Source organism: Ascaphus truei, chromosome 7, assembly GCF_040206685.1.
Source record: "Ascaphus truei isolate aAscTru1 chromosome 7, aAscTru1.hap1, whole genome shotgun sequence".
Classification (NCBI taxonomy): Eukaryota; Metazoa; Chordata; class Amphibia; order Anura; family Ascaphidae; genus Ascaphus; species Ascaphus truei.
The window spans coordinates 104,586,685-104,875,042 of record NC_134489.1 but is presented as its reverse complement, the minus strand read 5'-3'; positions in this window follow the sequence as shown (position 1 = coordinate 104,875,042).

Here is a 288,358-nt window from a genome sequence, read left to right as displayed (position 1 = left end):
AGAGAGTGCATCAGCATTACCGTGCAGTATGCCTGGCCGATGTTGGACCGTGAAGTTGAAAGGTTGCAACGACAAAAACCAACGGGTAACTCTCGAGTTCTTTTCTTTATTTCTATGCATCCACTGTAGGGGTGCGTGATCTGTAATGAGCGTAAAAGACCTGCCTAACAGGTAATACTTCAATGTGTCTGTTGCCCACTTTACGGCCAAACACTCTTTTTCTACTGTGGCATATCTTTGTTCGCGGGGACACAATTTGCGACTTAAATAGAGGACCGGGTGTTCCTCTTCTCCTACAAACTGGGACAGTACTGCTCCGAGACCTACTTCGGAGTCGTCCGTTTGCAGAAAAAACTCCTTAGTAAAATCCGGGGCTTCCAAGACTAGGTGACTACAGAGCGCTGTACGTAGGTCTAAAAATGCGGTCTCCGCATTACTGTTCCATTTTACAACATCAGGTGCCTTTGCCTTTACTAGATCTGAATGCTGTGCTGCCCGGGTTGCAAAATGGGGTATAAATCACCTGTAGTAACCTACAATGCCTAGAAATGTCCTAACCTGTTTTTTTTTAAGGGGACGGGGCCAACTCTCAATGACTTCAACTTTATTGAGCTGGGGTTTTACTGTCCCCCTTCCCACAACATAGCCAAGATATTTTGCTTCTGCTAGGCCGACTGAACATTTAGCTCGAGTGTGGGTGTAACAATTTATTCATCAACCTTTGGAAGGTTGCAGGCGCCCCATGAAGACCAAAGGGTAAAACAGTATACTGAAAAAGACCATCAGGTGTGGAGAAGGCCGTTTTCTCTTTTGCTGAACTTGTTAAGGGATTTTCCAATAACCCTTTGTAAGATCTAAAGTGGTTAGAAAACGAGCCCTCACCAACCTCTCAATTAACTCGTCTACCCGTGGCATAGGATAGGCATCAAACTTCGAGACTTCATTTACTTTTCTAAAGTCATTACAGAACCGTATTGACCCATCTGGCCTACGTACCAAGACAATAGGGCTGGACCATTGACTATGGGACTCCTCAATTACGCCTAAATCTAGCATCTTCTTTACCTCTGACTGAATAGCCCCTCTTCTGGCTTCTGGGATTCTATAGGGTCTTATCTTAATGGCTACGCATGGCTTGGTGACGATATCATGGGAAATCACCCTAGTTTTCCCTGTACGCTGGAAAATACATCCCTGTTCCTTTTTACCAAGTCCACAGCTTCTCTGTATTGTTCAGGGGTGAGTTCTGCCGATGTTCGAACAAGTGGTTCCTCCCCTTACCCGGATTTATTAGCTACTACCGTCAGACATACCTCTCTATCCTTCCAGGATTTTAATAGATTTATGTGATAGATTTTCTCTACCTTCCTCCGATCTGGCTGTCGAATTTTATAATTCACCGTGCCGACCTGTTCTAGAACCTCATATGGCCCCTGCCAATGTGATAACAGCTTGCTTTCGGCTGTGGGAACAAGCACCATTACTCGGTCCCCTGGTCGGAAGTTGTGAACCGTAGCCTGTCTGTTGTAAAGGTTCTGTTGGGCCCTCTGTGCCTCTTCTAAAAGTTGTCTGACTATGGGGGTAATATGCGCAATACGTTCTTTCAAATCTTCCTCAAATTGGACGACATTTTTCCCTGGAACAGCTTGTTGCTCCCACTCTTCTTTGAGGCTATCCAGAATCCCTCTTGGGCGTCTCCCATACAGGAGTTCAAATGGGGAAAACCCTGTAGAGGCCTGTGGCACCTCTCGGATAGCAAACAAGAGATAAGGCAACAAGGTGTCCCAGTTTTTCCCATCACTAGCAACCACTTTTCTCAACATCATCTTCAGAGTTTTTTTTAAATCGTTCTACCAGTCTGTCCGTTTGAGGATGGTAAACAGAGGTTCTTAGGGACTGTATTTTTAGCTCTACACATAAGTCTCACATAAGCTTAGATGTAAACGGGGTAACCTGATCTGTCAGAATTTCCTTCGGTATCCCGAGTCGGGAGAATACCTGTAACAATTCCTTAGCTATAGCTTTGGAGGAAGTATTACGTAAAGGCAACGCCTCTGGATAGCGAGTGGCATAGTCTAGGATCACTAGGATGTATTGATGACCCTTGGCAGATTTCTCCAAGGGACCCACTATATCCATGGCGATCCTCTAAAATGGGATCTCAATAATAGGCATAGGTATCAATGGGGCCCTCAAACTTGGTCGGGGGCTGTCAACTGATACTCTGGACAAGAGGCACAGAATCTCTTTACTGCATTATATATCCCTGGCCAGTAAAATATTTTTAGGATTCTTTGCTGTGTCTTCTCTACTCCCAGATGACCCCCCAATAAATGAGAGTGTGCTAGCTCCAGGACCTTCCTTACTAATGAACTGGGTACTAGCAATTTTTCTATCTCTTGGCCCTCCTCTTGTCTCACATGGTATAACAAGTCATTTTTAATACAAAAATAGGGATAGGATTCCTTGGTTGTCCCTTCTACCGGGACTCTATTAACTTCTACTGCCTGGCTAAACCCATTTTTCAACTGGGGATCATTAGCCTGCTCCCTACCAAAGTTAGTCAGGGAAAGTTCTAGACTTTCAAAACCTTCCTCATCTGGAGTTTGGCCGGTTACCTCCACGGGCGACTCGGACACCTGAGCATCAACAGGTCCTGTCTCGGACAACTCTTCTCCCTCTGGTCCCTCTCCGTCAGGAGTAGTGGCCAGTGCTAACTGGGGTGGGGGTGTACCTCTTTTTTTTCCTTCCTACGGTCTCGTTTCGACTTAGGAGTTTTAGACACCTCAGAGACTAATTCGGGGTCTGTAAATGGAAAAAGCTCATCTGGAGTAGGATTGTTTAAGGTGAGCTGTCCTCTGATCAGGGTGTCAAATCCCGGGAAATTACAGCCTAACACTAGGGAATGGGGTAACTTTGGTACAATTGCTGCCGTAGTTTGGATGACTTGCCCCTCGATTTTTACTGTTATCAGAGTCATGATGTACGGAAGCGTACACCCATGCACACATAATACCCGCAACTTCTCACCCTAGTGTAACCGGAGAGGCTTAACCAACTTTCCTGATACCAAGCTAATATTACTCCCTGAGTCCACCAAGGCGGAGACTGGTTTACCATTTAAAATCACCGCGATTAGGAAGTTGTGGGTACGTTTTCCCTCGCGGGTCATACCTACCACTCCACAAAATTCAGACTTCACAGAGCCATACGCACACTCCATTGGCTCAGACAACTGTGGACAGTGAGCCTTAATATGTTCCGTCTCCCCACACTCAAAACAAACAATTGGCCCAGTTCGTTTTTGAAACCCTTTCTGAGATTTAGAGTTTCTGTCCCTATCCGGGTTTTCTTCCACCCGCTCAAATCGTGCGAACGGTCATGGGTCCTGGTGCCAGCGCTGGCCTCTACTGTTTGAGTTGGTACGTGGGTTGTGGTTTGTTCGAGTGGTGCGTGACAGTTCACGGGTAGCCAGAAACTGCTCCACTGCGCCTAACATGGCATCACGAGAGGGGATCTCCCTGCCCCACCCACTGTTGAAGGTCCTGGGGTAACGCTCGAATGAAGCGGTACAACACCATCATCTCAAGGATCCATGTCGGGCTATATTCCTCTGGTTTCAGCCACTTGGACGCTAGGTGAATCAAATCCCACTTCTGACACCACGTGTGGCAGGATGGTCGTGGTAAGTAAGGAGACAACACGACTTTTCTGGTGAAATAGTGCTGGTGGATTTATTTGTCCAAAAAAAGGTAACTAAAACAATGGGTACACTGTCCCTTTAAATTGAAACGTAAACAAAAACCCTAACCCCGGTCGGGGCACTGACTAAACAAAAAAGTGCAGGCTAACTACCTGGCTGGCTAGCTAACCTACTCAAGCCCAACAAGGTTCAGCAACAGCAGTTGGCTCCTTACCTGGGAGCTTTATTCTCCCCCCTTGGGACAGGGTCAATCTGAGCAGTTTGTGTCTGTCTGTCAACACTCCTCTGTCTTCTCTCTGCATCTCAGAGAGAGACTGCCGCCCAAGAGGCATTTCCTCTTCCTGTTTTAAAGCAGGTGAACTAGCTTAATTTGAATCACCTGTGGTCTGCTTAACAAGCTGGGTTAACCCCTCGTCTACTGGAAAGCATGCATACTGCCATCTCCTATTAACATACTGAGTCAATGACCATGTCACAGTGTATACATATATCCATAGAGATACAGAGATAATAAAGATATATTCATACACACTTACAGATCTGTTATTGTAACCAAAAATCATATATGATCAAATGCCAACATTAGGAACTATGAAAGAAGATTAAGGTAAGTAATGTGTTACAGAGTTAAGACACCAGAAAACATAACATCAAAATGTATGCTGTTATATGGGTAGTTACTTAAAGTTGTATGTCATTAATATTAGCATGAAATGACCATCTACATTACAAAACAAACCCACAAATATCTCATCTTGAACAAGAGCTAAGTGAATGTCAGCTTCTTTAAACATGGCAATATTCATGTTATTAAATATGCCTTAATTCAGTCAGTGAGCATTTCTAAACATTCATGTGTATGTAGCCAGGTCACCCTTTGCCCCCTGCGACCCCCTCGGGAGCCTCCGTGGGCACAAGCGATGCCGGGTACTGCCGCTGGCCAGCGGCAGACCCGACGGCCATCCCAAGGGTGGGGGCCGTTGCAGGGAGCGGTGCGCTGTCTCCGCGAGCAGGCCGGTTGCCGGGGACGCGATCGGGCCGTTGCTAAGGCCGCGGTCGCGTCTCTAAGGTCCCGGCGGCCGGCGAGGAGAGCGCCGCCATTGCGCTTCAAGTCGCGCATGCGCAGTGATCGTGCGAGGGCAGGAGAGCCCCAGATAGGTCGCGCATGCGCAGATAGGGGTAGGGAGCTAAGGCAGCTCTTAGGAGGTCGCGCGAGAGTAGGGAAGCATAGGGAGAGCTTGAGGCGGCCATTAGGAGTTAGTGTAGGCAGAGGGGAGGAACGCACGCGGTCCCAATGTTATTGTAGGGGCCTCGGGACTACAATTCCCATGAGGCATAGCGAGGCAGGCACCAGGTGCTTGATAGGAGCCAATAGAGATGTAGGACTGCCCTGGAGGAAAAGAGATACATTTCCCGGGCTTTGCATGAGTCACGTCAGTCAGGAAGAAGCAGAGCAAGGAGGCAGACAAGGGAAGGAGGTAGGGTGCAGGAGAGAGGGACTCCCCTGTATTAGGCCAGCACCCCCTTGGTCAGGATAGCTCAGCTCCCCAGTAAGGTGAGTGTTGCCAGGGGCAGCCCTCAGGTTAGGGACCCTGCCACTTATATTAGTGGGAGCTGAGAGAAGGAAGTCTGCAGTTAGAGAGTTGGAGCTAGGGAGCTGTGAGGGAAGAAGGGTGCGGGGAGTGAGAGCAGCTCCTGCACCCCATAGGTACCCACACCCCAGGTAGGCCCCAACCCCCCCGCTAGTGTAGTGGGTTAAGTACTGAGGGAGGCCCAAGATAGGGACGCTGCCCTTAGTGTTGTTAGAGTGCTGTGTTGTCAGGATCACAGCGAGCAGTGCTGTGAGGTCTGATAAGCAGGCACCTTGTTGCGCAGCACGTTGGCTGCAGCCTCCAGTGAGTTACAGCTTGCTGCGGTAGGCGCTGGGACTAGTCAGAGAGTAGTGGGTCTGGAGAAGGGCTATAGCTGTTCTAGTCACCTTGAGGTAGCGCTAGGGGTAGGATGCCTGAAGGGATAGCCTGTTAACGAGGTCAGGAATTCTGGAGAGGATCTGCACTAGGCTAGCCAACAGTAGGTAGACGCCCAAGTACTGCATGGAAGAGTACTCTAGTCCATTCCAGATCACTTACCGAAGGGACTTGGGTAGTTGGGGGAGTGGGACAGGTCATTACCCCTGCAGGCCCTAGGAGTTCCCCAAGCCACTACAGGTTGCTGTACTACAGGGACAGGCCCTAGGTTAGGGTTCCTGTCACGTTAGTACCATTTATATAGATAGGGACACAGCGGTTGCTGCTGTTCCTGTGGAAGCGGTTGGACCCACGTTGGGGTCCACAGAGACGATTCCAGAGTGGGACCGCCCTAGTGGTCCGCACGTGTAAGGAGTTCGGTTGGAGGATCAGACGGACTCATCACACGTCTGACCCTTTGAGAAGTTTGTTGCTGACCCGAGCACCGGAGTGCTCGGCAGGTATTATACCATCACATGTGCACCAACAGGCCTAGAGGTTCTTAGTGACTGCGCAGTCACCAATTGACTATCTCTGTAGGAGTACGGGACATTGGGTGGGGTTCTTGGGACACTGGGTGGGATCACCTAGTGTTTGGGAATCGTCCTGCGAGACGTCACTGTTAGTGTCTCACCGTGAGAGAGACACAGGTTATCATTATTATTCGTTAGTAAAGTCCTTAGTTATATAATCACTGTGTGTGTAGTTTCTTATTGGGTTCCTATGTAGGGTCATTCTACACTTCCCTAGAATCCTACATAGGTGGAGGCGCTGAAAGAAGATTCGTTCCAGAGGATTCACCCCAGGCTCTCATTAGCGGAGGCTCAGACCTCCTGTGAGCCTGCAGGTATACGCACCACACCGGTAACACTACATGTTCTACTCACCCACACTATATATGAGATTGGGTGGGGTGGAATACCCGTTACATTTGGAGGCGCTGCTGAGATACACCTGGGGTGCCCTGTCCATTTTTTCCAAATTGTCCCGTCCCTATTTTTGTCGCTATGTTTGTGAAGTCCGGAGACGAGGTCCTGGCCTGGGCTTTGAGGCAATACCTAGACCCTGGACAGGTAGTGGCGGTAGGAGGCATTCCCGTAACTATACCCAAAATGAAGGTTCGGGAGTATATGTGTAAAATTCCTGAGTGGCCATGGACATGTGTCTTAGATGAGGAGCAAGATCCCACGTCCACATGGAAGACCATTCTTTTTGTAGTAACCCACATTGAGAATATATGCCTGACAAAGGCACCGTCCGCACTGTTCATGCCCGGGGGCCCCTCAGAAGGGTACCCCCTAGTCTACGCAGACCAAGCAGGATGGCGTTTCCCGCCAAATCAGGAGAGCGCACGTGCTGCTGACTGCCAACCTGCACAGCAAGATGTTGCAACAATCTGTCCGGGATTGGCGCGAAAAGCAGAGCCCCTCCCCAGTGATGTGAGTGACTCAGAGCAGAGCCAGAACTACTCACTTGTAGAAAGTGCCCTTCCTACAGATTCCACCAGGGGGAGCAAACACTGTAATCTGCAACCATACGTTGATGCCGTGCTAGACTGTTTGATTTCTGAAGAGGTGTATTCCGATGTTGCGGACCCTGCTGTGGGCCCGTGTGCCCTTCGATGGTCAGTCAGACCTACTGCAGAGGTACCATCGGTCCTAGGCTTGGGACCAGTACCTACAGACAACAAGGGTGAGTCGACTGCCCCAGGGGTGTCGGGGGTGAGCCTCCAGGTGACCGCGGAGCACGATGGCTCCTTAAGTCTGGTCGCCCGGGCGAAGGGCTCCCCTCTGCATCGCGTCCTGGCGGAGGTGTCCTCATTAGAAGATAGCTGTCCAGTGGTGCGAGTGGACCAGTGCCCACTGTCTATCGTGCCAGAAGAAGAGAAACCCATCGCAAGCCAGCCGAGTGGTAAGGAACCCCCTTGCCCCCCCCAGGCTCCGATGGAGGTGGCCGTGAAGAAGGCCAGAGTTGCGGCTTCTGAGCGGAGTGTGAGCCCGTGTGCTCCGACACAAGTGGTCCCAGGACTGGGATCCAACGCTCCCGAAGTTCGAGTCAGTGAGTGGACTGTCCCAGAAGAGTTGGGGACAGGTCCCGATACCACCAAGGTGGGAACTGACAGCGTACCCGAGGACCTGTTGGACACCGTGAATCACCGCAGTGGTAAGGTATCTACCCTTTACCCCCTGCCAGGTGAAACAGAGACTTTGCGAAAAGAGAAGCGGCCCATCCGCCAAGTAGTGGACCGTGGGAAAGGTCTTGGCCGCCTGGCCTGCTGTTTCCAAGGCGTGGATGACCAGGTAAAGACCGGGTTGAAAGACACTGTGCTATTCCTTCCACCAGGGGGAGGAAGTAGTACTGAACCAGTGACTGTCACCCCAGAGTGTGCTCTTCAAGAGAATTTTCTGGGAGAGGCTCACGGACGCAAAAGTGAGGTACCCCCACCTGATCAGTTAGGGGCACCCCACAAATGGTCTCAGCTAGCCTCGGGAATTATGGGGTGTGATGTGACATGTGTTGGTGAGGTTAAAGCCGATCTGTTAAGTGTACGGGGTATGCCATGCCATTTGTCAGTGTGTGAAATTGTGCCCTGTTATGTCGTTCCCCAAGCGAGGGCGTTGGGTGTTTCACCAGGGGGAGAGTATAGCCAGGTCACCCTTTGCCCCCTGCGACCCCCTCGGGAGCCTCCATGGGCACAAGCGATGCCGGGTACTGCCGCTGGCCAGCGGCAGACCCGATGGCCATCCCAAGGGTGGGGGCCGTTGCAGGGAGCGGTGCGCTGTCTCCGCGAGCAGGCCGGTTGCCGGGGACGCGATCGGGCCGTTGCTAAGGCCGCGGTCGCGTCTCTAAGGTCCCGGCGGCCGGCGAGGAGAGCGCCGCCATTGCGCTTCAAGTCGCGCATGCGCAGTGATCGCGCGAGGGCAGGAGAGCCCCAGATAGGTCGCGCATGCGCAGATAGGGGTAGGGAGCTAAGGCAGCTCTTAGGAGGTCGCGCGAGAGTAGGGAAGCATAGGGAGAGCTTGAGGCGGCCATTAGGAGTTAGTGTAGGCAGAGGGGAGGAACGCACGCGGTCCCAATGTTATTGTAGGGGCCTCGGGACTACAATTCCCATGAGGCATAGCGAGGCAGGCACCAGGTGCTTGATAGGAGCCAATAGAGATGTAGGACTGCCCTGGAGGAAAAGAGATACATTTCCCGGGCTTTGCATGAGTCACGTCAGTCAGGAAGAAGCAGAGCAAGGAGGCAGACAAGGGAAGGAGGTAGGGTGCAGGAGAGAGGGACTCCCCTGTATTAGGCCAGCACCCCCTTGGTCAGGATAGCTCAGCTCCCCAGTAAGGTGAGTGTTGCCAGGGGCAGCCCTCAGGTTAGGGACCCTGCCACTTATATTAGTGGGAGCTGAGAGAAGGAAGTCTGCAGTTAGAGAGTTGGAGCTAGGGAGCTGTGAGGGAAGAAGGGTGCGGGGAGTGAGAGCAGCTCCTGCACCCCATAGGTACCCACACCCCAGGTAGGCCCCAACCCCCCCGCTAGTGTAGTGGGTTAAGTACTGAGGGAGGCCCAAGATAGGGACGCTGCCCTTAGTGTTGTTAGAGTGCTGTGTTGTCAGGATCACAGCGAGCAGTGCTGTGAGGTCTGATAAGCAGGCACCTTGTTGCGCAGCACGTTGGCTGCAGCCTCCAGTGAGTTACAGCTTGCTGCGGTAGGCGCTGGGACTAGTCAGAGAGTAGTGGGTCTGGAGAAGGGCTATAGCTGTTCTAGTCACCTTGAGGTAGCGCTAGGGGTAGGATGCCTGAAGGGATAGCCTGTTAACGAGGTCAGGAATTCTGGAGAGGATCTGCACTAGGCTAGCCAACAGTAGGTAGACGCCCAAGTACTGCATGGAAGAGTACTCTAGTCCATTCCAGATCACTTACCGAAGGGACTTGGGTAGTTGGGGGAGTGGGACAGGTCATTACCCCTGCAGGCCCTAGGAGTTCCCCAAGCCACTACAGGTTGCTGTACTACAGGGACAGGCCCTAGGTTAGGGTTCCTGTCACGTTAGTACCATTTATATAGATAGGGACACAGCGGTTGCTGCTGTTCCTGTGGAAGCGGTTGGACCCACGTTGGGGTCCACAGAGACGATTCCAGAGTGGGACCGCCCTAGTGGTCCGCACGTGTAAGGAGTTCGGTTGGAGGATCAGACGGACTCATCACACGTCTGACCCTTTGAGAAGTTTGTTGCTGACCCGAGCACCGGAGTGCTCGGCAGGTATTATACCATCACATGTGCACCAACAGGCCTAGAGGTTCTTAGTGACTGCGCAGTCACCCATTGACTATCTCTGTAGGAGTACGGGACATTGGGTGGGGTTCTTGGGACACTGGGTGGGATCACCTAGTGTTTGGGAATCGTCCTGCGAGACGTCACTGTTAGTGTCTCACCGTGAGAGAGACACAGGTTATCATTATTATTCGTTAGTAAAGTCCTTAGTTATATAATCACTGTGTGTGTAGTTTCTTATTGGGTTCCTATGTAGGGTCATTCTACACTTCCCTAGAATCCTACATAGGTGGAGGCGCTGAAAGAAGATTCGTTCCAGAGGATTCACCCCAGGCTCTCATTAGCGGAGGCTCAGACCTCCTGTGAGCCTGCAGGTATACGCACCACACCGGTAACACTACATGTTCTACTCACCCACACTATATATGAGATTGGGTGGGGTGGAATACCCGTTACATGTACAAGGACATACTTGTATGTTTTCAAGCATCTGTACATGATCATACATACACTATGCATGAAATAGTCTGCAGTAAACACCACCAGGACACCAACACATTTAGTGAATGTGATTATTTATTTTTGTTTATCCTTTTGAGAGCGAGTCACAGGCTTGCTTGTTGGCTGTTGTGTTTGCCTTTTCCCTTTGCCAAGTACTTTGGCCTTAACTGTACGACTTGTACTGGCCTGTGGCAGCTCTGTGGCACTGATTGTGGGCTGTTGCACTTCAGGGGCACTGGCCTGTGGCACTTCAGTGGCACTAAGTGTTGGCTGTTGCACTTCAGTGGCACTGGGTGTGGGCTGTTGCACTTCAGGGGCACTGGGTGTGGGCTGTGGCAGTTGTGAACCAGTTGCTAAACATTGCACGACTAATGGTGGAGCAGTTTCTTGTTTTGGTGTTTTAATCATTTTCCAAAAGCTGGTTAGTAGTAATTGTTGCCCTAACTTTCTTTTTCGTGTCTCATTTGAAGGTGTCCGTTCCTGATTTTGAACAGATGTAAGCGGTTGGATGTTGACAGGGACCTGCACAGAACTTGCATCTACTGTACTGGTATCATCCAGAACTGGGGAATGAAGAACTGATGACTCTGGAGAAAAAGTAGCAGCATGTAAAGATAAATCCTCAGATGGGGTAAAGTGGAATTGTTGTTCTCTTGCAGTAATTCGCAACTGATTTGCTTGGCTTAGATTCACAACTATTGCTTGTAATGTCCTGTTTACATTTTTGATTTCTTTAGGAACTTGGATGATGACTCTTTCAATTTGTGACATTTGTGATATTGACCTTTCCTGCAGTGATATCATCCTTTCAAGCACTGACATCATTTCTGAATGGCGACGATTTTCTTCACCCAAGATTCTTTCTTCAGAAGCTGCAATAGCTGAGTAGGTGTCACAAGCAGAAGGACTTGAATGCTGGGTTAATCCAGGAGTGGGAACATCTTCATGGTCACTTGAGTGAATTTGTCCTTGAGTGGCAACATCTGCTTCTACAAAAAAAGAAAGACATTATGAACGGCCATGGAACTTTCATCTGTTTTTCAATTTAATGATAGTTGTAAAAGTGTAACACATAACATGTTTCCATAATTTTTAATTTGTGTCAAATTAAAAGTTTATGCTTGAAGTAACAATGCTGTTTCAACTCAGTGTGAAAGAAGAATGAATGAAAGGTTGTTGTAACCTCACAACTCCTAGCTGTTAGTTTACAACACACACAATACATATTGTCAGGAAACACTACATCTTCTGTGACAATAACTGATGTGAAGTTAATTACATGTGAAAGGCATTTATTTAGCATGGCAAATTAACATCTAGAAATGTACACATTAGATGTGCTGCACCTCATACACTCATCTTCCATGCTTGATGATGAGCTGGATGAGCCAGGTGATGAGACATGTTCAGTGTCAGGTGACACATGAGCTTCAGGAGCAACTATATAGAAGAATAACATAAGAATTGTATTGACATGTGTACATAATTAACATTAAGTTTGTATAGTGGGAGTATTTATGGCTAAATATAAGCGTCACATAACGAAATGACAATGATATGTTTCTGGCAAGCTGTAAATTATCCATCTTAACATCAATGTACATGTGAACGTAATTGGCACATTTATTGTAAAAACCATACAACATACAATGTTCATGCAGGAATGCGTTGTAAAATAAAGTGTTCTGTTGTACATACACTGCATATGTTGTGTAGTAATCTAACAATAATAATGTACATCACTACCATGACAGCAAAGTTGACTCTGCTTATAATTCAGTACCTAATTGTGGAAATGTGAAGGAATGTTTTTAGTGATCTGTCTGAACATTTAAGAGAAGCAGGTGTAGCACTCAATGTGGCTGACACTCATCAACACATGCAGTGTGTAGCTCACAGATGGTACTGGTGCGATAATGTGGCGTATCTATAAGGTAAAAAGAAGATATGAGTGAACGAATGACTAACGTACGTTTTCATATATAGTGGCCTGGTGGGTGAAAGTCTTCAGAGAATTACCATTTCAAATGAATGTGATGAACTTCTGTTCACCTTGTCAGCTTCTAACAACTGTAGTCCCTCCCCCAAGACGTGACAGCACCTGACCTTTTATTTGTTTCTACCACCTGTAAGCCGTCCCACAAGACTTGACCGTAACATGACCCTGTGATCTGGCTCGGTGCCCAACCCCACCCCCTGTGTTCTCCTCTACGCTGTGATTACATATTAATTGCAGCTGGTTTTACACACCGGTACATGAGCGAAATAAAAATCTGAAGTGAGCTACATATGAACACAATTAAATACCATATGGTACATGTTCCTATTTATGCTCTCAGTATACTACATGAAGCGAAAAAAGAGCTTTAATTAAACATAACGAAATGGGTTTGTGCAAATTATGAATGTTCGCCTCTGAATGCACAATCTTCCATGAAAGACTTGATGAGGCAGTAATGGCCTGTTTATAGGTGTAACATAGATGATCACTAATATATATATATATATATATATATATATATATATATATATATATATATATATATATTTTTTTTTTTATATGTATACATGTATCGACACATACATGAAAAAGTGAATTAGGCATTTGTGTGCACAGACACAGTATAACGAAGTTATACATTACTGTGACAAACAATGAGTGTGGATGTGCTTTGTGGTTATGCATGTTAACCCATTGTTTGTACAAAGATTCACATATACATTCTGCTTTGAACTATAGGGCAAAGATGTTGAATGCTTTGTAAGTTAGAAGGTTGCAGTGTGTGTTATTTGAACGATCATTACACATAATCCATTCATGCAGGTCAAGTTGTGTATGTTTACTCATAATGATGTCATCCACGATAGCTGAGCCAATACATGTTTCCAAACACACACAGAGATATATATCTATATATATAGATATATATATAAAGCAACTGTAAATATTACTGTATGCTCATTTGCATGTCTTAGACACGTCTGCAACCCTGTCTTTCCCCATTATTGCCCAACATACAGCGTTTCCCCTGCAGCAAGGGATTCTGGGAAATGACATGCAAATGAGCACTCAGTGCCACCTTTTGCCACCATATATATTCATTTTTACTTTTTGTAGGACAACTAGAAATAAATATATATAGATAGATAGATATATAGATATAGGGAGAGACAAATATACAGATATACAGGTAAACACCGTTATAGCGCGACACGTTATAACGCGAATCGGTTATAACGCGGTTTTCACGTGGCTCCCGTTTAAAAAAAAAATTAAATTAAAAAAAAAAAAATTACATTTTTTTTGCACACTGCACACACTGCACACACTGCACACACTGCACACACTGCACACACTGCACACACTGCACACACTGCACACACACTCACTGCACACACACTCACTGCACACACACTCACTGCACACACACACACTCACTGCACACACACACTCACTGCACACACACACACACTCACTGCACACACACACACTCACTGCACACACACACTCACTGCACACACACACTTACAGGACACTACATACTCACAGGACACTGCACACACTGACTGCACACAGCACACACTGACTGCACACACACACTGCACACACACTCACTGCACACACACTCACTGCACACACACTCACTGCACACACACTCACTGCACACACACTCACTGCACACACACTCACTGCACACACACTCACTGCACACACTCACAGGACACACTCACAGGACACACTCACAGGACACTACATACTCACAGGACACTACATACTCACAGGACACTGCACACACTGACTGCACACAGCAAACACTGACTGCACACACTCACAGGACACTGCACACACTCACAGGACACTGCACACTGCACACACTCACAGGACACTGCACACTGCACACACTCAAAGGACACTGCACACACTCACAGGACACTGCACACTGCACACACTCACAGGACACTGCACACTGCACACACTCACAGGACACTGCACACTGCACACACTCACAGGACACTGCACACACATTCACAGGACACTGCACACTGCACACACACTCCCAGGACACTGCACAGCACACACACTCACAGGACACTGCACAGCACACACACTCACAGGACACTGCACAGGACACACACTCACAGGACACTGCACAGGGCACACACACACACACACACACACACACACACTCTCTCCCTCTCCCCCCCCCCCCCCACACAGGATAGAATGTCTGTGGTGTAGAGCAGGAGAAGCTATCAGACACACAGACACACAGACACACAGACACACAGACACACAGACACAAAGACACACAGACACACAGACACACAGCTCTCTTCCTAGACAGGGCAGGCTCCCCCGGCATCCCTGAAAAGTTTGCGAGTGAGAGCAGGAGAAGCTGCTGTGCGGGTGATCAGTGGACATGTGAGTAAAATTGCCATGGAGAGGAGGTTGCAGCCCTGAGCCTCGCACTCTCCAAGCACTACCTGCAGCTCTCTGACTGCTGGGGATGGATGGGGGAAGGGAGGAGGAAGGAGGGAGGAGGGAGGAGGGAGGAGGGAGGAGGGAGGAGGGAGGAGGGAGGACAGAGGAGTAGCACAATGCAGCATAGTGTGATGATGCGATCCCAGCTCTCCCCCCTCTGTAGACACGGAACCCCGGGCGCGGCGGCCATTTTTAAATTTGTTTAATTAATTAATTAATTTCATTTAATTAGCGCAACGCCGTTTGTAGCGCTGTCGGATAGGGTGGCCCACGAGGACCGCGCTATAATGCGGTTTACCTGTATATGTAGGTATGCTTATATTGGGAAGAAACTATAAGTTGCAGCGGAAATATAGAAAAGAACTGTAACCTACAACACGCCTAGTACAGTAACATTTGTCACCTGGTGGAAATGGCGCAAAATAAATTCCGATATTTCTGTCCCCGGGCAAACCCTCCACGATGACAGGAAGACATTTTTCCCGCATCTGCTCCTCCAATGGTGTTAAGATTAGAGATTGTGCTGGCGGCCCACCTCCAGTGCCAGAAGCATGCATCCGTTATGCTTGTATTTTTTTCTTTAATTTTGCCCTGATATCATCGAATCTCTTCCGACAATTCGCCCGGTCCCTGACATGATTCCCACACGCAGACACAGCCAAGGTTATTTGATCCTACATTTCTTTTTTTGATGCTGAACATGTCCGCCCTTGAAATACATACAAAATATATGACGTTAATTATTATTATAAAAACAATCAGTTTCCTACACTGCTACCTGTTCCAAGAGATACCAAAAATGCTGGTTTAGGTGTTGTATGTGTACCACATGAGCATTTACGTGTAAACATATAAATGTAAGGAAGCTTGCATGAATATTGTATGAACTTTGCCAACATTTTTACACTGATTGTTATGGTCGTTCTAAAGCATGAAGGAATATGTGTGTAACAATTAAGTTTAATTGATAGATATTATAGAATAATATTTTGATATTAAGACATCTCACATGACCTAGGATAACATGTCTTTGAAGAATCAATGCAAAGATAGACTTACCTAGTAAATGCCCATACAGACAGTCATAGTGCTCCAGAATCCCTGTGACAAGAACTCTGTTTTCCTCTTCATTGAACTGATGATTACGTGGCCGCTCAAGACGTTTCTTCCGAATACGTGCAGGCCCAGAGCTTGGCTGCTGCTGACTGGATTCTCCTTCTTCGAATGGAAGAGACTCCAAAAGCAGGCCACCAGCAACCACCCCACCACCAGACGCACCAGCAGCAGACACCCCACCAGCACCAGCAATAGAGCAACCAGCAGCACTCGCGCTCCCAGCAACACCACTCACGCTGCCTTTAAATGGGCCGCTCAATCAATCAAAAACATGCTTGCTTCAGCAGATTCAGCAAGAAGTTTCATTTGGGAACCTAACACCACCTCGCTATGCACGCCGATACACCTGTGTGTGATCGGCAAATCATCAGCAGAGTGGGAGCAAATGTTTTCGGCTTGATTCAGAAGGGATTCGGCACTTATTGCATACGGAGAGGGAAAATCGGCAGAATCATGCCGATAAGGTACCCTTGGCGATTGCACTGTTTCGGGGCTTACTTCATAGATCCCTATGTTTGGATAAAAAATATTCAGCACTAGAATAGGAAAACAGCAATAAAAGCAAAATGATACAGTTGTAATTACATAATGCGGGTACATTATGAATAATGTGTACATTATCATGTATTTACCAACACCTGCCTGGTGCATATTCCCCCAAATATAGCCCTTTCTTCTTCTAATTGCATTACAAAATACCTGTGCATCATAAAAACTCAGCAGTGTCAAAATCAGTACGAGTTGGCTGATAAAACACTGGAAAAAAATCATTGTCAGATGTGATGTAATTAGAGATACGTGAATAATTCAGGGAGATATGAATGAGGTTAATTGTTAGTTTTAACTATCTTAGGTTGATTAAAAATGTAATTGAGATTCAGCGAAAAATGTTCAATGGAGATGACTTGCAATTTCTTTCAAAGAATTGTGAAAAGTGTTGAAGATAACAAGAAAATCAACAGACACAGTCCCAGTTCCAGGCAAATCCCTATGATGTACAAGCTGTGCCATATTGCTCCCAATCGGAACACATTAGTGACTTGTTTTTACCAATGTATTTATTAATTTGGGAAAATTGTGATACTGTGAGGTGTATACAACAGACGACAGAGAAGCCCAATGCTACATCCAACATGACAGAAATACACAGTAAAATACTTATATATTCTCTTGAAATAGGGTCATTTAGTTTAACCCTTTGGCAAAAGCGTTGTAAGCTTGTGAGCCACGTCAAGGCAGACACCTGTTCGCAAGGCCAAACACTACCAGATAAAATACTAATATACCTCTATTAGTATTAAAATTCTCATTTACCTCTATTAGGAGGGAGAAAGACCACAGTGGGTCTATATCCAGCAGAATGAGGCACTTGCAAACTAGGGAAGTGGGGAGGGGCGGGCTTAAAACCTGGGAAGGAGGAGCCACTAACCTCCACCAGCTGGAACAGCTGAGAATGGGTTAACAAAACACAGAACCCCAGCAAGCTCTTTTTGGGAACCCCTGAGCCCCCACAATATATATATATATATATGTGTCAAAATGGAGTGCTATTGAGCGTGGCATATGTATACAACAGACAACAGAGAAGCCCAATGCTACATCCAACATGACAGAAATACATAGTAAAATACTTATATATTCTCTGGAAATAGGGTCATTTAGTTTAACCCTTTGGCCAAAGCGTTGTAAGCTTGCGAGCCATGTCAAGGCAGACACCTGTTCGCAAGGCCTAATACTACCAGATAAAATACTAATATACCTCTATTAGGATTAAAATTCTCATTTACCTCTATTAGGAGGGAGAAAGACCACAGTGGGTCTATATCCAGCAGAATGAGGCACTTGCAAACTAGGGGAGGGGCGGGCTTAAAACCTGGGAAGGAGGAGCCACTAACCTCCACCAGCTGGAACAGCTGAGAATGGGTTAACAAAACACAAAACCTCAGCAAGCTCTTTTTGGGAACCCCTGAGCCCCCACAAAATATATATATGTATATGTGTCAAAATGGAGTGCTTTTGAGCGTGGCATATGTATACAACAGACGACAGAGAAGCCCAATGCTACATCCAACATGATAGAAATACACAGTAAAATACTTTTGTATTCTCTTCAAAAATACTGTGAGGTGACCCAGGAATAATTTGTACATCAGTGGATGGAGATCAGTTTGGGAATTGTTTAACCCAAATGTGAAAGACAATCTAATGTTTCATAACTTCCTGACACTTGAATATATTTGTAACTCAAAGCGTTACCGCAATTTCATTATTTTGAAGGGTAGTGCTAGAAAACATTTGGCGACTATTACACGGTATAGAACTTTTCCACTGTTGAATGTATTTGTAGCAAAAAAAAAAGGATTAAATGAGTGAATTTAAAGGACTTGCAGCTCAAGTGGATCTACTGAAGCTTTATTTCTATCTCAACCGCATTTCAATCAAAACATGGTTTGTTACAAATATTATTTATCACATTTTTTCACTTTGAGGCTTGTAGGTTGTTTTGTGCTTTTGTGTTTTCTGAAATAAATGTTCTGCTCGCCCCAGCTGTTTGATAAATTGAAATGAGTTTTTAGACGCTATTCTCTGAAACTGGAAACAAGAGTCTATTATAGTGATCTGTTCTGAAAAATAATGCTGAATAAAATACATGACAGGTTTATTCTGTGTAACCCTCCTGTGATCCCAGTCTTATGAAGCTTTGCTAAATCTTAATTCTGGCCAGAGTGACTATATACCCCAAGATTACCATCTCCTCTGGATGGAGAGATTGTTTCAGAGGAAAGGTCATCCAATGGGTTAGACACACATAGCTTATATGCACTCTTACTATCATCAACAAATAGCAATGAATACACTATATAAAAGATGCCATTGTTGCCAAGAAACCATGGACGCTTTGTTTTGGTGTTCCACCGCTGGTCTCCTATAGTGTTGGAGCCTCAGCGTAGTTAGGCAAAGAAGGGTAGGTAACCATATTGGTCCTTTCTTCCATGTAGTAAAATAACAAAGGAGGGAGGGGGAGTAGGTGGTATAATACCTTTTATTGGACCAACAAGCAGTTGATATATTACAAGCTTTCCAACCTCTCAGGGTCCTAACCCAATGAAGAACCAATTGAATTCAAGATTGTCCTTTAAACAAATGCAAAGACATTCTGAGGATGAATAGCTTGTTGGGTTTTTATGAAGACTTTTTTTGTCAACTTGTACATCATTATTAAACATTATTATGACATACTGTATAGTTAGCGATACATGAGTGAGCAGCCAAGAATAAAATACACCAAGCATAAGCACAAGGGTGGAATAACTGTGGTTAGAGTGACCTGTAGCGGTGTCCAAAGGATTATGTTTAAGGGGAAATGAATAATAGCTCAGATGTAAATGGAGAATTGGAACGTTTTGGGTTAAGTGAGAAGAAGACTGTGTGAGAGGGAACACAAGGGGGGGGGGGGAAATGAGATGGGAGGAAGTGAAGCATTTTATCAGGTAGTAATACCCTCCCAGCAACCCTTAAAATAATGGATTAAAGTTTAGGTATGAGGTAGCATGGTAGAAAGAAGTACTGTAAAGCGTTTCTGGAACAGGGAACCTATAGAAAGCATGCTGTTGTCTTTGTATATATGTAATCCTGGATTAATGCCAAAATAAAAAAAATACACAGGGTGTTTGGCAATCATTTTTATTTATTTTTGTCAAAGCTGTGGAATGACCTTGCCAGAGGAATGCACTGGAGATCTGTTCAACAGGTGAGGTTAACCCCCTCTTCCACTTTGAGGATTGATTGGAAGAGGCGCTGTGGCTGCCCATGCCATGTGCACGTAGCAGAGTGTGGTGTGGTCATCTCATGGAGGTAGAGGCAGTGCTAAAACTCAATGGTGAGTGCAGTGCAGTCTCGTGGAATGTTGGTTATAGAATTTGGATTGGCCCACCAAGCTGAAACGGCTGCCGGCTGGTCTACAAGTTCGTCTGGAACTCTACATATACTTGATGATGGTAAGGTCATCTTAATTTATGTATAATATTATGAATAAAATGATGTGGTCATATTTAACCACAGTTGTGTCTTGGCGTTTTGTGTGTAAGAGTGGAACAAGGTGAGGTATGTGGGGTGGTACTTGCACAAGACCAATGGGAAAATTGAGGATTCCATCAATCAAGCTCTTTTGTGTACAATGGTGAAGCACGCGAGCGCAAAAGAAACCTAAGAGAAGAAATGTGTCCTACACATAAAATTCCAGCAAGGACATGTTTTACTGAGAGTAAAGGTTCAACAATGAAACTCTATTTAGCATAGTGTTGCAAATCTGAAAAAAAGTACCATCTTTGCTCAGCATAGTGCTGCAGAGTAAAACCTGTGATCTCAGATATATCTTCCTTGTAAGCTTTCTTAAAAATTCCCCATGAACTACAACATGGAGATTTGATGCACAGCACATATTTCATAATAGATTAAAGTTGCAGGAGACGTTGACTGGTCTTCATGTTTTCTATAGGGTCAGAGTGTAATGCAGCTAGAGCAGCGGTGGGCAACTCCAGTTCTCAAGGGCCACCAACAGGTCAGGTTATAAGGATATTCATGCTTCAGCAAAGGTGGCTCAATCAGTGGCTCATGACACCAATGTGATTTAAACAGGCGCTTTGACACAATGAGTGATGAAGAAATATAAATAATATATATATAATAGTGCATTGAATTGGTGATTAAATTTATTAATATAGAAAAGTGAAATGAATTAAAAAACGACGTCTCAACCTCCAAGGAGAATTGTACACAATCTCCACTAATAGACAGCACTTCCAGGAATTAGGAGGGAGCAAGATCGTCAGGATTCCACCATATATAAAGAGAGAAACAATATAGTGCACTTCTGTATGTAAAAGTGACAATGCAATTCTTCTACCCTCCTTCTCGGCAGTATCAAAGTTGCATCCTAATTGATGTGCCTGTATGTGTTGTAATGAATGTGAGTACAATACTGCTATTGCTTTTATGTTTGATACATTTTAAATTGGTCTGCACTATTGGTTCTCCTTTGTCTTTCTCTGAGACTTACAAGACAAGACTGGGTCCCAGATCTGTTGACAATATCTACATCCACTGCTGTTACCTATCTGCAAGTCTGTAAGTAGGCTCTCTATATGAACCAAGGGGTTCATGCAGTAAGCAGCGAAAAAATGCATTAGCCAGTTTAGCAATTAGCCATGTTTTTGGCGTGTTAAACTGGCTGTATGCTGTAAGGGGCGAATCCCTGGCGAATTAATTAGCCACCACCATTTGATGAAATGGCGTGTAACCAGTGGTGGGACGGCTGCCTGGCGAGAAACTGCCGAGAAGCCGTCCCCTGCCGAGTTGTGTTTGCAGCAGACAGAGATCCGCTGCTCTCTCGGCGCAAACATCAGCACAATAAAAATTCTTTTTAAAACAACTTTTATTCATAGTGTACATGTGCAGGGGGTCTCCGGAGCTGAACCGCATTGGTTTCAGGTCAGGGGACCTCCTGCTTCCCGAGATACAGACCCCTTTATGAGGTGCCGGTATCCCTCTGCATTTCATGGTCCCGATCACGTGACCACGGAATGTAAACAAAGCAGAGGGATACCGGCACCCCATAAAGGGTTCTGTATCTCGGGAAGCAGGGGGTCCCCGGACCTAAAACAAAAGCGCTTCAGCTCCGGAGACCCTCTGCACATCTACAGTATGAGTAAAACACACATATCAATAAAGACTTGTTCCTTACCTTACAGGGTATCTGCTATGGTAGCGAAACAGCATTAATATTTATTTAATAATACTGTACAGTGAGCAGGGGGTCCCTCGAGCTGAACCGCATCACTTTGTGGACCAGGGACCCCCTGTTCCCGAGTTACAGGCCCCGGTATGTGTGATCGGATGGGCAGTGTCGCCGCCATGTTTATAGCGTCCCATACGCTATGTGCCCACAACAAACATGGCGTCCACACTGTAACCGATGCCCCAAACCGGGGCCTGTAACTCGGGAAGCAGGGGGTCTCTGAGCCACAAATAAATGCGGTTCAGCTCAGGGGGGCCCCTGCTCCTGCACAATATTATTAAAACACATTAATGCTGCTTCATTACCATAGCGGATAGCCGCAAAGGCAAGGAAGGGGTTAACGCATAATTGCATGTTTATTGGGGACAAATGCCCCCAATAAACATAGCAGCAATACACAACATACAATACAGTAATGGGCAACATTACTATTATCCACAAATGGATAATAGTGCATGTGTCCATTTAAAATACATACAGAACAATAAATAATAATAATAATAATAAAAAAATAAAGACATTAAATACATATAGCACTCACCCATGTGCGGCTGCCACGATGAAGGCCATCCTCATCTTCATCCTGCCCATGCCCCATCCGCTTCTGCAAAACAGACACAAGAATTAAAACATCCAATGTAATGTCCCCTAACCCCTTAATCACCATAGCGGTTATTAACCGCTACAGTCATTAAGGGGTTAACCCACCATCACCCACATACCCTTCCCCACTAACCCCCCCACCCCTGAGGCCTAACCACCCTCACCCACTACCCACAAGGGAGGCCTACCACATACCCCTGGGGCCAATACCCCCTCCCCCCAACACATACAGTACAATAATGTGCCAAATAACTATTATCCACATAGGGATAATACATTATTTGGCCATTATGAAACACATTAAATACCGTAATAATGTAAAGAAAATTGTACTAACCTCATCAATAAGAAGGCTCCGTCGCCAGCATCATCCTTGGGGTCCGTTGCCAAAATAATAAATAGCCAATACATCTCAATTACATTAACATACCAATGAACCCCTTAATCACCTTTTCGGGCACTAACCTCAAAGGTAATTAAGGGGTGAAGCCATCCTGCAATGGCAACACCACTTATGCATAACATCCTCAATGAATTAAAAAGCAATTTCCTACACAAATCTCATGTAATCATTCAATCTGAAGCCTCAAATGCCACTTAAAACATTGCATTTACAGTGTATACATGTAGCATAACATGTAAACTACATGTACACGCTGCAAATCAATGTTAACAATACAATAATCCAACTAAAATAGCCTGACATCACAAGAAGTATATTATGTAAGCAAATAAAGTCACCATCAATGAATTAATACAAATGAATTACATCCCTAAACAATTAAAATACCATCCATACCAATTATACAATTAACTATAGCTATCGTAACAGAGAACAAGTTCAAAACATACAAAAAAGGACACCAAAAATTACAATACAGGCATACCCCGCATTAACGTACGCAATGGGACCGGAGCATGTATGTAAAGTGAAAATGTACTTAAAGTGAAGCACTACCTTTTTCCCACTTATTGATGCATGTACTGTACTGCAATTGCCATATACGTGCATAACTGATGTAAATAACGCATGTGTAACAGGCTCTATAGTCTCCCCGCTTGTGCACAGCTTCGGTGCAGGTAGGGAGCTAGTATTGATGTTCAGAACGTGCTGACAGGCGCATGCGTGAGCTGGCGTTTGCCTATTGAGCGAAATGTACTTACTCACGAGTGTACTTAAAGTGAGTGTCCTTAAAGCGGGGTATGCCTGTATACTAAAGCAAGCCTCTCCATAACCTACAGTACAGCATAGAAGCCCAAAACTTACATCTCTCTAATAATAAAATACATTTAACACACATCTATGCATAGCAGCATAGCCACAATCATTTACAATACAGTAAATCAAGCTTTAACAACACTATCATTTCTTACCCTGTATGTATATATCTCTCTAGACATACATACATACATACATACATACAGTGGTAAGAAATGATATGCAATAAAAAAAAATAAACACATGAAAAAGCAAAAAAAAACAGTTACATTAAATAAATTTCTTTATTTAACTTACCATTACTTGCCCCCACCGACTCCCATTGATCAGCTTACTCACGAACCAATCCACGAACAGGAACCCATAAAATAAAAAAACATAAAATAATAAACATTAAAATAATAAAACACGACAATCCAGGGGTCTTCTAGTTGTAATCCATCTTCATCTGTATTCTTCTACCTTCTTCCGGGGTCTTCTTGCCGTCTGGTGCCACGCCTGGTCTTCTTTCTTCAGTAGGAGGTCCTTTCTCCTCGGCGTCTGGCTTCAAAATGAGATGACATAGGCTTTTAAAGGCCTATGACGTCATATTTTCGTCATATGGTTCCCACGGCCCTGCTTAGGCCGTGAAAACCATGTGTTTTGGCCGATGTAAAAAAAATGATGATGTCACTTAAAGGCAAAGAAAGCACAGCCTCTGAGCAGCAACTTGCCATCTTTTTCTTACGTGGCTGATCCGCCTGCAAAATGCCATTCTAGAGAGGCGAATAGCTCCGCTTAGCTACTCGCCTCTACTAGAATACAGCGTGGCGGAAAAATTTGGATTTTTAGGCGGAAAGTGCCTTCTCGCCCCGCCACCGGCGGAAAAAAAAACAACCGCCAGCCAAACTGGCGTTTTTTTTTAATCTCGCCACTTTCTCGCCCGTTACTGAATACGGATAGCCTTTTTAGGCGGGAAAGTGGCGAGAGTTGCCTTTCCGCTGCTTACTGCATGAACCCCCAAGACTCTGAAGAATTGCATTGTCACTTTTACATACAGAAGTGCACTATATTGTTTCTCTCTTTATATACAGTATGGTGGAATCCTGACGATCTTGCTCCCTCCTAATTCCTGGAAGTGCTGTCAATCAGTCTTTGACTGAGCCACTGTTTGAGCCACCCTGTGCTGAAGCAGGGACATACTTAAAAACTGACCTGTTGGTGGCCCTTGAGGACTGGAGTTAGCCACTCCTGAGTTACAGTGTCCACTGTGGGATAATTGTTTAAAAGACCAGAGGGCAGTAGGAAATATGTCGTCCTTCAATAAAATGCATCTGGGACATTTTCATAGAGCAACATGTATTTTCTTGGTGCAACAATCATACACTTGAAGCCAAACTCCATTTATGAATGTACCTTACTGTACAAGCATTTCTGGCTGATTATAAATGTCGCAGTTAATGAAAAATACAAAGTTTTCCTTTAAACAAATGCAAAGACATTCTGAGGATGAATAGCATGTTGAGTTTTTATGAAGGCTTTTATTGTAAACTGGTACAATATTAGAAAACATTATTATGACATACTATATAGTTAACGATACAGATTAACTATCACACAATCACAAAGGGCCAACAATGAAACATAAATTGCTTTTTAAAAAGATGCATTTATATTCTCATTTTTTTTATGCTAGTTGCAGTGGGAATTAGAATATTTAGTCCAATGCTTTTAACTATTTATGTTAATTGCAGGCTTTATTGGAGTTCAGTTACTAAATACATGTAAATTTGTGTTAAAGGAAACAGCAATGCTTTGTTGCAAGTTCGGTGTAAAAATTCCAGTGCAGCACTTGTAACCCACCTTGACGGGCTCTTAAGGAGTTTACATCAGATAGACTATTTACATGGCTGTGCTCAGTCTCTCATACCTTTTTATGGTGCTGGATTGGTGCAGGCTGAGTGTAGATATGCCGATGGAATAAGGATGGGCGCCAGGAACCCCAGGGGAAGTGGCCAGACGTCACAAACAAACGCTCGTTAGGCAAGAGTGGAGGAGGTACGCTGACCGTGGGCCAATGTGCTGAGGAGGAGCAGCTGGTTTCCCAACCTCATCCCCTTGCGAGGTGAGGCTACTGGAAGAATACCAACTAAGTGTAATCGTGCTGATCCTAACAATCAGGGCTCACAACTTTATCAACCACGAGGTGAGCTGCGAGGTGAGCCTGGGGGAAGAACCAGCTGTACACATTACCACTGATCTGAGTGGACAAACCTGAGAATCCAACCTCACAGCTGTGACAAACCTCACCACCACTAATCTAATAAGCCTCCAAGGACACGGTACTTGGGAGAGCATATCATTTGTTTATATCATTTGTTTTTATCGTTGTCTAAATAAATGTATGGACGGTGATTCACCAGATCCTGTTCCACTTTTTTAATTCTTCGAACACGTTTTCCCTATTTGGGTTAATAGGTCAAGAAAGTGGAATAGGGGTACCACTTTAATCCATTTCCACATGCTGGTTCGAAGATATAGCAAATGTGAGCCTTGAAGTCATAGATCTTGCAGGGCATACCGTTTATTCCTGACAGTATCACGCTATGTTCTTTCTTCTTTTGTCTTTTTCCACATATTGTATGTGGTGAACCAGCCGGATGAAAATCTAGCTTCAACCATATTGATTAGAATCTCCGCATTCAGACGCATGCCAATCGGTACCACTTTGCGTCAAGGAGAACTCTAACATTTATGTTGCAAACACAGACCTTTATTCACATCAATACCTAGTGGACCAGGGACCCTCCGGTGAGCCAGGACCGTCAATGCTCCAGAGTTTCTACTCTGAGAACTCCCTGCTGAATATGCCCGCTCCTACTCTGGTCAGAGAAAAATCTTTGTTCATTACTATGGGCTCTATGGGCACAATCCTTAACTGAATACAATACAGGTGACAGGACATCCCTACTACACATAACTATGCACTTGAACATTTTTACATAATTTACAGTGTGGCCCCCTCGAACTGTTACTCACAAGGAACCTGATTCTAGAACAGTCTACCTGGATATATATGTATGTATGTATGTATGTATGTATGTATGTATGTATGTATGTATGTATGTATGTATATGTTGTGATGTCACAAACACCAGACCTTAAGTGGGCGTGGCCTAGTTTCTGACAAGTCACTGTGTATCATGTGATGGGATAGAGGTGTTATTCTGTGTGAGCCCACATAGTTAACCCTCTAGACCCCTTAAACCTTATACTACCATGGTAGTCAATACCAAGGGGGCTACACACACACATAAATGGTTGACGGGATAATTTCAGTGCAAGGTACAATATGATTTCACATCATTGACCATCACAGCATGACACGGACACGACCCAGGCCAATGGCTACTATAAACTGATGTATTGTGATATATTTATAACTTGCTGTATTGTGGTATACTATATTGTGATATGCTAAAATACATTTGATTTTATATTGATGACAAAGTGAATTGGCTCATCCCTATTGAAAGGAGCCCACAATGCAGGCTGACTTTCTATACATACTAAACTTTATTTTGCAGGCTTCTTCCTATGTGAAATAATACAAGCACAGCAAGTAGACCTTAAAACACAGAAGCCATGTGTAATGTGCTAGAGTCATCTTATAAGTAAGCAGAAAGAGTGACGTCCAGAATGCAGGCATATGAAATAGGCATCTCGCTGAACGAAATAGAAATGCTGGTGCAGAAAACTGCAAACAGAACAATGAACATCCAGATCATGTAACTCTGGCAATAAGTTAGTGAAAGTAACATTTTCCGTAATTATTTATGAGCCCTATAAAATGATCTATTGTGCATCAATTCACGCTACTATTGTAACCACAAAATTGTGCACAGTTTGTCATAATGCTAACATTTTGCGTTGAGTAAACAAATGTATTGCTTTAATAATATTAATGCAGTAATATAAACACATTAATAGCCTTCTTTTACATACTTTGTAATATCTGATATTATCTATAGCTATTTCAATAAAAAAAACAAGCTTTCATATATTCATTTTTCAATTGAGTCTAAACCTTGCAAGGGAAAGTAACCCCAGTGTACTATCTTCACAAAGTGACTTTTACCAGTAGGGAGATTAAAAAAAAAGAAGCTATAATTTGATGTCATTACAATATGGTCTGCAACATTAGCATTGACACTCCATGTAGAGTGTATAAAGGACAGATGTTAAATGTAAGAAAGCCATTAAGTAGTCTGAATGAACTTAGAATCTGCATTAAATGAAGTGTCTTATAAACCACAGCTGTTGAAAATTGCTTAGAGCTTCCATGGGAGAGTTTAAGCCTCCTCATGGGGACTTTCTTTCAACAGTGTTTGAACTGAATAGATGGTTTCCAACACTCGGGCACAGCTGTCCTTTCCTTGACTATGGCTCATATGGCTGTTTTATTCTTAGACTATTAATTTTTGCATTATTTACTCTTCTTTACAATAACACATTACAATGCAAATGAAGCAGAACGGAATTTTTATTTACTCTAGTGTTTTTTTTTTCTACAGTGTTAGGTGAGAGACCATATCAGATTTACTGTAATTGCAGGATTTTGTGTAATTAGCTGAGGATAAAATTGGACTGAGAAGCCCGAGTAGCTGCCAGACCAACGCCTCAACTACTAATTCACTTCTCCATCCCACATACCACAAATAATAGCTTATAAAGCCATGGAAGCTCAGTGCTTCTTTACCACCATGTCCAGCACAAGCAGTCAGTTTTAAGTAAGTCATTCCTTAATGTCAGAGATATTGATCCCCAGGAAAAGCCAAGAAGTGTTGTCGATATCTTCTGTTCAAAGTGTTAATGTGATGCGCTTTCCTTCCAGATGAACAGGAAAATATACCGAATTTAGCATTAGGCCTTTTATCTAATCTACGTCTTCAAAAATTGTGGCCAGTGGATTTTCTACGTCGATTTTTGAACGTTCAAAGAAAAAGCAACATTAAGCCATTTAACTAAAGCTGCAAATATTATAGTTGACAGAGAGCATTGGGAGTGGAGGACCAGGTAATACGCTGCCGGGTGGCACTGCTTTATTCTCAAACAAACTGCATCGCGATGACACACGGTCTACATTACATGAAGCTGGCACTTCACTGAAACACTAACATTTCCCGTTCTAACCTTGTTTTCCCATTTACAGTATATGTTAAAGGTACTTTGGAGTTTCCTTTGGCCACCAGTGATGTAATTACAGTACATGAGGTGAAAGGGAAACGATGTGAAGATTCTAGGTGCACATTTACTAGGCAACGTTAAGCTATATTACAGCAATTTAACATTCTTTGAGCTTCTGGCAGTACCTTCAATGCCTTGATTAGGACAATTTAAAGATATTGTCTCTGATAATATGTATATTTGCAGGCAATGAGTAGCATGTGATCAATATGCTAAAATTCTATTGATTTTAAATTGGAAACTGAGTGGATACTGAAAGGAGCCCACAATGCAGACTTTACGTATACAGACGCAAGGAAAATGCAAACGGCGCACCGGGGATCAATAATTGAATAAAATGTAATACATTTAATATAAGTAAAGCAAAGGTTCACTGTGTCCAACGTAGGACCTAGATACACAAGTATCAAACAGTAACCCAAAAAATGATACTAAATACTTAATGAAAAAAAACAAGAACATGAAAAACAAAAAAAAAATACATGAGAAAATACAGTACATTAAGGTTACATAAAACATATTAGACTAAAGTGCATTTTAGCAAGAAAATCCACAGAGGGAGATGTGCTGAACAGGAAGTAGGAGTGATCCTGCTTCTGGGCTGTGTAGATGTTGACTCTCTCCGACAGCTGATGTTACGCCAGCCCAAACCGCCTGGTTATGCTGCACCAGCCAATGAGAGCGTGCGTCAGGCATTCTCATGAGTCCTACTGCACCGACACACTTTATTCGAGCAAATACCCAGTATGTACCTGGCAGATACCTGGAATGCGCCGCTCCTCACCTCTGACAAGCCCCGTTGCGTTTGCCTTCCCAGCCTGGGTTCATGCCTGGCTGACGGGCGGCTGATCTGTTAAATGATAATGATTAGGATTTAATAGGCTGCAATGCTTCGCGTGTCTACCAGATGGCATAAATTCATGAATTGTAATGCAGTATATATACATATACTGGGCAGTATTGCAGCCAGCGGGAATAAAATGCTTCAATCCCTGCTTGGAAAATACCTCAATGCACTCGGGCAGAAAACAGTCACAAACCTCAATACACCCGGGTATACCCGAATTCGTGGGACTAGCCGAGCTCGAATAAAGTGTGTCGCCAGTGTATATGCATTTCACAACTGCGTGCTTCGTCAGGGGGCTCATTGCTTATACAGTATGCATACTAAACTTCATTTTGAAGCCTTCTTCCTATATGCAACAATACAAGGACAGCTCGTGGAACTTGGGCCTTTCATAAATAACAAGTGCCGTGTAAGCAGTGTGCAAAAAGGGGCTGAGGATACAGAGGGATGGAGGGACATGCAGTTAGAGAGAGAGAAAAGCAGAGTTGATAACAGAGAGTGGAGTCCAGAAAGCAAGTGTTGGAAATAAGAATCTCACCAAATTAAATTTAAAAAGCAGGTCCAGAAAGCTACAACCAGCATAAGCAACTCCAATAGTATGTAAGTCTGGGGATAATAATGAATTAAAAGTAACATTTGAGAAGGTCTTGTTCCCACAGTCACTAGACTGACAAGACATGTTACAAATGTAACATTAAAGAGCTGCTCCTGTCACTGGTCACAGAAAAACACCTAATACGTCTGTTTTTCAACTCTAAATGCCAGCGTACACTTGATATTGCTGAAAGAAAGTTTGTATTCTGATTGAAACTTCTAATAATACATTTGCCTGATTGATGGAGAGAAAAGAGAGAAACACATTTAGATTTTACATGCGAATCCATCGCAGGCAAACCCAAAGCTCTGCAAACATGGGGCTCGCTACTTAACTTTCTATGCCGAGATTAGAAAGTATAAATTTGAAGAAACTCATACGTTTATTTGCTGTGTCATTTAATTATTATACATGTAGCCCCCTTTCCCCTTGCCTAAGGGAAACCGTGGGCGACCACGTGTGCTGCTAAACCTGTGAGGCTTACAGGAAGCCAAAGCCTCCGCTCCGGTGGAGCCTGGGGTGCTATAGCTCACGGTGTAACATCATGTAACATAATATGAGGCTCCCCTACAGCCTTTTGTACATTCTAATAAATCAGATAGAAGAAGAAAGAAAAGTATTTCTTACCTACACTTAACTTCTTGTGCATACTGTATGTAGCAGGGTCCCGTTACCCTGCCTCTGGGTCGGGGAACCGTCCGATGCTCCGGGGCAGGCTTTGGCCATTTTGAAAGTTTTGTGCATGCGCGAGGCTCGGCGTCTAAATTGTATTGTTCACAAACCATTACTTTTTGGTCAAAGTTTGAATATCTTTGAATAAACAGACGTTTTGAGGAAGAAGTCCTTTGAATAAGTAGACCTTTTAATTTCAGCATACACTACATTAAAATCAATTTTCATAGCTCAATTGGGAGGAAATATTCTAATTATATAACAAAGCAGTGTATAGCACATTACTAAAAAAAAAAAGAAGGTACTCAAAGCCAGGAAAAAGTCTGTTCTTAGAATCCAGAAACTTACATTGTGAATGTTACATTATGTTTAATATTTCAAAAGCAGCATGATAAATTATATTTGATATTCAAGGGTCTACAAAATAGGAGATATTATACTGTATATAAATAATAAAACAGTTTGCTGCTAACGTAGGTTCCTGTGGCAAAGATAAAGATCGCTATCCTATTGTTAACAACATTGCTAAAAAACAAAAATGTTATGCCATGAAGTTTATCTTGAATCCTACTTTTATAGGATTACAGTATATTAAAGATGCCTGGCAGCAGAAAGGGGCAAAACTGTCTGAATCCGTTTTGCGGAATTTCCAGACCTTTCCATTCATAATCCGTTCCGCGGTGTAAAAAACGCTATTGGATACAATCCGCCAGTGGATTTTACCTATCCAATCCGTGGATTCCGCGATCCGCCAGTGGATTTTAGAAATCCAATCTGCGGATTCCGCGATCCACGCACTTGATTCTTAAAATCCACCAGCGGATGGGGGAATCCACAGATTGGATTGTCAGTGATAATACAAAAATCTGAAAAAGACGAATCATCCTTTTTGAGATTGATTCGCGGAAATCCGTGTACCAAAGGAACCGGACAAATCCGACAAAACAATTTGCCTATCTCTACCTGGCAGCATGAAATGTTGGATTAATCAAGAGATCATGTACTGAACTTTCAGTACAGAAAGTTTCTATTTCAAGAGTAGGAAATGTCAATTTAAAACCACTTCAGGCAGCACACACACAAGAGGAAGACCACTAGAGATAAGTGAGAATGTGTATTCTGTGTGAAAGCCATTAACAGCCATTTATGTGTGCACTAAAGTTTTATATAAATACTTTTAGACTATTATAGTTGCAAAGAATCCCGCGTTTCAGTGTGTTAAGGACCTCAATAGCACTTAACAGGATTAATCATGTATGCTTCACAGTCAACAATATGTATAATTTGTGGAAACACGCACTGTTCATTCTTCATGCAATGTGACAAATGCACAAAGCCCCAGTGTCCAGTATTTAATAGCGCCCCCATGTAGTGTATTCAGAACTTTACAAAAGAGACAATACAGTACAGAATATTATAATGCAGTCAGTGCAAACAAAATCAGACAATACAGAAGGAAATCCCTGACCCCAAGAGCTTACAATCTAAGTGGGGGACTTACAGAGAAAGATGGTGAGGGAATAAGTGCAGTAGATCGCAGTGCTTGGCCACAATTGGTCGGGGCTATTCAAATGCTCAATTTAGGAGGTGTATTTTAAGGTTTGACTTAAAGGTGGGGAGAGAAGGCGCTTGGTGTATACTGAGTGTGAGGGACTTCCACAGGTAAGGAGGGCCTGTGAGGGAAAAGGGTTTATGGTGAGAGAGCATTGAAACGGGTGGAAACGAGACAGTTATACTGTAGGTAGAGCACAGGAGATGAGCAGGGCTATAACAAGAGATCAAAGCTGGTATGTAGGGAGGAGCAGTTGAGCAGGGAGCAATAAAGGAAAGGAGAACTTTGTAGGTGATCCAAATGTTTATGGGAACCCAGGAGAGGGATTTACGGAGGAGAAGTGCAGAGTCTGTTTTGGGTAGAAAGTGAAATTATTCTAGCATCAGAATTTTGGATTCATTGCAGGGGAGAAAGTTGTGAGGCTGGGAAGCCTGTTACCTGCATGTTGCAATAATCCAGGCGGGAGAGGGTAAGGGCATGCATTAGAGTTTTAGCAGTAGATTGTCAGAGGAAAGCACAAATATTGGTAATATTACAAAAGAAGAAGCAACAAGTTTTAGCCATGCCATGAATGTGAATGGAGAAGGTAAGGGAGGAGTCAAAGGTCAGTCGTAGGCAACGTACTTTGGTGACAGGATAGATGGATGTACTATTAATGCAATGGAAAAATTATATTTTAGGCCAGATCTAGGGCGGAAATGTGAGGAGCTCAGTTTTAGACATTTTAAGTTTAAGGCAGTGGAGCGCCATCCACGAGGATGTAGCCAGCAGGTGATCCGAGACTTGGGACTTGATTACAGGAGTGAGTGTAGGGTTAGAAAGATATATATCTATGTATCATCTGCATAGAGATGATATCTAGGCTAAGGCCAAATGAGTTGATGAGGTCAACAAGTGATAGTGTGTAGACAGAGAAAAGGAGAGGACCCAGAACAGAGCCCTGAGTTATGCCTACAGAGAGATTAACATATGAAGACATGTTCACAGCAGATACAGAAAATGTGTCATTGTAGAGGTACAGTGTGATGAGATCCAGTACAGAGCTTTGTTGCGGATACCAAGAGAGTTTTGAATATGAAGGAGAAGAGAGTGATCAACAGTATCAAAATTAGCAGAGAAATTGAGCAGGATTAGTGGGGGAAAATGACCTTTGGCATTTTGCTTCATTGAGTGAAGGGTATGAAAGTCAGATTGTAAAGGGTCCTGGAGGGCATGAGAATTAAGAAAGTTGGTCATACTGGAGAACATGAGATGTTCTAGCAATTTGGAGGCAAAGTTTAGGAAGGATAAAATGGCGGTAGTTAGTAAGGCACGTAGGGTCTAGGTTGTTTTTGAGAATAGGTGTGACCACCACATGCTAAAAAGATGAGGTCGAAGTCGCAGAGGACAGGAAAGAATTGAAGATGTGATTTAGAGTGGGGACAAAGACAGGAGAAAGAGGTCTGATAAGACGTGAGGAGGTAAGATCGAGAGGGAATGTGGCAGAGGGAGGAGACCTCTGCTTAGAAACTTCCAACTAGGTAACAGGAGAAAAGAAATCAAGAGAGGAAGAAGAAGGTTAAGGTAGAAGCAGAGAGTAAGGGGAAGGGACATAACGAATAACATTGTGGATAGCATCCACCATGCCTTTAAAGTAGTCGGCAAAGGCTTGCGGAGAAGTGAAGGAAGGGTGGAAAGTGAGACTGAGGGTTCATCAATATGACATTTGAAGTTACTCAGTAAAAGGAAAGGACAGTCATAGGAGAGAAAGGAGGAAAGCCAGGATTCACAGTCAGAGAGACAGGTGGATGTATAGGATGTAGAGGTAGGCGGTCTGTAGATGATGTGTAGAAAGAGAGAGTAGAAAAGCTGAACTGTGTGAGCCTTACAAGAATGAGAATGAAACAGATATAGGCATAGGGCAAAGCTGATATTGGCAGCCAGAGGAGAGAAGGAGACTGACTCTTCCACCTGTACATTGTGGCATAGAGTGTGAGAGAAAGAGAGACCACCATAGGAGACAGCAGCCTTCATAGCAGAGTCATATTGTGAGAGCCAGGTTTCTGTTAGAAGAGCAAAGAGGTGGAGAGTACGAGCAGGAGAGGGCGTGTACAACCAGACATAAGTTGAAACGCGTTGAGTGTGAATACAAATCGGGACACTCTACGCAGTACCCCCTGCCTGATCGAGTAACTCAGCTCCGGTTGAATATCCGGCTGTCCAATCCTGGAAGCGTGGTGTGAGGTGATGCGAGCCTAGCAGAGCTGGGGGAGAAGAGATTGTATCCAGTCTTCAGCTGCCGGCATCAGTTTACAGATCGAAATTCCTGTTTTGATCAGACAAAATGTGAGTGTGTTTTATCTATGATTACTTTTATAAAGCTTTTTGTATCAGTCTGCACTATCTCTGGCCTTTTATATTGCCATATTAAGATCATATCCGGTAAAGTGGGTTACCTGTCTGCTACTTACCTGTGGGGACCTCGTGTCTTAAACAACACAAAGATACCTTTATGTGAATTACGAAAGAGTGACATTTGTAAGTACAAATTTCATTGGAATTGGGAAGAAGGCTGTTTCCTTAAAACATCAGACATATTGCACTATTTCTGGTGTGTTTGTTTTTTCATATATCTGCGCTCCCCCTCTATCTGGACAGCGGTGTACAACCAGAGCCTTGTTAGTAAGAGAGAGGTCCCAGAGGTCCCAGGAGAAGAAGATAGAGAAGGAATATGTATTAAGCTGAGATGGGTGAAACTGTCAAAATCCATTTTGCGGAATTTCCCAAGCTTTCCATTCAAAATCTGTTCTGCGGTTTAAAATCAGTTGACTTATTGTGCCCGTTTCAACCTAGTGGATCAAAAGCCTCCATTGGATACAATCCGCTGGTGGATTTTACCAGTTCAATCAATTGGATTCTTAAAATCCACCTGTGGATTGCGGAATCCACGGATTGGATTGTCAATGACAACAATAAAAACTGGAAAAGGCGAATCGCCCTTTTTAAGATTGATCCGCGGTGTAAAGGAACGGGTCGATCCACCACAGATCCAAACCATCCAAAAACATTTGCCCATCTCTAGTATTAAGTTAGATGGGTTAACACAATGTCCATCACAGCCAAGATTGGAAATTTGGCAGGATCCTTATAAACCATAAACTGGTTGAAGATTTCAGTGGGCATTACTCCCCTCCAACTCACACAAGCGTAACCAGTGTCTCAGTTAGTTGAAGCTATTGGAACAGCTATCCTAAATGTTTAAAGCCCACACGATGGACATCTTTGGGTGATCAGGAACCAGAGGGAATCCCAACTAAGCAATCTTGCTCTAGAACATATACGATATGCCACAAACTGTAAATGAGTGAATACAATTACAGATGTTTCACACGAGCAGCTTACAAAACAAAAGAATTTTGGACTTTTTCAGCTAGCGCAAATTTTGTGATTTTCCAAATATTGGTGCCCAATCAGCACTATCACAGGTTAATTAACAACCCCCTTTGTTTTTTGTTTTTTTTACAGTGCCGTAAAGCATATACAGTATATTGTAATGCCTCCTGTTGCACTTATATATTTCCTAGCAATATGTTAAAAACAGAATGCAAGGGCTAAAGCAAGCAGATTTGAAATAGCTTGATTAACTCTCAGTGCATTTAAAGATTTGAGGGCCTATGCAGAGAGCAGCGCTATTTCGAAATTCGCCATTTTTTGGAGAAAATCGCGCAGAAAGCAGCAGAAAATGGCGAGTTCTGAAAAACGCGCCAATTTTTCTTTTCTAGTTATAAAACTCGCCTCGCGGCTGGTGAGAACCTCAATCTCGCCAGTTTTAAAAATATCCGTATGCAGAGAGGCGCGAACGGCATCTAGCGGCTGTTCGCGCCAATAAAATGGCGCGATTGTCTCAGTTTTAACTCGCCAGAAAAAACTGCCGCTCGCGGCCATTGCAAAGGGAAAAAAAAAGCCGCGAATTTGTTTTAACACATTTCTGAAGCGCGCATCTCGCCAATTTAAACTCGCCACACGCATCCATGTTAAACATAGCAGAATTCGCACTTTTCTGCATATGGAGATTAAAACTCTCCAAAAAAGCTACTTTTTAATAAATTCGCCAATTTTAAAATTCGCTGCTCTCTGCATAGGCCCCATGGGGTTTAAGATCTACTTTTAAAAGTATTATTATTGCACCAGAGTTTGCTCTATTATCCTACCTTAGTTTAGTAAATCTCTTCCAAAGCAGAGGCTCCCATGCACCCAGAGCCGCTTATATGACTGATACAACTATATGACCACGGGAAATATGAAGGCATGAAGGTGGTAATAAAGGAATGTTTTGTAACACCTCTATCCCCGGCCAATAGAAGAAGGGCCGCACAGCACCGTGTGTAGGTGATGCTCAGCGGTTACCTTAAAACTCAGGGTGCTGGAACCTCCTGCAGGACTGGTATGGTGAGCAATAATAGAAAAAGTGAAAAAACTGAGGAATAAACCAAAAAGACTGGTGCTCTTATCAATAGAATGACGTAGTAAATGTATCATACAGCAAATATCCTCTTGATTCCCTCGGTTGTGTCAGCGTGTGAGGGTAAATGTACTAAATAGGCTTATAAATGTCCTTGGTGTTTTTATAATAGACTCATCCAGGGTGGGGGGCTAATAAGCTTATAACAGTCCAAAGTATCCCTGAAAGCGTTGCTGCAGCACGTCCCACAAGAAACTCACGGAGTCTTCAATAGCTTCCCTCACCACACCCTGTGTCCCACACCTTACAATCAGCTGGCCGGTACTCACGATAAGCTGTCCGTATCCGCCTGTTGTTACTGATTAATGACAAAGGACCCCCAAAGAACGCTGATACTGCGTGCTCCAGCCGGTAGATAATGCAGAAAAAACAGTGGAAGTGGAGGTCACTGCTCACCGAACCCTGGAATTAACCAAGCACAGTATAAATAAAAAAAGGTCTCCTTACCAAGGCGAAACGCGTCAGAGTTATTCACATTGTGTATGTCTTTTTTTCACTTGGATGAATAAATAATTTTTTATTTATACTGCGCTTGGTTGATTTCAGGGTTTGGTGAGCAGTGACCGCCACTTCCACTGTTTTTCTGAATAATAGAAGAAGGACTCACGTTACATGCAGACACTTAAGATTCAGGTTTCCTCAACCATGAGTTTTGTAGCTAGAACAGCTCTTTTTCAAGCCTTTCCTCTACTGCTTTAGACAAAGCTGGAACCTTTTCCTGCAATTCCTTAGCAGTTCTCCCAGGTGTCATCAAAGAGCCCCTGCTGTGAAGAACCCACTCCCTATGTGGCAGAATCCCTTTTTAGTGTAGTGTCTCCAGGACCCCTGTACTGGGAGACTTGCCTTAACTTAGAAAACAAGAAAGGTTGCTTACCCCTAGTTACAGAACTATAAACCTATTTACAAGTGACATCCCTTCACCTGGTTCCTCTTGGGATCTGAAGATAAAATCCAGGTCCCAAATATTTATAACCTTTTCCCCACCCCTGTTGCTGGATAGGTGGAAAAAAAAGGTCTTACTTAACAAAGTCATCCCCTAAAGGGTGGACTTTTCCAGTACCTTCTGGAAACAGATAACCTAGCCAATCACCATCATATGTATTTTTATTTATTTATAAAAATGGTTTACCAGGAAGTAATACATTGAGAGTTATCTCTCGTTTTCAAGTATGTCCTGGGCACCGAGTTATAACAATACATGGTTACATTAAAAGAACAGGGTTATACAGTCAATTCATAGACATTTCATGGACAGATAGAGTTCAAAAATTGGGTACAAGGGATAAAGGGCTGTTGAGTTTCAGATTGAAATAGAGAAGCTTCAAATGGCCAAATGGCTCAAACCCTTTAGTTTCGCAAAAGGCTGTCCGCGTTTGGGGCGACGCAGATGTAGACTGATGGGTTTCAGATTGAATGCAGCTGTGAATTTAAAGTCCTTTGTCCTCTTTGTTCATTAACATTCCAGTGGGTGGGGTTGATGTTCCACATAGTGCAAGCAAATATTAACCCTTAGCACGCTGGTCCTGTGCAAAGGGGAGCAGCTCTTGGGGAGCCCCATATCAGGGGTCTGCCTTTGGAGCGATGCAGATGTACATTGTGACATGCAACATGAAATAAGTTACTTCGCATTAGTTATTGGAATTGGTTACTACAATGGCCTGGAAGAGGAAGTAACCCCTTAACTCCCTGTAGGGACCAGAATTTACTAAGAAACATCTAGCATGCCCCAAGAGTGCTACATTAAATGGCTTCCATTTTTAACATAGTGCGTCTAAAGTTTAACCCTGTAGGCATCATACATGTCACACATCCCAAGTTACTAATTATATCCTTGCTTTGTTTCCTCTTTTCTCTGTGCAGTGGAGGAAATACAAAGGACACAGTATAACATTGGAAGTGTAGTGACCTGCTGAAATGATCACCTGACGTGGCTGCAGGTTTAACATGTTTTGGCCAAAGAATTTGACTAAATTACCCATACTTATGAGAAATAAAATCATATAGAAATTAATAAAATAATTTGCCATATTCGATGTTCTTTGGAGATTCTTTGTTACTGTTGTATATTTCAGGTCACTTTTTCAGTAGCACTCCTTTGGCACAATTAAATAAAACAAGATATAATACTGTGGATCTGGGTTTTGAGCTAGCTATGATTGTGTATTTAATTTGGAATGGATATATTTCCTGGGCAGAGTTCCTATATACTGTTCTTCTGAACTACTAAAGCATGCTACAATCCCAACATGGCCTCATGAATTGTATCCATCTCTATTCCATATAACTGCATTAAATTCATCCTTTTCAGAACTATGAATCAGTATCAATAGCATCACAGGGTTCTGTTGAGTTTAAATGTAGGTCTGGAAAGAATAATTATATCATGTTATTAGACACTCAATGTCCTATTAGTGTCTGGCACCAAAGGGAGTTTTATATTCCTATAAAAGTGAAAAACATTTTGCAACAGGAAAGATAAGATCTCTAATCTTACAAAAAAGAACTCTCCTGCTTTTTTCTGCACTTAGGCATTGTTTTATTATCCAGTTACCAACTGGTTTGATTAAAATTATGAAAATGTATCTATCTCCTCATTGCTTTACTTATTTCGTATTGGAGTTCTGTTTACTGATGGTTGACAGAAATCACACGGAACCTATCAAGAGATCAATAAATAAAGTTTCTATTTTAATATAAAAATTTCCATACATATTAAATGTCCCTCGCCTCTTTTCAGCAGCTACTGTAAGTACAGGAGTCATGGTCTGACTTTTTATTACCATATTTAGCAGGCATTTCTGTATGTATATTTATATCCTTCTGTCCTGGCAAAGGGAGATATTGAAACCTTTGCTTTAGCAAGTTTTGTGATGCAGAGACTATAAATTATACCATTTTTTATTGAAGATCAGATGTCAGTAACAGTCTGAATTGGAAATAAAGTTTTAAATAAGGATTTACTTTAGACTGTAGATTCAAACAAATGCTTTTTTATTATTTGTAGTCAAATATATTAAACCATGAGTACAATTCATCAACTTTTTTTTTATCAACCAATGCTACAAATTATGCTATTTCTATATCTGATTCAATGCATCCACTTTACAAATATATATAAATGAATACACTTAAACACATCCACATGTGCTTTGAACTGGCTTTTAGCCATTATCATCTATATATAAGGAAATAAATCAGTATATATGTACAGTATATACAGAAATCAAACGTCCAATATCTCCAACAACAATTAAGAAGTGTTTTTCAATGCTGTATATCACATCTCGCTATTGCATTGGAAACATTCAATACATTCAGTAGTGAAAATCCGACAGAATATATATATATATTTTACCATGGTCATCTTTAAAACTCTAATGGACTTTTATGACATACTGTATATCACTTTGTGAATCAAAGCTCCAAAGGAGCAATTAAAGCACTTTAAAAAATATATAGGGTTGCCCAGGATTAAAACAGGGGGTCTCCGGAGCTGAACCCCATTAATTTCAGCTCTGGCGACTCCCTGCATCTGGAGATTCTTACCTTCGTAGAGGATGCCGGTAGCCGCTCTGGCTGAGATAGCTGGGTTTAATGTTTAAAGCTCCCATGTCATGCGGGCCAATGGGAAGCCAAGCCTGATGATGTCACGGCTTCCTGTTGGCCTGCAGAAGCTTTGAAATGCCTAGATTATGTAAACCTTGCTAGTCAAGTGGAGTGGCTACCGACGCCCCCTATGGGGGTCTGTATCAATGTCACACAAAAAAGCGCTTTGATTGTCGTTTTAATTTGACTTCAGCAGCACCTACATATATGTACATTCCAACACAAAACCGGTGCAAGTTGTATCAATTAATGGCCTTTCTCAACCTTTGTAAATGACTAGTATGATATTGTCCTTTCTGTAATAAGGAAAAGCTAACAAAATGCTGAGAAATCCAACGGAAAATATACTCTGTGTTGTCCATTCTGATGTTACTGAATTATACATGCCAAATAAAATAACAACAGTGGAAAATATTCTTTCACACTGAACAAAGGTCACATTTATTGTAACCCCAACGGAGCTTATAGATTGCTCTGAATGCTGCTGTTTCCACCCAACTATTGAAAATAACAATAAAAGAGACATAAAGGGCAGTTTTAAATCAAAAGAGTGTTTCTTTCTAATCTAGTACAAAAAGGACAAATGGATCGAATGGAGGAGGTTTTTAGCCTTGAAGGCTTTAAGAGTAAAAAAGGTACATAGTTATTGGGGAAAGATAAAGCATTTCTATAGAAGTGCTGCAAGGGAGCTTGGAGCTGTTCTAGATTTCGGTGGAAAGCAGCTGATGGCGATCACACTGGTACTGTAAATGTCTGCAAAGATGTACAAGTTTCAAGTTTATGCAGGAGAGAGTACATAAAATAACTACCTGATATCAAATATTTATGTCATTTTTTTTAAAGGGCCTCAATCATTAGTTTGGGTCAGTTTTTGTGCTTTGCTCTGCCTGACATTTCCAGTACGATCAGTTTGATGACAGAATGTGCAGCTATTTCTGACATGCTCAAAGCAAATAGTTATATTTGGCAGGGCTTTCTTCTTCCTCAAGGATGTGCAACTCTAACATTATTTTTAAAAAAAAATACTCTTCTAACATTACTTTACCCAGACATTACCTTATCTTTATTGCACTTTATATGGGTATCGCTGCAGTCAGACACCAAACAGGTGCTAAGGTTAACAGGTTATTAGCAGCCCGTATACTAGCTTGTCTCCCAGATAGAGACGGGCGAAGCCGCCGAAATCCATGTCCCGGATTTTCTCGCATTTTCCCCCCAAAATCCGTTTCGTGGTGTAAAATCCGCGGACGGATTTCGTCGGTTTTAATTCTGTGCGGATTCAACATAATCCGCCATTGGATACAATCCGTGGGTAAAACAGGGAGATTGACGTTAGAATCTACCAGAATCAGTGGCAGATTTCCAAGTAGGCCTGATAGTCCCAGGCCTAGGGTGACAAAATGTTGGGGCGGCAAGAATGTTCACCCCAAAATACAGATGCCGCACTCTCGGGCCTGTCGGGCCTAATGGGAAGGCATTTGCCTGTGGGGATCGCCTCCGTCTTGCTGCTCTCCTTCTCCTTCCGAATCGCAGAGTTAAATTATGCCACGGACGTCACCAACGTGACATCAGACGGCCTCCTCATTGCCATGGCAACGTGATGTCGCAACATCAAATCACGGCATAACGCTGGGTTGCCATGACAACGAGACGTTTGTGATGTCTGAGGCGTCATTTGATGCTGCAATTCGGAAGGAGAAGGAGGGCGGCAGCAAGGAAGCGGTCCCCACAGTAAAGGGCCTAGGGGCGGTGGATCTTCTAAATCCACCACTGACCTGAACCCAACATTCCAAAACCACACACAACGCCAAATGTCTTACTTTTTTTTAGAACCTAAACCAGAAAACCAGGCCAAGGGCCCACCTCCAGGTGGAGTTAACATTGCGACTTTCTATTGGTGACCACATGGACAGGTTTTTAGTTTGGGGCTGTATTGTTGTTTTTTTCTCTCTCAAAAATAGCACAATAAACGTATAGAATCACAGTTGTGACAGAGAAAAAACTGTTGACTATTCATGAAAGTGTGGTAGATATTACTTCAGTCACCTCTAAGACAAGCACTTTTAATGAATGAAGCTCATTAAGCCCAAATTTGGTTTCTGGTTAATTATAAGAATAGACACACTTTCAGAAAGCTACAGTATCACTGTAATATTCCTTTAGAAAATATTGAGGTTCTTTTTAATGTATACTGAAACCATCGCCCATAGCACCTGGATTGATTATTGACAATTGTGCATGTGAACATCTGTATGAAATGATTAAAACAAAGCAATTTGTAATTCTTACATTGCAGTGTGCCAATTGCTTAATTACAATGTAAAGTTTAATTAAAGTGCCTGTTCTTGCAGGTGTATGGAAGTTATCCCACTCAGTTTTAATGGGACTGCAGGGAACCCCCGCTGTGTTAATCCAATGGGTCATTAGTCTGGCTGCAGAAATCTCACAGAAATGTTGACGGTGAGATAGCCCCAGATTTTCCATGGCAAGTCATCGGATACTGGTGGCTGCATCTATGTAATGAGGAATTTGTTTTAATATTTAACAGAATTAATTATGAAACCCTTCAAAACGGTAATGTGGGAATTATGTTCTTAGAAGACATTATCACTAGAGAGGGGCGAATTCGCCCAAATCCGTTTCCTGGATTCTCGCGGATGTTACCCCCAAAATCCGTGTCACGGTGTAAAATCCGCAAACGGATTTGGACAGTTTCAATCTGAGCGGATGCATCAAAATCCGCCATTGGATACAACCCATTGAAGGATTTGTAGAATCCAATCCGCAGATTCAGCAGAACATTGCGCAAACTCTTAAGAATCCGCCACCGGATCGCTGAATGCGCGGATTGGATTCTGCAAATCTGTCCACGGGCTGCGGAATCCGCGGAGTGAATTGGTAATAATAATGCAAAAATCCACAAACCGCTCACTGCCCTTCTTGAGATTGATCCACTGAAATCCTCAGACCAAAGGAACCGGCCGATCCGCTGCGGATCAAAATTCACCAGATAAAATCGCCCATCTCTAATTATCACTGTCCAACAGCACGAGAGGTTGATTGGCAAGAAGGTACTCAAAACTAGACTGAATATTGCTTTTTTATTTGTACCTACTCATATCTGTATTCAGGACTGCAACTTGTAGCTAATTTGTAGCTCACTCAGACTTTGATAAAGTTTCACTCTTAAGAGTCACATTTTCATATTACTTAGGTCAAGAATCTCCAAGTAACTAAGTAATTCTTCATTATAAAAACTAGCTTTACATACAGTAATAAACATGTTTAGATTGAAATCCTCAAACAATGACTGGACGCTTACATATTTAAGAAAGGCTTGTTCTGCACGTTTGAAATCCAAAATTCTCAGATTCGTCGTTGGTTTTGATGTCCGAGTCGACCCCCTGAATGAAGTTTCGAATCTGAGCAAAATATGAGATGTTACTTCTTTTTCTAAGAAACTGGACAAACGTCTGGGTTCTTGAATGGAAAACTTGCACATTTATGGACAAAAATTACGAAGAAAATTCCCACCTTATTTCTGGACACAAAGTAAGTTATGGTGAGTAAAAAGTGGTTAAAAAAAAATACTACTGCAAGGGTTTTTTTCACATTATAAAGCTAATATAACCAGCCATACTCATGAGACCCAAAAGATCAAAACATCTATCTGTGAGTAGGTTTAATGGCTATGTCCTTCTTTAACCCAGACAGTGCTGAAAAGCTGTGCACGGCAGGCATAAGCTTATAGGGCTCCATTTGATTATTTGCACGTCATTTCCCAGAATCCCTGGTAAGTTGAAGTCTTGCATGATATAATGTATGTATGTATGTATGTATGTCTTTATTTATATAGCGCCATCAATGTACATAGCACTTTATAGCAGTAATACACGACAATCATATAAATAATAAATTATATAAATAACACAAAGGGTAGAAGTGCTTCAGACATAAAAGTAACATTTAGGAAAAGGAGTCCCTGCTCCGAAGAGCTTACTATCTAATTGTATCATGTGTATAGTATTAGCCATGGTGCTACTCATATGCTTCTTTAAGCAAGTGTGTCTTAAGGTGGGTCTTAAAGGTGGATAGAGAGGGTACTAGTCGGGTATTGAGGGGAAGGGCATTCCAGTGGTGTGGGTCAGTCAGTGAGAAAGGTTTAAGGCGGGAGAGGACCTAGATACAATGGGGATAGAGAGAAGGCATCCTTGAGCAGAACGCAAGAGTTGGGTGGTGCATAGCGAGAAATTAGGGCTAATATTTAAGGAGGGGCTGAAGAGTGTAAAGCTTTAAAAGTGAGGAGGAACTTTGAGTGTGAGATGTGGGATTTTATAGGAAGCTAGGAGAGTGATTTCAGCAAGGGAGAGTAGAGAGATTCTGGCAGCAACCTTTAGGATAGATTGCAAGGGAGACAGTGAGAGGCAGAAAGGCCGGACAGCAGGAGGTTACAGTAATCGAGACAGGAGAGAATGAGGGCCTGAGTAAGAGTTTTAGCAGTCGAGCAACAGAGGAAAGGGCGTATCTTGTTAATATTGCGGAGGGAAAAGGGAAAGGTTTAAGATATGAGCAAACGAACCTCCCAATGAAGAGAGAGAATCATCGGGCACTGCTGGGCAAAAATGCAAGGCTGGACTGTGCTGTTGTAGTCAAAATGTATTTATTAAATCATGCACAAAAGGGAGAATAAAAAGGGAACTCTAGAGTTCTACCGGGGGTTCATCCCTTTTTATTCTCCCTTTTGTGCATGATTTAATAAATACATTTTGACTACAACAGCACAGTCTAGCCTTGCATTTTTGCCCAGCAGTGCCCGCTGATTCTCTCTCTTCATTAGGAGGTTCATTTGTGTCACGCTTGTGCTCTCCACAAGTGCAGGGAAAGGGAAGGGACCCAATATCGAGGTGGGGAGGCTGCAGGGGATACAAAGGGAGTGAGTTGCCGCGCAGCTGGGGATCGGCGTACGTAGTCACGTGACCGCGCCGCGCGCAGAATAATGCACGACGCTTCCAGAGGTGCGGTGCCTACGCAGAGACACAAGTGATCCAGCTGCACGCGCGTGCACGCTCTGACAGCAGAGCGGGAGTGCGTGCGTCTCAGGCACCAACGCTTCAGCACAGGAGTCTGGAAACGAAAACCAGGAACATGGAACAGGAACATGGGCATTGAGTCCAGAGCACAAGGTAACATCCACAAGGGAATTGCTTCTTGGAGGACGTCCAGCCTCCTTAAAGGCATAGTGCCAGAAACAGCTAAGTGCAGCGAAACTAAATATAACATAAGGATTCTTAGTCTAATCCATTGGCCAAGGAATTATAAGGCTGCTACCACATTAAGGTGAACCCTACTAAGCAGGTACCTGCACTACCCGACGGTAAACTAACCTCAGTAGTAAATGAGTGACTGTCCCAGTCTTCCGGAATCCAAAGGAGATGAGTAAAGATCCCAAGGAGGTCCAGGCAGGAACAGCATGCAATTGTAGTAGTTGCAGGAACCCAGACAGGTAGCCACTGAGTGCTATTTAAAGGAAGCAGCAGCTGTAAGCAATGAGAAAGTCAAAGAGAGGCTAACTTCCAGTCAGAAGGAGGAGGGCAGGATTTGCCAGGAAGCAAGATGGCGTCGTTTGCTGCAGAATCCTTAAAGACACAGGATCTTGACTCGCAGCTAGAGGGTGGCGATCAGAAGAAAACAGGTAAGGGAGGAACACGCCGCAGGGGGCGTGTTCCTCGCATCGTTACAGTTTGCTGACAACATACAGCTAGGAGCACGCCTACCAGACGGAGCAAGGAGACTCAGTAAGTGAATTTTTCTACTACCCCAGGTGATTTGGCCATCTTTGCGGGACTTTGCAGATGGGGGTCTGGTTTTAGTTATGAGACCTCCACCGGTCATCCCCGTCGCCTTTATGATGTCTCATTGCTAGGCCACTTCCCTCAATAGGGGCTGAACTCGTTACTTTATTAATTCATTGTTCTCGCTCCACAATTCAGCATGTATTGGCAATACTGACATTTGATTTCAATAGGGATTGCACACTCTGCAGCACTCATCAGTTGGGGGGGACCGTTACCCCTATCTATTCTTCCATTTAGATATGTTTGAATGTGAGAGAGGAGTCAAGTGTGACCCCCTAGGCAATGTGCGTGGGCTACTGGGTGAATGACAGTACTTCCAACAGTTATGTGGAAGGAGGTAGTAGGGCCAGTTTGGGAGGAAGCATGAGAGCTCTGTTTTTGCCATGTTAAGTTTAAGTCGGTGGAGGGCCATTCAGGATGATATCGCAGAGAGACAGTCAGAAACTTTGGTCTGTACAGCAGATTAAGGTCAGGGGTTGAAAAGTAAATTTGTGCGTCATCAGAATAGAGGTGATATTTAAACCAAAGAGATGTGATTAGGTCACCTAGAGAACGTGTGTACAGAGAAAAGAGAAGAGGTCTGGAGTACCCCCACAGAGATATCAATAGAGGAGGAGGAGGTGTTAGCAGAAGAGACACTGAAATTAAAATGGGAGAGGTAAGCGGAGATCCAGGATAGAGCTTTATTATGAATACCAAGAGTATGGAGAATGTGAAGGAGAAGAGGGTGGTCCACGGTGTCAAATGCTGCAGAGAGGTCAAGTAATATGAGCAGAATGTAATGACCTCTGTCTTTGGCAGCAGGGAGGTCATTAGTTATTTTAGTGAGGGCTGTTTCAGTGGAGTGAGCAGTGTGGAAGCCAGATTGTAGAGGGTCTAGGAGAGAATAGGTGTTGAGAAAGTGGAGTAAGCGATAGAACACAAGACGTTCAAGGAGTTTAGAGGCAAAAGGCAGGAGGGAGACAGGTCGATAGTTAGAAAGACAGGTAGGGTCAAGCTTGCTGTTTTTGAGTAATGGTATAACTGTTGCATGCTTGAAGGATGAAGGAAAGGTACCAGAGTAGAGGGAGGAGTTAAAAATGTGTGTGAGTGTAGAGATTATAGTAGGAGCAAGAGGTTTTAGGAGATGGGAGGGAATGGGGTCAAGAGGGCAAGTGGTAGAGAGAGAAGAGGAGATCAGCAGTGACACATCCTCCTCTGAGACAGTGGAAAAAGAGTCAAGGAAGGCAGGAGGAGACTTAGGCTGTGCTTATAGTGCCAGTGACGGTGACGCGTCTGATGACGTCACCTGTCGCCATTGCGAAAGTTATATTTTTAGTTTAGGCGACATCGCTGGCTACAAGGCCAGTGACGTCACAAAAGGGGGAGGGCAGAGGCACTGAGAAGCTCCTGATTGTCCGAAAGGGGAGACCATCGCTGAAATAATCAAATATCAATATACTTCAAGATTTTTGGTAGCACTGTTGCTCCATCACTTTGTCGCTGTTGTGTGCATCATAAGCACCGGCAACGGTGACAATGCATTGGTCGTGTCGCGAGCACTATAAGCACAGCCTTAGGAAGTGGTGTAGGATAGGAGGAGGAAACAGAGAGGATATTCTGACGTATGCATTCCACCTTTTCCTTGAAATAGTCAGCAAAGTCCTGATGTTTGATTGAGGAAGAAGAGGCAGCTGAGGGTGGTTTGAGTAGAGAGTCAAAGACAGAGAAGAGTTAGCGTGGGTTAGACGTGTGCGTGTTGATTAGTGAAGAAAAGTAGGTCTGTTTAGCATTAGAGAGGGCAGTGTTTAAACAGGATAGCATACATTTGTAGTGAAGGAAGTCTGCGATAGTGCGAGATTTCCTCCAGAGGCGTTAATAGGAACAAGTGGAGGAATGCAGCATGCATGTGTGGAAATTTAGCCAGGGTCTGGGGTTAGAAGGGCGAGGACACCAGAGAGAAAGTGGGGCATGTAGATCAAGAGAGGAGGATAAGGCAGAGTTATACTTCCTGACCAGGTTGTCAGGGTCTGGAGCAGAGCTGAGAGAGGAGAGGGAGGAGCATGAAGTGGAATCAAAGGCTTGTAGGGTAATAGAGCGCAGGTTTCTGCAGAAACAAGGGGTAGATGGAGAAGGAGAGAAGGGAGAGAGAGAAAATGAGACGAGGTGATGATCAGAGAGAGGAAAAGGGGAAATGGAGAAATCAGAGAGAGAAACATTTTTAGTGAAAACCAGGTTTAGATAGTGGCCATCCTTGTGGGTGCTGGCAGCAGTACACTGTTGAAGGCCAAAAGAAGAAGTTAGAGAGAGAAAGCAGATGCCCAAGGGAGAGTTGGGTCATCAATGTGGCAGTTGAAGTCCCCAAGGAGAATAACAGGGGAGTCTGAGGAGAGAAATCAAGAGAGCCAGGATTCAAAGTGAGAGAGAAAGGCAGAAGGGTGATGAGTAGAGGTAGGTCGGCAATAGATGACATGGAGAGGAGAGAAAAGCTGGACAGTGTGAGCCTCAAAAGAGGGAAAGCAAGACAGGAAGGAATAGTAAGGGTTCGGTAATGGCAGATAGAGGAGAGCAGGAGTCCCACACCTCAACCCCTTCCATCAGGGTGCAGAGTGTGGGAGAAAGAAAGGCCACCATACGAGTTGGCAGCTTCAACAGCAGACTAAGGGGGCTATGCACTAAGCTCAATGGCTTTGCGTTCTGATTTGGCCAAAAAGCAGGTTCGTTAAAAAGTGAAGCCGGGGACGCGATGCACTAAGGCCTTGAGGACATTTTTTAACGTACCTGCTCAAAATAGCTCAAAACAGCCACAGCATACGGTTTGCTTTTTTTCCCCCTGCTAGCGTTCTGAACCTTTTCGTTCGTTAGCTGATAGAAAAAAAAGCCGCATGTAACATTTGCATGGAGATTTGCTATCTCCATGCAAGACTGTTACAGGCGATTGTACACTAAATAAGTCCATTTTAATAATAGTGTACATGAGCAGGGGGTCTCCCGAGCTGAACCGCATTGGTTTCAGGTCCGAGGACCCCCTACTTCAGGAGTTACAGGCCCCGTTATGGGGTGCCGGTATCCCCTGCAGTTTAAAGCTCCCGCGTCACGTGACCGGGTTATTTACATTCTGCCGGGGATACCGGCACCCCATAAAGGGGCCTGTATCTCCTGAAGTAGGGGGTCCTCGGACCTGAAACCAATGCGGTTCAGTTCAGGAGACCCCCTGCACATCTACACTAGTATTAAAACATACATAACAATAAACAATAATTCATTACCGTAGCGGCTATCCACTATGGTAATGAAGCAGCATTAATGTATTTTAAATAATAGTGTGAGGGGGCAGGGGGTCCCCTGAGCTGGACCGCATTGATTTCTGCCTCAGAGATCCCCTGCTTGGGGCATCGGTGCCAGTGCGGACACCATCTTTATAGAGCCCACGTCGCCTCATTTTGAAGCTAGTCGCCGAGGAGGGAACATCTCTTCTCCTAAGAAGAGAAGAAGGGCGTGGCGTAAGAAGACAGAAGAAGCCGGAAGAAGATGGAAGAAGACCCTAGAAGACCCCAAAGAAGAAAGAAGACACAGACGTGGATTTGTTATGGTTTTTTATTTTATGGCTTACCTGTGGATTGGTTCCTGTGCTTCCAGGTCGCTTGGATTTCGGAGAGTGGGCATCTAATGGTGAGTAAACAAAAGAAAAGTTTATTATTTTTACTTTTACAGGTTTTTATGATTTTTCATTCATGTCTTTTATTTTTTCACTCCCATTTAATGAACGTTAATGTATCTATGTATATAATACATTCACGGACACTGAATGGATGTATTGTATGTGAATTTTGTATGGAAATGCATTGTATTTTATGCTGTATTATTGCCCCTGTATGTTACGTTTATCTATCTGTATGGATAGACATACAGGGATAATAATTGATTGTTTGGCTCATGTTTAGGTTTTTTTCATGTATGGATAATGTATTTAGCATCTTTATTTTGTCATTGTTGTAAATAATGTAATTTGTAGGTAGCTAATGGCTTCTTTATGGTAGTAAGATTACAATGATGGTGGTAACTTTAAATTAGAATTGTTTTGGCAATGGTTTGGCTTTAGCAATTGAATAGGGAATTGTATAATTGATTTGTATTGTATTTTAATTGTTTGAGGAAATGGATTAATTGATTGATGCTAATTGTATTGATGTTGGTTAGTTTCTAATTGATTTTTAGGATGGCATTGGTGGTTTGGGGACATTGTTCATGGTGTATTTTATTGTTACATATATTTTGCATAGTGTTATATGATGCACAGATTAATGCACAGATTAATTGCATCATGTACACACTCAATGCAATTGTGTGACATTTCATAGACATTTGTGTAGCTGCAGTTTGTTTTGTTTTATATTTGCAATGGCTGCTGGATTTATTTTAACATGCACTGTGGTGATTTAAAGATAAAAATTCATGTTTTGATTTATGCATGTTTAATGTGTTTAATAATGTGAAAATAATCTATTATCCGTATCTGGATAATAGTTATTTGGCACATTATTGTACTGTAGGTGTTGGGGGGGAGGATGTATGTATAGGTCCGGTTTAATTTTTTTACATTCAGGGTTGGTTCCTTGGTTCTGCGTGAGACCTCTGGAGACCACCTGCGGTCTCCTCGGGTATCTCACGGGTATCAGGCTGATGGTTCCACGGGTGACACCTGCGGGGATGAAGCGGTGGTCCCACATCTGTGGGGGCACCGCGGACCCATAGGATGCGGGGATAAAGCGGTGGTCCCACATTCGTGGGGGCACCGCGGACCCATAGGATGCGGGGATAAAGCGGTGGTCCCACATTCGTGGGGGCACCGCGGACCCGTAGTGAGCACTCATGAGTTCCCCAGACCCCCGTGAGAACCACCCGAGGCCCCGCAGACACCTGTGCGTCTGACCCAGGGCTCCCAGACATCCGCGGGCCTACCGTGGGGACCCAATTTTGGCCCACGGTTAACCCAAGGAGACCACCTGGGGGCCATGGCGTTTGGCGGGACCCACCAACAGGCCTCCAGAACCTGTGTGAAACAAGTTGCTGGTACCCTGTAGGTCTGTCAGGTGACACGCCAGCCCGCCGGGGACTCACGTGGGGCTGGGGTATGAACCCTGTATGTAAAATAATAAATCATGTATTTATGGGGGGGGCACAGGGGGTGGGTAATGTATTTAATAAATAGAATGATGTTTATTGTGGGGCAGTGTATTGTTTTTATTGTGGGTACTGGGGGTGGGGGGAGGGGGTATTGGCCCCAAGGGTATGTGGGTAGGCCTCCCTTGTGGGTAGTGGGTGAGGGTGGTTAGGCCTCACGGGGTGGGGGGTTAGAGTGGGAGGGTATGTAGGCCTCCAGAGTAGTGGGTGAGGGTGGATTAACCGCTTAATGACTGTAGCGGTTTATAACCGCTATGGTGATTAAGGGGTTAGGGGACATTACATTGGCTATTGTAATTGTTGTGCATGTTTTGCAGCACCATAGGGGCATGGGCAGAATGAAGATGAGGATGAAGACAGCCTTCATCGTGGGTGCCTGTAAAAGGTAAGTGTAATATGTTTTGACTGTATTTATTTAATGTTATATGTATTTAAAATGGCCAAATTCATTATTATCCATATTTGGATAATAGTAATTTTGGCCATTACTTTATAGTATGTGTTAGGGGGCTGTATTTAGTTAGAATTGTTGTTTCTTATTTTTGGAGGTGCAACATTGGTACTGCAGGCCCGCAGGTACCCCGGGACTCCCGCGGGGACCCCGGGACGGCCGCGGGGACCCCCAGCCTCCCGTAGAGACCCCCGCTTTGTAAGCCGGGGACACCCGCACGACACCCAGCCTCCGTCGGGACCCCCGCGGGGTCAACCGGGGACACCCGCCGGCCTGCTGTATGGGTTTTGCACATGCAAAAATAAAAAGCAAGAATTTTTTCTAAGTCCAGATTTCTTTGCGTCTACTCTGACCTGACGTGTTCTGATCAACGCAACTTTCGCGTTTGCCAAGGTTGCGTTGCTTAGTGCATCCCGCTTAAGGGCAGAATTTAACGCAAACAGGGCTGCGATCGAGCAAAGTTGGACTTAGAAAAAATCCCTGAAAAATGTAATTTTTAGACCGCAAAGTGCCTGTTTGCGTAGCTTAGTGCATCGGGTTGAGCCAAAAATCACGATCGAAGAGCACTTTGCGGTCTAAAAGTGACTTAACGGAGCTTAGTGCATAGCCCCCTGAGTGAGCCAGGTCTCAGTTATAGCAAATAGGAGAAGAGAGTGAGAGAGAAAGAAGTCATGCACCGAGAGAAACTTGCTAGAGAAGGAGCGAGCATTCCAAAGGGCACAGGAGAAAGGGAGAGAGCAGGGAGAGTGACAGGGGATGGGTATGAGCTTGGAGGGGTTAACACCAGAAGGAGTAGAAGTCACATTTGGCAGGCGTGGACGAGAGCATGTAGAAATAAGGCAGGGACCAAGATTGGGAGAAATATCACCAGAAGCAAGGTGAAGCATGGATAGAAAGAAAATGTGTGAGGATGATTTTTAGGTGTGTATTTTAGTGCAGGGGGTATAGCTGTGTAGTGACAGAGTATGCAGGTAAGAAAGGAGTTCATGTGAACTGAGAAGTGGTGAAGGAAGGAGAGATGGAGATATATGAATAGAGTTAGAGACATAATGAGGCTGGTAGAAAGAAGTGCATAATTTGAAAATAAGTGAGGCCATAGCAAATATAAATAGTAAAGGCGGCATCACAGCAATCGTAAAGTGCTGAGATGTGTAGTCTTGGATAGATAATATCCTCCTTTCCAGCATAGACCAAATTCAGGAATCAGGGCCAGTAGGTGTTGTCCACTCCTTTTGAATTCCCCTTTAAACCTCAGCACTGCATGCTACTTCAAACATGGCTGCAAGACAGCATGGCTGCAGTGCTTTCAGTTATACCACTCTAAAATGTCACCTGACTAAATTAAATTCAGCCCAGTCACCTTAATTAGCACATGTGAGGCACATTAAAACAGATTGTTTCCTAAACAGGGTGTTGTCCTGCCTAAGTGTGAAAGCTGAATTTAATTAAGAGAAACATCATGGGGTGATTGGAGACAGCAGGGGATGGTTTAGAGATAGAATTCGTATATCGTTTTTACCTGAAAAGAGAAGAAAAGATGATAAGAGATAGTGGGAAAAAGTAGGTTTTGTGGACTTGTCTAAGACATGTGAATGTGTTCAAAAGTCGTATTTTTATCTGTTCTGCTTGTTTTAACCTTTTCCCCATCATTTTTAATATATCCAAAACCAATCAAATTCTAACAAAATCAAAACATACATTGTTTTAGAACTAAACACACCAGTGAATGTGTCCACCTTTATTATCTTCATTGCCCCATCATACGGAAGAGCCAGTCTGTCATGTTATATACTGCTAGTAATGGCCAAATCCAAATGGCCAAATCCTATCCCTGCTTCAGCACAGGTGGCATAATCAGTGTCTCAGTCAAAATTACTGAGCTACCTGTGCTGAAGCAGGGATATCCTGAAAACATGACCTGTTGGTGGCCCTTGAGGACTGGAATTGGCCACCCCTGCACTAGTGGATACTTACAACTTGAGTGTACAGGTGTTGCAAGCCTGAATGTCTTCGGTGCCACTGCCATGAGTGGCAGCAGCGCTGAATGCTGTGTGAGGTCCCATGCAGAACACCCATAGGTCCACCGCAGCAGACACTGCCCTCTGCACTGGGGATATTAATTGATACACAGATGTAGCCAGACACACTGTCCATACTGCCAAGGAAAGCCGTGGGAATGCAACCCCTACCCAACCCCCGTCACATCTCCATGGCTTTTATTTTCTCCAGAGCCGCTGCATTTTGGTTTTTTTTGCCGCGGCTCTAGGGACAGGGATTCTTGCTACATATGTACATGATCAAGAACAGATAACAGTTTTGAGATAGATTAGAAACAATGAAGTTATTAAAACTGCATGGACGACTTCATTTTTAAAGTGCTGAGTAATTATATTTCCAGAACGAGTAAGGAAAGAAAGGCCCATAATCTTTATGATTAATGTTGCTAAGATCTACATGGATGCATTCCCCTATTAAAGCCACTAGCTATTTTTCAATGTTTATCTTGTTTTTCATCTTGGAACAAACACCTAAGAATGGAGTGCCCTTAAGTTTAGTAAACATTTAAATAATAAATGTTTTTTATTTACAATCAAGAGACATAAATAAAAATGCTTTGTGAGCGAATAACGTTAGGGAGTAATTAAAAGCCTTTAAAGCCTACAGGATAAATAGCACAACATCTGATTTTAGAATCATTTCCATATCATCCCACCGTGCAGAGATGCTCACGGAGCAATTAAAGGAAAGTATTTGTATGGGAAAAAAGATTATGAAGCGCATTAAAACAATTTGTATTAACTGTGAGGCATTGAGGGCCCCAGTGTATGCAACCTTTATGTCATACCCATCTGATCTAATTTCAAAACATTAATTTAACATGACATGCTTTTTGGGCATGAATCCTACTGGGGCTATTTCCTTAAACTTCTCATTCAGTAAAGTACACACAAATGTTTAAAATAGCAAAAGAATCTGTTCACTGTGCAAGAAGAAGTAGATGTTTGTGAAGTTAGCAAACTCCAGACATTAACGGCTGGTTACTGTAAGGATTCTTTCTGCTCAATCCGTGCCAGGTTTTAACTACGGTTCAGGTTTTCTGTCTCTCCTGCCCTTTCTGCTCTCTGTGGCCATTTTGGGTACTGGCAGTCTGCTTTATAAGGCTGCAGTTCCTGGTGGGAGTCGCAGAGCAAAGTTCTGTTTGCTGCAGCTCCGTTTGATCTTTGCTGTCACACATTACCCTTTCGTCTATTTGGAATCCCTATTGCTGACCCCAGACCGTGACCCCGACCTTGCTGCCTTCCGCCTGCCCTGACTTTTTGCCAGTTGCCTGGACTTTGCACCCCTGCCTGCCAGCTTACTGACTACTGAAGAGAGTACAGGGAAAACGGCGGTGCATCTGCTGCTGCTGCTGAAGATTGGAAACCACAAACTGCAAACCACAAAATATCCTAGGTGCAAAAATTTATTTTAGGGCATAGTAACAGCCAAAAAGAACACTCTGACGCGTTTCCCGTTGTACTATGCCCTAAAATAAATTTTTGCACCTAGGATATTTTGTGGTTTGCAGTTTGTGGTTTCCAATCTTCAGCAGCAGCAGCAGCAGATGCACCACCGTTTTCCCTGTACTCTCTTCAATTGTTCCTTGGTAGGAGCACGGAGGACAGGACCAGGATATCCCCAAGGTCAGCAGTGAGTAATCCATTTACTTCATTTATGTGATCAGTCCTACACACGGTTACCTAGACCACCACATAAGACTTACCTATATGGCTAGTGGCATAATCTATGGGAGTGTGTTAAACATTGGACTATCTGGAATCCTGAGTCTTATGAACTGTCATATGCTATGAAGATGTTTATATTTTTATACCATTAACCCTCCCCTTCCCTTCCATGTTCAGCTTACTGACTACAAATACTCTTAATGTGAGAGTTAGTAGCATAACTAAAAGTGTGTGTGGATACTATGTGGTCCCTATTGGTGTATAGGAATGGAAAAACAAGAAGTATAAGTATGTGTGAGAGACAGCTGTGTGTGCATACATATAGCACAGTATGTACAGACATGGAATATAGCGCTCATGGGAAGAGAGTCCACTTGTTTCAGTAATGACTCATAAAATTTCGATCTCTGTTTAGGCCACTGCTAAGTGTCCCGAACAGTTGCATAAATTTGTATTCATGCAACCGTCTCTCTTTCGGTGTTTTAAGATTACCTTTGAGTATGGCAACCCTCAGATCGTTCATCTTATGGCCAGAGTCAGAGAAATGTTCGCCAACAGGACAGTCTCTTGTTCCGCGTGTGATGCTGATGCACCGCCACATACTTATACTCCTTGTTTTTCCATTCCTATACACCAATAGGGACCAAGTAGTATCCACACACACTTTTAGTTATGCTACTAACTCTCACATTTCCACACTCACCCACACCATTTATATCCACTCCCACTCCACACACACCTTTTGTAAAGCACTGTATATACTGTGGGCTCTCCATTCATTTTTATTCACACTGATACACATACACACACTTTCATCACTTGCTTTCAGGAACCTTTTGACACCTCCAGCCATAAAACACATCCACACCGGGGGAAGGACCAGCACAGATAACATTCCAATAGACACTGTTTATAGTATAGCTTTTGCTTGCTTCATTCATTGTAACATCGCCGCAAGAAGAGATCAGTGTATCTCGAAAGCTCGCACAAATAAAAGCATTTCGTTAGCCACAGAACGGTATCATCTATTTATTTTTTGATTATTGAAGCTCGGCTAACACGGTACTGATACCTCTACATGTATATATATCTAACGGCTGGACCCCCCTTGTCTGACCCACCCAATCTCACATTGGCCCGTGTGGTCTAACCGGTCCCCATTACAAGGTCGTGTGTGGTAGTGCACCTGCAAGTAACAGGACTCCTGAGTCTCCCGCTTGATGGTATTAGGGGATGTCATCAGGACAGGTAGCTGAGGTAGTGGGTGCGAGTCCAACTTACTTCATGTGCAGCGCCTCCACCTCATCAGGATCTATGCTTCCGCAGGGAGATTGTCCTGGTGAGGAACTTCTTCTCGGTGGTGACTGCCACTGCTGAGTAACTTCACACTCACACAGCGGGAATATCTTTGAACACGACATCTTTATTGTAGGTTGGGATGTAGCAGACTGCCCCATGCAGCTGCCGGCTCTAGCCGCACATCTTTCCGTGCTGTCCCTTTGCCAGGTACGCCCTCCCGTATTGAAGTGGGATTCCCTTTCTCCTAGGGAAATCACCACTGCGCCAGGTCCCTGGACACAGCGTGGCTTAGACAGACTTAACTGGTCACTCTGCTACCGCTAGTTACAGCACTAGGGTCACAAAAGTATTCCTCCCACCGCTTCACACAACTGCTGGCTAACACTTGTAACTACTTTTTCCAACAACACTAACTGACAGTGTTGTGCCCTTTATACCTCAGGGGGCAGGCGCATCTCTGATGTCACTATCCAGGGACTCAGAGCATACAGCCACTCCCTTCCTTACACAGGGCACCACACCAGGGTGTGAGGGAAAACCTCCATAACTACTGTTGGCAGGCCTGTACTTACCAGGACTTACTGCCAACAGGGAAGATGTACGCAGTCATTATTATGCATGGCTACATATATATATATATATATATATATATATATATATATATATATATATATATATATATATATATATATAAATAAATATATATATATATAAATAAAAACAAGATACAATCTGCGCAACTCTCAACAAATTGTTAATGCAGTTACAATAAAAACCACACTTAGCCAAATCAGTCAAAAATGAGAGGTATTAACCCTTAAAATCAACTGACCCTACTGATTTCTGCCACTTAGGTCCATGGCTCCACAATTGCCGCCTGGAAATTGTATAGGAAAAAATGACGTAGGCGCAAAAGAGCAGGGAAAGAGAAAAAGAGAGGAACATCATAGGCCAGTATATCTAAGCAATTCAGGTGATTAAATGGTAAGATATGCACTTACACTTAGTATAGCAAATAACAGCCTTTAATCTACTCAGGGATTCAGGAACTTTGCTTCCGAAACTTGTCTGTTTCTGTCTGTGCTCCTTGTTTATATCGAGTCCCAGCAGCAATCGCGGTGTATCTGTTCCACAGACTGTACCTGGCAGATAGATCTTCAAAGTACGGTAGTACAGTAATTGCTTGGGCCTAAAAGAATTGAAAAGAAAACAAGTAAACAAAAATATGCTTTTTGATATGCAAGAAGCTTTCAGAGTAATACAGTAATTTGCAGAAAGAAACCAAAAATACTTACTCTGTTGTGACTGGGGTACTCCGCTTTACCATTTTTGCCTTACCATGGGCATGATAGCTGTCAGTGCTTTGTACTAAATCGAGGCCCGAATGCAGTAACCAGCATTTTATCTGTAAAATTCAGTCTCCTCTCTTGTGCATTCTTCCATCTGCTTCCATTGATCAACTCCGATTCTACGAACGTAGGAACCTGCTTTCTTCTGCTGTGCCAACTACGAGAAAGTGAAAGTCGGAAGCTGTTTTCAAGCCAAAGCCAAAGGTGCCTAGAGAAAAGGCTCCCAAGGCAATGAACCCTGGCCCTTATTATGTGAAGAAGAAAATGGCCAAAAGCAACAAGGATCAAATTGTTTGGACGGGCACCAGAAGTGCCCATGCACCCACCGAAGCCAAATCGGACATCCCAGACTTTTTACTGCCATCGCCAAGTGCCACCAATTCCAAAACATCCGCCAGCTCTGACCCTTTGTCCCCCGATTCTCGTCCAGACACCCCCAGCTCACCTGCTCCTGCACCCAGCAATGCCGATGTTCGTCCTGAAGCCTCCGGCTCACCTCCTCCAGCACTAAGCCATGCAGATGTTCGTCCGGGTGACACCAGCACTCCTTGCACCAGATCCAGCTCAGTCACCTGCACGTTGAATGTTTTCAGTGGTATCGAAATCACTGACAACTCAAGAGAGCAATACAGGGACTGAATGGAGGCCAAGATGGATCGTCTTTTGGAGACCATGGAGAATATAGATAGGTGCATGGGTGTTTGTCTGGATAAGATTGAGAGGAACATCACAGGGCTGAATTCTTTGCATCGAGTCCCTGCCCCTGCAGGAGGGTGGTCTGGAGGCACCTTATTCTCCCATGGAGGAACTGCATACTCCCCTGCCCCCCATGCACCCTCTCAATCCCTGGATTTGACCTTCACGGTGCCAACACCAAGCACACCACAGGACCCCCCATGCACACCCGCTCTGTCTCCAGAATACACGTATACCCTTCTGTTGGAGGAGATGACAACCCCGGTAAGAGCTAGGCCACGACAGGAGGAAAGCATCCTCCCCGACCACCCACTGCCAGAAGTACACCCTCTCCGGCACCCAGGATTGTACATCTCCCAGACATCATGCTGAGAGACCTACCCCAGAGCGTCCGGGAGAAATACAAGATCAAATATGGTGGTCTACCTCAGAAATATTCCCAGTTCATCTTTAAACACTGTGTCACTTTTGAGCTGTACAGCGAGTGGACCCAAAATGTCAATTATGAAGGTAATAAATACAAGAAGGCTCTTCCAGCAAATTTAAGGAGAACAATTATGAAGGCAGTGAAGTGCTCTTTTAAACCTACCAGTCTTCTTCTGAAAACCGTGAGAGACTGCATGAATAGCCTTTTGAGGCATACAAGGGCTCTTCCCTGGAGGTTCATTGACTTGTTTGATGATTACTAGTTATTCATTTATTTCCAAATAAAGATGCGCCGCCAATGTTTTTAATCTTAAAAAAAAAAACAGTTGATTTTTTTTAATTATTTCATTTTTAAATGCTTATTTTCTATTTTGCAGTTTTGGAGCTGGGCAAAGACAACGTACAGGAATCCTCCCCTTCCCCCCTTGGTGCAGGAAACTCTCCAAGAAATCCATGCATGCCATGTCCCTTCCCCCTAAACCCCCCAAAACCTAATGTACTGTAAACCTCTATGCCTATTGTAAAGTGCTGTAGCCCATGCCATGCATGCTTTGTCTCCTCCAACTGCCCCCCCCAGCCCCCCCCGCCCACCTCCCACACACAAGCAGAAAATACAAGGCACTGTAGTCATAATGTACTGTTCCCCATGACAGGCCCTTTCTCCCCAAACACCCCAAAAATCTGGATTGAATAATGTACGGTGCGATTGTAAATATATAATATTGTCTCTTTCTTTACAGACCAAGATGTCCAAAAGCACCATACATTGCGAAGAATAAAAAGACAAGATTGTAAATTTGGAAGAAGAGGCGACATTGTATTTTTGTACTATGCATTTTTCTTTTGCTATCCTGCAATTTTTTTTTTTCATTCATTACATATAATTTTTTGATGTGTACATGTTTTACTGTTTACACACTTACAGTAGTACAGGCATTGTATCCCTATTGGAATGTTTTGGTGGCAGTACAGGAGCTGCAGGTGTTAAAAGTGGGCATATACTGTACAGAACTACACCATACTGTTAATAATGCTGTAAAGGCATTTAAATATATATATATATATATATATATATATATATATATATATATATATATGACATACAGTACAGTACCATATACAGTACATCAATCTTGAAATGAAGTTGCTTTTAGTGCTTAAATAGTACTATATAAAAACAATTTCAAGAAATCTCGAACCAACATGGGGTGTGCAAAGGAATACAACCCGTGAAATGATCAGATAACGCCCGCTGCATCTGTAGGTCCCCAGGTCAGCACAACCCCATAACGAAACAGCATATAGCGCTTACACTGCAGCCAGAGATCCTGGATAATGACATTCAAATGGGCACTTATAGGCATCACCACTATATGCTTCTATGCACTTTAAGCTTATGGCTGCTGTATAATACATCTTACAAAACAAAATCATGCATCCCTTTTCACAGAGCGTTTCCCCCTTTTGGGTCTCATCTGTATAAAGGTGGTTACTGGTGGCCATGCATTGTGAAGCTGGTCGTGGCTGCAAGTGCACTATTACAGTAGTTCTCATTTTCTTGCCATTAACCATAATCCATTCACTGTATGCTGTGTAATAATGGGATAAGGCAGTTTGGGGACCTGCCTAGGAGATGTGAATGTGCTTTTTATCATTGATGTACGGTGGAATGTTTCTCTTCCTTTTTACTCACCATAACGTTTTCTATTTTAAGCCATGGTACACAGCAGTATACAGCCATGGTACACAGCAGTATACAGCCATGGTACACAGCAGTATACAGCCATGGTACACAGCAGTATACAGCCATGGTATGCAGCAGGCTTGACCCAATGGAATGACTCTGAAATGATTTAAGTACACACTTCACCTATCCATTTTCTCTGCTAATATCATTTGTGTCAGTAATGTATCTATGCACAGAGATTGTACTTTGACACAGGGGACAGGTTGAGGAGCCTTTCTTTAGCATATAAATAAGTACTGTGGATCTTTCACATTTTGTACCAACAGTACTTTTATTTGTGTATATTCAAGAAATAATTTTCAAGCTACAAACAGAAAAAACAAGTAGAACTTCTATAAGTAATTTGTAATGGTTCTACTAAACCAACAATTACTAAAGACATTGTTTTTGAATAATTAGATATTGATCAGACTAACAATACACGATAAGAAATAGAAACAAGTAATATAGACATGGGGGGCATGTTAAATGAATGTCATCTCAAGTTCAAAGTATATCATTTATAGATACAAGACATGTGGCTCTGACCAGAAATTACAATATAAAAATCTTGATTTCAGGAAGCAGATAATTTGTGAAAGTCACCAGTACTAGAGAGTTCTATTGTCTGCCAGGCTGAGCCACCATGTGTCTGCTAGGCACATATTTTTCTCTGTGCCGGAGCATGGAGACAGAGGAATTGTGGATGTGGTTTGTGTGTTAATGTGGATTGCACGTGATTCCCTTTACCTTACTGTAGTTTTTGTCTTTTTCATAAGATTTGACACACTTTGGCAATGAAGTAGAACTCTGCTGGTTCTGTGTTAAGTTTGTATGTTTTCGCCATAACTGCAGGTTCCATCCTACGCATACAGAATGAGCTAACATACACAGCCAGTCTATAAGATATCACTGCATATGCTCTGACACTAAAGACATGAACATACACCTTACAACCCTGACTGAATCATTCAGACAGAAGGGATACAAGCCAAAAACTATTGCCACAACAATCAAATCTAAATGTTGTCTTGCGAAAACACCTGCTCCAATACAAAAAGAAAGAAACAACCACACGCATTCCATTAGTGGCCACATACATCCCTGCTGCAGAGGGAATGCGAAAAAATAATCAAAGATCTGAAACCCATGCTGATATAAGATGACACCTTACAAAAACATCTTCCCCAAACCTTCCATCCTTGCATTCCGGCAGCAGCCAAACCTCAGACAGATGTTAGTCAGCAGAAAGCTTCATAACGAACTCAAGGACACGGAGAATAGCTCAAGACCATGCAACACCACACGCTGTAAACTTTGCAAACATATATCCCACATCCAGTCACAAACATAGAACATTCATTGTTAAAGTAACATTCTGTTGCACATCCAGGAAGGTGGTATATATGATTCAATGATGCAAATGTGACCAAGGAAGCTACATTGGTGAAACCAACGAAAAACGAAAAACCACAGCGAATCTACACAGACACACAATAACACACCATGAAGAAGGAAGATACTTTTTACCAGCGGGACACCACTTCTCACTACCAGATCATTTTATAAATGATTTAAAAATCAAACTCGTCAAAGGAATGTTTAAAATAACAGTAGAGATGGGCAAATTGTTTTGGTGAATTTGGATCCGCGGCGGATCTGCCAGTTCCTTTGGTCTGCGGGTTTCAGTGGATCAACCTCAAATAGGGCGATTCACGTTTGGTGGATTTTTTATTATTATTACCAATATATGCCGCGGATTCTGCAACCCGTGGATGGGTTTGTAGAATCCAATCCAAGGATTCAGCCAACAGAATCCACCAACGGATAGCTGAATCCGTGGATTGGATTCTACAAATCCATCCATGGGCTCTATCCAATGACGGTCTTTTTTGAATCCGTGTGGATTAAAAGTGACCAAATCCGTTTGCTGATTTTACACCATGAACTGAATTTTTGGTTGAAAATGCGAGAAAATCCTAGAAACGGATTTTGGTGGATTCATCCATGTCTATTTAAAAGCACTTAAGAAATTATAATCCTCTTTGAAGCTTAAACAAAGAGGACTTAATACTGATATGGGTTTCTTACACACGATCAGGTTTGTTATGTTTCTCCCTGCCTCTCTGTTAATATTACAGTGTATACCATCCCCCCTTGCACCTGCACACCCCCTCACACTGCCGATGGATGGATAGTCATACCGCACATGCTCTCTACATTTCTCACTATCCCTTTCATACATTTATCACCCTGTTTATATATTTTTCCCTCTGCCACTCCTTCTCTACCTCATCTGCCAGATTGTTATCTGGGATTTTAAATCAGTGTTAAACTCATGGCATCTTTTGTAAATTGGTATTGATCGACCAGAGGAAGAAAGTAGAACTCTCGAAAGCTTGTCATAAAATGTCAATTGTTAGTCCAAATAAAAAAGGTATCACCTAATATTGAAGTAATCATTTACTCCGCACTATCGGCTGTTTCTATTTTATTCATATGTTTTCTTTCAAAAAATAACTTATAACTTGACATATTATACCATGAATTCTCACAGACACTTCAATTTCTTGTATACATACTGACCACATACCCTTGACATTAGGAGTCATCTAGAACTCAATACTAATTGCTCAACTTCTTGCACTATCAAGCCTCCGGTGGATTTCATTCAACTGCACCTGAAGTTGTTGGGATTTTGCAATCCGTTTACTCCCAGCAGGAACTGCAGTCTTTCGTTAGACAAATCAGGAATCACATACACTTTCACATAGAAAGATGGACACTACTAGAATCTAACACAAATACTGTGCCAGCTTCAGCTAAGTAATGGATACAATAGATAATACATGTAAAGATTTAGCAAGGGGTCTCTTAAAATAAAGTGGGTCAAAAAGAGTACCTACACTTATATGGGTTGTTCACAGTTAATGGCCCAACTATAGCCAAGGTTACAATAGCCTCCGAATTCAGTACCCTGGAGATGACGGATTTGTGCAAGAATATCTGTTTCTGTTGGATCTTTGAACCTCTCAGCAGTGCAGTAGAATTACATAGATTGAAGGGTTAATTAATGCAGTGTTGGGCCTCCGCCTAAAGCACCAAGAACACTTTTTTTGGGGTGACTGAAAGGCCCCCAAGGAAAATAAATATGAAACTGCATTTAAATGCAATACCACACAGAGATTTGGATATCCGGGACAAGGTAGATGATAATGCAGATAAAAAAGAAACAATCATAAACAATGTAATTTTTCATTTGAGATAAAATTAGTAAGTACCAATTTCACTGTATTTTAATTAGGAATCACAATACCATGCACAGTTACAGTTTAGGGCGTGCTGCAATAACAACAGAAGTTTTCAGGAGGCAGTCGGAATGTTCCTAATTGGCCTAGAAATAATAGGGTATAAAGCAATATAACTCTCAGTGAACCGTAGAAAATGTAACTGCAATGGAAGTACAGTATGTTTCCTACAATACAAACACTTCCCATTTACTGGTATGCTGCAAAACTGCAACCTTTCCCCCCGTGCCACTCACTGCCCGTGCACTAGATACTATTTGTGGAACTTGTACCAGGCTCTCTGTGATCGGCATCAATATCACGGCCGTTTAGCTAAATTAGAGTGCACTTCAATCGTGTCAAGCTCGGGAAGTGCTTTTCTTTTTCAGGAATATTTGCAAGGACATAGCTGAATCCAGCACTTGGTGTTTTTTAACGGCAAAAGTACACTCTGTGTGTTCTTCACTGCAGGGTTCATTCCGTCCTTGTCTGAAGACATTCAGATGTGTGCAGAGGATGATGTTAGAATGAATCTAAACTCACCTGCTACACACAGGTATCGCAAGAACTCACAGCAGTTCTTAGCAGGGGGAAATAGTGATATAATAGAGAATAGAGCTGCATTCTCACGGTGGAGGAGGTGGGTGGTGTCTCCGCAGGTCATTGTCTCTCTGCCATACTCTGGCAAATGATAAATAATCCTGAGCTCCTCCACTGAAACAATCATTAAAAAGAAGTAAATAAGGTGCAGATTAAGATTAACATTTGCGATGATGGTATTATTATTAGTGCTTAGCGTAAAACCAAGACAGCGTCCTCACTTGTGAGAGCTCATTAGCATGTCCCAGACAGGTCTGCAACCCTGTCTTTCCCCATTATCTCTTAACATACAGTGCTTCCACTGCAGCCAGGAATTCTGGGTAATGACATGCAAATAAACTCACATTTGAAAGCACACATAAAATTGAAAGTTCACAAAAAGGTGCACATTTAAAATTAAAAAAAATGGCTACAATAAAATATCCCATATGAGTTAATTATCTTTATTTAGTTTAGCTTAAAACATTAATAGCATGTTTATTAGTGAGGCTCCTTTCCTAAGACTGTAGCAGAAGGTGATTGATCGACTAGTAACCGCTAAATTGTCCTCAGATAGCATTTAATGGGAGTAGAGTTAAGCAAGCAAGGTCTAACACGAGAAAAAAACCATACCAAGTCTGACATAATTAATGTCATAAGAATTGTTAGTGTCTTTTCTCAGTAATTGATATCACATTTTGTTAAAAGCCATCACTTTTGGGCTTTTAACATTTTGTGTTTTTATATAAAAAAATTGACAACTCTCAATAAATGTTGAGAGTTGTCATTTTTATATAAAAACACACACACATATATATATATATATATATATATATATATATATATATATATAATCAAAAAATAATTAGACAATACCGTTCTGTGGCTAACGAAATGCTTTTATTTGTGCGAGCTTTCGAGATACACTGATCTCTTCTTCCGGCGATGTTACAATGAATGAAGCAAGCAAAGGGTATACTTAAAAACAGTGCCTCTTGGAATGTTATCTGTGCTTGTCTCTCCCCCCCCCCCCTTGTGTGGATGTGATTTATGGCTAGAGATGTTAAAAGGTTCCTGAAAGTTAGTAATGTACTGTAAGAGTGTGTGTGTATCTGTGTGAATATAAATGAATGGAGAGCCCACAGTGTATACAGTGCTTTACAAAAGGTGTGTGTGGAGTGGGAGTTAATATAAATGGTGTGGGTAGGTGTGGAAATGTGAGAGATTGTAGCAAAACTAAAGGTGTGTGTAGATACTATGTGGTCCCTATTGGTGTATAGGGATGGAAAAACAGGGAGTATTTGTACAGTATGTGTAAGAGACAGCTGTGTGTGCATACATATAGCACAGTATGTACAGACATGGCCTTTAGCGCTCATGGGAAGAGAGTTCACTTGTGTCAGTAATGAATTTCGATCTCTGTTTAGGCCACCGCTAAGTGTCTCGAACAGTTGCATAAATTTGTATTCATGCAACCGTCTCTCTTTCGGTGTTTTAAGATTACCTTTGAGTATGGCAACCCTCAGATCGTTCATCTTATGGCCAGAGTCAGAGAAATGTTCGCCGACAGGACTGTCTCTTGTTCTGCGTGTGATGCTGTGGCGATGCAGGTTCATTCTCTTGTTTAGCCCCTGCCCCGTCTCACCTATGTAATAGCAGCCCCCTGGGCATTTCATGCACATGATGAGGTACACGACATTGCTGGAGGAACAGGTGAACCTTCCTCTGATTCTGTATTCCCGATTCCTGTGTGGTATTTGTATTGTGTCCGCTGTGTGGAGCATTGCACAGGTTTTGCATCTTGCGTCCTGGCATGGTTTCGTCCCGCTTTCAGTTGTCCTGCTGAATACTTTACTCCTCACCATAATATTCTTGAGATTATGAGGTTGTCTGTATGATAATAAGGGTGCTTCAGGGAAGACCTTTTGCAGTCTTGTATCTTCCTGGAGGATGGGTTGTAGTTCCCTGGCGATCTTGCGTAGGGCTCCTAGGTGTGGGTTATATGTGACCACCAAAGGTACCCTGTCGCTTGTCTCTTTCTGTTTGTATTCAGGAGAATAACTTCTTGGTATTCTGGTGGCTTTGTGAATTTGCTGGTCTACAATCCTGTGGTTATATCCACGGTTTATAAAATCTGATCTCAAGGCTTTAATCCTCTGGTCTTTGTCTGCTGTGTAGGAGCATATCCGGTTGTATCGTATGGCTTGACTGTAGATGGTTGCATTTTTGGGGTGTGTCAGGTGGAAGCCGTTGTCCCTCAAATAGCTGGCTCTGTCTGTAGGTTTGCGGTATACAGAAATCTGTAGTTGGTTGTTCATAATGGTGATGGTGGTGTCTAGGAAATGTACTTCTTCCGGGGAATGGGTGAGTTTGAGGTTGATGGTCTGGTGGAACATATTGAAGTTGTCATAGAACTGTAGGAGATCCTGTTCGCCAGAGGTCCAAATCAGTAGGATGTCATCGATGTAGCGAAGGTATGTAAGTGGTTTCAAGTGACAGGTGGAGAGAAAGTCACTTTTCACTTTTGCGCAGAACAGATTGGCATACTGTGATGCCATCTGAGTACCCATAGCGGTCCCGGTTGTCTGGAGGTATGTGTCATTTCCAAATGTGAAGTAGTTATGGGTCAGAATAAATTCGATGCATTTAGTCACTGTCTCTGTGAGTGGCTCCTGCGGTCCCAGAAAGTATCTGCAGGCTGAAATCCCATCCTCGTGGGGGATGTTTGTATAAAGTGACTCTACATCCATGGTTGCTTTTAGTGTTCCTGTTGGGAGGGGGCCAATGGCATTCAGTTTGTTTAGCAGGTCGGTAGTATCCTGGATTTAGCTGGGTGTGTTCCTGACAAGTGGTTTTAGAATGCCTTCCACCCAGCCAGATATATTCTCAGTAAGTGTGCCAGATCCAGAGATAATAGGGCGCCCAGGGTTACCCTCTTTGTGAATTTTAGGGATGTAGAATGTGCCAGGTTTTGGGTTAGCTGGTATCAGGTCCAGAATTTCTTCTCTTGTGCGGATCGGGAGTGTTTTAATGATCCTGTTGAGTTCTGTCATGTATTTTATAGTTGGATCCTCCTGCAGTTGGGTGTAATACTTTTCTGCAATTTGTGTTTAATTCTAAATCTCTGGAGAGCTGGGATTTAATAAGAGCGGAGCTAGTGAAACTTTTGTGAGAAATGATTCTTTAAACTATGATAGACATGCTACTAGAGTAAATTGATATGTATACTGTAAGTGTGAAATCATGGCATGGCATGTCATGTTAGCTACATTTACACTAGAAGGGTGTTTTAAATCCTCATTGGTGTTGATTTTAGTAATATACCATGTAAGGAGTTAGGGAGGCATTATGCATACACAAGTATTATAATGGCATGTATCATTTTCAAACTTAAAAATATCTGTCTGGTCTGAAGTAGCTTAAAAATATATGGCACGGTTCCCTGACTCTGATATAAGGAATTTGAATAACACATTCAGTTAGACCAGTGACCAGCATCAATTGATAGATGTAAAGTAGCAAGTTTATTGGACTTGTTCCAGTCTTCATTAGCAGCTGGACAAACTCTAAAACTACAGGCTTTTTGATTATCAGTGTCATAAAGCTGTGAAGTGTTAAAATATGTCTTGATGCGTGTGTAAATCTGACAACCAGATATTTCAAAAGGTATAAGGGTCACTAATTGTCAATGTCATGGTGGCATTCTCTGGATGAAGGTGTCACAAGTTAGAGCAGTGTTTTTCAACCAGTCTTCCTAAGAATTTTTGGGTTTCCCCGGGAATCCCTAAATGGTTCCCTGAAATGTTCTGGTCATTAGAAAATTGTATCAAATACAGAAGAATTTACAATGCATCTGATCTCAAAGTTGCTATTACAGATGGTTGGGGGTTCCTCAGAATTTCACTTAGGGTTCCTTAACCAAAAAAAAAGATTGAAACCACAGTAGCGAGCTGCAAGGCATAGTCAAATACTATCTTTGTTAACCATGTTTCCATAACCAGAGATGAGTGTTAACAGGAGTGTAGAACGAGACTGACTCTTGATGCTCAATTCCTGGCAGACACTTGATTCCTTTAGACAAAGCGAGACAGGTTTCACTTCTCATCCATCAAAGATGTAAGCATCGGTAACAAAAAAGAAAATATCAGCATGCTGTAATTAAAGTAGGCTAAAACATGATGATTTCTGAAAACATAAATGGAAACTAAGGCAAAAAGTATTCAATAAACACAATGTAATGTGAAGAATAAAATTATTCTGGGTGATTCAAGGAGAACGTTGTTCAAAGAAGCACTATCATATTGTTTTGTTTAATATTCAGCTAATGCAGGGGTGGTGAAGTCCAGTACTCAAGGGCCACCAAAAGGGCAGGTTTTCAGGATATTGCTGCTTCATCACAGGTGGCACAGTAAAATACTGAGGAAAGGAAGGGAGCAACAGTTCTTGGCCCTCTTGGGTGAGGAAATAAAAATGCATTAATATATCCTCTAACATGAAATAATGTAGAGTACAAATTGCATTAACTTTTGTTTTCAATGGCTTTAATGTTAAATAACTAACCAGCATGAATACGATGTTTTGTGTTAACGGGTCTAATAATGTTCGCTAATAGGTCAGGGCTAAGGCCCTTTATATCCACTGCAGTATGCCAGCGGGTGCAATAATGTCTGCTACATCTGTAGATTTTACTTTCAGATATTTTGCACTGCCATGGGTACAAGATTTGCACCAAGCTATGCCAATGTATTTTTATGTAAATGGAAAGAATAATACATACAGTATGCTCTACCAACACTTGCGTTGGAGTGAGTCTGGTCATATGCCAGCGGTACATTGATAATGTCTGTTTTGGGAGCAGGGACCCCAACACTTTAGATTTATCGAAATTCCTAAAACATATATATATATGTGTGTGTGTGTGTGTGTGTGTGTGTGTGTGTGTGTGTGTGTGTGTGTGTGTGTGTGTGTGTGTGTGTGTGTGTGTGTGTGTGTGTGTGTGTGTGTGTGTGTGTGTGTGTGTGTGTGTGTGTGTGTGTGTGTGTGTGTGTGTGTACAAAAAGAGGGGAAAAAAGCATAACTATCCAATAGTGAACATGACAAATTTATTCAAAATAGACAAATAATGCCCCTAAATTGATAAATAAGGAAACAGATAAAAAGCATATAAACATATACAAATATGTATAGAGCAGCAGTAAAAAAAAACAACAAAAAGATGCCTATCAGTAAGCTGCAATTATATAGGAAATTGTAAATCAATTGCAATGACACAATAGTAGAGGGATATGATATATCATGGGAGAGTGTTCACATATGTGTATCAGTGGTAGTCCAAGATCAAGAATCAAAACGGAGATCGTGAGGTTACATCCAATGCTGTGTGTTTGGGCTAAGGTATGTTCTCACCCACACGTAGATATAGAAAGTAACTACAAAATCCATCAGCTGTGTCCCCTTCTTCCTGGAGATCACAAGTATGCTGATCCGGATAACAGATGGTAACAGTGTGATCACTCCTGCTCAAACGAAATACCTGATGGAAGAGGGTAAGGTGGAGGGAGGGGGGAGGAGGAGCTAACACACATTAGCACACAGCTAATCCTCAGTCCGTCAGTGTGCTACAGCAACGCGAGGATCCCACACTCCCTCTTGAACATACAGCTGTTTACCTTTAACTCCGTTCACACAGCAAGAGGCCACCTCACAGACTATGCTACGCTTGTAAATTACTAAACCACAACACTTAGATTTTTATAGAGGGTTCTCCCTTCCCTCAGTGCTCTTTTGCAAGAAAGTCCTTCATGCAGCTGATAGTTTTAGGATAAAAACATCACCTCTGATGAAGTCAGTACCCCTTCTGATGAAATGCGTAAGGTTAATGCCAATTTTTCGGGGGGGAAAAATTGCGATTTTTGCTCTTATCAGGGCTTACTGAATCGCAGTAGGCTGTTTTGGCGAGAAGCTGGCGATAAGGGGCTTATCGCTGCCTACAACATGAGGCCCTAAGTTGGTTCTATGACAAGGGAACGGTCCTACAATTATATTGCTGCTGAGGCCGAGAAACAAGACACATGAACGAAGCATATGAGTAGCCCCGTGGCTAATACTATACTCCTCATACATAAATCTTGGCCCCTTGCAGACGCACTTACCAAAATGCCCTCCTACTGTCTCTGTACGTTCTTCCTACTTACCAATTATATTGTAAGCTCTTCAGAGCAGGAACTCCTTTTCCTAAATGTTACTTTTATTTCTGAAGCACTTTTCCCCTTGATCTGTTATTTGTCTTATTAGTTATTTATATGATTGTCACGTGTATTAATGCTGTGAGCGCTATGTACATAACGGTGCTATATAAATGAAGACATACAGTACATACATACGACTTATGCTTTAACATTTCTTGTTGTAAAGTTAAACAAAACATACTGTTTCGTAAAAAAGGATTTAAAACTTAAAGATGATAATTAAATTGATTATATCCTTACCTCCATAATAATGTCTATTTCTTTAACCAACTCCCCATTAAAACATAATCATATGCATTGTTTACAACATTCACACGTATAAACCCATAGAGAGTAGCATTCTCTAACTAACCATGAATGTAAATCATTAAAATTGAATGCCAATGCTACCTGCAGTTTAAAAAGCAGAATAAGGGATGGCCATCTAAATATAGTTTATTTTTACATTAGGGAAACAATGGGATATAAAGTAAACAGAGAAATGAATTAACCAATCATGCAACAATTACAACAAAACTTTTAGGGCTGACATGAAAAGTGATTCTGATAGTTTTCTCGTTCTTTTTGGATGTCTAAGTACTATTAGTCCTTTACTTCTACTGAGGGCTTTTGATAAGAATGCTAAAATAAATAACTACATTATGTGGCGGCTTACCTATTTATCAATTTAATGGTTACGTATATGAGGAAGAATTGCTGTCTGCCTTCTAGAGCTGATGAGCCCTTCAATGTGTTATTACCCAGTATAAATGAGAAGTGTAAAATAAGAATGCTCAGTGGAGAAAGTGATTAAACAGCATCAGCACTGAATTTTAATTAGTTATTCAGGAGTAGGTTTATTGTTAAGTGTGCTGACAATATAGAACTATAAAATAATGGTACTTTGAGAGAACTTGGAGGTTTAGCACCTGAAAGTCAGTTATAGGGGCCTATGCACTAAGCGCCGGAAACAAAATCGCCGTGTTGTTTAAAGTGCCATTTTTGACAGCGTTGCTATCACGGTACGTATACAGCCCAGAAAACCTGTGATAGCAACATTTGCTAAACTGTCGAGTAGCCGGCGACGTGATGATTGTCTCTCTGAAAAGGGCTCACCCGGCAATTTCGTTCTGCTGCAGAGAGAGAGAGAGACGCATCTCCCAGCGCAAATCTCGCCAGAGATCAAACATTTTTAATATAAAATGTAATACTACTAGTATATTGTAGCAGTTGGCCTCCAGAGCAGAACCTCATTGATTTGAGGTTCGGGGACCCCTTGCTTTCAGAGATACATGCCCCGTTATGGGGTGCCAGTATCTCCTTTGCATTTTATTCCCGCGGTCGTGTGACGGTGGGAATAAAATGCATAGCAGATACCGGCACCCCATAACTGGCCTGTATCTCGGGAAGCAGGGGGTCCCTGGATCCCAAATCAATGAGGTTCTGCTCCGGCGACCCCCTGCTACAATACACTAGTATTAAAACCCAAATAACAATTTGAACAAATACGTTACCGTAGCGGATATCCGCTACGGTAATGAAGCTGCTTTAATGTCATTTTTTATTAATAGTGTACAGGAGCAGAGGGTCTGCTGAGATGAAATGCTTTGATTTCATCCTCGGGGACTGCCTGCTTCCCGAGTTACAGGCCCTAGTATGGGGTGCCGGTATCTCCTCCAGTAGTTAAATCCCACAGTCATGTGACGCGGAAGATTTAAAAATGGAGGCGATACCGGCACCAGATGCCCCATAGGGGGGCCTGTAACTCGGGAAGCAGGGGTTCCCTGAGGCAGAAAACAAAGCGGCTCAGCTCAGGAGACCCCCTACTCACACACACTATTAATAAAAATGACATAAAAGCAGCTTCATTACCTTAGTGGATAGCCACTAAGGCAATGAAGTGGTTAAGGCACAATAGCAGGTTTATTGAGGGCAGAGGGGGTGAATGAAGCAGGTACTTGGCCCTTCACTAACCCCCTCTGCCCCCAATAAACAATACAATATGTACTAATCACCAATACACAACCCACCCACCCCCTGTGCCCCCACATAAAAACAGCACGACTGTCTGTGGGCCTTCAGGTGGTCCCCGCGGTTGTCTGGGGGCCCTCGGTTGTCCCCGTCGGTGTCTGGGGGCCCTCGGGTGGTCCCTGCAGGTCCCCACTGGACTGCGGTACCAATCCTGTTGCAAAAAAAAAATACAGAATACATTGCAATAAATACAACCCCCCTCCAACACATACATTACAGTAATGAGCAAAATAACTAGATATGATAGACAGATATGGATAATAGCTCATTTGCCCATTTTTAAATAAAATAATAGTGAGCATAAATAAAGTAAATAAACCTTTCTACTTACCCCTGCCATCATGAAGGGCGTTCTCATCAGCATACTGCAGGGCCATGTCCTTCGTTGCCAGAAAGAATACAAGAAAAAAAAAATCTAATGGCCCCTAACTCCTTAATCAACTTAGCGGTTAATAACCGCTATAGTAGTAAACCCTGTGATATAGCCATGTGGTTTGAAGGATGTTACGTACCTCCCTTGGAGATGATGTCATATCTTTAACAAAAAAAAAAATAGGCGGGCACATGATACAGTGTCCAATCAGATTGGAGCTGTATCATCTGACCTGAAAATGTGACATCACAGGCCATATATAAGTCATTGACGTCTCATTTTACCTCAAGAAGCCGACCAGTCAACATCGTGTTGTGGATTTACAATGGGGCTATGGATTGACAGATGAAGATAGAAGATTAAAGAAAAGATAGAAATAATTGCAGAACAAGATAGAAGGTGATAGAAGATAAAAGAAAGAAGAAGTTTGTTACCTGTTCCGGATCTTTAAGGTGGATGGCGTTGGATTGACTTTGATGAGTACGAGAGCTTGCAGAATCGCCGGGATTCAGAGGGTCAACACTTCTAAGGGTAAGAAAAATATTGAATGTATGTAGATGTATTTTTTTCATGTTTTTATATTGCATTTTTTTTATTTTTATGTCTTTCATTGCCCATTGACTGATAATGCATTAATCTGTGCCCGTTTAGGGTACAGATAAATACAGTAAAAGTGAATGCATTTTTGTGGCAAAAGCATTTTTACTATTTATTGTTATTTATTATGTCTGTTTATTATTTGGCTTAAATTGTATGAAATTTGGGTGGCTTGTTTTGATTTCATTTTCCTATTGTTCAGCACTTTTTTTGAATTACTTTTTTTGTTGGCTACTGGTTTTAATTGATATTTTGCCTTGTGGTTTTATTAATTAAATTATTTGTTGGCTAGTGGTTTAAATTAATTCATTGTTTTGTTAGCTAGTGTTTAAAATTAATTAATTGATTTGTTGGCTAGTGCTTTTATTTATTTAATTGTGGTGTTTAGATGCTTGTGTATATGTTTTATTATTGTGTATTTTTGGACCACCAGAGGGCCCCCAGACACCTGCGTGGACCACCCGGGGACCCCTATGGGGCCCCCAGACACCAGCAGGACCACCTGGAGGCCCCCAGACACCTGAGGGGACTACCTGGAAGCCCTCAGACACTCATGGGGACCCCACCAGCCTCTGGTATCAATCCTGTGTATAAAAAATAAAAATGTTTTTATGTGGGGGCACAGGGGGTGGGTGAGTTTTGTATTGGTGGTTAGTACATATTTTAATATTTAATGGGGTCAGAGGGGGTTTGTGAAGGGCCAAGTACCCACTTCACTCTCCCCATCTGCCTCCAATAAAGCTGCTATTGTTCCTTAACCCTTCATTGCCTTAGAGGTTAGCCGCTAAGGTAATGAAGTTGTCGGTAAATGCATATTTATTGCATGCAATTCATGCCGGGGGCCTCCGGTGCTGATATTGATGGGTATCAGCTCCGGAGACTCCCAGCATCAATCCAATGCAGGAAAAATGCATTTTTTTCTAAGTCCCCTCTCGCCGCTTATCGGCAGCTTCTCACCACCTTCCTGACAACTTTTCCTGGCAGGAGGATTTTGGGAGGAAATCTCTATCCTAGAGCCACAATTAGCCTCGATAAGCTAATTGGGGATACTAGAATTGCACGCATTTGAAAACTTGCCGATAAGGGGCTTATGACCGACTTATCGGGGCTTTCTAAATAGCAGTAGGCTTTTTGGGCGAAAAAGCCTCGATAAGTGGCTTATCGGCGCTTAGTGCATAGGGCCCATAGTATATCAGCGACTTAACCTCCACAATACTGAATGGGATTATAGCACATGGGACATTGTGGAGGGGAGAATTTATTATAGACAAATAGGTGTTGCAATCAATCATGTGTTTGTTGGCAAGAATTGGAAAGATTAATTGTAACATACACATGGTTAGTTGGAGTATCAATATAGGTGGTAATAATTTTTTGACCAAAAATACACTTATTATGAATGATTTATACATATTAAAGAAATAATGACAATTCATTGTAAGTTTTATTTTGTGTCAGGATGTTCATTCACATTGTGTTGCTATTCTTTTCATTTGTGGACACAAATGTGATGCAATACTGAGAAAAATTGCTCCAGATCAATCGATATCTATATGAAGCAATAGAATATTTTCTTTGATATATCTGTTACTAGTTTTCCTAACATTATAGCACCAGATTTGTAGGGAAACAATGATACACAACTCAGGGTACTCTATGTGTTTGGTGAGCTTATCAAGAGCTGTGAAGTCAAGCATACATTTGGTACCCTATTATTACATGGCCAACCAGTTATATCAATTATACCTTGTCTTGTATTCTTTATTCACATTCACACTTTTTACAGTAAATGTCAAAATCACCTTATTTCCCCATGTCTGGTGTCCGTTCTTTAATTGAACCAATCTCAGTATGAGAAAAGTCAGAATTGCACACACCGGGTGTTCTCCAGTTTGTTATCAAAATAAGAATCTCTAACTTGCCAGCATTAGTTTCCCCTATAGACTTTACTAGTATCTCCATGTGTTTCCCACATTAAGGAAATGGCAATCAGAAATGTCAGAATCACTACACACTCTATCAGAAGTAACTTTTTCCTGTAGACATGAATGGAATCACCATTAAAAAAGCCATAAATGCCCTCAAACACCAATCAGTCGCTCTCAAATACTCAACTGATTCACTTTCTTAAAATGCAAAACTGCCATTTAAAGCTGCAGTCCAAGCAATATCCTATATGTGTGTTTTTTTAAAATAAATCAGTTCTGTACTACATTATGAAAAATACTTGTAGCATTTTTAAAAAAATTACATTTTTAATTTATTATAACGTAACCAGCATTTTTTGTTTCTATAGCAGCCATTTACAAAGTCACATCCCCTTCCTCTGTTGAAACAGGCTCTGGCACGCCTCTTTTTGAGTCCTGCCCTCTCTCTAGCAGTGCACCAATTGTATCTAGTGACTGCCTGGTCACATGATCTTCCCCCCACAACTTTGCATCTTTGATCCTCTTCTGCTGCACTGACTGTCATTTACTGAACCCCCCCGAGCCGAATCTTCGTCTGATCGATCACAGAAGAACGGATCGATTGGCAACTTAGCTAATTACTTATCATTGTGTGGATAGTATTGATGGCATATTAAAGATGGGGGAAACGGCAGCTTGGACTGCTGCTTTAACACATTAATTTCCCAATCGGGGAAATACGGGGAGTACAGTATCTACAGAACTGGAGAACAGAACGTGCAGTGTATGTACAGTATAAAAACAAACAACCCTATAGTATTTTATTAGAACCTTATTCTTTGATAAATCTGGTACCATTTTTTTTCTCCGATTTGAAAGCTGGGAGACTTGGATATAAAATCTTCCTAGACTTTAATGGGATCCACATGTTAAGTGAGATCAACTCTCTCAGTATTTCCCACAAATGTTAACAAGATCACCTGTTTAACTGATAATCAACATAATCTATCACATCACAGTTAATCCATAGGTGAAAGGGTTAACCATCATTAAAATCACATATTTCATTAGCTAGGCAATCAATAGATTGAGAGCTATGACCTAAAGTATCTAATGTCATCTATCATTTAAAATGCTATATTGTCTAGCTAAAGACACTATGAGGATATGTCTAAATACTGGAGAATGTTTTAATAATTATGTTTAGGATTTCTATAGGACTGACCATGTGTTGACATTCATAATAAACATGTTAGTAGCAATCAGAAAGATTAGAATGACACTCTACACCAGGGTTGGCCAACTCCAGTCTTGTAGGCCCACAAACAGATTAGGTTTTCAGGATATCTATGCTACAGTCAAGGTGGCTCGATCAGTGGCTGATTGAGAAACCTGTGCTGAAGCATGGATATCCTGAAAACCTGATCTGTTGGTGACCCTTGAGAATTGGAGTTGGCCACACCTGCTCTAATACATCAGTGTTAACCATAAACTTTACTGGAATCACATATAAACGTCACCCGCATACACACATTAGTTGTTCCAATAGCCTTCAACTGGATCAACCTTTTAAAGGGGCAGTTCCTCCTAGGACCAAAGTGCACTACACTTCTGTAATGCCAGTGACATGTTTAAGGGCTCTCATCTCATCTGGGTAAATTACACCTTTTTGTTTTGAGTGAAATCTGAGAAATAGAAGTATCTCTTATTTATTTGTTAAAGTGAGACATGGGAGGGGTTTGATTTCTTCTGGCTGCTCCCTTTTGTGTGATGTCACTGTGTGATGTCACTGTGATGTCACTGTGTAATCAGCGTTTGAAATAAAGTGTTTGAATAGCTAGAGTCACGTCTCCCTTTATGGTTCTGTGAAAAGGGCAGGGTGGTACTGTATAAGGAGAACGAAAACACTATAGACAAACACTTCCCCATTTAGAGGCACCTAAGAAATTCAACTGGTGACAATGTGGGATTGCACCTTGAAATGTTGATTTCATCCATTGTGAGTCCAATAAAACTTTGGTTTAGATTTCACCATTCAGTGCTGAACAGGTTAAATGCCTGATTGCTGCATCTGACTGGCAAATGAGCTGGCTGCATTTACCTTTTTCTTTAAATAGTATTTCTATTGAAGAGCTGAGCGTTACAGAAAATAAGACCAATAGAACTGGGGGCTGAGCCAGCATCGTGGCCCTGCCGTCCAGACCCTGTCATGGCGGCACCCACCCGACCTCTTTTGCCCACACCACCCCCTGCCGAAAAACGATCCCTACAGACCGCAGATCGCGGTGAAGTGCCATGCTCGCGCCGCCAGGACTCAAGGCAGGCATGCAGGCGCGTTCAGTTGGGCCTTAGCCATAGGCCAGGTCCCCAGTGGCCGCTAAGGCGTGCACACCCCACACCACAGCACAGCCCTCTATGGGGTGGCCCCAGTGGCTGTGTGTATGTGGGCGCGCAAAGAGTTGTGACGCGTACGCTGGCAGGGAAGATAAGAATTTTGTCTTCCCATGCCGCGATGCAATCACATGTTCGGTGCGTACCAATGGAAGGGCAGATATGCCTCTTCATGGCCGTGCCCCACGTCATGGGCCCTTCCCCTCATCATGGCCCCGTCCCCCATGCTCCCCTAGAGCTCCCCTACAGACCGCCGATGAAGTCCGTGCACGCGCCGCCATGCCGCCAGGCCTGCATTCTGCAGGGAGGACAGGGGCCGTAGTCTTACACACCTTAGTTGGAGCGCTGTAGCTTGTGTTTGCTTTGATTTACATATGTGACAAAGTTTTATTGGCAGAACAAAATGCCACTGACTTTGAGTTTCTGCTAGACAGTTCTTTCTCATTGACATGCATAATAAACATGTAATTCTGGTTTGTTTACAGACTCAACAAAAGGTCTTTTTACTTTGTATGCAATTAGAGTAGCTTTATAAGACACAAATCCAATGCATCAGACATAATTCAAAGGAATGTAATGCTTGCCTGTGTCAATAAGTATCTTAATGCGGTTACATCAACTGCAGTTTGGAGACAGAAATGTGGAAAGATCAGAAAACAAGCAACAAGATATGATCAAAAGAAATCAATTGGCTGCTTTTGAATAAAACATCTACATGTTGTAATAAAACATCTTTTCATGGTCCCTGAAATACTTTGTATGTTGTGTAGAAATGATTCTCTATGTTGCAGCATGGTGGAAGTTTAATGGTGTTGATCCCCACGTCAAACAACATATCAGGAAAACGGACATTAATCCCAGCATTGCTCAGAGACTTGAACATACAGATGTAGCAAAACGTACCTTGCCCAGACCCGCAGCCAAGAAATGAGAAACGCGGCAGCGCCAGAAAGTAACAGTCATTCACAGCCACAGGGGACCATTCTCATTCTATTGAACGCAATTGAAAAGCAAAGGCCTCCCGCTCACCCTGTATTAATAAATGTATATAACGAGTTTTCTAACAAGTGGGTGCAACTGGGGAAAATGAAGAGCAAACAGAAGATCCCAAGAAAGGGATCAAAAAAGCCTAGCGGATGGAACTGCGCTCACTGCTCGTAGTGTAATGGAGCCATATTGGCCAAAAAATACAAATGTTGGTGGCCGCATTTTTGAAACATTTGGTGTTCTGGTGAAGCTGCGACTCTAAGCTTTTTCAGAGACAGTAAGTCATGCTACATTTGTACCTCAGCAGCCAATGTAGCATAGTATGCAGCGACCTTTTGTACCACTATCAATCACATCACAGTTTCTCTTTGATTTGAGCAAAAACAAATATTGGAAAGGGGTCTTAAATAGCATTAAACGTTTGCAAGTTAGTGGCTCGTCCTATAAGCACAGAAGTGGTGACTCTCTCCTGCAGAATTTTCCCATGTAAGTCAGTGGGGAATTTATGCGTGAGTGGCCAGATCGACCGCTTCAATGAATATATAAAAAGCCACTTAGTGCCGAAATGGTTTTCATTCTTTGATTAAAATAAAAAAAAAATCTCTTGCCTTCAGATATAGCAATACTATATTTTCATGCAGTACAACCAATCGTGTAATTACATAACCTGAATGTTAGACAGGCAGGATTATAAGGTATAATGTAATGTGTACTTTACGTTGGTTTGTATGTATTGTATTGTATTGTATGTCTTTATTTATATAGCGCCATTAGTGTACATAGCGCTTCACAGTAGTAATACATGTGGTAATCAAATAAATAACAGATAATATAAATAACAGATCATGGGAATAAGTGCTTTAGACATAAAAGTAACATTTCGGAAGAGGAGTCCCTGCCCCGAGGAGCTTACAGTCTAATTGGTAGGTAGGGAGAACGTACAGAGACAGTAGGAGGGAGTTCTGGTAAGTGCGTCTGCAGGGGGCCAAGCTTTATGTATCCTGTGTTTAGAATATCCACAGTGCTATTCATATGCTTCTAAGCAAGTGTGTCTTAAGGTGAGTCTTAAAGGTGGATAGAGAGGGTGCTAGTCGGGTACTGAGGGGAAGGGCATTCCAGAGGTGTGGGGCAGTCAGTGAAAAAGGTTTAAGGCGGGAGAGGGCTTTAGATACAAAGGGGGTAGAAAGAAGACATCCTTGAGAAGAACGCAAGAGTCTGGATGGTGCATACCGAGAAATTAGGGATGAGATGTAAGGAGGGGCAGAAGAATGTAAAGCTTTAAAAGTGAGGAGAAGAATGGAGTGTGAGATGCGGGATTTGATCGGAAGCCAGGAGAGGGATTTCATGAGGGGAGATGCTGAGACAGATCTAGGAAAGAGTAGAGTGATTCTGGCAGCAGCATTTAGGATAGATTGTAGGGGAGACAGGTGAGAGGCAGGAAGGCCGGACAGCAGGAGGTTACAGTAATCAAGACGGGAGAGAATGAGGGCCTGAGTCAGAGTTTTAGCAGTCGAACAACAGAGGAAAGGGCAAATCTTAGTTATATTGCGGAAGAAAAAGCGACAAGTTTTAGAAATGTTTTGAATGTGAGGGGCGAATGTGAGAGAGTAGTCGAATGTGACCCCTAGGCAGCGTGCTTAGGCTACTGGGTGAATGATTGTAGTTCCAACAGTAATGTGGAAGGAGGTAGTAGGGCCAGGTTTGGGAGGAAGTATGAGGAGCTCTGTTTTAGCCATGTTGAGTTTAAGGCGTCGGAGGGCCATCCAGGATGATATAGCAGAGAGACATTCAGAAACTTTGGTTTGTACAGCAGGTGTAAGGTCAGGTGTTGAAAAGTATATTTGTGTGTCGTCGGCATAGAGGTTATAATTAAACCCAAAAGATGTTATTAGGTCACCTAGAGAGTGTGTGTACAGAGAAAAGAGAAGAGGTCCCAGGACAGAGCCCTGGGGTACCCCCACAGAGAGATCAATAGAGGAGGAGGAGGTGTTAGCAGAAGAGACACTGAAAGTACGATGGGAGAGGTAGGATGAGATCCAGGATAGAGCTTTGTTCCGAATACCTAGAGTATGGAGAATGTGGAGGAGAAGAGGGTGGTCCACGGTGTCAAATGCTGCAGAGAGGTCGAGTAATATGAGCAGAGTGTAATGACCTCTGTCTTTGGCAGCATGGAGGTCATCAGTTATTTTAGTGAGGGCTGTTTCGGTGGAGTGAGCAGTGCGGAAGCCATATTGTAGAGGGTCTAGGAGAGAATAGGTGTTGAGAAAATGGAGCAAGCGAGAGAATACAAGACGTTCAAGTAGTTTAGAGGCAAAAGACAGGAGGGATACAGGTCGATAGTTAGAAAGACAGGTAGGGTCAAGCTTGCTGTTTTTGAGTAATGGTATGACTGTTGCATGTTTGAAGGAGGATGGAAAGGTTCCAGATCAGAGGGAGGAGTTAAAAATGTGTGTAAGCGTAGGGATTATAGTAGGAGCTAGAGGTTTTAGGAGATGGGAGGGAATGGGGTCAAGAGGGCAAGTGGTAGAGGGAGAAGAGGAGATCAACAGCGACACATCCTCCTCTGAGACAGTGGAAAAAGACTCAAGGAAGGCAGGAGGAGAGTTAGGAAGAGGTGTAGGATGGGGGGAAGAAACAGAGGGGATGTTCTGCCGTATGGATTCCACTTTTTCCTTAAAATAGTCAGCAAAGTCCTGAGCGGAGATGGAGGAAGGAGAGGCAGCTGAGGGTGGTTTGAGTAGAGCATCAAAGACAGAGAACAGTCGGCGTGGGTTAGACTTGTGCATGTTGATTAGTGCAGAAAAGTAGGCTTGTTTAGCTTGCGAGAGGGCAGAGTTGAAACAGGATAGCATAAATTTGTAGTGAAGGAAGTCTGCGAGAGTGTGAGACTTCCTGAGGCGTTCAGAGGAACGAGTGGAGGAACGCAGCATGCGCGTGTGGGAATTTAGCCATGGTCTGGGGTTAGAAGGGCGAGGGCGGCAGAGAGAAAGCGGGGCATGTAGATCAAGAGACGAGGACAAGACAGAGTTGTACTTGCTGACCAGGTTGTCAGGGTCTGTAGCAGAGCTGAGAGAGGAGAGGGAGGAGCGTAAAGTGGACTCAAAGTCAGGTAAGTGAATAGAGCGCAGGTTTCTGCAGAACCGGGGTGTAGATGGAGGTGGAGAAGGGGAGAAGCGAGATAAAGAGAATGAGATGAGATGATGGTCAGAGAGAGGAAAAGGGGAAATGGAGAAATCGGAGAGAGAGAAGTTTTTAGTGAAAACAAGGTCTAAGTAGTGGCCATCCTTGTGGGTGCTGGCTGCAGTCCACTGTTGAAGGCCAAAAGAAGAGGTATGAGAAAGAAAGCGGGAAGCCCAAGAGAGAGAGGGGTCATCAATGTGGCAATTGAAGTCCCCAAGGAGAAGAACAGGGGAGTCTGAGGAGAGAAAGAAAGAGAGCCAGGATTCAAAGTGAGAGAGAAAGGCAGAAGGGGGATGAGTAGAGGTAGGTGGGTGATAGATGACCGCCACATGAACAGGGAGAGGAGAGAAGATCTGGACAGTGTGAGCCTCAAAGGAGGGAAAAGCAAGAGAGGGGGGAATAGGAAGGGTTCGGTAATGGCAGACAGAGGAGAGCAGGAGCCCCACGCCTCCACCCCTGCCATCAGGGCGCGGAGTGTGGGAGAAGGAAAGGCCACCATAGGAGAGGGCAGCTTCCAGAGCAGAGTCAGACTGAGTGAGCCAGGTCTCAGTTATAGCAAAGAGAAGCAGGGAGTGAGAGAGAAAGAAGTCATGTACAGAGAGGAACTTGTTAGAAAGAGAGCGTGCGTTCCAAAGGGCACAGGAGAAAGGGAGAGAGGAGGGAGGGTGGCAGGGGATGGTTATGAGGTTGGAGGGGTTGACACCAGAAGGAGTAGAAGTTGCATGTGGGAGGCGAGGACGAGAGCAAGTTGAAATAAGACAGGGACCAGGATTGGGAGAGATATCCCCAGAAGCAAGGAGGAGAAGCATGGATAGAAAGAGGATGTGTGAGGAGGATTTGTAGGGGTGTTTTTTGGTGCAGGGGATATAGCTGTGTGGTGTCAGAGGACGCAGGTAAGAAAGGAGTTCATGTGAACTGAGAAGTGGTGAAGGAAGGAGAGATGGAGATATATGAATAGAGTTTGAGACATACTGAGGCTGTTAAAAAGAAGTGCATCATTTGAGAAGAAGTGAAGTCACAGCAAATATAAATGGTAAAGGCAGCATCACAGCAGTAATGATGCAGTCTGGTATTGATGATATCCTCCTTTCCAGCGTAGTTCAAATGCAGGAATCAGGGCCAGATGGGGTGTCCACTTTTTCCTCACTTCTTTTGAACTTCCTTTTAAACTTCAGTTGTTCAATTGTCATGCCACTTATAATGGGCCACTTGGATATGGGCTGCAAGCAGACTAGCTGTTCTGACTGGGTTTATATAGGCCTAAAAAGTCTCCTGACAATGTTGTTCTGTCTGCTTAATTAGCACATCTGAGGCACATACAAACAAATGGTTTTCTACACAGGGTGTTCCTGTGTTTAATAGATGTTACCGATTTAGGATATTTATACTGGATCCTGAGACTGGATACTACGGCACAGTATGTGAGGAAATGATGTAAGCTGCAGGTCAGCTAGTCAGTGAAATAAAAGATGTTGCTAGCCCTATTAACACCCGACAGCTTACAAGCACCAAAAATGGGCAAAACCAACATTTAAGAAGCCTTTTTTTTAATGTCTGTGTTTTTTACAGTAAAGAGAAATATAGAAGGCATATCAAAATGCTAGCTGCTAATTGAAAGATATTTGATTATCACTATCTTCTTCTCTCACTGACATGAAATAGCTACTTGAAAAAAGAAGTTTGCTAATTATACATTTTAATTTGATTTACAAAGAGGTGTTACATTTTAAATAAATCAGGATTGCATTCACGGGAATTCATTTGCATGTGTGCCCGAGGAGAGAAGATGATCTGAGAATGACAATGTTTTTGAATCAAATGAAATGAGCCATACTAATAGCACATAAATAAAATACTTTCCAAGTATTTCCTGCCATCGATGCTGTCAGTGCCTCCGGCTTCATAGTGACTTAAGGATCCAAAATATCCATGAAGGACCCATTGAGATTATATTAAAAGAAAACTCTGCAAGACTCCTGGCCAGGAAAGGGTAAATATATGCCTGCCAATGCATTCTCCTCAACAATTCCAGAGGGTTCTTCAACAATCTACATGTTAGAGATATTGGGCCATGCTAAGTCTTATGGCCCATTTATATCTGCCTTACGGCTCAGCATCGCTTAGTAAGTCTGGGTTATAATAATGAAAAAAAAAATGTTGCGAAAAATCCAGGATATTGAAGCACAAATAGTAAGATTTTAGGCTAGGTCAAGGGTGGCTAACTCCAGTCCTCAAGGGCCACCAACAGGTCAGGTTTTCAGGATATCCCAGGTTCCATTTAGGGCATACATACTAAACCGGAAAGCACCAAACTTCCCATTCAAGTGAAGGGTCATAATTTGGCTTAGAATGGTAGTGGAAAATGTGTCTCATAATGTTGTTAGTAAGTTAGTGTATTTTTTGTATGTAGTTGTCATGAGATGGCAAGCTATTTATGTTAAACATTTCTGAAAAAAATGTGATATAAAGAGAACTTAAACTACAAAAGAGCGCTCAACCTATTATTATAATGTGATGTTTACAATAATTAATGTAAATCAATTTACAAATGTGAAAAAATGATATACCCAAACTGTGCAAGGATAACCAAAAACATAAAGCCCCACAACCACCAAGATAAGGGAGGGTATGAGGGGAAGAAGGCTGCCTAGGACCAAATATCAAGCCTTTCCATATAGCTATAGACAAATTGATAATACAGAGAACAAAGTCCTTGGCGCACTATCAAGTGCATAAACCTGATATAATGTTCCCAGTTCTATGTTTGAAAGGAACAGTTCGTAGATCTTCACAGGTGATTGTCTTCATTTTCTTATAATGGTAAGTGCATATCTGGAATCAGAGAAGACAAAAAAACCATTGTGCAGTATCCTCTGATAGTGGAGATCTCATCCACACAGCTACTAACTACTTACATCTAAGTGGATAAAGACAGGCCTTGAAAATGTATCTTTAGCTGGAGGTCTGGAACACTCAAAGGGTTGGATTATGGGTCTTCAGGTGTTATACGCCTCTCCACATGGATCAATCGCAGTGCCAGATTACATATAGAATAATAAAAATGCCAATGGTGTAGTGCAGTACAATTTAATAAAACAATAAAAGATCAAAAAAGTCACGAAACGTAATTGCTCACAAATAGAAGTGTTTAATACACACGCAGAGGACCTAAGGGATAAATTTATGGATAGGGAATATAATTTTACTAAGGTGACAAGGGCATTGGAAACAGTGAGAAACATCGAAAGGGATGATTTGATACTGATGGATAAAACTAGAAGTGATAAATCACCTGTAGAAGGTGAATTCATCCCATTTATTACAAAATATAATGCTATGGCTCCGAAAATAACTCAAATAATTAAAAAAACATTGGGGAATTTTACAGGGGGCTGTAGCACTTAGTACAATTTTACCAAAGAGTCCACAAATAGTTTTCAAAAAGGCAAATAACCTTAAAATACAGCTTTCCCCTAGTTGCCCATTAGATGCAGTCAAGAAATCTAATATAACATGGTTAAAGGAACTAAATGGTTTCTTTACATGTGGTAAGTGTATTGATTGCAAATATAGCTCCAGATGTAGAGATTTTAAATCTAACATAACAGGAGCTATATTTCCAATCAAATCTATCATTAATTGCAAGAGTTTGTTTATGGTCTACCTGTCAGAATGCCCCTGTGGGCTACAGTATGTAGGGTGGACAGGTACACCATTAAAACGACGTTTTACAGAACACATTTATAATATTAAAACAGGTCTTGAGACACATAGTGTCTCAAACCACTTCAAAATTAAGCATAACCAAAATCCTGAGGGTCTGGTTTGCAAAGGTATAGATTGCCCCAAACAAAACTGGAGAGGGGGAGATAAAATAAATCTAATATCAAGGCGAGAAAGCTATTGGATCTATACCTTAAAAACTTGACCCCAGGAGGTCTCAATATAGATTTCGACCTGGCATCTCTTTTAAAGGATAGCTAATTGAGTATGCATTTATATAAGTGAGTTCCTAGTCATCTATAACATTCTCCTCTAGAATCCTCTGTTCTTTGGTTTAATCCGCTTGTTATATGGTCTGTACTAATTAGTTCTAGCAGAGTGAAGTTTTGTATAAATCATTATTTAAATGTATTGTTTTTTTATGTCATTTTATGTAATATGTAGAATTATTGCATTGTATATTTTATGCATAACTTGTATCATCTTGCGGTGAGTTGTTGTTATGGTCATGAGTTTGTTCCATGACACCAACCGCTTTAGTCATTTTTAACCCAGCCAGCTGTCCCTTTAAGAATTAATTATCCTATCAGGGCCCTAGGACTGGTCTTCCATATGCTTAAATAGCACATCCAACTACCATAGCTCCATCACCCCTGAGGAAGTGACGTCAGTAGTCACGAAACGCGCGTAGGGTGGAGTTTAGATTGCACACATTGCTGCGTGCATGAACCGGCTGGGGAGGGTGCAGTGGATGGTGACACCATCTGAGGTGGACCTGGCGCTCTGAGTTGCGGCCGCAAGGAAGAGATACACGCGGGATCCAGCCTCCATACACACCACGCAACAGCTCCTCAAGCCTGCGGACGGCACTTGTAATCTGTGTAGTAAGGTCATCTAGCATGTGAGTGCACTGACTGTTTTGATCTTTTATTGTTTTATTAAATTGTACTGCACTACACCATTGGCATTTTTATTATTCTATATGTAATCTGGCACTGCGGTTAATTTGTGTGGAGAGGGCGTATAACACCTGAAGACCCATAATCCAACCCTTTGAGTGTTCCAGACCTCCAGCTAAAGATACATTTTCAAGGCCTGTCTTTATCCACTTAGATGTAAGTAGTTAGTAGCTGTGTGGATGAGATCTCCACTATCAGAGGGTACTGCACAATGGGTTTTTTGTCTTCTCTGATTCCAGATATGCACTTACCATTATAAGAAAATCAAGAGAATCACCTGTGAAGATCTACGAACTGTTCCTTTCAAACATAGAACTGGGAACATTATATCAGGTTTATGCATTTCTGAAAAAATATATAAGCAGATACGGTATCTCCAGTCAGGGGCGTAATCAGAAAATCTGATTGGGAGTGCAGTAGTGGCGTCAATGTAGCGCCCTCACATAGCGATGCGTTGCAATGGCAGTGCGCCATGTGACATCCCGTTGCGGATACAGAAGGGCTGCTCTCTTACAGAGGTCACGCTCTCTCACGGCAATCCGTTTCGTTGCTGTTGGGCAGAGTGCGGGATATGCAAGAATGATAGCAATTCATGGGGGGCAAATGCACCCTTGCACCCCCCCTGGTTGCGCTACTGTCTCCATTTGCATAGAAGAGAGGACGTCATCAATAAAACAATGCAGTTTTTAGGTATCGGCTGATCACTGATTGCACCTGTAATACATTATACAGGCAGCCCTCTGTTATCCAACACAATGTGTTCTTGGAAATAGCATCAGATAGGGAATCATCTAAACCTATTTTGTGCCTATTTGTATGAATTATAGAGTCGGACATGAGCGTCGGATAAGGCGTTTTGGCATCAAAAAACTGCCTATTGGTATGTATTACAAAGAGTCGGAGTAGGCGTTTTGGCGTCGGAAAACTGTCCATTGGTATGTATTATAAAGAGTCGGATAAGGGGATTTGGCGTCGGAAAACTGTCCATTGGTATGTCTTATAAAGAGTCGGATAAGGGGATTTGGCGTCGGAAAACTGTCCATTGGTATGTATTATAAAGAGTCGGATAAGGGGATTTGGCGTCGGAAAACTGTCCATTGGTATGTCTTATAAAGCATTGGATAGGCTGTACATCAGAAAGCGTGGATGCCTGTATATGGCTCTGACATTAAAAAGCATGGTTTTGATTCATAATTAGATTTAAATTGCTCACATTTCTCTATGTCTGTTTGTGCAAAAATGAATGAGAATAGTTAATACTTTTTTTTTAACTAAAAATGTATTTTAAAGACAAGCTTTCAAGCGCAATAGGTCAAGCAGTGCTGGTTTCTCACTTAATATAGCCAAGTACAAAAAAAGAAGAAGCAGAAAGGCTGTGCTGATAATTGAAAGATCAGGAGCATGTGGGAAAAGACAGTGAACTGAAACATGAGAAGCAGAAATGCACAGCGTGTCTTTAACTTGTGTAGCCATGCATGTAAAATGGTCTGCAGTTGTCTCCCCTGATGGCAGTAAACCTGGTAAGTTACAGGGATGCCAGCAGTAATCTTGAAGGTTTGCCCTCACACACTGGTGAGGTGCCCTATGTATGGGTGGGAGTGGCTACATGCTCTGAGTCCACAGTTAGTGACATCAGAGCTGTGACAGCTCCTGAAGTACATAAGGCACAGCACTGCCCAAAAGTTAGGTTGTTGGTTGCTGAGCAGTTGGAGTGCGTTGGGAAGGAAGGATCCACTAGTGCAGTAACTAGTGGTCCATTTCCACATCAGACTTTATAGAGCCACACTGTGTCCAGGGACCTGGCACAGGGGTGATCTCCCTACGGGGAGAGGGGATCCCACTCCATTGGGAGGGCGTACCTGTCAAAGGGACAGCAAAGGAATATGTGCGGCTGAGACAGCTGGCTGTGAGGGGCAGCTTGCCCAGACCACTATAATAAAGATGCCCTTGATCAAAGACATTCCACTGTGTGAGACTGAAGTTACTCTCCAGAGGAAGGCACCACCGAGGAGTTCTTCATCAAGACCATCTCCCTGCGGATGCATAGACCCTGATGAGGTGGAGGCGCTGCACGTGATATAGGTAGGACTCGCACACACTACCTCAGCTGCCTGTCTAGATTGACAATCCCCGAATACCATCATGCGGGAGACTCAGGTGTCCTGTTGCCTACAAGTGCACCACCAGACATGACCATGTAATGGGGGCTGGTTAGACCACACGGGCCAATATGAGATTGGGTGGGTCAGACCAAAGGGAATACCCGTTACACTTGTATTAATTTAGAGCAAAGAAAAAAGGGGTATCACCTACTATCCAAGTATTCTGCCTTTTTACGCAATTGCAGATGAATGAATTCTGCTACTCCAACCTATATTAATGGAGTTTTTTTATTATTATTTCTAGGCTTTGTCTATTACATGTTGTATCTCCTCACTCCCTGCCACACCTCTACCGACAAATTAATTTAAATTATAATTACAAGCTGCTTCCCATGACCTGCAAGTCCATTCTGCCTTCCTAATAACCACCCATGTGACAGAGGGAGATAATTAAAGGTGCATTTGTATGAAGGAGTATGAAGGAGTATGAAGGAGTATGTAGGAGTAGGAGTGGCTGATTGAGTAAATACACTGGGGGGAGGGGGGCTATTTTACTTGCTCCAAAGTGTGACAAACCGCTTCTAAACTAGGGGTGAGGGACAAGAACCAGATAACGAGCTAACAGAAAGATGAGGATGGAGAAATAGCAAGGGGCCATGGCGGTAGAATGGGGGCAAGTGAGGGTTTGGCATGCAGCGAGACACCAATAGTAAATACAGATAATACTAGAAAACGTCTAAAGAATAAACCCAATTGGCGCAGAAAAGAAGGAGCAGATAAAATATAGTATAGGCTGAAAAAAAACTTAAATGCATGTTTGCTAATGCAAGAAGCCTGACAGATAAAATGGGGGAGTGTGAATTAATAGCTGCAAGGGAGCAGTATGATATCATAGGCATTACTGAGACATGGTGGGATGAAACTCAGGAATGGGCAGTTAATTTAGAGGTTTATTCCCTTTTTCGGAAGGATCGAGCAAATAGAAGAGGAGGTTGAGTGTGTTTATATGTTAAACCGGATCTAAAACGTATTATACGGGAAGATATTTATGAAGGGAATTATGAAAATGTAGACTCCTTGTGGATAGAAATTAGCAGTGGAGGTAATAATATAAAGACAATGTTGGTAGGGATATTCTATTCACCACTAAATATCTGTGGGATTGAGGAAGCCAAAATACCTTTGCAAATGGATAAGGCATCAAAACTAGGTCATGTTTATATAATGGGAGATTTTAATGATTCAGACATAGACTTAGGCAATGAGATTATAACAAAAAGAAACAGGCTTTTTGGGGGTGTTTATAGACAATTACATGACCCAAATTACCAGGGTGTGAGGGCAAACCTCCATAATTACTGCTGGCATGCCCATAACTTACCAGGCCTTTCTGTCAGCAGGAGAGATGACTGCAGCCATTTTACAGCATGGCTACATATGTATATGTATATATATGTGTATATGTGTATATATATATGTAAGGGGGTCACTCCCGGTTTCCCTGATGTCCCTTTGGCCCCTGCCTTACCCCTGTGGCAGTGGGGGAAGGGGACGGCGACTTCTCCCGGTGGGCGCCGCCATCTTGGTTGTGACGCGAGGTTCGCGCAATGCGCAGAAGTTGGCAAGGGTAGCGGTGGCCATTACAAGTGTGCAGGAGCTCTGGGAAGTTGCGCAGGTGCAGTTAAGCGTAGCGGCGGCCATTACAGCTTTGCACAAGCGCAGGAGAGATCACGCACGCGGTTCCCATAGGAAAGAGGTCCTAAGTGGACTACATCTCCCAGCAGCCTATGGGGACTGCTCTATGATCCCTGTCACATGCAGTCAGACAGCCACTAAGGCTGACAGATTCTCATGTTGCAAAGAAGATACAATGTTGTGTGCAGACAGGGATTGTTCAGTCAGGCTGAGGACACAGAGGGGGAAAGAAGGGGGGCAGAGAGCTGCGAGCTTCTGCCCTAGGCCAGAAATCCCCAGGCTAGAGTTGAGGCCCTGACTCCCCACTAGTGAGGGTGGGTGTTCCTAGGGACAGGCCCTTAGGTAAGGACCCTGTGCCCCTTCAGCTGTGTGCTAGGCAGGGACCTAGTGACAGATCCTGTGCAGTTCATTAGTGTATGGAGAGAGAGAGACCCTGTGCAGTTCCTAGTGCAGGGACCAGTGATAGTGTTGCTGCATGTTCCTGTAAGCTGTGTTGCTGATACAGAGACTGTCCTTATGGTGGGACGTTCGGTTGGACCCCATCCACGCGGAGGTACAGATCAGCGCTGGACCAAGCGGCGCCGGTAGATCCTTTGCGAAGACACCCAGGTGTAGAGACACCTGGGCAGGTATTTACAACCTTCCACACGTGCACCAACTTTAACTTGCTCCTCACATGTGACAGGCCTGTTCACACACTTGGGTGGGCTTGAACTCTTTGGACACGGGGTTGGGAAGGGGGTGTAAAGGTATAGCCCAGTTAGGGGCTAAGAAGGTTATAGCCCAGTTAGGGGCAAGGTTATAGTTGCCAGCTAGTGGCAGAGGGTGGTACATATATCTTGTTGTGTATTGCTTATGTATGTGTTAAGTTACATTCTGCATATAGTAAAGACCGTTGCTATTTTACATCCAGTGTATGTGTTCATTTGTATGTGTCCTGCGAGGAACAACTCCCGCTCTGCTGGGAGCCATCGCAGATAGAGGCGCTGCACCATATAGTAGTAGTAAGAGTAATTCACCCCAGGTTCCCCGTGGCGGAAGCTCAGCCCTCCTGGTTGCCAAACAGGTACAGCACCACACTGATAAGTAGTCAGATACACCTACCCACCTCAATCTCACTTAGGGTGGGGGTAAGAGGGTTACATATCTATATATATATATATATATATATATATATATACATTTTTATCAAGGTATAAAAGATGAAAGGGCCATTTGTAAACTACAGTGATACAGTTTCCATAGCCAACTCCAATCTGGCTTGCGCCCCAAACACTCTACCGTAACTACCCTGCTAAAAGTTTGCAATGAAATCCAGTGTGGAATGGAACTGGGACAACTCACTGGTGCAATATTCCTAGATTTTGCAAATACTTTTGATATAGTTGATCATGCTATCCAGCTTAACAAACTCCGGAGCTCTGGAATAGGGAAGCATGATTTAATCTGGTTTCATTCCTACCTATCAGGAAGATCCCAACATGTGTCCATCTCAGGCTCTAACTCCAACCCCTTGGATATCACCTGTCGTGTCCCGCAAGGCTCTGTTCTGGGGCCCCTACTCTTCTCAATGTTCATCAATGATCTTCCCACAGCTTGTAAGGGAGCTTCAATACACATGTACTTTATGCAGATGACACAAACTTATATGTACACAGACATAACCTCTACGACCTTGAACACATCATTCAGTCTGACTTTTTGAGACGTAAAAATTGGATTTCCCAAAACAAACTGTTTTTAAACACTGACAAGATTGTAACAATGGTATTTGGGACCAAGGCTAAATTTCTAAAGCTTCCAATGAATGAGCTCCAGATCAGAACCAACGCTAACACCACCCTAACTGCTGTTACTAGTTGGGCAAATACTTGGGCATATGGTTTGACTCCCATTTAACATTCAGGATGCACATTGATACCCTGACATCCAAAACCTATGCCAAACTAGGGGTACTTTACAGGTACAAATCCTCCCTAGGTCTGCTGGTCAGAAGCGTATTGCACAGCAGATGTTAATGCCAATTATCGACAATAGGGACATAGTATATGGCTCAGCACACCAAACCCACCTTAGCAAACTTGATACCCTCTACAATTCAATATGCCGTTTAGTTCTCCAATGCAGCTCCAACAAATATCACTGTGAAATGCTCAAATAACTAGATTGGTCATCAGTTGAGTCTAGGCGCAAAGTTCACCTTTCCTGTCTTGCCTTCAAATACTTTCTGGGCAAGCTACCCAGATACCTGAACAAGCCCCTCACCCCTACCACATGCAGCACTTATCATCTGAGATCTGACTCCAAAAGACTGTTCATATTCCCAAGGTTCAGCAAAGTATCCGGCCGCTCCTCCTCTTACCGTGCACCCCAAAACTGGAACAATGTACCGGAGACTCTCACAGCCACCACCAGTCTAAGTTCTTTCAAAACTAAAGCTGTCTCACATTTTAATCTGGTCTGTTACTGCTACATACACCTATAATATATATTATCTCTCACTGCACATGCAATGTCTGGTATATAATGTATACCAAGTTCACTTATGTATATGTAACCATGTATTATTTGTCATAACTCTGTTCCCAGGACATACTTGAAAACGAGAGATAACTCTCAATGTATTACTTCCTGGTAAAACATTTTATAAATAAATAATCAGTGTAATCACAGATATTAATATAACAACTCACTGTCTTCTTTTCACCCGGACTACCTTGCTCCTTCTGTTCTTTCATTTATTCCCTGTGCTTCAAAATGGTACGAAAAAAGCATTGCAACTAAGGAGGTAACATCGACATAATGAGAATCAACATGCAGCCCCTCGGGAATAATTCCTTGGCTGACAGAGGGAAACAGTCAAAGCTGCATAATTTATCTTAAGCAAATAATATAATGTAATCTATTGCTATATAGTCTTATTATGAAGCGTGCACTTGTGCGTAATGTACATGCTAGTAAAGTTTATTGCTGTGTCTACTGCTCTCTCTCTCTCATACACAAGTTGACTCCTACTGTTTTTGGTAGTCCACCACTTGCTGATTAGATTGTAAAATGAGTCTTTGGGGCAGGGACTCCTTTCTCCTATTAATATCGTTTATTTGTAAAGCCCCAACCTATTCCACAGCACGGTACAATGAGAGAACAGAGAGATGTAAATTAAATAAACAGAATTACATACCACATAAGGATAAACATGCACAAACAGATACAAAAGGTCATGAGGGTTATGGGGCACATGCACTAAGCTCCCTTAAGTCACTTTTAGAGCGCAAAGTGCTCTTAGAACGTGATGTTGCGCTGAACCCGATGCACTAAGCAACGCAAACAGGCACGTTGCACTCTAAAGCTGACTGTTTTCAGGAATTTTTTCTAAGTCCAACTTTGCTCTTTCGTTACCCTTTTTGCGTTAAATTCTGCCCTTAAGCGGGATGCACTAAGCAACGCAACCTTAGCGTACGCGAAAGTTGCGTTGATCAGAACACGTCAGCTTGAGGTAGACGCAAAAAAAGCTGGACTTAGAAAAAATTATTTTAGCATGCGCAAAACCCATACAACAGGCCGGCGGGTGTCCCCGGCTGACCCCGCGGGGTCCCCGAGGGAGCCCGGGGGTCGTGCGAGTGTCCCCGGCTGACCCCACGGGGGTCCAGGGGTGGGGCTCCCTGGCTCACCAAGTGGGGGTACCCGCGGGCGTGCGGGGGTCCCGCGGGAGTCCAGGGGTACCAGCGGGCCTGCGGTACCAATGTTGCGCATCCAAAAATAATAAACAATATTTATAACTAAATACACCTCCCTAACACATACAATACAGTAATGGGCAAAATCACTATTATCCACATATGGATAATAATGCATTTGCCCATTTTAAATACATATAACTTTCAATAAATGCAGTAAAAACATATTACATTTACCTTTTACAGGAACCCACGATGAAGGCCATCTTCATCCTCATCTTCATCCTGCCCATGCCCCCTCCGATGCTGCAAAACATACACAAGAATAAAAACATCAAATGTAATGTCCCCTAACCCCTTATTCACCTTAGTGGTTATTAACCGCTACTGTCATTAATGGGTTAACCCACCCTCACCCACCACTCGGGAGGCCTACATACCCTCCCCCACTAACCCCTCACCCCGTGAGGCCTCACCACCCTCACCCACTACCAAGCCGGGAGGCCTACCCACATACCCTTGGGGCCAATACCCCCTTCCCCCACCCCCAAGACCCACAATAAAAACAATACATTGCCCCACAATAAACATCATTCTATTTATTAAATACATAACCCACCCCCTGTGCCCCCCCTTAAATACATGATTTATTCTTTTACATACAGATTCTTTTACATACAGATAATCACAGATATTAATATAACAACTCACTGTCTTCTTTTCACCCTTTTACATACGTGAGTCCCCGGTGGGCCTGACGGATCACCTCACAGACCTACAGGTTACCAGCATCATATTTCACACAGGGTCTGGAGGCCTGTTGGTGGGTCCCACCAGGCGCCATGGCCCACCAGGTGGTCTCCGCAGGTCACCGTGGGCCACAATGGGGTCCCCACGGAAGGCCCGCGGATGTCTAGTGGGCCCCGGGTCAGACCCACGGTCTGGTACGGTAGCCAATCAGAGCGTGGGAACTCCATCCCAACTCTGATTGGCTCAAGTAGACCATGTGACAGAGACTTTGCTTCAGCCAATCAGAATTGGGATGGAGTTCCCACGCTCTGATTGGCTACTGTACCATGTGTCGCTGGCCATCTTTGTTTTGATGACGTCATCTTAAAGGCAATTCAAACTCAGCCATCCTGATTGGCTGGCGTCATTGCCTTTAAATGACGCCATCATTTTTTTTTTCCCGGCAAAACCACATGTTTTTCACGGCCCAATCAGGACCGTGGGAAACATTTGACCAAAATGTGACATCATAGGCATATAAAAGCCTATGTCACCTCATTTTGAAGCTAGTCGCCGAGGAGGGAACATCTCTCCTCCTAAGAAGAGAAGAAGGGCATGGCGGAAGAAGACGGAAGAAGACGGAAGAAGACCCCAAAGAAGAAAAGAAGACCCCAAGACAGACGGGAAGGATTACAAATAGAAGAAAGAAGACACCGTTATGGATTGTAGGGCTTTTTATTTTATGGTTTACCTGTGGATTGGTTCCAGTGCTTCCGGGTCGCCTGGATTTCGGTGAGTGGCATCTAATGGTAAGTAAACAAAAGAAAAGTTTATTATTTTTACTTTTTACAGGTTTTTTGGATTTTTGATTCATGTCTTTTATTTTTTCAGTCCCATTTAATGCCCATGAATGTATCTATGTACTAAATATGGATATAATACATTCACGGACACTGAATGGGTGTATTCTATGTGATTTTTGTATGTAAATGCATTGTTTTTTATGCTCTATTATTGCCCCAGTATGTTCTGTATATCTATCTATATGGATAGACATACAGGGATATCATTGATTGTTTTGCTAATGTTTATGTTCTTTTCATGTATGGCTAATGTATTTATCGGCTTTATTTAGACATTGGTGTGAATAATGTAATTTGTATTTAGTTTCTGGTTATTTTTAATGGCTTATTTCTTGTAGTTAGATTAGAATGATGGTGGTTACTTTCAATTAGAATTCTTTTGGCAATGGTTTGGCTTTAGGAATTGAATAGGGAATTGTATAATTGATTTGTACTGTATTGTAATTGGTTTAGTAAATTGATTAATTGATTGATGGTAATTGTATTGATGTTGCTTGGTTTCTATTTGATTTTCATGATGGCATTGGTGGTTAGGGGACATTGTGTATTTTATTGTTACATATATTTTGCATAGTGTTGCATGATGCACAGATTAATTGCATCATGTACACACTCCATGCAATTGTGTGACATTTCATATACATTTGTGTAGCTGCTGGTTTGTTGGTTTGTATTAACAATCGATGCTGGATTTATTGTAACATGCAATGTGGTGATTTTAAGATTAAAAATTCATGTTTTGATTTATGCATGTTTTATGTGTTTCAAAATGGGCAAATAATCTATTATCCATATCTGGATAATAGTTATTTTGCACATTATTGTACTGTATGTGTTGGGGGGGAGGTGGATTGATGTATAGAATGTATAGGTCAGGTTTATTTTTTTTACATATAGGATTGGTTTCTTTTGGTTTGCAAGAGACCTCTGGAGACCACCTGAGGTCTCCTCGGGCTTCTCACGGGTAACAGGCTGGCGGGTCCATGGGGGACACCTGCGGGGAAGAACCGGTAACTACACATCTGTGGGGGCACCGCGGACCCGTAGGGACCACCTGTGGGCCCCCAGACCCCTGTGGGAACCACCTGAGGCTCCTCAGACACCTGTGGGTCTGACCCAGGGCCCACCAGACATCCGCGGGCCTACCATGGGGACCCCATTGTGGCCCACGGTGACCCGCGGAGACCACCTGGTGGCCATGGTGCCTGCCTTGACCCACCAACAGGCCTCCAGACCCTGTGTGAAACATGATGCTGGTAACCTGTAGGTCTGTGAGGTGACCCGTCAGGCCCACCGGGGACTCACGTGGGCCTGGGGTATGCACCCTGTATGTAAAAGAATAAATCATGTATTTATGGGGGGGCACAGGGGGTGGGTTATGTATTTAATAAATAGAATGATGTTTATTGTGGGGCTGTGTATTGTTTTTATTGTGGGTACTGGGGGTAGGGGAAGGGGTATTGGCCCCAAGGGTATGTGGGTAGGCCTCCCGGCTGGGTAGTGGTTGAGGGTGGATAGGCCTCACGGGGTGAGGGGTTAGTGGGGGAGGGTATGTAGGCCTCCCAAGTGGTGGGTGAGGGTGGGTTAACCCCTTAATGACTGTAGCAGTTAATAACCGCTATGGTGATTAAGGGGTTAGGGGACATTACATTGGATGTTTTTATTCTTGTGTATGTTTTGCAGCATCGGAGGGACATGGGCAGGATGAAGATGAGGATGAAGACGGCCTTCATCGTGGGTGCCTGTAAAAGGTAAGTGTAATATATTTTTACTGTATTTATTGTAATTTATATGTATTTAAAATGGGCAAATGCATTATTATCCATATGTGGATAATAGTCTTTTTGCCCATTACTGTACTGTATGTGTTAGGGGTGGGGGGGATGTGTGTTGTTTATTGGTGGCAATTGTCCCCAATAAACATGCTATTGTGCCTTAACCCCTTCATTGCCTTAGCGGATAGCTGCTAAGGTAATGAAGCTGCATTAATGTATGTTTATTAATAGTGTGTGGGAGCAGGGGGTCCCCTGAGCTGAACCGCATTGATTTCTGCCTCAGGGACCCCCTGCTTCCCGAGTTACAGGCCCCGGTTTGGGGCATCGGTGCCAGTGTCGTCGCCATCTTTATAGAGCCCACGTCGCGTCTTGGATGCTATAAAGATGGCGGCGACATTGGCACCCGATGCCCATACCGGGGCCTGTAACTCGGGAAGCAAGGGGTCTTTGAGGCAGAAATCAATGCGGTTCAGCTCAGAGGACCCCCTGCTCCCGCACACTATTATTAAAATGTACCTTAATGCAGCTTCATTACCATAGCGGATAGCCGCTACGGTAATGAATTATTGTGTATTGTTATGTGTGTTTTAATACTAGTGTAGATGTGCAGGTGGTCTCCTGAGCTGAACCGCATTGGTTTCATTCTCGATGACCCCCTACTTCAGGAGATACAGGCCCCTTTACGGGGTGCCGGTATCCCTCTGCAGAATTTAAATGTCCCGGTCACGTGACGTGGGAGCTTTAAAGTTCAGGGGATACCGGCACCCCATAATGGGGCCTGTATCTCCTGAAGTAGGGGGTCCTCGGACCTGAAACAAATGCGGTTCAGCTCTGGAGACCCCCTGCTCATGTACACTATTATTAAAATGTATTTATTTAGTGTACGATCGCCTGTAACAGTCTTGTATGGAGATACAGAATCTCCATGCAAATGTTACATGCGGCTTTTTTTTCTATCAGCTAGCGTACGTAGAGGTTAAGAACGCTAGCAGGGGGAAATAAAGCAACCCGTACGCTGTGGATGTTTTGAGCTATTTTGAGCAGGTACGTTAAAAAATGGTCTCAAGGCCTTAGTGCATCGCGTCCCCGGCCTCACTTTTTAACGAACCTGCTTTTTTGGAAAATCAGAACGCAAAGCCATTGAGCTTAGTGCATAGCCCCCTATATGTCTTGATGCCCTTATCCCATCTGTATTTGTATATTCACTGTATTGTAAATAGAGATGTGCAAAGTGTTCACCCAAATTTGGGAACCTTTGACGTATTTTTCTTCCCGAACTGTAAAAAAATTTAACTTCTGCAAAGTTTGCAAGTAGTTTGCCAGGTTCAAATCTCTACAGCCTGAAAAAGGGGTTTGGGAGATAGGGAGAGAGGGAGGGGGAGAGGGAGACAACATCTGGAGATATAACAGTCAGCACACCTGAGATACCTGGGAAGCAATCTAATTTGAATATGCAAATAAATAAATGGAAATATGCAAATATGTTTATTTCCCCGTTGTTATCTCAGGTGTGTTCACAGGAATCTCACTCTTTTAAATATTTCAGGGTAGATTCTTTTCTAAACATCAAATTTTGCATCCACTTGTCAGTTTTGTCTTAATTCTTTTTGGCTAAAATGTTCTAGTTAACTTTCTTGAAAGCTGTAGCAAAATATAGACAAAGCGAATTTGGGTGAGTTTGCACAACTTTATGTTTTTACATATTGTAAAGTACTGCATGCCTGTATAGCACTAAAATAAATGTTTATCATCTTCAGCCATTGTCGATCCCCTGCTGGATGAAGTCTCCCCAATGATCTTCCAAGTACTGCAGTTGCCTCTCTTCTCTGCGTTGCCCTAACACATTTTCTGATTAAATCCTCCCATCTTACTTTTGGTCGCCGTCTTGATCTTTTCCTTTCCTTTGTTCAATTTTTGTTTGCAAAAAAGCATACAGTATAAATGATACTGCAGATATATGGAAAAAGGTTCTGTGGTCAGTGTCACGGGAGACCAGTACTTTTTCACCGAAACCACCGGGATCACTAGCACCAGACAGGACAAAGTTATTGAATAAAATGGGGTTTATTCTGGCACGCAAGCAGACAAACAAAGATGTACAAAACACGATACAATGCCAAATGGGGACCTGGGGAGTCGGCATTAGTCTCGCTAGGTGCAGGGGCCTGCTTCAAGAAGGCTTTTGCTGTCCGCTTCTTGTCCAGGATCTCAGAGGGCTGATCACACAGCAGCCCCTCTGAGATATCTCTCCAGCTGGTCACTGTAAAAGAGCAAACTCCTTTCCAGAGTGTCTCTCAGTCTGTTAGCCTCTCTTGATCTCAGATGCTCTCTCAAGGTAGAACTCCACACTCCTTCCCAGAGTGTCTCTCTGAAGGTAGCTCTCCCTCTCTGAGTGCCAGCTTCACGTAGTGCCAGCTTCAACCAGAACCAGCTGGGACCGGACACAACACCACTTGTATCCTCTCCTCTGCTCCCAGCTCAGGAATTCTGTGAGTACAGAAGGGAAGAAAAGGATTTTTGGAATTTGTCCATGTTTTCATTTTCCATGGTTGACAGAATAATGTAACCCACAGCTTCCTTTCATCCTATTTCATCTTTGTGGACAGACACAAAGGCTGCTAAAAACTCATAATGAATTATAGTTGATGGCTGAAGTCGCCCGAATTCCATCACTTTTTGTTCACATCATCATAAGGATCCTGATTCAATCCATCCCAGATCCATCTTTTTCAATCCTCAGCGCCAGCGAGGTCTGTTTTTTTTTATATCTATGTACTGGACATTCGACACTCAGAAGACTTTTTATGATCACCATAATTGGTGCTAATGACTCTATGATTTTTCACCAGTCACTGTATTGTATTTCACAAACTATGTTTTATTAATAGCTATTAGCGCTTTTGGTACACTAATTATCCATCTGTGTGTCCGTTAGCATTGAAGTTTATAAATATTAAAAAAAACCTTGGAGATGTACGTCGCGCACGTGAATGGAGAGAGGAGAGAGCTTCAGAGAGGAGAGAGTTGCAGATGCTGGGTAAGTACTCATGCAGCAGCCATTTCGCGATCCCTGTTATAACGCAGCCTCATTATGTGGACCCGAGAACCGCGTTAAACGGTGTTCAGCTGTAATTGTGTAGAGCACTACACCACCTTGAACCCTGGTAGTCTGCCCTCTGGGGAAGTGCTTGCTTCCATGGTATCGGACACTTTAATTTCCAACAAGAAGACACACTATAGGTCAGACTTTCCTCAGCAGCCAATAGAAAGCTTTAACATCAGGAATTTACCTGACAGCTTTTAATTGGCTGACACCAATGGCACTAATGTGTCCAATGCAAATAGCTTTGGAACCAGGACTTCATACTGTGGGTTCAAAAAATCACTTGTACGTCTTTGTTCCTATTGAGTAGCATGAATATACAAGTGAAATATCTGACACGTTCTTTGGTTTTACAGCAAGCTGGGAACATGTCTCAGGGAAAAATACCATATCTGCAGCCATTTTTGATATGTCTTTGTTTAAATATGTTTTTTATTGCTATTCCTATTCATAGGGATGAGAATTGGTTTTTTTTTTAGATTAAACATTTTTGCGTAGTAGTGACAGATTGCCATCCCTCACCCGAATAGCTATTCACTGATAGCGGAATAAATAGGTAGTACTTTTGCATAAGGGATGTGGTTAATACTGTTATACTGTGACTTGTTTTGGCTTTATTTTGAATGAAAAATAGGAAATACAGTAAGTTGGTGAGGAGACAGTTAATATAAAAATAAGTGTAGTGGCAGAACATAATAAAGATAGGAATCAATAGGAGAAAAATACATTTAGTATAAAAGGTCATTCAAAGAGGTGTATAGATGTGACAGATTGGAACTACAGAAGATGAAATGAAAGGGAAACATCAAGGTAAATGTCATACAATGGAAAGGCAAAAATCTTGCTTTTATTATACTGCAAGTTTAACCAGCTTTCTGCCTGAGGACCGGCAAAAAAATGGTATATATATATACGTGTATTACACCAAACTGCAGGAGGATCCAACAAAAAAATACATGAGAGAACTCAACAGGAACATTTAAACACCCCCGATCCACACAAGAGTACAAATTCTGGATGTGATGCCAGCTAACCGAAAACCTGGCACATTCTCTACATGCTTCCTAAAATTCACAAAGAGGGTAACCCTGAGTACCCTATTACCTCTGGATCTGGCACACTGACTGAGAATATTTCTGGCTGGGTGGAAGGCATTCTAAACCACTTGTCAGGAACACACCCAGCTATATCCAGGACACCACTGACTTGCTGAACAAACTTAATGCCATTGGTCCCCCCCCCCCCCCCCAACAGGAACACTACTAGCAATCATGGATGTAGGATCACTTTACACAAACATCCCCCACAAAGATGGGATTTCAGCCTGCAGATACTTTCTGTGAGCCACTAACAGAGACAGTGACTAAATGCATTGAATTTATTCTGACTCATAATTACATCACATTTGGAAATGACACATACCTCCAGACAACCGGAACCGCTATGGGCACTTGAATGGTGCCACAGTATGTCAATCTGTTCTGCACAAAACTGGAAAACTGGAAAATTACTTTCTTTCCACCTGTCACTTGAAACCCATTACGTACCTTCGGTAACCGATGACACCCTCCTGATTTGGACCTCTGGTGAACAGGACCTCATACAGTTCCATGAGAACTTAAATTCGTTCCACCCGACCATCAACTTCAAACTCACTCATTCCCCGGACGAAGTATATTTCCTAGACATGCCCTTCAACCAACTACAGACTTCTGTATACCGCAAACATACAGACAGAGCCAGCTATTTGAGGGACAACAGCTTCCACCCCACACACACTAAGCATGCAACCATCTACAGTCAAGCCATAAGATACAACAGGATATGCTCAGACACAGCAGACAGAGGCCAGCAGATTACAGCCTTGAGATCGGATTTGATAAACCATGGATATAACCACAGAATTGTAGACCAGCAAATCCATAAAGCCACCAGAATACAAAGAAGTGATCACCTTGAATACAGACAGAAAGAGGCAAGTGATAGGGTATATTTGGTGGCCACAAATAACCCACACCTAGAAGCCCTACGCAAGATCATCAAGGAACTACAACTCATTCTCTAGGAAGATACAAGACGGCAACAGGTCTTCCCTGAAATGCCCTTATTATAATATAGACAACCTCATAATCTCAAGAAAATGATGGCGAAGAGTAAAGTATTCAACTGTACCAGTGAATGCAGGACAAGACCATGCCAGGACGCAAGATGCAAAACCTGCGCAATGCTCCACACAGCGGCACAATACAAATACCACGCAGGAATCTGGAGTACAAAATAAGAGGAAGGTTCACCTGTTCCTCCAGCAATGTCGTGTACCCCAACATGTGCATGAAATGCCCATGGGGCTGCTACTACATAGGTTTGACGGGACAGGGGCTAAACAAGAGAATTAACCTGAATCGCCACAGCATCACACGCGGAACAAGAGATAGTCCTGTCGGGGAACATTTCTCTGACTCAGGCCATGAAATGAACGTTCTGAAGGTGGCCAAACTCAAAGGTAATCTTAGAACACTGAAAGAGAGACAGTTGCATGAAAACAAATTTATGCAACTGTTTGGGACACTTAGCGGTGTCCTAAACGGAGACCGCAGCTTCATGAGTCATTACCCTGATACAAGTGAACTCTCTTCCCATGAGTGCTAAAGGCCATGTCTATACATAATGCGCTATATGAATGCACACACAATTGTCTCTTACACATACATATGTACAATGTAATTCTATCACTATATACCAATAGGGACCACATAGTATCTACACACAGTAATAGTAATGCAACACCCTCTTACATTTCTACACCTACCCATCCCATTGATATACACTCCACACACACCTTTTGTAAAGCGCTGTATACACTGTGGGCACTTTATACATTTGTATTTACACACACACACACACACACACACACACACACACACACACACACACACACACACACACACACACACACACACACACACACACACACACACACTCTTACATCCCTTACATTCAGGGACCTTAAGTCATAAATCGCATACTGCACAGGGGGAGGGATAGGCTTCTGTCAGATACATTCCAGGATGCACTGTTTTTAAGTAAAAACCTTTCTTGCTTTATCCATTGTAACACCACCGGAAGAAGAGATCAGTGTATCTCTAAAGCTCGCAGAAATAAAAGCATTTTGTTAGCCACAGAACGGTATCGTCTATTCGTTTTTGATTATTAAGCTCGGCTAACACGGTTCAGATACCTCTATATATATATAGATATATATTTATATATATATATGATCCCCTGATGAAATCACCCTGAGTGAAGAAACGCGTAGGGAGGATTTTTTATTGGTATCCAGACCAGTTTTTATTATTACTCGTTCGCTGCCGTTTTGCTGCCTTTTATCATTAAACAATTGTGTCAGGACTTTGGAACTTTGCCGGTACAATAAGATCTCAACAGCGGGGTCGCACATCCGTTGCTCCGCATCCGGTTTACACAGAGGGGGCGATTACACTTCCGGGTTACAGTTCCAACCCCGATACCCACCGGATGACTACGGGAAAGGCCGGAGCTCTATCCTTGAAGGGAGCGGTTTGCCAGTAGAGGTACAGGAACCGGGTACTTTATATAAGTGGACATTATAGGGAAATAACACCTTGCCAGTCTACACCGAACCTCAGGGTTATACCCACCATCCTGGCATTTGATCCCACTTCCGGGTCACGGTTCCAGAGGCTCTCACAGTTCCTGCACCGATAAGGGCTACTGGAGAAGCAGACACTTCACCCAAGAGAGAGCAGTCTACAAACGGAGTTACAGCAGCACGTGGAGGCGAATGAGTATACTCATTACATGCTTTTACCTTTTATTTGTTTGTGAGTGTATTTTTGTTGGACCTAATCGATTGTATTAAAAGTGTTTTTTTTCATATTGCACTAGGATCGGGCGCTTTCTTTTTTTGTTGTTCGCAGATTCCTGGGAGGTCGTTGGTCCTTGTGGAGAGCTGCCAGATCCTATTTTTGAATCCCTTTTTTCATTTTTCATTTTTTATTTTCACTTTTTATTTTTTATTTTAATTTTTAATTTTTATATATTTTTTCTTTCACAGAAATTTGTATTTTATTATATTATTATATCACTTATTTCATGTATTTGTATTAGTGATTTAGGGTTTTAGCTATTTTAGTTTAATTATATACAGGTCCACAATTACACCCATTGATTTTAGTTTAGCATGTATAGAAAATACCAGTAATAATTCAGCTATTTTATTAGAATTTATTTTATGTATAGTCAATCAATTATGCTAATCAATACTGTTTATTAACTACATTTAGATCTTTATTACCTGTTGAGCGCAGTCTTTTTTCTGTCTATATATATATCTATATATATATATAGATATATATATATATATATATTTATGTATATATATTTATATATACTGTATATTCGATTTGCAATAACATGAAAGTACACAAGCACACCATGTTGCACTGTGATTTGAAATGTGTGCACACTTTGCACATGTGGGACCTGAAGCCCTAATGATTAAATGAATTACAATAACAAACCTCCTAATCATGGAAGGTACATCACACACTGCTTTTATTGTTGGCTGGTTCGCGTCTCATACAGAGATTGGCAGAGAGTACCAGCAAGAACAAATTGTGAGTTATCAAAGAGAAGCTATTAAACAAGTTATAGAAAATGAGTGCAATCGTGGCATATTCACGAGTTTAAGCAAAGAAAATGTCTTTTACATTAATGTAGAATTCTGTATTTATCCGCCTCGGAATTATGACAAATGTTATCCATGAACCTAATTGACATTTCCAAAATATGTTTTATGTTTTAATTGACAGCAGTCTGTCCTTTGAAAAGACTTTGAGGGGAAAAAATGATATGTTATGCATGCATGTACAATATTGTTTAAATGATGTGTAGTCTGCTAAACACCAGTGTTAATTGTTATAATGGTAAATATGTTACAATTCATTACTACATTGTTCTGTATACAAACCTCCTAATCATGGAAGGTACATCACACACTGCTTTTATTGTTAGCTGGTTCGGGTCTCATACAGAGATTGGCAGAGAGTACCAGCAAGAACAAATTGGGAGTGATCAAAGAGAAGCTATTAAACAAGTTATAGAAAATGAGTGCAATCGTGGCATATTCACGAGTTTAAGCAAAGAAAATGTCTTTTACATTAATGTAGAATTCTGTATTTATCCGCCTCGGAATTATGACAAATGTTATCCATGAACCTAATTGACATTTCCAAAATATGTTTTATGTTTTAATTGACAGCAGTCTGTCCTTTGAAAAGACTTTGAGGGGAAAAAATGATATGTTATGCATGCATGTACAATATTGTTTAAATGATGTGTAGTCTGCTAAACACCAGTGTTAATTGTTATAATGGTAAATATGTTACAATTCATTACTACATTGTTCTGCACAATGATACACTGTAATTTTATGCACAGTTTAAATTGTGCTATTAAAATGTGTTATCATTAATTGATTAGTGAATGGATTCATGTCCCATTATTGTTGTGCTATACAAATGTTTTCAATTGAAGCAATTATCATGGATATTTTTTCCTTCAGTGCTTCTTCTCAATCAAACAAAGCCTTTCAGACAAGAAACATTTTCAGGCTCGCTCAGCTGGCATTTGAGAAGAATTTCAGAGGCTCGGAGAAACTACATAAGGCTTTGTCCATAGAAACTTCCTCCCACCTAGCGTCGCGCTTGCAAAACAAACTTGTTTGTATTGCGAAGCGCCGCTCTCCCTGTTGCGCATGTGCATGCGCTAGCACGCGCACACTATGCACTACTCCATTGCCGTCCTAGTCTTTGTTTCGGCGCGAGCTACGTAGCCTGCACTATGGACGAAGACTAAGGTTGTCATTACTAGAGATGTGTGACTCCGCCCAAATCTGATTCCCGGATTTTCTCGCATTTCCCCCCCCCCAAAAAAAAATCAGTTTCACAGTGTAAAATCCATAAACGGATTTGGTCGGTTTTAATCCGCGCGGATTCATAAAGAAACCGCCGTTGGATACAATCCGTGGGTGGATTGGTAGAATTCAATCCATGGATTTAGCAACTCATTGGCAGATTCTTAAGAATTCTTTTGAATCCGTGGATTGGGTTCTACAAATCAGTCCGTGGACTGGTAATAATTGGTAATAATCAGTGTTCGACAAACCTATACATTTGCTCGCCCCGGGCGAGTGAATTTAACCCCCGGGTGAGTAAATATTGGCCCAAGCAGCACACGTTTGGTACTAGGTGGCGAGTAGATTTTTTTTTGTGGCGAGTAGATTTTTTGGTGATTTGTCAACCACTGGTAATAATAATAAAAAAATCTGCAAAACGTGACTAGCCCTATTTTGAGATTGATCCGCTGAAATCCGCGGACCAAAGGAACCGGCCGATCCGCTGCGGATCCAAATCCGCCCCAAAACTTCCGCCCGTCTCTATTACAATTGTATCTTTTATCAGAAAAAGTGCGTTTATAGGAAGTGTATACAGTAAATATGTCAATTGCCTATTTGACCCCTTCACTGTCACATGACCTGGCAAAGTCTGTAAAATGTGCAAGGTCCAGTTTCTATAGAAACGAAAAATACCAAATATAGTGTTCTCTCCAAGCTACAGTAAAATGGAAGTGATGTAACTATAATGTGAGATGTAAGAGAGCATGCAGGTGTATTTCCATTACTATTTGTAATATAGTACAATCAATGTTTGTTTTTCAGCTTCCAGACTATAGGATGTTATAGTACTGTCCAATTAATGGAAATGCACATGCGCTGAATATGTGCCTAATGCATGGGTGGGCAACTCCAGTCCTCAAGGGCCACCAACAGGTCAGGTTTTCAGATTATCCCTGCTTCAGCACAGGTGGCTCAATTAGTGGCTTAGGGCTCTATGCAGTAAGCGCCGAAAAAGTGCAATTGCCAAGGGTTGCCGATAGGCCTTATTTTGGCGATTTGCCCTTGCAGTATTCAGTAAGGGCCCGAATCCATGCCGATCCCTGCCGGATCACTGCGAAAGCAAAACTGCCGATGAGCCAGTGCCGAAAAAGCCTGGCTCCCGATAACCTGCCGATAAGCCTTTTCTGCCAATAGGTGTTTGCAGCAGAGAGAGACCATCCGCTCTCTCAGCGCAAACATCGGCCAAATATAAGTATTTATAAACAACTTTTACTCATAGTGTACATGTGCAGGGCCCCCCGGGAGCTGAACCGCATTGGTTTCAGGTCCGGGGATCCCCTGCTTCCCAAGATACATGCCCCTTTATGAGGTGCCGGTATCCCTCTGCATTTAAAGGTCCCGATCACGTGACCGCGGAATGTAAACAAAGCAGAGGGATACCAGCACCCCCTAAAGGGGCCTGTATCTGCGGGAAGCAGGGTGTCCCCAGACCTAAAACCAAAGCGGTTCAGCTCCGGAGACCCTCTGCACATCTACACTATGAGTAAAACACACATATCAATAAACACTCGTTCCTTACCTTTGCGGCTATGTGCTATGGTAACGAAGCAGCATGAATATATTTTTAATAATACTGTACAGCGAGCAGGGGGTACCCTGAGCTGAACCGTGTTGCTTTGTGAACCAGGGACCCCCTGCTTCCCGAGTTACAGACCCCGGTATGTGTCATAGGGTGGCAGTGTCGTCGCAATCTATATAGCACCCCATTCGCGCCGTGTCCGCTATAAATATGGCGGCGACACTGTAACCGATGCCCAAAACTGGGGCCTGTAACTCGGGAAGCATGGGGTCTCTGAGCCACAAATCAATGCGGTTCAGCTCAGGAGCCTCCCTGCTTCCACACAATATTATTAAAATACTTTAATGCGGCTTCATTACCATAGCGGATAGACTCTAAGGCAATGAAGGGGTTAAGGCAGAATAGCATGTTTATTGGGGACATTTGCCCCCAAAAAACATAGCAATAAACAACATACACCCCCTGTGTATTTAAAATACATAAACAACAATAAATACATTAAATACATATAGCACTCACACATTTCCGGCTGCCACGATGAAGGCCATCCTCATCTTCATCACCGTCCATAGCCCCCTCCACTGCTGCAAAACCTAAACAAGAATAACAAAAGCCAATGTAATGTCCCCTAACCCCTAAATCACCATAGCGGTTATTAACCGCTACAGTCATAAAGGGGGTAACCAACCCTCACCCACCACTCGGGAGGCCTACATACCCTCCCCCACTAACACCCCACCCCGTGAGGGCTAACCACACTCACCCACTACCCAGCCGGGAGGCCTACCCACATACCCTTGGGGCCAATACCCCCTTCCCCCATACCCAGTACCCACAATAAAAACAATAAACAGCCACACAATAAGCATCATTCTATTTATTAAATACATTACCCACCCCCTGTGCCCCCCCATAAATACATAATTTATCCTTTTACAAACAGGGTTCATAACACAGCCCCACGCGAGTCTGGCGGGCTGGCGGGGCACCTGACAGACCTACAGGGTACTAGCAGCTCATTTCAAACAGGTTTTGGAGGCCTGTTGGTGGGTCCCGCCAAGCGCCATGGCCCCCAGCTGATCTCCTTGGGTCACCGTGGGCTACAATTGTGTCCCCACGGTAGGCCCGCGGATGTCTCGGAGCCCCGGGTCAGACCCACATGTGTCTGCGGGGCCTCGGGTGGTTCATTCAATACATACACCCCCCCCCAAACACCTACAGTACAATAATGTGCAAAATAACTATTATCCAGATAGAGATAATAGATTATTTGCCCATTATTAAACACATTAACTAGCATATTCAAATAAATAAAGTACTACTGACCTTATCAATAAGAAGCCCCCGTCGCCAGCAACATCCTGGACTTTCGTTGCCCACAAAATACATAGCCAATACAAAGCCAATACATTGCAATTACATTCAGATATCAATTAACCCCTTAAACACCTTTATCGGATAATAACCGCAAAGGTAATTAAGGGGTTAAGCCACACTGGCCCTATATCCACCCTTCACCCATTCATTTGTACAGTGGCTTCATCATGCAACTATATATATATATATATATATACTGCACCGACACACTTTATTCGAGCAAATACCCAGTATGTACCTGGCAGATACCTGGAATGCGCCGCTCCTCACCTCTGACAAGCCCCGTTGCGTTTGCCTTCCCAGCCTGGGTTCATGCCTGGCTGACGGGCGGCTGATCTGTTAAATGATAATGATTAGGATTTAATAGGCTGCAATGCTTCGCGTGTCTACCAGATGGCATAAATTCATGAATTGTAATGCAGTATATATATATATATACTGTGCAGTATTGCAGCCAGTGGGAATAAAATGCTTCAATCCCTGCCTGGAAAATAACCCAATGCACTCGGGCAGAAAACAGTCACAAACCTCAATATACCCGGGTATACCCGAATTCGTGGGACTAGCCGAGCTCGAATAAAGTGTGTCGCCAGTGTATATATACAGATATACTGTGTGTATATATATATATATATATATATATATATATATATATATATATGCAAATATAGCTGTATGCTCATCTGCATGTCTTAGGCAGGTCTGTAACCCCGCCTTTCCCTATTATCACCAGGCATACAGCACTTCCACTGCAGCAAGGGATTCTGGGAAATGACATGCAAATGAGCACACAGTGTCACTTTTTGCCTCAATAACCATTTTTAACATGGTTCCCTATAGGCTTAAGCTTGCTGCATGGTCACAGCTTTGAGCACAGCCAGGGTTAAGGTGCATACCCAGAAAACCACCCACAGACAGCTGTTTCGACCTTGATGGGTCTCAACAGTGTGGGGTTGATTTTACTGGGAATGCAAGAGAGGCTATGGGATAGGCTAAACCATAATTCTGAGTTAAGTTATGGTGAGTAAAAAAAGTGACAAAAACCCTCCAGAGGATAGCAAATATGCAAATATAGCTGTATGCTCATCTGCATGTCTTAGGCAGGTCTGCAACCCCGCCTTTCCCCATTATCACCCAGCATACAGCACTTCCACTGCAGCAAGGGATTCTGGGAAATGACATGCAAATGAGCACACAGTGTCACTTTTTGCCTCAATAACCATTTTTAACATGGTTCCCTATAGGCTTAAGCTTGCTGCATGGTCACAGCTTTGAGCAGAGCCAGGGTTAACACACACATGATGAACCAATATACAAATAAATGTAGAAGGGTTATCAAAAACATGCTGTGCTCCAAATAACACTTCTCCATACAGACACACTACAATAAAATCAATTTCCTTTAATAATCCTATCTGATCTTACAATCAAAATCCAAAATGCCAATCAAAAACCTCAAATGACAATCAAAACATTGCATTTACATTGTATATATGATGCATACAATCTATGCACCATATACATTCTGCAAATGAATGTTAACAATAACATTCAAAACAAAATGCCAATACCTCCAAACAAGTATACTATTTTAACCAATCCAGTAAACATAAATCAATTAGCATTCATTAATGACATCCCTAAACAATTTACATTCCATCCCTAACAATTAAACAATTAACTAATTCAAGCCTTGAACAGAACAATGTATCCTGTGAAAAAATATAATTACCAACAAGAATACAATATAGAAAATCAAGCCTCACCCTGACCTAAAGTACACCATACAATAGCAACAATTACATCTATCTAATTTTAAAATACATTATACACACATTTAAGCATAGCAGCATAGCCAAATTAATTTAAAACACAGCAAAGCAAGCTTTTAAAACAACATCATTTCTTACCTTGTATGTATATATCGATCTAGACTTACATACATGCATACAGTGGCAAGAAATGATATACCAAAAATAAAGAAATACACATGTTAAAAAAGCTTTTAAAAAAATTAACAATTTAAATAAAATACATTTCTTTAGTTCACTTACCATTACTTGACCCACTCACCGACTCCCGTTGAACAGTTTACTCTCGAACCAATCCATGCACAGGACCCCATAAAATAACAAACCATAAAATAATAAACATTAAACTAAAAATCCATAACAGTCCACGGGTCTTCTATTTGTAATCCATCTTCATCTTCATCTGTATTCTTCTTTCTTCTATCTGCGGCTCTCTTCCTGGGTCTTCTTGTCTTCTACGGCCACGTCCTGGCCTTCTTCTTCGGTAGGAGGTCTTTCCTCCTCGGCGTCTTGCTTCAAAATGAGACGACATAGGCTTTTAAAGGCCTATGTCACATTTTCGTCATGGTTCCCACAGCCCTGATTGGGACGTGAAAATCATGTGTTTTGGCCGAGAAAAAAAATAAATGATGACGTCACTTAAAGGCAATGAAAGCACAGCCAATCAGAATGGCTTTGCTTCAATTGCCTTTAAGATGACGTCATTAAAAGAAACATGGCCGTCCTCACATGGTACGGTAGCCAATCCCTGGATAATAGTTATTTTGCACATTATTGTACTGTAGGTGTTGGGGGGGGGGGAGGTGTATGTTTTGAATGTATAGGCCAGGTTTATTTTTTTTATTTTCAGGGTTTGTTCCGTGGTTCTGCGTGAGACCTCTGGAAACCACCTGCGGTCTCCTCGGGTATCTCACGGGTATCAGGCTGGTGGTTCCATGGGTGACACCTGCGGGGATGAAGCGGTGGCCTCACATCTGTGGGGGCACCGCGGACCCGTAGTCTGCGGGGATGAAGCGGTGGTCCCACATCCGTGGGGGCACCGCGGACCCATAGTGAGCACTCGTGAGTTCCCCAGATCCCCGTGGGAACAACCCGAGGCCCCGCAGAAACCTGTGGGTCTGACCCAGGGCTCCCAGACATCCACGGGCCTACCGTGGGGACCCAATTGTGGCCCACGGTTACCCAAGGAGACCACCTGGGGGCATGGCGCTTGGCGGGACCCACCAACAGGCCTCCAGAACCTGTTTGAAATGAGCTGCTGGTACCCTGTAGGTCTGTCAGGTGCCCCGCCAGCACACCGGGGACTCGCGTGGGGCTGTGTTATGAACCCTGTTTGTAAAAGGATAAATCATGTGTTTATGGGGGGGCACAGGGGGTGGGTAATGTATTTAATAAATAGAATGATGCTTATTGTGGGGCTGTGTATTGTTTTTATTGTGGGTACTGGGGGTGGGGGGGGGGGTATTTTCCCCAACGGTATGTGGGTAGGCCTCCCTTGTGGGTAGTGGGTGAGGGTGGTTAGGCCTCACGGGGTGGGGGGTTAGTGTGGGAGGGTATGTAGGCCTCCCGAGTGGTGTGTGTGGGTGGGTTAACCCCTTAATGACTGTAGCGGTTAATAACCGCTATGGTGATTAAAGGATATGGGGACATTACATTGGATGTTTTCATTCTTGTGTCTGTTTTGCTGCAGCGGATGGGGCATGGGCAGGATGAAGAGGAGGATGGCCATCATCGTGGCAGCCGGACATGGGTGAGTACTATATGTATTTAATGTATTGATTGATGTTTATGTATTTAAAATGGGCACATTCACTATTATCCATTAGCCCAGGCTCCAGAGCAGAGACATCAGTCCAGGAGTATCCTGCAACACGATCGGTGGAAGATTGAATGCAGCCAGAAGTACCTACTATTCCAACTGAGGTGAAAGAGAAAGGTTTTACTGGCAGCACATCCCACAGCAGAGCTGATTTACAACGGCAGTATCTGTATGCAGATGGAGGACAGCTGTGATATCTGGTCGTCGGTGTGGTGCATGGGCTTGTCCCATAAATTGCTTGATTTATTTGACAAAGTGTGAGTTGGCAATCGTCTGTTCATGGCAAATTAAAACCCTTTATTATCTGATTTTACACAAGGATCGGGCGCTTTTTCTTTCTTTTTTTTCTCTTAGGTATCGTTGGGAGGTTGGTGAGCCCAAGATTTAAGCTGCCCAGGACTACAATTTCATTTTTTAAGGATTTGTATGGACATTCTATATTCTTATTGTCAACATTGAATAAGAGACTTACACAATTTTATAGTTATATTTTTCTTTTATATTGTTTTTGTTGCCAACCTACATTTTTTATATTTTTTCAATTTTTCAATTTTTTATATATTTTTATTTTTTATTTTTTGTAACTTGCAATTTACTTAGTATCCTGCCACTATATTATATATTGTTAGACATCTGTGCTGGGTACATCGTTCTACAGTGTGGGATTTGTTTTGCAAGGATACAGGTGTGTGCTAATAGGGGCGCTGTTAATTATTTTCTGTTTGTTATATATATATCTATATCTATATATCTATATATATATATATATATACATACATATCTATATACATTTAAATATCTACACACAATATATAGTTAATTATATATACATAAATATATATGTTGATATATGTATATATATATATATATATATATATATATATATATATATATATATGTATATATCAAGAGAGACTAACAGAGAGAGTCAAAGAGAGAGAGAAACAGAGAGAGAAAGAGAGAGAAAGAAAGATAAACAGACAGAGAGAAAAACAGAAAAAGAGGCAAACATACAGATGTGTGTGTATGGTTACATCTAGCTAAGTGTAAGCAGAAATCTGTTCATCATAGCACTGTAGATGATTTCACACACATTGTTATTCTAATTCAAAGAGTCTACTTGTTGTGCACATGTTGATTGCCTAAGCCGAAAGTAAAGTTTTGATTCCTGTAAAAAGAGTATCTTACCCAAAGAATTCCAGCCAATTATTTTAGCAAATTTCTTGTGGGAGAAAACCTAGGCGTATAACGGCTACGTTGTATTATAACCTTGGAAGAAACCGCGAAGACAACATGTAACTATTCACACATTCTGCAGACATCCGTATGCGTTCAACTTCACACAACATACACTTGAAGAGAGAAGAAATGGCAGAAGCTTCCACATTGCACAGCCATCCACGTAAATCATACAAATTTATGATTTATAAAGCCATCGAATCAACGCCAGAGAAAAGTACAAAGGTGGCCAAAATCTATGACTTGATCCAAAAGAAATATCCATACTACCAACAACCTGACTTACTACGAAATTTTAAAACTTCTGTACAATTCACTTTATCCGCAAATGAATGTTTTGAGCGTGTCCATGATCGGCTAGATCAACGATATGAATGCTGACATGTTGCGCCATCATTTAAACTTACCATGGAACATGGAACATATCTTCTGTTAAATAGCATATTTTTGCCTAATACCAGCCGCACTGACTGTCGCGTCTGCTGATCTACCTGCACCCCTCCATTCAGCCAGACCAGATGCAAGATGGACATAACTACTATGATATGTATCCAAACGTATATGGGCAATACCAATGTGGATGGGAAAACAACCAACAACTGTACGTACCTCCGTACATCTTGTTTGAAGAAGCCACTGCAGATCCATATGACGCCCTCATGGAAATGTGTGTGATTCAGGATTCAACGGTTGCCTCAACCTTGGATGATACTGTTGTGCCTTCCTGCAGCGAGCAGTTGCAGCCAAATCAGTTTTGACTTTTACAAGAATGGTAAATACAAATTGCGTTATGCCTTTACTCAAATTATATATGTCTACATTAATAATATACACCATTTGTTAGCCAAATGAGTGGATACAGCTTAACATTGAGACAGGCTTACATGTTGCGTGCACAAAGACATTATTTCCAATAATAATATACTACATGACGAACCATTAGTACACATTGGTGACGAAGTCCTAAATCCTAGATTATTATCGCTTTTAAAGTATCATTTCAACATGTTACACTAACTGTAACACACACACCTCATTGTTTAGCATTCAACATATAAAAACAAAGTGTCGCCCACATATGACTGGCACCGTGGTAATGTCCCAAGGTGTCCTTAAAAAGGTTTACTGATGCAAGCCCCACCCCCAACCGACGTGCACGCGTGAAACCGTATTGGCTGTGCCCGTAGCTTATTGTTACGGTCAGTGCAGTGTGTCATGCACTCGTGTCGGTGGGGTGGTGCGTGCACAGTGCTGGAGGCCAATGTTATATCAGTGGGAGGGGTGTTTGCGTGCCTTTCACGGTGCCTTCATATGACGTCACACGTTTTTTGTCGCTCATTGGCTGATCGTCCATTTTTTCCGTGGGCACACGCCCGTTTACAAACTTTAGATATATACGTGTGTAGAAGTGAATTTGTTTCACTTCCATATCATAACTTACAGCCATGATATGCATACTGCTAGCAGCACCATGGAGGGACATGTATTGAACGCACAGCGTACACAACGTTTTGCGCATGCGCTAAGACTTAGTCCACACATTCGTGACGTGCGCGCGCAACAGAGGTTGTGCGCGCACATTATTATGTATACAGGCACTGGAAAAATCATATCAGTAGTAATGCCAGCAACGCCATTCGAAAAATGACACAGTTCTATATCTGTAGTTTTATCCTTGCAGTTTAAACATATACGTTACTTATGCGTGAATATCCACAATCATATAGATATGTGATAAGCATTGTCATGATGAGATATATATAAATGTGCCATCTTTGAACATAATGTGTTTGCTGTATTTCTGTCACACTTGCCTCTGATCCGCGTGGAGACCGACTCAGGGAAGCACCACGGGGCAGAGTCATGCGCCCACGCACTGCCAGGGCAGTGCAGGCGCAGCGGCGTGATGGCGGAGCTCTGCGAGACGCAGCGCGCACGCGCACGGGTTGCTCGGCAACCAGGAAGCAGGAGAACGTGAGGGAGCTGCTGGAGCCTCCCACAGACGGAGACTTGCTGAATGAAACGCATGACGTCATCACGTCGCGTCGCGCATCGCGCACGCGCGCGGGTTGCTCGGCAACCAGATCTAGCATCAGGAAAGCCTAATTGCAAGCTGTTTTTGATCAGTGTCTCTCTGACACCATTGGTGGACCAGTACACACCCCTGCAAGGTAATTGGACCCTTCCCTCATATATACCTGCTTCTGCCTGTCCTTCATTGCTGAGCATAAACTCCTGTTTATGCATTGTGCTCACCGCTGCTGTTTAGTTTTGTCTTGAACCTGTCTGCCCTGTTTGACCCTGCCTGTTATTGGATTTCTACACTCTCCAGCGCTTTGACCCCGGCTTCGTTACTCGACTACTCTACCTTCTATTACCCAGGACCTTGGCTACGAAACTCTACCTACCCGGACTCTCCAACCCTGGAACACGGCAAGTACCCTGACTACCCTGACCTCTCCAACCCTACGACGCGGTACGACTAGGACTACGCATTCTGGACAGGACTGCGTGGTTGTGGGTCGGTGCCTATACATACCCCACCTCAGCCCCGCGGTCTTCCGTCCTGTTTGTGGTGAGCGCAGCGTGACAATATGCTCAGCCCAACAAACATGGACGCCGCTGAGGTGGCCCGACGCTTAGACACCCATGAGGAATGCTTCCGGCAACTTACCGGCTCATTTACACTAAAGGAACAACTAGTTTCCCAACTTAAACAAAACGTGGATACCCTGACTGAACAAGTTAAACGTTTATCTGTATCTACCAGCAACCCCGTTCCACTCACAGCCACTCCTGCACTTATCACACCTACCTCCGAACCACGACTACCTGCGCCCAACCGTTATGCAGGGGATCCCAGCGGTTGTCGGGGGTTTCTGAACCAGTGTTTCATACAGTTTGAACTAATGCCCTCTCATTTTCCGGTTTCACGTATTAAAGTCGCATACATAATCTCCCTGCTGACGGACGCCGCCCTGGCATGGGCTTCTCCTATCTGGGAGCAACGCCCAGATTTGACCTCTGACCTTACTCTCTTCGTCACCGAATTTAGAAGGGTGTTTGACACTCCAGGACGTAAGGTTACGGCTGCATCTACTCTGCTTAATATTTCTCAGGGAGACCGTACTGTGGCTCGTTATGCCCTGGACTTCCGGACGGTGGCGGCCGAGACCGGCTGGAACGATGTGGCTCTATCTGCAGTCTTCTGGCAGGGCCTGTCAGAACGGTTGATGGATGAATTAGCAGCTCTGGATCGTCCCGCTGGACTTGAGGACCTGATAGACCTGTGCATCTGGATGGACCAGCGCCTCCAAGAAAGAAGGATGGAGAGAAACAAACACTCCCGAGGTATACAATCGTCTTCTCTGTCTACCATAGGGCCTCTACTCTCCACAACTCCTGTCCTAGATGAACCCATGCAGCTGGGAGGGACTAGCCTTTCGCCTATCGAGAGGCAACGAAGAAGACGAGCGGGACTATGCCTCTACTGTGGCAATAACGGCCACCTGGTATTCAACTGTCCACTGAAGCCGGGAAATGCCAAAGCCCAGTGAGTATAAGGAGGATCACGCTGGGTACTGCAACTCTTCCCCCTCCTCAACCCTCTACGAGGTTTTATCTACCTATCTCCATATCCGGTGAGACCTTCACAGTACAGACACAGGCCTTTCTGGATTCGGGGTCAGGAGGAAACTTCGTGGACCAAAGGTTCGCCTTCAAGAATAAAATACCGTTGGTACCCAAAGATCGACCGGTAGGTCTTGAAGCCATTGACGGACGACCATTGCAGCCCGCAATCATTTCCTTACAAACCATACCCCTTAACATCATGACTAGCTACTTTCACTCCGAGACTATAACCTTTGATGTCATTCACACCCCCTCCTCGAACATCATTCTGGGACTTCCGTGGCTCCGGATCCACAATCCTGTCATTGACTGGACAGAGGCCACGCCACTTCGTTGGAGTTCTTTTTGCTTGGAACATTGCATGTCTGCTCCTAAGGCAGTGGCAGGAATGGAGGTCACGGATCCTGACAGGGTACAGCTGCCGGGGATATACGAAGATTTCATCGATGTCTTTGACAAACGTCAAGCAGAGGTACTTCCACCACATCGGACGTACGACTGTCCTATCGATCTTCTACCCGGGGCCATACCTCCCAGAGGAGGGTCATACCCACTATATATTCCTGAGACCCAGGCCATGAGAACATATATTCAGGAGAATCTCCAGAGGGGGTTCATCAAGAAATCGTCATCACCTGCGGGGGCAGGATTTTTTTTCGTCAAGAAAAAGGACGGAACCCTCAGACCCTGCATTGATTACCGGGGTCTCAACAAACTCACCATAAAAAACCGCTACCCCCTCCCGTTGATAGCCGAATTGTTCGACAAACTCCAGGGAGCCAGGATCTTCACCAAACTTGACCTCAGAGGAGCCTATAATCTGGTTAGAATCAGAGAAGGAGACGAATGGAAGACAGCATTCAATACTCGCGACGGGCATTACGAGTACCTGGTCATGCCATTTGGATTGTGTAATGCTCCTGCAGTCTTCCAAGACTTTGTCAACGACATTTTCAGAGACCTTCTGGACCACCATGTTATTGTATACCTGGACGATATATTAATTTTTTCCAGATCCATGCCGGAACATATGATGCATGTCAAACAAGTCCTGCAGCGTTTAAGAGAGAACCATTTGTATGCCAAGCTCGAGAAATGCCATTTCCATCAAACATCCACCTCTTTTCTCGGCTACATCATATCGGATACCGGTCTTGCTATGGATCCTACCAAGGTCAAGGCGGTACTCGAATGGCCCTGTCCCCTCTCCCTCAAGGCCATCCAAAGGTTCCTCGGTTTCGCTAACTACTACCGGAGGTTCATTCAGGGATTCTCATCGGTAGTAGCACCCATCACGGCACTCACACAGAAGGGAGCTGATCCTACAAGGTGGACTGAGAAGGCTCTCCAGGCTTTCGAGAGAATAAAGACGGCATTCACCTCAGCACCCATCTTAACCCATCCAGATCCTTCGTTACCTTTTTTTTTAGAGGTCGACGCCTCCGATGTAGGAGCAGGTGCTATACTTTCACAGAGAAAGAATCATCAAGCTCCACTTCATCCTTGTGCTTATTTTTCAAAGAAGTTTTCCTCCGCCCAAAGGAATTACGATGTAGGTAACCGGGAGCTCCTCGCTATCAAGCTGGCCTTGGAGGAGTGGAGGCACTTACTGGAAGGCACAGAGTCGCCAGTCACGATACTTACGGACCATAAGAATCTTCTGTACATTGAGGGAGCACGGCGACTAGGATCTCGCCAGGCAAGATGGTCCTTATTCTTTACTCGCTTTAACTTCCTCATTTCCTACATTCCTGGTTCAAAAAACATTAAAGCCGATGCCTTGTCACGACAGTTCCTGGTAGAGGATAACAAGGTGGATCAACAGGAGACCATTCTCCCTTCCACTTGTATTCTGGCTGCTAATACTTTTAGTGCCTTAACGGACATTACTAAAGCTCAGAACAACATCCCGGCAGGACTCAACGTTCCGGAGGACCGGTTGTTCACTCCCCATAAATTCCAGAGGAGAGTCATGGAGTGGGGACATTCATCCAAGACTGCAGGCCATCCTGGCACCAAAAGAACTACTGAGTTCATCGAACGCACATTCTGGTGGCCCTACATGCGGAGAGACATACAAGCCTTCGTAGCTACGTGTGCTACTTGTGCTCGAAGCAAGACGCCACACAACAGACCAGCAGGTCTCCTTCAACCACTACCCATCCCAGTACGTCCATGGACACATATATCGATGGACTTCATCGTTGAGTTGCCCAAATCTAGAGGCATGGACACTATACTTGTGGTGGTGGACAGATTTTCCAAACAGGCACACTTCATCCCTATGAAGGGTTTACCCACTGCACCAATGTTATCCGAGGTTTTCATCAGGGAGATTTTCAGGTTACATGGGTCCCCGCAGGTCATAGTGTCCGATAGAGGATCCCAGTTCATCTCCCGGTTCTGGAGGGCGTTTTGTAAAAATCTGGACGTTACCCTACACTTTTCATCAGGATATCACCCCCAGACCAATGGACAGACGGAACGTACCAATCAGTCTCTGGAACAGTTTTTGAGGTGCTTTATCGCTGACACTCAGGACGACTGGGCGGAACTTCTCCCATGGGCAGAATTCTCCCACAATAATCTACAGAACGAATCATCCCAACAGTCACCATTTATGGTTAACTATGGCTTCCATCCGTCGGCACTTCCTTCCCTCATCTCCAAGTCTGGAGTCCCGGCCGCAGAGGACAGGATTCGCCACTTACAAGACCTATGGCAGAAGATCCATCAGAATCTACAGCACGCTGGTATATTACACAAGAGACAAGCGGATCATCACCGAAGAGAGGTCCCAGGGTACTCTGTAGGACAAAGGGTTTGGTTATCTACCAAAAACATTCGGCTAAAGGTAGCTTCACCCAAACTGGCACCACATTTTATCGGTCCTTTCCGCATCACCAAAAGGATCAACCCAGTAGCCTATCGGCTTGAACTGCCAAAAAATATGAGGATTCCTTCTGTATTTCACTCATCCCTTCTCAAACCTTATCATCAAGACTCATCCCCCAAAGGACAATCTAAACCTCCGCAAACCATACTGGTAGAGGGCCAACAAGAATATGAGGTTCAGACCATTCTCAACTCCAGAATATCCAGAGGAGGATTACAATATCTTGTACACTGGAGAGGCTATGGCCCAGAGGAGAGAGAGTGGATTCCTCATCATCAGGTACATGCCAACCGCCTCATCTCTGCCTTCCACCGTAGGCATCCTGAGAAACCATCTCTGGTTCGCCCGGAGGTCTCCCCTCAAGGGGGGGATACTGTCACACTTGCCTCTGATCCGCGCGGAGACCGACTCAGGGAAGCACCACGGGGCAGAGTCATGCGCCCACGCACTGCCAGGGCAGTGCAGGCGCAGCGGCGTGATGGCGGAGCTCTGCGAGACGCAGCGCGCACGCGCACAGGTTGCTCGGCAACCAGGAAGCAGGAGAACGTGAGGGAGCTGCTGGAGCCTCCCACAGGCAGAGACTTGCTGAATGAAACGCATGACGTCATCACGTCGCGTCGCGCATCGCGCACGCGCGCGGGTTGCTCGGCAACCAGATCTAGCATCAGGAAAGCCTAATTGCAAGCTGTTTTTGATCAGTGTCTCTCTGACACCATTGGTGGACCAGTACACACCCCTGCAAGGTAATTGGACCCTTCCCTCATATATACCTGCTTCTGCCTGTCCTTCATTGCTGAGCATAAACTCCTGTTTATGCATTGTGCTCACCGCTGCTGTTTAGTTTTGTCTTGAACCTGTCTGACCTGTTTGACCCTGCCTGTTCTTGGATTTCTACACTCTCCAGCGCTTTGACCCCGGCTTCGTTACTCGACTACTCTACCTTCTATTACCCAGGACCTTGGCTACGAAACTCTACCTACCCGGACTCTCCAACCCTGGAACACGGCAAGTACCCTGACTACCCTGACCTCTCCAACCCTACGACGCAGTACGACTAGGACTACGCATTCCAGACAGGACTGCGTGGTTGTGGGTGGGTGCCTATACATACCCCACCTCAGCCCCGCGGTCTTCCGTCCTGTTTGTGGTGAGCGCAGCGTGACAATTTCACAGATGTCGTGGATGAATACATGGGACCAATGTATGATTTCAGATGAGCCAATCGTTATATTAGATGATTGTGACGACGAGCGAACAACTATTATAATAAATATGTAACAATGCTTTCAATGATTGGTGCTCAGATTAACAATCACTACATAATGTTATCCTATTAAGCAAATATTTACTATGCACTTAATTAACATAATGATGTTGCTAAGCACTGAAGTTAGAACATATTGTTTTTTGGTTCTTTTCTACTAACATTATATGTATTGCCATGTGATATATGCAACCAACATTATCACTCAGCAAACACATTAATCTACTATATATTATAATCACACGTGTGACTTGTCAAAGAATGTAAATGCTACATAACAACTCGTAGACATTGTATCTGAACGTACACAATAACAATAGAGAGGTGATAGACCCTGTTTTGTCATGTGCATTTTATATTTTCACCTAAGTTGTAGTGGTAACCTAACATGCATGAGCTAATGAATGTTAGTTAAAGATCATGAAACCATGAACATTTGTGTGTACATTTTATTCACATGACTAACTATAGTTTAGTGTTATTAGTAAACGTTCAACACATACATAGCTAAGTGAGACCGATGATAAAAGCAACATTATTATGTTTGTTTATATTCTTTCACGTAGAAATACATGCATCACACAAAAACTACAACACACACACACACACACTGTTGCTGAAATGTGTGCGTATGCAAATGTCCACTTCATTTCTGTTCATACAGTGGCGACACACTTTATCCTTAGTAGGCTAGAGCCGCAAGCCAGGAGGTTTCCCGGCTTACTCGTTTTTTTCCCTCGGCGTGCCGCGCGTCATCGATGCGCGGTCACGCTTCATCGGGAGCGTGCGCGCATGGCATGCGTGCCCAGGGCTCCCCAAGGGAGCCCTGGGTTGCTCTAATGTGGGGGATGGCAGTAGGGAGCTCCGGGGGACCCGGTGGACCCAGAGAGGGGAGGGGGCTGCCTCGATCGGAGGACCGATCCTCCGAGGCTCCGTCGCGCGTGCGAGACATCTTGGCGCGCGCCAGGTATCTGTCGCGGCCGAGACCGGGTAAAGGTAAGAATAAACTCGGCCGCGACAGTATGTTGACATTAGTTATAAAGGATCATGATCATTATGAATAACTAACGTGAATGAAATAAAAATTATATTAACAACATTGTCATTGTGTTGAATGAATTAGGAAAAGTTGAAAATCCAAAGAACTATACTTTGGAATGGTGTTAACATATTGACACATGTTACATGTAAGTCAAATCAACACACATCTTTCACTTATACATACACATGTGACAATGTAGTAATCAACATGAAGATGAAGTGATACAACAACTAATCACATACATTGCAATGTTAATGATGTTTAAAACATTGGGGTCTTTTCATACAAACATGCATTGAGTGTTAACATCGCCCATGTGCATCAATGGATGTTCTCCTCCCATAATCAAAGCTGAGCAGGGTTTATCCCCTTCTCGCCCCCCACCCCTATATTCCATGAATGGATGTTGTTACGTTTGCTAAATTACATGTTATGTAATGTCCCTAATGATTTTAAAACACACAGCACAATAACCACCAAGATTAGCTAAACGCACGTACACAATACAGAAACGACATGTTTCAATTGTCACATCTTTTTCATTACGTTCTGTTTATACATCCTGTAACTATACCTGTATTGAGGTATGCACATCTTATGACAGATGTGAATTGAAATACATACCATGAGCAGTCATTGAAGTGATATACCTTGAAAAAGAAAACATGAATGAATATAAATCATTGTCATGACATGTTCATTAAGGTAAGTAACACACAGAATTGACAATTTTGTATGTGATATGAAACAACATCTATAATACGTCAAATATGATCTGAAATACACAATAGTGTACACATCATTGTGACTCACATAAAACGCTGCAAAAGAAAAATTGTATGTAACCATACTGCACTAGCTATTGACTATGGACATAGTAGGTTTATTGTGTATGCATAACCAAAAAGAGCATGTACATAAAATGTAGATTTAGTTCACATTATTTCTTCACGTACACACAACACCTTTTTATGGTAAGAAGTATAATACAACCTGTTGATGAATGACATACCGGTGCCACATGCAATTGTCCACACAGCAGAGAAGAGAAAGGTGTGCGAACCATATTCATCTGTTTCCTAAGTGAATGGTATTTGGACAATTGTATTTATCATAACAAAGAATGAATACATCTATGTAGTACTATGAACATATATGTATTTGCTTACATGAAAAAAATGTGTTTATGGTATTCAGACTTGTCTCAACACCACTGGCTGTTTGGTCAGTGTCAGCTGGTAAATTGACGGGATGCTCCTCCTCCAAACCCTGACGTATGTCTGTTTGTAAATTATTGCGGAGTGCCACATTGTGCAAAATGCAATATGCAATTATAATATCAGACACTTTAGCAGGCTTATATTGAAGTGCGTGAGAGGAAAGAAAGAATCCCTACCTCTCTATTAATACTTAATAAACCCTAGGATGTGGGTGATCTCTATACTAAATAGGTATAGGTACATATATCTGGACCCCTAAAACCAAAGCAATGGAAAGAGGTAAGAGCAGGTGAATGTGCTTAACTGCTGAATGGAGAGGTGAGGCTGAATATAATGGTGGCTGAGTTGAAACAGCCACTACACACCTCACTTAGTATATCAAAGTACACTGTTGTAAGCTCTATTGCGACCAGTCTGTTGTAAGACCAGCCACATTCACTGCTGATATATACTAGATCAACCCTGAAGTCTGAGTGCTCTTGCTGCCCACGGACGCAGTCTACGAAGCACTCAGACAGTGTATGGCCCACACCTCACCGATGAGCCGACGTCACGTGACGTATTGGGTACGTCTGACGCACATTCACCTGCTCTTACCTCTTTCCATTGCTTTGGTTTTAAGGGTCCACATATATGTACCTATACCTATTTAGAATAGAGATCACCCACATCCTAGGGTTTATTAAGTATTAATAGAGAGGTATTTATATATAATTATACCTCCACTAAACACCCTATCACACCTCTCCGTCTTTTAAATATTTTTTGTATGTTTGTTTTATGTATGTGGTTTCTCCAAACAATTTATTTTAATCAGTTATAATAAAGTTAAGTTTTAATTAGGGTGTATTACTTCTAGTGCCACACTAAAGGGATTCTTTCTTTCCTCTCACTCACTGTGCATATATTTCCTGTGAGCACCACCCTCCCAGCAATTGTTTGGATTAAATCCCCTCCCTAGCTTGAGCAGAGTTAAATCTGCAGCTTCCAACTGCGTGCAGATTTCCTTTCTGTATATTGAAGTGCCCCACCAGTTCTATTGAGACACCTAAATCTTGTCTTGTGAAGCCCAAATGTCCTCTCTAAGACGGATCGCGTAGATATATGGGCAACATTGTACCTCTCCTCTGCTTCACATTGAGGGTTTGCCACAGGGGTCAACAGCCACGGCCTAATTCCGTATCCAGAGTCACCTATAATCCATCGTGCACAAATATGAAACAATTTGTGTTAACATTATTACATACAACATTTCCTAGAAAACCAAGAGTTGTTTGTTAGCACATCATAATATGTACTCACCCACTAGCCAACCAGGTCCAAAATTGCCTTCTTCAAAAGCATGGAAGACTGATGAGTTTCTCAGGGTAGAGGAATCATGACTGGAACCAGGGAATTTGGCTACCACATGCATAATCTTCATTGTGGCATCGCATACCACCTGTACATTCAGGGAATGGTAGTGGTTACGTTTGCGGTAAGCATGCTCACTCTGACTAGGCGGGATCAAAGCAACATGGGTGCAATCGATTGCACCCATCACACATGGTATCCCGGCTATGGTAAAAAAGCTATTCCTGACTTCCAGCCACTCTGTGTGCTCTGTAGGAAAATTAATATAATTCCTAGCGCGTCTATTGAGAGCACATAGAAACTGGGTAAAGGCCTGCGAGAATGTAGATTGCGAGACCCCGCCCACTATGCCCACAGTTGTCTGGAATGACGCGGAAGCAAGATAATGTAATGAGAACAGCATTTTAACAAGCCCAGGGACTGCACGACCTCTGGCTATCACAAAATCTAAATCTACCCGTATCTCTTCATAAAGAGCTAAGATTGCTGCTGAACTCAAATGATAGCGATTTACAATCTCCTCCTCACTCATCCCATCTAACAGGGTTCTCTCCCTGTACAAATGAGGACGAGGCACAACTTCTCTCCTCTCTCTTCTCTCATCTCCTTGCCCTCTCCCTGTCCCCCAACTTCTCCCTCTCCTGTCTGGGTGCCTGTCCCTGTCACTGTCCCTGCCACTGCCTCTGTCCCTGTCCCTTCCTTGGCCTGTGACATCCTCTCCATCAGCAAGCCTCTCGTCCAATAGAATCTTACTCCGTCTCATAAACATTCGCATCATTTTCAGGTCTGTAGCTGTGAATGCGAGGTAATTGGCCTCCTTTAAATACCTATGTGATGATGTCAGGTGACTTGCTGAAGTGCAAGGTGTTACATTAACATATCCAAGTAGTTCACTCCCAACTTGTATCCAGTAGCAATTAAAAGTATTATTTATGTGTGTTCACCAGGCAACCATGATATTTGAGAATGATGTAACGTTAAGCTTTGTACAAGCATTTATTGTCAATTATTTCTGGAATGTGTAATGCATGTAACACTTCTGAACGCAACACTCAGTCATCTAATTAGGATACAACCATGACATTGACGTTGAGAAACTACGTTGCAACATGTGTAATTTGGCACGTTATTGTCACCTGTTCACATGAAGTAATTGTAAGTGCTTATGCATAAATTTATGCCATCAGGATAGTTGCGATTGATTCAGTTTGAATCGTGTAAAAATTAGTAACTATTATAGATGTGTGTATAAGTTAGCATGAAGTGATTGTAATGCATCGTGTACAATGTAAACATGCAATGTTATTGATAGTCCAATAGCGGACGTCATGAAAAGAGGGAGGTCACAAAGTACACGTAAACATGAAAAGAAACAGCTACATTAACATTTAATCATGCGTTACACATTACAAGCATTGTATAATGTAAAGCAACATTACTATACGCTGGATCTGTTAGATGTGTGAAATGTGTTACATCATATAATAAATTGAAGCACACTTAAGTAACATGTTTGATATGATGTGACCTGTTCCTTAAAGAGTTGAGTATAGGATTTTCCCTTGACACATCATAACATTAAGACTAATATGACACGCAAATCATGATAACATTGAAAAGTACAATATTATGCAAATGTATGACCTCGACACTGTAATGCAAAGCACATTTTTATTATGAGCAATAGAACGTAAACACTACAATAATGTTATAAGTCCCCGCTCCATTGACTCCATTGATGTAGAGATGAGGTTTTTTTCTAAGTGCCGTCCCTTGCCGATCGTTCTCCCCTCCAACTTGCCAACTTTAGTTGACGGGACCAATTGCCGATGAAATCTCCATTTCTAAGTGCCGATCAGCACCGATAAGCTGATCGGGGCAACTTGAATACAGCCAATTTCTAAAAGTGACAATAAGTGCCGATAAGTGGGTTATCGGCAGCCGCATGCCGATAAATTTTTATTGGCAAGAAAAACTGCCGATTTTGAGCACTTATCGGCGCGTACTGAATCTCAAATCCAATTTTGGCGGGAAAATGCCGATAAAAGCCTTATCGGCGCTTACTGCATGAGGCCCTTAGACTTAGCACTGAAGCAATCAGTGCCTGAAAGGTGCAAGGCTGCTTGACCGCTTAGCCGGCAGACAGATATTTGCAATGTGTCACACACACACACACACACACACACACACACACACACACACACACACACACACACACACACACACACACACACACACACACACACACACACACACACACACACACACACACACACACACACACAGACACACACACACACACACACAGACACACACACACACACAGACACACACACACACACACACACACACACACACACACCCTTCTAACAGCAAATACAACAGTTGCATAAACCTTTTATCCTCTCATATTTTTTGGCTGTCATCCAATAATTCTAAGCATTATCATTGGCAAAAGGACCAATAAAAACATATACACACACCACAACAACAACACATATATATATAACAGTGTCAAAAAAGAAGAGGAAGAAAGCAATACGAGACAGGTTATTACAAATGTACTTCCTGCTGCTTTTTCTACTTTTGTTTTCCCAGTAGAAACACGAAATACCATCCGGCTGTCGGAAGCACAGTGAAGAGACGGGGGGATCTACAGTCAGTATCCTCATTGCATCCAATTCATTGGGAAAGGTGGGTGTTTTCTGTGTCTTCCACAAATTGTCACGTTTTGTGTAGTAATTAAAGCAGCAGTCATTACTCAGCGCCATTTTCTGCACACTATATTGGTATTATTTTTGTTACATGTGATGCTTCGCTCCGGAGGTATAAGTGGTTGGAATAGTAAGTGCGAGGGAGGTTAAAATTAAGTTCTCCCCAGAGCCCAGTGCAGTCTATAGGTTACAATAGCAACCTTGTGTTTTCTTTTTTTGAAGAAGAGCAGGACATGCTCAGGGGGCAAGACACTAATAGGGGAAGGGGTGGCTCAGTGAGCAAGGGTGCTGACTGATAACAACGACACTGAGTTTGAAGCAGGGGAGCTTGCCTCTATTCCCAGTGTCACTTCCTTGTGAACTTGGGCATTGCACCTTATATCCCTGTGTCTGTAACAATCCTATGTGCTGCTTATTGCATTCTCTACTGTAATTAATAAGTGTTTTCTGTCACATTGGGAGAAAAGCGCTATATGAAATAACACTGTTATTATATGAATTAAACTAGGCATACTGTATAGGCTAGCGGGAGATTGCTCATTAAAGATATCATCATTTAATATAACACAGCATTTATCTAAAGTTATATTTTTCCCATTATTTACAGATTTGAATCATTAATGTTAAAATAAATATGCTATTGTGTTTTTTTACTCATCCACCTTAAACCTCCAAATATATTACTGTGATCAGTTCAGTTTGAAAAGTGTGTGAGTAGAGTGCATATTTATAGCATTCTACTGAGTTCATTTATGATACAGTATTTGTTTCAGCAAAACAAAATATAGGAGTAACTGCAGGAAGCTTAAGGTGAGATCACTTGACACATATGATTGCACAAACTTCTTTGTATCAATTCCATTGAATCATTGCCTCTGACAGTAATTCATTCACTGAGTGATGTGTATATTTAATTTATAAAGCTTGCTAAAAATGACTTGTTTCATTTGGATGGCAACATTTTGAAGTTCACTCCTAATCCATGAACACGCTTTTACTGTGTACTTGATTCCTCTTTGGCCTCTAACATACACATACAGTGCTTGATGCGCAGAACAATGGTTGTGGGTTGATCATTCCACTGATATATTTTGCCTTCCATTCTGTCAAAGGTACATTTAGGAAGTTTTAAAAGCTCATTCTACAGTATGCAATTCTAAAAAAAAAATGCCTAATTGTGGATCATTCAGCTGCCAAGGCCAGGATGACAAATCAATGTTTAGTTGGTGCCACATGCATTGAAATTACTCAGCATAAGAATCTCCATTTCCATCCATTGGTGTTGAATTTCATTTGTATGTTATTGCTGCTCAGAATGCAAAGTTGTGCTGTTTAATTTAATAGCAGACAAAATGAGTTTGTGTGCAGGCGGGTTGTACAATTACTTTGTGTTTAAGAGGGCGTTGACTGTAGGAAATGTTATTTGCATGATATAGGGACAGTTACATCTTGCATTAATATGGATTTTAGTATCCATAAATCAAGAAGGAGATACATGTGCATAGACCAATTCTTCATTCATTCATTAATTCATCGATTCAGACGTCACCATCCTACACAATAATGTATAATCTCACTCCTCACGGGATAATAAACTGGCCTGGTCTTCAATATTTCTGTAGTTAGTACTAGAGATGGACGAATCCGCTCAAATTAGTTTCCCGGATTTTTGTTGATGTTACCCCTAAATCTATTTCACAGTGTAAAATCAGCAAACTGGTTTGGGTGGTTTTAATCCGAGTGGATTCATCAAAAACCGCCATTGGAAACAACCCGTGAATGTATAATTCAATCCGCAGATTCAGGAATACATTGTGCAGATTCTTAAAAATCAGCCAACAGATTGCCTAATCCGCGGATTGGGTTCTATAACACCCGTGGGTTCTTTAGCCCGGGCTGCGGAATCCGCGGAGTCGATTGGTAATAATAATAAAAAAATCCGCAAACTTGAATCGTCCTTTTTCAGATTGATCCGCTGAAATCCACGGACCAAAGGAACCGACCGATCCACTGCGAATCCAAATTCGCCAAAAACATCTTTGGTTAATACAGTATATACTTATCCAACTGGCCTAGCCTAAATTATCAGTAAGGCAATTAGTCGAGGTGGGTATTGCCCTGAAAATCTAGCCTGTTGGTAGCCCACGAGGAGTTAACTTGAGTGCTTGTGAAATAAGGGATTATCTGAAGCTGATGTTTTTAGAACTATACACATATATTAGGTACAAACATTATGAACGCTCAAAAACAAACAAAGATGAGGAAGCCGCTTAAAACTTTACAACCTGAAAAATGTGCTATAAATGATTATAAATACGATAAAATAGAGAAATCAATACTATAACTTAATAAATATGTTTCACTAACATTAAATATTCCCTTTACTATCCCTAAAATATGGATGTGCACCTGAAGATTTCAATCGATCCCACTGTCCTTATAAACTCATTAACTGGCCAATCTGCACATCGCAAGATTCAGGGAAACAATGCATAGATTAACATAGGGTAGTAACTATTAGAGACGGGCACATGTTTGGGGTGAATTTGGATCCACGGCTGATCGACCGGTTCCTTTGTTCGAGTGATTTCAGCGGATCAATCTCAAAAAGGGCGATTCGCTTTTGGCAGATTTTTTTATTATTATTACCAATACACTCCGGATTCCGCCTCCAGTGGATGGATTTGTACAATGCTTCCCTCCATGCTCGTGCCCCTCCCCCTCCCTTACCTTGTCTCCGGGGTCAAATGACTCCGCATTGCCAAGACAAGGTAAGTGAAGATGCAGAGGCCTCACGCGATCTCCCGGCATTTCATTTAAATGCCTTGGGGAAAAGCGCGGGGCCTCTGCAAGCTCCGTGCCCCCCCCCCCTGAAAAATCACCCCCCAGTTTGCGCACGCTTCCTCTAGGTTGTATCTATGTTCAGTTAATTGGCTTCTTTCATTCTGCGCTCGTAAGTTTCCTGCAGGGGCTCACTCAGATTATTACAATTTTATTTATGTAAACTAGGTCAATAAAGGGAGGTTATAGATCATTAGCTTTAGACCTGAGCACAGGGCTGGAGGATGATACCTGCTTTAAAACATTTCACAATCCAATGCACACTATTCAATCTCCTAAATCCTGAAGGGACTTCCAGCTCATTTCAAAGTGAATGCATTGCATGGCATTCTAGCAGAAGAGGACTTGATAGGAAAGAGAATCCTGCCATCCTGCCAACCTGCCATCCTGCCACCCTGCCATGGTGTTTGTTGCAAGAATTTATGCTGCATTTAGGTAAAGATCCCTATTTCCTGAGTGACAGCTAAGACTATGCTATTTTGATATCCCTGGGGAAGACCTGTAAGCCAATAGTGGTTGTTTTGTATTGAAAGGGCAAGTCCGCATTGATGAGACCCCTACGCCTTGTTGTTGCGCATGTTTAGTATTTTAGTTTGCTGCTTTGACTCGTGCTGAGTTCAGACCTTGCAATCAAATCTTTTCTCTGAATCCTGCATCCCAAAGAATTCACATTAAAAGGCAACAATAATGAATCAATAATTAATTTGCTGTGTTTATTGTAGTTTTATAATTCCCTGTACTGTATTCTGTTTGTAAAGCGCTGAGAACACTGTCAGTGCTACTGTATATAAATAAAGATATATACTGTATACAGCCATTCTGCTCATTTCCGCTTTCAGAGGCACCTGTAGTTCTTGTTACGCCTCAGATATAGTAGGTGTGCTGGCGTGACGGAGCACATGACGTCGCGCACCTGCAGACTGAGCGTTCCGTGGCTTTTGGGATTTGTACAACGTACGCAACTGGAAGGCGTGGCTGTGACATCATGTGAGTGCTTCGCCCTCATTGGCTGAACCACTCACGTGACCCGACCGTCGTGCAACAAAAGAAAATATTTTTTTGGGGGGGGCTTAAATCGCGGTTGCACAATCACGCTTCTTTGCGTGCTCTATGGTCTGCCTCATAGAGGTGCGGCCTGTTGTTCGCGCCGCAAACGCGGTTGCCCGCAGTATGGTCGTGGCCGTACACTACACGAGAAGCCTCATGCACAGCTCACAGAGTAGCAACACTTTGACCAACACAAGGTTTAAATCCTCAGTCCCGTTCCTCGGACGGAGTGAACGCTTTGAGTTAGTGCAATGCACAGCAGGCCTGCCTTTCTGATAAGGGGACAGATATATGTGATATATGCTTCTATCTAGGAGGTTTGAAAGCCTTGTTTTCTAGCCCTCCAAAGGCCACTTCACAAACACTACTTAATGCACATAAAATACCAAATAAAATGTATGCACAAAGGGCCCATACATCGCAGAACACATTGCTTCCCTCAGCACCTCTCCTTTCACATCTACACTGTGCTGTGCACTGAATATTAATGTACAATAAGCGCATTAGTGTTGTGCAACACAGATATTATAGTCAGGGAATGCTCTTATCTGTGTGATGTACTGTATGAGTTCACTATTTTAGAGTGTATATATATATATATTTGGCAAATAATAGAAAATAATCTCAGTTAATGTCGTCTTGTTATTGAGAGATTTCCATTAAAAACATCCATCACTGAGGCGCATGCGGGAGGACTAGGTGCATGGAAGCCTAGAGTGTGAGCTCCGCACCCCTCGACGACTATTTAAACACTCAAACGCAGTAATTTCAGTTAAATCTACGCGAAACACAGAGATTATACTGTAGCAGGGGAAGCTCTCGCAATGCCAGCCAAACCAAAATCAAGCCGTGCATCCACGGTACTTACCACGTACTTTAATAAACCTGATGCGGCCCGCAAAGATGGAAAGGGCCCCCCGACGCCACCCACAGGCTCAGACTCCGAGGAAGAACAAATGCCGGAGGATTGCACGGCCCCAACAGACACAGAATCAATCACCCGCAGAGTGATGCGAGAATTCTGCAACGAAATGAAGACATATATGCACAATGAACATGCAGGGCTGCGACGCGATATTAACAACATTGGCGCCAGGACAGACGAAATGGAGACAAAATTAGACTCCACAATAAAAGCGGTACGCAGACAAGATAAAACCTCGGCCAATCTCCAAGAACAAATAAACGAGATAGCCAGTAGGCAAGAAGATGCCGAGAACAGAGACCGTCGTAATAATATAAGGATACGAGGTGTCCCTGAGGAGATCGCAGACCACGAGGAGTTTGTCACAAAATGGCTGACCAGCCTCTTCCCAGACAAATCTGAAGCAGAGTTGCATTTGGACAGGTGCAATAGAGCCCTGAGGTCTAAGCCGCAACCTAATGATCCCCCACGAGACATTATCACCCGTCTTCACTATTTCCGAATAAAAGAATCAGTTTGTCAAATTGCCAGAGCAGCAGGCACAGTGGAGTTCGAGGGAATTAAAATGTTAATATTTCAGGATCTGTCCCCCACTACCCTGGCGAAGCGAAGGACCCTCCTGCCTATAACCAGGATGCTGAGAGACAAAGGGGTACGTTATCGTTGGATTTTCCCCTTTGGTCTAATGGTCCTCAGGAATGATGCTGCCGTTACCCTGCGATCGATTGAAGAAAAGGGCCAATTTCTGAAAAAATTGGGCCTACGGGGCGAAAACACTGACCTGGACGGAGCTGCTGCGTCCACGTCCTCCCCCGAGCCGAGCTGGAGCAAAGTGACGACTTCGGCGCGAAAAGCCCAAGAAAAGACACACAATTGATACCAATTAAGGATCAATTAAGGCTTAAAAGGGCAATACCTGTAGACTGTCCGTTTGTTCGCAAAATGGTGGAATAAAGTTGGTCAATTCAAGCTGACACCCAGACGCGGCGGCCATCTTGGTACACCCAGCCGGATTTCCTGATACCAGCGATAAACTACGAGGATTTGCCCCAGGAGACAGGAGAGCAGACGGAAAGCACAAAGAAGTAAAGATACAGCAGCACCCCCTCATCCCCCTCAGCTAACAGCCAAGAACATGTTGGCAGATCAACGGAAACCCGCGCTACAGGCCGAGTCCCAGCAAGACAGCTACCGCGTCATTGAAAGTTGGACATGCAGATAATAAAATATTACAAAGATATTCAGGCCCCCCAACTCAGGACCATAATGTGAATGTAGCTGTTTTGTCGAGATTTCTAATTGGTCAGATTAACAAAAAAAGCAGGGGTTGAGGAAGATACGGGTGTAGGCCCCGCAATCAAATGTACTTTGAGTTATAAGTAATGTGAGAAGACACATAGGGGAAAGAAGGATTATGCCCCAACCTTAATACCACTGTTACTTCTTATTATAAAGCTACGGGGTAATACTAGTAGGTAACAGCCGAACGGGTGCCAGGATACATAGTGCAGCCCGGTAACCTGGATGACCAGAATTGACCAAGACAGTCTACAATAAGGGATATACCTGTTTTAGGAATACATTTTGCCACATATTTAGCATTAGTTAGGTTATGTTAGTAAAGTTAACCATGTTGGTCTTAGAATAGTCTTACCCACCTAGAGAGTTATTAATAATGAGGTTGCTATTTCTCTGTGAATGTTATATGAGTGTTATTTAATGTTTTTAAATTAAGCAAAGTCGAGGGAGGCCGGCTCCTATCCCCGGCCCTCGCTATGTTGCCGAAAGAGATTGTCCTGGATAGAAACAGGACACTCAACAAAGTCCTTTGTGGTGAAAAAGACTGGACCTTTCCAGTTACCATTGCGCCAATTAGAAGAACCTGGGCTGCAAACTTTCACCCAAAGGCAAGAGATCCGACGGGGACTTTGATCCCAAAAGGATCTCCCAAGTTTTTGTATTTTTTGTCTTACCTTGTGTTTTCTTTCCCTACCCCTCCCTATCCCAGCTGGCCATGTGACTCACAATACTACAAAGGAGACCTCAGTCGTCCATCTCCAAATCGGTGGGTCGACGAGAAGGTAATACATAAACACCCACTCCTCACACTCAAGGATATGATTAGGATAGCTTGGACAGAGATATTAGAATGGGCCTGATAATCTTATCACATAATGTAAAGGTACTAAATAGCCCCGGAAAACATCGCATTGCTTTTGCCGACTACCAACGTAAACATGCAGATATCGTACTCCTACAGGAGACTCATTTTAGTTTGACTAGCGCCCCAAAATTCTTAAATAAAAGATTCCACCAATTCTATCTCTCATCATCCACAAAAAAGACAAAGGGCATAGCAATTATGTTCCATAATAAATGTCCATTTAAAGCAGATAAAATAGTCAGGGACACAGAAGGCAGATACATAATCTTAATCGGTTCAATAAATGGACAGATGCTTACGATAGCATCCATATATGCACCGGGAGATACTGAACCTAAATTCTTCACTTTAGTATTCAACAAATTGAGCAAAGTCGCTAAAGGTCCACTGATAATAGCAGGAGACTTTAATACAACCCTCAATCCCAAACTAGACAGATCGGGCTCACAGCTTCTCAACACGCGAACCGCCTCCCGCACACTTCGCTCGGGCCTAAAAGAGAACAGTCTCATAGATATATGGCGGGAACAACATCCCTATGAAAGAGATTATACCTTTTACTCGCACCCTCATTCTTCCTATAGCAGAATCGATTACTTCTTTGTTTCTAGTAGACTGGTCCCGAAGATCTCCCATACTGGGATCCATGATATTTCATGGTCGGATCACGCGCCTATAGAGCTAAGGTGCTCCCAGCTAACCCTAGACAGACCTAGAGCAAATTGGAAACTAAATGAATCCCTAATAAAAAACTCTGAGACAGCCCAAGTAGTAGCCGAGGAAATTGATCAGTTTTTTAGTCTAAACAAGGGTTCTGTTAACTCCAGCCTCTCACTGTGGGAAGCCCATAAGGCAACGCTAAGGGGCGTTTTAATTAGTATCGCCTCAAGACAGAAAAAGGAACGAGAAGCAAAGATCAAGCTCCTACAATCCAAGTTAAAAAACCTTTCGGACTCCCACAAACAGTCTAACGACCCGGGCTTACTCAAACCAATCAAGGATGCCACAATTGAACTTAAATTACTGTTGACCTCCCAGGCTGATATTTCAATGAGTTGGTCAAAGAGGAAATTTTTTGATAAAGCAAACAAGCCAGATACTATGCTCGCAAACAAATTAAGAAATAGACCCCCTAATTATAGCATACAAGCCATCAGAAGATCATCTGGAGTAATTTCCGGTAATCCTTACGTAATTGTCGAGGAGTTTAAGGCATATTACGAGAAATTATATAATGGAGATAAAACTTTACAAAATAAGGCTACGGAGCAAGCACGTGCCTCCTTTCTCACGAGCTCAAATTTACCAAGGTTGACGAGGGAAGAGAGAGAGGGATTGAACTGCGATTTCTCCATGGAGGAACTTACTAGCGTCATAGATAATCTAAAACCCTCAAAGGTCCAGACGGCTTTACAGGCCTTTACTATAAGAAATTTAGCGAATCCTTGGCCCCACACCTGCTTACCATGTTTAACGCGGTGTTAGCAGGAGATCCATTCCCTGAAAACATGCTCCAAGCGTCGATCTCTATAATTCACAAACCTCGCAAAGACCAATTAGATTGTAAAAGTTACAGACCCATCTCGCTTATTAACACAGACATAAAGATCTACGCTAAATTGATTGCCAATAGATTAAGTCAGATCCTACCTAGACTGATACACCCAGATCAAGTCGGTTTTATTAAAGATAGACAAGCGGGAGACAACATCCGACGAATCATTGATCTGCTAGAAATAGCCAATTCACAAAAAGTACAAATTATGGTGTTAAGTCTAGATGCAGAAAAAGCTTTCGATAGGATCGACTGGGCATACCTACGGGCCACACTTGGAGCATTTGGTTTCGAGAATAAATTAATACACGCTATCATGGCGCTATACGCAGGGCCGACAACCAAAGTCATACATCAAGGCTTTCCTTCAGAGATATTTAAGATTAAGAGTGGGACGAGACAGGGATGCCCCCTCTCACCCCTACTCTTTGCCATGTGCATGGAACCGTTAGCAACCAAAGTTAGGGACAATCCTGATATTTCAGGACTCCAAATTGATAACCAATCACATAAAATAGCATTATACGCGGACGACGTCCTGCTGGTTCTGTCGAGGCCACTCACCTCTCTCCCTAACCTCTTTAGCCTTTTAGACCAATTTAATAAAATATCCGGGTTTAAAATAAACCAGACAAAGTCCGAGGCCCTAAATGTAACTATACCAAAAGCAGACGAAAAATTAATCTCCCTAAATTTTAACTTTCGCTGGCAACGCACTGCAATCAAATATCTAGGAGTATTAATCACAGATAACTATAGATCTCTATATAAAGCAAACTACCCTAAACTAATCAAAATATTGAAAGAAGATATAGGGCGCTGGGCGAGATTCAAGTTCTCATGGATAGGCAAAATATTTAGTGTAAAAATGAATCTCCTCCCACGCATCTTATATTTGTTCCAAACCCTCCCGATACCACTGAATTTGAAGGATATTAGCGAGTTATAGGCCTCCATCCTTAACTTCATCTGGGGGGGCAAAAAAGCCCGAGTTAAAAAACAGACCCTACTGAGACAACCATCAGAGGGAGGCCTAGCAGTACCTTGCTTGTTATCATACTATCAAGCGGCCCAATTATGCCAACTCTCCCAATGGCAGACACACCCAGAATTGAAAAGATGGGTTGCATTGGAGAACAAAGCTTGCTCCCCACTGGAGCTAAGCAACTTATTATGGACCCCAAAAATAGCAAGGAAAAATGCTATACACCCACCGCTATCCTCAATGACCAATTCTTTAGCAATCTGGGATGCCACTAAATTCAAATGTGGATTTACAACCAAAAATTCCTTAATGACACCACTATGGGGAAACCCCCATTTTGCTCCAGGGATGCTTAGCTCAAATTTTCAAATTTGGAAACACAATAATATAACAAGATTAAAGGACCTGGAGGACGACAACAAAATTATACCATTTGAACAAATTAAAGAGGATAAAAACATCCCACACTCAGAATTCTATAGATACCTCCAGGTCAGAGCCTTTTACAACAACTCTAAACCACATTCACCGCTAACAAAATTCGAAAAGCTCTGTCTCAAAAAGACAAATACAGAAGGACTTACATCGCAGTTGTACAGAGAAGTAATCGGTTGTAGCATTAAAGTAACACACAAACTAGGATATATGTTACAATGGGAGGCAGACTTAGGTGAGGATATAGATATGGAAGACTGGACCCAAATCGCAACCTCTGCGGCAGAAAGCTCGATCTGCACAACATTAAAGGAGAACGCATATAAAGTCCTTATGAGGTGGTATCTCACCCCGCTTAGATTATCTAAATTTGTAAAGGGAAGCTCCCCATTGTGCCCTAGACAATGTGGAGAACCCGCAGATCTGTTACATATGCTGTGGTCTTGCCCCCGGTTAACCCCGCTGTGGGAAAAGATCAAAGATTGGCGGCAAAGGATATTGGACATAGAAATTCCATTTGACCCCGGACTCTTCCTATTAGGCAGAGCAATTCGGAGTATCACAAAAACAGAACTCAAACTAATAGCTCATTTTGCTACAGCCATGAGATGCGAGATTGCAGCACTATGGAAACAGAATGAAATTCCTATAATCCCCAAGATTCGGAACAGAATATGGTTTGTATGCCAGATGGAAAAATTAACGAGTTTAGTTAATGACACTGGCGAAAATTTCCTAAAAGTCTGGTCTCCTTGGCTGGAACAGACAGACATCCCAGGGGTGAATAGATCCACAATACTGCATTAATAATCAGTAGATGCGTTCTCCTATAATGCGGTTGATAACGAAGGTCCACAGTCTGGAGGGCGACTAGAGTGTTCAGATCAATATACTAGCAGTACACTACTCTCGATCTCCACCAACGCGGAGAGATAAACTCAGGCACCACAGATTTAATAGGAGTTCACGGCCCCCTCTTCCTTCCCCCACCCCTCCCTGTCTTCCCCCTCCCCCCTCCCCATTGTCTTATATTATTTAAAATATATTATGTAATACTTGTCGTATATGTTCATTGTTTATACCACCCTGTTAAACTTCGCTTAACGTTTGCATCCTGCTAAGATGCACATATGTTATTGATATCGCATGACGCAGTAATGTTCATAAGCTGTATCTTGGCTGTACCTTCAAAATAATAAAAATTACAAGTTGAAAAACATCCATCACTACTGAAGCATCGGCCTTCCCAGGTAATACAGATATGCATATATTGGGAAAGGGTGGGATCGGGTTATAATAACATCACCGCCCTTCGAAGAGGGGGATCTTGATTCGAATTCCGGTTTCGGCAGTTTGTGGCAAATCACGTCAATTTCATGTGTCAAAAATGTTAAAATAGATTGTTAGCTCACTGGGGCAGGAATCTGTGCCTGAAAACTTCTATATATTCGGTGCTGCATCATTGTATTAGATATTTCTATTAGGAATGGGCAGGTCCGGAGTCGGGGAATCTGAACACGCCAGATTGGGGTTTGCAAGGGCGCAGCTTTATCCGGACCCTGGCCCAGATCTACGTATCAGAACCTGAACAAACACCCCACCCCTCCCGGCTTGGAAGGGGATCGGTGCGGATCGGGTGAGGGTAAAAGGTAACGCTCCTCTTCAAAAAGGGCTCCAAGATTTTCTCAGTGGTCCCCTACCTTCTGCAGTGCAGCTACAGACTATTACCTGAAAATAAATAGAAATGGGTACATTTGTCGAGGGAAAATTAGTGATGAGCTTTAATTTGTGAATATTCCCTTTGGCAAATATGTGAATATTCTTGAATTCTGACTGCTCACTTTGGCAAATTTGCAAATAGTATCTCATTTTCTAATATTCTCAATGCAAATTTTCACAAATTTTTGCACATGTTAAAGAATGACTCCCCCCCCCCCCGAACCAGTGACATTTTTTTTTCTAACTCAATAAATTTGCTAATATTTTCATTGCAAATTCTAATTTTAGTGAATAAATTGCCCGTCTCTACAGATCAAGACAGCACCTCACACCCAGGAGACCAGCAGGAGGCAGCTGTCTTCCTTCTACCCCCGTGTCACCCCCTCACTCCAACATCTCTTCTCCCCATCCTCCTCTCTCCCACGTCACTTTCCACATCTTCATCCACTCTGTCAACCCCATGTCGTACAACCTTACATATCCCACTCCCCTCTCATAATATATATATATATATATATATATATATATATATATATATATATATATAACAAAACAAAAAAAATGAAGTAGGGCCTCTAATACAGCCTAAACAAAACTGTGATTTAGTTAACCCAACTATGAAAACATCCAGTGGGGTGGCATATATAGGTAAAATATATTAAAACCAGTATTAACCAAGGATGATACGGTTCTATATTTAAATGTATTATATGTAACTGTTAAGTAACAATAACCTAATGCTTTAATAGTTAAAAATAAAAACATATAAACATAGCAAATTTTTTTTATATAAAATGTATATGTATGTAAAAGTGAATGAATTAAAAAACCTAAAAAACCTAAAAACCCTCAGAAAACACAAAGTCCTGTTCCAAAATAAAGCATCCAGATAGAAGGCAGCCCATTTCAAAGGGGTCACTACTCCCTGATGATACCTATGACAAAAGAAAAGAAAAGAAACAGGCGCACACCGAGTGCATTAACGTATAACAAATAGTTTATAGAACAATAAAATCAGACAAATGCCCACTCACAAAGGTACAGGGTTTAAAAGCAGGTATGAGATGTTTTAGAATTGGTTCTAAAAATATTCAGTGTCCTCTCCTGTCTGCTCTCCGCGTGGTCCGAGGGATATCACTTCCGGTTGCTCGGACCACGCGGAGAGCAGACAGGAGAGGACACTGAATATTTTTAGAACCAATTCTAAAACATCAGTGAAAGTTCCCACTATTCATTTCTAAACACCAATCAATGTATCTAGCTACAGTATCTATAGATAAATGTATACACATAATAAATAATGCAGTGTTTGGCTATTTAGAAGCAAACCAGCTTTGTTGATTTACATGATACATAACACTGATATATTTTTAATACTGTTTTCCTCATTTGGCTGAAATGAAAACAACATTAATTTCATATTTAGAACAAATGAAACATCTTATTAATGACAAAAACGTACTCTGTAAAATAATAGCAGCAAAATATTACCTAATAAATTGAACATGCAGCTATTATGTTGTAAAACCATTTTTTAGCACAATTTCTGTAATTAGTTGATGAGGGAGCAGAATATTATATTTTCTTATAGGCGGCAGTAGTAAATTATTGTATTTCTTTCCTTTGAATATTAAAATAAACAAAATAGACCAGATGGTTATTTTTTCAGTTTATTTTTAAGTACAGTAAATAACTTTCCAAGTGATGTTTTGATTACACATTATGGAGTAAGATAAATTCTAGGAACACCAAATTAAACACATTAAAAACAATTAAAGCCAAGTTTACTTGACACATTTCTTATGGCCTGATGTTCATTCTTAAACGATGTAAAAATCCTTTACACTAAATACTGATGAAGTCCCTGTATGGCATACCTGGTCTTTCGAAATACTTTAATTTTCCATTTAATCTTTTATACTACAGTATATTAAATCATAGTTTGGGTGAAATTGAAGATTGTTAAAGTTTAACATTATCCTTTAGAAACCTCCTTCCCTTTACAATAATGAAGCGTTTAGTAAACATAATAAAATTGATAAAATATGGGGAAAAAAGTATTGTAAGCCACTGGATGTTGTATTGCTGCATTCTGGAAGCAACCAGTCCCTGATTAAAACATGGTTCAGAATAAAATATGGCAAATACTGAAAAAATTACGTCATTCCTAAATGTTATTATGACACCTAAATGTTATTATGACAACAATTCTGTGGCATATGGGATCATTGGCTTAATACCGAAGTGGGTCCTAACCCCAGTAGGGATCTATTATCACTGTAGGCTTTTCCTTGGTCTATTATGGTATATGATAGTGGTTTGGTGATAATATTTCTCTTTTCTGTCTGCTGTATAAATCAGTGTATATAGTTACATAGTTACATAGTAGATGAGGTTGAAAAAGACATATGTCCATCAAGTGAAATTTTTGCTAAATTTAGATGACAGATACCTTTCCTATATTTGTTTTAACAGTATTTTGATCCAGAGGAAGGCAAACAAAATACCCCATTGACACATCTTCCAATGCTGTCTCATAAGGGAAAACATAAATCCCTTCCCAACTCCAACAATGGCAATCCGATTTCTCCCTGGATCAACATCCTTCCCATGTTTACTTATTTGGTATTTTCCTATATACCTTTCCTTTCTATAAAGATGTCCAACCTTGTTTTTAAGTTTATTGTACCTGCCATCACTGTCTCCATGGGAAATGAATTCCACATTTTAACTGCCCTCACTGTAAAGAACCCTTTCCTTTGTTACTGGTGAAATCTCCTTTCCTCCAACCTTAAGTATGATGCCGTGTCCTTTGTACTGTCCTTGGAATGAATAGTTCTTATGAAAGCTCCTTGTATTACCCACGTATATATTTGTATATAGTTATCGTGTCCCCTCTTAGATGCCTCTTTTCTAATGTAAACAAATCTAAATTATCTAGTTTCTCCTCATAAATCAGATTATCCATCCCCTTTATTAATGTGGTGGCTTTGGTGCCTCTTCTGTTAATTTATTTTATTTATAAAATGTTTTACCAGGAAGGAATGCATTGAGAGTTACCTATCGTTTTCCTGGGCATAGAGTTATGGTGATAAATAAGACATGGTTACAAATACAGTTAATTAAGTGAACAGGGTTATACATTATATACAAGACATTGCATGCACAGTTAGAGATAATATATATTATAGGCATACACTGGCGACACACTTTATTCGAGCTCGGCTAGTCCCACGAATTCGGGTATACCCGGGTGTATTGAGGTTTGTGACTGTTTTCTGCCCGAGTGCATTGAGGTATTTTCCAGGCAGGGATTGAAGCATTTTATTCCCGCTGGCTGCAATACTGCACAGTATATATATATATACTGCATTACAATTCATGAATTTATGCCATCTGGTAGACACGCGAAGCATTGCAGCCTATTAAATCCTAATCATTATCATTTAACAGATCAGCCGCCCATCAGCCAGGCATGAACCCAGGCTGGGAAGGCAAACGCAACGGGGCTTGTCAGAGGTGAGGAGCGGCGCATTCCAGGTATCTGCCAGGTACATACTGGGTATTTGCTCGAATAAAGTGTGTCGGTGCAGTATGTGTCAACCCAAGTCACTTTATCTCCCTGTGCCTCAGGCACCAAAAACATAGATTGTAAACTCTACAGGGGGACTATGTCTGTAAAATGTCTCTGTAAAGCGCTACGTAAAGCAAGCAGTGCTATACAAGAACAAACAATTATTATTATTATTATTATTATTATAATATCCTGAAAACCTGACCTGTTGGTGGCCCTTGAGAACTGGAGTTGGCCACTCCTGGAATAGATAATCAATGGAAGTAGTGCCAGTGAAAAGTTTAATCCAGGGGTTCCCAGATAAGGATAAAGTTTGTTCGATGGCAAATTATACAAGGTGGAAAGACACCGCTGGAATGATGAAAATCTTGTTTGAGAATCCAATTACCACAGTGATGGTGTTTCTTTTTCATAAGTTTCACCCCTTAGGTTTGATTTCACAGTCTGATTGAGCTATTTCACAGAACCATCTGTGCTGTCGCAGCATGGGACGGTTTATACTGTATTGCCCTTGTTCATTAGTATTTTAGAATGAATTTCCTCGCTTTCAATATAAGCCAGGTCCTGGTGGGTCATTTTCACCAAGCCTTAGTGCCGGAAGACTACAAGCGAGTCCCTAAAAATGGGATGAGGAAGAATGTTTTGACGTCTTTTGGATCATGGATTAGATGCCTGTGCAAGGACTGTGAAAAATGTCAAGTCCATTGCTGAGATGTTTTGTTACAGGTGCATGTTTTAAAGAGTAAGTATTTTCACCTCTCATCCAAATCATTATTTTAAGTCAAAGTTCATTACACACAGAGGTGCTCAATGAGCTCAAAACCTTTAAGCACAATCCATCAGGTAACGACAGAACACAATGCAGCAGAACAGCTCGATATAATGCTAAAGATGCAGTTTTAATACTCGCCCATAAATACTGATGTTTCTGTACAAAGAGGGACCTTCAGTGGAGTGCTGTGTGCAGCATGTACAAGTTACATGTATACTTAGATTGTAAGCTCCCCGGGGCAGAGGTTTCCTTCCCTTTTGTCTGATTTCGTTTGTTGCACTTATTGTATTCTAATTCCCTGTTGTGAGGAATCAGGGATCGCGGCGTCCGCGCCCTGGTTCCTCTGCTCCTATATTCACCCCTGCTGCCGAGGCGCGCGTCCCTCGCCAGCGCCACTCACCTCCGGCGGTTCTGGGGGTTCCCCGTCGTCCTCGTCTCCCAGCAGTACCTCACACGGCCGCCATGTTGCCCGGGCGCGCGCCTGAACAGCGCGCGCCGGGCGAAGTTAATTTATTCACTGCTCTGGCAGTGAAGACCCGCCCCCAACACAGGAATAAGATCTCCTGTCAAGACAAAAGTCCTCACCTGCCTGCCAATCAAGGGAACCTATCCAGGATGGCTCCACGAAGTCCTCCAGGTCTGCCTTCACTTCTGATTGGTCAGCCACACTTTATAATGCCAGTCCTTCCTATCATTCATTGCTCGACATAGTTTTCACTTGGATTACTACTCTGGCGTTTTCTCTCTTATTCTCTCAGGTTACGACTTGGCTTGGCGGACGTCTCTCTCTGGCTCTCGACCCCTGCTTGGACAAACGACCTTCCGGAATTCTCCAATCCCAGACTTTGGCTAATGGCAACGACAACGGCATTTCTACACCGGTACCGGCAAGTATTGCTAGCTAAATAACACCTGGCCTGGCAACGCCAAATCACCACACTCCGGACACGCTCCCTTTGCTGCGGGTGCGTGCTTCTATACGTTCCTCACCTCAGTGAAAGGAACGGGTCTGGTCTGCGGGCAGCACCGGCGTAACATTATGTCGAGCCCACAAGACGCAGACCAGACTGTGGACTCTATGATGACGGCCATGTATCAACAAATACAGGCCTTAACGGATCAAGTGGCTCTCCTCTCCCAACAGGTATCGGACCGCCCTTTACAGGCTCCGCCTGCGGCTGCACCCCCGGCGCAGCCTGACTTATCTTCCACTTCATTTTCAGTTCCGAAGATTCCGGCTCCAAGGCCCTACGCAGGGGATCCACACGCCTGTTGTGGCTTTCTCAACCAGTGCAAGATCCAGTTCGAGATGGCTCCCCAGTTGTATGCTACTGGCCGGAAAAAGGTAGCCTACGTATATAGTCTGCTCACAGGTAATGCACTGGCATGGGCCTCTCCGATCTGGGAACTACGCCCTGATATTACCCGCGATTACGCGGCCTTCAGACGGGACTTTCGACAGGTTTTTGATACCCCCGCACGTCAAGAGACTGCTTCTGATACCCTGCTAGAGCTTACACAGGGACGTCGGCCTGTGGGCCAATACGCCTTGGAATTCAGAACTATAGCAGCTGAGACTCATTGGGGTCAGGAGGCCTTAGTCGCCGTCTTCTGGAAAGGTCTATCGGAGTCTCTGAAGGATGAACTTGCTTCTCACACCAGGCCAGAGTCACTGGAGGATCTCATCTCCCTGGCTACTCGTATGGATCAGCGCCTTCAGGTACGCCGCGCTCAGCGTCAGCTTCCCCGGTCTACGCCTTTCCGTGCTTCCTTTTCCAGGTTCTCTACTAACCAGAGACCCGTCTTCTCCCCGTTACCGGCACTGGAGGCTCCAGAGCCGATGCAACTTGGAGTTCAGCAACCTCGGGCACCGTCACGACAACTTCGCTCTACTGGGGAGTCGTGCCATCATTGCGGAGCTTCTGAGCAGCGCACCCGTAACCATCCACCATATCCGGGAAACGACTAAGCCCAGTGAGTACGAAGGGGCGCTCTCTGGGTACTGACTCTCCTTGTCCCCCTCCCAGAAGGGAACTTCCCAAAAGATTGACTATTCCCGTCTCCCTTTCAGGACCGACTTTCCGCACCTCCACAGCTGCATTTATCGATTCCGGCGCAGGAGGGAACTTCATAGATCAAACCTTTTCTGAACAAAATCAGATTCCGCTTTCCAGGAAGGACTCTCCCGTTGCCTTGGTCGGGATTGATAATTGACCTCTCACCCCGGCTTATATCTCCTTAGAAACCGGACCTATCACCCTTTCTACTCATTCTCACAAAGAGACTCTGGGTTTTGATGTTATTCATGCGCCGGGAACACCTATCACGCTTGGCTTGCCCTGGTTACAGAAGCATAATCCACTCATCGATTGGGTTTCTCCTAACCCTATTAACTGGAGGTCAAGGTCAGAGGAACCTTCTTTCTCTATCAAGCAACCATCCTTTCTATTAGCCAACACATCCAGTTCTCTGAGGGAGTTACCTTCTCCATACGCCGAATTCTTGGACGTTTTCAGCAAGACACAGTCCGAACTTCTACCTCCTCATCGTTCCTACGATTGTCCGATTGATCTGATACCTGGTTATACCTTGCCTAAAGCCAAATCTTATCCTCTCTCGTTGCCCGAGACCGAAGCTATGGACGAATATATTCGTGAGAATCTTAAGCGGGGCTTCATACGTCATTCCAATTCTCCTGCGGGGGCTGGATTCTTCTTTGTCAAAAAGAAAGATGGTACCCTCAGACCATGTATTGATTACCGGAGTCTGAACAATATCACGGTGAAGAATCGTTATCCACTCCCACTCATTTCCGAACTTTTTGATAGACTTCAGGGGGCCAATCTCTTTACTAAACTGGATCTTCGTGGGGCATACAACCTCATCCGCATCCGGGAGGGCGATGAATGGAAGACTGCCTTCAACACCCGTAGCGGACACTACGAATATCTAGTGATGCCCTTCGGGTTATGCAACGCACCGGCAGTTTTTCAGGACTTCATCAATGACATCTTTCGGGACGTTCTTAATCGATTTGTCATTGTATACCTGGATGACATCCTTATTTTTTCTCAAAACCTACAGGATCATATCATCCATACGAAGTTTGTGCTTTCACGCCTCCGAGAGAACCGGTTGTTTGCTAAAATTGAGAAATGCATTTTTCATCAGTCTACCACTTCCTTTCTCGGATACATCATCTCCAACAAAGGCTTGGCCATGGATCCAGAGAAGCTAAAGGCCGTCGTGGATTGGCCACAACCCAATTCCCTCAAATCTATTCAACGGTTTTTAGGTTTTTCTAACTATTACCGGAAGTTTATCCGCAACTTTTCTACCATTGTCGCTCCTATCACGGCACTGACCAAAAAAGGTGCAGACCCTTCATCTTGGTCTCCAGAGGCTGTCACGGCATTCGAGACACTGAAACAAACTTTTGTCTCTGCTCCCATCCTTCGACACCCTAACACGAATTTCCCCTTCACCTTAGAGGTTGACGCTTCGGACTGTGGGGCTGGGGCGGTTCTGTCGCAGAAATTTTCTTCCCAGGATAAACTTCATCCTTGCGGGTTTTTCTCCAAAAACTTCTCCTCTGCAGAGAGAAATTATGACGTGGGCAATAGGGAACTTCTTTCCGTCAAGCTGGCTCTTCAAGAATGGAGACATCTTCTGGAGGGGTCTAAAGAGCCATTCACTATTCTCACGGACCATAAAAACTTATTGTATATTGAGAATGCCCGTTGTTTAGGTCCCTGCCAAGCTCGCTGGTCGCTTTTTTTTTCTAGATTTAATTTTGTGCTCTCATATATTCCTGGCACTAAGAACGTCAAAGCGGATGCTCTCTCCCGGCAATACTCTTCGGAAGAGAGATCAGAAAAAACCACCGAGTCCATCCTTCCTAAACAAAGAAACTTAGCAGCTGTAGCATTCAAGAATCTGGAGAGGATCATCAAATCTCAAGAGAATCTCCCGATCGGTCTGGTTGTTCCTAAAGACTCCTTGTACGTGGAACCCAAATTCATTCCTGAAATACTGGATTGGGGACATGCCGCCCGCTCGGTGGGACATCCTGGATTCAAGAAGACGTTGGACCTCATCCGTCGCACTTTCTGGTGGCCCAATATGGTAAAGACCATTTTTGAATTTACTCGGTCTTGTCCGGTATGTGCACGGAACAAGACTCCTCGTCAGAAACCGCAGGGTCTCCTCTTACCTTTACCTATTCCGGAACGTCCCTGGTCCCACATATCGATGGATTTTATTGTGGAGTTGCCAAAGTCGAATGGCATGAATACCATTCTTGTGGTAGTGGATCGGTTTTCCAAGATGGCACACTTTATTCCTCTCAAAGGTTTACCCTCCTCACCCGCCCTAGCTGATATTTTCTCCAAAGAGATTTTTCGGATCCATGGGATTCCCATATCCATCGTGTCTGATCGGGGTTCACAGTTCGTCTCCAAGTTCTGGAGAAATTTCACCAAGAGACTGGGTATCTCATCTTCCTTCTCTTCTGGTTATCATCCTCAATCTAACGGACAGACCGAGAGAGTTAATCAATCCCTCGAGAAATACTTAAGGTGCTTCGTCTCGAATTCTCAGGATGACTGGGCAGAATTACTTATCTGGGCTGAGTTCGCCTTTAATTCTTCCAGGAATGAGTCTACCCGCGAGACCTCCTTCTTCATCAACTATGGATTCCATCCGGCTCGTCTACCTATTTCTAAAAATTCCTCTGGAATACCAGCCGTAGACGAGCACATTGCCCTCTTACAGGACTCTTGGTTCAGAATCCAATCCGCACTACAAAAAACATCATTGTCTGCCAAGAACCAGGCTGATCGTCACCGTCGACCGGCACCTAATTACAAGATCGGAGACAAGGTTTGGCTATCATCCAAGAACATCCATCTCTAAACTCCTACCATCAAATTGGCTCCTACTGTAGGTTTCTGGGCCCCTTTTCCATCTTGGAGCAGGTAAATCCGGTTTCCTTCCGACTCCAACTTCCTCAAAGCATGAGAATTCCGAATGTATTTCACACCTCGCTTCTCAAACCATTCATCTCCAGTAGCCTCTTTCCGGACCACACTTCTAAACCAGATCCGGTGATGGTACAGGGTAACGAAGAATACGAGATTCAAGCTTTACTGGATTCCCGTCTTTCAAGAGGTAAAGTCCACTTTTTGGTACACTGGAGAGGTTTTGGACCCGAAGAGAGGTCATGGGTTCCCCTGAAAGATATTCATGCTCCAGGACTCCTCAAATGCTTCCGAGAGAAGTTTCCATCAAAACCATGGAAGGATCGTCCTGAGGCCGATCCTGAGGGGGGGGGGGACTGTGAGGAATCAGGGATCGCGGCGTCCGTGCCCTGGTTCCTCTGCTCCTATATTCACCCCTGCTGCCGTGGCGCGCGTCCCTCGCCAGCGCCACTCACCTCCGGCGGTTCTGGGGGTTCCCCGTCGTCCTCGGCATCCCCGTCTCCCAGCAGTACCTCACGCGGCCGCCATGTTGCCCGGGCGCGCCTGAACAGCGCGCGCCGGGCGATGTTAATTTATTGACTGCTCTGGCAGTGAAGACCCGCCCCCAACACAGGAATAAGATCTCCTGTCAAGACAAAAGTCCTCACCTGCCTGCCAATCAAGGGAACCTATCCAGGATGGCTCCACGCAGTCCTCCAGGTCTGCCTTCACTTCTGATTGGTCAGCCACACTTTATAATGCCAGTCCTTCCTATCATTCATTGCTCGACATAGTTTTCACTTGGATTACTACTCTGGAGTTTTCTCTCTTATTCTCTCAGGTTACGACTTGGCTTGGCGGACGTCTCTCTCTGGCTCTCGACCCCTGCTTGGACAAACGACCTTCCGGAATTCTCCAATCCCAGACTTTGGCTAACGGCAACGACAACGGCATTTCTACACCGGTACCGGCAAGTATTGCTAGCTTAATAACACCTGGCCTGGCAACGCCAAATCACCACACTCCGGACACGCTCCCTTTGCTGCGGGTGCGTGCTTCTATACGTTCCTCACCTCAGTGAAAGGAACGGGTCTAGTCTGCGGGCAGCACCGGCGTAACACCTGTATTGTATTGTCTCCTTTGTAAAGTGCGATGTACACTGTGGGTGCTATAAAAGTAAAGATATACATACTGTACATTCATACATTAGATAGGGTGACCAGTCTGTGCCCTGTGCCTTATGCACCAAACACATAGATTGTAAGCTCACCTGGGCAGGGACTATGTCTGAGAAAACAATCCTATGTGTTGGGTACCACACGCTATATGGTAATTGTGACGCGCTTTGAGCCCCAGTGGGCGAAAAGTGCTATATGAAATAAAGTTGTTATTATTAAATGCTAAAGCAAAACATGGGGGTTCTCCAGGCACATCTCATGCATACATATGTTCTAATTAAGGGCTACAGAGTTTATTATGAAAAATGTTATTGTGTCTTTGGAGGGAGTAGAGGGTATGATACCTTTTATTGGACCAACAATAAGTTGATAAGCTTTCCAACCTCTCAGGGTCCTTCATCAGGTTCAGGCGGGCAATATCTATAATAGTATAACAAAGAACATATAATTCTGTGTCCCCATGGACCTGTATGGCTTCTAGGAGTCTCTGCTACAAAGTTCTGTATCATCATTATTTGCCAAACTAAAGAATCCATCACAATGTAATAGCATGTCCTTATAGTGTTAAACTGAGGTATATCATTTGAATGCAAGAGGGCACACAATAGAGATGTCTTGTCTTTGTCCTGGAGTTTCATTAGCAATACATTTTCTTTTTTAATTCAGCAATTCAAGGCTGAGTGCATAAAAAGCAGCGTTTCCAGTACGGTCAGCATCAATGGGCTAATGAATATAATTGAGCATCAACAAATACTGCAGGGTTATTTTTTAAAAAAAAATATGCTAATGTCTGTGCCTATTAATAATGGATAAAGCACACAATAAATGTCTAAAAATGTGTACACTAATTTCATCAGATAATTAATAAAGTAAAAACCCAGTCTCTAAAAGCAAATTAATTTGAAGCATCTTCTTTAAGTGTTTATCCCCCTTAAGCTGTGAGGGGAGAATGTGATGTGTTGGCATCTGAGGGGTTAATAGGATTCTTCCTTTAAAATCCCAGGCAAGCTATCAGTGTTTGAAAAGTCTGCTTCTTCACTGAGAGATTTATTTTCCTGACACTTTTAATCATTCATAGCATACAGTATTAATCTGTGTAACCTAGTTTTAGTTATTCATTAATGTCAAAAGGGTATACTATAGTGTAGGTTACTGTCAAAATGATCTTCAGTGAAATAGTATGTGTGTATGTATATATATATACCCCCACACCCCCACATCGTAAGGGTAAAAAAACAGTGACAAGGAACAGCATGGAGGGGGAAGGGGATGCTGTGGGGGGTTGGGGAAGGGGGGGGGGAATAGTGTGGATAAGAACATTGGCAGAGAGGCAGGCCGTATAATTACAAAAAATTGTGAGAAACCCAATATCCACATTAAGTCTTCTTGTTTTGGTGTCAAAGAGTTTTATCATTCTGAGTTCAAATGTTTTCCGTTTTTGGGTGCGTTTAAACATTTAAATGATGTCCACTGGTGAGCAGTATCTTTCTTCTTTGTGGTGTTGTATAGAGTCTGTGCATATTCATCCTGCCTTGAATGCTGGTTACGCCATTGTAGCATCCTTGGTCACATCTGTTACATTATATCATATATACTACATTCCCAGATGTGCAGAAGTATGATCCTTTAACATTGAGTGGTCCACGCTGTTCCTTGTCACCGTTTTATTACCCTTCCAATGTCTTCTAACATCCCTTTCTCACTGTACCTTATCTAGATCTCTGTTTTTTTCTGCTCTCCTAACCTCAGTTTTAGCCATATATTCTGTTGTTAATCAGCATTGCTGACCTGAGGAAGAGAGGAGAACTCTCGAAAGCTTGTCCTATGACAAATTGTTAGTCCAAATAAAGAAGGTATCACCTAATACTGAAGTACTCATAAATTCTGCACTATATATATAATAGCCTTGTTAGTACAGTTGCGATATTGCAGAATAAATGAGTACTTCAGTATTAGGTGATACCTTTTTTATTTGGACTAACAATTTATATTTATTAGAAGTGAAGAACGTTATGGGGGTCATGTAACATATGGCTGTCAAACTAGGGTAATGGAATAATACAAGATTTACCATACTGACAAAAATAACCCAAAATCATTGCTTTCCGTTGTACATAGAGTTACCCCCAAAAAACATCCAGCTGGTGTCTGTCAGATATACTGCTGCGGCCCCTTTTATCATCCTACTTACTCGTAAAAATGCGGGGATGTTTGCAATTTGTCTCGGGCTTTTCCGCGCGGCGGCCGCATCATCAGACAAGCGCTAATGGCGCTTTACATTGAAAGCGCCCACGGCACCGAAAACGGACGAAAAAAACGCTGCATCTGCCCGCATTTTTAAAAATCCCGCGGTGGTGGCCGCAGGAGGTTAAAGGCGGCCGCCACTGTATATGATGCTGAAATAATACAGTATGCACACTGAATAAGTGAAATAACAGTATACGAATAGATACAATGTGTTAAGGTAGTGTGCATAGACACGCAGAGCACATACACCTCCAGCTCCTATTACCAGTGTTAGTCCAAAAAGTACTGAAAGAAAGTGTGAGAACAATGGTAGTTTGTTATCACTCCACCTGCACACAAACCTCCCTTCCTGAGGATAAGTCAGTTCATACCAGGTCACTTACTAGGGCATCAATCACAACTCCAAAGTAGGTTGCACCGAGTCATAATGCTACTGAGGGGCACCCAGTTAATTACACAACTTCTGACCTTGAACATCTGGTAGCAGATGGATCCTGATTTTCTTATCTCCTTCCAAGGGGAAAGATTGCTTGGGAGTTACCAGACATATATTATTGCAGCCTCAAACTGAAACTGTGCTTTTCAACTTTTTCAGTGTCGAAGGTCTGAGGCGCCAGAATGTTCAGCACCTTATGGCACTTTCTCAAGGCTATGAGGGATAATGGCCACACTCCAATAGGCTAGACATTTATTTCTTCAAATGATCCCTTCCTCTATGCTTCCTTTTGTACATTTTTAATGGTAGCACTAATATATATATATTTATATATATATATATATATATATATATATATACACAGTGTTCGACAAACCCATTAAAATACAGGCCCATGGCGACTGGATTTGACCCCGTGGCGACCTCCTCATGGCCAACACCAAGCAGGGTGGGATTGGGGGTAGGACTAGGTGACTAGGTGGCGAGTAGATTTTTTTGGTTCGGCGAGTAGATTTTTGGGGGATTTGTCAACCACTGGGTGTATATATATATATATATATATATATATATATATATATATATATATATATATATTAGACAATTTGCGTGCCCTGCCACTTTTTCTTCTTCAAGAATTCCAGTAATGGGGCTCAGACTTCGGTTGCACCCAGATATAAATTGCTACTCACCAGTGATGAGAAAGAGGGATTAACTTCTGAAGACTGATAACCTCATGGACAAGGGGTGAGTGACCTGCTGTGATCATTCGTCTTGAAATGATAAGAACTGTCCTGGAGTTTGATATTTGGTGGTTAGAGTGCGATGTGCCCTTCATATTATAGGAGATGGAAGGAGCTACACTACTCTGTCAAATCAAACTGACCGCTCCAATCAGCCCCAAGAAAATTAGCATGTCATTATGGAACCTTTGGAATGGGTAATGATATGAAGTTGAAGAGTTCATAAAGAAAATTGTTGCCGTGAGATACGCTGGAATCCATCCGGCAAAGTCACATTCCCACTTACAAAGTGATTTTTTCCCACTTTGACCACGTTTTTTGCAGCCAGGAAACTTTGATACATAACAGCTTTGGGATAGATGCATCAAAGTAAAAAGAGGGCAAAGAGACACATTGCTCCATTTTCTGCTGGTGTTTACATCAAATAAGAGAGTTTCCTATGTGTGACACAAAATTGTTACCCAGAAATGTTTGCCCCACTTCAGACTTTGCAGATTCTTTTTACACAAATATAATCAAAAAGATCGACTCACAGAGACCCAGAGTTTGATCTCATTAAAATCTGCGCATCATATAAAACTCCCTTACTATTCAAATTGGCACTACCTAAATCACAAGCTGATGCATTTAATTTGAGCAAAGACTTTGATACATTGATGCAGACACATGATGAAAATGCATTCATGTTGCTTCACTTTTGCCTTGACATATCGCCCCCTATATATTCTGGATCCATGCTATTTGGAGTTGGGATCTCACCATTACCTACTGTTATAGAATATTATATGTTAATGTTTTGTACATGTGTAACGGGTGTTCCCTCTGGCCTGACCCACCCAATCTCATATTGGCCCGTGTAGTCTAACCAGTTCCCCCTTACAAGGCGTGTGTGGTGGTGCACCTGCAAGTAACAGGACTCTTGAGTCTCCCGCTTGGTGTTATTAGGGGATGTCATCAGGACAGGTAGCTGAGGTAGTGGGTACGAGTCCAACTTACATCATGTGCAGCGCCTCCACCTCATCAGGATCTGTGCTTCCGCAGGGAGATGGTCCTGGTGAGGAACTCCTTCTTGGTGCCATCCACTGTTGAGTAATCTCACACTCACACAGTGGGGTTCTTTTTCTCAAGGACATCTTTATTGCATACAGGGATGTAGCAGACTGCCCCATGCAACTGCCAGCTCTAGCCGCACATCTCTCCGTGATGTCCCTTTGCCAGGTACGCCCTCCCGTACTGAAGTGGGATTCCCTTTTCTCCTAGGGAGATCACCGCTGTGCCAGGTCCCTGGACACAGTGTGGCGTAGACAAACTTAATCTATCACTCTGCTGCCGCTAGTTACTGCACTAGGGTCACAAAAGTGTTACTTCCTCTCGGTACCTTCGGGTTACTATTTCTTCACCAACAACACACTAACTGTCAGTGTTGTGCCCTTTATACTCCAGGGGGCAGGCGCATCTCTGAGGTCACTACCAGGGACTCAGAGCATACAGCCACTCCCTTCCTTACACAGGGCACCACACAAGGGTGTGAGGGAAAACCTCCATAACTACTGTTGGCAGGCCTGTATTTACCAGGACTTACTGCCAACAGGGAAGATGTATGCAGTCATTATTATGCATGGCTACATACTCCCCCTGGTTAATACCCACCGTCCCGGCTGGGCCTAAATTTGGTGTACCTTGCGCCAGGAAACACTGCAAAAGAACACACAAATAACATAGCAAACATCATTGCATGGACATAATAATGTAAGCCCAGTACACTCACTGACCAGCAGGGAGCGTTAAAGAAAACAACAGACCACTCTATTGGCTACTCAGTAATAATGCCGAGGATCTGGCTTCTTCACCTCTCGCCCCGCGGCATCATGTACAGTCACGCTGTATTCTCTGGGTACTCCTCGCTCATTGCAGTATACTACCTTATGCATATATACACTGCGCCCTATCTTCCAGACCCGCATAAGTTGAGCTACCCTCTGCTCGGCTTGTATCCCCTTAATGGCTCCCCCTTTCTCTATGATATAATATTGAATATCATTTTTGAGCCATCTCTCCCTATTCTCCTCTATCTCTCTCATTAGAGGTTCAGGGACGTAATCAAGGGTAAGGGTAATCAAGCCCATGGGACTTCCTATACTTCGCCGCAATAGCCCGTTCAGCTCGACACGACCTGGTCAAGCCACCTTGCCCAGCCGCTCCGGGCAACACCCATGACAGGGGCTCATACGTTTCTACCGGATCATCCAACCCTGCGGACCCCTTAGGTATAACAAGGCCTGCCTGGATTCGATCCCACCTTACCCTTAGGGCCCTAAGGTATGACTCGTCGTCAAAGTCACCGGCAGCCCACCAGTGATCAACCACCCCCTCCCTCTCTAAAATAAAGCGGGTGCGGTCGAACCATGATACATACCCCTCGTACAATGGGGCCCACCACCTAGTCTCCTTCCGTTCCTCGGAGCTAGGATCTGTACTCTCTTCTATGGACTCCTCATCAGGCCCACCAGAAGACACCCCGGATGTACCCTCAGATCTCTCATTAATTCTTTTATACTGAGAGGTGTTTCGTACTGTGATACTAAGCCCACTAGGACAATCGCTAGATACAGACACTTGCCTAGACATACTCCCTCCTCCCTCCGACCCATCATCCGACGTACCCAAGTCCAGGCTTCCAGTCCAATCACCGGAAGGACCCCGTGACTCCCCAGACAACCCTAAGCTGGAACTGGACCCAAATAAAATAGTGACGGGTACAGGGGCTTTAACTAGGGCCTTGGGGCTAACCTTGGGTGTGGATGGGGTTTGGGGACGGGACCGAACAGTAGGTACTGACAGGGTTTCGACCTGCTCTCCAGCGATACCTGTCTTGACGTCGCCACAAAGTCCATCTTTATGCTCAACAGCGGAGCCTCTGGGGTTGCAGTTCAAACGTCCGTTCCCCCTGGTAGTAGGGGATCGTTTCTCGCTGCTTGACCTCAGAGGCGGCACCATCTCCCACTCGAGGCCTCCCTGGTCCGCCTGCACCACTTCCGCACACGCACGTGCTGCGACGCCATCTTGGGATGGATCCCCAATCGAGATCTCTTCCTCCACCATGACATCCGGCAACGCCCGTCTGCTGCGCGATCCAGTCTGGCTCTGGACTCGCTCCTCCGGCTCTTCCTCCCCTCGGTTCTGCAACAGGCACGGTGTCTTAGCACCTCGCAGGGTCGGGGTTGATCGACCCGCCTCCGATCCACTAGTCACCACGGCAGTGGGACTCCGGCGATCGGGAGGTCGCGGTACGGGAGACTCTCGACTCCGCGTCTCCACACCACGAGGAAGTTCGTCTCTCCATGGCGTACCAATGGTATGACAATCACGCCTGATGACTGTCTTACTCGCCAGCCTTGCACACTCCTCATCCGAGGATTCCAGTTTGCAATTCGGCCGAGGCATCCCGGTAGGAGACCGGCGATGGGCTCCTCGGTGATCACCTCTCCGATGACTGGATTTCTCTATCGGAAGCACTAATGATGGCTCCGACTCTGCGGGACTGGCACTCTTGTTCCAGAGAGCTCCCGGCTGTTCTTCTCTTGGAATCGGGACATTCCCGGCTACTCCCACAGCCTGCACCGGTACGAATGTGGTCATTGGCCACATGTACTGCAGTCCGCAGTGGGGGCATCGGGCCTCGCTGCCCACGGCTCCGCCCGGCAGTCTGCACTGCAGGCAAAGACACGCCACAGTCTCCACACCCTCCACACGGATTATCAGGAAGCCTCCTGGAGCCGAATAAGGGTGAGTGGAAATCACAGGACCTTGGTCCACTTTGTCAGCAGCTTCAGCCATCTTTACCAGCGGAGGCACTCGTCTCAGAGGTCTATACTGATCAATGGCTCTTCGCAACTGAAAGGCATGGGCTGATGTAGCAACCCTTCCTCCCATTTTCTCTGTCGACATCCGGTGTAACCGCAAACCACTCCCCCTGGTTGAAACTAGGGGGACGTCTCGTAGATTTGTAGGCTGACCCAGCACAGGTGCGGAGTGAGTCATAGTCCATGAGGGCGCGGCTCCAGCTTTCGCGCCAAACTCCTCAGCGGGGTGGAGTTTTCTCGTTGGCGCCAATCCTGGCCAACAATTAGCAAACTGCAAAGTTGCAAGACTTTCTGCAGCATGCCCACGCGGCGTCCCGGGGAAGCGGGAACCGCCATTTTGGTAAGCATTGTCCTTTCTTTCATTTAAGGCAGCGTCTGGCTGTTTGTTAATTGGGGTATAACAAAGTCCATTTCGTTCCTCCCATCTAAGCACACTGTCCTGCTCATTATTCTCAGGGGTATCATCCCGAGAACAAAAACACGACAAACACGGCGCAGCCACGGCTTTCACGCCATTCCACAACAAACTCACAAAAGTCTCTTCTGTAGCTTGTTCTTCGTCTGACCGCAATCCTGGACCTTCTGCTCTATGCAGATCCTCCATTCTCGTGGTTCTCTCTCTCCGCCATCCTGGACCTTCTGTTCTGTACAGATCCTCCATTCTGACGGTTCGCTCACCCTGCCATCCTGGACCTTCTGTTCTGTACAGATCCTCCATTCCGACAGGTCTCTCGTGATCGTTGAACACCGATTCTCTGTACGTGGAGCTCCGCTCTGCGGGGCAGCTACCACATCTGTACAATAAACATGCCTTGTGCACCACCTTGTGTACCTAACGTAGATCTGACTCGTGTTTGCACTACCTCAGGCTAGGCTCACTCTTTCTGTGTCTACTGTAACACGTTCCTCCAGTCTGTGCTCCTTGGTAAGTGATCTGGAATGGAGACTAGAATACTCTGGCTCTTCCATGCAGTACTTTGGGCGTCGACCTACTTTTGGCTAGCCTAGTGCGGACCCATCCAGAATTCCTGCTCTCAGTTACCAGTTTACCCCTTTAGGCGTCCCCCGCTAGCGCTACCTCAAGGCGACTAGAACAGCAATAGCCCCCGGCTCCAGACTCACTAACCCCTTACGGATCCCAAGGCGTCTTTGCGGCATGCATCTCCAGCATCTCCCTGACTACCCCTGGCTCCGTCCCACGCAGCACAAAGTGGCAGCAGACACTTCTCTCTTTCCTAATGTGTGCCCAGCAAAAGCCTGTCCTGTTGACAGGTATCTCAGCAGCGCCTCCAATTGTAACGGGTGTTCCCTCTGGCCTGACCCACCCAATCTCATATTGGCCCGTGTAGTCTAACCAGTTCCCCCTTACAAGGCGTGTGTGGTGGTGCACCTGCAAGTAACAGGACTCTTGAGTCTCCCGCTTGGTGTTATTAGGGGATGTCATCAGGACAGGTAGCTGAGGTAGTGGGTACGAGTCCAACTTACATCATGTGCAGCGCCTCCACCTCATCAGGATCTGTGCTTCCGCAGGGAGATGGTCCTGGTGAGGAACTCCTTCTTGGTGCCATCCACTGTTGAGTAATCTCACACTCACACAGTGGGGTTCTTTTTCTCAAGGACATCTTTATTGCATACAGGGATGTAGCAGACTGCCCCATGCAACTGCCAGCTCTAGCCGCACATCTCTCCGTGATGTCCCTTTGCCAGGTACGCCCTCCCGTACTGAAGTGGGATTCCCTTTTCTCCTAGGGAGATCACCGCTGTGCCAGGTCCCTGGACACAGTGTGGCGTAGACAAACTTAATCTATCACTCTGCTGCCGCTAGTTACTGCACTAGGGTCACAAAAGTGTTACTTCCTCTCGGTACCTTCGGGTTACTATTTCTTCACCAACAACACACTAACTGTCAGTGTTGTGCCCTTTATACTCCAGGGGGCAGGCGCATCTCTGAGGTCACTACCAGGGACTCAGAGCATACAGCCACTCCCTTCCTTACACAGGGCACCACACAAGGGTGTGAGGGAAAACCTCCATAACTACTGTTGGCAGGCCTGTATTTACCAGGACTTACTGCCAACAGGGAAGATGTATGCAGTCATTATTATGCATGGCTACACATGAAACTGTTATTGTATTTTTACTGTGTTAACTGCTGTTGACATTTATCTCAGACACTTAGGGGCCTATTCTATATGCCTCGATAAGCCACTTATCGAGGTCTTTTTGTCAAAAATGCCTACTGCTATTCAGTAAGTGTTCATGAATCACCAATTTTTGGAGCTGTCATAAAAAGATCGCCGGGTGAACTGGCAGGTTCTGAAACCCCTGCAATTCTAGTAATCTCGATTAGCTTATCGAGGCTAATTGCTGCTCTAGAATGGCGAGTTTCTCCCAAAATCCTCACGCCGGGAAAAGGTAGTGTGAGGCTGGTGAGAAGCTGCTGAGAGGTGGTGAGACAAGACTTAGAAAAAAAAAAATTTTTCCTGCATCAGATTGATGCAGGGTGTCTCCGGAGCTGATACACAATAATAACAGAGCTGGAGGCCCCTGGCATGAATCAGATGCATGAAAAATTCATTTACAGACAACTTCATTATCTTAGCACAGTGGTTTCCAACCTTTTTTGATTAAGGAACCCCAAGTGAAATTCTGGTGACCCCCAACCATCTGTAATAGCACATCTGTGATAAGATGTATTGTAAATTATTTTGTATTTGATGCAATTTTCAAATGACCAGAAAATTACAGGGAACCCTTTAGGGATGTCCAGGGAACCCTGGTTGAAATACACGGGTAGCGGTGGTGGGTGAAGGTGGTATTTGGCCTTTGGTGGGTGTTTAGGCCTTGCGGGGGGGTTGCGGGTGGAGTTAACCCCTTTATTACCTTAGCGGTTAATAGTGCTAAGGTAATGAAGGGGTTAACCCCTCTCGCTACCCACCCGGTATGCATAAACACCCACCAAGGGCCAAATGCCAACTTAACCCATCCTCGCTACCCACAATAAATATTTTAAAACACAACAACTCTACTACCCACCTGCTCTACCCCCAACAACCCTCTCCCCCCCAAACAGATACAGTAAAGTAATGGGCAAAATTACTATTATCCACATATGGATAATAGTGCATTTGTCCATTATAAAAACAAACATTAGCCAGCCAGCATTAATAAAGTAAATGAAACGTTCAACTTACCCCTGCCATCATAAAGGGTGTCCTCGTCGGCATACTACAGGTCCATGTCCTCCGATGCAAGCAAGAATACAAGAAAAAATACAATCTAATGGCCCCTAACCCCTTAATCACCTTAGCAGTTAATAACCGCTGCAGTAATTAAAGGGTTAACCCCGGTCCCCCGCTACCCACCCGGAAAGCCTAACTATCCACCCGGTACCCATTGATTGGCACAGTGGTATATATACCCATGTAATATGGGCATGATAAGCCACTGTATCACTCAATGGTCACCCTAATTAAAATAATTAAGTCCAAAAATAGACAATAATCAAAGAAATACACAAGAACCTAAACGCCCCAATAATAAAAGAAATTAAAAAGCCTCACCTACACATCAATTACATTAATCTTGATCAATTACATTAATCACTTAAACAGCAAAATAATTCCAATTATGTTATTCAAAAACATAAGAACAAATAAATAAATATCTATCCAACCAATCAATTAAAGAAATAAAACAAGTAGCCAACAAATCAATTAATTAATTTAAACCAGTAGCCAACAAAACAAATATTGAATTTAAAACACTAACCACTCCTAAAATTCAAAACAATTTAATCCAAACAATAAGCAGAAATCGGAAAAATAACAACCAATAGAAAACAATCATTTGCCAAAAAATGCATTGGCTGTCACTGTATTTATCTGTACCCTAAAGGGGCACAGATTAATACATTATCAGTCAATGGGGCAGTCACAAACATAAAAAGAAATAAATACAATGAAGAAACCTGTAAAAATACATTGACATACCTTCAATATTTTACTTACCTTTAGATGTCTTCACCCTCCGACTCCCGGCTTATGTTGAAGCTCTCGGCCCATGACGTCATCAATGGCAATCCATCTCCTTCCACCTTGAAGATCAGGAACAGGTAACAAAAATCTTCTCTCTTTAATCTTCTTTCACCTTCTTCTATCTTCATCTGTCATTATTTTATTATTTTATTCTATTTTCTATCTTCATCTGTCAATCCAAAACCCAATAGTAAATCCATTGGATATTGCACGTAGACTACTTCTGCAAAAAATGATATGTACAGGCCTTATATAGGGCCTGTGACGTCACATTTTAGGGTCAGATGGTACAGCTCCAATCCGATTGGACTCTTTATCATGTGCCCGCTTCTTTTTTTTTTTTTAAGGCTGTGATGTCTTCTCCAAGGGAGGCATGTCACATCCTTAAAACCACATGGCTTTATCACATGGTATTACAGCCAATGGAATCGAAGACAATCCCATTGGTTGCTGTACCATGTGATAGGTCACATTAGTTCAAAAGGATGTGACATCATCCCTTAAAGTGTGGCGGCTCTCTGTGCAGCTCTCTCTGCAGCTGAAAGAAATCGCTGTGAATGCCCTTTTGAGAGAGTAGATTATCACGTTGCTGGCTAATTGCCCGTTTTGGGAATTTTGCTATCACAAGTAATCGAGGTTTTCTGAATACAATGATAGCAATGCTCAAAAAACTGGCTGTGTTAACAGCCCGGCAATTTTTTTTATGAAGGCTTATAGAATAGGCCCCTTAATGTCACAAACTCAGTCATTATCCAACTTCAGTATACATTTACATTTGATTCATCTGATAATGTTTTCTGTTTTCGTACTGTAGTTTCATATCAGGCAAAGAGTTAAGTATGTTTCCAGCATTTAAATTTCAAAGGTTGCATAACTATGTAAGTGTACCTGTTCATGTAGACTTCACAAGATTTCATTTTGATGAGCTCTCTATTTTAAAAACCTCTATATTTTTCCGTATTGATAAAAAATAACTTATGTTTTCACATCAATAAATATGTACCCACAGCATGGTGACAGTTATTTCATTAAATCAATTAAAATACACCAGCTCCTGTTGAGATTTTATAAATTGACTAATGCATTGCTATAGATGTGAAAGCCTGAAGATAATTCAAGGTAATTTATGAATTAACATTTTTAGGATTCATGCTGTGCAGGTATAATATATTACAGTGCAGGCTCAGTAGCCTTCTCAGGATTAATGTAATTTACTGTACAAGGTCCTATTTGGTGCAAGAACAGAAGATACATGAAATATTGCATGTAGGGGCATTGCTTGTGAACGTCAGTGTAATGTTTATAGGAATATAAGATACTCCTGCATGAATGCGTAGTGGGTATGGAAATGAAGTTTGAAGTTTGAAAAAGATTATGGGAGACTGTTAATTAAACTCATAGAAAGAGTGTCGCAATACACAGCAAAAAAAAAATATATATATACAGTATACAGGTATATATATATATATATATATATATATATATATATATATATATATATATATATATATATATATATATATATATATATATACAGGAGCAAAGGGCAGTTGGCACACTGTAAACAGATAATCCACTGATGCTTGTCCCATATATGCACATACACAAATAGATTTTACCAGATGGGGGTCCGGAAAAAAACGAGACAGCACACAGTCAGGGAAATCCAGAAATGTTGAATTCAATAGAAATACATGGCACTGCATCCAACGTTTCGGTCATCAAAGTGTGACCTTCCTCACACATCCACACTGGGGGAAGCACCAGCACAGATAACATTCCAATAGACACTGTTTATAGTATAGCTTTTGCTTGCTTCATTCATTGTAACATCGCCGGAAGAAGAGATCAGTGTATCTCGAAAGCTCGCACAAATAAAAGCATTTCGTTAGCCACAGAACGGTATCATCTATTTATTTTTTTATTATATATATATACATCTCAACCCCGTTATAACGTGATCCGTTACAACGCGAATCCTTTTATAACGCGATGCAAGAGTGGCTCCCAATTTTTGTATTTATGAATACTTTACAACACGATTATTGGTATCTTAAATACTTTATTGTACAATGCATACAATTGTACATTATTTCTAATGCGATCCGCTTATAGCGCAATGTGATTCTTTGGACCCCGAGCATAGCATTATAAGGGGGTTGAGCTGTATATATATAAATATATATACAATATATATATATATATATATACATATATATATATATATATATATATATATATATATATATATACACATATATATATATTATTACTCTGTATGTGTCTTTTCTTGTGCCTGAGCAAAATATATGAAAATGCTTTATCCAGTGTCTAACAGTTGATTAAGGTAATTTAATCAGACTTGACAATGTGTTTTGAAACTAAGAAAAGATAAAAATAAAAAAAAAGAAATCAGTGGTAAACGGCCCACGAGGTGTGTAAGTGCTCAAAGGTTTAACAATGTGTACATAAACAGGAGCTCCAATAAAGTCATATAATAATACTGTAACAAAAAAAGACTGTGTGCACACTAAAAACCCATATTTAGACAACTTAAAGAAATGTGTCAATAAATAGTGCCTAATGCAAGTAGCAGGAAAACCTCATAAGATACAGTATAGTTTTTAATAATAGTTATTAAAATATGTTGTAATATATACTCAAAGACCTACTGTAACTAAAAACAAAATGGAGGAGAGAGAGAAGGGGAGAGAGAAGGAGAGGAAGAGGAGATAAAGAGAAGGACAGGTAAGGAGAGAGAGAAGGAGAGATTAAGAATGAGAGAGAACACGAGAGAGAGAGTGAGAGTGAGAGAGAGAGAGAGAGAGAGAGAGAGAGAGAGAGAGAGAGAGAGAGAGAGAGAGAGAGAGAGAGAGAGAGAAGGAGAGAAAGAGAAGGAGAGAGAAGGAGAGAATGAGAGAGAAGGAGAGGAAGAGGAGATAAAGAGAATGACAGGTAAGGAGAGAGAGAAGGAGAGATTAAGAATGAGAGAGAACACGAGAGAGAGAGAGAGAGAGAGAGAGAGAGAGAGAGAGAGAGAGAGAGAGAGAGAGAGAGAGAGAGAGAGAGAGAGAGAGAAGGAGAGAGAGAAGGAGAGAAAGAGAGAGAGAGAGAGAGAGAGAAGGAGAGAAAGAGAGAGAGAGAGAGAGAAGGAGAGATTGAGAAGGAGAAAGAAGGAGCGAGAGAGAGAGACGAGAGAGAAGGAGAGAGAGGACTACCACCAACTAAATAGCTAATTCTATTTTATCTTGAGCTTGTCTAGATAATTATTAATCTTTATATATCTGAAGCTGATAAAAGGTACTTTAGAAGCCTCTTAATATGCTTCTTTTTTATAAAGAGTACCTCTAGATCTGTCCAGAGACACTGTTTTCCCTCCGCATCTCACCCTCTCTAAGCTCCACCCCTTGTGATGTACGATGTCACGCTAAGCCATGTATCCCAACGCGCGTTTCATTCCCTAACTCAGCTTTCTTCAAGAGACCACGCCTTAAATCCCAACCACACAAGGGAAAGGAGGTGGAAATTAAGGATGGTCAAATTCACAATCCAACCGTCACAAACCTCAAAGCTCTTTCCGATGTTTGAGTCAAACTTTGGAATTCATTTTAAAATCCGAACAAAATTCAAGCCAAAACCCAAGAAAGCTCATCCTCAAATTCTTTCTTCTTTTCTTTCTCCATTATTCAAATAAAAACATGAAAACAAAACAAAATCACAAACGTTGGTGATAAAGTTCAATTTTCATGCTTATTTTGATTTTTTCCCCCATCATTTAAAAAAACAAAACAAAACCCCCCCCCCAATAAATTGAGATCCAGTAAGACCAAAAGCAAATGGAAGTGCCACCACTGTGAAAACACCCCGATATATTAATGCTAGAGAATAGAATGGCAATTTCCTACTAAACATACATTGCATGAAAAATAGAAAACCCTAAGAGGCTTCTTCTATACCAGGAGTGGCCAATCCCAGTCGTCAAAGGCCACCAACAGGTCAGATTTTAAGGATATCCCTGCTTCAGCACAGGTGGCTCAATCGTTGGCCCAGTCTTCGACTGCACCACCCGTGCTGAAGCAGGGATATCCTGAAAACCTGACGTGATGGTGGCCCTTGAGAACTGGAGTTGGCCACCCTTTGATCTATATCAACAATCAAGCCCTTATTGGATGAAAAAGGCCCTTTCGCCCACTTCGGTTGATAGATAAAAAGCCCATAATAAGTGGTTAACCAATAATAGGTGATACATCGCTTTTTATTAATTTCTCCTGAAGATATGTTTTAGGACAACCTTCCAAAGTCAAAATATGAAAGAAACAATTATCACCTACTAATTAATTAATAGGAATTACCATTTTTTTTGTTGCATAATTGCCAGTAGACTAACACTGTACCACAACTAATAGAGCAATATAAGTAGGAAAGAAAGCAGAAGACATTCATTTACTGTCTTTTTTTTTTTTTTCAAAATGATTGGAAAATATATTGTTTAAGATTAGTAAATATCTCGTCGCTAATCGCTTCCATTTTCTGCTTCATTCAGGTATAAGGAAGTTCTATGTTCCTGAAATCACTATCATTGTCCTGTGTTATCACTCTCTTGCTGGGCTGTGATTTTCCTAATTATTTCTGCTTATACACAGTCCTTTTACTTGCTGCAGGAACCTGTTACACCAAAATCTTCCAGAATATTATGATCATGCACCAGACCATTTATATATCCTTGTAAAGAATTCCTATTAGTTTGCAGTGGTGGTGAAATGGTCTTTGAAAGAGAGGAAAGCTACACACACAGTAACATAGGATCCGCTTTAAAGGGAAAAAATAAAGAAATAGATAAACGATTTCACTTGGCCACGTAACTCCAGCTCCTCAACTGAATCTTCCTGGTTGTTTTTAAGGTTAGGCAGAGAATTAGGTTTATTTGCTGGACATTAATCTCACTAAATCACACGAGATTAAGGATTTAAAGTAGATAGTAATCCAATTATATTGCTGGGTAAAAGGCAAACACAATTTTATTGATTTCACAGAGCTTCAATATTTTAATGATACATATTACAATTACTGTAATTGTGCATTGTTATTATTAACACATATTTATAGCACTCTTAGCTGGCTAAGATTTGATGAGCCAGAGATGATGCTTCTATGATAAACATGTATCTGTTTATGTTTAAGATGCAGAAACTATTGTGTTCCGAAGTATGATGTACTGCAGCCTTAAAAAAAAACCCACATACTAGAAATGAAACTAGGCACTTGGAAAATAACGAGAAGGTATGTGTTCTGATATTTTGCACAAACCGTTTACAAAGGAGGCGGGGCATACATTTTCCATATCTACAATGCAGTGCCACATCCTGGTGGAAGAGGCTGAACATAAATAGCAGGACCGGCGAATCAGGCGCAGGATTACTCCTGCAGGCAGGAGAGGAGCAAACCCCAATCAGGTGACTGGAGCTTGACGTGGGTGGAGCCTGCGTCTGATCCTCCCACACAGGCACCAAAAATGTATTGTAACCTCTAGAGGGCAGTGACTCATGCCTGCAAACATTCTATGTGCAGCGCTGTGCACACTGTGCGAGCTGTACAAGAAGAAAAAATAAGTTTTAAGGTTAATCTTAAATTTAATACGCGTCATATTTGTAATCTAAAACAACATGTTTGACACATGTTGAGACTGTTGAGCGCAGGGAGATTTTGCATAAACAGCCTTTTTTTTTTAACATGTCTCTTTATTAAGAGAGCATTTTAGCAGGACAAAAAACAGAGATGCTGATCCACATTCATGCACATGAAGGAGAGCTGAGGCATACTATAGTTTATCACCCATTTGTGGTGCAATTATATTTAGGAGTTAACTCTCATTTTCAAGTATGTCCTGGGCACTACATTACGTTAAGTACTTTAAAATGGCCTATTTATCACATGTTTCCAATGGCAAACATTGAACGTCTGGGACGCATTTAGACAGGACGATAATGTGAAGAACACAGGTAAATAGCAAAAGCAGTGAGGTGATCGTTAGCAGAAGAAAGAGCAACATGGTTCTTCAGTGAACCTTAGGACTATAAGCAGGTCGCTGATGGTGGGTTTTAGGAGATAAATTCTGGGTATAGTGGGTGCTTAGATACCTTTCATAAGATGATTATTCATTTTTTCAAGGAACTATTTGAGATACTGAGACTCTTTAACTGTTGATTAAACTAGTGTTATTGTGATTAGTGCCTAACATAGGCAACAGAAAACTTTATAATGATTGCTACCTTACATCAATGTGCAAGGTATCTCCTATTCTGTTTTCTAATTTTACGAGGGCACACATGTAATCATGTCACATACGTTATTTAGCTAAGTACTCGACACCTGTGTGTTTGACTGCAGCTCAAATAATACAGTAATATTTGCTCTGATCTTCAAAGTAACGTATAAAGTGACATGTATAAATGATATTGGTGTATATTGTATAATATAAGAACTGTCTTTTCACTTACCTGGTTGATCTCTCTCCAGATCATCAGTATTGATAAGGCCTGGAAGTCCCACTACCTGGTTGGTGGATCTGACCTCCATCAGCCGCTGGTCAATAGCTGTGCGGTCAAGGCGAGTAGGTGGTGCCACTGCTGTAATTCTGGTGTGGGTCACACGGAGGTGCTCTGCGGGGATGTACAACAGTGGAGGAAATCACGCTCTATAGAAGGATCCATACACTATAAATCTTGCCACATCCCCTTCTAAAGACTACTTTTACTCTCTGACTCTACTATGTCCTCTAATACACAATGTATTTTCCACTTTCAACTCTCTTCTTTACTCACGCTAACCACATTAAAATACAGTCGATGCTATTCAACATAACATTGCACTTTGTCAAGCCTCATCTAAACGAAACAGCTTCCACTACGCTTCTAATCCCAAAGCAATACTCAGCTGCTACCATCCAGTTACTGAGGACGAAGTCTTGTGTCTTCTCCTCCCCCTCTAAAACCTGCACTCTCGATCCTATTCCCTCCCATCTCTTCCATTCACTCTCCACCGCTATTATTCCTCCAAGACTTTTCCGGCACTGCACCACAACTGTGGAATTCTCTACCACGTACAATGAGACACTCCCCTATCACGTATAATCAGACACTCTCCTACCACCACGTACAAATCAGACACTCCCCTACCACGTTCAATCAGACACTCCCCTACCATGTACAATAGACACTCCCCTACCACGTACAATGAGACACTCCCCTACCACATATAATCAGACACTCCCCTACACCGCATAATCAGACACTCCCCTCCCACCATGTACAATCAGACACTCCCCTACCACGTTCAATCAGACACTCCCCTACCATGTACAATCAGACACTCCCCTACCACGTACAATGAGATACTCCCCTACCACGTATAATCAGATACTCCCCTACAACGCATAAAACGCACTCCCCTCCCACCATGTACAATCAGACACTCCCCTACCACGTTCAATCACACTCCCCTACCATGTACAATCAGACACTCCCCTACCACGTACAATGAGACACTCCCCTACCACGTATAATCAGACACTCCCCTACAACGGATAAAACGCACTTCCCTCCCACCATGTACAATCAGACACTCCCCTACCACGTTCAATCACACTCCCCTACCATGTCAATCAGACACTCCCCTACCACGTACAATGAGACACTGTCCCACCACGTATAATCAGACACTCCCCTAACATGTATAATCACACACTCCCCTCCCACCGTGTACAATCAGACACTCCCCTACCACATTCAATCAGACACTCCCCTACCATGTACAATCAGACACTCCCCTACCACGTACAATGAGACACTGTCCCACCACGTATAACCAGACACTCCCCTAACATGTATAATCACACACTCCCCTCCCACCGTGTACAATCAGACACTCCCCTACCACATTCAATCAGACACTCCCCTACCATGTACAATCAGACACTCCCCTACCACCACGTACAATCAGACACTCCCCTACCACGTACAATGAGACACTCCCCTACCACATACAATCAGACACCCCACGTACAATCAGACACTCCCCTACCACGGATAATCAGACACTCCCCTACCACGTACAATCAGACACTCCCCTACCACAGATACATTTATATTTTTGAAGGGCACCTATCCAAATCTCTTATGACTTATTTATTTTACTCTCGCCCTAAAACTGCATATTCAAAGTTGTGATGTCGATGGCCAAATCCTTGCTAAGAAACCCACACACACTACTCCTTGTGTCTGCACTTTTCTCCTAGTAGATTGTAAGCTCTTTGGGGCTGCGTTTTGAGCTTACAGGGGTTGTGTGTGTCTGCGACTCCTCGTCCCCTGTTTCCAAGCTCGCCCTGTCCACCTTTAAATAGAAAGTCTTAAGATGCAGCTGTGAATGACCTGTCTATTAAGACTTCTTCCTCTATTAAAGAGGTAAAGAGAACATTCACAGAGAGAGTGTTAGGACGTGCAGAAAAGGAAGTGGTCTTCAAGCTTATAATGCTTTGGCCAATGAACAGATAAGTATTTAATGATATGATTTGTCATATTGGATGTAGCATCGGGGATCTCTGTCTTGGGTTTATAAAGCAGTTAAACATTTGAATAAGACAAGCTTTTTCAAGACAAGTAACAGTTAACTTGGGGAGCCCATGTCCTTCTTGGGTGCATTACATGACAACTCCCTCGTGGCTCAATGCTTGGGATCCTCTCCAAACTCCATCAGCAACAACAACGTTCAATATAACAGACCAAACACCATATCTTATTATATGTACATATCTCCACAGATAAAGTTACTTACAACCGAGAAGAATACTGTATTCTATTCTTATAAATGAAAGCATAATGCAGAAAATATAAAAAACGATAAATGTCTGAAAAGTAAAGAAAAGGATCCAGTTTCTGGCTTCGTATAAAAACACTGTACTTTGTTTTCCTAATAATGACTTTGTGTCGTAAAGTACAGTACGTAGATATATGATTTATTATTTTCTTAGGACATGCTGTACACTCAAGTTTTTCTATTTAATACATATATTTCCAACATATCCTTTCATTAATTTCAACTTAAAAAAAAGTAAGATATGCATTTGCTTCAGCATCGCTGTGTACACATTGTAATCTGTAGAGAAAGAAAGTACATAGGTAACCTTGCTAATGTCATTTTAATGAATGGTTATAGCACTATCCTTGCAACATATTGCAATGTAGCAGATAATGTAGTCAGACTGCATGCGCAGCCAACCAAAACTAACTTCTCAATATAAGTTGTGTAACTGCAGACAAAACCACAGCCTCGTATTATTCATTAATATGTGTCTACAGGTCTCATTTTTCATGGTTCTCATCACATTTTGCATTCTAGGATTCAGTTTAGATTTGTTCAAGGCTTAGTTGCCTCCACAATTATTTCCAGCTATATAATGTCCATTGTTCAGTACTGGAGATGTGCAAAACCTATATATTCGAATTTAGATAATTGTGAAAATGAACCAGTCTACTACCAGCAGCTCCTACTCGCACTGGTGATCTGAGTTCTGGTTGCAGCCACTTGTAAGCTAGATGTACCAGGTCATGCATTTGTGTGTGTGGTCTCATTCAAGAGGTGCTCCTAACTGTAAAATCGCTGAGCTCTCACTTCGGAGTTAACACATGCATGGGCCATTAATGTGAAGTACTGCTTTGCCTCTTTTGCCGTCAAGTCATAATACACTTTCTGCTCTTCACCTGCTAAGAATGGAGCTTATTGTTCCTGAGATAAATTCTCCCACTCTGTAGTTAATTCAAATGTCAGCAAAACACTTCCTCCTTCATTCACTGTAACACCTCAGTAGGATGTACGGTCTCTTTAACTGGAGACTGCAACTGCTAAACCCAATTAGTGTCTTAGTTAGTGTATCTGTCATGCCCTCACCCTGTAGTGTTTCCTATGTTGCAGGAAACAGAACATGTTTGTGTTGTTACCACTTACTGTTAATGGTGCTATCCCACCACTGACACCAATTGAACAGGTGTTTAATCAGGCTGAGTTGTAGATGCAGATACTCACGCACAGGCTTAGAATGAGCAGCTCTTCAGAGCAGCCATTATTGCAGCACAAACATATTTGCATAACTCAAGAACTATAAATACAATAACGTGACTGCCTTGCACGTCCCCGCCCACATGCTCTGTCTAGACCTTACTCACTTTAGTAGTTCCAGCCCTCTCTATATCTAATACTTGTGAGAGAAAAGGACCCCAATGGAGAGAACTCCAACAGATGCACAATATACACAGAACAAGAGGGAAGTGTATGTGTTGATTATGTGATATGTACACGATAAAAACCATTTATTGGAGTCATAACTCAATATTAATATAAAGTAGGATGCTAAGTACCCAAATAATTGAGACTCAATAGAGCCAAAAAAGCGCAGCGAAAGTAAAAAAATACCAGGTCTCAAGTGTATACACTGGCGACACACTTTATTTGAGCTCGGCTAGTCCCACGAATTCGGGTATACCCGGGTGTATTGAGGTTTGTGACTGTTTTCTGCCCGAGTATATTGGGTTATTTTCCAGGCAGGGATTGAAGCATTTTATTCCCACTGGCTGCAATACTGCACAGTATATATATATATACTGCATTACAATTCATGAATTTATGCCATCTGGTAGACACGCGAAGCATTGCAGCCTATTAAATCCTAATCATTATCATTTAACAGATCAGCCGCCCGTCAGCCAGGCATGAACCCAGGCTGGGAAGGCAAACGCAACGGGGCTTGTCAGAGGTGAGGAGCGGCGCATTCCAGGTATCTGCCAGGTACATACTGGGTATTTGCTCGAATAAAGTGTGTCGGTGCAGTAGTGTAGGCTACTCCCCTTGATGATATGTGCAGGGTAGAGCCAGATGTAATCAATGTCTCCTGGAAACTGTGTCCATAAGTAATTGGTCACAGGTACAGCCACTTGTGGCTATCAGTTGTCTAGCCCAAAGGTAGTAAGTAGTGAGTGGTATATATATATACCACGTCACCAGGTATATACAGGTAAGTAGAACAGGTGAGTATTTACTGTAGTAAGCTCCCAAGGGACAGGCTATAATTACCAGTCATAAGGTAATCTAGATCAGCAGGTCACTGCTATAATCCCTCGGTGGTGCTAGCAAATCAAGCCACCATAAGAGTGTAAAAAACACTCACACACACTCACTGAATTATACCTTAAGTGAGTGTGTGTGAGTGTTTTTAGACAACTGATAGCCACAAGTGGCTGTACCTGTGACCAATTACTTATGGACACAGTTTCCAGGAGACATTGATTACATCTGGCTCTACCCTGCACATATCATCAAGGGGAGTAGCCTACACTATACACTTGAGACCTGGTATTTTTTACTTTCGCTGCGCTTTTTTGGCTCTATTGAGTCTCAATTATTTGGGTACTTAGCGTCCTACTTTATATTAATATTGAGTTATGACTCCAATAAATGGTTTTTATCGTGTACATATCACATAATCAACACATATACTTCCCTCTTGTTCTGTGTATATTGTGCATCTGTTTGAGTGCTCTCCATTGGGATCCTTTTCTCTCACAAGTATTAGTTCATATTTACCCCAGATAGAAGCACCACAGAACATATTCTTAGCTGTTGCGAGGGTACCCTCTCTCCCCTCCCCCACCCCCAGCCTTTCCCTAGTATTAGCCTCTCTATATCTGGAATGGAGTCCAGAAGAGTTTACACATGCACTGACTCTCCAAGCTTTAGCATTATCAGGTATCAGGAGTATGGAGCCCTCTGAGGTAACACGGAACCCCAAATCCTACAAAAGACTACCATACAGTATGTAAAATGTATATATATATATATATCATCTCCAACAGGTAACCTGTCTGGGTTTGCCTCTCTGTGTGTGTGTCTCTCTCTGCCCACTGCTCTTTCTCTCTCTTTCTTCCCATCTGATCTATATGTCTGTCTCTAATACTTAATAAAGTAATACACTACTATTTTTCAATTGTCTAATCATCTACTAAACCCTGTAGGATAGGAGTTAATCAGTGAAATGATCTCCCTGACACTGACCGTAAGTAAAATAATCCCTTCCTAACGGTTTTACGGAGTTCTAGGTGCTATGGAAGCCATGCTTCTTGGGTTTGCTCATTTGATTGGCATCATTAGTAAAACACTACACATCTGATGATTTTTTAGGCATTATTTGAAGCACTGGAGCACAGTGGAGGCCATTTAGCTAACCACTTGCCTTATTTTTTCTCATTTTGTTCTCAGTCAGCTCAAATAAATAGACGAAATAGCTCAAATTAGAGCAGAGACCCATAAAATCTCTGCATATGGTTGAATACACATCTCATATGTGTGGTGCAGATAACAGTCGTGATTAAGTCTATAGTGCACAAGGGGTCTGCAGCACATTGCTCCCCAGTTGCCTCCATGAGGCGCTACACTGGACAGGCCCATAGAAAAACATGCTCATTTTCTGTATGCCCTTTGGCTATTCTGTTTTGAGTGTTGAACGTCTGAGCTGCAATAGTAAATCCCTACGTTTAAATCCTCACAGAAATGCTGTTATTTCAGAAGGGTAGTAGAGATATGTCTTCATTATCCTATGCTCATAATGTATGCAAATATGGCCAGACTAACTGTTTGCGCTGCCGGGGGAGTCTGGGTGTCTAGGAGTCGGCATACCCCCGACAGCAGGAAATCTCTCATATTTGGAAGAACAGATTTCTCCCCCCCCCCCCCCACACACACACACCTGAAGGCAGCTATGGCTTTTACTGCAGTGTTTTGCTTTTTATGCAGTGGCTCTAGGGACAGTAAGTATGTTCATAGAATTAGGAGCACATAGCCCCATGTTTATTACACGGCGCTCTGCCATAAGACACCTTCAACCGCCTGCACTTAAAGGTGTCTTATGGCGCTAGAAAGTATCTTCTGGCATTGCGCTGCATAGTGGCCTTAAATCACTAAATACATCCTGTTATATCTCCAACATTTCACAGTTTTTCCAAAGTCCTCTTGATAGAAGTTCAATTTTACCATAAAAATATGTCAATAAAGATTATTTCCCAGTATGAGTGGAGAGATGAACATGTTATACTGATGTTGTCTCTCATATTCCTCCTCCAGGTGATCCTGTATGTGTCACACAGAGCCTATTAACTTTCAATGATGGTAGTGAAATTATATTCCCCACTTCATTGTCTGTGTCAAACGTAAGGACATCTTGTAACAGGTTTGATGATGGTTTCTTAAAGATGGAAATGATAGTGACACAAAAATAGAGACGACAAAAATGTAAGAACTCTGCCTCTCTAAGAAATACCACCAGGGTCACAGAAAGAGTGACCCCCCCACCCCCCATTATGCTTCACTGCTCCTGCCCACTAAGCCAGCAAGGACAGAGTTAAAATCATCAGGAAAAGATAGAAAGCTTCAAAGAGTTTAAGATTATCATATCCTCCCCCATGCACCTCTGTGCTTTGGGTATGGTTTACAGTAAGTTCAGTTACTTCACTTTACCCCAGACTCTCTTAGAAATAACACCAGAATCTTATCAAAAGTGTCAGCTGTAGCTGCCACTCGCTGATATTCCTGATGTTATTGTTTCTCTGGCATTGGTCCAGTGAAGAATACCAGAGATATACAGATACAAGCAGACTTATTGTCTCATAGTCGGCCAGGAAACCGCAGATGGCACGAGCCTGACAACTCCCTGCTCGTGGAATCCCCGCGACCAGAATACAGACCAGAGTACTGCACCTTAATACTACAATATTGAGAAGCATATATTGCGTATTACATGGTTGACATCATTTTAACATTAAAAATGGTCCATCAGGTTGCATAGCAAATAGGCTTGATTATAGCTATTGGGTTGTCAGCAGAGACGGACGAATCTGCCCAAGTCCGTTTCCTGGATTTTCGCTGATGTTAACCCCCCAAAATCTGTTTCGCTGTGTAAAATCCGCAAACTGATTTGGGCAGTTTCAATCCACGCGGTTTTAAAAAAAAACACGCCATTGGGTACTACAAATCCGTCCACGGGTTTGCTGAACCCACGGCGTGTATTGGTAATAATAATAAAAATTCAGCAAAATGCGAATCCACCTTTTTTTACATTGATCCACTGAAATCGGCGGACCAAAGGAACCGTTCGATCCGCTGCGGATCCAAATACTTCCAAAAGAAATTCGCCCACTTCCTGTTTTCAGTACAGGGAACAAAAAGAAAATTTGTCAGATTTTATTTTTTGACAAATTATTTTTTACTCCCAATTACCACAATATAAATTATTTCCAGTGTTGAAAGGGTCAGAAAACCAGTTTACATTATCCTTACGCATGCTCGTGTGAAGAACGATCAATAACTTCTATTTACATTGTCTTCTTCTGCTCTTTGTTAATTGCTAGCGTTTCTCATTTGCGGAAAAGCACTTATTTCACGGAGTCTAGTTGTTGCTAGCCAGTTATAAAGTTAAGAGTTTAACGGATAATATTAGACCTCATTATTTTATCATTTTTTTATGATGCCTGTCAACAAGATAGTTTGCCCAATAACACAATATATGGAAATAAGTTTGACCTTCTCACATACTGGTATAGTGTATTCTCTGCCTATGACATAGTGTGGTTGGTTTTATATTCCAGTAGGTTAGGAGTGAGCTGAAACATTTGCAAAACAATAACAACCAAGAAAAATCACCAGATTATGTTCCCTTCCTATGTTGTTTACTCTTTATGTATCTACACAGTATCTGTACCATCTATATGAATTATCATATTTCTCAACATTGAAATTTAATAAGATCACATGTTACATACACGTTCTTCAGAAATTATTGATGAAGCCTTAAAATCAAGGAACTGATTGAATTCTAAAATTGCTTGACCAATACTGTAATTGACAAAACGCATGCACTCATTCATCTCAAATCTTGGTTAGATGCTGTAATTAGTGGCTTGATTGGGTTACATCTCAGTAATATTATGTCTCATCATTGCTTCCTTTCCATATCCTTTTGAATTGAGGATATTGGCTATGTAAGATGAGTTTCTGACACGTTAAGCTTAACTAACCTGGAGTGTGATGACTAGAGATAAGCGAATCCGCCCGAGTCCGTTTCCCGGACCTTCTCGCATTTTTCCTCCAAAATCCGTTTCGCTGTGTAAGATCTGCCAATGAATTTGATCGGTTTTAATCCGCACGGATTCATCAAAGACCACCATTGGGTAAAACCCCTGGACGGATTTGTAGAATCCATTCCATGGATCCAGCGATCCGTTGGCATATTATTAAGAATACGCTGGGTCCGTGGATTGGATTCTACAAATCCATCCACGGGTTGCTGAATCCGCGGAGTGTATTGGCAATAATAATAAAACAATATTCGGCAGAACATAATTCGCCCTTTTTGAGATTGATCCGTTGAAATCTGTGGGCCAAAGGAACCAGCTGATCCGCTGCTGATCAATATTCACCCAAAACATTTCTAGTGTTGACTCCTCTCTTTTTGATTGGCTTTGCTAGTTGTACATCTGCAAGAGTGGGTCTTTAAACAGTGTATCCCGCTCGCTGGGATCAGCTGTTTCTCGGCGCTGGTCTGCTACGTCTGGGTTTGCGTATCCCATATGCTGCAGTCAGACATGCCTCACTCCCTGTTCTTTACGATCTCTAACCCAATGAGCGGCAGCTTCACAGGACAACAAATAATGCTCTATACCACAACGCGTTTCATACACTCACGTGCTTCGACCGCCTGATGATACACTGAATTGCAGACACTTTATATGTAAGTTTATACTTGTGTAACTCATAGACCCCCACCCAATCGCAGATTGGGCCCCCTAAGGTGTTCTGTGGTCTGACTACATGTCTTAGTGTGGTGCATACCTGCTGGCAACAGGAGGGCCTGAGTCTCCTGCGATTACATGGGGAACAACAGGACAGATTTCTGGGGTGCATGCCTTCGTTCTTCTTCAATGGTGCAGCGCCTCCATCTGTAGTAAGCCCCAGGAATACGGGGTGGAATCCCTACCACAGAAAGCCCCTCCCAAGGATGAGAGATTCCAGTCTCACACAATAGATCCTTTTAACAGCAGACTCTTTATTCAGTCTCCAGCATCAGCAGCAGCAGCAGCAGCAGCAGCAGTCAGGTACAATTAATGTACATAGTCCACTAGCTGTTCTCCGTTAGGATGGTCCCTGCCTCCACTCTGGACTCAGGGCCATCCAGGGTGGGGCTAGCTCTTCCCTTACCCCCTAAGCAGGGTGAGAGGTATTTGGTCCACCTCACAATCCCCTATCAGCTCCACTCATCAGGAACCTAACTAACTCACTCTCTACACTACACTGTCCAGGCAGACAGCTCACACACAACTGTCTCAACACACTAAATAGGAAGTGACACTGCTCTTTGTAACTTCCAATAGGCAACGCCCCTGTGCCTCTTGATTGGCGGGTCAAGTGACCTACCTTCACTTACTCAGCACAGTGTCAGAAGTGGGGAAAACCCATGATAACTCCTGACAACCTGCCCTTAGCAGGGATTACACACAGGAGGAGGATAGATATATAGCCCCTAATCTCACCAGGGCTACACTTGCTTTATTTGTACTGCTGAATATACTTGTTCTTCAGCTTTGGTGCACTCTGTGTTTGCCTTTTTCATAGTTGTCCTGTCCACGGAGCTTGTCTTCCATGGATTTTGTGGAAGTGGGGAGAACTTCCACACACAGTAACTGCAAGAGGGTGAAGTTGATCCACACCTGAACATTAAGAAAGCATGAGAGCGGATCAAAACTTTCCTACTTTTGCAAGAAGTCATGTTATATTTTAACCTTAATATCAGAGCTGAATCCCCTTTTAATAATTGGATTGTAAATTATGCATTGGAAAATATCTTTGTGACTTTGAATCCTTTAGAAAAGTTTACGCATTAGTACTTTACTTATATATAGACTTTAAAGCAATTTCCTATAGTTTTATACATTGACCTCTCAACGGTTCTCTAAGTATTTTTAAATGGTAAATCCTCTCTCCGTGGCAGCACTGTTGTTCATAAAACTTCCGCAATGATTGCTAAATTATGCTATAAACATCAATTTCACATAAACTTCAGAAGAATTAAAATCGTTGCTCCCATTGGTAACCTATAGCCCAGGGGGGTTCAACTCCAGTCCTCAAGACCCCCCAACAGGACAGGTTTTCAAGATTCCCTTGCATGAGCACAGGTGGCTGAATCAGTGGCTCGGTCAAAGACTGAGCCACCTGTGCTGAAGCCGGCTCTGCGACTGAGCCACTGATTGAGCCACCTGTGCTGAAGCTAGGAAATTCTTAAAACCTGTCCTGTTGGGGGATCTTGAGGACTGGAGTTGAGCACACCTGCTATACACAATGCATTCACAAGTAATTTCCAGGGATGGAAAGGGGAGAAAAGTTTTAAAAAAACTGTTTCTCTACCATGCTTTTTGACATAGCTTGTTTTCTTTTTCTATATAAGAAGAGATTTTAATTAGTTGATAGATCGTTGTTTTATTGTGTTCTCAGAGTGTTGCCTGAAGGTATTTTAGTATATTGACTTTTCAACATGATCTGGATCTTTCATGCGCCTTTTCAACTGTCCCACTGGTGGAGGATGCATTAGAGATAGGAAATAATGCAATTTCAAATCGGACAATGGAAAATCTAATCATTAAATCATTGTACAGCATCAGAAAATACCCTCTAAATCAGGCTGGTTACAGTCACCCTAAATATTTGCTTGCAATTTCAAACAGCTGAATGTTTCTTCCTGCGATGTCTTCTGACCTTGAAATCATTTGAATTTAATGTATGACGTCTACTGCTGAAGAAAATTCATAAGGTTGACATTCCTTCTGCATTGTCAAGCTGGTTGTAATGGTAGGCATAGGCAGCAATCAAATAATGCAGTAAAGTTAGCGTTGGTAAAATGAATAAGAAAACTGTTTTAACAAGAGATTTATTTTTCAGACATCCATTATATAAGCAGTCTATCTATCTATCTATCTATCTATCATAGATATATATATATATATATATATACTGCTACTGGCCCATTAAAAGTAAGGTGAGACCATACAAAATGCGTAGGTGAATGAGCAGTTTCCCACCAAAGCTAACAAGCCCATTTGTGGAGGAGAAAGGAGGTATACCTCGTGTGGCATCCCCTAGTTGAAACTGGCAGAACGTGTGGCAACCGACAGCTGTGGATGCAGCAACAATAGTGTGGGCGCCCGCAGGCAGGGACCCCTCTAACGAGTCCCCACAGATAAGCTTGAAAGATTTTTCACATTGTGAGATCATTACTTCTATGTGCAATTGATTTTAACCTGTATTAAAGGTACTACATCATAGCACCATCCCTGTGTGCATTTCTTCTCTTCTATAGATTTTTGACTTCAGGCACCTGGAGCCTGGGAAGATCTAATTGAATTAATACCACCAGAATACCTTTAGGAGTACCCAACTAGCCTCCTCTTCAATCTTCTGGTGATCACCTTACACCATTGAAATTGACTTTAAGACTGTTTTAAGCTTCATCCAATTGTTAATGTATCTTTTTCCTATTTTGTATCTAATTTCCATTTAACATGTTCCATCCATACACAACCCTTGCATGCTCAGAACCCAAACCCACCACACCATATAGATTTGTGCGATAAGGGATGCCACTGGGTACTGCATGTGGCCTACTGTATACAACACAAGATAAAAAAGCTCAATTTCTACAGCCAATATGGTAACTTATGTTGTTAAATACTTATCTGTCTTTCTTCTCATAAGTAATGGTTATTTAGTCAAATTCTTTGGTCAAAGTATTTTTAAGCGCATTACACAAACACACAAACACACAAACACATTCACACACACACAAACACACACACACAAACATATATTAGCAACAGGAGATAAGGGCAAGAAAGAGCCAATAGTGTGATTTTATTTGTATATTTTCTTATAAAACGCATCACAGGATAAGTATCATATTCACATGGTATAAAATATAATAAAATGTATTTAAATAATATACTCTGTCTTATCTCACTCATCCGGTGATATTCGTATCCTCTTGTCTAGCTGTTTCCGTAATGCTGGGGGAAGCTCTGGGTGCCGCCGACACTGCTCCCTGTGCTTTGCTCATCCCCACAATGCTTAACGTTCATAGACTACGGAAAGCCAAAGATTTAAAAAATACCACAGTCCTTCAAAAGTTAGCTGTATTCGTCTCGTTGTTCCACCACTTCCTCAGCGGACACATCTAACTATTGTACAGCCTACAGTATGCTTAAATACATCACATAAATACATATTTACCTAATTAATACCAAACAGATGCATGTAGATGGATCCAGCATTACACAATCAACAATTAATACCTTTATTAAATCCTATCACGAAACAAATGCAGCTGAACCCCATTATAACGGGGTGCTTGGGGTCCACATAATGAGACCACATAATAACTGGGATTGTGAGATGGCCACCGGCATCTGCAGCTCTATCCTCTCTCCCTGCTTCATCAGGCTGAGTCCACGTGCGCGGTGCACATCACCAAGGTTTTATCTTTTCTTTTATAACATTCAATACTTTATTGCTAATGGAAACACACACACCTCCCCCCTACTCAAATAATTTTCGCACACCATGCAAGAATCGAACCCATGACCCTTCATACACTAGGAACAATTCTTTACCTGCTACACCATAGGATTCATGTAGCAGGTAAAGAATCGCTCCCAGTGTATGAAGGGTCATGGGTTCGATTGCTGCATGGTGTGCTAAAATTATTAGTGTGGGGGAGGTGTGTGTGTCCAATAGCAATAAAGCATTGAATGTTATAAAAGAAAAAAAGAAAACCTTGGAGATGTGCGCCGCGCACGTGGTCGCAGCCTGATGAAGCAGGGAGAGAGGAGAGAGAGGAGAGAGCTGCAGAGAGGAGAGAGCTGCAGATGGCGGTGGCCATCTTGCAATCCCAGTTATAACACGGTCTCATTATGTAGACCCCAAGCAATGCGTTATGATGTGGTTCAGCTGTATTTGTTTCATGATTAGTAGCCACGCTCACACCGCGTTATAAGCGGATCTGCGTTGTAGCATATCACGCTATAACGGGGTTGAGCTGTAGTAGTATACAATCCAACGATATAAAAAATTCAATTTATATAAAATTACGTATATAAAAACTTGTACATTCATACATTGATCCTCTCGCACTGTGGGACACACTGAGGAATCAACCCCGTTAAAGAGTATAAGTGCTCACACCTCATACCAACCATGCCAAGGAGCAAGGCAGGTTATCCTATTGTTTAAAACACACATTTTTGCCCATAAATAAGTGTCCCAAATATACAAGAAACTAAATACTTGGAAAAAGAAAGAAGGATGCAGTTAGAGAAAACATATATTTACTATGCATAATGCAAGACATATTTATTGGGTTATAGATTGTGATTTTATGTGAGACACCAGGAGGTTTCCAGGTAAAACATAATACATGTGGATGTCATTACATTATGCAAAATTAAAATTAAAAAAATATGTGTGGCAGCTCAGAAGCGCAGGGCACTGCCAATCAGTTTCAGCGATTGCTCCTGTTCAGGGGGGAAATACAGTGTTACAGAAATGGGAGCAGCCCTGATTGATGCATCTGGAGGCAGAGAGTATTTCCACAGAATCGAAAACTATTGGAAGACATTTCAAAAATGAAATATAGCCGGCCTATCCCTTTATATATGTGAGTTTATTCTTGTCATTGGTTTTATAATTATGCTGCAAGCAAATATTAATTCACGCTTTGTCCTAATGATCAATACTTTTAACATCCCTTTAAAACGGCAGCACGTCCACACAATTTATTTCCAAAGCACTTTAAATGTATTTTTGAGCAGAATTTTATTTCTTGACATAACGAACTTGAGTGATCCTTGTTCATGTCAGTCATATCAATCTCTTCTTTGCAGCCCACGGGTGCACTATTCTGAGTTTGCTTCCTATGGCTCTGCTCAGATATCCTTGAATCAAAACTTCTCACATCCTTTTTTTTTTTATGTAAAATTTTTCTTTGGAATGCTATTTCATGCACCGGTAACTTCTCTTATTAACTACCAGGCCTCTTTCTGATCTATTGAACAATTGGGAAATAGTATCTAAATAGTGTGCATATATCTTCTACCAAGGTAATAGCTTCAGCCAGTTTATATCAAGTCCTGCATAGTAATTACTACCAAAGGCATGTGAAAGCCGGCCTAGAAAAATGTTAAAAGATGTCACAGTCAGTCTAATGCTCTCCTGATTTGAGACTCATTTTCATACTGCTAATAAATGTCCAATGAAGTAAATGTAAAATACAAAATAAGCCTGCAGAAGTCTACAATAAATAGCTTGGGATTGTTATTAATGGCAGAGTCTATTCAATGATATTTCAGGCTGCCCAGGAAATACCATGAATAAATATGCTTGTTTTGAAATCACCCCCTGAATACAATTTAGTGCTTGCAAACACATGCTGGTGACTAGATTAGACTCCAGGAAAAAAAAGACGTGAGAGGCCTACAGTAGTCAGATATAGAAGGTAGTTATACCTGGTGCTTGAACTGCCAGGTAATAACACGTGAAAATGTAATCCAAGTGCATATATTTGCCAGCTTTATTCTTTTTTATATCTTGATACAGTAGCTACCGTATCTATTGGTTGATCCATTATTTTTATGCTGCTTGCCCGTGTTTGCAAACTCATCTATCTATGACATTTGTGGTAAAAAAAAATGTTTTGTAAGCTGGTTTTGTTATGTTTGTTTATGAATTCATTTATTTGTTGAAAAAATATTTCCGTTTTCTCTTGGCTGCCCATGTGTCTTTTACAAATCAAGAGGCAATCGGGGGTTAATCTGCTTGTCTACAGGTATGTTCTTCATATAGTGATAGTTATTAATAGTCTGTGCTTCACCTTTTTGCCTTCTCTGTTGGGAGCATACCATGTATTTACCTGAGTATTCACCATGTATTTACCTGAGTATTCACCGTGTATTTACCTGAGTATTCACCGTGTATTTACCTGAGTATTCACCGTGTATTTACCTGAGTATTGACCATGTATTTACCTGAGTATTGACCATGTATTTACCTGAGTATTCACCATGTATTTACCTGGGTATTGACCATGTATTTACCTGAGTATTCACCATGTATTTACCTGAGTATTCACCGTGTATTTACCTGAGTATTCACCATGTATTTACCTGAGTATTCACCATGTATTTACCTGAGTATTCACCATGTATTTACCTGAGTATTCACCATGTACTTACCTATGTATTCACCATGTATTTACCTGAGTATTCACCATGTATTTACCTGAGTATTCACCATGTATTTACCTGAGTATTCACCATGTATTTACCTGAGTATTCACCATGTATTTACCTGAGTATTCACCATGTATTTACCTGAGTATTCACCATGTATTTACCTGAGTATTCACCATGTATTTACCTGAGTATTCACCATGTATTTACCTGAGTATTCACCATGTATTTATCTGAGTATTCACCATGTATTTACCTGAGTATTCACCATATATTTACCTATGTATTCACCATGTATTTACCTGAGTATTCACCATGTATTTACCTGAGTATTCACCTTGTGTATTCAGTGTTTCTACCTCTCATATCCCATTGTGTGCATTGTGATACCAGTTATTAGAGTATCTGAATCTCTAAACACCGGTGAGATCTTGAATGGAGTGTGTCCTTTATTTGTTATCCTAAATGAAGATAATATAATTGATATCCAAATAATTTGCTCAAAATGCAGCCCCACACAATCCGGCCCCTTCACTTGTTGATTTGCCAGCAATTTATTGATGCAAACTTGGTATACGTGACCTCAGAGTCTGCGAGTCACTTCCCCCTCCCAAACCTTTAGCACAACCATGAATGAACACACAGACAACAATCTGGAAATTAAACGGTCAGAGCTTTAGTGGATGCTAACACTGCCAGAATGCTCCCCAACCGATACAGGCTAATGATATTCAAACCATGGACCGCAACCCCAACCAAGGACTTCACAGCCCAAGCTGCTCGGATAAACAACCAGCAAGAATGGGCCACAGGTACCCAAAGCACAATGGGCCCTGCACACTCGCTACTATTTGCCACCATTAGGCATTAGCGTCCCATAGAGCCCGTTCTGGCAATGTTACCCAGCACTTAGCCCCCCAACCAGCCACCACCAAAGGGGCTATTTAACCCCCTTAAAATAGCCCCGGACACCCATACACACCAGGAAGATAACATTAAATAACACTTAGCCAAGATTAGATTAATGCACCTTTTCTGGCTGAAACAAACCCTCGCTAATTGTGTTGCATGACCAAAACTTCCCATGCACAATGTTTTGCCACCACACTTGCAAAATACCAAACCGGGCCTGAATTTGTGCTTAATCTCATTTTATCATCTGGATTAATTCCATTGATTTAACTTGTCATTGCCTACGACCTGAAGGATAAAAATTTGAGGAGCTCGCCTGGGTGAGGACCATTTCTGGCAGCAACTAATCACCCTAAACCCTTCTAACCCCACCAAAAGACTACAGCTTGCTCCCTGCGCAACCCCAAATTCTTCTCAAATTGGTAACATTCTGCCTGCCTCAACGCCCAATGGACATACGAGCCTCTGATAATCCCCACATCAGGTGCGGCAACACCTAAACTAAACCAAGAAGTAACCAAGCAAAATAATTACACTAATGAAGAACAAACATAACTACGGTTAGGGTTTGGCTCCCATCTCCTGATGCGACGAATCACAGTGACACCTACAGTAGATCCAATCGCACCGCTTCCCTAACTCGGAAGGAGTGTTACAGCCTACTAACCCAAACGAGCTAATCACATCTGGACAACACACTTAACAAAAACTTTTAAGGCCTCAACTCTGGCGTGCATCAGCAAGGGTACAGGGAAAGTAAGACTGACCTCAAGGAACTCCCGTAGCTGCCTCACTGAGCAGACTAAGCTGTGAGACAACCAGCCCAACATGATCCATGAACCCCTGCACCGCTGATCGGTCTCTGACCTGTGCACCAATAGGCTGATGCAATCCAAACTCCTAAATACATCCCCCACAGCCAAACCGCCTACCCCCCTTTTATTTGAGCCGCAAAGCCCCAAAACTAAAATATGAAGATCGTGTTAAAAATCCTCACCTTGACTAAGAAGCTGCACCACATAACTCCCGCCAGCTGCCTAAGCTCCCTATGTACCTGGAGCGACTGAAGCACAAACTAAGTCCTTAACTGGACCACCACAAGGTCCTAGCTTCCAAATAACCTAGATCTTTGCAAAAGGATTTCAGAAACCCAACTGACACCTTCACCATAACAAGCTGGCCACCTCATCATATATGTAATGATCCAGCCAAAGGCCCATCTTTTCCCCACTCCCTAGCATAACTGCCTTTTGCAGAAAACCGTTGAAAAAGCTTATCCCCTCCCAGCCGGACTGCGTCACAGCTTTTGGCGGCGGCGTGAGCCCCACCGTATGTTGAGCATTCATGCTGGAATCAGCAATTGCTGATCCTGCACTGGTCCCCATTAAAAGCCCAGCAGTTTCCATTCATGCTTTCAGCCGACAGCCCAGAGTACAACCCACTGCCGGCCACCCCCTGAAAATGGCCCGACGTCTGCAAAGCCATTAACTCTATCCACAAGTCCATACCCTTTGCATTCCAGGATAAATGCTTGTGAAATCCGTGATACAGCCACCACGCCATCTCACTATACTGACTCTGCCCGAGCTCAATCATATAGTGATATTTAAACAGAACTGAACACAGGTGGGGAGATTTTTCACCTATTACGTTTGTAAATAGAGAACACCTGAAGCCAGTTTGAACAAACTCTTCACGATATCGTCTTTTTTGGCCTCGCCTTTTTTCTGGACGGTTATAGCCTGGCAGCAATGACCATATCTCCACATACTCCCCTCCCCAGAGCTTTTCTTTGACCACCGCTAGCAAGTGCAACCCCAACGGGCCAGTTATGCACACATAGACATCCTTGAAGCAAGCATTAGAGACTTTTCCCGCCTCAAATACCCCCAGTGTAGGAGCTGGGGAACAACCATAGCCTCCCCGCATGACAGGCACCGTCCCCGCACCTACTATTGACCCTAGTGGGATAGGAGTGGCTTCTGCCAGTGCATGGGGAGGGGAACATCCATGCTGAGGCCACGCCCAGGTTTGCATAAAACCACCTGTGCTGAAGCTGCCACCAGCCCTTCACCTGGGCAACCTGTAGGACCCCTTGCCTGGTTTCCCATGGTTTACCAGCATGTTCCTTAACAGACAAAACAGAAAAAACAGGGGAGCAAGGGGTTAATAAATTCCAGACACAAAGCTCCCAAATATTCATAGATATTAGTGATAAGCACCCTCCTGATAAGGGATAATAGGGATTGTAATAATATTGATACACTTACACGGCCCTGTGTAAGCGTGGGTACACAATGGTATCTTTGATATATCCTCCAAATTGTCCCAAGGGGAGGGGGAGGGGTAGGGGTGGTTTATGTGAGAATAACAAAATACTTACACGGCCCTGTGTAAGTAATGATGTTGTATAGTGGTCTGTGGGTTTCAGCTTAAACCTTCCAGGATATAGACCAAAATCAAGGCACCAATAAAAGTTCTTTAAATAAAAGCTGCAGTCAGGACTCCCCTCTCAGGTGCTTGGGGTTAGACAGTCCTTCTTATTCTCCCCGATCCAGCAGTTCAGGGGGGTGGGGTGAGTGAGGCACGGTGTCAGTATAGAGTTTAAAACATGACATTTATTAGATTTAAAACAGCCGCACAAATAAACACAGAGATAGCACTCACATAAAATAATCTTTTGGCTCTTCGCCGTATGTCAGTGGAACTCTCCAGCCGCAAAAGCTGCTCGGCCTCCGCGTCCGGAGTGCAGGGAGATGACGCGCCTCTGCTCGGGAGCAAGCTGTGGCTGTCAGAGTATTCACTGGCTACGGAAGCCTCAGCTGGTCAAAAACAAGTACTGTATACAACATCATTACTTACACAGGGCAGTGTAAATATTTTGTTATTCTCACATAAACCACCCCTACCCCTCCCCCTCCCCTTGGGACAATTTGGAGGATATATCCAAGATACCATTGTGTACCCACACTTACACAGGGCCGTGTAAGTGTATCAATATTATTACAATCCCTATTATCCCTTATCAGGAGGGTGCTTATCACTAATATCTACGAATATTTGTGAGCTTTGTGTCTGGAATTTATTAACCCCTTGCTCCCCTGTTTTTTCTGTTTTGTATGTTACCTTGAGGGATTTGGATGATCCCTATACCGGGTTGAAGCAGAGGGGATCGAAGGTTGTCTTTGGTGAATTTGTAGATAACCTTTTGGGATTTATTATTATTTCTTTCTTTTATTATACCTTTATTTCTGTTCCGAGACTTGGGGTAAGCGCTTAGTGTTTTGTTCTTTACTTTATGTTCCTTAACAGGGCTGCTAAGTCCAGTGCCCCCACCGATAGAGGCCCATCAGCCTGGGGCACACCCTGCCCTGGGCGCTATGACCGTTACATCACCCACTGTTGCACAATTAGCAGTACAGCTTAAATCCCCCCACCCCAAGTGCATAGGCCCAGATCCCCTATCCGTCATCCCAAATAGGCAAACCGAGGTCTCACAATCACCAAACTCCCCTTGGGGAAGCACTGGGCTTTAAGGGGTTACTTCTACATTTAATGCTTTGGTCCTAGGACCCAGGGCTCTCTTCTAAGGCTGGGATTATGGTGGCCGCTTGCGAATGAGCGCAAGACCGCACCACCGCGCACACTCCTGCAGCCCAAGCAATCTGTGCACTTGGCTGCAGGAGATTGCAGACGCGATGCGGGTATGGCGGACATGTGACGGACGCGTCACGAAGCTGGTTCGCCCTCATTGGCTGAACCAGCTCACGTGCGCTGACGTCATGCGGCAGGCGCCTGAAAAGACAAGATTTCTTGTCTTTTCGAAAAGCTGCCATGTCAACGCGCCTCTCTGCCTGTAGGCGTGCAGGCACTGTGGCACAAGAGTACCTGACACGTGCACCCAAGTGCGCTCACGTCCTGACGTCGGCACCGTAATCTCAGCCTTACCTGCCGCTGTCCTTGAATCCAGTCCGTTCTGCCCTCTGCTGTGTGCCGATGCCGCAGGCTTTCCTTTGGGGCTTAGCCGTTCCGGGTGGTCTAGCATGCATGCTACACTGGCTCTCCCTGACTCAGCCCATAAGTCCTGCTGAAGGTCTCCGTCGGACCCCCGTATCTGCTTCCCATGCCTCGTTGCTACTTGAAGCCACCACCGCTCCGCCCAGCAGAGACTGCAGTTCCCACTGCAGCAACCCGGCCTCGTCAGACCTGCTCGCCTCCTACTGCGGCTGTCTCATTAGCTGCAGGAACTTCGTGCATGCGGGACGCACCTCCACTCCTCACTCTGCTGTGCTCTGTGAATAACAGCAGTGGAGCACAGAACGTTCCTTTCCACCCCTGTTCACCTACTTAAGGCTCCGGCCCCGCTGCCGCTGAGCTCGCTCATGCTTGAGAGCGGTGACGTCACCAACTCTCCAAGCATGAGCGATCGGCTGTCCTGCAATAATTTTAGAGCAGGAGCGGGGGGCGTGGCTTTTAAGGGAGGGGGCGTGTCATTGGCTGGATCGGGGCTGTGTGTGTGTCTGTGTGTCTGTGTGCCATCACAGTACAGTACTGGGTCTTACAGTTAGTAACTTCAATGTAACTTGTTTTCGATAAATGCCCCCTGCTTCACTCACCCTATAATACGGACTTGGTTCTACCTACAATACCTTAATGACCCCGGGCAGAGTCTTGGCAACAAAAGACTTTGTAACCGGAACATGTGCTACCACCTCTCTCCGCTCCCCCCCCCCCCTTCCACCTCTCTCCGCTCCGCCTCTCCCCCCTTCCACCTCTCTCCACTCAGCCTATACTGCCTCTCTCTTGCCATTGGTCAGAGCAGGGTCATGTGACCCTGCACTCCAAAATCAAATTCAACTGTCTCCCCAAGCACCAAGCTTGCGAGAGCTTACGTGCCCACGCACGAGCGCACGTGAGGGACGTGAGGATTAATATTGCAATAAGTTAACTCTGCAAGCACTCAGCACTAGTGTGGACGCAGCCTAAAAGCCCTATACTTCAGGACCCCATCCCGACTGTGTGACATGCCAACCCCCGGCCCTAAGGCAAACTATTGGAAGAAGGTGAGGGGGTAGGGGGGAATCAAAGGGGGGAACATGTCCCCTACCATCACGTCACCCCCGCTGAGGGTTTCTCTTTTAAATTGCTACAGTATCTCTTCAAAGATACTGTTTTTTTCATGATGTCATGATTAGTAAAGTTTAGCAAGTAGCACATGCTTCGAGTAACGGTTATCAAAATGCAAAGGAACGTAATTCACTTCCTGAAGTCCATACCAATCTATCATTCACCTGAATTTAAATGGATTCATGAATTTTGCCTACCAAATTCCTTTGAAGAAGGAATGTAACTGTTTTCTGGGCTTTCTTAATGTGTATTTTAAATGCATGAAAACATAAAAAGGCAGATTACACTATGAGTGCTTGCATGGGGTTCAGGATCAGAGCCTTACACATGAAAATGTGAGTATGTTTCAGGCAAAGAGGTCACTAAAAGTGTAAAGAGTTTATAACTGCACTATCGCGGTTGATAATCTCTTTGGTTTTAGAGGCACTCATGATACAGTGCTCTTGCAAAGGGTTAACAAAACACTGAAGATCTAATACAGTGTCTATTTCACTATTGTAGGCTAAAGCAGTAAAATTCCGGGCATTACTGAAATCCCTGCTCTCTGATTGGTCAGAATTCCGGCCATTATTCATTCAGTAATGCCCAGCATTTTTGACAACTTGCCAACTCGCATCAAAGCAGAGATGCAGGGGCTCGCGCTGAGAAAAAAACCCGGCAAGCTTAAAACTTAATTGCAACACCTCCGCTCCTCTCCTCACTGAGTACACTGAACACCGCAGCACAAGCAGCCTCTCTCCCTCTCTCACAGCTGCTTGTGATGTCAGAAGCTGCAGTGTCCCAACTGGTAACTTTGTTGCTTGCAACAAAGTAATATTTCTCACCACATCTATTGCCTGTGCTACTGTAAGGTAATTTGTATTTCTTTCTATTTAGTTGTAGTTAATATCACAGTCCCCCCCACATCTCCCGTCCACCCACCTCTCCCCCTCCATTCCCCCCAATTCTCCCCCTCACACTTTTTCTCCCCTCACCTCTCTCTTTTCTCCCCTCACCTCTCCTTCCCTCACCTTTCTCTCCCCCTTCACCTCTCTCTTCCCCCTCACCTCTTTTTCCCCCTCACCTCTCTCTCTCCCCCCTCTCACCTCTCTCTCTCTTACCCCCTCACCTCACTCCCCCTACCTCTTTCTCTCTCCCCTACCTCTCTCCCCTCACCTCCTTCTTCCCCTCCTCACCTCCTTCTTCCTCTCCTCACCTCCCTCTTCCCCCCTCACCTCCCTCTTCCCCCCTCACATCTCTCTCCCCCCCCCCTCACACCTCTCTCTCCCACCCCTCAGCCCTCTCATCTTCTACTTTACTTCTTTTTCCTACACTGGTATATACACTGATAAAAATCAATGACTACAAAAATGTATCTTTTTTATGAAAAATTAAAAATAATATCAATAATCCCCTCAGAACAGGGCATTATTGGCCAGTAATGCCCTGTTCTTCGGGGATTATTACTTAAATAAGGCACACTTCATTCACGATTTTCAAATGTATGAAATCGGACTTGTTTCTATCTTTTCTTGCCCTAGAAACATAGCTATGTTAAAAACATACAATACCACTGACTTTCAATAGTGCATGAAACTAGATAGTCCATACTAGCCTAGTGTTTGTAACGTTTCCCGGATTTTCGCTGATGTTACCCCCAAAATCCGTTTTACAGTGTAACATCCGGTGGGGATTCCGCAAAAACCGCCAGTGGATACAACCCGTGGATGGATTTGTAGAATCCAATCCACGGGTTCAGCAATCTCTTGGCGCATTCTTAAGAATCCGCCAACGGATTGCTGAATCCACAAATTGGATTCTACAAATCCGTCTACGGGTTGTGGAATCTGCAGTCGAGTGTATTGGTAACAATAATAAAAAAATCTGCAAAATGTGAATCGTCCTTTTTGACATTGATCCGCTAAAATCCGCAGAGCGAAGGAACCGTACAAAAAATCACCCATCTCTAGAAGTACACAGAAGAAAAAGAGAAGAAATTAAAGTCAGAAATCTCTGAGAAGGACATTTATGTGTTTGGAGAACGGTCGCCCAAATACAGCACACATGTCAATGTATATTGGCAACTATGGGTCTTTGCATCTCCTGAAAAGGATTGCTTTAAAGAGCCCAGATTGAGGACGTCACCTGTAGGTGGGGTACACTGATGGGTGTACACAGTAGCTCATGCCGGCAGGTCAGTGCCTTTTCTCACTGAGCCGCTCCTTCAGCCCGTAGCTCAGCTTTAATCTCTCTCTATAATTACTGACTAGGGTATAACTCACAATAAGAAGATTTATCTGTAATATAAATGACTTCTCTCTGATCGTTATACATCAGGATACAAAATATATGTTATAGGTGATATGTTCTATCATTATACGAGTACCTATAACAAGTTACTTTATACCTACTGTGACAAAGTACCTTCTTGCTCTGTACCTTTTGTCCAAGGATCAACACTTTCACACAGCCTTCCAGGTAGAGGAGACAGTCTTCTGACATAGAGGTGAAAAGCTTGGCCTGTTTATTTTGCCATACAAATGCTACAGCAGATAACAGGAGTAAATCAAACAAACAAAACAAAAGTATTTTTCTCAGCATAACACAGCTTTTCAGCACACCCTCCTCTTGAGAGTAAAACCGCCCCCTCTTGCTCTGTTTAGAGCAACCTTTTAATAATCTCCCTGCTCAATCAGCTGCTCCAGTCCTGTGAAAGCTGGGAGAGCTAGAAGTCCCGGTCTGGATTCCCCTTGGTAAATCTCCAAACCGTGGAGTGGAGCAGAAACCCTGCACTAATTTAGGGCCATAATAACCTCTTTTCACTACTGTTCCCTCATATCTGTCACACTACTTTATGTCTAATATATAATACCATTTATTTGGAGTTGATATTAATGTAGATATCACTCCTTGATTTAACTACGGTTTATATATTTAGATTGACTTTATATCAGGACGGTAATGGAAGGTGTTCATACATCCTAAACCCCAATACATACTAAAGGGGCATCTATTTTTCACTATTGGTCATTGTACCAGAGGCTGTTAAATATTTACAAATAATAACAATCCTCAATTATTCTAAAATCCTAACACCCACAACAGGTGTTGAAGGATATAGTTCAGTGTTGTTTCACTATGTATATATTTTAATGATTAATTTAATAAAGTTATTTTTAATAATGTCATAATACACCCTCTAAAGGGAGAGAGTGCCCATAACTGGGTTTACTTTTCTGTATACAGTTTATTGTACTTATCTTGACCCAGAGGAGCACCATCCCCTACCTCATGTTAAAGCAGAGCGAGGGTATCCCCCCTTACTTTGTTTGCGTTGTATTCTAAATATTTCTTGTTTTGCAACTGTATTCTAATGTTTGTAAAAATTGTCAAGCGCTGCTACTATCATTCCACAAAAAAATAATAATGCATTTAATGTTAGTTTAAGACATAAAAAAAAGGAAACTAAATGTGGTCCCCCTTTCACCCTTTAAGCTTTCTTGATAAAGTTACTGCATATCCATAAATGTGACTTTTATGTTGTTAACTTTTTGGTGTTTGAAAAGTACAGTACATAATATACTTGAGACTTACAAAAGACTACAATTAATCTATTTATTTGTGCATCTAATTTTTTTTTAAAACAGCTTTTTATATTCATACATTGTAATGAATGTGATTGATTTGTACTTGGCATTGTGTATAAAGCAAAGAAAAGACAATTATTTTCCCCACCGCTTGTGACAAGCAAAGATGTTGTTGATACAAAAGAATGCTGCAGAGATGAAAAGGCAGTATATACAGTAGCTAAGTAAACAAACATCCCACAATGGGATATGTGTCTGCGAGAGAAACATGTTCTAAGTTTTCTAAATAAAGGCACAGGAGCTGAATTACACTGTTCCCCAGTAAAAGAAAATAGATGTACATTGTGAGTGAGAATTTTCTCATGCAGGTTATTATTTTAACATCATTTTAACTTGGGAATCCAGTTATTGAAGTGTCCCAACTGCAAAACCAATGCAAAAAATTGACACCAGATTTATCAAACCCAAATATTCCATTACTTTCAACATAATTTGTTTTCTTTATTAAATCAGGGGCTGTTTCTAAGCTGTTGCTTTTGCTGATGAGAAACTTTGATAAATAGAACCCAACAAGATGAAACTATCCGACCAGTGTCCTGTCTTACTTACACTACTAGACATGAAATTGAATAATGGGTAATCTGGCAAACACAACCTTTAAACATTTGTATTCCATCGATGTGAGAACCAAATTGTCTTTAAGACACATACAGTGCAAAGTTAAGGTTTTAACAGTAGGGAAATGACTTGCGTGCATTGAGGTTGGCCATTAATCATTTGGATTTCACAAGGGATAGGTAACAATTAATAAGAGCTCCCCATCTCCTACTGTAGTTTTTATAAACATATCAAACCCCTTTCTCCTGCTATACTGTACCTTATGTTTCCCCCTTTTGAAATTGTAAGCTTGTTGGAGCAGAAAGTTTTCCGTGCCTACTGTAGCAGCGTAAAGTACAGTGTGTGAAGGAAGTAGTCATGTACCAAAGTCTCTCCCTGTTTACCAGATCCCCCTGTGCATTCATGTACCAATGTCTCTCCCTATTTACCAGATCCCCCTGTGCAGTCATGTACCAATGTATCTCCCTATTTACCAGATCCCCCTGTGCAGTCATGTACCAATGTCTCTCCCTATTTACCAGATCCCCCTGCGCAGTCATGTACCAATGTCTCTCCCTATTTACCAGATCCCCCTGCGCAGTCATGTACCAATGTCTCTCCCTGTTTACCAGATCCCCCTGCGCAGTCATGTACCAATGTCTCTCCTTATTTACCAGATCCCCCTGTGCAGTCATGTACCAATGTCTCTCCCTGTTTACAAGATCCCCCTGCGCAGTCATGTACCAATGTCTCTCCCTATTTACCAGATCCCCCTGTGCAGTCATGTACCAATGTCTCTCCCTATTTACCAGATCACCCTGCGCAGTCATGTACCAATGTCCCTCCCTGTTTACCAGGACCCTATGTCAGAAGGGGGACTGTGCGTTGGTGCAGGCACAACGTAGGAGCTCTTATCTCTGTGAGTGTATCCATAGCAAGCCTGTTCTTCAGAAAGCTTTCGGTACCCTTCTTTGTATTTGGGGATCCCTGCTTTATTTACTCACTGTACCTGTTACCCAATTGGTAGATGGCTCATCCTGAGCTCCGACGAACTGTCTCAGTTCTCTCTCCCTAAAAGAAGGATCTCCCTTGTGTCTTGTTAACTTTCCTTGCCCCTTGCATCACTACTGTGCCTCCGTGCAGGAGGGACTGACTCCCAGTCTCTCCTAGTCCGTCCTGACTTCACTCAGGCTCCACCTCAGACTAACTCTGTACGCTGTTGCCGCCCCTCTTAAAGATTCCTCCTCTCTTAGTCCCTCCTCTCCACAACAGCATTCCTATTGGCTGATTCTCTGTCTAGACCATGTGACTGCATAACGCTAAAGACCCCAACAGTAGGATAAATGAATGAATAACCAGATACTTGTAGGGGGGACCACTAAACATAAACTTGATAGAAGACAGGTACTGGGTTGCAGTCCCGGATGGTAAGCTCACTAATAAGTGACGCTGTAGTTAACAATAACACCAGGAAGATTGAGCATAATAACACCCTATAACATACCAATTGTCTAAAGTCCTGGACAGGAAAACATGTAGCAAGCGATTGACTCACTCTGAGTGCTGCACAGTCCATGTGATCCAAAGGTGAGGGGTCCCCAGGTGTGCTTCCATCCAAGGGGTAGGCTAGTAGTGAAGGAGAAAAACTGGAAGAGCACTACTGTAGGTATCAAAAAAGTAGAAAGGAGGGTGCGTATCCCATAAAAACATTATTTATTGGTCATGGAAAAACAGGGCAATGGAGAGCCCTACCAACGTTTCACGCTTCACAGAGCGCTTTCTCAAGGTATGATTCTCTGTCTATCATGAATCACGTGTCAATGTCACACTGGAGAGGAATCCGCCAGGGGTCAGTGAATTTCATGCAGCACACAGAGGGTTACATTTAAAGCCTATTAAATTGCTGGCATGCATTATTGTCATGCTTTCTTTATTTCTCAACTCCCAGAGGTCCCATGAGAAGCTCTGGCCATAGATAAAGTCTAATAAATCTTCCTACAAAGAGTTAAGTGATTGCTCTGCCTCCATATGTTTTAAAACATTGAAAACAAAATGGGGGAACTTGGAGAACTAATCTTTTTCTCTGAATTACCAAGATCCTTCTGATTCAATATTGCTGCAGGTAATTCAGTCCTATAATAACTATATTCATCATATTGGATGATGTTTCCCTGGGGTTTTTGTTTTCCTTCATATGGATCAAAATACTAGAAGTACAAATATAGGATAAAGTATCTGTCATCTAAATATAGCACAGGTTGAACTTGATGGACATATGTCTTTTTTCAACCTCATCTGCTATGTAACTGTGTAAAACAAATATATATATTCGCCGCGCTTCTCCATGTAAGGAGCATGCAGCTGGCGAAGGGATTGGCCATACACATGTGAAAAACAGACAGTGAATCCCTGTGCTTCTCCCTTTGGGATAGCAATAACTGTGTAACTGTGTAACTACACTATGTAACTATGTAACTACATCATAGAGAGAATATACAAGTTCTAAAATAAATTATAGCATATTTGTATTGTTTGTTAATTTTCTTAGATGCTGCTATAAAATTAGTTTCTTAATTTGACAAATGTATAACACTGGTGATCATGCATGCACATTGTATTAGTCTTAATTTTCTTGTTTCCGTTACTGGCATCTGGTTTATGGAGGAACAGCACTCATTTTATTTTTTAAATTGGTTGACTTTTCCTGACAAATAAAACCCAAATTATAGCAATTACTTTGTATTGTAAGAAAATGAAATGAAATCGAAAATGTTTGAGAAAAACATTATATGGCTATATACAGTAAGAGTCACACTGTTATTGTTCTACTAATGTTTTACAGACAAGCTTTAACTCATGTTCCTGTGTATCAGATGCCAAGAATTAACCCTGAATGTTTTCATTTAAAGTCGAGTGGGTTAGAGAAAGTTAAAGTCAATAAAAAACAAAGATTCTTGATCATTCCAGCTGCTTTAAGACATCAGTCACCCACCATTAAATGTCACATAATGTATATGTCATAAAAAAAGTGTTCAATACAAATCTTCTGAAAAGTGACTATTGCATAAAATTGCCAGTCTTTAAAGGGCTATGTGAGCCAGTGTTATTCTCAGCAGTAGGTGACATTCATGCACATTTAAACAGGGGTGTATGTCTTTTTTTGGCTCTTATATAATTCATAATATTTGCCAAAGTTGCCCACTTCGCAAAAGCTTTGCGATCAGAGGGTCCAAAATTCACAAGCTTCATACATCGCTAATCGTGATTGTTTATGTTTTCATTAGCGAATGAGCTTTTCAGGACCATGGATAGTTCCATTTTAAAATGTATTTGGAGCAGGGGTGTCAAACTCAGGGGGCTATGCACTAAGCTCAATGCTATTGCGTTGTTGCCAGTTACCAGTGTTATTGCTATAATCCGGATGAAAGACAAAAGCATGTCCGTTAAAAAGTGAGTCCGGTGACGTGATTTACTAAGGCCTTGAGCCCTTTTTTTAACGTACGTGCTCAAAATAGCCACAGCGTACGTGTTGCTTTTTTTCCCCCTGCTAGCGTTCTTAACCTTCACGTACGCTAGCTGAAAGAAAAAAAGCCGCTTGTAACATTTGCATGGAGATTCTGTATCTCCATGGAAGGCTATTACAGGCAATCGTACACTAAATAAATACATTTTAATAACAGTGTACATGAGCAGGGGGTCTCCGGAGCTGAACTGCATTGGTTTCAGGTCCGAGGACACCCTACTTCAGGAGTTACAGGCCCCGTTATGGGGTGCCGGTATCCCCTGCACTTTCAAGATCCCGCGTCACGTGACCGGGATATTTACATTCTGCAGGGGATACCGGCACCCCATAACGGGGCCTGTATCTCCTGAAGTAGGGGGTCCTGAGGCTGAAACCAATGCGGTTCAGCTCTGGAGACCCCCTACACATCTACACTACTGTCAAAACACACATAACAATAAACAATAATTCCTTACCATAGCGGCTATCCGCTATAGTAATGAAGCTGCATTCATGTAAATTTTAATAATAGTGTGCGGGAGCAGGGGGTCCCCTTAGCTGAACTGGATTGATTTCTGCCTCAGATATCCCCTCCTTCCCGAGATACAGGCCCTGGTATGGGGCATCGGAGGCCAATGTCGCCGTCATCTTTATAGCGTCCAAGACACGACGTGGACTCTATAAAGATGGCGGCGACACTGGCACCGATGCCCCAAACCGGGGCCTGTAACTCGGGAAGCATGGGGTCCCTGAGGCAGAAATCAATGCGGTTCAGCTCCCGCACACTATTAATAAAAATACATTAATGCAGCTTCATTACCTTAGCAGCTATCCGCTAAGGCAATGAAGGGGTTAAGGCACAATAGCATGTTTATTGGGGACAATTGCCCCCAATAAACATAGCAATATACAACACACATACCTCCCGCCCCCTAACACATACAGTACAGTAATGGGCAAAAAACTATTATCCAGATACAGTATGGATAATAGATTATTTGCCCATTATGAAACACATAAAACATGCATAAATAAAAACATGAATTCTTAGGGCCTCATGCAGTAAGCAGCGAAAAAATGCATTCGCCAGTTTAGCAATTAGCCATGTTTTTGGCGTGTTAAACTGGCTGTATGCTGTAAGGGGCGAATCCCTGGCGAATGAATTAGCCACCACCATTTGATGAAATGGCGTGTAACCGGTGGCGGGACGGCTGCCTGGCAAGAAACTGCCGAGAAGCCGTCCCCGGCGAGTTGTGTTTGCAGCAGAGAGAGATCCGCTGCTCTCTCGGCGCAAACATCAGCACAATAAAAATTATTTTTAAAACAACTTTTATTCATTGTGTACATGTGCAGGGGGTCTCCGGAGCTGAACCGCATTGGTTTCAGGTCGGGGGACCCCCTGCTCCCCGAGATACAGCCCCTTTATGAGGTGCCGGTATCCCTCTGCATTTAAGTCCCGATCACGTGACCGCGGCATGTAAACAAAGCAAAGGGATACCGGCACCCCCTAAAGGGACCTGTATCTCGGGGAGCAGGGGGTCCCCGGACCTAAAACAAAAACGTTTCTGCTCCGGAGACCCTCTGCACATCTACACTATGAATAAAACACACACATCAATAAAGACTTGTTCCTTACCTTACAGGGTATCTGCTACGGTAGCGAAGCAGCATGAATATTTATTTAATAATACTGTACAGTGAGCAGGGGGTCCCCCGAGCTGAACCGCATCACTTTGTGGACCAGGGACCCCCTGCTTCCCGAGTTGCAGGCCCCGGTATGTGTGATCGGATGGCAGTGTCGCCGCCATGTTTATAGCGTCCCATAGGCTACGTGCCCGCAATAAACATGGCGTCGACACTGTAACCGATGCCCCAAACTGGACCCTGTAACTCGGGAAGCAGGGGGTCTCAGAGCCACAAATAAATGCGGTTCAGCTCAAGGGGCCCCCTGCTCCCACACAATATTATTAAAATACATTAATGCTGCTTCATTACCATAGCGGATAGCCGCTAAGGTAATGAAGGGGTTAACGCATAATAGCATGTTTATTGGGGACATATGCCCCCAATAAATATAGCAGCAATACACAACATACAATACATACACAAATGGATAATAGTGCAGTTGTCCATTTAAAATACATACTCAACAATAAAGACATTAAATACATATAGCACTCACCCATGTGCGGCTGCCACGATAAAGGCCATCCTCATCTTCATCCTGCCCATGCCCCATCCGCTTCTGCAAAACAGACACAAGAATTAAAACATCCAATGTAATGTCCCCTAACCCCTTAATCACCATAGCGGTTATTAACCGCTGCAGTCATTAAGGGGTTAAGCCACCATCACCCACATACCCTCCCCCACTAACCCCCCCAACCACCCTCACCCACTACCCACAGGGGAGTCCTACCAAATACCCTTGGGGCCAATACCCCCTCCCCCAGCACATACAGTACAATAATGTGCCAAATACCTATTATCCACATAGGGATAATACATTATTTGGCCATTATTAAACACATTAAATACCGTAATAATGTAAACAAAATTCTACTAACCTCATCAATAAGAAGGCTCCGTCGCCAGCATCATCCTTGGGGTCCGTTGCCAAAATAATAAATAGCCAATACATCTCAATTACAATAAAATACCAAGGAACCCCTTAATCACCTTTTCGGGTACTAACCTCAAAGGTAATTAAGGGGTGAAGCCATCCTGCAATGGCAACACCACGTATGCATAACATCCTCAATGAATTAAAAACCAATTTCCTACACAAATCTCAATTAATCATTCAATGTGAAGCCTCAAATGCCACTTAAAACATTGCTTTTACAGTGTATACATGTAGCATAACATGTAAACTACATGTACACGCTGCAAATCAATGTTAACAATACAGTAATCCAACTCAAATAGGCTGACATCACAAGAAGTATATTATGTCAGCAAATAAAGTCACCATCAATGAATTAACAGACATGAATTACATCCCTAAACAATTAAAATACCATCCATACCAATTACACAATTAACTATAGCTATCGTAACAGAGAACAAGTTCAAAACATACAAAAAAGGACACCAACAATTACAATATACTATAGCAAGCTTCTCCATAACCTACAGTACAGCATAAAGCCCAAAACTTACATTTCTCTAATAATAAAATACATTTAACACACATCTATGCATAGCAGCATAGTCACAATCATTTACAATACAGAAAATAAAGCTTGAACAACACTTTCATTTCTTACCCTGTATGTATATATCTCTCTAGACATACATACATACATACATGCAGTGGCAAGAAATAATATGCATTAAAAAAAATGAATACATGAAAAAGCAAAAAAAAACACAGTTACATTAAATACATTTCTTTATTTAACTTACCATTACTTGCCCCCACCGACTCCCGTTGATCAGCTTACTCACGAACCAATCCACGAACAGGAACCCATAAAATAAAAAAACATAAAATAATAAACATTAAAATAATAAAACACGACAATCCAGGGGTCTTCTAGTTGAAATCCATCTTCATCTGTATTCTTCTAACTTCTTCCGGGGTCTTCTTGCCGTCCGGTGCCACGCCCTGGTCTTCTTTCTTCAGAGGAGGTCCTTCCTCCGTGGCGTCCGGCTTCAAAATGAGATGACATAGGCTTTTAAAGGCCTATGACGTCACATTTTCGTCATATGGTTCCCACGGCCCTGATTGGGCCGTGAAAACCATGTGTTTTGGCCGATGTAAAAAAAAATGATGACGTCACTTAAAGGCAATGACAGCACAGCCAATCAGAATGGATTTGCTGCAATTGCCTTTAAGATGACTTCATGAAAAGACACATGGCCGGACTCACATGGTACGGCAGCCAATCAGAGCGTGGGAAGTCTATCCCTACTCTGATTGGTTCAAGTACCATGTGACAGAGGCTTGGGGGAGAAAGGATGTGACGTCATTGAAAGCCTCAGTCACATGGTACTTGAACCAATCAGAGTAGGGATAGACTTCCCACGCTCTGATTGGCTGCCGTACCATGTGAGTCCGGCCATGTGTCTTTTCATGAAGTCATCTTAAAGGCAATTGCAGCAAAGCCATTCTGATTGGCTGTGCTGTCATTGCCTTTAAGTGACGTCATCATTTTTTTTTACATCGGCCAAAACACATGGTTTTCACGGCCCAATCAGGGCCGTGGGAACCATATGACGAAAATGTGACGTCATAGGCCTTTAAAAGCCTATGTCATCTCATTTTGAAGCCAGACGCCGAGGAGGAAGGACCTTCTCTGAAGAAAGAAGACCAGGGCGTGGCACCGGACGGCAAGAAGACCCCGGAAGAAGGTAGAAGAATACAGATGAAGATGGATTTCAACTAGAAGACCCCTGGATTGTCGTGTTTTATTATTTTAATGTTTATTATTTTATGTTTTTTTATTTTATGGGTTCCTGTTCGTGGATTGGTTCGTGAGTAAGCTGATCAACGGGAGTCGGTGGGGGCAAGTAATGGTAAGTTAAATAAAGAAATGTATTTAATGTAACTGTGTTTTTTTTGCTTTTTCATGTATTCATTTTTTTTTATGCATATTATTTCTTGCCACTGTATGTATGTATGTATGTATGTCTAGAGAGATATATACATACAGGGTAAGAAATGAAAGTGTTGTTCAAGCTTTATTTTCTGTATTGTAAATGATTGTGACTATGCTGCTATGCATAGATGTGTGTTAAATGTATTTTATTATTAGAGAAATGTAAGTTTTGGGCTTTATGCTGTACTGTAGGTTATGGAGAAGCTTGCTATAGTATATTGTAATTGTTGGTGTCCTTTTTTGTATGTTTTGAACTTGTTCTCTGTTACGATAGCTATAGTTAATTGTGTAATTGGTATGGATGGTATTTTAATTGTTTAGGGATGTAATTCATGTCTGTTAATTCATTGATGGTGACTTTATTTGCTGACATAATATACTTCTTGTGATGTCAGCCTATTTGAGTTGGATTACTGTATTGTTAACATTGATTTGCAGCGTGTACATGTAGTTTACATGTTATGCTACATGTATACACTGTAAAAGCAATGTTTTAAGTGGCATTTGAGGCTTCACATTGAATGATTAATTGAGATTTGTGTAGGAAATTGGTTTTTAATTCATTGAGGATGTTATGCATACGTGGTGTTGCCATTGCAGGATGGCTTCACCCCTTAATTACCTTTGAGGTTAGTACCCGAAAAGGTGATTAAGGGGTTCCTTGGTATTTTATTGTAATTGAGATGTATTGGCTATTTATTATTTTGGCAACGGACCCCAAGGATGATGCTGGCGACGGAGCCTTCTTATTGATGAGGTTAGTAGAATTTTGTTTACATTATTACGGTATTTAATGTGTTTAATAATGGCCAAATAATGTATTATCCCTATGTGGATAATAGGTATTTGGCACATTATTGTACTGTATGTGCTGGGGGAGGGGGTATTGGCCCCAAGGGTATTTGGTAGGACTCCCCTGTGGGTAGTGGGTGAGGGTGGTTGGGGGGGTTAGTGGGGGAGGGTATGTGGGTGATGGTGGCTTAACCCCTTAATGACTGCAGCGGTTAAAAACCGCTATGGTGATTAAGGGGTTAGGGGACATTACATTGGATGTTTTAATTCTTGTGTCTGTTTTGCAGAAGCGGATGGGGCATGGGCAGGATGAAGACGAGGATGGCCTTTATCGTGGCAGCCGCACATGGGTGAGTGCTATATGTATTTAATGTCTTTATTGTTGAGTATGTATTTTAAATGGACAACTGCACTATTATCCATTTGTGGATAATAGTCATTGTGCCCATTACTATACTGTATGTTAGGGGGGTATAGGTGTTGTTGGGATCATATATCAATATATATATATATTTATATACAGTGGTTGACAAATCACCAAAAAATCTACTCGCCACACAAAAAAATCTACTCGCCACCTAGTACCAAACGTGTGCTGCTTGGGCCAATATTTACTCGCCCGGGGGTTAAATCCACTCGCCCGGGGTGAGCAAATGTATAGGTTTGTCGAACACTGTTTATATATATATATACACTACCGACACGCTTTATCACTCTGCGGCCAGATCCGCAAGCCGGGAGATTTCCCGGCTTGCTAGTGGCCGCCCCTCGGCATGCCGCGCGTCATAGACGCGCGGTCACGCGTCTTCGGGAACGTGCGCCCCCTGCACGCGCGTCCAGGGGCTCCCCGAGGGAGCCCTGGTGTCCCGCGATCGCGGGACAGCGGCAGGGGGTTCCGGGGAAGCTGGCGGACCCGGCAGCGGTAGGGAGAGCGCCCCGATCGGAGGGCGCTCTTCCGCTGCTTCGGCGCGTGCCCGTCACTCTCGGGCGCGCGCCAGGCTACTGCTGCGGCCAAGAACGGGCAAATGCTCGAATAAACTTGGCCGCAGCAGTATATATATATATTTATTTAGTTAGTGTGGGGCTGGTGTGTGTATTTTTTATTATTGTGGGTAGTGGTGGTGGGTGAAGGGGGTATTAGCCCCAACGGTGTTTGTTTAGGGCTTGCGGGTGGGTAGCGGGAGGCCTTAACCCCTTCATGACCGTAGCGGTTAGCCGCTAGGGTAATGAAGGGGCTTTAAATGCATTTTTCCTGCCTCAGATGCATGACGGGGGGGTCCGGTGCTGATATTAATGGTATCAGCTTCGGAGACCCCCGGCATCAATCCCAGCCAGGAAAAAGGCCTGAATTTTTTCTAAGTGCCGTTCAGCCGCTCATCCGCTGCCTCTGAGCAGCAACTTGCCATCTTTTTCTTGCGTGGCTGATCCGCCAGCGAAACGGTATTCTAGAGAGGCGAATAGCTCCGCTTAGCTACTCGCCTCTACTAGAATACAGGGTGGCTGAAAAAGTTGGATTTTTAGGCGGAAAGTGCCTTCTCGCCCCGCCACCGGCGAGAAAAAAAAAACCGCCAGCAAAACTGGCGGTTTCTTTGAATCTCGCCACTTTCTGGCCCCTATCTGAATACAGATAGGCTTTTTAGGCAGAAAAGTGGCGAGAAGTGCCTTTCCGCCGCTTACTGCATGAACCCCTTAATCTTAAAATCACCACATTGCATGTTACAATAAATCCAGCATCAATTGTAAATATAAACCAACAAACCAGCAGCTACACAAATGTATATGAAATGTCACACAATTGCATTGCGTGTGTACATGATGCAATTAATCTGTGCATCATGTAACACTATGCAAAATATATGTAAAATTAAATACACTATGAACAATGTCCCCTAACCACCAATGCCATCAGGAAAATCAAATAGAAACTAAGCAACATAAATACATTTACCATCAATCTATTAATCAATTTCCTAAACCAATTACAATACAATACAAATCAATTATACAATTCCCTATTCAATTCCTAAAGCCAAACCATTGCCAAAAGAATTCTAATTGAAAGTAACCACCATCATTCCAATCTAACTACCAGAAATAAGCCATTAAAAATAACCTGTAACTGAATACCAATTACATTATTCACACCAATGTATAAATAAAGCTGCTAAATACATTAGACATCCATGAAAAGAACATAAACATTAGCAAAACAATGAATTATTATCCCTGTACAGTATGTCTATCCATCTACTGTAGATAGATATACATAACATACAGGGGCAATAATAGAGCATAAAAAACAATGCATTTACATCCAAAAATCACATAGAATACACCCATTCAGTGTCTGTGAATGTATGTATATCCATAGGGACATAGATACATTCAGGGGCATTAAATGGGAATGAAAAAATAAAAGACATGAATAAAAAATCACAAAAACCTGTAAAAGTAAAAATAATAAACGTTTCTTTTGTTTACTTACCATTAGATGCCCACTCACCGAAATCCAGGAGACCAGGAAGCACTGGAACCAATCCAAAGGTAACCATAAAATAATAAACCCTTACAATACACAACGGTGTCTTCTTTCTTCTATTTGTAATCCTTTACGTCAGTCTTGGTGTCTTCTTTTCTTGTTTGGGGTCTTCTCCGTGTTCTTCCATCTTCTTAAGCCACGCCCTTTTTTCTTCTTAGTAGGGGAGGTGTTCCCTCCTCGGCATCTGGCTTCAAAATGAGACAACATGGGCTTTTATAGGTCACATTTTGGTCAAATGTTTCCCACGGCCCTGATTGGGCCGTGAAAAACATGTGATTTGGGGAAAAAAAATGATGACCTCATTTAAAGGCAATGACGCCAGCCAATCAGAATGGCTGAGCTTCAATTGTCTTTAAGATGACGTCATCAAAACAAAGATGGCCGGGGACACATGGTACGGTAGCCAATCAGAGCGTAGGAACGAAATCCCAACTCTGATTGGCTCAAGTAGACCATGTGACAGAGGCTTTGCTTCAGACAATCAGAGTTGGGATTTCGTCGAAGACGGAGAAGACCCCAAAGAAGAAAAGAAGACACCAAGACTGACGTAAAGGATTACAAAAAGAAGAAAGAAGACACCGTTGTGTATTGTAAGGGTTTATTATTTTATGGTTACCTTTGGATTGGTTGCAGTGCTTCCGGGTAGCCTGGGTTAGTGGGTGAGGGTGGGTTAACCCCTTAATGTCTGTAGCGGTTAATGGCCGCTAAGGTGATTAAGGGGTGATTAAGGGGTTAGGGGCTATTTTTATTCTTGTGTACAGTATGTTTTGCCGAACCGGAGGGACATGGGCAGGATGAAGATGAGGATGAAGACGGCCTTCATCGTGGGGGCCTGGAAAAGGTAAGTATAATATGTATTTACTGTATTTATTGTAATTTATATGTATTTAAAATGGGCAAATGCATTATTATCCATATGTGGATAATAGTAATTTTGCCCATTACTGTATTGTATGTGTTAGGGGGGTGTATTTAGTTATAAATATTGTTTATTATTTTTGGAGGCACAACATTGGTTCCGCAGGCTCGCGGGTACCCTGGGACTCCCGCGGGGACCCCCACTTGGTGAGCCGGGGACCCCCGGACCCTCGCAGGGTCAGCCGGGGACACCCGCGTGACCCCCAGCCTTGCTCGGGGACCCCCGCGGGCTCAGCAGGGGACACCCGCCGGCCTATCGTATGGGTTTTGCGCATGCAAAAATGTAAAGCAAGAAAATTTTCTAAGTCCAGCTTTTTTTGCGGCAACCTTGAGTTGACGTGTTTTCTTTAACGCAACTTTCGTGTACGCTAAGGTTGCATAGCTTAGTGCATCCCGCTTAAGGGCCGAATTTCACACGAACGAACGAGCAAAGTTGGACTTAGAAAAATTTCCAGAAAAAAGTAACTTTTTTGTGCTAGCACTATAGCACCAAGGTAAAGGGCCATAGTGCCCCCACATATATGTATATGGTTACCGGTGCCTGTTATTACGTCCTATTGGTTACTAGGAGGGGCTGTCATGGGGTTTCTTTCTGTGATGGTCAAGTGGACCTCACTAGACTCCTAGCCCTTACCTGACAAATTACCACATCATTCATGGACTTTCTCATGTTATCCAGTATTATTTACATATGTCATGGAGGAATTCTGACCGATTTTGACGCATCACAAACACATTTTTGTTCTATACGCATCTTAGAGTGATTGCTCATTGGACTGTATTCCATTATATTGAGGTATGCACTCTGTATAGGTCATTATATTATTGGTTACTGCAATAGTGGTGGTGCAAGCAATTTTCTTTCCCCCATTCTATGTTTAATAGAAGGGGAGTTACACGAGCTTAATGAATTTTTTCAAAAATTAGTTATATGAATAAATATACAATATCATCTTCAGAAATATATATCAACTTAAAGTTTTCTACATTTTTTTCATTTTTTTCATTTCTTCTGTAACTATGGACATGGAAGAAAGTGAACATGCTGATCCTGAAGATCCCACCAATTACATGTCTGGGTATTTTGATAATACACAAAGGCTTAGAAAGGCTAAAAAGGTTTTTGAGAGCCAAACAATTCTGGATGTTGAGGATATAACAGATCTGGAAGATCACTTCCAGAAACTCAGTAAATTGATGACCAATGATACCAGAATTTGGTGGGACCTTGTCTCATTGGAAAATTATCTGCTTGTTAAGAGGATTCCAAGAGGCTTAAGAGTCAAAAAATCCCCGACATTTGGGTTTGTAAGCCCACAATTTGAAAATGATTGGAAAAGCATTTTAAATGACTGCTCATTCAAATTGATGGAACTAATTGTGAAACTAAAATCCAAAGAAAAATTGGTTCTTGAAAACGAAATAAAGGAATTACAAACTTAACTGACCAAATTCTGTAGAATGGATGGCTTTAAAGAACTAGATAATAATTTGGAAAAAAGTATTAAAGATCTAGAAAAAAATATTATGGATAAAAAACAACAAAAGTTTGAAAGGGACAAGTTAGATTACGTTCGGCATCAAGTGTACTCATGGGAAAGAACAACACCTAACAAACGTTTTAAAGATGCACGTCCCTATCACTCAACACCAGACGGTAAATCCAATCAGTCCAAAAAATCTATTCTTAAGCCAAGAGGTTATTCTAACACTGCATATAGTGGAGACTCAGACACAGCGGACACTGACAATATGGCACACACAGTTTCCTTTGTCACCTCACATGAGGAAGATTATTCCCAATCAGATGTGGATGCCCCTAAAGAACAACGCCCCTTCTGGGAGAGGAAGTATAAAGAAAGAGATCCAGAACAAAGACCCCAACAAGGATATTCCTCTGAGTCCTCAAGACCCTCTGAGATGTCAAAAAACCCAAAAGGACGAGGCGGGGGACAAAAACAACAAAATCTAAAAGGAGCTCCAGCGAAGAGAAAGAAAAACTCTTAAATCAGGACTGTGGTGTGATAAATATCTCCAATGTAGTTCTCTCAGACGACGAACTATCACTACTTAACAAGGGCTTAGGATATGTTCCGGACACTGATTTCAACCTATTCCACACTGTGATAGATTTGAATAAATTTATTAGGAAATGTACCCTTAAAAAATTCTATCATGACAAAAATAATCAGGGTAATGAGAATATTAGTGTAACATCTGATATAGAATGTATTTCTCCCACTGTAAGTAATGATATTAACATCAATTCTTTCAGGGAACAGTGTCTGGTTCAGGACATGGACGAGATTCAGGGATTTCAAGACCCCGAATTTAACCCCGAGAATTTTCTAGGGAGTTACAAAACAGGTTTGAGGAGAAAATCAGTATTTTTTCCCGCATTTATTAAAGGTAAATTTATATCCACATTTGAGTCCCTAGTAGAAAGAGACCTAAGACTTCTACACAAAGGTTTCTCATTCACTACCAAACATAGTGCCAAACAAGGTGATAATTTATCAATAAATGAAAGACAGGCATTAAAGGATTTACAGACCAATAAACAGTTGGTTATTAAAAAAGCCGACAAAGGAGGGGCGGTGGTGGTGCAGCATAGGGATGACTATCTCAGGGAGGCCTTGCGCCAACTTGGAGATCTGACTTCCTATGCTGCACTACCCTCTGATCCCACCCTTAAATTTCAAAGGGATCTCAAAAATCTACTAGACATAGGCTCTATGCTAAAAGTATTAAATGACAATGACATTGATTACCTGTTTAACCCCATGCCCACCACGCCCGTGTTTCACCATCTCCCGAAGATTCATAAGACATTGGTGTCCCCTCCTGGGAGACCAATTGTCTCCAGTATTGATTCTTTGGGAGATGGTGTCTCACGGTACGTGGATTATTTCCTACAGCCCCTTGTTCAACAATTGCCTTCATACATTCGTGACAGCAGTGATTTATTAACCACTCTAGACCAAATTGTATGGAACCATAATATGGTGTGGGTAACGTTAGACGTAACGTCATTGTATACCATCATTTCCCATGAACATGGCTTGACAGCAGCACGTCACTTTCTTAATCTCTCTGATCTAGCACCAGCACAAGTCACTTTCTTGTTAGATGCCATTCACTTTTTGCTCACTCACAATTTTTTTCTTTTTGATGGGGTTCATTATCTCCAGAGACGTGGAACGGCTATGGGCACGAGTTTTGCCCCCTCATACGCCAACCTCTTTATGGGGTGGTGGGAGTCGTTCCACGTCTTTGGAGATAAGAACAAATTTAGGGAGCACATTGTATTTTTTAGACGCTACATAGATGATCTCCTGTTCATTTGGGAAGGAGACATCAACACACTTCGGGAGTTCATTTCTGCACTTAATGATAATGAGTTTAATCTCTCTTTCACTTTTTCTTATCACCATCATCACATTTATTATTTAGATTTATGTTTATATGTTGACACAGCACTGTCTATTCAAACTACATTATACCGTAAGCCAAATTCACGGAACACATTCTTAAGACCAAGTAGTTGTCACCCTCAAGCCACGTTCATGGGAATACCAAAAAGTCAATTCATTAGAACCCGCCGCAATTGTTCAAATGATGAAGAGTTTAAAGTGAAAGCACAAGAATTATATGTTCGTTTTTTACAGAGAGGATATAAAAAAACAGACTTAGACAGACTGCTCGATGGGGTATGGAAGATGGACAGAAATAGTCTACTTAGTCAATCAACAGTGAAAAGATCTAGAATTGATCTCAGTCCATCTTTCATAACACCATTCAGCAAACAAGCTCAATCTATTAAAGCTATTTTTAAAAAACATTGGAGCGTACTGTCGCTTGATCCTGTGCTGAAACCATACGTGTCGCTAGGCCCAAACATCATTTTCAAAAGGGCAAAAACAATAGCCAACACGATATCACCCAGCCTATTCACCACAGCAGACGAGAATAAATCTTCTCTACCTAAAGGAATGTTTACATGTACTAAATGTAAAGCATGTGTTTCCATGTGTCAGAGTAAAACATTTACATCTACAGTTACGAGAATGACATATAATGTCCCAGGTTTCATCAATTGTAATTCCACACACATAGTATATTTACTGAAATGTGGCTGTGGACGTCAATACGTCGGGAGGACCACGAGAAAACTAAAGACCAGAGTCCTAGAACATCTCCGACTAATTAGGAACAAAGATGTGAATCACCCTGTACCAAAACATTTCTCTAATTGTCCTTATGGTAATGCCAATCTATGCACGGTTCAAGGTATTGAACATATTCCTGCTTCCCCTAGAGGAGGAGATAGGGTTAAGATGTTAGACAGACGCGAATCCTATTGGATTTTCACTCTAAGAACCAGGGAACCCCTTGGCATGAACATTGATTGGGATATAAGTCATTTTTTATAATTTAACACATTGCCCTGTTTTGTCTACGTTGAATTGTATAATATTATTAAAACACTATTATTGTCATTTTTTTATATTTACAACTATTAATATGTAATTACACACTCCTATGTGGACAAATAGAGCTTAGTAATATTTTTCATTTTTTTGATATTAATTAGTATTATTCGTTAAATTAATTTAATTATTACATGCTCTCCCAATCCGTGTTCATGCCTTTGTAATTATAATGCAAGCAATTTATTATATCTCATGTTATATGTTATTGATATATGTTATTCATATATGGTATATGATCAAGTATATGAATGGTATTGTATTATCCACACAAGAGATCAGGTTCTATTTCACAACAGTCATCTGTGCAGGGAATATATTATTAACATTATCATTAGTGTTCTATGGATTATATCTCTAGTGGTACACTTTTATTTGATATTTGTTCCCATCAACTGTATCCACTGTACAGACTGACTTCTGATCATATTCACTTCACGAACTATCAAGCATCACTCACTCAAGTATATACCAAAACACGCTATCTATATGGGGCTTTTCTTAGTATTCCTCTATAAATTTACACTTGTTCATATGTGCCCCTTTATGTTTCAAGCTTATACTGGTTATACTTGTGTTGATCCACTGCTAGTATATTATTTCGTATGTGATTTTAATTTGTTTTTATTTAAGTGTTGTTCATGTATTGCTAATAAAGTTTGTTTTAGAAAAAAAGTGAAAAAAAGACAGTCAGAAAAAGTCAAGCATACCACCTGACTGGCCGAGCCAATGGCTGTGCACGCAGCGTCACCGCGACCCGTTGCGACGCGGGACGATGACGTCACACCCGGTAGCGCGAGGCACAGTCCAGGTGAGTATAAATTATGCAGTATTGTGTATGTTTGTCACCTTGATAAAGTGCTTAGTGCACGAAACGCGTAGGTGCGTTAGTGTTGCTCCGTTGTCCCCTTGCTGCACCACCCTGCAATAAAACCTGACCTGTTGTTCAATTGAAAGCTTACCTCATCATTTTTCCGGTTTCACTGGGAGCTGGAAATTGCGGCAGTGCTACACATCTATACCCTTCTTCTCCCTCTCTATGAGGATTAAGAATACCATGGTGCAATATGAAGCAGAAAGTTGTATGACTTTGTAGTACATCTACAGCATCTAAAGTAATGTAAAGCTCTAGTCTACAATGTTGGAGATTGTAGAACTAACCTTCACTAAAGGAAAATTCTGAAACCCATATTGAAGAGAAGGAATATTATTATGAATGTACATAAATGTATATTAATTAGAGATTATGAAAAATCCACCAACGGAATGCGGAATTCATGGATTGGATTGTCAGAGTCCGTGCGGATTGTATCCAATGGTGGTTTTGGATTAATCTACACAGAGTGAAACTGGAACAATACGACAATGGATTTTACACCGCGGAATAGATTTTGAATAGGAAGCTCGGGAATTTCCGCGAAACCGATGTTGACAGTTTTCAAACATTGTCAACATTTCAAACATTGCACTCCTTGGGCAGCAAATACTGCAGGTGCAGTACATGCTCTTAAGGGTGTGATCAATATTCTTAAAGTTCCAGGAATATAGATATTTGGTAATATTGCCACCCTGTGAACATAAAACAACTACAGGAAAGTACAGTATTGTTTTTCTAGTGAAACCCAAGTATTGAAAACTATGAAAAAAGAAAAACCTGGGATTGCATAATTGGAAAAGATGAACTGTAAGTCTCAGGATTTCTGGGTTTACTGGATAAAAATAAAGAATACGTGGATTTTTTTTATGATCTGATTTTAATTACTATACTAACCCCATAGTTGCACATGGATGCCATCACATGGTACATCCACCAATCGGATTGGTTGATGTAGCATTTGTCACTCAAATGTGACATCACAGGCCTTATATTAGTCTGTCACGTCTTATTTCACCCCAAGAAGCCGTCGGATCAACATCTTCTTGAGCTGTTGAAGAAGAAAGAAGGTAGAAAGAGATACCCGGGCGCTACCTCTAAATAGGATAATGGTAGGGAAATAGAAATATGTAATTACAACTTAAAAGTTCATAAGGTTCCCCTCCGCTTCTTGGTCTCTTTCTGTGACTCAAAAACCCCAAAAGGATCTAACCAGGATCCTTGGTAGTGTAGGGATACAGAAGGAAACAATGGGGTAGAACAGGTTTAGGGGTCGATAGGAATAACAAATTAGGTTCAGGTGTATTAGTTTCTGAAACAATAAATTAGCATTTGCATAAGGCCGTGTAAGTGTTTATAGTATTATACACTTTAAACATCCCCACGTCTATTGTTTCAGGGACTAATACACCTGAACCTAATTTGTTATTCCTATCTACCCCTCAACCTGTCCTCCCCCGTTTTTTCCTTCTGGAGAAGAAAGAAGAAAAGGATGAAGAAAAAAAAGGAGAAATAACTACTCACGTGGCCTCCTCTGCAATCAACTGAGGATCATTAACTTCTTTGCATTATGCTGTTGGGGATCATGGACTTCTTCGCATCATGCTGTTGGGGATCATGGACTTTTTCGCATCATGCTGTTGGGGATCATCGACTTCTTCGCATCATGCTGTTGGGGATCATGGACTTCTTCGCATCATGCTGTTGGGGATCATGGACTTCTTCGCATCATGCTGTTGGGGATCATGGACTTCTTCGCATCATGCTGTTGGGGATCATGGACTTCTTCGCATCATGCTGTTGGGGATCATGGACTTCTTCGCATCATGCTGTTGGGGATCATGGACTTCTTCGCATCATGCTGTTGGGGATCATGGACTTCTTCGCATCATGCTGTTGGGGATCATGGACTTCTTCGCATCATGCTGTTGGGGATCATGGACTTCTTCGCATCATGCTGTTGGGGATCATGGACTTCTTCGCATCATGCTGTTGGGGATCATTGTGTTGTGGGGCAAGAGTTGATGCCGCTGTTGGATGAGGAGGATGAATGTTCATCCCGGCAAAGGTAAGAAACACATTAATTTTATTTTATTTAATTGTGTATTTTTTTTTTAGGATGCCCATTGACTGGCACTGTGTTTATCTATGCCCTTCATTACCTTAGTGGTAGTAACCTTCCCGGTAGACCTAACCAAACACCCTGGGTCAACAACCCCCTTCACCCATCCCCTCTAACCCCAACAAAATAAGTAATATGGTTTAACCCCTTCATTACATTAGCGGCTAGCCGGTAAGCTAATTAAGCTGATTTTATTTTAATAACACAGTATTGTAGCAGGGGGTTCCCGGAGCTGAACTACATAACATTTTAGCCTCGGGGACCCCCTGCTTCCCAAGTTACAGGCCCCGGTATGGGGTGCCGATATCTGTCTGCATTGTTTAAATCTCCAGTGTCATGTGACCAGGACATTTAAACTTTGCTGAGATATATCGGCAGCCCATACCAGGGTGCAATTGATGCAGTTCCTCTCCGGAGACCCCTTGCTTCACTACTGTGTTATTAATATAACTTAAAACCAGTGCAACTGCCTGTAAGAGCTGTGCCAGGAGATGCAGCTCTCTCTGTGCAGGGAGATCGCCTGTAAGAGCTGTGCCAGGAGATGCAGCTCTCTCTGTGCAGGGAGATCGCCTGTAAGAGCTGTGCTGGGAGATGCAGCTCTCTCTGTGCAGGGAGATTGCCTGTAAGAGCTATGCAGGGAGATGCAGCTCTCTCTGTGCAGGGAGATCGCCTGTTAGAGCTGTGCAGGGAGATGCAGCTCTCTCTGTGCAGGGAGATCGCCTGTAAGAGCTGTGCAGGGAGATGCAGCTCTCTCTGTGCAGTTCTTACAGGCCGCAGCCCGCAGATCACAGGAAGGGCAGAACTTAGAATAGACAGAGATAAGGACACTGCTATCCTACAGGGTTAAGGTGCATACCCAGAAAACCACCCACAGACACACTGATGAGACCCATCAAGGTCGAAACAGCTGTCTGTGGGTGGTTTTCTGGGTATGCACCTTAACCCTGGCTGTGCTCAAAGCTGTGACCATGCAGCAAGCTTAAACCTATAGGGAACCATGTTAAAAATGGTTATTGAGGCAAAAAGTGACACTGTGTGCTCATTTGCATGTCATTTCCCAGAATCCCTTGCTGCAGTGGAAGTGCTGTATGCTGGGTGATGATGGGGAAAGGTGGGGTTGCAGACCTGCCTAAGACATGCAGATGAGCATACAGTTATATTTGCATATATATATATATATATATATATATATATATATATATATATATATATATATATATATATATATACATACACACACACACACACACACACACACACACACACACACACACACACACACACACACACACACACACACACGTGTGTGTGTGTGTGTGTGTGTGTGTGTGTGTGTGTGTGTGTGTGTGTGTGTGTGTGTGTGTGTGTGTGTGTGTGTGTGTATATATATATGTGTGTGTATATATAAGTGTGTATAGATAGATGGATGTAGAGGTATCTGTACTGTGTTAGCTTAATAATCAAAAACAAATAGTCAATACCGTTATGTGGCTAACGAAATGTTTATATTTGTGCGAGCTTTCGAGATACACTGATCTCTTCTTCCGGCGATGTTACAATTGATTAAGCCAAAAAATGTTTTTAGAAACAAGGCAATTGGAATATTATCTGTGGGTGAAGCCTGCACCTCCCCCTGTGCAGTATGCGATTTATGATGTTAAATGGTCCCTGAATGCTTGTGATAGAAGGGAATGCATGTATGTATGCGTGTATACGTGCGTGTATGCGTGTGTATGTGGGTGTGTATATGAACACTCCCCCTCCACACTTCCCATCCACACACAGCTTTAGTAAAGCCCTGTATTCCCTGCGGGTGCTTTATTAATTAAGATTTACACACGTACGCACATACACACACATACACATACATACACACATACGCTCATACACACGCTCATACACACGCTCAAACACATGCACATACACACGCATACGCACACATACACACATACATACACACATACATACACACATACGCTCATACACACGCTCAAACACACGCACATATACACGCATACACACATGCATTCCCTTACATCACAAGCATTCAGGGAACAATTAACACCTTAAGTCATAAATTGCATACTGCACAGGGGGGAGGTGCAGACTTCGCCCACAGATACATTCCAATTGTCTTGCTTCTAAGAAAGTTTTTTGGCTTAATCAGTTGTAAGACCGCCCGAAGAAGAGATCAGTGTATCTCGAAAGCTCTCACAAATAAAAGCATTTCGTTAGCCACAGAATGGTATTGACCATTTGTTTTTTATTTTATACATATACGCAAATCTTTGCCAGAGTGACGTGGATGCAAGCAATAATTAACTGACTTGCCAGCACGGAAAATAATCCACCCAATTACTTGTAAGAAAACTTTCCCACGCACTGACAAGTTAACACCAGGGTGCTCATTTTCCATAGAATTCATTGTACTCTCTTTTCAGTTAATATGTAGGAGAATGCAAGAAAATAATAATGATAAAAACCAAGACTGTGCTGAACATTTCAAGGTAGATTTCATTTGACATAAATAACTGGTGTTTTCAAAGAGTACAGTAGCAGTTGTGTGCTCGAGTTCCTAATTATGTCAAATCTGCATTGTAATTGAAGCCATTTTGCTTCTTAAACAGAACAGAGGAAAAAAATGAAGTGAGTAAAGTTGAAAAAGGTAGAAGTATGGATTCCAGTATTCCTCAAGGCAGTAGGGCTGTACTTTGCACTACCCTATCTTCAGGTATCATGTGCATGAGACACATTTATAGTGTAAAAGAGAAAGGTAATATTAACATTACATCAATGACAGATTTACACCCATATTATGTCTCGTACCATTGGGGCATGAAGTTCTTATGAATGAATGAACCCATTCACATGCATTGAAAGGCAACATAACATACAATGTTGCAATCTGCTTTTGTTTGAAATGTTCTGTACAGTATTGAATTGTATGTAGTCTATTTTACCACTAGAAACTGGTTGGCCAGCCAACCAGCCAATCAGTGGACAGCACATTTATTAGTTTCACCCAATAAGAAAATACTAACGGTATAAACTAAAGCATAACAGGAACCAGGTTATAGTGTATTGTAAAACAAAATAAAGTGCACCAAATCAGGGAGGTGGAGGTAAAAGAATCAATGGTGGGGGTCACCGAGCAGAGCACCCTGCCTGATGCCCACCTGGAGACAAAATGGAAGACCGTCTCAGTGGACTTCGAGTGGATGTTTTCTGCCTGCATACGGGAGCGTACCACCCCCCAAAGCAAGTGATTACTGAATACTATTTATTCTACATATGAAATATATTTTTGATATAATATATATCCACTATTGTACAGACATACCCCGCTTTAAGTACACTCACTTTAAGTACACTCGCGAGTAAGTACATATCGCCCAATAGGCAAACGGCAGCTCACGCATGCGCCTGTCATCACGTCCTGAACAGCAATACCGGCTCCCTACCTGTACCGAAGCTGTGCGCAAGCGGGGAGACTATAGAGCCTGTTACAAATGCGTTATTTACATCAGTTATGCACGTATATAACGATTGCAGTACAGTACATGCATCAATAAGTGGGAAAAGGGAGTGCTTCACTTTAAGTACATTTTCGCTTTACATACATGCTCCGGTCCCATTGAGTACGTTAATGCGGGGTATGCCTGTACTCAGTAAAAATACTGCATATAGTGGTTACTCTATCCATCTCATCCACCATTAACTATCCAGTACCCACTCTTCTCGTTCTCCCATTAATATTACTCCATAGGTTAGATTGCATGTTATTCCGGGGCTCTATAAACACTCTGTCTATAAGGTGTTTACCTTGCTGTACACATGTTATTCTTTTTATGTATATATTCAACAGCCATCTACTGTACACCTTCATCCTCTCTAGTTCCCCATTATCAAATTGGTGGCTCTCAAATAGATTTAACCTGGCCCTGATGTCTCCGGGGGAGACACATACCATAAGGAGGGAGAAACTGGTCCTCTGTGTGTCCTGTTATCCTTTGGACATGTGACCACCCAGGTCTAAATCATGAGGATATCTGTAATATGTGAGGCAATGGACAGCAACTGAACAACTTCAATATTGTTCCGAGTTCAGTGGGGAGAGAAACATTAACAGAGGAAGACATTTTATTTTCATTCCAGCAAAAAGATCATGTCAATGGAAGAGAAAAAAAGTTATGGATACAGATTTTAGATACACATTTAAATGTAGCTAATATAATGCAATAAGTAGAAATAAATGTGCTAATTTAAGAAGAAAACTCCAATAAAAAGTAATTTGATTTTCCTATTGAACACAAATCTGAATTAATAAGCAATTGTTATTCATAGCCCTATTATATTAATTAAAATGAGACTTTGGTTGCAATGTTAATATTTTGTAATAAAATCTTAAAGTAAAGGAGATGCATTATCTGTTTCCCTTAATCCACTTAGCAGGATGCACTTTGGGAAATTAATTACAAACACAAATAATGTGTGTAATGTAGGGCAGAAACAGCTGTAGACATCAGAAGCTGTATACAGTATTGATTACCAATATTTTCTTCCTCTGGCTTTCTTGATAAATATAATCTAACGTGTGCATAGTATATGCTAGACCCAATCATTCTGATAATGGACAACAAGAGACTTCAGATCAATATTGTTAGGGGATGAGGTTCTTGAAGCCAGACCAGCATCCACTGGAAATAAAGCTGGCATCTTAGGAGTCAAAACAATGACATGGAAAAGTACCTCAATTAGAACCTTTTGTGGTTTTCTTCTTTGTTTTTCTTTGAGGGCAACTGCCATACCGACATAAATTATATTTATTTTTTACTTCATATGAACAGAAATGTTCTACAATGGTCTTAATCATCTTAAAAGAAACAAACTATATTGTATCTGCAACAAAAATAAGTAATGTTGATTATAAACGGATCCGAACCGTTTAATAAGAAACTAGGATGTCTCATTTGCATTACTCCGGATTAAGACACAAAAGTTGTCAAATGTATCAAATCTAAAAATATAAATATGTGGTACAGATGCCAGTGGATAAAATATTCAATGTTTGGCAAACTAGCCTCCGTAACACAGTCTGCTTCATAGTGAGCTATTCCAAGAATGCCAGAAGGACAAGCAGAATGGAAAAGTAAAATCAAATTGTCACATTGTCACCTTGACGCTCAGTATATAAATGTGGCAGGCGTTATTACACACGCTGAGAGAAGTAGCAGGCATTATTACACACGCTGAGAGATGTAGCAGGCGTTATTACACATGCTGAGAGATGTAACAGGCTTTATGACATGCTAAGAGATATAACAGGCGTTATTACACACGATGAGAGATGTAGCAGGCATTATTACACACGTTGAGAGATGTAGCAGGTGTTATGACACGCTGAGACATGTAGCAGGCATTATTGCACACGCTGAAAGATGTAGCAGGCGTTAATGCACACGCTGAGAGATGTAGCAGGCGTTATGACACGCTGAGAGATGTAGCAGGCGTTATTGCACATGCTAAGCGATGTAGCAGGCGTTATTGCACAAGCTGAGAGATTTAGCAGGCATTATTGCACAAGCTGAGAGATTTAGCAGGCGTTATTGCACATGCAGAGAGATGTAGCAGGCGTTATTGCACATGCTGAGAGATGTAGCAAGCGTTATTGCACACGCTGAGAGATGTAGCAGGCGTTATTGCTCACACCAACCAATACAGTACTGTGATACCCCCACTCCTTTTTCACGCGACTAATTCATTATCAATGGTGTTTGCTTATGCTGACGTGTTGCATGTCCCAATACAGTGCGCTTGCGGGAGTAATAACGGCTGCTTCATCTGTAGCACATGCAGCTACACATCAAAAATAACAAGAACCTATTTTACTGTACGTAAGATGCTAAAGGCAGCCAATGTGATTGTGCAAAAGTACAGTACAATGTATCACCTAAGAGTCTCTAGTGATATACTGAATATAGTACCGGGAATTTTCATGTTGCACAGCTAAAGTAAGAGGATTATAATTTGTGAACGCAAACAATAATGACCTGTTTGTCTTCTTTACCTATTAGGTAAGTAAGTACCTGCTGTGTGGTTAACGCTTTAATTGCCAGGGGGGCCTGTAACACATTAGAGAGGGAAGCAGTGCATTGCTGTCGCCATCAGGCAGTGATGGGGTTAATGGCCTGCCGTGGTGCAGAATCCCAGGGAACGTGGTTTGGAGGGTATATGAGTATTGTATCATTGCTTCGTAACTGGATCTACCAGGATGGAATCAACTTGAAACGGTATTAGATGTTATTGGAAACTTTGCCCCTTTCTGTGAATGTTAAATTGGAAGTAAAACTAATTCCAGTCACTTGACTTTTGACTCTTTTCATCTAGCCAGGGACTTGCAAGGTAAAAATAACAGTTCAATTAAGTTTATCACTCAAGGGTAATATATACGCATCTAGAGTGTAAGCTCTCGGGATCAGGGCCTTCACCTTCTGTATCTGTTTTCGCTTGTTTGTCAATATTTGTATGTCATTTTGTTTATGTCATTGATGTCACTCTGTACCACCACAGCACCACGACAATAATAATCTAATTCCAAGTACACAAGTCTTCTTGTGTATCAGTCTTCTATGTAAAACAGTGTCAAAGGCCTTACTAAAATCCAGATAAGCTATACTGTATCTACTGCTCTACCTTGATCCATTACCCTAGTCACCCAGCCAAAAAATCAATGAGGTTTGTTTGACATAATCTGCCCCCAGGAAATTAATGCTGCCTGGGATCTTGTAATAAAATGCAGGACTTTCGATATTCAACAGCTCTTTCTTCCACCAGTGTTTCAATGTATTTCCCCACTGCCGATGGAAGATTCACTGACATGTACTGTAGTTTCTTGTCTCTTCCCCACTTTGGGGTTTTGGGAAGTGGGCAGGGGCTGGCTAGCAAATGTTATCCCCGGGATCCAAGCCCGACTATCACCTGGCCCGGGAATCAAGCGGCCCAAAAACCATACACAGACGCAAACACCATACGCACATGCATGTATGCACCGTACAATAAGCAAGCTCCACACACCATACAAACGCACAATAAACATGCATATCAGATACACACATATACATATGTACCCACATCAGGGCAAACATACCCAACAAACATGCAGGCCAGATGCACACAGCATGCATGAACATACAAACATGTACTGTATGCCCCTATTACACAAGTCATACATGCAGCACCACACATACTATGCATGCACCATGCACTATATATACCTGATGCAGCTACCAGTATTAGAACACTTACCTGAGAAATTCCTGGGAGATTCTGGGGCAGTCTCACAGTAAATGCCTCTACATTCTGTGAGACTCTTAATGGGTCATAGGATTAACACAGCGGGAGGTCCCTGCAGTCCCATTCAGTTTGCAGGGAACCCCTGCTGTGTTAATCCTATGGTCCATTAAGAATCTCACAGAAATGTTGCAGCAACATTGAGGCATTTACTGTGAGACTGCCCCAGAATCTACCCAGGCAGAGTTCTAATACTCGTTGCTGCATCTGTACAGGTAGTCCTCGCTATCCAACGTTTCACTTTACAACGAATGACATATCCAACGCTTTACAATGCAACCCCATGGGCCATTTCTTGACGTCGGAATGCATTATCCAACGCCTGAATGCGTTATCCAACTCTCACCCCCACTGATTAACATGGGACTCACTTTACAACAGTTCCACAATCCAACGCTACTTCCCGAACAGGTTCCATTCTATGTATATACTATATAAATATATATATATATATATATATATATATATATATATATATATATATATATACATGTAGAGGTATCAGTACCGTGTTAGCCGAGCTTCAACATCGCCGGAAGAAGAGATAAGTGTATCTCGAAAGCTCGCACAAATAAAAGCATTTCGTTAGCCACAGAACGGTATCATCTATTTATTTTTTGATTTTATATATATATATATATATGCAAATATAACTGTATGCTCATCTGCATGTCTTAGGCAGGTCTGCAACCCCGCCTTTCCCCATTATCACCCAGCATACAGCACTTCTACTGCAGCAAGGGATTCTGGGAAATGACATGCAAATGAGCACACAGTGTAACTTTTTGCCTCAATAACCATTTTTAACATGGTTCCCTATAGGCTTAAGCTTGCTGCATGGTCACAGCTTTGAGCACAGCCAGGGTTAAGGTGCATACCCAGAAAATCACCCACAGACAGCTGTTTCGACCTTGATGGGTCTCATCAGTGTGGGGTTGATTCTACTGGGAATGCAAGAGAGGCTATGGGATAGGCTAAACCTATATATATATATAATCCACAGAAGCATATTCATATACATATACATATACATATATATATATAATATACATATACATAGAATATATATATATATATATATATATTGTGACAGAAACCAGGGGATGGTAATAAATTCCGTATATAGGGCTCCCAGGATACTAGACAGTTTCTATCCTGTTTGGCCTGGGAGTGCAGCCTTATAATACATACACTCCATCCCACAGTTTGGCAAACGCTGGAACTGAGGGATGAGAGATCCAGACCAGAGTTTGTCTGCTGCCTGATTTCTGTCACCTGTCATGCTAATTAGGAATCAGGTATGAAAGACTGATTTCCTGTTTGCTCTGGTCTCCCCACAAGAGCCAGGAGGCTGGAAGGCTGCTGAACTACAGAGGGGAGAAGCCTCTTCCCCAAACAGGTTCAATCTTTCTGTTCATTTGTGTAAGACTGCAAAAGTACCGTGTTTTGATGTTGGAAGTGGAAAAGCCACGTCCAACCCTGAGTCAGGGATATCTAAGTTAAGTTATCGCTCAGGTGAGCAGCTTTTGTTTTGATCTGTTTTCTGTTGTATGCACTGTGGCAGTCTCAGTGCCTGGGACTGAATAAACCAGGCATAGCCTGTTTAAAGGAACAGTACGTGACGCCTCATCATTTAACCTACCCTAAAAGACCGTGTTCTAAACAGTCCCGGACAAACGACGGAGTCCCGGAGTAAGCCGTTTGTCACATATGGTGGAGAATGCGGGCAGAGCACTAGGGGGTCTGCGGGTTGAAGAACTTTGAAAGAAAAAAAAAAAAAAAAAAAGTTTTTTTCATCCTCTGCAAACAAGATGGAAGACGTGGTGGGTGCGCTGGTACGCAATGTCGCTGCCCAGAAAGACGCGAATGAAACCCAGCAACAGCTGTTAATAGCCCAGCAAGAAACTAATGCAAACCAGCAGCAGACGAATGCAGCCCAGCAACAGCTGCTAATAGCCCAGCAAGAGATTAATGCAAACCAGCAACAGGCGAATGCAAACCAGCAACAGGCGAATGCAAACCAGCAACAGGCGAATGCAAACCAGCAACAGACGAATGAAGCCCTGCAAAACGCGATTGCAAACCAGCAAGAGACAAACCGCTTGCTGAGAGAGGAGCAACAGCGGTTCGCTCAGGGCTTACAGCAGGAACTCGAGATCCTGAGGGGGACTATCAGTAACCTTCCACTGGCAGCGGCAGCCCCAGTTCCGAAAATGACCAGGGCAAGCCACTACCTTCAGAAGATGGGACCCTCGGATGATGTGGAAGCCTATCTTCTCACGTTTGAACGCACGGCACAGAGAGAGGGATGGCCAGAAGCTGAGTGGGCTGGTCTAATCGCACCCTTCCTAAGCGGCGAACCCCAGAAGGCTTACTTTGATCTAGAGCCAGCCGAAGCTAACGTCTATGCAAAATTGAAGTTCGAGATCCTCGCCCGCCTCGGCGTAACCACGGCTGTTCGCGCCCAAAGGTTTCACGCATGGTCCTTCACGATGGATAAAGCCACCCGAAGCCAGATGTATGACCTCATCCACCTCGCCCGGAAGTGGCTACAACCCGAGATCAACTCAGCCAGCCACATCGTGGAACGGTTGGTCATGGACCAGTTCTTGAGGAAACTTCCCTCTGCCTTACGCCGTTGGGTCAGTCGGAGTGACCCCCACAATGCGGATGAGCTTGTGGCCCTCGTAGAAAGGTACAATGCAGCAGAAGAGCACCCGCAACCCACAGTCGTGGAGCAACCCCACTACCCGAGGTTCCAGGACTCTTCCAGAGATGGTAAAAGGGTACCGGGGTTAAGGGGCGCTGAAGAGCGGCGACCACCTTCACGCAGCACCAGCAACAGTGGTTCGCACACTAAGGGCAATAGCCAACATGGGGAGCCGGGAAAAGGCTCTAAGTGGGACACAGACTATGTACCTAAATGTGTAAATTGTCATGAGAGGGGCCACACAGCAAAAATCTGCCCACTAAATGATGAGCCCATGCAATGCAACAGCGTGGAACCTTATTCGCTGTTGTCCCAATGTATGGGCCCTAGCCCAGAGGACCCCTTGAATAACCATCTGTGGGCATTTGTAAAGGTTAATGGTAAGAGGGTTCGGGCACTTCTTGACTCTGGGAGCATGGTCACACTAGTGTCCGAATACCTCTTGCCCATTAAGAAGAAACAGGGAAACAGTTCACAAAGAGTGGCAATTTGTGGCACTGTTGATGTTTTTTTTGAAACAGAGTTTGGTTCTTTAGATTTCAAGGTGGGTATTGTACCCAAACTGGCACATGATGTGTTAATAGGGACCGACTTTCCCCATTTTCTAAAAATGTGGTCCCCCGCTCAGAATAGCGCCCAGAGTTCAATAGCGGACCATAACGAAGTATTAGAAGAAACAAATCCTTTCCCTTTTTCAGAAATGGAGGTTGACGAGGGCCCAAATAAGAAGGGGGAAAAGGAGGAGTGCTGTAAAATTCCCTTCCCCATCACTACTTTGGTAGGGATACCCCAAATCAAGATGTTGAGCAGACACTTACCACCCCAGAACCGGATAATACCCTCGCTGACCTAGAGGTCAGTCCTGGGAGTTTTAAGAAGGCCCAGTGGGAAGACCCCACATTAGCGGTAGCAAGGGGAAATATACGGGACCAGAATAGTACTCCTGGCCAACCAGATAGGTCACTTGCTTACCCCTACTTCGAGGTAGAGAACGACCTAGTATATCAGGTTGATAAAAGGAAATCAGTTACAACTAAACAATTGTTGGTACCACGGACATTCCGTAACGTAGTATTACACCTCGCACATAGTCATCCATTGGGGGGACACCTAGGGGTGGAAAAGACAAAAGAAAAGGTTCTCCGAAGCTTCTATTGGCCTGGGGTTCTGGCAGAAATTACGAATTATTGTTCCTCATGCCCAGAATGTCAGATCACCGCCCCGTTCAAGGCGTACCGCAGCCCATTGGTACCCCTTCCCATAATAGAGGTACCATTTGACCGGATTGCTATGGATCTAGTAGGACCCCTAATAAAGTCTGCTAGGGGACATCAGCATATATTGGTAATATTAGATTATGCCACCCGATATCCGGAGGCAGTTCCCCTACGTAGCACCTCAGCTAAAAACATAGCAAAAGAGTTAGTAGTTCTGTTTTCCCGGGTCGGGATTCCTAAAGAGATTCTATCTGACCAGGGAACACCATTTATGTCCCAAGTAACAAAAGAGCTATGTAAACTCCTAAAAATCAAGCATCTCAGAACCTCAGTCTATCATCCACAAACAGATGGTTTAGTGGAAAGGTTCAATAAAACCTTAAAGAGCATGTTACGGCGGGCGGTTGATAAAGATGGGAAAAACTGGGATTGTTTGTTACCGTACCTGTTATTTGCCATTAGGGAAGTTCCCCAATCATCCACAGGCTTCTCCCCGTTTGAACTATTGTATGGCCGACACCCAAGGGGCTTACTGGATATAGCCAAAGAGACTTGGGAACACGAGGTTACCCCTTACAGAAGTGTAATAGAGCATGTTGCCCAGATGCAGGACCGCATTGCTGCAGTCCTACCCATAGTGAGGGAACACATGGAGAAAGCTCAAGAAGCACAGAGGAATACGTATAATAAGGGTGCTAGGGTCAGAATTTTTTTTCCAGGTGATAGGGTACTAGTTCTGGTTCCCACCGTGGAGAGTAAATTCCTTGCTAAATGGCATGGGCCATATGAGGTCTTGGAAAGAGTGGGAGAAGTAAATTATAAGGTAAGACAGCCAGGTAGGAGGAAACCTGAGCAAATTTACCATATAAACCTACTCAAGCCCTGGAAAGATAGAGAAGTCTTGTTAACCCTAGTACCCCCAGGTCCGTCAGAGAATCAAGAAACTGACCAGCATAGCTGAAACCCTGTCTGTTCATCAGAAACGAGAGGTTCAGAATTTAGTGAGAAGAAACAAAGAAATCTTCTCTATACGGCCAGGTAGAACTAGCGTAATTGAACATGACCTAGTCTCTGTACCAGGGGTCCGAGTTAACCTTAAACCGTACCGAATCCCAGAGGCCAAAAGAAAGGCTATAAGTTTAGAGGTTAAAAAAATGCTAAAACTAGGTGTAATTGAGGAATCCCAAAGTGGGTGGAACAGCCCTATAGTCTTAGTCCCAAAGCCAGATGGTACAACAAGGTTTTGTAATGACTACCGGAAACTAAATGCGGTGTCAAAATTTGATACTTATCCTATGCCCAGGGTAGATGAACTTGTAGAGAGACTGGGCAAAGCCCGATATCTCACAACCCTAGACCTAACAAAAGGGTACTGGCAGGTTCCCCTCACAGAAAGGGCAAAAGAAAAGACAGCCTTCTCAACCCCAGACGGCCTCTTTCAGTATAAGGTGTTGCCTTTTGGCTTACATGGAGCTCCCGCCACATTCCAAAGAATGATGGATAAAATTTTAAAACCACATGCTCGGTATGCTGCCGCCTACCTGGATGATGTGGTAATCCATAGTGAAGATTGGCAATCCCACCTTCCAAAGGTCCAAGCTGTGCTTGACGCAGTCCGGTCTGCTGGACTAACTGCTAACCCCGCTAAATGCACTATTGGTCTGGAGGAGGCCAAGTATCTGGGATATTCTATTGGCAGAGGTTTACTCAAACCCCAAACACTCAAAGTGGAGGCGATACAAAATTGGCCAAGACCAGTTACAAAAAAACAAGTAAGGACTTTTTTGGGGTTAATTGGGTACTATAGAAGGTTTATTCCCAATTTTGCAACTAAGGCAACCCCACTAACTGACCTCACAAAAGCAAGAGGACCGCTAATGGTAAAGTGGTCCCCCGAAACCGAACAGGCCTTTAGAAGCCTGAAAGAAGCTCTCTGTGCCCAACCAGTGTTGGTCACACCTGACTTCTCCAAAGAGTTCGTAGTCCAAACCGACGCATCTGAGGTTGGGCTGGGGGCGGTACTCTCCCAGGAGTCTCAAGGTGAGGAGCACCCCATCCTTTATTTAAGTAGGAAACTAAATCCCCAGGAGAAAAATTACTCCATAGTAGAGAAAGAGTGTCTCGCAATAAAGTGGGCTGTAGAGACGCTCAAATACTACCTGTTGGGGAGAAAATTCCGGTTGGTCACAGATCATGCACCCCTTACCTGGATGTGTCAAAACAGGGAAAAGAATGCTAGAGTGACCAGGTGGTTCCTAAGCCTACAACCCTTTAAATTTTCTGTGGAACACAGGTCAGGGCACAAACATGGCAATGCTGACGGGTTGTCAAGGATGCACTCCCTAATATCCATGGTCGCTCATCCCTCGAGGTCTGAGCTGGGGGGGAGGATATGTGACAGAAACCAGGGGATGGTAATAAATTCCGTATATAGGGCTCCCAGGATACTAGACAGTTTCTATCCTGTTTGGCCTGGGAGTGCAGCCTTATAATACATACACTCCATCCCACAGTTTGGCAAGCGCTGGAACTGAGGGATGAGAGATCCAGACCAGAGTTTGTCTGCTGCCTGATTTCTGTCACCTGTCATGCTAATTAGGAATCAGGTATGAAAGACTGATTTCCTGTTTGCTCTGGTCTCCCCACAAGAGCCAGGAGGCTGGAAGGCTGCTGAACTACAGAGGGGAGAAGCCTCTTCCCCAAACAGGTTCAATCTTTCTGTTCATTTGTGTAAGACTGCAAAAGTACCGTGTTTTGATGTTGGAAGTGGAAAAGCCACGTCCAACCCTGAGTCAGGGATATCTAAGTTAAGTTATCGCTCAGGTGAGCAGCTTTTGTTTTGATCTGTTTTCTGTTGTATGCACTGTGGCAGTCTCAGTGCCTGGGACTGAATAAACCAGGCATAGCCTGTTTAAAGGAACAGTACGTGACGCCTCATCATTTAACCTACCCTAAAAGACCGTGTTCTAAACAGTCCCGGACAAACGACGGAGTCCCGGAGTAAGCCGTTTGTCACAATATATATATATATATATATATATATATATATATATATATAATCCACAGAAGCAGCCGGCACTCCACTTGCAAGTAGAAAAAAATGGGTGCTTGTCCCATAAAGCAATAATAAACCATACGATACCGTTTGAAGCACGAGATCAGGAGACAGCACTCTGGTAAGTTTGATCACAAGTTTTTGTATTGAAAAAGACACATAAACCAACGTTTCGGCCCCCCAGTGGGACCTTTCTCAAGGTGGTGCACCACCTTGAGAAAGGTCCCACTGGGGGACTGAAACGTCGGTTTATGTGTCTTTTTCAATACAAAAACTTGTGATCAAACTTACCAGAGTGCTGTCTCCTGATCTCGTGCTTCAAACGGTATATATATATATATATATATATATATATATATATATATATATATATATATAAATATATATATATATATATATATATATATATATATATTAAATGGAAATATTACTGTATGCTCATTTGAATGTCTTAGACAGGTTTGCAGCCCTGCCTTTCACCATTATCATTCAGCTTACAGTGCTTCCACGGCAGCAAGGGATTCTGGGAAGTGGCATGCAAATGAGCACACAGTTCACCTTTTGCTACAAAACCATATACCATGGTCCCTTAAAGCTTATGCTTGCTGCATGTCACCGCTTTTGAACACAGCCTGGATTAAGATGCATAGCCAGTAAACCCACCCACAGACAGCTGTTTCGACCTTAATGGGTCTCCTCAGTGTGGGGTTGATTATACTGGCTTTGCAAAATGAAACAGAGATAGGTTTCACCATACTTAATAAAGTTATGGTGGGTAAAAAATGACAAAAACTCTCCACAGTAAAGCATATAGCAAAAACTCTGGAGGGTTTTTGTCACTTTTTTTACCCATACTTTTTTAAATGATTATAAAAAAAACAATACAGTCCCAGTACACTGTCCATCAGAGCCTATGCAAATTGTAGGAGCCACCACTCCTCAATGATATCTGAGAAAAACAATATATATACCCCCACCACCCCCACAATCACCATCCCCCACCACCCCCACAATCTCACCATCCACACCACCCCCACACTCACATCCCCACCACCCCCACAATCTCACCATCTCTACCACCCCTACACTCACCATCCCCACAATCTCACCATCCACACCACCTCCACCACCCCACACTCACCATCCCTACCACCCCCACCACCCCCACACTCACCATCCCTACCACCACCAGCACTCGCACACTCATCGTCCCCACCACCCCCACCAACCCCACACTCACCATCCCCACTACCCCCACAATCTCACCATCCCCACCACCCCACCCCCCCTCCAAATGTCAAATAAACAACACTCCTAAAAATGTGTTAACAAGTGACTTTACGGTTTTTCCAATACATGAAAACATTTCTTCACAAAGACTAAAGACTTTTTTTTTTTTCTTGAGGGATTGTTTCCTAATCCCTCCTGGAACTGGAACTAGAACACCAACGTCATTCTTCAAACAGAAAACCATGTTTTACAGCTGGTGAATATCAGAACTGCAAATAAAACGAAATGATGCTGCAAATGCTTCCATAGCCAATACTAATCCCTAGACATCATTCACACTCACTCTATACGGCTTTATAGCGATAACAATGGGCCAGTTGGTGCCGCTTAGCTTCCAACATTAGTGAGAGCAGTAGCCTAATTAATTGGTGGCTTCTAATGTCACCTTAAAAATTACCTTTAACTTTTTGCCCCTTAGATGTTTACTTAAGTAATAATCCCCAAAGAACAGAGCCAATAATGCCCCGGCTGAAAGCGTTGAAGGCCTGAGGCGAAGCTGAGGTAGCCCAGCTAGGGCATTATTGGCCAGTAATGCCCTGCTCTGATCGTTACTGTTATAAGCTAAATGTAGGCTTATTTTATAATTATTTTTTTAATTTCATAAACGATAGGCACTTTTGTAGTTATATTGACTTTTTTATCAGCATGATCGTCTACATTCTTTTGCTTTTACTGCAATTGTTTATTAAAAGGAAATTGTACATACACACAGCTCCTCTCTATATACACAAATTCTGCAGCCCCCCTATATGCACACAAACACACACACTGTGCAACCCCCCTCCCCTATATATACACAAACACACTCTGCAGCCCCCCCCATCACCCACAAAACACACTCTACAGCGCTCCTCAACCATTCACACTCACAAAACACACACTGAATACACACAATACACACAGCAGCCCCCCTCTACACCCTCAAACACACTGAGCGAATTGGCTGAAAAACTTGGTGCGGTGCCAAAAATTCCGGCCCATTACTGAATGGATAATGTCCGGAATTTTAACCAATCAGAGAGCAGGGATTTTAATAATGCCCAGAATTCAACAGCTTTAGCCTATAATATAGATTAAAAGGCATCCTTATATCTAACTCGGATATACTGTACTCTAGAGATGAATGGAGCATTATAACCTTAATAAGGATAGTTGTGATTAAAATCAATGAGAAATATGTAAAAAATAAATAAGAGAGACAAATAATCGTACAAACAAGCCAGAATATAAACAATTCACAGAAGTGCAGTGTCAAGTTGAGCTTATTTTTTGATGATTAGTTTCAGTTTTAATCTTGAGTGCAAGTTTATCTGCTTGATAAATTGCTAAATTGTTATAGACATTTGCCTGACAGAAATGCCTTCATACAAGGTCACAATAAAGCATATAACTTTGTTCAAAAGTTTAAGCAAGAGTGTCCATGTGCAACTTGTTTTATTCTGTATGCTTCGTTTATTGCCAACAAGGCTTTGTTTAACTACTTCTAGGCACGTCAACTATTACATGCCACACCTTCCAGCGCGGGGTGAAACCTTCTTGCACATTTGATTGAAGGAGTCTTATGAAATAGAATTGCTTATTAAATATGGGCTGTAGTGTCTCTAAATATACAAATACATAATGACACTGTATGTGTAACATTTGTTTGTAAAACATGCTTTCTTCTACTATTTCCCCTTGAAGGCATTTCTCTACTTGCTGCATGTGAAAAGGCAACATTATTGCTACATGTTGTTTACACAGCCTGTGTTGGTTGCCTGCAGCTCATATTCTCCTAGCTGAGAGTGGCCTATTCCTACAGGGGGTGTCCTTGCTGACAGTTAGTATAGTCTCACTTCCCATCTAGTGTGACCCTTGCTCCTCACTTCCTTTTCACCCTGGACTCTGAGTGAGTAACTGCCTTCTGTTTGCTCCAGTAAGGCCTATCTGTTTTACACTGTCTCATCCTTGATACACTGCACTTCAGACAGAGAAGCACTCTCTACCTACATTACATCTACAAGTACCTTTCTCCCTGTGATTTTCCCTCAATAAAACTAAGAAAGAGAAAATGACTTGTTTGTGCTTTGGAAGAGGGAAGACATGAGTTAAGCTTACTGGAACTAATCATACATCATTCGTGACCCTGGTTTCAGGAAAGTAAAACAGAGGCCGTGTGTTGGTAAATCACACAGGAGCTACTACTCAAAGACTTTATGCTAATCCAGAATAGTCTCTGCACCTCAGGACAAGCAAGCAGCTTTACACTGCCAGACAGGGCAGCAAGCTTTATACAGCAAATTGCACACAGCCTGCAGCCTTAGGCAGCGCTGAGCCGTGCAGACGCTCCGCGCTGAGCCCCTGCATCCTCCATAAGGATGTCTTTAGAGGGTGCTCACGCGAGCGTCCACAGGCGTGCTGAGGCACTGGATTATTCAGTCGACAGCCAAACTGGTTTTCAGAGCGCTGTCGGCTGAAAACATCCAATCAGCGTGGAGCAGCGTCAACGTCACGGCGCCGTGACGTCAACGCCGTGACGTTGACGTCAGTGCGTCGCGGGCGATTGGCCCAGCGACATCACTGCCCCGCCTCCCTCAGTCTCCCCCCACCTCCTGATCGCGCCCGCTTGCTTGCCTGCATGGGCATGAAATCGCGCAGATTTCAGCAGGCGAGCCTCAGCGTCAGCGCGCCTCAGCCCTGCTACCCCCTCTATGGCCCCAGCCTTACAAACAAGCTAGCAGATTTACACTGCACACAGCCTGCAACTTCACACAAGGCAGCAGCGCTGCAGACAGACAGTGCATCATACACAGAACTTGATTGTCTTTTCTCTGTTTGAGTTCACCCTCTGCACAGCTCCATAGTGAGGAGCCACCATCTCACCTACCCCTGCGCACGTCCCCACGGCTAGCGCCATCAAGGGCCACACTACCGGACACCCGCCAGGACATGGGTCAGAGCCACCGGACACCTGTGAGTACAGCTACCCCTACGCTGAACGCTGCAGGACACCGCTCGGCATCATCTGAAACAGTCGCCAATCGTTGACGCAGGTAAAAGACCACACGCCACACGCACTGGCTAAAGGCCAACACACACCTACAGCATGGCAGAACTCATATCCTCACCAGACATCACACAGGAGAGTGACCACTCAGACACAGAGACCGCTGCGCAACTGCATCAGGCACAGGCAGACGCAAGGCCTAAACGGATAGTCACACTGACACAAAAGGCCCGTGAAAAATATGAGAATGACATTGAAGCGTACCGCGCTAAACTAGAGAAGGCCTGGGTGGACTCTGGTCATGAAATATGTAACGTTGCAAGTACTAGCGATCAGGAGAAACAGATTAGGCAAGCGATAGCACAATTGAGGTCAAGTCACAAAAACTACCAAATGCTGTCACAAACATATCTCGCCTACCTGAAAAGAATCAACACGGAAGAAAGCTTCAGCGAATGTGACCAGCAGGAGGCAACTGACCTGGAGCGCGACGGCTTCGTGCAGACCACCATCACTGAGGCCGAAGACCAGAGAAAAGACCTTTGCTGGAAACTGCATCACAGCACTTCAGCACATCCAGGAATTCATCAAGGTCAGCTAAGTCAGCGCAGTCTAACATGTCCAGCGCAAGCGCAAACGCTACCAAGGCACCAGCCTCCGCAGAGGCCGCACGTGCCAGGGCCGAATATGGTCGGAGAGAGGCAGCCGTAAGGGTAGAAAGAGCGTGCATAGAAGAGGAGGAGCAGAACACCGCCAATGCCACTGCCACTGCCGCCGCTGCCAATGCCGCCGCCGCTGCTGCCGCCGCTGCCACCGCCACTGCTGCCAATGACGCCGCCGCTGCCACCGCTGCCGCCGCCAATGCTGCCACTGCCACTGCCGCTGCTCGTAGAAAGGCCGAACTGGACGCGGATCTAGAAGCTCTAAGCAAAGAAAAGGATGTAGCTGCCGCCTTAGCCCAAACCGAAGTCTTAGAAGCAGCTGCGCGACAGGACGGCGGGGAGCAACCGTACAGACGGATAGCCTCAGAGGATCCAGTCCAACGCACTGAAGTCTACGTAAGGAGCCTCTTCAGCATAAACACCAGTGCACCATCTCAACACGGAGGGAGTGACTCCACAGACACTGAAGACTTATTAGGTCCACGAGGAGAAGACGCTGTTCCTTCAATGGTACATGCTGCCTGGGATAGCCACAGCCGCAACAGTGATCCACACGCCAGCGCGCACACGGATGCACCACAACAGACTCGCAATCCAGGTACACCCACACGGGAGAACACAGCCCCTCACACTGACCAGCAGTCATCACTCGTCCACGCCAAGGAAGAGTCGACCGCATGGACCAACCCAGCAACTACCTCAGAACGTGACCAACACGCCGATGCCTCAGGCCTGACAGACATAGCCAAGGAGCACGCGAAGAGACTTCGGATGGCAAACGCGAACCACCCCCAAGTAGGTCTCGACCTAGTATGGGAAAGGCTAGAAGAGTGCTACAGTAGCCCTGAAGCAGTCGAGGATTCGCTCTTCAAAAGAGTCGACAGCTTTCCCAAGATCACAGCTAGAGACTACTCAAAGTTACGAGAGCTCGGGGACCTGCTGCAAGAGCTGGAGTTTGCAAGAAAAGATCATTCCTTAACAGGTCTCAACGTCCTAGACTCAGCTCGCGGTGTGAGACCCATCTTGGAGAAACTACCTTACAACCTCCAAGAAAGGTGGATTTCACAAGGCTCCAAATACAAAAGGGAGAAGCAAGTCGCCTTCCCCCCATTCTCATTCTTCTTGAGCTTCATCCGCGAAGCGGCAAGGACAAGGAACAATCCCAGTTTCATCTTGGTTGCACAAACCACACACAGTGCAAGCAGCCTGAGGAATGAGAGACCAGTGTCGAGATACGGTAACACTCAAACACCCATCTCGGTCCACAGGACGGACGTGTCCCCCATGACCCAAACTACTCCCGGTTAGTCGGTCGCCGGAGACGAGGAACCAAGGGACCCAAACAGGGAATATCCCATACACAAGAAGCCACACCCACTTAACAGGTGCTTTGGGTTCAGGATGAAGTCCCTAGAGGAACGCAAGAGGTTACTCGGAGAATTCGGAGTTTGCTTCAGGTGCTGCGGTTCCACAACTCACCTAGCCAGAGACTGTAAAGAAGAAATCAAATGTGCAGTGTGCAAAAGTGACAAGCATGTAACATCTTTACATCCAGAGGCGCTGACACTCCACCAACTCAACAACCCATCCTCCGTAGCGGAGCATGGCGGGGAGGAAGGAGAAGGAGAGCCAACATCTGTCACGTCTCAGCGCACCGAGGTTTGCGGGAAAGGAAGTGACAAAATGTCCTGCTCCAAAATATGCCTTGTCGCAGTGCACCCCCAGGGACAACCTGAGAAGGCTATTCGGATGTATGCAATTCTCGACAATCAAAGCAACAGATCATTGGCGAAGACGGAGTTCTTCAACTTATTCAACTCACAAGACAATGCCTCACCCTACACCCTCAGAAACTGTGCAGGGTCAACTGAGACAACAGGGAGAAGAGCAAGCGGTTTCATCATACGTTCAGTGGATACCAGAGTGAAGATAGCTCACCCCACACTCATCGAGTGCAACCACATGGCCACAAACAGGGACGAGATTCCCAACCCAGACGTGGCACGCCATCACCCGCACCTCAGAGGAATAGCCAACTACATTCCGCCGGTAGAACAAGGCGCCAAGATCTTGCTGCTGCTCGGTAGGGACAATTTGAGGGTGCACAAAGTCCGTAAACAGCGTAACGGACCCCACAACACACCATACACCCAAAGACTTGACCTAGAATGGGTGATAGTGGGCAACGTGTGCACTGACAAAGGGCACGGACAAGACTATGTTGACGCTCACAGAATGGTGATAACAGAATGTGGACACACATCTCTCTGAACCATGTCTTGGCCATCTCCAAGTGACAGGAGGGCCAAGTGAAGAGAAGAGACAAGGTCATACCCCTGAGATCAACGAAAACATCCTCACATCAGGGGGATGTGACAATGGCCTAGGATGCTCAGCAGTCCAGACAGCTAAGGATGATGAGTCGATTCCACCGAATGAAGAAAGTAACCTCCCAAAGGTGACAGACAAAGGGATCGTCCAAAAGACAATAAACAATCAGACAGTTCCCTTGAGAGCAATGACACAGCTGAGACGTACAGCCATTCCTCTCCACAGAGTATCAAGCGACAAGGCAGCCAGCTGTCACGGCTGGCATAGCCGCAAAACATTGAGCCCTGCAGGTGAAGCCACAGTGGCAAAAAGACTGTCCTCTCGCATGTCAAAAAAGAGACAGTCGCAGAGACATTTCACAAAGGGATTTACAAGGACAAAAGAGACTGTTCTTCGTCATGTCCAGGGAGAAAACAACCTCCTGATGGCAGTTAACAAAGAACCACAAAGGAGTATCGTCAAAGTATGTGGAGACGTTCTCGTGCAAGAGAAATGTTCCGATGACCTAGGGCGTGCAGCGTTCCAGACAACAAGGGACGACGACAAACAGGCGCCATCAATGGAAGATAAAGAATTCTTGAGGTTAATGGATAAGGAGCTCTTCAAGGACGAATTAGGCAGTTGGGTGGCCCCGCTACCATTCCATTCACCAAGAATACCCCTCCCAAACAACAAAGAACATGCCATCTCTAGGCTCACTTCGCTCCACTGCGACCTACAAAGGAAACCAGAGACCAAACTTAACTTTGTGGCCTTCATCCAGAGCACATTACTTAGCGGCCATGCAAAGCCAGCATCTCCACTGAAGGAAGGTGAAGAATGCTGGTACCTCCAATCATCTGGGGTCTACAACCCTTGGGAACCCGATCAAATCCAGGTAGTGTTCAGCTCCAGCGCTACGCACCAGGGGGTCTCCCTGAACGACGCCGTCTTCACTGGACCAGACTTAACAATCAGTCTTCCAGGAGTCGTGTGGAGTAGCCTCCTATGGCGCTAAGGATGAAGAGTGGAATAGAGTCTTGTGCAGTGATTTCTTCTTACAGGGAATACCTCAGAGAATGGAACAAGAAATAAACAAAAACACCGCAATAGTGTATTATCTTTGAGACAAAAATTGTCGTATGGGACAAGATACAAAGAGCATTTATTAGTTAAAACAATTGTAACCGCAATTGACATAAAACATATGTGTAATTAATAAACAGTAGACTTTTCTCCTGCTGAACAAGAGGACAGTTCACTGCTGAATAAGAAGTGAGCTTCCAAGCGCTTGTGCTTAAAGGAAGCTACGTTGCTCCGCCGTATAGTAAAACTGAAATCCTACTCACCGTCCATGAGTAGGACATGTACAGTGGTTCGGGGTTTTTTGCCAGGGATAGCCGCTTGCCGTGGGGTGCAGGGCGTCCTTTAGTGCGGGGAGATTTCCTGCGGTCCTCGTGGTCTGCTGCCAACAGAGTAGTTTCTAACCGTCTCCTCCCGCTGACGTCACCGTCTGGTGTGCACAGCTACGGGGTCCAATCACCCACTTCAAAGACTGGAAGACGTGCACCTGCTGACAGAAGATCCAAGTAGCAAAGTACCTGGTACCTCCAATCATCTGGGGTCTACAACCCTTGGGAACCCGATCAAATCCAGGTAGTGTTCAGCTCCAGCGCTACGCACCAGGGGGTCTCCCTGAACGACGCCCTCTTCACTGGACCAGACTTAACAATCAGTCTTCCAGGAGTGTTGATCCGCTTCCGCAAGGAGCCAAAGGCTATATCCTTCTGCTAAATGCCAGGTGATAGAGTGACAGGCTATCACGACTGGCATACCTACAAGGGGATGCACTCTGTAGGTGAAACTACAGAGACAAAAGGACTGTTCTTCCATAAGCTTGAAAAGAAACAGGACCAGAGACTTTTGCAAAAGACATTGTGGTGCACCCAGCTAACCTGGACCGGCGCATCCGCTTGGCATTCTTTGCCAAAGAACCTTGGCCAAAGGACTTTAAGCTGGTGGTACCGGCCGGTATCACACTGTTATGTGGACATGAACTTTGCATTGTTACGTTGTTGTATTGCACATATGTTCCACATATTCCAGGAATAATGTGGTATTTCCATATACCAGACGGGGAGTGTCCTGGAACCAGATTCCATATTCCTCAGTTCCCCTTTACAGTTTGGGATTCTTTTCTCCCTAGTTTGGCTGTCTGTTATTTTCCCTATACCAGCAGCTTGCTGCATGTGAAAAGGCAACATTATTGCTACATGTTGTTTACACAGCCTGTGTTGGTTGCCTGCAGCTCATATTCTCCTAGCTGAGAGTGGCCTATTCCTATTCCTACAGGGGGTGTCCTTGCTGACAGTTAGTATAGTCTCACTTCCCATCTAGTGTGACCCTTGCTCCTCACTTCCTTTTCACCCTGGACTCTGAGTGAGTAACTGCCTTCTGTTTGCTCCAGTAAGGCCTATCTGTTTTACACTGTCTCATCCTTGATACACTGCACTTCAGACAGAGAAGCACTCTCTACCTACATTACATCTACAAGTACCTTTCTCCCTGTGATTTTCCCTCAATAAAACTAAGAAAGAGAAAATGACTTGTTTGTGCTTTGGAAGAGGGAAGACATGAGTTAAGCTTACTGGAACTAATCATACATCATTCGTGACCCTGGTTTCAGGAAAGTAAAACAGAGGCCGTGTGTTGGTAAATCACACAGGAGCTACTACTCAAAGACTTTATGCTAATCCAGAATAGTCTCTGCACCTCAGGACAAGCAAGCAGCTTTACACTGCCAGACAGGGCAGCAAGCTTTATACAGCAAATTGCACACAGCCTGCAGCCTTAGGCAGCGCTGAGCCGTGCAGACGCTCCGCGCTGAGCCCCTGCATCCTCCATAAGGATGTCTTTAGAGGGTGCTCACGCGAGCGTCCACAGGCGTGCTGAGGCACTGGATTATTCAGTCGACAGCCAAACTGGTTTTCAGAGCGCTGTCGGCTGAAAACATCCAATCAGCGTGGAGCAGCGTCAACGTCACGGCGCCGTGACGTCAACGCCGTGACGTTGACGTCAGTGCGTCGCGGGCGATTGGCCCAGCGACATCACTGCCCCGCCTCCCTCAGTCTCCCCCCACCTCCTGATCGCGCCCGCTTGCTTGCCTGCATGGGCATGAAATCGCGCAGATTTCAGCAGGCGAGCCTCAGCGTCAGCGCGCCTCAGCCCTGCTACCCCCTCTATGGCCCCAGCCTTACAAACAAGCTAGCAGATTTACACTGCACACAGCCTGCAACTTCACACAAGGCAGCAGCGCTGCAGACAGACAGTGCATCATACACAGAACTTGATTGTCTTTTCTCTGTTTGAGTTCACCCTCTGCACAGCTCCATAGTGAGGAGCCACCATCTCACCTACCCCTGCGCACGTCCCCACGGCTAGCGCCATCAAGGGCCACACTACCGGACACCCGCCAGGACATGGGTCAGAGCCACCGGACACCTGTGAGTACAGCTACCCCTACGCTGAACGCTGCAGGACACCGCTCGGCATCATCTGAAACAGTCGCCAATCGTTGACGCAGGTAAAAGACCACACGCCACACGCACTGGCTAAAGGCCAACACACACCTACAGCATGGCAGAACTCATATCCTCACCAGACATCACACAGGAGAGTGACCACTCAGACACAGAGACCGCTGCGCAACTGCATCAGGCACAGGCAGACGCAAGGCCTAAACGGATAGTCACACTGACACAAAAGGCCCGTGAAAAATATGAGAATGACATTGAAGCGTACCGCGCTAAACTAGAGAAGGCCTGGGTGGACTCTGGTCATGAAATATGTAACGTTGCAAGTACTAGCGATCAGGAGAAACAGATTAGGCAAGCGATAGCACAATTGAGGTCAAGTCACAAAAACTACCAAATGCTGTCACAAACATATCTCGCCTACCTGAAAAGAATCAACACGGAAGAAAGCTTCAGCGAATGTGACCAGCAGGAGGCAACTGACCTGGAGCGCGACGGCTTCGTGCAGACCACCATCACTGAGGCCGAAGACCAGAGAAAAGACCTTTGCTGGAAACTGCATCACAGCACTTCAGCACATCCAGGAATTCATCAAGGTCAGCTAAGTCAGCGCAGTCTAACATGTCCAGCGCAAGCGCAAACGCTACCAAGGCACCAGCCTCCGCAGAGGCCGCACGTGCCAGGGCCGAATATGGTCGGAGAGAGGCAGCCGTAAGGGTAGAAAGAGCGTGCATAGAAGAGGAGGAGCAGAACACCGCCAATGCCACTGCCACTGCCGCCGCTGCCAATGCCGCCGCCGCTGCTGCCGCCGCTGCCACCGCCACTGCTGCCAATGACGCCGCCGCTGCCACCGCTGCCGCCGCCAATGCTGCCACTGCCACTGCCGCTGCTCGTAGAAAGGCCGAACTGGACGCGGATCTAGAAGCTCTAAGCAAAGAAAAGGATGTAGCTGCCGCCTTAGCCCAAACCGAAGTCTTAGAAGCAGCTGCGCGACAGGACGGCGGGGAGCAACCGTACAGACGGATAGCCTCAGAGGATCCAGTCCAACGCACTGAAGTCTACGTAAGGAGCCTCTTCAGCATAAACACCAGTGCACCATCTCAACACGGAGGGAGTGACTCCACAGACACTGAAGACTTATTAGGTCCACGAGGAGAAGACGCTGTTCCTTCAATGGTACATGCTGCCTGGGATAGCCACAGCCGCAACAGTGATCCACACGCCAGCGCGCACACGGATGCACCACAACAGACTCGCAATCCAGGTACACCCACACGGGAGAACACAGCCCCTCACACTGACCAGCAGTCATCACTCGTCCACGCCAAGGAAGAGTCGACCGCATGGACCAACCCAGCAACTACCTCAGAACGTGACCAACACGCCGATGCCTCAGGCCTGACAGACATAGCCAAGGAGCACGCGAAGAGACTTCGGATGGCAAACGCGAACCACCCCCAAGTAGGTCTCGACCTAGTATGGGAAAGGCTAGAAGAGTGCTACAGTAGCCCTGAAGCAGTCGAGGATTCGCTCTTCAAAAGAGTCGACAGCTTTCCCAAGATCACAGCTAGAGACTACTCAAAGTTACGAGAGCTCGGGGACCTGCTGCAAGAGCTGGAGTTTGCAAGAAAAGATCATTCCTTAACAGGTCTCAACGTCCTAGACTCAGCTCGCGGTGTGAGACCCATCTTGGAGAAACTACCTTACAACCTCCAAGAAAGGTGGATTTCACAAGGCTCCAAATACAAAAGGGAGAAGCAAGTCGCCTTCCCCCCATTCTCATTCTTCTTGAGCTTCATCCGCGAAGCGGCAAGGACAAGGAACAATCCCAGTTTCATCTTGGTTGCACAAACCACACACAGTGCAAGCAGCCTGAGGAATGAGAGACCAGTGTCGAGATACGGTAACACTCAAACACCCATCTCGGTCCACAGGACGGACGTGTCCCCCATGACCCAAACTACTCCCGGTTAGTCGGTCGCCGGAGACGAGGAACCAAGGGACCCAAACAGGGAATATCCCATACACAAGAAGCCACACCCACTTAACAGGTGCTTTGGGTTCAGGATGAAGTCCCTAGAGGAACGCAAGAGGTTACTCGGAGAATTCGGAGTTTGCTTCAGGTGCTGCGGTTCCACAACTCACCTAGCCAGAGACTGTAAAGAAGAAATCAAATGTGCAGTGTGCAAAAGTGACAAGCATGTAACATCTTTACATCCAGAGGCGCTGACACTCCACCAACTCAACAACCCATCCTCCGTAGCGGAGCATGGCGGGGAGGAAGGAGAAGGAGAGCCAACATCTGTCACGTCTCAGCGCACCGAGGTTTGCGGGAAAGGAAGTGACAAAATGTCCTGCTCCAAAATATGCCTTGTCGCAGTGCACCCCCAGGGACAACCTGAGAAGGCTATTCGGATGTATGCAATTCTCGACAATCAAAGCAACAGATCATTGGCGAAGACGGAGTTCTTCAACTTATTCAACTCACAAGACAATGCCTCACCCTACACCCTCAGAAACTGTGCAGGGTCAACTGAGACAACAGGGAGAAGAGCAAGCGGTTTCATCATACGTTCAGTGGATACCAGAGTGAAGATAGCTCACCCCACACTCATCGAGTGCAACCACATGGCCACAAACAGGGACGAGATTCCCAACCCAGACGTGGCACGCCATCACCCGCACCTCAGAGGAATAGCCAACTACATTCCGCCGGTAGAACAAGGCGCCAAGATCTTGCTGCTGCTCGGTAGGGACAATTTGAGGGTGCACAAAGTCCGTAAACAGCGTAACGGACCCCACAACACACCATACACCCAAAGACTTGACCTAGAATGGGTGATAGTGGGCAACGTGTGCACTGACAAAGGGCACGGACAAGACTATGTTGACGCTCACAGAATGGTGATAACAGAATGTGGACACACATCTCTCTGAACCATGTCTTGGCCATCTCCAAGTGACAGGAGGGCCAAGTGAAGAGAAGAGACAAGGTCATACCCCTGAGATCAACGAAAACATCCTCACATCAGGGGGATGTGACAATGGCCTAGGATGCTCAGCAGTCCAGACAGCTAAGGATGATGAGTCGATTCCACCGAATGAAGAAAGTAACCTCCCAAAGGTGACAGACAAAGGGATCGTCCAAAAGACAATAAACAATCAGACAGTTCCCTTGAGAGCAATGACACAGCTGAGACGTACAGCCATTCCTCTCCACAGAGTATCAAGCGACAAGGCAGCCAGCTGTCACGGCTGGCATAGCCGCAAAACATTGAGCCCTGCAGGTGAAGCCACAGTGGCAAAAAGACTGTCCTCTCGCATGTCAAAAAAGAGACAGTCGCAGAGACATTTCACAAAGGGATTTACAAGGACAAAAGAGACTGTTCTTCGTCATGTCCAGGGAGAAAACAACCTCCTGATGGCAGTTAACAAAGAACCACAAAGGAGTATCGTCAAAGTATGTGGAGACGTTCTCGTGCAAGAGAAATGTTCCGATGACCTAGGGCGTGCAGCGTTCCAGACAACAAGGGACGACGACAAACAGGCGCCATCAATGGAAGATAAAGAATTCTTGAGGTTAATGGATAAGGAGCTCTTCAAGGACGAATTAGGCAGTTGGGTGGCCCCGCTACCATTCCATTCACCAAGAATACCCCTCCCAAACAACAAAGAACATGCCATCTCTAGGCTCACTTCGCTCCACTGCGACCTACAAAGGAAACCAGAGACCAAACTTAACTTTGTGGCCTTCATCCAGAGCACATTACTTAGCGGCCATGCAAAGCCAGCATCTCCACTGAAGGAAGGTGAAGAATGCTGGTACCTCCAATCATCTGGGGTCTACAACCCTTGGGAACCCGATCAAATCCAGGTAGTGTTCAGCTCCAGCGCTACGCACCAGGGGGTCTCCCTGAACGACGCCGTCTTCACTGGACCAGACTTAACAATCAGTCTTCCAGGAGTCGTGTGGAGTAGCCTCCTATGGCGCTAAGGATGAAGAGTGGAATAGAGTCTTGTGCAGTGATTTCTTCTTACAGGGAATACCTCAGAGAAGGGAACAAGAAATAAACAAAAACACCGCAATAGTGTATTATCTTTGAGACAAAAATTGTCGTATGGGACAAGATACAAAGAGCATTTATTAGTTAAAACAATTGTAACCGCAATTGACATAAAACATATGTGTAATTAATAAACAGTAGACTTTTCTCCTGCTGAACAAGAGGACAGTTCACTGCTGAATAAGAAGTGAGCTTCCAAGCGCTTGTGCTTAAAGGAAGCTACGTTGCTCCGCCGTATAGTAAAACTGAAATCCTACTCACCGTCCATGAGTAGGACATGTACAGTGGTTCGGGGTTTTTTGCCAGGGATAGCCGCTTGCCGTGGGGTGCAGGGCGTCCTTTAGTGCGGGGAGATTTCCTGCGGTCCTCGTGGTCTGCTGCCAACAGAGTAGTTTCTAACCGTCTCCTCCCGCTGACGTCACCGTCTGGTGTGCACAGCTACGGGGTCCAATCACCCACTTCAAAGACTGGAAGACGTGCACCTGCTGACAGAAGATCCAAGTAGCAAAGTACCTGGTACCTCCAATCATCTGGGGTCTACAACCCTTGGGAACCCGATCAAATCCAGGTAGTGTTCAGCTCCAGCGCTACGCACCAGGGGGTCTCCCTGAACGACGCCCTCTTCACTGGACCAGACTTAACAATCAGTCTTCCAGGAGTGTTGATCCGCTTCCGCAAGGAGCCAAAGGCTATATCCTTCTGCTAAATGCCAGGTGATAGAGTGACAGGCTATCACGACTGGCATACCTACAAGGGGATGCACTCTGTAGGTGAAACTACAGAGACAAAAGGACTGTTCTTCCATAAGCTTGAAAAGAAACAGGACCAGAGACTTTTGCAAAAGACATTGTGGTGCACCCAGCTAACCTGGACCGGCGCATCCGCTTGGCATTCTTTGCCAAAGAACCTTGGCCAAAGGACTTTAAGCTGGTGGTACCGGCCGGTATCACACTGTTATGTGGACATGAACTTTGCATTGTTACGTTGTTGTATTGCACATATGTTCCACATATTCCAGGAATAATGTGGTATTTCCATATACCAGACGGGGAGTGTCCTGGAACCAGATTCCATATTCCTCAGTTCCCCTTTACAGTTTGGGATTCTTTTCTCCCTAGTTTGGCTGTCTGTTATTTTCCCTATACCAGCAGCTTGCTGCATGTGAAAAGGCAACATTATTGCTACATGTTGTTTACACAGCCTGTGTTGGTTGCCTGCAGCTCATATTCTCCTAGCTGAGAGTGGCCTATTCCTATTCCTACAGGGGGTGTCCTTGCTGACAGTTAGTATAGTCTCACTTCCCATCTAGTGTGACCCTTGCTCCTTACTTCCTTTTCACCCTGGACTCTGAGTGAGTAACTGCCTGCTGTTTGCCCCAGCAAGGCCTATCTGTTTTACACTGTCTCATCCTTGATACACTGCACTTCAAACAGAGAAGCACTCTCTACCTACATTACATCTACAAGTATCTTTCTCCCTGTGATTTTCCCTCAATAAAACTAAGAAAGAGAAAAGGACTTGTTTGTGCTTTGGAAGAGGGAAGACATGAGTTAAGCTTACTGGAACTAATCATACATCATTCGTGACCCTGGTTTCAGGAAATGTATCATTTCCCAGTGTAAGCACGGCATCCTTTCTTTGTAATTGTCACATTTCTCTTTTGTTCTGTATCATATCATGCTGATTACCCCCAAAAGATCCAAATAAAACTTATTCATTCATTTATAAAATATATAAAAATTATAAAAAGATTTTTTGTCTTTTGCCCACAAAAATGTGTAGAATATACGATGTGTCCCCTCGCATTGAAAAGTTTGGAGATAGGAATAAATGCTATTTTTATGCAAATCCTTTTATATTTCAGCTCTGGTTTATTTTTTATACTGTGAATCCAGATTCAGGTGGAAAAATACTGATTAAAGGGATGCAGTAGGCTACAATGTATTCTTATATATATTATATTATATATATATATATATATGTACTGTATATATAAGAAAGAAACAACTCACCGGAGACGTCTCTTCAATCAACAGACGATCAAGGACTTCAGGTTGAGGGTCAAGAGATGGTGCCGGAGTAAGACAAGGGTGAATCTGGCAAAGGTAATAAACACATTGATTGGCTTTTATTTATTTGCGGGGTTTTTTTAGGATGCCATTTGACTAGCAATGTGCTTATCCATGGCTCTTTCTGAATATAGTGAATACAGTGACAATTAGTGCATTTTTTGGCAATTGCTGGTTTTTATTTTATTGTTATGTATTATAGTTTTTGTTAGGTATTTTTTTTAGCTTGCCCATTCATTTCCCTTGTGGCAATCCATGTCCATATTTTTGGCATGGTTGACAACAGTAACAATCAATGGATTTATTGGCAAGTGTAATGGATGGTACTGTTACAGTGGCGGCCGCCTTTATTCTCCTGCGGCCACCACCGCGGGTATTTCAAATGTGCGGGCAGACGCGTTTTTTTCTTTCTTACTGTTGACGCTAGTTTCGGCGCCGCAGGCGCTCCATTGTTCAGCGCCATTAGCGCTGAACGGGAGATGGGCTGACGCGCGGCCGAGATGCGGCTGAGTTCGGCAGCTGGAAAAAAAAGCCCCGAACAATTGCGGGTAAGCTGGAGAATAAACTTAGCCGCAGCAGTATGCCAATGTTATTTTATTGTGTATTTATTTTGTTTTACAAACAAATGGGAAGACGTGCTACCAGTGCCTTTGCCCATTTATATGCATGGTGATGAGGGCAGAGGGGTTGGGGGTAGTTGCCCCGGGGAGGGTGATAAGGCCACCAGGGTGGGTATGGGGGGGGGTTACCCCTTAATTACTGTAGCAGTTACTAAATGCTAAGGTAATTAAAGGGGTTAGTGGCCAGTAGTTAGGTTTTTTTGTTGTTGTTGTTGCTGCCCACGGAGGACTAGGAGGACAGTACTTAGAATAAGGATGGCTTTCACCCTGGCTGGGGTATGTAGAACTTTAATTTACTTTATGCTGACTGGTAAATGTTTTATTTTTAATGGGCAAATGACCTATTATCCAAATATGGATATTAGGGATTTTGCCCATTACTGGACTGTATGTGTTGGGGGGGGGGGGGTTGTTTGGGGTAGAGGTGGTGCCCATTCATTGCCATGAATGGAGTTATCTTTGCTCCCATTGAGGGCATAGGTAACCACACTGGTAATCAATGGGTGTATTGGCTAGTATTGGTGTTTGTATTGTGTTTTAATGTTCATTGGGGGTAGAGGGGGTGGGTGAATGTGGTATTGGGCCCATGGTGGGTGTTTATACCTACCGGGTGGGTAATGGGAGGGGTTAACCCCTTCATTACAATAGCAGTGGAAACACAACTGACGTATCTCCAAGATATTACATAGGATCTGTTTATTAAGGCCAAACTGGTGCAATCGTGTGGAAATTTCACTTGGTCACGTAGTGCTGGATTTACAGAAACAAACTATGATATAGCTCAGGGCCTCACAATATGAGAAGCCTCAAAAATACAAAAAACATGTACGCATTTCAGTTTTTAAAATGGGATAATAAAGAAAGAAGATCTGGGAAAAGGAAGATTTTCTATAAATATGGACATTTTCGATCAAATATGACCTGAAGTCTCATGTGCATCGGAAGGGACAAACTTCGTAGATTATCATTTGAGGACATCATCAATGACTTTGCCCTTCCAAAAATCACGAACAAAAATGTTTTAATATTAAAATCAATGTGATGTGCAAACACTGATCATTTTAGCTTTACGCCGTCACCTTTGTATATAACAACGCTAGCATAATCTAACAGGCTCGGCTGTTTATATCCTTTTACTCATTGTTCTATGTTAGGCGCCTTAGATACATATTCCTTTCCAACGCTAGCATAATGCTTTCATTCATTTCCGTTTCATGTTTATATTTTCAATGGTCCCTTCAGTCAGGATAAGAAATCTATTTCTGATTTTTGGCGGCTCTGATGCTTGATATCGCTTTGGGCCTGAGAAGGTCAAAGTTTGAAACTGAATACTGTACATGTATCAAAGAACAATGCACCATTCATTTCAATATTGCTTTTTTTTCTTGATGTACTGTACTGTACTGTACCCAAGTGCATTTCTTCTCCAAAGAATTGCACCATTTTGCTTTCATAAATCTGAATCAATGCCTCTAGAAAACTAGCATTAGTTTTACAAGGACAGGAATAAAGCAAATGTTTCTAGGTTATGGGCTTTCTTTTGAAGATACCTCTTTTGGTCTCACATGGAGAACATACATATTTTGTCTTTGCAGAAATTTATAATGTTTAATGATCTCAATTTCTCAACTTTTCTTTATTTTCTGGGGGGAAAAAGCCCCAGTGATTTACATTTAGCAGAAATCTAACAATGGGGATCACTGCAAATGAATAGATTGTAAGACTACTGTCATTCATTCTCAAGACAATTAAAAGCTTAATTTGTTTTAATTAGTTTCATTAAGGAAAAAGATGAACGTTGGAAATTACCCATTATTTTGGGAAAGCATTATAATGTGTCATGAAAGCTCTCGACGGCCCTGGCTACATTATAACAAAACAGGGCCAATTATACTCATTGGTTCGCCCATCCCTATTCGTAGGTAGCATTGTTTAGTTACATTTAATGAATCTTATTTATAGTGCTAAAACAGACGTTTACTCCCTGAAAATAAACATACAGAACTGCACAGCAAAAATGTTGAAGTACATAGGGTTGTTTGTTTATGTAAGTATGTTTCCCTGTTATATGTCGGTACAGTACAGTAATATCTACACGTGTGTCCTACTTTGCACAAGTTTGGCTGGTTTACTATAATTGTTCATTTATTTTCTGCACTGCCCCCCAGTTCTTCTTCTTTGCTTTTTAAATTTGTAGTCCCACGTTCTATGTATTTTTGTTTGCGAGATGGCTGTAAAGATTTGTGTAGCCAGGTATCCCCTGGTCTACTAATCCTCTGCCTAACACGTAAGTCCTGGTACCAGCGCAGGCAGTGTTAGGGTTAAATCTGCCTGTACTTGCTGCAGTAAACAAATCCCTTGAGTGACAGGGGGAGTTGGCCTAAGGCCGGGGTAGTGCCCTATCAGGGGCTCAGACCTAGGACCCTCCCCTGGATACAAAAGGGGATGCAGCCTAAATTCAAGTCTGTTCTGTGCAGAGTTCGAAGTTTGGAGCAAGGGTTCTGGTCACCTTCCTTCCCCTCCCTCGAGTAGTGGGAACAGCTACCCCATATTCCACCAGGGATATGGGAGTCAGGGATAGACCTTTGGGGCCCTCAAGCCCTGGGGGTTGAGTCCAGGCACCCAAGAAAGAACACGTAGGCTGAGATGTATGCTGTAATTGCTGTAATTGCTGATTAAAGACCCAGATGCTGTTATTATACTCCCGCCTGAGGCTCCAGCTCTTCAAGGGGAGGGAAGAGTTTTCCACAGGGGACTGCAGCTATCTATGATAGGCCCTGTGAGAATGGAGGCGCTGTACCAGTGAGAAAGAACCACCCAGCACAGAAAGCCTGTCCTGCTTATCCCCAAACAACACCAGGTAACAACAGTGAATCTCCCTCAGGGTGGGGAAACGTGTTACATTTGTATTGATTAATTTAGAGAACATTGTGTCGTGGGATTTATTGAGCACTGACTTTGTTACTATGTTACTCCAGCTTGTGATTGCAGCCCTGACAGTACATTCATATTGCCAATAAGGCTGAAGTCCTTTGATCTAGTTGTTGCTATGTGCAAACCTGATGAAGTTCGAATGGGCACTATCATGTAAATAATACACAAGGTTCTAGATAACAAGCAAGCTATGCCTTTGATGTCCTGGCTTTTTTTCCTTTGACATATTGTACTTGGGTATAATAGTTTTATGATTTGTCTCAGTAAAGTCACAAGCAGTGATTACTTATTCAGTCATAATTTGGATTAACTCCCCATGGTAACATGGTATATAAATATAATAATTATAGAAAGTCGGCAGTCAGCTTTCATCATCAGTAAAATATTCAGTAACCTTTGTACCAACTATGTCCTCACTACATTATACTGTAAGTAATATAGTTATTGCTGTATCTAACGTGAATAAAAAAATATAAATCGCACACCAGTGCATTTGAGCTAAACAAATACGGTATTTATCTAGCACAAGCCCGCTAGAGTGCCACTTACAGTATACTCTTTATACTGTATATTTGACCAGCTATGCTGGATTGATGACCCATAGCAGGAACATAATTTGGAATTGTGAGAGGTTCTTCCTTCATGGATCTAACATGCGCCTTTAAAGGTAAAGCAACTAGTGACATCTTTTTATGTACCAACATACATGTAACGTGTAATATACACAGTTTGTGCCTTTATGTTAATCAGACCCCTTAATGGTGACTCACTTTCTGTCCTTATTAGCTCATTAGAAGAAAGAATTAGGTGCACTCACTGGATTTATGTATAAAGACAGCTCCTTCATGTTTTAGGAGGATGTGTCCTTATTAACTCATAATACATTTCCAGCACACCACTTTCAGGTGATTGTTTAGTCTTTAAAAAAAAGTCTTGTTTCGCCAATTCTCTCTAGACTCCTCTTCTTCAGAACTTTATTATGGAAATCTGATGAAAAATAGTTCTAGTCCTTAAATGAGAGCTACGTACTGCACAAAATCACAGGGGCTCCTTTCATTGTTTTTAGAACTATTGCCTTAAAGAGCCATGAGTTCCCTTCACAGATCTGCTGAGATAACGTATGCAACTAGAGAAAACTCTGTTATGAATTTGCACTGTTAGTGCTAGAATGTCTACATTTCCTCAAAAGGCATGGTCATTTTAGACCATATTTACTAAGTAGTCTTTTACCATAAGACATTTTCCAGTGCTGGAAGACACCTTACAGCCCATCCAAGTCAACTGGATCCATGTACTAAAGTCTGCCGGCTGTAAACGTCATGCAAATTCAGTGCAATGAGCTACCATACTCATGAAAGAAAGGAATCTCATTGAAAGCAATGGCAGTTTTTTCTTTGATAAATCTGGTACAAAATGTTTGAACAGACTTTGCCCCAGTTTTGCATCCGGGAGCCTTTACTAAATAACCCCCAATGTGTCTCATGGCTAGGGCGACCAGACATAACGTTTTTAGGCCTTTTGGGGTGCTGTCATAGTTTTCTATGCCATTGGCCACACATGCGCATGCGCGATTGTCACTTGCCGACTGTGCATTCACGATCTGCTCTTGCCTGCCACTCGCACGCATGCACGATTGGCAAGCTCCAATCACGAGTGTACAAGAGCGACCGGCAAACGCCATGCGCGACGTTTGTCCTGGTTTTTGCCGTGACAAATATGGTCACCCTGCTTATGGCAGAAGACTGATTAGTAAATATGGACTGTGTGTATTATGATTTGGTTAGTGCAGTGATCACATGGCCCTGGCATCAGTCCTGTAAACATCAGAAGTTCACTGAAAAGGTTAACTTTATTTACAGTGTGTGTATGTGCGTGTGTGTGTTTGTGTTGTCAAAGGACTAGCAATGTACTGAGAGCATCAGTAAAACATTATTTTTATAATAAAAAAAATGTTGCACCCTAGTGAATTTAATAAAATTGTTTGTGGGGAAAAAGAATGCTGAATCAACTATCTGTTTTATTTCTAATAAATTATGGATGAATAAAACCACAAAAATCTAATGCATAAAGACATTCTCTGTGAGTGATAAAGACATTAACTTGTTGCTATTATGGACGGAATTGAGATCTGACTCCAACAGACTGTTCATGGTCCCAAGGCTCAGCAAAGTTTATCCATCTCTTACCGTGCACCCCAAAACTGGAACAATCTACCACAGCCGCCACACGTCTAAGTTCTTTCAAAACTAAAGCTGTCTCGCATTTTAATCTGGTCTGTAACTGTATATTATCTCTAACTGTGCATGCAATGTCTTGTATATAATGTATACCTTGTTCACTTATGTAACTATATATTTGTAATGGGGTTCCCCTGCCCCCCCCCCTCATTACCTCAGCTGCGTGGGGGATTGCGGGTGCCGCCGGAGCCAAGCGGCAGACCCGCCGACAAGTCTGGAAGGTGGGGGCCGTGCAGGGAGTGCTCCGGTGCTCCGCGGCGGCCTGGCAAGTACAGGGCGCCGCCATGTTGGGTCCTTGCGCATGCGCAGTGTAGATGTGCGGCGGGAGGCTCCTGGTAGGTTGCGCATGCACAGTAGAAGCATGCGAACGGCTGGCCAATAGAGAAGAGGCTCTGAGCTGGGACAACAATTCCCATGAGCCTCAGCAGGGTCACAGGTTACCAGGCAGCCAATAGGGTGCGGAGCTTTTGGTTGACAGGAGAGAGAAGTGGCAGTTGGTGACAGTTGGTGTTAGTTTGTCCTGGGAGAGCAAGGGGAGAGAAGGTGTGTATTGCAAGGGGTCAGTGACCCACTGCATAGGCCAGGAAGTCCCCCTAGGCCACAGTGCAGGCCCTGAGTCACCACCAGATGGTGTTACTGTAGGGAACAGCCCTAGATAGGGACAGCATACCTTTTACTGATAGTAGTAGACAGGGACAAAGTATTTTCCTGCGCTGCCTGATGATCGGTAGTTTGGGATCAAGCTACTAGATGCAAGTAAAGACTCATGAGAGATTCCCTGTCCGTGAGAAATCAACTGAGAGATACAACGCTGGATCGGCGGATCCTTTTCGAAGTACAGTTACCGGGTGCTGAAGCGCCCGGAAGGTATTATTATAAGTGCACCAACAACGGTGCCTACAGGCGCTGACCCCGCCTTGGGGGTGGGGTTCTTGGGGACACTAAGGGTAAAGTGACCAACGGACTGGTCCAGTATATTGGACACGGTGTGGGGTGCACGCGGTGGTGGGAAAGGGACACTACTCCAGGGTGAAGCGTGGCCAGAGCCACCGGTACTAAGGCTACCTAGTCAAGGACAATCATTTGTTGTGTGTGTATTATATTACTGCAAGGTTATCAATACATTCTATAAGCACATTGCTGTTCATTGTTATATCCATATCTGCTTACGTACAGTATATCTATGCTCCATATAGTAAAAGGTTACAGAGTTGTGGATGGTCATTGTTATTCTTGTCCAGGGGCATCTCACTTATTGGGGATCCTGGGCGAGTGGAGGCGCTGTCAGATTACATATTGTTGCCCCAGGCTCCCAGTTAGTGGAGGCTCAGATCTCACTGAGCAAGCAGATATATACAGCATCAGTAGCCTTTCTATGTTAGCAGGAAAGAGGGTTACATATTGTAACCATGTATTATTTGTCATCTTGACTCTGTGCCCAGGATATACTTGAAAAAGAGAGTTAACTCTCAATGTATTATTTCCTGGTTAAAAATGTATAAATAAATAAATACATTTTAAACTGTTTGAAATGAACCATATTCTAAATCACTGGGGATGGAGAGACCTTTGTGGATATGCAAGTAGATGAATAACCAGAGATGTTCGAATCTGCTAAGATTTGCTTTGCCGCAGTCTCGATCGAACTTTCCAAAGTTTGAAAAACCCACACAAATGTAGACATTTTCTGTCAAAAGTTCTTGGGAAATGGCCCAAATTGTTACAAAATGTGGTTTTTCACGTGTTTAAGGTGGCGAAATAGCAGCATTGCGACTTTTGCATTATCTTTCTAAAAGTTTGCATTTAAAATGTGAAAGTAATTTGAATTATAGGCTAAAGCAGTAAAATTCCGGGCATTACTGAAATCTCTGCTCTCTGATTGGTCAGAATTCCGGGCATTATTCATTCAGTAATGCCCGGAATTTTTGACAACTTGCCAACTCACATCAAAGCAGATATGCAGGGGCTCGCGCTGAGAAAAAAACGGCAAGTTTAAAACTTAATTGAAACACCTCCGCTCCTCTCCTCACTGAGCACACTGAACACCGCAGCACAAGCAGCCTCTCTCCCTCTCTGACAGCTGCTAGTGCTGTCAGAAGCTGCAGTGTCCCAACTGGTAACTTTGTTGCTTGCCACAAAGTAATACTTCTCACCACATCTATTGCCTGTGCTACTGTAAGGTAATTTGTATTTCTTTCTATTTAGTTGTAGTTAATATCACAGTCCCCCCACTTCTCTCCCCCTTCTCTCCCACATCTCCCCTCCACCCACCTCTCTCCCTCCATTGCCCCCAATTCTCCCCCTCACCCCTTTTCTCCCCTCACCTCTCCCCCCCTCACCTCTCTCTTCCCCCCCTCATCTCTCTCTCTTCCCCCCTCATCTCTCTCTCTTCCCCCCTCATCTCTCTCTCTCTTCCCCCCCTCATCTCTCTCTTCCCCCCCTCATCTCTCTCTCTTCCCCCTCACCTCTCTCTTCCTCCCACCACTTTTCTCTTCCCCCCTCCTTCACATCTCTCTTTCCCCCCCCCTCACCTCTCTCTTCCCCCCCTCACCTCTCTCTCTCCCTCCCACCACTTCTCTCTTCCCCCCTCCGTCACTTCTCTCTTTCCCCCTCCTTCAAGTCTCGCTTTCCCCTCCTCTTCACCTCTCTCTTCCCCCCCCCCCTCCTTCACCTCTCTCCCCCCCTAAACCTCTCTCTCTCCCACCCCTCTGCCCTCTCATCTTCTACTTTACTTATTTTTCCTACACAGGTATATACACTGATAAAAAAATCAATGACTACAAAAATGTATCTTTTTTATGAAAAATTTAAAAATAAAATAAGCCTACATTTAGCCTATAATAGTAATAATCCCCTCAAAACAGGGCATTACTGGCCAATAATGCCCTGGCTGAGTTAAAGTCCCTCGGCTTCGCCTCGGGCCTTCAACTCTTCCAGCCAGGGCATTATTAGCCACTGATGCCCTGTTCTTCGGGGATTATTACTTACTGTAATTAATCCAACATGCAATGCCTATTGACTAGCATTAAGCAAACTTGATGCAAACTTTTTTGCAGAACTAAAAAGGGTGAATTCTCCGAGTTCATTACTGCGTGTGAAAAATGCGCAAATCTCTATTAATTTAATCACAATACAATATTTTATAAGATACTAGGCTGTGAAGCTAGTTACGGAAAGCTGAATGGAATTTCTGCTGCGTTTACAACAATCCAGAGTTATTTTAATCCTGTGTAATATTTACATTTTCACGGAATTAGTCTGCAGTTCTGTTACATTGCTTACATTGTTATTAATTACAACAATGACAAAATAAAAGTTTCGAAAAATCGACTTATTTCCACAGAGGATTTTTTTTTTCATCAACAAAGAATCATCGACTTCGGTCATTGCTGAGAATCTACAGGAAAAGGTAGATGGGTTAAGTGGCTTATTTTTTTATTAACCCTTTGGGTGCCAATAAAGCTACCTTGGCTCTGCATGGCAGAAATATGAGGGACAAATGGCAGACATTGTGGGGAATGCCCAGAGACAAGTGTTCCTAAGTAAACCTAATGTGGGCACTTACCGCTGCAGTAGCTGTGCACAGTGCGACAGTAACCAAGAAGTGATCACTTTACGCACCCCGAGACCGGGAAAAAATTCCCTATTATGCAATATTATACTTGTTTGTCAAAATATGTTCTCTGTTTCTGACTAAATATCGATGTGGTCTTGGATATGGGGGGGCAGCAACATAGCATTTAAAGGACAGGATTCGACAGCATAAGGCTGCCCTACAGAGAAGGATATACAGGTACCCATGGTACACCACGTCATATAGGCAGGGCATCATTCCAGTCAGCTGAGGGTCCAAGTAATCGACGGGGACTGAAACCCCAGAGAGGTGGCACTAGTGTTAAATAATTGCTTCAGGAAGAAGTAGACTGGATTAGAAATCTGGGTACACATGGCATGAATAACAATTTGGACCTCAGCTGTTTTTTGTAATTTGGTTATTACTGACTGACCACAATGTGGTCAGGGATGGGTGGAACAGTCCAAACCCATTCCGCAGAATGTTTTGACAAAATCCATCCCTCCTTCTAAAATCCGTCTGCGGATTGGATCCAAAAAAAATCTGAACCGATTCATTCAAATCCACCATTGAATGTAATCAAAAAGCAGAGAGCGAGCTTTCTAAATTAATAAGTGTCTCAAATTGTATGTATATATACACTGTATCCCCCTCAAACGTCCCTCAAAATAAATTAGGAAGACATGTCTGTGCTAAAAATGGAGCCCACCTAGCTGGGACATATGCTAATGGGTATGCAAAGTATATTTAAACGAGTCCCATCCCACACATTATATAAGGATTTCCATACCAACTACATAGATTTGATAAGCCTAATGTACACACCTAATAACTGGAATTGTATCCGACCACACAGGACTAGGACCCACCGCTGTTTTTCTAGGCAGCAGCTCTAGCAGTGTGAGCTAAATCAGCTGATGGTTAGTACCATTGTCACATCCTACTTTTGAGCTGCTCACTGTTCACACATGAAGCTAATCTAGCTATTAGCGTATCTCACAACTATCTGATGTGAGCTCCAGAAGGAACAACCAAGAAGTGGGCGCAGTCTGCTTTTAAAGGAAGCCAGGGGGAGGGAACTACAGTACTATAAGTATTTTTATTTATTTATAAAATGTTTTACCAGGAAGTAATACAATGAGAGTTACCTCTCGTTTTCAAGTATGTCCTGGGCACAGAGTTAAGACAAATAATACATGTTTACAAATACAGTTACATAAATGAACAGGGTATACATTATATACAAGACAATTGCGTGCACAGTTAAAGATAAAATATTATGGGCGTATGATACTGTTACAGACCAGATTAAAATGTGTGACAGCCTTACTGTAGATTTGAAAGAACTTAAACTAGTGGTGGATGTAAGAGTCTCTGGTAGGTTGTTCCAGTTTTGGGGTGCACGGTAAGAGAAGGAGGATTGGCCGGACACTTTGTTGAGCCTTGGGACCATGAACAGTCTTTTGGAGTCTGATCTCAGGAGATAGGTGCTGCATGTGGTAGGGGTGAGGAGCTTGTTCAGGTAGCTGGGTAGCTTGCCCAGAAAGAATTTGAAGGCAAGGCAGGAAAGGTGAACTTTGCGCCTAGACTCGAGTGATGACCAATCTAGTTCTTTGAGCATTTCGCAGTGATGTGTGTTGTAGTTGCATTGGAGGACAAAATGACAAATTGAATTGTAGAGGGTGTCAAGTTTGCTAAGGTGGGTTTGAGGTGCTGAGCCCTATACTATGTGTCCATAGTCAATAATTGGCATTAGCATCTGCTGTGCGATACGTTTTCTGACCAGGAGACTTAGGGAGAATTTGTTCCTGTAAAGTACCCCATAGTTTGGCATAGGTCTTGGTTGTCAGGGTATCAATGTGCATCCCGAATGTTAAGTGGGAGTCAAACCATATGCCCAGGTATTTAAAATTAGTAACAGGAGTTAGGGTGGTTATAATCTGGAGCTCATTCGCTGGAAGCTTTAAAAATTTAGTCTTGGTCCCAAATACCATTGTTACCATTGTTACAGTCTTGTCAGTGTTTAAAAATAGTATACAGTATGCACTCATTTTGATGCTACATGAAGGATATGCACAAAGGTGGCTATGGTATAAGAGAAATGATAATACGTATGAATATGTCCATTATTACACACTGCCTACATCAATTTTCGTTCACGTGACATTATTCTCGCCATGTTTTAGTCAGTTTAAAGCTGGAGTTCCTGTTCTTTTTATCATGATGTCTAACAAGTCAATGGAATAGAAAATAATTTCTACTAACAATCACCACTACCAAAGGGGTTTACTTTTTATATCTTCTCTTATGTTTTAACTTGACAGTGTAAAATTCACACCTTTATTGAGGAATAAGAATCTCTTTGGGGAAATTAGCTTTTGTTCACAAAATGGGTGTTCCCTGTGTAGCCCTTTTTGTGAACCGGCCGACCCACCCAATCTCACATTGGCCCCTCGTGGTCTAACCGGTCCCTTTCCCCGCAACACACCTGCTCTAAGGGACTACTGGTAACTGCATAACACCTGTGGCTCCAGGAGATCTGAGCCTCCGCTAGCTGGGAGCCTGGGGAAACCCTTACCATTACCTGGTGCAGCGCCTCCACTTACCCAGGATCCCCGTTATGAAAGATAGCCCTGGGTAAGAAATACAATAACACTCATAGATAAAATACTAACACTTTACTAACACGACATGTCACACATCACATAACATAACATAACATAACCTGATGCTCTATCCGCATCACCTCAGCCCAATGTCTGGTGTTCCCACCCAGTGTCCTGTGATCCCCCCACACCCAATGTCCCGTAATCCTACGGAGGTCGTGGGTGACTGCGCAGTCACTATGTGAATAGGCCTGTTGGTGCACTTATAATACTGAAGTACCTTCCGAGCACTCCGATGCTCGGGACCGCAACACACTTCTCAAAGGGTCAGATGTCCGTCTGATCCTTTCCAGGTACTTCTGCCGTGGACCCCAACGAGGGTCTCACCGCTCCACGGGAACTCAACCGTCTCTCGGTAACACCAACCGCATGGGAACAGCAACCGCCGCTATCCCTAACTAACCCTATCAGGACAGGAACCCTAACCTAGGGCCTGTCCCTGATGAACCACAACCTGGGATGGCTTGGGGGAAACTCCTAGGGCCTGTGGAACAATAACTTGCCCCCCTCCCCTCGCTACCCAGTCCTATCTGTAACTTACTGATACTAACAGCGCCTGCAGCTGACACACCGCTCACACCGTCAGCCTGCAGGCTTCACACACGCTGCCTACACTGCGCCCAGCACATGCAGCGACACACACACACAGCTACCTGACTGGAACCCGCAGCAAATCCACTGCTTGCACGCTGTGCCTATTTGCCAGTGCGCACAGCCCTATCCGCTGTGGCACTGCCAAACTGCACCTTCCACACCTAAGGGTCACCTCCTTATCTAAGGCCGTCCATCTTCAGTTACCCCCTGCCCTTCCCGGGAATTGGGGCCTGCCTGGGGACCTAAGGAGAACCCTTACCTGGTGCCGGAGCCACGCGCTCCCTGCACCCTTCCTACTCCTTCCTCTGCCTCTTCCTGACTGACTCTGCAAAGCCCGGGAAATGTATCTATATTCCAGGGCTGAGCTTCCTCCAGCCCTATTGGCCGCAATAGAACACCTGACCTCTGTCTCCCTATGCCTCCTGGGAATTGTAGTTCCCAGGGGGCTGCCTAAACACTGGGGCCACGTGCGCGCTTCTCCCGCGCATGCGCGAACGCCTAATGGCCGCCTCAACCCTTTCCTACACTTCCCTAGTCTCGCGCGATCTCTCTGGGGCCTTCCCTGTACTCTCTGCCTACTGCGCATGCACGAGACTCTCTGCAATGGCGGCGCCCTCTCCTTAAGCCGCCGGGCCGGTGGCAACGCGATCGCGGCCCTAGCGACGGCCCGATCGCGTCCCCGGCAACCAGCTTCCACCGCAGGACAACGCGCTACTCCCTGTACTGGCCCCCACCCTCGCGCTCTCCCGGCGGGTCCACCGCTGCCTCCGGCGGCAACCGCGACCACCCGGTAAGCGCGGAGGGAGGTCAGGGAGTTTAAATTTACCTCGGGGCTACACCTGTGATAACCAAGTTCGCAACAAAACAAAGTTCAAATAAATCTAAAACCTGTTCTTAGAAAAGCCATGTCATGATGTAGAACCTCACTCCACATATTGCTGTCTTTTCAATATCCTCCTCTTTAGTACAAATAGTACCCTAATGCTTCGTCCTTTGGTCTGGAATGTATGTATGTATGTATGTATGTATGTATGTATGTATGTATGTATGTATGTATGTATGTATGTATATATTAATTTATATAGCGCCATTAATGTGCATAGCGCGTCACAGCAGTAATACATGTGACAATCATAGAAATAACACATAATACAAATAACACATATTGGGAAGAAGTGCTTCAGACATAAAAGTAACATTTAGAAAAAGGAGCCACTGTTCCAAAGAGCTTACAATCTAATTCATTCAGTATTTACAATGATGTATAATCATTGTATTTTGCCCACAGTCTCTATACAGCCTCAAAAGACCTCAATGTTTACCTTCAGCATTCAGGGTTAAACTGATATGGAAGATTAATTAGTTATTTTGTAACATTATAAATGTTTTTTTTTTACATTTGTTACTAATTATCTAATCCGTGCAGTGTAGTTATGTACAGTACAATGGTGTTAATATGTGTAGAGGTGGGCGAGCCAGTCCAGATCCCTTGTCCGGATTTTTTCGGATTTACCATACAAAATCCGTTCCGCCACGTAAAATCCGCCGCCGGATTGTTACAGTTTAAATTAGCGCAGATTCATCCAATACTGCCATTAGATACAATCCGCTGGTGGATTTGAACAATCCATCAGCGGATTCCGCAATCCACTGAGGGATTTTAAGAATTCAATGGATTGCTTAATCTGCGGATTGGATTCTTAAAATCCGTCAAAGGATTACGAAATCCGCGGTTGGATTGTCGGTGTTAGAAGGAGAAAAAAATTCAGCAAAAGACGAATCGCCATTTTTTGGAGACTGATCTGCTGATATCCGCAGACCAAAAAAAACAGATTCAAATCTGCCCCAAAAATGTGCCCATCTCTAACTATGTGTACCTGCTGCAAAAGGGTTAATTTTGTTTTATTTTACAAGTTTTATTTCTTTTCCAACCTTTTCCCCAAATACCTCTAAATCTCTTTGAAAAGAGCAAGTTCAATCAAGCAGCAGCAGAACAGAAATCATATTTGCATGAAAAAAAAAATACAGCTTTTTCATTGTGGTTATAGACTTTTTAACATACTGATGATTTGGAAACCATCAAACCATTACTGTAACTTGAAAAAGTGTTGCAAAGCATTTCTTTGCTTTCAGAAATGTAGCACAGATGCTCTAACCTGCAAAACCTCTCATTTCAAAACTGCCGTTCATAATACATCAATACTAAATATTCCTATTTCCATTGAAGAGCCCAAATGAAATGAGACTCCGGGCCAAGCAGCACCTTTGTTTCTCAATTTCATTCTGTGCAATCTGATGATTTCAATGCATATTAACAGAAACTCCTGCCTTTTTGCCTGGCCATATCATTCTTTTCATGCCCTTCAAAGCAAAGCTTTTGCAAAAAAAAAAAATTCCCATTTGCGTGTAATCATACATTCTGTTTCCCCCGGGGGCTCCCTCAGGCAGGGTTGCTCCAACTCCAGTCCTCAAGCCCTCAAACTTGTCCGGTTTCCAGGATATCCCAGATTCAGCACAGGTGACTCAATCAGTGGCTCAGTCGAAGACCTGTGCTGAAGCAGGGACTGATTGAGCCACCTGTGCTGAATCAAGGACTGATTGAGCCACCTATGCTGAAGCTGCAACATATTGAGCCACCTGTGCTGAAACAGGGACTGATTGAGCCACCTATACTGAAGCTGCAACAGATTGCGCCACCTGTGTTGAAGCAGGGACTGATTTAGCCACCTGTGCTGAAGCTGGGACTGATTGAGCAACCTTTGCTGAAGCAGGGATATCATGATAACCTGGCCGGTAGGGGTGGCTTGAGGGCTAGAGTTGAGAACCCTGCACTAAGTCATTTGGTTTACTTCCTATATAACCCCTCAGGTGTCCCTTGACGAAGCAACATGTTATGGGGCCTGGAACGCCAGTGGCCCCATGATATAATAACTACGTCATACTATATGCTATTTGTTCATTTTCTAGGGGAGTGCTGAACGCCATCTTGCTGGCTGAAGAATGAAAGAAGAGACTCCTCCTCTTCCATTTCATCACCAGTGACACCGCGATCACGCATTGGGCCTCGTGGAGCGGGCACATGAGCGCAAAGTGCCTGGGGGCTGTGGCAATCTGGTGCCCTTACACCTCCGACACTCAGAGTTCATGCACTAGTGTCATTTTCTATAGAATGTCCCTGTACTGGTTGAAGTATAAGGCTGTGTCTCCGCAAGTGCTGAGCCCGCTGAGCGGGCGGCGCTTGGCGAGGTGAGGATGCAAGTCCCCGCTCACGCGATGCACGGTCACGTATGCGCGGGCACACACGCTCACCGGCGCTCTGCGCTTACATAATTTTTTTTTTCATACTTATGTAACCCATGTTCCCCCCACCCCCCAGACACAGATGGCTATCTAGGGTGTAGTGAGGGCTGGCTACATGTACTTGGGTGGTGCGTACCTGCATGGAACAGGAGGGCCTGAATGCTCCAGAACTCACACACCGTCTTAGGTAAAACAGCAACAATGTCTTTATTCCTTGGTAACACTTTGAGGTAGTACACAGCAGTTCATACACTTCAGCAGTCCAACTAAAGCAGTGCTTCCAATTGTAAACCCTCCTTCTCTCCTTCTCCTCCAGACTGTATCCCTGCAAGATGGTCTGGATGGGGCCTCAATACCCCTGCCTCCACTCCCCCCAGGGTAGGCCCTCTGGGTGAGGCTAGATGACTTTCCCCTCACCCCCTGAACAGGGTGAGGGGCATTGGTCCACCTCTATAGTTCGGTCCGCTCTACTCAGAGGGGCTCTGAGTATCTCCTCCAAGCACCGTTCTCACTCTACTCGTAGTCTCTCAGCTAATTCATTCGCTCGGCTGGGTCCTACTCTGCTTCAGACCAGCATGTCACTCCTAGCTTGCAGGATATAACTCCACAGACTGACAGGTTGAACACTCAACCTTCACAGGGTCATCTCTCTCTCTCTTCCTCAGCACTTTCAGGCTGACGGTTCTTGCACTGCAAAGAACAGACACACTGCTGTCCAGACTCTGACTCACCAGCCAGACACTCCACTCCAACCAGGCAGCTTTCAGAACTCACAGAACCAAACTGACTCACAAAATAGAGTTCAGCCCTGCCCCTCATGATGTCAGCAGGACCTCTCCTCTGTCTATGCCTGCACAGAGTCAGGGGGCCCCTCCTCTATCACTCCAGGCAGGGCTTGAAGGGGAAAACCCATGATCACTACTGGCGCCTGCCCTTACCAGGGCTTACCCCAGTAGGAGACGGATAAGTAGCCCGTTCTTACTACAGGGGGCTACACTTACAAGCACGCTCAGCTTCCCCTGCATTGTCCCCCCCGGCCCCGCCCCCCCACGAGCGCTTGCGAAAATGTAAAGGACACCCTTTACTCAGCGCCAGCGGGGACAAAGCCTTACTCTGTAAAGTGCTGCGTATGTTGGGGGAGCTACAGATGTACTGTATATAAGTTAACTGCCTCCAGTTACACAACCGCTGGTGACGGTGAGTCTTGCTACAATCTATATATAAGTAACAGCAGGAGCTAATCTATGAATGTGTTTGGACATGGGACAAACTTTTTTGGCGCGAAAATTACGTCATTCAGCAAAATCTTTTTAAACCGGATGTGTTCCACAGCCAATTTACCACCTTAGAAGAAGCCTTAGTTGGCGAAACGTGTTGTGGGTTATATGTGCTGCTGGCCCTGACTTCTGGCTCCTTTTTGAACTCCATTATTTCTTGGGACTTTCTTTATACTGTATGTAGCCTTTGCATTCTATTTTGCGGTTACCACCATCCAGGACTCCACACTACATCTGGATTTATGCCAATTATGCTATACAGGAGTTGAGTATATGTTTTCCATTATCACTGATATCATCCAGTAACTGTACTGGTTTGAAATATATAAGTCTCTCTCCTGTTTATGTTGCCATTTTAGCTTGGTGTTTTGGGTCACCGAATTACCTTTATGTTTTCTGCTATGTGCTATATTTATAGTTTCATGTCATTAGATATTTTCATTATTTAGCCCTACACACTAGCTTAGTTTGCCTGGTATATTTTTTTCTGTGTTATGTTCATACCTTCTGTGACCGGCCAGTTGTGAATCACTATGGGTACCTGGTCCCCATAGTGGTTCTATTCATTGAGGTTTATGTTCATTATATAGTTCCCTTGAATTTAATTTATATTTATATATTTCTTTGAGTCCAGTTAGCCAGGGCTTCAGTCAGCTGTTTTTTTGTTTTCCTTAATATTTTGACTCAATAAATGCATTATTATTATTCTTTGCATTATTCATCTGAGTGCTGTTTGAGAGGTTTCTTTTTCTTTTTCTATGTTCACATATATATATATATATATATATATATATATATATATATATATATATAATATAATTTTTTTAAACCTCTAAAATATGTTTACTGTTTTGCAGGTAGGGTTATTATTTACAGGAAGGAGGCAAGCTGTATTCTTTCAGACTTAAAAGCTAATTGATATTTTTCTTGGTGTTCAACTCAGATCTCATTACCGTGCAACAAAGCAGAATGACATTTGGTAAAGGTGAACAAACAATGGATCTCTGTTGTAAGGTGCCTTGGTCTTCACCTAAAGGTCATCTATCACCTCATTTTATGTTCAGAGCGATGTAAGCAGGAGACCTGCAGCTTACAGTACGTGTACTGAAGGCTACCAGCCCGGCCCGAATACAAATCAAAGTACATTATAAGAGTCTAAAATAATGATTTATTAATTAATTAGCTCCTCTAATTTACCCACAGGACCAATCAATGTGAAATAACCCAGTTCCAGCAGGTAAAAGTGGGGCACACCATCTTGTTAAATTGATGATGTGATGACGAGCCACCTATTTAAAAAAACATGTGTCTCTCAGCAACAAGGTTATGGTCAAATTGGGTTCAAAACATACAAATGTAGCAGACTTTATCATTCTCTTTTGGTGAGGTATGTTATATTCTGCATCAGTGCTGCCAATTAACTCTATGGAAATTCTGTGATATTCTGTGAAATAAGTGCAAGATATGTCATGTTTCTGGGGGATAATGAGGCAGGCTACATCCCACTTCTAGGAACATGATTACCAAACTTCTTTAAATTGTAGTCTATTTTGTATTTTTTACGTTTATTTTGAGCATTTATTTTTCCATCATTATTAAAAGCATGTACAGTAAGTGGCGAGGGAGCGAGAAAGAGCGAAAGAGAGAGAGAGAGAGAGAGAGAGAGAGAGGGAGAGAGAGAGAGATCAGTTTCCTGCATTTTCCCCCCAAAAAACGTTTTGCTGTGTAAAATTTGCAAACGTCTATGGTCGGTTTTAATCCGGATTAATCAAAAACCGCCATTGGAAACAACCCGTTGATGGATTAGTAGAATCCAATCCACAGATTTAGCAACTCATTGATGGTTTCTTAAAAATCTGTCCATGGGTTGCAGAATCCACGGAGTGTATTGGCATTAACAATAATAAAAATCCGCAAAACGTGAATCGCCCTTTCTCAAATTGATCCAGGGACCGAAGGAAACAGCAGATCCGCTGCGGATCCAAATCCGCCCCAAAAATTCGCCCATCTCTACCTAGGTCCATAGAGATACAAATATAGCAATACTAAGGGCCCTATTCTTAAGCCTTCATTTAAAAAAATCACTTGGCCAATAACGCCGCCAGTTTTTGGAGCGTTGCTATCACGGTATTCAGAAAGCCTCGATTACCTGTGATAGCAAAATTCTAAAAACGGGCGAGTGGCCGGAGACGAGATCGCCTCTTTGAAAAGGGCTCACCTGGTGATTTGTTCCAGCTGCAGACAGAAGTGCCCAGAAAGAGTCGCCTCTCCCTGCGCATATCTCACCAGTGATCTCAAGATTTTAATATCAATTTAAATACTAGTGTAGATAAGCAAGGGGTCTCCGGAGCAGAACCATGTTGAGTTGAGGTCCAGGGACCCCCTGCTTCCCAAGATACAGGCCCCGTTATAAATAAATGCTACAACCCTACCTCCTCTACCCCCAACAACCCCCCACAACTCATACAGTACATTAATGGGCAAAATAACTATTATCCAGATATGGATAATAGCTCATTTGCCCATTATAAAATCAAAACATTATCCAGCAGCATAAATAAAGTAAATAAAACTTTCTACTTACTCCTGCCATCATGAAGGGTGTCCTCATCAGCATACGGTCCAGGTCCATGTCCTCTATTGCCAGCAAGAGTACATGAAAAAATACAATCTAATGGTGCCTAACCCCTTAATCACCATAGCGATTAATAACCGCTACAATAATAAAGGGGTTAACCCACCCTCCCCTGCTACCCACCCGAGAGACCTAACCACCCACCGAAGGGCCCCTATACCCAGCCTCTACCCATTGATTGGCACAGTGGTATATCATACCATATAATATGGGCATGAAAATCCACTATACCACTCAATGGTCAACCTAATACAAAATCATAGCTGTATGTATGGGAAATGATCCCAATCCTCAGGGCTCAGCTGTGTTTGGAAATGACTTGATTGAAGTCTCAATTAACATATGTCTGGTCATAGGAGCATATACTAAGCTGTATGAGGCTCTATATGGTATGATACAAATAGGTGTACAGGTATAACTGGAGAAAAAACACAGAACTCTATATATACCATAAAGGCACTGTCTAAATCCCCAGAAAACCAAAGTACATACCTATAAATGATTGATGGAGCCTCAGTGGAACAGCTGCTCAGACAAATTTAGTGACATTAAAAACATATGATGAACAAATATTCAAAATAAAAGTTAAAAAACTACAAAAGCGCAACGTTTAAAAACAAAGCAAATGAGATGGAAGATGTATATATTGGAAATAAACTAGTAATGACCTCTGAAAAATACATTCTAATCATAGTGAAATTTCATGTACGTGTCTTATATATTGGAAATAGACTAGTAATGACGTCTGAAAAATACATCCTGATCATAGTGAAATTTCATATAAGTGTCTTACATATTCCTACTGAAACAAGATCATTCAACTGCTCATTTGAATCAAGCCCTCTAATGATAACATGTTATTTTGAATATTTGTTCATCATATGTTTTTAATGTCACTAAATTTGTGTTTTGTTTTTTCCTGAGTGTCTCCATTGTGTTATATACTCCTTAGCTTTGCCCAGACAGTATACACTTTTTTATTACATGTGTTATTGGGTTATATACTATCTAACAAACAGGCTATACCAAACAAGCATGCGATATACACAAAGCGTGTGACGTCATTAGTAGAGGCGGGAGCAAGAGTCCGTGGCTCCAATGCTAGTCTCATTACTTAATTATTCACCCATGCCTTGCGCGATTGGCTGACAGGGCATCCAATGGGATGGGGGCATCACCAAATCACGCGATAGTAACAGAGCGTGTGACGTCACAGTTGGGGGCGGGAGTTATACTACATAATGGAGAACTCAGTAGACGCGCAGTTACTCTTTGATAAAGGGACAACTGTCCTGAAACGCGTCAGAGTGTTTGCTGTATACTTCTGATGACCACCCAATAAATCGATTTTTAACTGGAACTGGTGTGCAGCCCCCAATTTCTACAAACAGCAGTGCTCTGCCGTCGGACCCCACGGGACCACCTTCAACTAATACAAAATCATGAAGGCCAAAAATACACAATAATAAAATAAATACACAAGCACCTAAACACCCCAACAATAAAATAACTAAATAGCCTAATAGTACACATCACTAAAATGTATCTATCACCAAAACAGCTAAATAATTAAAATTATGTTATTCCAAAATTCTAAAACATAACAATACAATTAAATAAACACCTATCTAAGCAAACTATTCAACAATAAAATCATTATCCAACCAATCAATTAAATAAATAAAAGCACTAGCCAACAAAACAATTAATGACTTTAAACCACAAGCCAACAAAACAATTAATTAATTTAATACATTAACCAATCCTAAAATGTACTAAAAACAAGCCATCCAAATTCCTATATGTGAGGTATCGGGGAACGCGTCCCTTGCGGCGCGTTCCCTCCTCGCTTACCTATAGTACTGCAGCGGCAGCTGCCGAAGATCCGCCCCCGCTGATGCATGCATCCCCGCTCCTGTTACAGAGCACGCGCGCACCCGCTCCTTCTATGCACGGTCACGTAGCATAGCTCCGCCCCCTCGGACGCACCACACCTCTGCTGTGCTCTGTACACGCGCATGACGGTGCGCAACGAGCCCCAGCTGCGTGGCAAGTCTAGCTTTAAGCCCTTGTCTCCTGCAGCCTATCTTTGGCACCTGCGGAGGCCCCGTCTCCGCTCCGCCCCCTCTCCTACTGGTTCCTGTCTCCTATAAAGGACTGCCTCTTCCTGTCATACCTTGCTAAGCATAACGAAGTGTAGCCTTGTGTGTGCCTTGCCTTGCCTTGACTTCCCTTGCCATGTCCTGTCTAGTTTCTTGCAGTTAACCCTGTGTGTGCCGAACCGTCTTGTTGTGGATTCTCTCTGGCACTTGACCCCTGGCTTACGGACTCCAACTACGTGTATCTCTCCAATCACAGACCTTTGGCTTACGGACATTACCTAAGGGTACCTCTCCAACCCACGGACACCGGCAAGTATCAGTTTATCCTTTTTCTCATACCCAGACCCAGCAACGCTGATAAACCACCTTCTGGACACGCCCCCGCTACTGTGGGTGCGTGGCATAGTCCTTCCCACCTCAGTGCCGGGGTCAGGTCTCGTTTGTGGGCTCACGCAAGCGTTACAGTATGCTTAGCCCAACAAACATTGACCCCCCTGAGGTGGGCCAAGCAATGACTGCCATTACAGAGCACTTCCAGGACATAGACACACAACTTTCTGAATTAACCCAGAAATTGGCCGAAGTCATCTTGTCACAAACGCAGCCTCGATTAATTAGGCCAGCAACCTTAACTGCTTCTGCTCCAATGTGAAATATGCCTCAGCAACCACGTCTACCGACGCCCAATCGGTACGCAGGGGAACCTCTTGGATGCAGAGGTTTTCTAAACCAGTGTGACATTCAATTTGAATAAACATCCTCTCGCTTTTCTACTGACAGATCAAAGGTGGCTTACATTATTGCTTTATTGACCGGAGATGCACTGGCGTGGGAATCTCCCATATGGGAGTTACAACCTGAACTCACTCAGAACTTTTCTTCATTCAAGAAGTAGTTTCAGCAGGTTTTTGACACCCCCGGTCATAAGATTACTGCTGCTTCCTCCCTTTTTCATATATCACAGGGTCACCGGGTTGTTGCAAGGTACGCACTCGAATTCCGGACCGTGGCAGCAGAGACTGGCTGGAACAACGAGGCCCTGACTGCAGCTTTCTGGCAAGGCCTCTCTGTACCCCTAATGGATCAAATGACCGCACGTAAGAGACCTACTGCTCTGGAGGACCTGATTGCTACTTGTATAAGAGTATACCAACACCTCCAAGAAAGATGTAATCAACGCCATCGTCCACGTACATTTCCTCCTACTACTTCTCATTCTTTTATTCCAGTTTCTGAGACATCCGAACCCATGCAATTGGGTAGTCATCAGCTGTCTTTTGCGGAGAAACAGCGTTGGAGGATTGAAGGTTTATGCCTCTACTGTGGGTTACCTGGACATGTGGCCTCCCGCTGTCCCACGCGCCCGGAAACATGCCAGCACCCAATGAGGTATGAGGTGATCTCATTGGGTACTGTTACTTCTCTCCCCTCTTCAATGAAAGGATTACCGAAGAGAATTATTTTACCTATTATGTTGGAGGGTACGGATTTTGATGTTTCTGCCTTGGCCTTTATCGACTCTGGGTCTGGGGGAAACTTCGTGGACCTGGACTGTGCTACCAATAATCGGATTCCATTGCTAAGGAAATCCTCACCTATAAGACTTGAAGATAAAGATGGACGTCCGCTCCAAACCAGCCTTTATCTCCCTAGAGACCGCGAACCTGACTCTTTCTACGAAGGATGGACACCGGGAGCAAATATCGCTGGATGTCATCCACTCCCCATCCGTACAGGTAATCTTGGGTCTTCCTTGGTTACAAATACACAATCTGGTATTCGACAGGACTGATCAACAACCTGTACGATGGTCTGCTCCATACAGTCTTTCATGTCCCTCTAATTCTCTCTCTCTTGCCGGCCTGGAGACTGCTGATCTCTCTAAGAGTCCCCTTCCAGAAGTTTACCATGAATTCCTAGATGTTTTTGATAAGATCCGTTCCGAAATTCTTCCCCCACATCGACCTTTCGATTGCCCTATATATTTGATCCCTGGGGCTGTTCTGCCTAAAGGCAAGTCATATCCTTTGTCCCTTCCTGAGTCCTGAGCCATGTCTGAATATACTGTCGCGGCCCCTCCTATCCTCCGACTTATGGGAAAAATGCGGGCATGTTATCCGACGCTCACGGGCCTTCTCCGCGCAGCCAAAATCAGCTGATAGCGCTAATAGCGCTAGACAATGAAAGCGCTTAGCGCTTAACAATAGAAATGCCCGCAGGCTCCCAAAACGGTCGAAAACGGCCCGCATCATCCCGTGATTTGTCCGCGATTTTTAAAATCGCAGGAAAAGGCCGCTGGAAAATAAAGGCGGCCGCCATTGTATTCAGGAGAATTTAAAGAAGGGCTTCATAAGGAATTCCACTTCGCCAGCTGGGGCAGGATTTTTCTTTGTGAAGAAAAAGGACGGATCCCTCCGACCCTGTATAGATTATAAGGGTTTGAATAAGATCACACTTAAAAATCGCTATCCATTAACACTCATTTCAGAATTGTTCGACCATCTGCAAGGTGCCTCAATTTTCTCAAAGCTTGACCTCCGCGGTGCTTATAATCTCATACGCATAAAGGAAGGAGACGAATGGAAAACGACCTTTAATACTCGGGACGGCCATTATGAGTATTTAGTAATGCCATTTGGACTTTGTAACACTCTGGCAGTATTTCAAGAGTTTGTTAATGAGATTTTTCGTGATGTTCTCAATTTATTTGTCATCGTGTACCTTGATGATATTCTCATTTTTTCTAAATCCTTGTCTGAACATATCCAGCATACCAAGCTTCTACTCTTTCGTCTTCGCCTGAATCATCTCTATACCAAGATGGAGATATGTATGTTTCATAAAGATTCTACTTCCTTCCTGGGTTATATAATTTCTGAGAAAGGATTTGCCATGGACCCTGAGAAGTTGAAGGCGGTAGTAGATTGGCCCTTGCCCACTTCGCTTAAAGCCATCCAGCGATTTCTTGGCTTTGCCAATTATTATTGTAAGTTTATATATAAGTTCTCCACGTTGGTTGCCCCTATTACTGCTTTGACCAAGAAAGATGCCGATCCTATCTCCTGGCCTCCGGAGGCGTGTCTTGTGTTCAAGTCCTTAAAAAGGGCTTTTACCACCGCCCCGTTTTGCATCACAACGACACATCTCTTCCCATTGGAGGTTGATGCCTCGGACATCGGAGCTGGGGCAGTGCTCTCGCAAAGACGTTCTTCTCAAGACGAGCTGCATCCATGTGGTTATTTTTCTAAGAAATTCTCCCCTGCCGAAATCAACTATGACGTTGGTAATAGAGATCTGCTGGCTATCAAACTAGCGCTCCAAGAATGGAGACATCTCCTTGAAGGTACCGAGAAGCCTATTCTTTTTTTTTGTAACTTAAATTTTATTAGTTTATAATTTTATAATATTATACAATACAATACATTACAAAGTACATTATATCATGGTGATTCTCAGTGTATCTGGAAGTATAATGTTACTAATATCAATGGAATAGAACTTTAATCTGTGGTCAGACTGGTGGGCCTAAAGGGGTATCGAGACACGGCTCGCTTTCCGGGGTCCATATTATGGTGTCAAACCCCCCTTCTAATCGGGGGGGACCAGGTGTAAAAGCTCAGTCACCGAATAATTAACCGCCCTGCCGATTAGTCGGCTGACACACGACTCATCCAGACGACGTATACATAAACAGGTAGACAACTACATGGGTAGACAAACAAACGTGAAGACCGACAAACAATCAACCATACGGACGGACAAACCGGTAGACAAACATTGATCCAAGAGGAAGAGGGGGGGAGGGGGGGAAGAGGGGATTGGGATGGATGCTAGTGATCGTGAGTGTGTCTCAGAGTTGTTACGCTGCCTCTCTAGGTATGTTACCTGTTTGAGATGTAATCATCTTATGCCGAGCATGGGTGTAGCACACCTCTCCCAAGGAGAACGGACTTGGAAACTATCATAGCCAGATTGATGCCCTTTCTAACCCCGGGATGTCTGTCTGTGCCAACCAAGGCGTCCAGACTTTTAGATAATTGTCGCCAGTGTCGTTAACCAGACTCGTTAACTTTTCCATCTGGCAGATAAACCAAATACGATTCCGAATTTTTGGGATGGTTGGTATGTCTGAGCTTTTCCATAGTGCTGCGATCTCACACCGCGTTGCGAGTGCAAAGTGAGCAATAAGTTTATTATGAGCTTTAGAGAGACCCGCTAGTGGTCTGTTCAAGAGAAACAGCCACGGATCTGGGGGAATAGTGAGATCAAACAGTCTCTGTATCCAAAGTCTAATTGTCTCCCAGAATGAGGAGATCCGCGGGCAAGACCACAGCATATGTAGCAGGTCTGCTGATCCTCCACATTGGCGCGGGCACAGCGGGGAGGATCCCGGCACGAACCTTGATAATTTTAGTGGGGTAAGGTACCATCGCATCAGGACCTTATATGCGTTTTCCTTGAGGGAGGTACATATGGAGCACTTTGCTGTGGCTAGAAAAATAGCACTCCAGTCCTCATCTTCCAGACATTCTCCGATGTCTGTTTCCCAACGCGATCTAAATGAGGGTATCTCATGGGCTTGTTTGCTAGAACTGATCACTTCGCTGTATAGCTGCGAGGTAAGTCCCTTTGTGTCGGTCTCTGCCAGACAGAGCTTTTCGAAGGATGTCAATTGTGGGTACGGGACAAATTTGTTATAAAACGCCCTGATCTGGAGGTATCTAAAGAATTCTGAGTGGGGGATCTCTTTTTCTAATCTGATGTGGTCAAACGTCTTAATTTTTCTGTCATGGCCTTCCAGATCTTTAATCCGATTATAACCTTTCTTTTTCCAAATTGAGATATTACCGACCGATAGGCCCGGCACGAACTCGGAATTGTTCCACAGGGGTGACATCATAGAGCGTGTCGTTGTGAGGGAATGTTTAAATTTTGTGGCCTCCCAGATTGACAATGAGTTGGTCATTGAGGATAGCGGCATATTGGCGCCTTTTCGCACCATTTTGGGGAGCCAGATTAGATTACGTAATTCTATAGGTTCACAGGCTGCGCTCTCTAATTCGACCCATCTCTTAGATCCCGGGTCAGACTGCCATTGCACAATTTGGCTCAACTGTGCCGCTTTGTAATATGATAACAGGCAGGGTACCGCTAGACCCCCAGCCAAGACCGGCCTTTTCATATTAATTTTGCTGACTCTTGGTTTTTTACCTCCCCATATAAACTTGGAGATGTCGGATTGAAGTGAGTGCAGATCCTTCAATCTGAGTGGCACTGAGAGAGTTTGGAAGAGATATAAAATACGGGGGAGTAAGTTCATTTTAACACTATGGATTCTTCCTATCCAGGAGATCCTTTTAGATGTCCACTTTTGTAGGTCTGATTTTAGGGTCCGGATTAGGTTGGGGTAATTTGCGTCGTATATTTCTTTGACGTTTCTGGTGATGTGGACACCCAGATATTTTATAGATTTGTGTTGCCAGTGAAATTTAAAGTTTAGTTTTAATAGTTTTTCTATATGGCTGGGGAGATTGACATTGAGAGCTTCAGATTTGGATTGATTGATTTTGAAGCCGGAAATTTTAGAAAACCTGTTTAGCAGGTCAAATAAGTTCGGTAGTGAGGTGAGGGGTTTCGAGATCATCAAGAGGATGTCATCTGCGTACAGGGCCGCTTTATGGGTTTGGGAGTATGCGTTTAACCCTGAGATGTCAGGGTTTCCTCTGATTTGCGCCGCCAGGGGTTCGATACAGAGGGCGAATAGGAGGGGAGATAATGGGCAACCCTGTCTCGTACCACTCTTAATTTGGAAGTGCCGAGAGGGGTAGCCTTGGTGTACAACTCTGGCGGTGGGGTTAGAGTACAGCGATAGAATCGCATCACTCACCCGATCTCCAAAGCCAAATGCCGCAAGCGTCTCCTTTAGATAGGGCCAGTCTATCCTATCGAAAGCCTTTTCGGCGTCCAGACTTAACAACATACTTTGAGCAGTGTCAATAGTGGCCAAATCTATCAGATCTATAAATCGACGGGTATTATCTGCGGCTTGTCGGCCCTTGATAAATCCGACCTGATCTGGATGTATGAGTCTGGGTAGGATAAGACATATTCTATTGGCCAATAATTTTGCATATAGCTTGATATCCGTATTGATTAGTGATATGGGCCTGTAACTTTTGCAGTCTAGTGGGTCTTTCCCTGGTTTCGGGATGATTGATATAGACGCCTGTAACATCTCCTTGGGGATGGGTGCTCCCGCTAAAATAGAATACTTGGAGCAACCTTGGGGCAAGTAATTTGATAAATTTCTTGTAGTATAACCCTGAGAAGCCGTCCGGCCCCGGTGCCTTTGAAGGTTTAAGTTCCGTAATGGCCTGTGTCAACTCCTCGTGTGTGAAGTCGGCATTTAGGGAGGCTCTGTCTGATTCTGTCAATCTCACCAGGTTGGAGCTAGCCAGGAAATCTCTTAGCTTACTGCTCGTGCTAGGATTATGTGCCACTTTCTCACCATTATAGAGTGTCTCATAGAAGGAGCCGAATTCATCTACTATTTTCTGTGGGTTTGAAGTAGGGGTACCAGATTTTAAGCGTAAAGCTTGGATGTTGTATTTAATTTGCCTGTCTTTCAGCATGCGGGCCAGCATCGTATCCGGCCTGTTTGCTTTTTCGTAAAATTTCCTCTTTGACCAACTTAATGAATTATCAGCCCTGGAGGTCAGTATCATGTTTAATTCAATTTTAGTGTCTTTTACCTCTTGTAGGGTTTGCGGGTCTAGTTTCTTTTTATGTTTGGCGGAGAGAGTTTGTAATTTAGTTTGGAGTGTGACAATTTTTGCTTCTCTCTCTTTTTTTCGTCTAGCTGTGATATTTATGAGGGTACCTCGGAGAGTCGCTTTATGCGCCTCCCAGAGGACCAGATGTGAGGAGACAGAGCCGGCATTTACCTTGAAAAACTGGTCTATCTCATTACCCACAGTATCACAGATCTCTGGAATTTTTAGAATGGATTCATTTAGCTTCCAGTTCGTTCCTGGTCTACCCGTTTGAATATTGTTGCACCGGAGCTCTATGGGTGCGTGGTCAGACCATGAAATATCATGGATCTCCGCTTGGGTGACCTTGGGGACCAGGTGACAGGACACTGCGAAGTAATCAATCCTACTGTATGAGCAATGTGGGTGCGAGAAGAATGTGTAATTCCTATCTGCTGGGTGTAGCTCTCTCCAAATGTCTATTAGTTGGTTACATTTGAGACCTCTTCGTAGGGATATACCTGCTCCTTTATTGTGTAGGGTAGCTCCACCTGATCTGTCCATGTGAGGTTGTAGGACCATATTAAAATCTCCTGCTAAGACCACGCTTCCCTGCGCAACCGAGTTTAGGATTCTAAAGAATTTCTCGAAGAAGATTGCACTCTTTTCGCAGGGGGCATATATACAGGCGATTGTGATCTTCTGTCCCCTAATAGTTCCTACTATTATAATAAATCTGCCATCGTTATCCCGTTTGGTTATCAGGCCTTCGAAAGGGATGCTATTACGGAATAGGATGGCAACTCCACGCTTTTTGACTTCAGCAGAGGCCGAAAAAACCTGGGTGAAGTCTTTATCAAGATATTTGGGGGTATTGGTTTTGCTGAAATGTGTCTCCTGTAGAAGCAACACATCTGCATGTTTTCTTTTATAATCTGTGAAGGCTAGTTTGCGTTTAGTGGGGTTGTTAAAGCCCTGCACATTGTGAGATATAAAAGTCAATGCCATTTGTTGCTGTGTGTGACTACGCGCATCATTATGTTGCTTGACTTACCCGTGGCTTCCATGTGTAGGGCCGGACGATCACTGTCTTCAGGACGCTTACTCGTAGATAGGTATTTGAGGGAAGGGTAGGGAGGGAGTGGGGGGCAATGGGGAGGGAAGGGGAGGGGAGGGGGGGACTGGGAGTAGCACATGAGGGTCAACAACAAGGGGGTTGGGTTCACGACACATAACAACAGATACTGTAATGTACAAAAAACAAATAGGAACATGAAGACAAGAGCCCACTCCGGGAGCCCCCGGGAGTGGCCCTTGCGCCCAAGGGATGGATCCTTTGGCCCAGACTGACGACGGGATCTTCCCTGCCTGCTGGGTCCTGGCTTCCCTGGGACTTGTTTGCGACCCCTATTCTGTAGGGATCGTAGCGGAGGACACATACACGCCGATCAGGGAACTGTCATGCCGGCGCATCTCCTTTAAACAGACAACAGTTAAATAACAGTATAACTTATAACTTTAGCAATAAAAAACTCTCATTTACATAACATCCACCTAAAGAGTTTCCCCCAAAACTCCACTTCTCCCTACTCCTCCTGTTTTTGCCCTCTGTGTGGGTATAGGTTGTAAGGAGCACCGTGCCCCCCCAAAGGGTTCCTATTGTGCGGTCCTCGTAGCACCAATCCCGACCACTCTTGTTGGTGAGGAGTTCAGAGGACCAGTTACCTAATTTTCATTATCCTCTTATATGTGAATGTCTACTCTCTGTATGGTAGGGTGCCGGACTCCCCTCCTTTAAGTGCCTCTGTGTTTTAATGTGTGGGTGGTGAACGTTTAATGTACTGGTGATCTGCATGTGTTGTAACCAAAAAGCGGCATCCAAGAAGGCGGAGGGGCCACTGGCGCACATGACGCTGACGTTAGTCGACTACATGCAGACCTATCTCCCAATGGTGTTTCATGTTCCCATGTGGGGTCAAGCAGGAGGCAGCCACCGATTCCCCAACCCTCGGATGACCCCGGCATGCATTTGCATCCCCCCTCCCCCGCCCATCAGCCCACTCCGTCAGCCCTCTAAGGTCAAGGCCCCGTTCCCTCACTCAGCGCTCCTGCATTGCTGACAGGCGAGGCGCCGACATATACCGACCGCGATATGCGGTCTGCAGGGAACGGGAGACGGAGCGGGGGGTGGTCGGGATCGGGAGGCCTGAACGGCAGGGAGGCGCGCCGAGAAGCCTATTCTGATTCTTACTGACCACAAGAATTTATTGTATATAGAAAACGCTCGACGCCTTGGTTCCCGTCAAGCTCGATGGGCTCTTTTTTTTCAAGATTTAATTATGTAATTTCTTATATTCCCGGTTCTAAAAATTTAAAAGCCGATGCTCTATCTCAACAATTCATGTCCAAAGAAAAGTCCGATGAAGTCCCGGAGCCTGTTCTTCCCTCAAGATTTATCATCGCGGCCAACTCCTTCGATATCTTGGATAAAATTCTTGACGCCCAAACTCAGATTCCTGATGGCCTAGAAGTCCCCGACGGATGTCTGTATGCAGCAAACAAGTTCCGTCGGAAGATCCTGGAGTGGGGTCACGCGTCCAGGTCGGCTAGTCACCCAGGAATGAGAAGAACCGCCGACTTGATTCAGCGTACCTTTTGGTGGCCAGAGATGATAAATGACATTAAGGAATTTGTTTTGCCTTGCTCCACATGTGCTCGAAATAAGTCCATTTGGAAAAAGCCTTCTGGTCTGCTATGCCCACTACCTATCCCAGAATGTCCTTGGTCACATCTATCCATGGATTTAATTGTGGAACTGCCTATCTCCAATGGTATGAACACCATCTTAGTCATTGTGGACAGGTTTTCGAAACAGGCTCATTTTATTCCCCTCAAGGGCCTCCCCAACTCTGCTACTCTAGCAGACGTTTACATCAGGGAGATCTTCCGTATACATGGGGTTCCTGTATCTATTGTCTCGGATCGAGGATCACAATTTGTATCAAAATTTGGGCGTGCTTTTTCCCAGATATTTAATATTTCTCTTCTTTTTTTCTTCCGGGTACCACCCACAAACGAACGGACAAACTGAAAGGGTTAACCAATCCTTGGAACAATACCTAAGATGCTTTATCTCAGATACACAAGATAATTGGGCAGATCTGTTGCCATGGGCCGAATTTGCACATAACTCCCTGAGAAATGAGTCCACCCAAGAGTCACCGTTCTTTATCAATTACGACTATCATCCGAATACACTTCCCATTTCTTCTAACATTTCTGGACTCCCTGCTGCTGATGCCAGAGTCAACTCTCTTCAAGAGTCTTGGAGGAGGATTCGGAGAACCCTCCAGGAATCCGTTTGGAGACAGAAGAATCAGGCAGATCGACATCGCGTAGATGGCCCCAGGTTCAAGACAGGAGACAAGGTATGGCTCTCTTCGAGGAACATCAGACTGAAGACACCTACCTTGAAATTGGCTCCCAGATTCTTGGGCCCTTCAAGATTCTGGAACGGGTCAATCCTGTGGCCTATCGCCTGGATTTACCATCATCAATGAAGATCCCCTCCGTTTTTCACGTCTCTCTCTTTAAACCTGTCAAGCAGAGTCCCAGGTACCCTGATGTTCTTCCTCCTCATCCTCCTCCTCCAGTACTGGTTCAAGGTCAAGAGGAATTCGAGATCCAGTCAATTATTGATTCCAGATATCCCAGGGGAAGGATACAATTCCTAGTGCACTCGAAAGGCATCAGTCCGGAGGAGCGCTCGTGGGTGCCATTCAACCAGACCCACGCTCCCGGCTTACTTAGACGGCTCCACGCCAGGTATCCGCAGAAGCCGTACTTGGATCGTCCGGAGTCCGATCCTCAAAGGGGGGTACTGTGAGGAATCGGGGAACGCGTCCCTTGAGGTGTGTTCCCTCCTCGCTTACCTATAGTACTGCAGTGGCAGCTGCTGAAGATCCGCCCCCTGCTGATGCGCGCATCCACGCTCCTGTTACAGAGCTCGCGCACACCCGCTCCTTCTATGCACATCACGGAGCATAGCTCCGTCCCCTCGGATGCGCCGCACCTCTGCCGTGCGCTGTACACGCGCATGACGGCGTGCAACGAGCCCAAGCTGCGTGGCAAGTCTAGCTATGAGCCCTTGTCTCCTGCAGCCTATCTTTGGCACCTGCGGAGGCCCTGCCTCTGCTCCGCCCCCTCTCCTACTGGTTCCTGTCTCCTATAAAGGACTGCCTCTTCCTGTTATACTTTGCTAAGCATAACGAAGTGTAGCCTTGTGTGTGCCTTGCCTTGTCAAGTTTCTTGCAGTTAACCCTTTGTGTACCAAACCGGCTTGTTGTGGATTCTCTCTGGCTCTTGACCCCTGGCTTACGGACTCCAACTACGTGTATCTCTCCAATCCCAGACCTTTGGCTTACGGACATTACCTAAGTGTACCTCTCCAACCCACGGACACCGGCAAGTATCAGTTTATCCTTTCTCTCATACCCAGACCCAGCAACGCTGATAAACTACCTTCTGGACACGCCACCGCTACTGTGGGTGCGTGGCATAGTCCTTCCCACCTCAGTGCCAGGATCAGGTCTCGTTTGTGGGCTCATGCAAGCGTTACACTATACAATTTAATCCAAACAATAAACAGAAATAGAAAAAAATTACAATCAATTGAAAACAAGCATTTGCAACAAAAAAAAGCATCGCCCTTCACTGTATTTATCTGTAGGGTCACAGATTAATACATTATCAGTCAATGGGCAAGCAAAAACATACAAAGTAATAAATGCAATAAAAAAACCTGAAAAAAGACAATTACATACATTCAATATTTATCTTACCTATCTGCAAGCTCTCGACCCTCGACATCATCACCCTCAATCTAACTCCATCCTCCTTGAAGATCAGCATCAGGTAAAAAAAATCTTCTTTCTTTAATCTTCTTTCACCTTCTTCTTCCTTCTTCTGTAATTCTTTTCTTCTTTTGTTCTATCTTCTATCTTCTTCTTTCAATCCAACCCTATGGTGAATGCAAACGGATTTTGCCTCGTCAAGATCTTCTGCTAAAATGAGACGTACATGCCTTATCTAGGGCATGTGGCATCACATTTTATGGTCAGATGGTACAGCTCCAATCTGATTGGATGCTGTATCATGTGACAGGTTTTTTTTTGTTTTGTTTTTTAAGGATCTGATGTCATCTCCAAGGGAGGCATGTCACATCCTTAAAACCACATGGCTGATATCACATGGTATTACAGCCAATGGGATTGCAGACAATCCCATTGGTTCCTGTACTAAGTGATGTCACATCCTTTTAGAATGGAACATTTAACATGGTATAGGAACCAATGGGATTGTCTGCAATCCCATTGACTGTAATACCATGCGATATCAGCCATGTGGTTTTAAGGATATGACGTACCTCCCTTGGAGATGACGTCACATCCATAAAAAAAAAGCCTGTCCCATGATACTGCGTCCAATCAGATTGGAGCTGTACCATCTGACCCTAAAATTTGACATCACAGGCCCTCTATAAGGCCTGTTCCATCTCATTTTAGATCAAGAAGACGACTGAACAAAATCTGTTGTGGAATTAACATTAGGTTTTTGATTAGTAGAAAGATGATTAAAGAAAAGAAGAAAATAATGACAGATGAAGATAGAAGAAGGTGACAGAAGATCAATGAAAGATTGTTTTACCTGATGCTGTTCTTCAAAGAGGATGGAGACAGATTGCGGGTGATGTAGTTGCGGGTCAAGAGCTTCCTGATACACCAGGATTCGGGTGGTGAAGACTTCTAAAGGTAAGTTAAATATTGAATGTATGTAAATACATTTTTCAGGTTTTTTTATTGTATTTATTTTTCTGTTTGTGATTGCCCATTGACTGATAATGTATTAATCTGTGCCCCTTTGGTACAGATAAATACAGTGACAGACAATGCATTTTTGTGGCAAATGCTTGTTTTTAATTGATTGTAATTTTTTCTATTTCTGTTTATTGTCAGGATTAAATTGTTTGGAATTTGGATGGCTTGTTTTTAGTACATTTTAGGATTGGTTAGCGTTTTAAATTAATTAATTATTTTTGTTGGCTAGGGGTTTTATTTATTTAATTGATTTGTTGGCTAGTGGTTTTATTTCCTGAATTGGTTGGATAGGACTTTATTTAATTTAATTTTTATGTTTTGGAATAACATAATTTTAATTTTTTGCAGTTTTGGTGAAGGATAATTTTTATTCATGTGTACTGTTAGGCTTTTTAATTCTTTTACTGTTTAGGCGCGTGTGTATTTATTTTATTCTTGTGTATTTTTGACCTACATGATTTTTATTAGGTTGACCATTGAGTGCTATAGTGGCTTATCATGCCCATATTATATGGATATGATATACTACTGTGCCAATCAATGGGTACAGGGTGGGTCTAGTGGCCCTTGGGTGGATGGTTAGGCCTCCCAGGTGGGTAGCAGGGGAGGATGGGTTAACCTCTTAATTTCTATAGCGGTTATTAATTACTACAGTGATTAAGGGGTTAGGCGCCATTAGATTGTATTTTTTCATGCACTATTGCTGGCAATGGAGGACATGGACATGGAGTATGCTGACGGGGACACCCTGCATGATGGCAGGGGTAAGTAGAAAGTTTTATTTACTTTATTAATGCTGCTGGCTAATGTTTTGATTTTATAATGGGCAAATGAGCTATTATCCATATCTGGATAATAATTATTTTGCCCATTAATATACTGTATGTGTTGTGGGGGTATGTTGGGGGTAGCAGAGGTGTGTAGTTGTTGTGTTTTTGAATGTTTAGTGTGGGTAGCGAGGATGGGTGAAGTTGGTATTTGGCCCTTGGTGGGTGTTTATACCTACCGAGTGGGTAGCGGGAGGGGTTAACACTTTTGGACGGCTGAAAAAATTGGCGATTCATTCCTCTATCGCCCACTTATCGAGACTTAAAGAATAGCAGTAGGCATTTTGGCCAAAAGGGCCTTGATAAGTGGGGTATCGAGGCTTATAGAATAGGCCCCTAAGTGTCTTTGGTGCCAGTGCCACCCACGGTCACCCGAACGTGGTGGTCGCAGCACTGGAGTATTGGCACTGCAGTGGGTCCCATTCGGAAGCATGAACCTTCCAGCAGCTAGATCGCAGCATAAACTGTCCCTGGCACTGCAGACTTTTTTGCTTCTTTGGCCGAGATGCCGGGTACAGTGAGTCTTGCTACATCTGTAAGGTGACTTGTCCCAGGTTGTAAGCAGAGCAGACTGAAGTTGAAACCATATTCACCCAGTTAAATGTAGTGTTCTGCTGCTAAGATGCTCATTCAGCCCACACTGGCTGCTGAAAATGGAGAAAAAAAATGTTTCCTTAAAGTGTTACTTTCACGTCAATCTGCTTCTGAGTAAAACATGGTGTGCTGCTAAATCAATATATGAAAAATGCTATCATATTGCCTGTCAGAATCACAAATAGGGTGGAGAATTGCAATGACAGGAAATAGATGTTTTTATTGTGCAAAGGTCAGTGTGCAAAAGGTATAATCTGACTTTCTTCAAACAGAAAGAATAAACATTACACACTGACCTCAACAATGATACCTGTTTTGTAAGCGAATGTACAAATCCTTCCAAAAACATGTTCCGATTTCCTGTGTTCTGCACTAGCCGCTGTGCAATGTTCCTGGCTCGGAAATCTGTTCCCATTGTTTTTGGGAAACACGTTTGTAAATTCTAACAAGTATAACAAAGTCCACTGTTTATTAGTCCCTATGAAGTTTATCTAATTTGCAATAGGCCTCTGTAATCAGTGTCAATGTTCCAAATTGACAAACGGGGTTCAGTTGATAATAAGTAGTTTATTTCAATACATAGTATAGTATGATCATACTCATTCAAAAGTCTACAAGACTCTCTCTGCCAGGGAGTGTCCAGGCAGCCTCTTTATAAATTCTTGGTTCCTTTGTCTAAAACAGTTACTAGGCAGATTATACTAACCACTCCTTAATTCTTAAACCAATCATCTTACAGCCCATTAAACCTGGTTAGAACTGGCCTCAAAACAGCTTGAATAGGTACCTGGTACTCACTATCACAAGAATATGGGCGTTACTTTAGGCACATTCGTAAATCAACATAGGAGCGAAATCACCCATTTACACACCACATACACATTCCTTCACACAAAATGGATACTGAAGACAACAGATTTCACAAAATGGAAACTGAACATCACTTTCAATCCTTCCCCAGAGAACCCCCCCCCAGTCCATTAAAAAAATATATCAACTGTATCTTCATTTCAGCAATATTATTTTGTCATTAGTATGGTTTCTTACCATGTACAGCTGAACGCCGTTATAACGCGGTGCTTGGGGTCCACATAATGAGACTGCGTTATAAGCCGGGATGACTACAGGGTTGGTGTGAGGAATCTGACTCTATAAATAAACTTAACATCTATTAGATTGCATTGTGCAGTAGATGTTAAGTGTGTATATAGGGGCAGAATCATCACACCAACCCTGTGGTGTAGCAGCTAGAGAATCGCTACCAGCATAGGAAGGGCCATGGGGTTTATTCCTGCATGGTATGGTATAAATTATTGTTATTTTATTTATATATCTATATCTATATATATCTTTATATCTATATTTTTTTATATAATTATTTATAAATTATATCATACAATGCAGGCATTAAACCAATGGCTCTTCATATGCTAGTAGCAATTCTCTAGCTGCTTCACCACAGGATTGGTGTAATGCTTCTGACTCTATAAACACACTTAACATCTACTTCACAATGCAATCCAATAGATGTTAAGTTTGTTTATAGAGGCAAATTCATCACACCAACCTTGTGGTGTAGCAGCAAGAGAATTGCTACTTGCATATGAAGGTTTATGGGGTTGATTGCTGCATGTGTATTATATAAAAGCAAAAATAGAACAAGTAGGCGGTGAACTGCTGCCGTCAGGGTTAAAGGGAATCCAAGTCCACACGCAAAATGATGAATAAAAGGGTTATTTATTTAAAGTGCATATACACTAAAAGGGTGCTACAGAGAGAACTCTGACGCGTTTCGTCTCAGCCTGAGACTTTGTCTTTGACAAAGTCTCAGGCTGAGACGAAACGCGTCAGAGTTCTCTCTGTAGCACCCTTTTAGTGTATATGCACTTTAAATAAATAACCCTTTTATTCATCATTTTGCGTGTGGACTTGGATTCCCTTTAACCCTGACGGCAGCAGTGCACCGCCTACTTGTTCTATTTTTGTTCCTATTTCCCGGCTTGGAGCACGCTATACGTCACTTCCGGTTGGAGTATCCTGACGTCATCGGCTGATGGTGGATGCTGATCGCCGAACGCCGAACGCGGAGAAGCGGAGAGCGGTCAGAGATTTTCTACGGGTCAAGACAGTGAGTGTTTGCCCTCTTTATATCCCCAGTCATTACCTCCGCAGTGGGGTCCTTGGTCTAGTGTGGCACCGGGAAGTGTGAGGCAGTGGCGGAGGGTGGCGGCATACTCAGCCGGTTTGTCCCTCAAGGGGACGCGGCGGTATTGCTACCACTGTACCTCCTTACCACTACATAGCCCCTACCCGTGCATCAGCCGTTATCACTCGATCAAGTGGGGCGATTATTACAAGATTATCCCATATATATACTACACTGGGACTCTGAACGGAAGTTGACTTTCATTTATTCATATTCTGGATGATTGATATTGCTGTTACACAATTTGGAGCATCAGCGTTTCCTATGAAGTGATTCTAGGATTTTCTTTGCTTATTATATAAAAGCACTGTTGAGCTGTTATTGGTCAAAGAAGGTTCATGTGACCCACTGCGCTCAAAATTCAGGAGCCACACTCCTTGTAGCGGATCATGCTATAACAGCGTTGATCTGTATTATTATACAAAAAAAGAGTGTCAGCCATAATGATCTCTTATTAATGTGCAAACATAATAGGTTATATTAGGGTTATATGGACCAGTGTTCTTCTTCAGGTGTTTGTTCACATGTGCTATCAGTAGAGATGGATGAATCCGCCCAAATCTGTTTCCCGGATTTTTGCTGATGTAACCCCCCAAATCTGTTTCACGTAACAATAAACAGATTCGGATGGTTTCTTTCAGCGGGGATTCATGAAAAACCGCCATTGGATACAAGCCATGGATGGAATTGTAGAATCCTATCCGCGGATTCAGCAATCCTTTGGCAGATACTTAACAATCCGCCTACGTATTACTGAATTCGAGGTTTGGATTCTACAAATCCGCTGAGTGTATTGGTAATAGTAATTAAAAAATCCGCAATGAAGCATTTTAGAGAAGCCTATTCTGTACTGTATCCCTTCTTGCTATAACAATGGTAATTTAGCTGGTGTGGTCAAAGAATCAATTGATTTAATAATTATGGATTATGGAGAAAAATAATTAAGGCTATAGGATGACAATGCCTTACAGCAGGGGTCATACTCAGTCCTCAAGGGCAACCACAGGCAAGGCTTTATGGATATCTGTGCTTTAGCACAAGTGGCTCAAGCAGTGCCACTGATTGTGACACCTGTCCTAAAGCTGGGATATCCATAAAGCCTTGCCTGTGGTGGCCCTTGAGGACTGAGTATGTAACATAATCCATAATTATTAAATCAATTGATTATTTGACCACACGAACCAAATTACAATTGTTATAGCAAGAAGGGAAACAGAAGAGGCTTCTCTAAAATGCTTCATTCCAACAAAGGCGTGCCGTGTTTAACGGTATGAATGGTCTGTAGCAGAAACTGCACATTACTGAAATGTAGAATAGATAATAATATAGATTTATAGGGCGACAAAAATTAAGGCAGGGGCCTTACAGTATTGGCACAATGGTATGTATTTAGATGTTTCATCAATACTGCAGCCACTATTTTTTTTAAATCCAAATATAATATTTCCTATATGTTTTCAGATTTCTAATGTCTGATTGAACTGTAGCTGTAGTTTGTATGTCTTGCATACTACTGTACTTTATATACTTTCAATAGCATTATTTTGTATCTGTTTAGTCTATACACTATATAGGCATGTTAACTTACTGTAGCTGCTCCACATTTCACTGTTAATTAATTTAGCTAAGATTCACAATTAAAAGTTTACAGGCATGTAAAGGGACACAAACCCTGTATAGTTTTTTTTTTTCTACCAGGAGATATTTTAGTGTTCACATAATTTTCCTTTCCTTTGTCATTTATATTAATTCAGCACTTGTCTTTGATACATACATTTTATATGCTGTATTGATTTATCATGTGTAAGAGGAGAATGGGGAAAGCTTTGGATTTCATAAGATTTGTATTTATACATCAGTTCTGGCATCTGATTATTAGAAGAACTGTACACATTACAAGATATTCATGCATCTAAATCAGGGATGTCCAACTCCATTCTTCAAGGGCCACCACCACTGATTGAGCCAGCAGTGCTGAAACAGGGATATTTTTTTAAACCTGGCCTGTTGGTGACCCTCTAGGACTGGAGTTGGCCTCCCCTGATATAGTTTATTTGTTAGGGCACACATGTGTTTATGGCTGTGCGCATACAGAATAGAGACTTTTATGATGTACTGTAAATGAACTGTCAATTTGGCCTTTCTTTCCCCTTTGAAAGAGCAGGTAATGAACAAGGAAGAAAGTCTTGAAGAAAATGGAAGGAAGGTTTTTATTGCCACAAAACAATGCCAATCAGTAGAATGTGTCCGACTGCTGAAGATCATTCATTTGTATGCTGGATCTTCTGGTTCAGAGATTGTTTGAGAACAAATTTGTTTTTGACGCTGAGATTTATGAGCTATTTAAATCCATAATCACTGTGTCTGGAACTGCAAACATGTCAATCAAATTTGTCAGGTTACTTTTCTGAAGGTAATTTTCACACTATAAATTGATTACTGAAGGCTTCCAAATTAATATAATGTCGTTATTTTACACAATAAGGTGGACAGTGTTGAAGCTCTTTCTCTTGGAACACATATTACAATATCTAAAAACAATTAATATCAACATTCCATATAGTAACATTGAGCTTAAATGATCCACAATGAAGTTGTGTTATGGACCCATAGCACTGAATGTCTTGTCCTTTACATACCAAAGTGACATCTACAGTCAGGACACAATGACCCAGATTCATTTGTATATTTGAACCATCCAAGGTATTAACTTTGATCTCTGTCTCATCTGAAGACATAAAATGCCATATTGAATAGTGCCCATTTATCAACTCCTAATTTTCTTTACACCTGTCTTTCTTTTCGTGTATGATTAAAATATGGAGGATTAATGTTTCCTGTAACCATCTTATGAATATCATTATCCTTCAGTTTAGGTGTCATAATGACATGATTTGTGTGGTAGCCTAAAATAAAAGTGTGACCTTCTTAAGTGCATGTATATAATTTTTTCTTCTATGTGAAAAATGTTTTAACCTACAGTATAACACAAAGTATTCCCAATCTGGAATCCCCATTTCAGTTTTTCATTCATGGATTATTTTCTGTAGCACTATGGTAACCCCTCTTTATTTCCCTAGATGTATTAATATGTATGTACTGGGACGGAGTTCACCTCTCCTGTACCTGAGAGAGAATAGTCAGCCAACGAGAAGCCAGGCTGGGGTCAGACAATGCAGCGGGACACGTATCTTATTAATAATGGTACTTCACCTAAGGATGACCCCATTTGTAACCTCTCCCCTCTACCCAACTCAACAATAAACACAAACGACAACCAGCTGGAGGAAAAAGGCCATAGCTTTTTATTGATATTAACAACATAATTTATGTTATGTATTACGGCAGACTGGCCGTATTTCGTGTCGGTAGCCCACAGGAACTGCGCCTAAGGAACCCTGTTGCTGACCACATGACTGGAGAGCAAATAACTTCTTCTTCTTGTGACCCCATTAGTTCCACTTCCCCAAAACATAGGGCATAAACACCCTCTTCCCCTTCCCCCCATCCCCCAAATGACCAATTGTCCACACAGTGTCTCTTACTCAGTCCTGGTGGCCTGTGTGCTAACTAATGGGCCACTGTTGATG